Raw genomic sequence first — 250,091 nt, 5'->3', positions numbered from 1 at the left:
TCTAAAATATTGTTTTGGATACAGGTTGGTAATTATTAAAAATGTTGGGATCTAAATTACTCTTCTTCAGAAGGGGCTTCACCACTGCCATTTTGAAGGCAGCGGGGAAGACACCCGTCTGAAGAAAGTAAATTACTATATTTAAAATCTGTTCCTCAAAGAATCCAAAATGTTTTTAAAAGTGATGTGGGAATCAGATCTAAAAGGCAGGTTGTTGGGTTTACCTGGGAGAAAACTCGACCAAGTGTCCTTGCATCAACCAGGGCAAAACTCTCCAGTGTTTCCTCAGGTAAAAGCAACTGTTTAGGTGTGTTAAAAATTACATTCTGTTGAGATAAAAGACTGGATCTGATATCATCGATTTTACTTCTGAAAATACAGACAGTTTTTAGCTTTTTAACCCAGTTTACAACACTTGTTAGAATAGTAATCAAATGTAATTAGTTACATTACTTTAATGAAGTAATTAAAATAGTTACATTACTCATTAAATTTAACTAGTAATAGGTTATGCCTACCTATTACTATAACGGTCCCTAACTGAGGGGAGAGGGGAGAGGGCTTCCCCGGAGAATCTACCAAGCTGATGTTTTATTTGTGAATAGAAGATTACAGGTTAGGGTAGTACGATGCAGTTTTTTTGAGCGGAGTGGTGAGCGAGTGGAGCGGGATAAAATTTATGATGGAGCGGAGTGGAGCGAAGAATGCACAGAACCAAGCAGAGCGGACGAGCAGCGCAAAGTGACAGGACTGCGAGCGAGGAGCAGAAATTTTCACCCGTTCCGCTCCGCTCACATGCTCTGGTTATGGTGGTAGGCCTACTGCTTGTAGTAGTCTCCAGTAACTCGCCAGCAACCGGCCGCTTGTTCTGGGTCAATTGCACGCAAGATTTCCAAGATTCACCCTTTTGGTTTCCATTTAGCTGAAAACTTTTTCTTTTTTTTTTTACTCAGTAACGGATGTGATCTCCAGTGTAGCGAAGTACAATACTTCAGTCAAAATTTACTTAAGTAAAAGTAAAATTACAGATTTCAAAAATCATTGTAAGTACAGTTTAAGTGCTTCTACATTCGAGGTATGCTATGAGGGGTTGCCAAATCTTATTATACTGTCCAAGTCTGTCTTTTAAAAAACATACCTTATCCTTTCCAAATGTAATGTATTAGTTATATCATGTAGCCACATTTTGGAGGTAGGGACCTTTGTTTCTTTCCATGACATTAGTAATATTTTTTTTGCTGTAATGAGGCAGTAAGAGAGGAGTTGTTGTTGAGGGTTGATGAGTTTTCTTACAGTTTCCGATACACCTAGAATAATCAATAAAGGTTCTGGTTCTAAATGGATATTAATGATTTCTGAGATAACGTTGAAGATATTCATCCAGAAAGGTGCAATTTTAGGACATGTTACGAAGTTATGCAAATTAGTTGCGTTTGAGGTCTGACATTTATCACACGTGGGTGATACATTCGGATATATATTGTGTAATTTTACCCTGGAGTAATGGAGTCTATATAGTCATTGTATTGTATAAGACAGTGTCTGGCATTATTTGAGCATTTGTGTATATGTTCGAGGCTTTCTTCCCATAGGTCCTCTGAAATCTGTATTCCTATTTTGTTTTCCCAGCTGGTCCTGAACCTTTCAGAAGATGGAGAGGATACTGATAGTAGAATGTCGTATAGGTAGGAGATAACGTGGTCTCGATACGGTGACGTTTGGAGGCAATTGTCTAATGTTGACGAACTTTCGGTTTCGAATCCAATTAAATATTATCGCACATAATCCCTAATTTGTAAATACCTGAAAAAGTTGTTGTTTGGGAGTTTATATTTCTTTTGTAGCTGCGTGAAGGAGGCAAACGTACCCTCAACATAAAGATCTTTGACGCGATGGATTCCTACGTCACTCCAAGTCCAAAAGGCTCTATCCAAATTGGATGGGACGAATGTGGGATTTCTTGCTATAGGGAGAGCAAGAGACATAGATTTGAGACCGAAATGGGATTTGATCTGTTCCCATATACGTATTAAATTGTGTATGATAGGGTTACAGTTGTAGATGGATTTATTGATTGGAGTGGGGGCTAGGAGTATCGCACCTATGGAGTAGGGATGACAGTCTTCTTGTTCCATTTTTAACCAGGTGGGTGGGGAGATTGTGGTATCTAGCCAGAAAGCAAAGGACCTGATGGCGGAAATCCAGTAGTATAACATGAAATTTGGGAGAGCTAATCCTCCCTTCAATTTAGGTTTGTGAAGATGTTTTCTGTTTAAATGTCTTTGTCAGGACAACGGGGATGTTTTGTATAAGATATAGTATTTGAGGTAAGAAAATCATCTTAATGGAGTTAACTCTGCTGATTAGGGAGATAGGAAGTATTTTCCAAAATTGAATTTTACTCTGTAATTTATCTACCAAGGGTGGAAAGTTGGCCTGAAAAAGAGAGGTGTGCTGTCTCGTGACCTCAATTCCTAAATAGGTCATTTTTTCTGTAGATATCCTGAATGGAAAGAGATCTAAAGTATTTTGAGGAATAGAGAGGGTTGGCATTAATATACTTGTATTCCAATTAATTCTGTATCCTGAGAATGTGCCAAATAAGTTAATTTTTAAGATTTAATTTTCATTTAAGATTGTTGGTATGGTGGTTTCATTATTGAATTTAATTTGAAGTTAATATTAAGTTCAGTGTCTGTTATGATATAATATAATGTAAATATAATGAATATTGTGTTATAATGAAGCATTTGTTCAACCAAGAAACCCGTATGATTTCATTCTGTCAAGAGTCATTGTAACTGATAGTAATAATTCAAATAAACACAAAAAGTTTGTGCTCTAGAGAAAGGATCAGCACTCAGTGAATAACCTCCTAAGCCCTATGATAAGCTATTATGGCAAGGCTTAACTATACAGACCAGTGAGCAGTGATAACTAACATGTCTTTGGGGTCATCGGGTGGGAACCTCCTTTCACCGGTGTTTCGTCTAGTTGGTCCCACGACACCTCCAGGAGGCGAGACAGTGATCTCTGGCGTCCCAGAGACACTCCCCCAATGCCAGGTCTCACTGCTCCCCACACCAACCCAATAACCTCCTTTACCTTACTTACACATGGCTTTCTCAGCCCAAACAGCCCTGCCACCTTCAACCAACCCCAGGCTCCGTACATGCGAGCTCCAGGTAGAAGTAGTGCTGATACTACCTTTCCTAGCACATTCACCATACTCTATTTCACACGCTACATAGCATAACTACAATATAAGCTAAAGTTAAAGGAGATAAATAAACTTACAGGATCAGCAAACAATAATTATAATAATTGTGATAAACCATTATATTTACTGAGATGGCTATCGCACCAGGAAAATCTTATACCATCCCTAGTTCTGATTACACTTTTTTGAAAACTGTGTTTAGTGAAACATTGTGAAATTGAAACGTCCCTATTAAGCCCATGCAATCTGCTTTTCAGGCATTTTTAATATATACCGCCCCAATTTAAGTGAGAACATTTTAGTTAAAATAATCTCTCATTTGAATTGTCAATAATTCATTTATACCAATTTTAATGTTTTTCTTGTTTAATTTGTCAAAATATGTCAAAAGTCTGGCATTGGCTTAATGGGTACGTAATGTAAGCCCATGGGTGTTCCAAATAAGCCCATTTCATGATTTGGTGATATATATATCTAAAAACCTTAACAATCCAAACTTGTTCTATTAATTATTGCAATCTCTTTTTTTGTGCTGTGAAGTCTGTGTCCTCCCTTTATCCTGTTTGCCTGGGGACAGACACTTTCCATCAACTGTGGAATAACTATGAGGGGCTTTCTGCATCTTTGTGACCAGTCATACAAAGGTCCAGGTGTGTGTTCATGATAAATGTATTTTAATCCACTGGACAACTAAGTAATTTTAGGTCCATGTTTTCCATGCTCCAGAGGACAGGTAACTTGAGCACACCAGTGTGGCTTTTTCCTCACTGTGATCAACAGGCACTGCAGAGGGCACATCCACTGCCAGCAGATGGCAGTGCAGTCTCTCTCACTGCAACAAAAAGATATCTCACATTCAACAAAGTAACAGGTCGACTGTTGTCTACTATTTAGTTCACACTGATGAAAGAGGAACAGAGTACCATTTACCTATCACAGTCTCCATCCATGTAGATTTTTATTTGCTGAGGTCTCATCTACCTCTCTGTTCATGAACGAGTATTTGAGGGTTGAGCATCTTGAGCTCCAGAACAATGCATCCTTTTGCATGTAGGCATTGTAATATCAGCTGTGCGAAAATGAAAACTTGGAAAAACTAAGCTTCTCTGTCAATACAGCATGCACGGAGGAATTTATTGCTTCAATTGACTGCATTTACCATTAACACTTAAAATGTGGCGAATTTAATATGAGGCGCATGTTGTCAGTGCAAAACAAAAATAAGGCAACACAACAGAGTACCAGCTTAATGAGGGACCAGCAGCATCTGGGCAGGGAGGTTTAAGTAGCTCAGGAACACTGGCAAGGTGTTCCCAGTTAGGGCAATCACACCTCAGCTCAACCAGAGGTGGAAAAAGTACTGAAAAATTCTACTCAAGGAAAAGTACCTTTACTTTGATGAAATTCTACTTAAGTACAAGTAAAGCTACCCTTCTAAAAATCTACTCAAGTAAAAGTAAAAAGTAGTTTGTTTTAAATGTACTTAAAGCAGAAGTTACTTAGTTACTTCCAACAACTTGATGGGGATCACTCCTATGCAGTGCAAAAATGGTCCAGGGGTCATAAATCCAATCCAAAAACTGGTTATTTTTCTATGATGAACCATAGAATTCAATTAAATTTAGGGCTGCACAATATCATTAGAGCATCACCATCGCAATAGTCACATTGTGAGACTCGCAGTATAATTTCATCATATCAATATAATATTAGTCAAAGGCAATATGCCATATTTATTTTGCTGGATAATACTTTAGGTTGTGAAGTTCTCAATTTCCATGACAGTTTGATTGTAAAATGTATATTTCATGCAAATACAGCCTTTCCAAAGCCCAAATGATGACTTCTTTCCAAATAGAGCTATTCAAGTTATTGCAATACACTGTATATTGCAATACATATCGCAGTATACAAAATCATCGTCACATTGTCAGTTTTGTCTAATATTGTGCAGCACTCATTCATTTTGATTCACCAACACAACTGTTAGACTGATGATATACAGAGCAACTTTTTGAGCAATGTTGTTGGGCATTATTCTCAGGGATCCAAACAGGTGTACGGTCAAAAAAGAGAGAGCTTGTCGAAGAGAAATTCTCAATATTAAAATACACTAACGCTAATTTGGAAGAATACTGTGTATTCCAAAACAGAACAAATCCATTGAGCAACAGTGTTTTCCCTATATGCAGCTAGCAGCGGTGGTGCTTCCCTGCTGAAATATGACCGCCGCTGCTGATTTATTTATTCATTTTTTTGTCTTAGCTCTTTAGAAACTACCGTTATATTATTTGGCGCTACGGACGGTTCGTATCCAGGTCAATTCACACACTCGTGAGTAAAGCATATAAGAGGAGAGGGCTCTGTCTTATCTCTTCATAACGTAAGTTATGACTATAACTATGGATCTGTGAGACCGAACGATGACCGTCACCACGGTCTTTTCACCTTGGATGACTAGTACCATTAGTGTCGTGAGGAACGACGGGCTCCACTTCAGCCCTTCCACCTCCCGCAGTTGAGAGGACAGCCGAGCCCAGTGATGTCGGCGCTGCCACGTTGACCCTGTAAAAACGGGGAAAAGTACATGGAGTACTCCATGATGCTGCAGCACGGATCTCTGTCAGTGGCACCCCTCTTAATGCAGCCCAGGAAGTAGCCACACTTCTAGTAGAATGTGCTACCAGATTATCAGGAACGAGAAGGTTTTGTCCACAGTATGCCCGAGAAATGGCGTCAACCACCCAGTGTGACAGACGTTGTTTAGACACTGGAAGCCCCAATCTTTTCCCACCAAAACACAAAAATAGTTGTGAGTGTGAGCGTCTCAGGGACTGAGTGCGTGACAAGTAAGCCCTAAGTAGACACAGTGTCCCCCAAATCTGGGGCTGACTCTGGTTGAAATGAACTAATCTCAACTACTTGGTTCAGTGTCTGCGAGTTCACTACTTTAGGGAGGAATGAGGGATTTGGCCACAGTGACACCCCAGTATTATCAGCCTTCCACCTCAAACACTCCTCACTCACAGACAAAGCACGCAATTCGCCCACTCGCTTGGCTGAGCATATAGTCAAGAGGAACACAGTCTTCAAAGAAAGGGACTTCAGGTCTGCCTGCTCAACAGGCTCGTAAGGGGGTCGATTCAGCGACCTCAGCACCAAGGGGAGATCCCATGAAGGAGCTCTCAGCACCCTGCCTGGCCGCAGCAGGTATGCTGCTTTAATAAACTGAGACACTAACGGATGCTTCCCCACTGACATGCCGTCTACTGCCACATGGAAGAAAGAAATGGCAACTGCATAGACCTTAATAGTGCTTGATGCCCTCCCAGAATCCAACAATGATTGAAGGAAACGCAAAACAAAGTGAATAGAACATGTAACAGGGTATATCTGCCTGCTTCGACACCATTCTGAGAACACTCTCCATTTTTGGCTGTAGCTAGCACGTGTGGAAGGAGCTCTAGCATTGTTTATGGTCTCCCTGAAGGCCTCATCCAACTCCTGAGGGAGAGGCTGCGAAGCGGCCATGCCCATAGCTGAAGAGTTGCAGGTTTGGGGTACCAAATCTGACCGCCTGCCTGGGACAGGAGATCTGCCCTGAGTGGCAGGGGCCACGGTTGGCTGTGGATCAGCCGGAGGAGTGCTGGGAACCAATACCTCCCCGGCCACCGAGGCGCTATTAACAGCACGTTGTAATGACCTGTGACAACTCTGTGGAGTACATGGGGAATCAGAGGCTGTGGTGGAAAAGTGTACAACAAGCCCTCTGGCCATTCTTGAGACAGAGCATCTGTGGGAGCCCCCAGACCCGTCAGGGAAAACCACTTCTTGCAGTGGGTTGTCTTCGCTGACGCAAACAGATCGGTCCGAGCTCTGCCGAACCGGGACCACAGTAGCGCTACCACCTCCGGATGTAGCCTCCACTCGCCTGGAAGGGGGGCTGTCCTGGACAGGAGATCTGCTGCCCGATTCTCCACCCCTGGAATATACACTGCTCTGAGGGATGCCAGATGGGGAAAGGGCCAGAGCCAGAGCCTTTTGGCCACCTGGAGACAGCGAAGGGACCTGGTGCCCCCCTGGTGATTTATATGGTACACTGTGGAGGAGTTGTCTGTTCTTATTAGGACATGTCTTCCCTGAATGAAGGGGAGAAATTCCACCAAGGCCAGATGGACTGCTCTCAACTCCAACACATTGATGTGTTCGCCTATCCAAGGAGGCTTCCACACACCCCTCACCATCCTTCCTTCTCAGACTGCTCCTCAAGCTGTCAGCAAGGCATCTGTGGATACTACTGTCCTCCGTGATGGAATGTTCCCCAGAGAGACTCTCTGAGTTAAAAGGGTCCTGTTTTTCCAAAAGTGCAATGCCTGGACACACGACCGTGTCACCTGGAGCTTCACACGCCTGTCTTGTTTTGGATCGAGATTGAAGGCATTCAGCCACCTCTGCAGTGGACGAGCCCTGAGGAGACCCAGACGGACCACTGCCACTGCTGCTGAAATTGTATCCAACAACCTCTGAAACTGGGTAATTTCCAGCTGTTTGCCCAACTGAAACTGTCCAACTAGAGTGACCAACTTTCGAACCCTCTGTGGGGTCAGGGAAGCGGTCATAGTGAGAGAGTTCAGACATAGACCTACAAACACTGTGTGCTGTCTTGGCTCGAAATTGCTCTTTTTCATATTTACCTTTAACCCCAAGGCTTTTATGTGAGCGATGACTCTCCTTGTATCCTGCACAACCTGAACCCGAGTTGGCACACAGATCAGCCAGTCGTCTAGATAAGGCAGGATCTTCAGGCCACATGTTTGCAGGGGGGGGATAGCGCTGCAGCCACCACCCTAGTGAACACTCTCGGAGAGAGAGAGAGGCCAAACGGAAGGACCTTGAACTGATAAGCCTGTCCCTGGAAGGCAAATCGCAGAAATGGTCTGTGGTCTGGGCAGATAGGGACATGAAAATATGCGTCTTTTTAATTGAGGGAAGTGAACCACTCCCCTTCCTCTACTGACCCCACTATTTGTTTGGTGGTCAACATCTTGAAAGGGAGCACCTTCACGAAGGAGTTCAGTCTCCTCAAGTCTAAGATGGGGCGCAAGTCAGCGTCTTTTTTTGGTATGAGGAAGTACATGGAATAAAACCCAGCGAGCTTTCTCTGGGGTGCACCCCTGGGGTAAGAACGTGGCTGAAACCCTTGCTGATATTGTGGAGGTTGTTTCGTACCATTACCTGGGACTGCAAAATCTGCACCCTGCCTCCTGCCATAGCCTCGAGACCACGAGGTCTGATGTGGAGGCTGAGAGCCCCTGGACCTATATCTGGCCCCTGCTGTTCTGCTGAATGTGTGATGAACACATTCCCTTGTATGGCGGGATTTTTCTGTCTTATCCAACATACTCTGAGAGTCTGGATGAAACACTCCGCCTGGCACAACAGGCATGTTGGTGAGGTCTTTTCTCAAATTTTCTGGGAGAGAAGTCTATGCCAACCAGATCTGTCTGTGGGCCAACATGGCTGATGACATGGACATGCCCACATCCCTTGTAAGCTGTGCATGAGCTACGAGGGCAGAGTCAATGAGGCTCATGGTGTCCCGATCCTCAGGGTTAACCGTCTTCCTAACAGCTGCCAACAAAATAGCCAAAGCGTTGCCCGACCAGGCATTGCAGCTGCATTGTAGGCCCGAGAGACCAAGCGATCGGTCTTATTACACTCCTATTACATAGTGTGGATTGGCTGTCACACATTCCGGGCCCAAGGATGTCAAGGCTGCCATCTCTCTTTCGACTGGTGGCATATCAGCCAACCCAGTCTCAGGTCCATATCCAGATCTAGTGAGCTTCTTACAACCTGCATTAAATTGTGGAGCACTGGCAGGATTGTTCCATGCCTTCCTCAACATTTGCAGATGATCTGCTGCTGCAGGCACTGAAATGACTGGCTGAGACTGGGAAATGCCAGCCCAAAGCCCCTCTACAGGAGCTGGAGCCTCTGCTGGCACACTTAGCCCCACAATTTTTGCGGCGGACAAAACTCTTGATGATAACCACAACCGCTTCGCCATCTCCAATGGTACCATGGTCACACTCTACCTCATACATTGAGGACTTTAGTCCCTCTTCCTCCCCTGCATCACTCCCAAAAAGGGATTCATGTGCATGTAATGAGAGGACATCTTGTTGACCAAACTTCTGCTGGTAAGAGGGTAAGTCACTGTGGGAGGACACGCTTTTCTCTGGACTAACTCTGGCGGGCCGCTGAGCCTCAATCTGACCCAGTCTGTCTGAGAGGCCCTGAATGGCTGCCAATATCCTCTGCTGTGTGTCCGCCTGTTGTTCCTGCTCTCCTGTGGTAGGTGCTGGCTCAGTATGCCGCTTCCTAGGAGCAGGAACCTCTGATACATGCCCCTGAGGTCTGTTATGAACCAGGCTATGCTCACGTCTGCGTTTCTTCGAGTGTGCTCGAGAACCATGTCTGCTTCTACTTTGTGACTGGGTAGGCGGAGACTGCGCAGCTGCGCCAGAGCTGACTGCTCCACTCTCCTGGCCCTACGATCACGCTCCTCCAGAGAGAGGTCCATAGCAGCGCTACACGGCCTCTCAATATCTGCCATCAAATGTGCAACCCCCAGACAAGGGGGGCATTACCAATGGCTGTCGCGAGGATCCATGATGGCCTGACAAAATCAGCACACCTGGGGTGCCATATTCCCACCAACTACGAATAGCTGATAACAGGAGATATCTGCACAATAACTCAAAATAAAGCCACCCACTGCGAACAAGGGTTAAAGGCAACACAAATAGCCCCAGAAGAAAAACTGGTGTTTGCACTATTAAACGACCCCAATGATAAACAAAAATAAATAGACCTCACTCTGCTGAGGCTGTTTTTTTTTTTTTAAACACAAATCTTACTGGGGATTAGCATCCAGAAAATTCAAAAACAAGAAAGCCTCCACTTCACAGTGCGCGAACACCTGAAGGGAGGTTCAAACAAAAGAAGACCCACACTCACTGCGAACAGCGGGCTAACGGGAAAACACACCAAACAACTCAAATTTTCTTTCTTTTTGGGAGAAAACCAAAATAAATACAAAATAGCAGCACTTACCAATTTGCTTGGAATAAGTGAAGCTAACGTTACCTTCAGCCTTGCCAAACAATTAACCACTTGTGAAGACAAGAAGGGGTTAACAACAACATCCACTTGCGTAAATACATGCCCGCAACTTACCAAATATGCGGCAGGGGAACCACTAACAATCCTCAGGGACGCAAGACACCTGCACAAAAGTGACGGATTGGCAATAGTGGAGTCCCGAACATGATTATCATACTTACCATCTCGGATAAGGCAAGTAAGGCAAAGAGGAAGAAGCATGTTCACCCGGATGTATTGATAGACGATGAGCCAAGCCTCCTAAGGTCAGTCACATGACTTTGTTGATATAAGATCTCGAGGATAGGTAGAAGGATGGCATCATTCAAGGTGAAAAGACCGTCACTCTCACTCAGACCGGTCTGACTGAGGTCGAGATAGATACTAAAGTTATATTATTTTGAGCGACAGACGCTTCATATAATAATAATATAATATACTATTTATCGTGTTATATGGTGTGATGTTTCACCTTATAACGTGATGACTTATATTGTTTACACGACGGCATCTCTGCATGGTCGCACTTTTACAATCCTCCTCTGCTCTCTGTATCGCGCACGGTGGAGTTCGGTCCCGATGCGCGCGCGCGCGCACACACACACACACACACACACACACACACACACACACAGGTGAGCACTAGAGGCTGACAAATAGGTTCGTTCAAGATGAGCCAGGCCTGCGCAGTTTCGATCACCGGCGATCGGCACACAATGCATGCCGGTTAGTTTTGTGTCCAACTTCATCCCGACTTGCTCTGACGTATTACAAAAGTGGGCGGCGATAAAACTGCGAGAGCAAGGCGGCAGTTGCTCTTCACCGACTGCACCACCTGGCTCTCACCTTATCTAACAGCTGATTGGTTCAGATGTTGACTCAACAATATGACGTTTGATATAAACTTTTCATTTTTGTTGATTGTATTTGTCTGATTTGAAGGTTTATTCTGTGAACAGAGTGTGACTGATGGTGAAGTTTAGTCATCACAGACTGAATACATTCATCATAAACTATACAGAGTCTACTGTATATTAACACTGGACTTTTTTAATTATTGAAGTATTTAGCAACACAGAGACTTGTGGTCAGTGGGATGTGAGGATTCTTAAAATAACATCTGTACAGATGTGAAGCCCTAGTCAAACACAGTTTATTTAGCCTGTGTAGTTGAGGGGACAGGTCAAACTGATATGATGCTGATTTACAGGAGAATTCATGTCAAATGGAGGATAAACATCAACTACACATCACCTGTAAAACATTTTAATAAATTAATCTATCATAATTACAACAACTGGAGACTGAAAACAAACTGATATATGGGTCTGATCACTTTTTTAATGAATTGACATAACTCCAGACAGGATGCAAGTGTGTCTGTGACTTCCTGTACGGACTGAAGGCTGCTGGAAACTGTCGGGAAACTGTCCGACTTCACCGCGGCTTTTTGTCACCGCCCCCACTGCGGCCGCCTGCTCTCGTCTACTTTCCAGGCGAGGTGCAGTTCATCTCGAACGAGCCTATTCTGGGGTCCCATGGATCACGTGATTTCACTATTCGTCACGTGATTGGCATGGGATGGGGAAAAAACGTCAACGGGAGTGGGCGGGAGTGGGAATCCCGTTCCAGCCATAGACATATATACATAGACGCCGCATTGACTGCGGCTGCCTATCAGAGCCGACGTCCTCGCCGGCCGCCATCTTGGATGGGTCTCGTTTCGCCTCCACAATGCATTCACTTCTATTGAGGAAGGAGCTGTATGCACAAGTAAAATAGAATAACTCACTGAATTTTTAACTGATTTTCACGCGGTTTGGTTTGTTACAAACGGAACACATGTAGTTATGATACAGGATGCTTTCGTACATTAAAAATGCGGGATTTCATGCTTTAATACTTTCTGCAGATAGCAACAGCATGTTATTTAGGTCATAACACAGTTATTTTTTTTCACCTCAACCCCAGAGTGGGATATATATATATATATATATATATATATATATATATATATATATATATATATATATATATCATAGACTGTATTTATATACTGTATAAACACAATATACACAATACAAAACATAGTATAACATATTATGTATAGCGCACCTTTGTGCACATATTCACTTTTCCACCAGCTGTGCTGCAAATATCCCCTGCTGCTCATCCTTCTGTATCTTTTTTCAAATTATCTTGACCACAGTCCCATTTTCATAGTTATAATACCAATACCAAAATTAATTTCAGTGTTTATGTAAATACTGAAGATGTTTTTTTTACTACTTTTGAGGGATCACAGCAGTCAGTGTAATAAGAATAAGAAGAACTTTATTAATCCCCAAAGGAAATTTCAAAGAAGTCTGTAAGATCATCTATTTAACAAAGAATTATTAAGTCTGATGGCTGTGGGTATAAAAGAGAGTGAGTGTGTGTGAGAAATAAACTCAATCAACAATCAAGCTTTTTCTTTATTAAAATATATTAATAAATTTATTAATATGCTATATTATTAATATGCTATACTATGTTTTGTATTGTATATATTGTGTTTATACAGTATATACAGTATAGCCTATATATATATATATATATATGTGTGTGTGTGTGTGTGTGTATGTGTGTGTATATCTATATCTATCTATCTATCTATCTATCTATATATATATATGCTGTTGCTATCTGCAGAAAGTATTAAAGCATGAAATCCCGCATTTTTAATGTACAAAAGCATCCTGTATCATAACTACATGTGTGCTGTTTGTAACAAACCAAACCGCGTGAAAATCAGTTGAAAATTCAGTGAGTTATTCTATTTTACTTGTGCATACAGCTCCTTCCTCAATAGAAGTGAATGCACTGTGGAGGCGAAGCGAGACCCATCCAAGATGGCGGCCGGCGAGGACGCGCTCAGGCACTCGATGCGGCGTCTATGTATATATGTCTATGGTTCCAGCTACCACTTCAAAAACTAATGCTTCCTCTAGCTACTACTGATGCTACTTGTGCTACTAGTAGCACAAGAGCATCAGTAGTAGAGGCAGCATTAGTAGTTGAAGTGGTAGCTGTAGACAGGTAAACCGGTGACCAAACGTTCTTCAAGGTGCTCATTAACTTTACCCGGTAAAAATGTGTTGAAAAAGGTTTAATATTTACGATTGTTGGATTGTAAATGGGCTCGCTAAAGTGAAAGTAAGATTCAAGCCCAGATTCACTCTTGGTGCTTTGTCTCTGGATGGTGCTGCATATTATCTTTTTATCAATGTTTTGTTGTTGTTGTTGTTGTTTTAAAGAAAATCCTGCATAGTACATCTTTAATGTTTTCAAAAGAATAAAAGTCATGGCACACATCTCATTTAACATTCTCACAGTTGAATGGTTTCTGTAACTAAAAGCATGCTGAGGTAGCCGATCTTAAACTTTCGGAAATGTAACAATAAAAAATACAATAAGTATAGCGTGAATGCTATGTCAGCATGTCATGTGCAAAGTGACAGGGAGGTGGTAGAGGCTAACACATTATGTGAACTGCATTCAACAACTGCGTCATTCAACACTTTGGCCTGTCTGTATCATGCAGCTGGTGGGAGGAGCTGCAGCCAGCTGAGGAGGGCTGAGCTGACTGACTATCGGCAGGTCAGCCGGGCGGGTTCAAAGACTGAGGAGAGGAGAGGAGGAGGACCATTGAAAAGCTGACAAGAGTCGGAGAAGTTCTGTTTCGAAACAACGTTGCAAAATTTAGCAACTTCTTTGTCGAACAAAGTTATTTAAAACAGTAACGTTAATCAAAAATGGGGAATCGGGTCGCCCGTGAGGACTACGAATGGGTGTATACGGACCAGCCGCATGCCGACAGGAGAAAAGAGATACTGGGTGAGCTAGCTTATCCGTCATCAAGTTTTGGATAAACCTAAAGTTAGTTAACTTAATGTAGATATAAATAACGCCATGCTAGCTCGGCTGGGTGGCTCTATTGACGAGTAACATTGGTTAAACATGTAAGGGTGCTTAAATGCTACCCTCACATGACCCTATCAGCTAACTCTGTTTGCTAATGTAACTAAGCTAACGGTACCATATCCGCCCATGTATTTGCCAAGTGTTAACTGCCTGATATAACGTGAGGTTCAACGTTGGTGAATAGTTTACGCCCTTTCAAGGACTGTCAGACACCGCCATGTTTGTTCTCATAATATAGGTAGTTATTTATGTACGAGCTAGTTAGCTTTATGGAACACATTAACTTCAGCAGTGTAACGTTACAGCCACAGTAGTCACTTAGCCACTCCCTGAGCTGACATAACGCTCACTCACTTTGGAGCTTTTCACAGTAAAGCTGCAGTAACGGTTCAGACACTGCCAAAGATGGAGGTGTCATAACTGAACGCTGGGCCAACAAGTCATTTACAGTTACGCAATTTGTGAAAGATGTCGCTGTTGAAGATGTACCTCAGTGGGTGTTCTGTTGGCCTTTGAGAGGTATCATTAGTAGCCAGCGTTTAATAAAAACAAAAAGAACAAGTCACCAAATCCTTTTTGCTCAACCTGCAATTTAAAGCAATATCAGTTTGTAAATAAGGAATTTAAATGTGTCTATTTACATAGCAAGCCCAGCTAGGTAACTATATTTTGGAAAAAATCAGAAATAAAATGTCTTTGCCATACTTAGCAGAGAAGTAGGGTATAGTCTATTCTAAATTAAACTTTAAATACAGTGAATTCTGCATCTGCTTGTTAAAATACTTAAGTTATATGATGCTATTTGAAGCACCAGTGCACCAGTTTATCACATGTAGAATGCAGGTATTTCATACCAAGTTTTATTAGAGCTGCAGTGATTAGTCAGTTTAGGGTTTGGCTAATGACCATTTGCATAATCAGTTAATGTGCCAATTTTTTTATTCAAGAGCACATGCCCTGTGCACAGTACTGTCAGTCCTTTTCACTTGGTGCAGGTGATGGCAGGAAACATTAGATTGATAGTAAATAAGTAGATGCACCACACACAAGAGGGTTTGCTGATGAGACCTGATGAAGCCATGAGTGAAACACGTTGTTTGTAACATATCAAATGAAAACTAAATTAAAAAAAGCAATTCGGCCCTCTTGTGTGCCGTACATCTACGTATTTAGTGCCAGAGTCTTAATTAATTACTTGTCTGTAAAGGTCAACTGATATGTTTTTTCAGGGTTGATATTTATAATCAAAGAGACTGATAACCAGTATTTGGAACAGATAGATACATTTGCAGTAAAAAGGAGATTTTCTAGTGTTAAAATTTAGAACAACACAAACTGCAATGCAAACTTAGTTTTATTGCCTGTAAGCATAAGTTTAATTAAATGCTGGATATCATAACTTTTTATTATGATTTTCAAAGAGCCATTGTACTTCCCATGCTGACACCTTTTCGCATGTATTGCACTCAGTTAGTGTTGCATGATATGCTGATACTAGAAAAGTATTGCAATGCCTTGCTGTTGAAAACGTTACTATAACCCATTTTATTAGTTTAAAGGTACACTATGCAGGATAATAAGAAGTGCCTTTAATTAATTAGCTCCTTTCGAAATAGGGTAGCCCTGGAGTTAAAAGGAAATGCATTATAAATGCTGCTTGGTTGAGCCACAACCTTACATTAGTATTGCCACTGATGGAAGCCTGCAACTGCAGCATAGCGAACTGTATACATCATACATGCATGTGTTAACCCACCCATTTACCTAGTAGTACACCCACCTCATCAACTACCACTACACCACTGGGCTCAAGTAGGGGGCATGGGATCGGTCCATTTTGTGCAGTAGCAGAGTTAAAATGTCGCATCGAACGCCCCCTGATATGGGAAAGCAAACAGATCCTGAGGAAGGAAGTCTGGGTTAACAAAGCAAGGTAATGAGCTACAGCAGTGAAGGCAAAGAAAGCCTGTTGAACTTGCTTCGTGGTACACCCCCCTGGACATAGTTTTGGGTGATTGAGGATGTATTAGTTTTCTATACAGCTTTGTATTTTTAATGTCTTTTCACTGTCAAACACTTAAGTTAATCCGTCATTGCAAAGTACTGCAATTGTGTTGAGCGTGAGACCAGTGCCTTTAATAAAGATACTCATTGACAGCCGAGCTGTCTCCTGGGTTGAATTATTCATGCTGTTGAATAGTGAATGCAGCAGGATCAGGATATTCTCAGGCACTGATACACTACAGATTAGTAAGATTTCTGTTAATGTGTTTCAACAGAACTAGCAGAAATAGTAAAAAAAGCTTGAAACCATTTATTTAGAGCTGAGAGTATGAAACCTCCAAACTTTTTCAAGGTTGGCAACAAATGCTTGGTTGTATTCTCGACTTGACTAATGTGTTTCAATTCAAACCTAAGAATGTGAACAAAATGCTTTGTTTGCGCACCTGGTATCTGTAAATAGAATTTACCATAAAACACAATTAACATTAAATTAGCAGTATTTCTTAACAGCCTTTAACATTACTTAGTCTGTGATTTCTGGCCATGTGTGGAGTTATGAGATTCTGTGGATCCAAGGCATGCTGTTGCTTGTAAAGAGCTAAGCTGTATACAGTCACATGCCTCAGGCCTCTCCTACTGTGGGCTAGCTCAGCCTTGTGGGGGTGGAGGGCCACAAAGTGAGTTGATGACACAGAAAGGGGTGTTTGCTGAGACTCTGCTGTAACTTCCCACCTCAGGCAGAAAGAACACATACATGAGGCCTGGAGGCCTACTTTGTTTGCTCCGTTGTCTTTTGAAAGCAATGTTAAATGGCTGTGCAGCTGAAGCTTTCTGTGACTTGGGTTTTTAACATGGACAGAGTATCACTCATTAGCATTATGCTTCATTGTCTTACATTTGGCCTTTAAAAAAAGAATATGTGTCGCCAGTGTTCATAGAACCCCCAAAATATTGAAAAAATAGGATTAAGGCTGCCCCACATGATAATGTAGGCCCATTTTAATATGTACCTGAATTATATGGATGTAGTAAGGGGCCCCTGCTCCATCTCTCTTTTTGAGATGAGGGGTCCTTGGCCTGAAAAAATGTTGAAGACCCCTATCTTAACTTGTTGAAAAGGGCTGGGGCTGAATGACTTCTTCAACAAGTCACCTGAAATGCCCTTAAATGTTTACTGTTCTTCAGTTTCTCATCAGTGATTAAGATAACAAAGATTTGATAAAAGGATTTACCGCATAGTTACAACCTAGGTCTCCATTACTGCCACAGATAGAGAGGTGAGAGCCAAAAGTCACCATATAACAGCTGTTTGTCTGCAGCTTGACATGACTGATAAGGAAATGCATTAGCGTTTTTAACGTGGCTATGCCAACATGGCCCAATATAGCTGGGTATTTGAAAGCTTTTTAATGTTAATTAATGAATTTTGAAAAGACATTACAACAGGGACAACAAGAGTTAAGAATAATTTTCACAGATTTATTTTTGCGATTTCATTCTAAGCTGAATTGTTAAGTTGTGTAGTAAAATACATGTCGCTAGATGGGAATTACCAGTTAATACGTAAGTTAGTTAACAGGTTATTAAGTTGGGTATTGGGATTTGGTTTCTGTTTCATTTGCTTTCTTTACAACAGTGTTTGCTTGTAATTATGTCTGTCACCTGATAGCAGAGGTGGGAGTAAGTCACACATGTGCAGGTCATTAGCAAGTCTCAAGTCATAATCTTCACGTCTCAAGTAAGTCCCAAGTCATTGTGGTAAAAAAATCAAGCAAGTCAAGTCGAGTCCTTGCTATCAGTCAAGCAAGTCGAGTTAAGTCATTGGTCAGGTCAAGCAAGTCACAAGTCAAGTCATACTCACGAACTTATAAAGATAATATACTATAAACTGCAGCTAGTGGTGGAATGTAACTAAACACATTTACTCAGGTACTATAAGAGTCTTTTCCTCTCATGCCACCGTCTACCTCTTCACACTACATTTACCTGACAGTCTTAGTTACTAGTTACTTAAATTAAGATTTTACACTCAAAACACACGCAAATGTGCAAGTACAGCTAGAACTATGAGTCAGTTATTGAATTGACAGAAGAAAAAAAAATCACCACTATTTTGAAAATCATCCAAGTTGTTTTAATGCAAAAACATTTCATGGCTCCAGCTTCACTAATGTGATTTTTTTTGGGGTTGGTTGGACAAAACAAACATTATGAAGGTGTCACTTTGGGCTCTGGGTAATTGTGATGCTATCTCTCTCTATTTTCATAATTTTTTACAAATCAAACAATCAGTTGATTAATGGAGAAAATAATCAGTAGTTAAACCCATAATGAAAATAATCATTAGTTAGCAGTTCAAAATTAGCTCCACCTCAACCAACTAAAACAGTAAAATCCTGATTTTACATTAATGCATGAGTCAAATCATTGAATTATATCATATATAGTAGTAGACTACAACAGTCACAGGGGACATTTTTGTATCACTTTAACTTGTAATACTATTAGTACAGTTTCCTGATTATACTTACATACTTTTATTTAAGTAACATTTTAAATGCAGGTATTTGACTTGTAACAGAGTATTTTTACACGGTGGTATTAGTTACTTTTACAAGAGTAAAGGATTTAAATACTTCCTCTCATGCTTCAAGCCCTATGGTCAGGGTGAAGGACTCCACTCATGTAACATATCTGCTGCTGTGAGAGAGCAGGTGAGATAATAACGCACTGTTAAAATCCCCAAACATGAGCCAAGCAGGAACGGGTGGCCAAACAAAAAAAGTCACTGGGAAAACTATCTCACAGCGTGGGTGCGTACGGCAAGCACACATACACACTCTCACAGATAGTGAACTTATGTTGGGACAGCAGGCAGGAACAGTCATTATGCACTGTGGCAGTATCAAAACCTCGTACAAATGAGAGGAGAGTCTGAGCATATAAAGCTAACAGGGCATGTATCGGCTCTCTCAGTGGTGACTCTGTGTGCATAACGGTCCAGAGCTGACAGTGTGCTGCAGGTTGCAAAGCACATTCAGGTTTACCCTTAAAGGTATTGAGTACTGATACCCAACCCTAGCGTTCAGGCCACTCCTCAGTCCAAAATTTGGACTACACCAAAGTAGTAAAACTGTTCTCCTTTTGTCTCTTGGACAGGAGTTTTACAGTGTGGCTTGGTCCCTAAATGTCTGAAACTGCTGCTCTTCCCTTTGGTGTGCCTCAAAGTTCTTTCTCAAGTCCAATATCATTTGCCTTGTACATGCTTTCTTTAGGTCATATTATTATCAAATTTGAAGGTATGTCATATCACTTTTACGCTGATGATTTCTAGCTGTATGTCTCTTTTAGCCCGATGATACTGACTGGCTGTCATTAGTGACTGAACGGCTAACAACTTTTTACAGCTTAGCGCAGATACGACTGTTTCCTTATCATCTCGGTGTTAAATTTAATCAGACTATGTACTTTGTTCAGCATATCAAATCGTTGACCCTGTTCATGTTTTTTCCATTAAAGAAACACTGACAAACTCAGGTCTGTTGTATCACAACCTGAGCCTGAGAAGATAATTCACACTTTTATAGCATTCATGCTAGGCTGTTAAAATTCTCGTTTCACCTGCCTCAGCAAGTCCTCCCTACAGTTTGTCCAGAACGCTGCTGCAAGTCTGTCGACCGGGTCCAGGAGGACCACTCACATCACACTCATCTTATATTCCTTACATTGGCTTCCACGCAAATCCTCTCGTTCCACAGGAAACACTGTGGTGTTGTAAAAGTAGCATGGGTCCTTTTAGGAATAGTTCAGTGTGTAATGACTGTATGGGCAAAAGACAAAGAGATGTTGATGGTGGAAGCGCTCAGAGCAGACATCGGATGGCGATCAGAGCAGAGAGGAAATCAGCAATAATGTTGTCTAGTGGTAGTAAATGTACAGTGTAACCCTTAAGTGAGTGTAACCCTTCAGTCCTGGAAGCAAAATAATTACAAGAAGATTTATTGGCACTCCTTTGCCAACAAACGCATTATTTCAGTGAGCAGCCATTACAAATAACATGGATTATGGTCTTATAGCAAGCCAAACAGAACAGTACCGCTGTTTGGAATAAAATGAACAGAAATTTGTTAAAAAATCAATAATCTTTCCATTTTCATTCCTTTAAGGCTCATTCTGATAGATTCTTAAATACTGTGAAACCACAATATTTTGTGAGACGGTTATCGTACCATGAAAATCTCCTACCCTTACAACCCTGCAACACATAAAATCTAACAGGTCTACAAACATAATCATTGACAGCAACTGTTTGATTTTAAAATAATAGTTCACCATAAAAGATCACTTAAGACCGTAAACGTTATAAAAATATCAACAAACTGGGAGTAGGCTATATTTGCCATTTAGGACAAGTTTGAATAGTAGTTTCAGCACTTGATTAGTGTTCATTTTTTACTACTCTATTTATATTTTACTCCCAAAATATGTTCCAACCACCCTATTATAGTATAATTCAATCTAACAGAAAGACATCGCAATCTACAGCCTAAAAGTGACAACACTAGTGCTTCTGTGAGACTTAGCAAAAATGAAATAATTCCAAGCTTCAAAAAGGACTTTCCATTTCAGGTGTTTGACTCTAGCCCTCCTGTTCATTATAACTTTTTTAAAAATGAAAAGAACTTTTAACAGCTTCAGTGTAAAGAGTTCTGCATTCCTGAATGATGGAAGTTTGTAACAAATTTCCCCTGCTTTTTGAATATTTTAACTCAGAATGTGTTCATATTGGCATGCACTGTAGATGATTTCTTCTCACTATTGCCTTCGGACTTAGAATGGATGGATGGTAGAATACATGTCACAAGGTGCCACTCAGTAGTTATTTTTGCCCAGTATGCTGGTTCTTGACACAGTATTACTTAAGCAATATCACATGAGAGGGAGTGCTGTTGTACTGGATATCGGCATGGCTGTGATTCAGCCGTAAATAATGACAGCTGTGCATGTATTCAATACAGGAGCACGGCCTCGGGTTTTGCTTGCTCTACAAGCACTGGTCATTAGTTAACAATAATAAATGACAACAGATTATGGTTTGTTTGTTTATTTAATCATTTATTGGCTCGCCAACACAAAGAGTTCCACAGTAGGACTGGGATTAATTAGAATGTTGCCAAGTAACACTTAGATATTTATGCACACTAGCTTGCAACTTTGTGTAGGTCTAGCCCCCAGGAATAGTGCCGGGTTTTGAAGCCAATTTAACATATTAGCTAAACAGTGGAATTACAACTTTGAGGTCCATTAAGTGGTGCCACTGGGCCCAAAAAGACTTTTCCTGACAGACTTACATTGTGAAAGAGACATCTGTAAATCAGTGGATGCGTTTCAGGATTTGATCAATTCGGACCGATAACATTACAAAAGTCTAAAAGAGCTGCACTCTTGAATCAGTTTATCAAGTTAGTGGAAGTTGGCATCGGCTGGTGAAAGTCTATAGTCTGCTTGCTTTGTGGGCCCAATGATGCTGAAGCAGAGCAGAAGATCCAAATTTTACACAATTCCCCTCACACGCCACTGAGCAACTTTCATAGGAATGAACAGGGCCCCGCCTCTGACACTGCATACAGTTCTCTTTAGACATCCATAGTGTAGGTGTACAGGCCACCACAGATCTGTTACTTTGTTTCATGTATATTTATCTGTATGTTTCCATTTATTGTGTAACCTGTGAAATTTAAGTCTGTTTACAGTTGCTTTGGTGGCATACATGTGATTCCAATGAGTTAACAACTTAATCAGACAGCATCATTACCTTGTGAAATCAGGTGATCAGATGCAACGTTTTATTTTCAGTATATGAATCTGTGCTGAGATTAATTGGTCTCTTGTTTTTCTCCTACAGCCAAATACCCAGAAATCAAGACATTGATGGGTCCTGACCAGAGGCTCAAATGGATTGTGTGCATGATGGTAGCTATACAGTTTTTAGCTTTCTACTTGGTCAAAGACTTGGACTGGAAATGGGTTTTGTTTTGGACTTATGCCTTTGGCAGCTGTATCAACCACTCAATGACCCTTGCTATTCACGAGATCTCCCACAACACGGCCTTTGGAAACAACAAGGCCATGTGGAACCGCTACTTTGCCATGTTTGCCAACCTACCCATCGGCCTGCCCTACTCTGCCTCCTTCAAGCGCTATCACCTTGACCATCACCGCTACCTGGGTGGAGATGGGGTTGATGTGGACATCCCCACTGAGTTTGAAGGCTGGTTCTTCTGCACACGCTTCCGCAAATTCATCTGGATTATTCTGCAGCCGCTGTTCTACGCCATCCGACCCCTCTGCATCAACCCTAAACCCATCACTCAGCTCGAGGTGACCAATGTGGTCGTCCAGCTCACCTTCGACATCCTGCTCGGCTGTCTGTGGGGGGCCAAGCCTGTGTTCTACATGCTGGCTGGCTCCATGTTGGGAATGGGTTTACACCCCATCTCTGGTCACTTCATAGCTGAGCACTACATGTTCCTCAAGGGCCATGAGACCTACTCCTACTATGGTTCCCTCAACTTGCTCACCTTCAACGTGGGCTACCACAATGAACACCATGACTTCCCCAGCATCCCAGGACGCAGGCTGCCCATGGTTAGTACAGCTGTGTGACTGTGTGGATCATTTGGTCAGCTACAATTTCATGATGGTTGGAAAGGAAGAAAACATTTGGGTGGAGACAGATCCGTCTTGGTAGCTTAACTTAATCCTCTGACAAATACAGGATGTGTAACCATATTACTGTGTGAGGATGGTATTTCACAGAAAGTCAAAGGACTTTTTTCAAATTGTCATTCCATGATAACTCACACATGATCTCACTGCCTCAAGATAAAATGTGGTTTTGCCATGATCAATTGTCAGACCCTCTTGGAAAGTTATTTAGTTGGGAATGTCATTGTCCACAGTATGTAAAACTATATGTCTTTGTCTTCACCACACAGCATTGAGAACAACACAAGACAACTGATAGGGATGCAGCACCAAACATGAAAATAATTTTAGTCGACTAAGCCAATCATCTTGAGACAAAGGGAGTTTTGGGTTAGTATACCAAGAAAGTATTTGATACTGAGATAACACTAATTAAATCAGTACCATTGGGGAAATTTAGTTTTACCTTTTGTTATCTCTAGATAATGAGATAATTAGGTCATGAGTTCACATAGTGGTCCAAAAACAGTTGATGGAACAACAGCCCTCTTGTTTTCTTTACATTTGTATATAACGTTTGTGAATGATACCTGGTTCTTACAATCTGGTTCAATAAATGTTAGTAGAAGTGTTAAGGTTCACTCACTGATTAGAAATTAGAGTCAGCTGGCCACTGTAACAGTTACACATTAATCTACATGCACTTTACTCCAATTGGTACTTGATCTGTGCAGTGGCAGAGTGCATATGCATTGATCAGCGAAAACTTTAAGACCACTGACGAGTCAAATGAATAACATTGATTATTTTGTTAGAATGCATTGTTCTACTGGGAAACCTTTGGTCCTGGCATTCATGTGGATGCTACCTGAAGCACTACACCCACCCAAACATCGTTGCAGATCAAGTAACTCCCCTCATGGCAACGGCACTCCCTGATGGCTGTGGCCCTCCCAGCAGGATAATGCACCATGCAGCACTGCAAAAACTGCACAGGAATGGTCTGAGGAACAAGACAAAGAGTTTAAGGCATTGACCTGGCCTCACATTCCTCAGATCCCAATCTGATCGAGCATCTGTGGGACGTACCAGGACCCTAGAAGTACCTCCGATCCACGATGGGGCTTCCTTGGATCAGACTTGGCTCTGACCTGTTGACCCCCCTAGAGGTCCTGTGTCCATGTCAGATGCTCAATCAGATTGGTCTCTGGGGAACTTGGAGGCCAGGTCAACGCCTTGAGCTCTTGGTCACATTCGGTCATTTCTGAGCAGTTTTTTGTGGTGTGGTATGGTGCATTGTTCTGCTGTTGGGCCAATGCCATCAGTGAGTGCTGTTGTCAAGAGGGGGGGGGGTAGTTGGTCTGCAACAGTGTTTTGGTGGGTGGAGTGCATCAAGTGGCATCCACATGAATACCAAGACTAAATGTTTCCCAGCAGAACATTACATTGTAACAAGATGATCAATGTTATTCACATCAGTGATTTTCATTTCTATATTATTTATTTAACCTTTATTTAACCAGGAAGTCCCATTGAGATTCAAAATCTCTCTTACAAGAGAGACCTGGCCAAGGTAGCAGCCAGTCAAAATATATTTAAAATGCACAACAAATACAACATATAATACAAAAATCCACAAAACAACAACTGTTCAAACATAATGGCCTCTCAAGAAAACCAAACGCATGTTTCTGTTATGATGCCCTTAAATCTATTGATGGATTGAAGTGTTTCTAATTTTAGATCTTTGCAAATGTTTTTTTCTGATTGGTGTAGATAAATAATGAAACTGTCACAATGGCCAAAGCCACCTGACATCCCTTCACAGCCTGCTGTGTGACATGATCAGTGTTACTTTGAAACTTAGCACAGGCCACAGTCAAGTTTACAGTTCTCCCTAGCCTTGTGCCGTTTTTTTTTTTTTTTTTTTTTTTGATTAATGCTAATACTGCATGCTGACCTTTGTGTACTAACATGATAGATTTCATGTTAGCATTTTAACATGCCACCATGTTAACATGCTAACATACTTAATGATTCATAACATGGTTACCATGGTAAATGCTAACTGTATTAATGTTTATATTCTTACCTACATAAATTAGAAAGGATTTGATAAACAGATTCCATTTAGTAAAATTAAAGCTCAGCCACAGTCACGGGTTCTCACGGGTTGCCTGGCGCCTGTCTCACATAGTAAGAGCAGAAAAATAAACTAAAATCTTCAGCAGTAAAGATAAGACACGTTATAAAACAAGTGTTGTACTGTATGTGACCAATAGGAGCTGTAAAAATATCATCTGGTGTTTGAGACACAGAAAAAGGCTGTTTAAAAAAAAAAAAAAAAAGGGGTCATTCTTAGGAGCAGTAGTCTGTGGTTCATTCCCAACAGACCTAAGACCAGACTAAAACAGCACAAGGTTTTGTTGGTGGAAGTGACTTTAGTTACAGTTTTACAGTATGTGCATTTAGTAGTGCTTTTAAATATTATTCATCATTTAACACGTTGTTCTTCATATACAGTCAGTTGTATTGTGCACTTGCCTGTTGCCAGATTTCATGTTGTAGCTTTTACAGCTCATCTGATCCGAGTGAAAGACTATACCACTACCAATTAAGTGGAAGTGGACCAATTGTTCACAGTCTCACAGTCACAGTCACATTTTCCCATTACAAAGTCAATTTTCAATACACTTAAAATTAATTATTAAGAAATTACAGAGCTGTATGATTTCTTTATATCCACAGGCTTTATCAGCTCTGTCCACCCACAGTTAATCACATCAATAACTGGTCTGTCAGAGCCACATAAGCAGCACCCAACCCTGCTGTTTGACCTGTGTGGAAACAAAAGTGAAACTTACAAATGATCAGTACGTTTCAAACATGAATGCATTTACAGGCTTAATTAATTGTGAACAGCTCTTTGAAAATTGAATCTAAAATGTCACCCTAAAGGCAGCATTCCACAGTCCTTATTGTTGTGTCTCTCCTTGGTTTCAGGTGAAGAAAATAGCAGCAGAGTATTATGATGACCTGCCTCAGTACACATCCTGGTTGAAGGTCCTGTATGACTTCATCATGGACGATACACTGAGCCCGTACTCTCGAATCAAGAGGAAGCTGAAGGGAGATATCAAACAGGAGTAACTACACTGAAAGCTTCTCTGGAACAACGCTGCAGTGTCCATCATGACAGCAGCCCGGATCACCGTCCTATAAACTTAACAGCTTCTGCGTGTTAATACATTCGGCATGGGAAATTAAGGTGGACATATTGAAAAAGTTCTTTTCCCCTACAGGAAGAAAAAATAGTTTATCATCCAGGTCAGAAAAATCAATACATTTTGTGTTACAGTATGATTTTAGATGTTGTGATTATAGGCAGTGCCTAGGTCTGGTGGCACAAAGACTTTGCTCTGATTAAACAAATAGTTCAACTTAAAATAGACAACTAATTTGATATGTATACTAAATGAAGTATAACTGGATGGATGGCTCGTCATTAAATTTGGTATATACATTAATGTCACACTCAGGATGAACTGTAATCACTTTGCTGATCTTCTGATAGTTCAAAATTTCAATTTGTCGAGTACTTTGGTTTAAAGTACCCCCAAATGTCTACCTAAGGCATTGTGTTCAGGCTCTTTCACGGCTGTCAGAGATAATCTGCTGCCATTCCAGCTGATGTCTTAATGTGCACAGCACATGTGAGTGCTCTGTTTACATTAGGGCTATTTCCAGTGTCTTGGAGGCCACACTGATCAGTAATGAGTAAAAACAAAAAAGTTGTCAGTAACAACACTTAACATTTAAATATGAACAGACTGCTGGAAGAGGTGCTTCTGTATCAAGTGGCTCTGTTGTCCTCTGATCGCCACTTTAACACATCTCAAATTAGTTTTTCTTAATGGTTTGCTTGAGCCTAGTAGGAGCAAAATAATACTGTCTTTGTGCAGCCAGCCTCAGAAATTAACCACCAACAAAGCTACACAGCCAACCAAAAAAGTCCACACAGGTTGTTGTACCATTTACTCCATGTCAAAGGTGTTTCTATTCTGCCACAGAGATTAATTTTATACAACTGAATGAATTTAGACATTTAGACAACAAGAAAGCCGCTTTGCTATTGGTTGAGTATCAATGTGTGTGTGAGTGTGTGTGTGCCTGTCTGTGTGTGTTAACATGGACCAAAGTTGAACTCTTGAGTGACTTCACTCATCATTAAGATTTAGTTTGTTGCAATGTGAGTGTGATCCGGTTAGTTTGAATGGACATGTAATGAGTTTATGGGGAGGCCGGCATTGGTTGCTTCATATGTTAAATGTAGTTTGTAACCTTTTTTGGCTTGTGACCCTTTTTCTTCAACTGCTTCGCTTTTTAACATTTGACACTTTTAATGTATCACATTATACAACCTGTTGTCCTGCTTTGTACAGACTGACTGTAACAGGTCAGTGTGAGGTTGGATTGTATGAGATGCTTCCTACAGCCAGAGACAGAAAGCAGTCATATTAAACACCATGAATGTTTAAGTAATCAATTGTCCAGCGCTGTTGAACCTGACGGACGCAAAGTCAGCCTCTGAATTTGTGGGCCAGATGTGTCAATAAATTTGTAACAAGTGGGTTCTTATGAAATTATCCCTGATATAGATCTTCATGTTGGAAGATAAAATTTACAGATAATAATGACTGGTTGAATGAATAAAACATGAAAAATATAAATGATTACAAAGAGTATATTATATAGGAGAAAGGGTGCATGTGTGGGACTTAAACTCTTAAGTGTTTATAAAATCTGTATGGAAGGCTACATTCAGGTTGACCCAACAGGAAGGTTTCACTTCTGGGGAAACTTTGGATGGGACCAAACGCTTGTTTGGTGGGAATGTTGTGTGCTGAGGTTCTTTATGTAGAGCCTCAAATACTAAAATCCTGCCCATGTTCAAACACATTTGTACATCATAGACATGCTGATTCTGATGGGCTTCACTTTTTATGCCTCCACACCGGCATTAGCTGTGGCCAGAGACATTGGACCTCATTCATGAACTGTTAGTTAATCTGTAAGTAGATTTGCACATAAAAAAACCTACATTGAATTCATGAACCCTGCGGGAAACTCAGAATGCCAGTCAATTGTAAACTGACAGCATGCTTCTGCTGGTCAGCAATTAGCATACATCTTTGCCCATGAATAGCCAGTGACCACCATATAAGGAGGTGAAGCGTACTATGGATTGGTGCATCATGTTGACCTGCAAACAGAGAGAGAGAGAGAGAGAGAGAGAGAGAGAGAGAGAGAGAGGGAGGAGAGAGAGAGAGAGAGAGAGAGAGAGAGAGAGAGAGAGAGAGAGAGAGAGGAGAGAGAGAGAGAGAGAGAGAGAGAGAGAGAGAGAGAGAGAGAGAGAGAGAGGAGAGAGAGAGAGAGAGAGAGAGAGAGAGAGAGAGAGAGAGAGAGAGAAAAACTTTCTGACAAGACTGAAGCTATTCTAGGTTAAGTGGAGTTTAGAAAAATATTTTATTTTCTTCTGTTAGTAGTGGTGTGACAGGGACAGGTAAATCAAAGGCCTGGAAGGAGGTAAAGGGTACCGTCAGTTAAAATAAAATGGTTGCAAAAAATGGCCACACGTTTGTGGCACACAAAAACAACAGCTACAGGAGGAGGCTCTTTCTAGTCACAGCTGCAGACAAGCACGCTGGAGAGACCTCTCTGTCAGGGAGATGGCGACATGCCTGCACTGGACCAGTCAACAGCAAACTCAGAAGGCTATGGCGATGTATGTGTTATATTAAGTGTTAAATCACGATACATTCTGACAGCCATCACAGATAGCTTAGTGTTTGTCAGTGAGTGGAGTTCTCTCCTGATTGATTGAAGTGGGCACGGGATGCCAGGAATGTAGAGAACACTTGTAGCTAAGAAGTCAATTTAAACTACTCATTTGCATTTTTAAGAATCCTAATCTGAAGCCTAAATCTGCTGTTGTCCACTAATAAGCTAAATGTGTTATATTTCTAATCTTTTGTCATGTTTAACGTACATGTTTCAAAGTCATCTGCGTATTGGGAACATACAGGTAGTAATACAAATTAAAACTAATTTCTTATAACAAGCAGCATATATATGCAATCCTTAATTACATAAGCACTTAGAACAGTCAGAAGCTGGTTTAGATTTTCCAGATGAAAAAGGAGGTTGCGCATCAACAGTAATGATACTCAGAGTGCTAAATCCAAAAATCCAATATAATCAAAAATGTAAAAAGGCTCTGAAGAAAGCCATGTGCCAAAACGCATTAGCGTTTGATTTTTTGATGTGAGCCATTAAAAGAAGTCAAACGTGATTGCTTTGTCCGCTTCCTTAACTTTGCAATTTGAGATGTGCTACCATTTTTACATTTTTGATTATACTGGTTTAGATTTTGTTAGCACCCACCGAAAGGTCGGCGCTACTAACATATTAATGAATGCTGAATGCTCACGTTTCATGAATGAGACCCATTAAAACATAATCGGTTTCTATATGTCCATCCCATTCTTGTGAACACGAGCTCTCAAGACTGCCTTAATGGAATTTCTTCGAATTTGGCACAAATGTCCACTTGGTCTCAAGGATGAAGTGATTAGAATTTGGTGTTTGAAGGTCAAGGTCACCATGACCTTGCATCCGTCTGATTCTCATAAACGCACTGTCTCAAGAATGCGTTGAGGGAATTTCTTCAGATTTGTCACTCATGTCCACTTGGACTCAGCAATAAACTGATTAGATTTTGGTGGTCCAAGGTCAAAAATCAAGGTCAATGTGACCTCACAAAACATGTTTTTGGCCATACCTCAAGATTTCATTGGCTAATCATGACAAAAATTTACGCAAATGTCTGATAGGATAAAATGATGAGGTGATGGCATTTTACATCGAAAAGGTCAAAGGGCAACTTCACTGTGACAGAAGGGGAGACATAGGCCCTGCGTTCCAAATCGCATACTTCTACTATATACTTTTAGTATGTACTGCAGCTGACCTTAAAAAGTATGTAGTGTAGTATGCAGTATGCATGCAGTATGCATACTATTGGGATACACTACATCCGCCATCACATCGCTCCCTGAACTCCGACCTTCTTGCTCACTTCTGCCGCCGTCCGTAGCGCCACATTTGAATATTTTGTTTTGCTGTACTTCGGAGATGCAGCAAATCTCCTCTCGTCGAGCTCGCCAGAGTCGTGCATACCGTCGTAGGTGCCGGAGAGCTTTGTTACTGTTATGTCGTAATGTATGTTGTTGTTTCTAATAAACTGACGTGTTCACGTAAACAGTCCCAATCCTATTATTAGTGACCTGTCTATTGAACTAGTCACCAGTAGGCATATTAACCCCCTTCACACACAGCTCTCTGTTGCTGGCAGATGTTTGTTGTTAAATATATTTACAGCTATGCAGCTGCTGGCCCTATATTCTGGCTGCACGTGAAGCAGCCTTACATTCACATTACTTTTATTTGTAGTGTAACATACTTGCACATTCTTACTACATTACTTAATATGTATTTGACTTTTACTATTTATATATTTACTAGTCCATACTGCTCATACCTGGCCCATAGTGTATTCATATTTAGTCATATTCATTCATTATTTATACCACAGTTACACCACTGCCTGTACTGGTAGAATCTTCTATATTGTAGTCATAGTTGAACGCTAACATTGATTATACTATAATCACAATAAAGTTGAATGTTGTAACCGTGTTCTTGCAAAACTGTATGATATGTGACAGTATATAATCAGATCATTGCAGTCCTAATATGTAGTGTCTTAGTATCTCAAATTAAATAAACCATGTATGAAAGGAAGTGTGGGCGTTGGTTGTACACGCAGCCCAGTCAGTGCGACGTAACTTCCGCTGTGCAAAGGATTGTGGGTCAGAATGGCCAAAGAAGCATGCTGACATGCATACTGAGAAATATGACCGGATGTAGTAGAACATCCTGGTACTTTTGGCATACTGCATCTGACATACTATGTATTGGGACACACTAATTCTTTTTATGGCATACTGAATAGTATGGTAATATGGGTATTAGAACGCAGAGTTGGTCAAATACAAACCTGGTGACACTAATCTTGGGGCTGCTGATTTTATAGCTCTTCTGTTCTGTGGGTTAAAGATGTGCGTGAAGCATCCTGTTTTAGAATATGTAGCTTGTTTGCAGAAACATCCATATTTAAAGCATTGTCAGCTGTCATGGCTTGATATGAGTCTGGACAGACATGGATGTAAACTGTTACAACCATGAGGTGGAACTTCTAGTTAAAGGTTTTCATTGCACGCACGGATCCACACACTTTGGTTTCTACACACTTTTTATTATAAAAGCAGGTATAATAATAAAATGTGTATACATACATGACATTTAATTATTCACCCCTAACTAAAGTCAGAGTTCAACTGTTGCTGGTGACGTCTTTGGTTCTGGTCTCGATGTTATCTGCTGAGGGACTCTCTGAGCTGCTCGTAATCCTGTAGGAGACACAAGCACAGTCATTGTATGTTTGTGGTTTCACACAAACAAAGGTTAATCTGAGCGCCATCAAAGGGATGTAAAGACGGATTTCAGCCCCACCTCTCCCTGAGACATCTCACAACAAACATTAGCTGACTGTTGGACTGATAAACTGGGTGTTACAGGTGAGGAGGCAGAGAGGTCTCTATCTGTCACAGTCTCTACATAAACAGCAAAGCCTATATATATGTTGCTGATGTTTAAGTTAACAGTGGTGTTCTGTAATACTTAAATCATTATTTTCTGACAGTGTGAAGGAATTCAGAGTACAGTGGCCTGAAGTTTAATGTTGCAGTGTTTGGTGTGGGACAAGTCAGACTGGTTCTCCTGGCCACTTGATAGCAGCGTGGTTATGGGACAGTTATCTGATAGACATTAAAGCAAAGAGCTGTCTGCAGTGACAAAAAGTCTGTAATTGTTTAGAATGCTGCCAGAGTATTGCACACATAATGAACCACTGCATTACACTATGAGGTGTTAATGTAAAATAAAACACACAAATTTGTAACTGGAACACAGTGTAAAAGCTGTGCCAGAAGTACCTCAATCTGGCATCAAATGTCTGGTCAGATTTAGAATCTTATTGACTTACTTGACTATTTAGACAAATTAGAAGTTGTTCTTTTGTTTTAACATTTGACTTTAATTACCTACAATAAAATAAAGTAATAATGTACATTTAAGGGATATCAAAGATAACACATTGGTAAAGACTCAAGGTCTGTATGTCCATGCACCTAAGTCTAAAGAAAAAAAAAAGTTTTTCACCAAATTGGCTCATTTAAACCTGGGGTAGGCAGTTTCATTTAGGCATCACAGGGCAAAAATCCCATAATAACCTTTCAACGTATTGTGATTCAAATGGTCTGAGAGAACACCTCCTCTTGGCTCTGTTTTCGGGCTTTAGAAAATTGAGCCTGTGACAAGAAACTTAAGCCAATCACAGGCCATTCATTGATGGAGAGTCCTGCAGATTAAGTTGCTATTCCAGCATCAGCAACAACTGCCTACACTGCAAAGCAACCCAAAAAAGTAAGACGGACTTTTCAGAAAGAGAGTCTGACAATATCGGAGAAACATTTCAGAGATGGAACACTAATTGCTAATTGTTTAACCTTCTGCTAACATGAGGTCAAGGCTCAAGGGTGCAGCTTCAGGTTCACATATTTGTAGCTAACATTAGCTGGAGCCTCAAATCACAGTGGGTCCTCCGCTTCATTTCCTCACTGCTACAGACCGTCTAGCTGGGAGGAGAGTGAGCAGCAGCAGCACTAGAGACTGAGCCCCTGTCAGTAGCCGAAGCAACACAAATCCAGCCATTGCAAACCCCAGCACTGAGGGACTGGACAGCCCTGACTCCCTGCTGGATCAGCAAACTTTCTGTTGCTGCTGTTAGACATGTTAGACCCATTGCTGCAGCTGGCCACCAGCCAGCTGTGACACTGGGTGGTGGGGGGTTTGTACTGGTTGAATTTGAGTTGCTGTAACCACCAACTGAAGGTCTCACCTACTGGTGCTGCAGTCCACAGCGGCTGGGAGTGAGGTGGAAGGACCATAGGGTTTTAGAAGCTAGCTAATTCTTGTGTCATTTGAGGACTGATAACCAGAGACAGAGAGATAATGTCATGGCGACACATATTAAATGTCATGTCAGCTGAGAGAATGCGCTGCAGGCAACTCTACAATGACATAAGATTAATAAATCAACGTAACACTGGGTAACTGTATGAGGCATGTGCATTTGCCCATGGTCACTTGGTGGGAGGGGAACTTTGTACTATTTATTCTGCATGGCATCAACCCCCTCCCCTACCAGGAGAAGAACTGGGCAGTGCAGCACTTGACAAAAACTGCAGGTCATGTGATATGCTCTGGTCTACTTTTACCAAATAAAAAGTCACTTTGGTTCACTAACTATGCAATATCAGGCTGTTAGGCGGTGAGAGTCATCTGTGCCTATGTTTGTGATGATTATTTGACCTTAAAGAAAATGTGGACACTGTCTACCTGGTGTCTCCCTCCCCACACCTTTCTTTCTGTTTATGTCTAGTTTTGGCTACTGTGTTAAAATAAGCTAGCCTAGTTTCAGACCTCTGAGTCACCACTCCCATCTCCAATTTGTTTAGTGATTCAAATACGAACAAATTAAGTTGTAAAACCAAAACTGAGTATGGATGGTTGGTTGTGTAAACACAGTTCTGTTTGCCTGCTTTTTTATGACAGTCAGAAGCCATGGACCAAAATGTAAAATGGGTTGTCACATCATGGCTAAGAAATGGACAGATTTAGTATAGTTCACAGGTCAGACCAAGACCTTAACAAAACAAATAAAACTCTGCTGATGTGTTACAGGATAGCCTGTTGAAATTTTACAATTTCCATATTGTCAAAAGATATTTTCAGGTTTGACATGTCACACCACACTCACTGTGCTCTTTACACTTTCTTACCTTTTTGGACACAGATGGACGAACTTTCTTAAAGGCATCATCAAAGTTGTGTTTGCTCACTTTGATGTCAGTGACAGAGCCGGAGGAGAACGAGTGACCTGTGTGAAACAATGAACGACCTATAAGTTTTCATTGTGTGTTTTTGTTCATGTAATAACCAGGGCTGTAACGGGTCAGTGAACAGTCTATTTTGAACAGACAGTAGTGTGAGTGTCAAAGGCAGACACAGTCCTCTTGCTGGGGACTGAGGTAACATTTTGCTCACTGGCAACTTCGGTAAACTATCTTCATTATAAAAATAAGGAGAATTTCAAACATTTCTGTTCAACACCATACAAACACTAGCATATTTGATGCGTTTGCATTCACTGACCCTACAATGGTGGAGCAACGCCGACACACCTTCCTCAACTTATGGACTGTTTCAATCTTCTAAATAGGTCCCTTTGTATTTCCTGTTGGAATGTTTGCAGATGCAGTAATGGACAGGAAGTAAACAAGAACCAAAGCTGTTGCCTTCACAACAGCAAAGCAATGAAATGGTCTGAGGAAACAACTGTCTCTTTGTTGCTGTTGAAGCTGATCTGGGCCCTGCAGGCAGGTCTTCCAGCTCTGGCCTTTCATTTGTGCTTGCAATAGTGTGACTGATTCGCATGCCAGGCAGTTTATCTGCTAACCTTAGCACATGTTTATGGCACGTGTGAACGTTGGTCCCACATAACCTGCATCTATCTACATGTTGTGTAGTCTGCATGCACCAAACTGTGAAGGTTCAGCATACATACACAAACCATTACAACCGTAGTTTATGGAGTGTTTGTACAGAATTTTTTATTTTTTTTTTTTTTTAAGATTTTTTTTGGCCATTTTGCCTTTATTGGACAGGACAGGTAAGTGTGAAGGGGGAGAGAGAGAGGGGGGATGACATGCAGCAAAGGGCCACAGGCTGGATTCAAACCCGGGCCGCTGCGGCAACAGCCTTGTACATGGGGTGCCTGCTCTGCCACTAAGCCACCAGTGCCCCATACAGAATTTTTTTTAATGTTCCATGTTTTTATAATGGAAATTGTTTACCAGTGGGCAAAATGTTCTCAGTCTCCAACAACAGGATTCTGTCCATCTTTGACACTTGCACTACTGTCTAAAATAAATAAAAAGAAATGGATCCTTATGCTGTGTTTTATCCCACTGTGCCAAACTGGCACTGAACTGTCACTCCAAAAATCTAGGTATAAACTGAACTGTGACTTCGGCGTACCATTACACACAAAGTAATTACTAAACATTCCTTGTTTTAGAGTGCAGCTAAATGGGGCGTCAGTAGCGTAGTGAATAGTGCCAGCGCCCCATGTATCGAAGCAATGCCTCGCTGCAGCGCTCGCAGGCTCGACTCCGGCTTGCAACCCTTTGCTGCATGTCAACCCCCACTCTCTCTCTCTCACCCCATTTCACTCTGTCCTGTTCATTAAAGGCAAAAAGCCCCAAAAAATAATCTTTAGAATGCAGCTAAATGTGTAAAAATATATCAGAAACAAAATATCCTGCACAATGTTACAAACCAACTCATGTAGACTTTTTCTAAATCTAAAGGGCTGTACTGAGAGATTGGCGTTATATTACAGTTCACTATGAATAAAAAAGAAGACATTGAGATGAAGGAAAGTGAATGTGAGCTGTTTTGTTGTTTTGGTCTTGACTCATTAAAACGTTTTGGTCTTGACTAGAGCGCGAAACTGCCTCGGACTTGAGGGGCTACTTCACCCCTTCTTTCAAAATACATACATGTTATTCCTATGGTGTAAGACAATCCAAAAATATCAGTAAACATAACCACCTCTCTCTCAAATCCAAAAACTGAAGTGCTAAAACTCAAATTTGTGATGTCATAGGGTATAAAGTCTGGAGCTGCTCCATAGACAATAAATGGTGAAAGATGTTTTGGATGACACTGAGAGCACCCAGGGGACTGTTCTGAGTATATGGGTACTGTGGGTATCTGTGGGTATCTGTTTCAGAACTGAGAACACTACAGTAAAATAAAACTCATTTGGGTAGCAAACTTTTACCACTCATTGACTATGGAGCAGCTCCACAGACATCACAAGTTTGAAACTTACTCCTCTGTTTTCTAGCTTTGAGAGAGAGTAGCTCATGTTCACAAATATTGATTGAAATTTCCGCGGGCATGGAAATAACAGTGGAATTCTGTAAACATTTCTGACACTAGATTTAATTGAAGTCAACCCAACCCAACCCAACCACCCCCCCCCCCCCCCCCCCCCCCCCAAACCAAAATTATTGTTAATAATATGCAAATCTGAAAAGTAAAACAAATTAGCGCCTCACATTATGTAAATAAACCATTAATTTATTCTGTTTAGGTACACTTACACCATGTTCACTCCCACATGTCAAACTATAACACTACCAGAAGTTACAAGTAAAGAGAAACCATGGGAATCTTTCCAATTACTAATTCCAGTCCCATGTAGGATTACAGTTTCATCTTTAAATAGTAAATAGTGTACAGGAATGCAGAGGGAGGAGTCAAGTTACCAGGAGAAGAAGCTGAGGAATGCTGGGACTTCATGTAGGCCCTCAGGGCGTTCACAGATGCTTCTCTCACTAATGCAGTCAGATCAGCTCCACTGGATCAAACAAACACACATACACACACACTTAGAGTAAATATGGATCAGATTTCATTCACGTCATCAGATTCATGGATCAGTGGTTCTACATTTAGTCAGTATCACAGTCAGCAAGACAATGGAATATGGACCAAAACCAGGACAAACAGTATGAATCAGTTTAGCAAGCATCTGAGGACAGCTGCTGTTTCAAGGTGGGACTTACGTGAAGCAGTCACAGCGCTCGTCGAAGGCGATCTCTTTAAGACAGACATCCTGCTCCAGCTGAGGTCTGGTCCCTCCCTGCAGAAGATCAACAGCTATTTCATCTCTGAGCATCCAAACATGATCTCAGATGTGGTTAGCCTAGCTTAGCACAAAGACTGGAGGCAGGAGGAAACTGGTAGCATAGCCTTTTCAAAAGTGAAATCAACTATGAATTTACCCGCAGGTGCACAGGTGTGTTGGATTTTAGAGTTGTTTTTCTGGTAGCACTATTTTAGGATTGACCACTGCATGATTTATCAGTTTCTGACCCAAAAGACCTCCTTTTGTCAAGAAACAACAAAGATGACAGTAGAACACACATGATGCTAACAGCTACAGGATCAGGTCAAAGAGTTATGAGTTTGCTGAGAAGAAAGACGGTCTTTCCCTTCCAAATATTACAAAACAATTTTCAGCAGGTGCACTAAACATCTGTAATCATCACAGCAAAGTGGAAAGAAATGTAGTGCCAAACATCATGCGGTATTCCACTGAAAGCTATAATAGTTGACAGTGAATTGAGTAAGTCTAAATCGATCCATGGATAGACTTGTATCAACAAATAAAACCTGGTTCAATGTGGTAGAAGAACCTTTGTCAAAAGAACCTTACACATTCATAAAATGGCTGAGTGTATGATTCAGTTTTTATTACCAAACAGATGGATGCTAGATTTAAAAAAAAAAAAGATAAAAATGGAAAGGTACAATATGATGATTATGTCACTGGAGAAATACTAAAAAAATGTCAGGACCAGCGTGAATGGAAAACCAGCATGAGTCAACACAGCAGAACTATTTTAGGTTCTTACATTGAGAAATCCATAACGAAAGGGAAGATTTGATAAGATATGCTCTGGCATTTTTAAGGTTTTTTTTTACTGGGATAAAATCAGACCCAGGTCACAGAAATTTATTTATGTAGTACAATGGACTACAAATGTTAAAAAGGAAAAACACAACTCATATAAAACAAGAAAGGGTAAAAGAAAGGGAATATTACATTATAGTTGGTGGAATGGGAAAACGTAAATAAACAACCATGGAAAGCACATCTGGTTTATACTGGAGAGAACTTAGGATGAAGAATGCAAGGTTCTTTAAAATGCTGGCACATAAGACATCTCTAGGGAAGGACACTTCATGTTGGAGAACCTATCTATCATGAAATGCTAATCATAATCATGGATTCTAGCACTGACTACTGCTTCCACAACCTTGGAGAGAAATCATGTGGGTTATGGAAGAAGTACTGAAAGTACCAGTGTCATTCTGCTTTTAGACACACTATTAACTGCACTATATTACACTACACTTCACCCACTATTAATTATATACATGTTATATATATTCTGAAACAGTGCCACCAGTACTGCTCTGCTCATTTATGAAAAGCTAGAGCTTTAAGAAGATGCAGTTGTCTGCTGTGAGAGGCAGGGTCAACATGGCATTTCATGTGTACCTGTACTGCTTTTCCAATTAAAAAAAAAAATAGAAAAAAATGAAACCCATCTAGCAACATAACATTATATTATGAGTCATTTGACTTTTATCCATCTACTGTGGGTCCCATGCGTATATCTCTGGTGAACATTTACCTTGGTTATTGTGAGCAGGATGGCATGGCGGTCTGCTGGAGGCGGCAGACCCACATACAAGGTTTTATCCAGGCGACCTGGCCTCAGTATGGCAGGGTCAATGATATCTGGCAAGACACAAGACAGTCATTTAGTGTTTAGAACAACAACAAAAAATGAATTTAGTTTAAAATTCTTGTTACAGATTGAAAAACAGTGGTGAAAAAGTATTAAGATCTTATACTTGTGTAAAAAAATGCTACATTACAAGTAAAAGTCCTGCATTTAAAATTCTGCTAATGTAAAAGTACATATTTGACCTCTTTGGGTCTTGCACACTTTAGGAGGACCAAGTACAAACAACACTACACAAACGTCAGAGGTTTACGACCACTGGTTCAATCTAAGAAATTAACAATGTATTATGATTTATTAGTTTTTGTTGATAAGGCCTAATCTGAACAGTAACTAGTAACAACATCCGAGGGATAAATGTGGTGCAGTAATAAGTACAATATTTCCCTTTAAAATGGAGTGGATTGAAGTATAAAGTAGCACAAAATGGAAATATGCACATTCAAATACACCACACACTACTGTACGTAAAGGGATAGTGCACCCAAAAATGAAAATTCAGCCATTATCTACTCACCCATATGCCGATGGAGGCCCTGGTGAAGTTTTAGAGTCCTCACATGCCTTGTGGAGATCAGCGGGTGGAGCGGCTAGCATACCTAATGGCAGACAGCGCCCCAGACTAACGTCCAAGAACACAAAATTGAATCCACAAAGTATCTCCATACTGCTTGTTTGGAAAAACGTCATATGAACTCTGTTTTTAGCCTCACTGTAGCCTGTAGCTCTGACTGCTTCTCTGTGCTCCGCGTTCACGTGTGCGCGCATGCGCGAGACCAGCGAAAGCATGAGCTTTGCTCACCCGTGTTTACATCACGTGACACGTGCACCGCAGGGGGAGACAACAGTAACCACAGAGCTAAAAGATAATTTGCACTACGGTCTTTTAGCAAAGGACAGCCCAACATGTCTGAAGACTTTGAAATTGAGGAGGAACAGCATTTCTTTGTTGAGCCGTATTTGTTTGAGCCCAAGTATACGGACGCGGAACTCAGGCTACTGGACGAAGCAGCTGCCGCAGCTCATGAGCCTCAGCCAGCCGCAGAATACCGGAGTCGAGCACTGGAAACCTGGTGGTGTAGTTGTTTCAAATGCAAAGCAATGCCAACGGATGAGGAAAGTCTTTGCTGCTCAGACTGGGAATTGGCGATGCCTGCACTTGAGAATCTGGACATCAGTACTGACGAGACTGCTGCTCTTCAGAGATCACCGATCACCCTGAGCGCGCGCACACGTGAACGCGGAGCACAGAGAAGCAGTTAGAGCTACAGGCTACAGTGAGGCTAAAAACAGAGTTCATATGACGTTTTTCCAAACAACTTTTTATGTCGGGGCTGCAGCACACTTGGATCACTACGGATGAGCAGTATGGAGATACTTTGTGGATTCAATTTTGTGTTCTTGGACGTTAGTCTGGGGTGCTGTCTGCCATTAGGTATGCTAGCCGCTCCACCCGCTGATCTCCACAAGGGATGTGAGGACTCTAAAACTTCACCAGGGCCTCCATCAGCATATGGGTGAGTAGATAATGGCTGAATTTTCATTTTTGGGTGCACTATCCCTTTAAGTGCAGTATTTGAGTAAATGTACTTAGTGACATTCCACCACTGGTGAAAACTGCCCTAAAAATGCATTTCTTCCAGCTGTCCTTTCTTTCTAATGAACAGAGAAGCTGGGACCATCCGAGCTTGGTTTAGTCTGCAGCTCTGACTGGATCTGGATTTGGATGTATACCTGGTCTGTTGGTTGCAGCCATGATGAAGACCTGCCGCCGTGTCTCTAAGCCGTCCATCTCTGTGAGCAGCTGGTTGACCACCCGCACACTGGCTCCTGACTGAACACACACAAACACTGCTCATACACATACGTTACCAGATCACACACAAAAAAAAAACAAGCTGTCAAGAGGAGTAACACAGTAAATCACATGTAGAAATCAATGACTGGGTTGCTCTCATAGCTTGACATGGCACCAGTCTCGAGTCTGCCGTTTTGGCACTTCTGGTCCAAGTTTTTAGAAAAATGTATTAACATTAATCTGCTGTCTGTTGTAACAGTATGAGAAAAGTTTCAGAGTACAGAATTGTAAACCTGAAGAATCCAGTCAAAGTTAAGCCAGAGATTTACACCCCTACAAAAATGCCCATTCAATATACAGCATGTATGTAATGCAGCATTTAAGACTCCTCATTCTTTGGTTTGAAGAACAAATGATAAATAAAAAAACAGGAGATAAGTGGTGAAGATGATGACATTTGGTTTCGTGGTCACATTTCCACTGAGATAAATACATGTTTAACATTTTTTTTAAGAGCCTTTACTGTTTGGGGATGTAACGATCATAAAACTCATGGTACAATATTATCATGATAAAAAGTCCACACTAGAAAGTCCACGGTATTTATCATGATATTAAAAACAGAAAAAAAAGAAATATGATGACTTAAAAACTTCCATTATTAAATAAAAAAAATTCTTCTCCGTTTTCTCCATGTTCTATTTGGGTCTGAGCCTGTCTGTTTTTTTGACTGAGAGATGATTGCGCCATCTGCTGTTCAAACAAAAACAATACAATCAGGGCTTGACATTAAGCTTTTTAAAAAAAATAGTCAACAGGGATTCGGACAATTCTTATAAATTTTCAACGCACAAACATACAATTAACATGTAACAACTACACAGTTGGGACAACTCCATCTTAAATGTCATTTTTACACCTGTTTTGCCTTGCACTGCCACACCGTCAGAAACACAGCCTCTGATTGGTCAACAGACTCAATCCAGACATCATAGATGGCTAACAACACCAGTAACCGTTTCCAACACAGAAATATTGATAAATGATCATAGAACACATTCAGTGTGAATTAACAAAGTTTACCAAACAACAGCACAGTTCAGGGATGGATTACAAAGCTCTCAATGGGACATGATCGCACCAGAGCCCTCGTTGGAACAGCAGGATGGTTAACATTAGCTTCTGGCCAAAAGTAAAGCAATTCTCTTCCTTGCATCGTGCCAGAGATAAATAGTAACACTGTCATATACGACATTGTTGACCCCAAAGTAAACGTTTGTAGTGTCCAGTCCAGATTTTTCTCATCTGTCCTGTTTAACACTTGGTGGTGATACAGTCTGGCACATGCAGCTCAGCTGGAAAAGCTTCGCTTTAGCAATTCGGTATGCAGTTTATTTTCAGATAACGTTATGTTAGCCTTGCCCAATCAGACAAGTGCATGAGACATTCCACTTCCCCGAACACCGCATTTACTTGCCCCTGGCAAGCATTTATGTCAATCCCTGACAATTTTTAATAGGGAGATATTAGACCACAGTTATACTAGTGAAATAAAAATATAATATCGTGATTTTTGTCACAATCTGACAACAGTATAAGGAATTATATATTATAATATTGCAAAATTTGATATATTGTTACATCCCTTGTGCACCTATGTATTGTGATTGATTGTTAAGGGCATTACTTAACCTAAAACACCTGAATACGTCATTTGCGATTACAAGTTGTTCAAAAAATAGCACTTTCCTTCTCATCAAGGTGGCTGTGCATCAACTCTCCACAAAGAAAAGGAAGGAATCTTAGTTACTTCCTGTAAACCCCACAGCTCCGCAGCTGCTGCTCCTGGTCAGAATCTGAATCTGATGTTTGGAACATGATACTCATGGATTCCCTCCTATGTCATGAAGTCCACCCCTCTCACCTCATGGCCTGAGCGGCGAGGACACAGAGCATCAACCTCATCAAAGAAGATGACACATGGAGCAGAGTTGCGTCCTCTCTGAAAGACTTGCCTGACAGCCCGCTCACTCTCTCCAACATACTGCACACACAAACACAAAGATTCATCAATAAATGCAACCAGATGATTTAGCATCAGCCCTCTTCACTCATGGTGTGGTGAATGAGGACAACACTCTTTTATAATATGTAGTGTGAGGATATGGAGAGAGCAACACAAACTGAGCAAATCATCAGGATGCCAGCAGAACAAACTGAATGAGCCTCTCAGAGATGTGGTTAAAGGTTAATAAGCGACAGTCTGTGGGCTGTATTATGATCCAACACCAAAACAATGCAACACTGCCCAGGCAGTCTCTGCGACATCAACATGTTCCTGCAGCTCAGTGGCTCACCATGTTGAGCAGCTCTGGACCTTTGACAGAGATGAAGTTGAGGCCTGACTCATTGGCCACTGCCTGTCAGGAGACAACAAACAGTGAGACACAGTGAGACAATGACTAGCCTTGCTGTCTCTGTAGAAACAAAATGTTTATGAACACAGTACCAACATATGTAACCTGTGATGCATGAATGATACTTGATTTTGTGTCAAAATACTTCAGAGTTCTCATCAAAGAACTAACTGGTGCAGAAAGCTACATAAAAAATCTGCAGGGTAACTTTGGTATTTTCCAAACTGGACCCTATCTTCCCATGTTTTTGTGTCTAGTGCCTGAAGGGAGCAGCAGTTTTTGAAAAACTGTTGTTCCCATTAGTCACTTAGACACAAAAACATGGGAAAATAGGGTCCAGGTTCACAACACAAAAATTACCCTTCAAGTCCTCTTTTCAACTCTCTGAGGAGTTTTATTAATCACAGTCAAATTTTCAGCCCTAGATCTGATCCTAAGATGACTGATAATGTATATACAGGCCTCAGCTATGTGAATAAAAAAACACACTCTAAAATAACAGAAATATCAATCAGCCATAAGAAATCAGACTAAACTCATCAGGTTCTATTTCGATTACAGATAATTTGGGAAATTTGCGAGAAGTTGACAGAAAAATTACAGAATACCAGATATCATTAAACATTTTCAATGCACTAGAGGTGTTCAAAGATATCATAGTGCTGTGTTCCTCAGCTAATTATTAGGTATATTGTGGTGGTGCGGTGGGGAACCTTGGCCAGCAGAGTTTTTCCACATCCTGGAGGTCCAGCCAGCAGCACACCAGATGGGGCGCTGAGTCCCAGAGCCTTGAACTGCTCTGGAGAACGCACCGGAGCCTGAGGACACACACACACACATGCCACAGTCAGTACTTGCCAATGACTTGTATCCAGTAATAGGTGGAGAAGGGGCCAGCTCACAGTTTGAGAGGCACGTCTAACATTTCCAGAGAGTGAATATCTTGTACTGTATATTAAAAGGGACAATGTCCTCAGTCATGGAATAACTCAACCATACAATCTACAGATACACTGACAAGCTTTACCTAAAGCTTAAACTCCTGAAAATGATCCTGAATAACATGAGCACACAAAGGAGAGTTCTCTTCCCCATACCTTGCCCTTGCAAGACCCAAAGGGGGGTCAGCTGAGTCTCATATATGACAGAATGGGTCATGCCAGTTAACAAGTAGGGCTGTCGCATTCATTTCACTTGTTCATTGTTAAATCTGTACTCATTTGAAAGGTTAGAGTAAATGATTTTTTTAACTCCTCCAACACAGAATTTGACAGATTTGAACTAAATTACACCTACTTACTTTTATAACTGTGCAATAATTTTGTAGCCTGTGCAACTAAACTTTCAACCTCTGCTAACAAACAGCCCTGCTATTTATTTTGCATATTTTTTCATTTCCATGTTTTGCAGCTGTATATTTTCAAATGGGAGGAAACGCTTTTTCTGCATTTTATTTTTGATCATAGTCTGTTTTAATTTAAGTGCTTATGAAATGTCACATGTGGCTTTGACCTACAACTGAACATTTAGTCCTGTACTTAGAAAATAACAAGATATATACTTTGTAATGCTATTCAGCCTAAAAATACTGAGATATGATTTTTGGTCTGTTCGGTTTGGGCCCTAGTCTGGATCATGGATGTTAAACCTGAAGAAGCCTGATGTGTTTACCAGTATGGCCATGGTGAGATCCTCTCTGATGTCCTGCAGGGCTCCCACGTCCTCCCACGTGACATCTGGCACGGTGGCGAAGCCCTCCCTCTTGGCTGAGGGCTGGACACTGGCTAGAGAGGCCTTGAAGTCTGACATGAGGATGGACAGGCCGGCCAGCTCTTCCTCTGACAGCGTCTCCGTGTTCTTCAGCAGTTGCAGCAGGTGCCACAGCTCCCCCTGCTGGATACAGAACACAGCTCATTAGAATAACACAGAGAAGCGGGAAATAAAACCCTGCTTATGTGATTTCAAGGCCCCACCCCAAAAATTAAAAACACAGAAAAGGCAATTGCTGTCACTCTCAAACTGATAACCAGGTAGTGACACTACATTATTCATATTTTCTGATGGGATTAAAAGTTCACTAATGTTTGGAAAACAACAGAGCATCAAACCTACTTAATCATGTATGATCAATGATAGGTCCAACTCTTCAGTTCCACATGTGAATATTTCTGTAACTCATATGCAAAAGTCCTTATTTTGGGTATTTTTTTGTTTCAACAAAAAAAGATTAGTTTTTTTTTTAAAAAAACTCATTTTAACACAGATTTTACGTTCCCATCTTGGTAGACATCCAATAGTAGTTGTTTTTCCAGCTGCAAGATGACACTGTTGTTCACTACAGTTGATAGAAAATGAGTTTTTCTGAGATGAGGCTCAGAAGAACACACATCATGCTATGACAGTTGTCATTTGCCATCTTGTACATAGTCACATTGGGTAGAATTAGTGAGATGTATTGCTGGTGCTCCTCATACCTCCACGTGATTCTGCCCCGACTCTTCCTGAGGTTCTGGGTTTATATCTGTTGGCTGCTGCTCTCTGACCTCTCCCTCCATCATAACAGTCTCAGTCTGAACACTGTTTGTTAATAGCTCTGTACTAGAGCTCTGGCTCTGTCCTCTTAATTCCAGCAGAACCCTGTTGACAGCACTCATGGCAGCTTCTCGGCACAGAGCCATGAGATCTGCGCCCACGTAGCCTGGGGTGAGCCGGGCCAGCTGCTGGTAGTCAAAGTCTTCCGGCAGCTTGAGCTTTCGACACAATGTCTTCAAGATCCTGACAAAGCACAAAGCATTCTGTTTTAAACTGTGACAGTATCAACAGATGTCAGACTGTGATCAGCTGGCAACTGCCTAAATCCTAACAACGTGCAAATATCCTTGTGATTGCTTCAAAGAAGGAAGAATCTACTGCATGACTTGGATGCATATCAAGGAGATCAAAAGACAAAGTCATACTACATAAAAATGAAATATTAGAAACTAGAAACGTTCCCCAGCTAGAAGAGCTAGACATCAAAGGTGGGAGGAAATCCATATATGGGATCCATATATGTAGCTATGACAATTTCAGCAAGTAAAGCCCAAAAACTAGTAGTATTTTTTAAAAATCATCTTTATCACGACTACAATATTTAACATCATCGTGAAGATTCTCATTCCTCTATAATCATGCACAGCTGACCTGAGACGAGCTGCTTCATCAGGGATACCCAGGCAGATTTCTCTGTCAAAGCGTCCCGCTCTGCGGAGGGCCGGGTCTAGGGAGTCCGGCCTGTTAGTGGCACCGATGACCAGGACCTGAGCCATCACTGTCAAACTGTTCAAATCTGTCAGGAGGCAAGCACCAGTTAAATGTCATTTCACACGTGGAAGTCCAGTAATGGGATGCTCACATCAGGTATCTTTCTTCTGACTTTCTAAGTACTGACATCACTTCCTATATAAGCCAGGTGTCTGACTGATGGACATTGTAAACAAAACCAAAGCAGACATTCCTGCACTTTCCCATTAATAGTAGGGACTCTTATTTATTTGGTTTATGTATAACCTGCAAACAAGTGGGCACTTACTGCAATAAACTAAACTGAGTGACACTTTTTTCTGGCATGTGACATTTGTCTTGCATTTTTTAATAATTTCATGTCTCATGTAGATTGACAATTTGATCCTTTTTCCAAAACTGTAGACTGAACTCCTTCTTGCTAAGTAGCTTTAGTTAAAACAGATTTCTCCCTAAAATAGTTTTGCTGTAATTCAACTTCTTACATTGTGTGAAGTAATTTGTAGCTTGCAAAGCTATGCTTTTAAAGTAGCTTCCCAAACGCTGTAATAATCAAAATGAAGTAAATTCAAGTACAGCAGGACAGGAACTTATGTGACTGTGACTGATTGTGATTGTGTGGAAGGGTCTCTGTCAGGTCACGTGTCACATTCAACTTTTCATCAACTTTATAAAGTTCATATCCATGCATACTGCACAACTCAACAGTAAGTAGTGCTCCACTTGGTCCATTAATAGGTCCTCTTTTGACTGGTCATTGCCTGGTGACAGTTACTCAACAGCTGAAACATCGCCTTGACTTTATCATGACTCTGCTTGTTTCAGTAAGTATGACATTTCCTTAGGCCAATCACATCACTCTGTAGGCAGAGTTTCCTACCGTCCATGCAGGTTAACAGCTGGGCTACAATCCTCCTCTCCATGTCTTTAGAAGCAACCTCTCTCTTGGGCGTGATGGCATCTATCTCATCTATGAACAGGATACACGGGGCAGAGCTCTGCAGGGGGAAAGAAAGAGATTAAGACATAGTATATATGTCATACATCTCAATTACCAGTTACACTGTGTCAGCAGTACGAGAGGAACATCACTTGGGCATATGGTCACATGTGCTTACTATTCTTCCTCCACATTGATTTTAAACTAAAATTAAAGCTGTGAAACATGGATGCTTCACAGCCACTGCCCCCCAGCAGCACAGAAGATCGATACAAACAGCACAGCTTCAAGGTGGACATCCAAGATTAGCCTCACCAATTAAGTATCTGACCAAATGTCTTCCCCTTCTGTTCCTGAGATATGACATTAAATTATGGCCAGAAAAGTCTTTCGTGCAGAACATTATGATGTCACAGTGAAGTTAACCTTTGACCTTTTGGATATGAAATGTCATTAATTCATCATTTTATCCTATTAAATATTTGTGTGAAGCTTTGTCATAATTAGCACAGAATGAGTTATGGCCAAAAGCATATTTTGTAAGCTCACAGTGACCTTGACCTTTGACCACAAAATTCTAATCAGTTTATTCTTCAGTTGACGTTTAAATGTATGTTTTTGTCAAATTTAAAGAAATGTCCTTAAGGTGTTCCTGGGATATCATCTTTACACGGATGAGACGGATGCAAGGTCACACTGATCTTGACCTTTGATCACCAAATCTAATCAGTTCATCGTTGAGTCCAAGTAGACTTTTGTGCCAAATTTGAAGAAATTCTCATGAGGTGTTCTTGAGATATCCTGTTCACAAGGATGGGACGGACAGATGGATGGACTGACAGACAACCCAAAAACATAATGCCTCCAGCCAGGGCCATCTCAGGCGCAGAGGCATAAAAAAGTCCATTACTAACCACAGCCAGGTCAAACAGCTCTCTGAGCTTCTGTTCAGACTCTCCAGACACTCCTGACACCAGCTCCGGAGCAGACACCTTCAGCATGGGCAGCTCCAGCTCCTGAAGGAAAAAAGAAAATAAATAAATAAATAAATCGCATCATTTTATTTCACAAGCACACAAACAACAGCTTAAAGAGCAGCAGTTTAAGTGTTTAATGTGTCGACCAAAACTACAAAGCTGTTTCAAGAAGACAAAACTCTTGCAACCAAAATCTGACTTTAAGCGATTAAGTCTCAGTTTAGTGAAGCACATAACACAAGTTAGGGAATTCATTTGACCTAATGCTAACTGCGTAGTACCCCAGCTCTTTATATTACAGATATACCACAACAATGTAATAAAACCAATAATAGCCAGCCAGTATGGCTCACAGACATGTAATGTAGCCACATCCTGCAGTTTGTGGAGAAGATGTGTCTTCTTGATGAGCTCAATAAACTTGGTTTTTTGGATGTGTTGCAATCTGAGATCTAGGATTTGAAGGATATGAACATCCTTTGTAGACGCGGATGCTTCTTCAGCCCTGGTGTTGTTTAGTACTCACCCCGGCCACAGCCTGGGCCAGCAGGGTCTTTCCACAGCCAGGAGGTCCATGGAGGAGAAAGCCCCTTGGAGGAACCATTCCCAGCTGCTGGTACACCTCTGGGTGTCGCATGTGGATCAGTAGCTTACACACGTCCTGCAACAAAGTCAAGTAAGTGCAAGTGAAAACTACCATACAAATGGATAATATAACAAACACTCGTCTATGTAAGACTGAAAAACAGTGAGTTTGGTTACTGCAGCCAACCCCATTTTACGACAGATGAACATTTAAACAGTAAAACAAAGCAGCAAATTTAGAGGTACTGACCGTCAACGTCTCTTCATTACCTCCTACATCTTCAAACTTCAGTGTGGGATACTGCAGCTCTAGTGACTTTGACTTTGCTGAAAAATCATTTATACAGAAAAAAAATATTTAGAATACAGCTGCCATCACAGTGGACTGAGGTATGTTATTAGTATCTGTCATTTTTGCTAATGAATCGATGACACAATCATCAATTTGATAACATTAATAAACATTACACAATAAACAAAATAACAAATAATCAATTATGAAAGTTACTGTAGATTGGAGCCCCACAGGTAATGATTGATGAGCTCAATATGAATTACCATTGTGGTGTTCAATACAAGGATAAGATTCTGACAGGTGGTACCTTTTTTATTCAGGGTGCGAGACTCTGTAGTTTCAGCAGAGCCCTTTGTCCTTTTCTTTGTCTTTTTGGGATATTTCTCAGGCTCCAGCATGGATACATCAGTCTGCTGGGGACACAAAGAAATATCAGTTTGCAGGGGATACTGGCCAAAATGTTTATTTATGTTGTGTTTTTATGCTAAACAAATATTGTTATTGGATTTTTTGTTTTTTAAATATCCGAATCAGCCACAAAAATCTATTATAGGTTGGGATCTAACAGGCAGTATTCCATCCTCACAGCTTACTCCCTTGTGACAAAACAACTCGCATCTGTTAAGACTTAGATGTTATTACCTACTTAGCTAAATGTCAGCATCTTAACTGTCCTGTGTCTTTTAGTACACAGACATGCCCTCCACTGGAACGTACATTTGTTGCTGTATTCGTTGGCTCCTCTTCACACAGGTCGATGAAGATGTTGCTCTTCTCAGGGCCTCTGCCTCTATCAATGAACCAGCCTCCTGTGGAAACCAGTGTCCCTGCGCTGGGAGGGAGGCTGGCTGCGCTGGGAGGAACGCTGGCAGCAGACTGATCTCTCCTGGGTGACGACGTGTTGGAGTCAGGCTGTCCCTTCCGGTAGAGAGATGTAAGAGAGCTGTTCATATGGTTGGTGGGCTGTGGATGGTAAAATGCAGCAACAATAAATGGTTAGATCTCACTACCAAGAGGGCTGTGTACATCACTTGAAGTAGCAGTCCAACATTTGGGAAATGTGCTTTTCTTATGGTGTATAAGTCGATAGTGTTCTTCTCTAGAGTGTTCTAAACCTGAGAAAACACACCACTAATTCTCTGCTTCATTGTTTCATAACTTAAAGGGGCTCTTTACAACTAGAAAGAACTGTGAATTTATTTAAAAGGCTCTTGAAACAGGCACTGAATGTGCTGTTCCTCCCAGGGTCAAACCCAAATATGATAGTTCACATTCATCATCCTCGGGACCCTGCCTGATATTACGTTTACCACAGGGTTGTGTTAAATCCTATATGTCTGTTTGTTTTCCTGTTGGCAAGATATCTCAAAAATTACTTTCAGTTATATTTGGTGGAAAGTTGGACAGTGTACCGAGGAACAGGTAATTACTTTAAGGTGTGGTAAGGGCATCCATGCAGCTATTTATAAAGCACTTTAAAAAGCCTCTTAATACCACATTGAGAAGTTGTATTTCACCGACATCTTCAGGTTGAGATTTACAAGTTTGTTGCTCTGGTACACCTGTAACCACACTCAGTGTACTGGAACACCTTGGAGTGTACTTCTACATTACTGCAGCAAGGTAAGTTGTTAAAGGGTCAGTTTGGTTGTTCATAAACTTCAACCTTATTTTCCCACATTTTTGTGTCTAAATGACTAATGGCAACAACAATTTTTGAAATCAGTTCAGTATTGAGTGAGAGCACTACAGACAGCAGCAGCAAAACAGGCTGCAATCTAATCTCTGTGGGAAACTGAGCACCATCACTTTGAGTCCACTGAAAGTGCTTGTTTTGCTGAATGGCTGAGATTGATATTCTCAGTATATGTCAACATAATGGAAAGGATCCCTACGTAGATAGACCTTTTTGTAAGAGTGAGATCCTTTTGGTTTACCTAGAAACAGCCCTGGAGTCACCACTGCCAATTTCACCACACTCCATTTAAATAAACAGTAATTTAAACATATAAAGAGTCAGCATATTTTTAATTGAGTGAATTAAGGGCCTAATTATACCAAACCAGAGTTGGTGATTGTTGGATGAACCAAGATGGAGTTTGTGAGTTTTACTTTATTTCAGTCCACTTTGAATGAATTGTGTTTCATGATGATAAAATTACCATTTATTTAAATGGAGTCTGGTGGGTTTGGTGATTGTGATTTTGGCGCTGTTTCTGGTTAAACAAAAAAAGATCTTAGTCTTATACAAAAAGTTTTATCACCGTAGGGATCCTTTCCAGTAATCTGAGCCTGTCAGTCGCAAAAACCAGCTATTTTTAATGGACTAAAACTGACATGCCCTGAGCTACATGGTTAGCTACACTTGAATTTTGTCACAATTCATCCTAAATGTTTTGATATTTACAGACATAATCACATTTCCCGTCAGCTTGATGGTCTATCATTGTGTGTATTTTGATGCACTCCTAGAAACAGATACAGATTCATTTTTTAAAAACATTATTATTATTTAAATCCCTCATTTAAAAAGGTCTTAGTATTAAATATGTGATTATGCTTAATTATCTACCAACGTGGGTTGAGACAATTAATACAAGCTTCCCCAGTCAAATTTATATGACCAACACGCTTCAACTATATTCAGATTTTCATCAGATTTAAACTTCACATAATTTCTTACAGTGTTCTCCAGAATTTGGTCGTCACTGTCAGAAGACTCCTCTGAGTTGCTGCTGCTGCTGCCTTCACTGTGAACACACAGGAGTGTATGGTATTAGTTGTACATTTAAAACGAGAGTACATCAGAGAGGACTGCTCGGAGCCCCCAAGGTTAAAGACAATCTTGCTGGTTGAAACCATCCAGTAAGCAGAGAGTATGTTTACCCAGTGTCATTGTGGCTGTGCTTGGCCCTCTTAGCCAAGTGTTTGCTCTCTAGATCATTCAGCCCGGACTCCTTTGTGATTGCTTCATACACTGGGAGAAACAGACAGAAAAGACAAATCAGAACTCCTCACAGTTCATATTCCAAAGTTAAGCAAAGAGCCACTTAAGGCTGTGGTTTACAGTGGTATCAGAACAGCTAAAGGGCCTAACTAGATGACGAGACCCTCTGGTGTGTTTGGATTCAGTACCTGAGAGTGCTTGATTTTCTGAAAGTTCCAACACTAACTTAGTAACAGAATGCTTTGTTATGTCCTTCTCTGTGAGTTTTTTCCAAATGTTACTCCAATGAAAATGTTGTTGCTAGTGATAAACTCTGGATCTACGAACAAACACCAGAAGGGTGTACCATAAAGTGATATTAGTGGATTAGCAAGTTATGTTGTGCCTAAATCAGAATTTTCTGTGTCTTTAAAGTAGCTTTCTTTTAACCTGGTCAGATCGCAATGGAAACTCATGCAGCACGGCTAACCTGCCTAGACCAGGTTTGTTCCAAGTTTTGGCCTGAAATTGGCAAAAGTCATTTTCTCTCATTCTCCTCCCTCGGACAGAGCCAGACATGCTGTTTCATTTCCTCAGAGATACAGTTTGTATCAAAGATTATATGTCAATATTTATGATGAGCAGGATTGTGGTGCAGCTGCAGAATGAAATTGAGTTTTTTAAAAACACTGTGTACAGTCTGAACGTATTTTAACAGAATTTCAGTAGCTGTTTTTAAATTTACAACATTTGTTAAAGTAGCTGAAATAAAGTCACTAAACACTGTCGGACCAAAGATTTAAATAGATTCTAAAATTTAAACACACATTTTTGTTCCCCTGTGATTACATGACAAAAAATCCATCATAATGACTAAAACAAAGTCACAGCAATCATCTTCACCTCTGTCCTGTCTGCCCTTATATTAGAAGGAACTCCAGTGGGAATTTACAGTTTAAAATAATTACCCTGAACACATGCAAGCCAGACGACTGTCACAGTGGAATATGGCATCCCTCTCTTACCTCTCTCCACCTGTATCCTGAAAGCTGTCTTGTTTCTCCTGCCATACTCCATTCTAAAGACACAATATAAATCAAATGTTATCATTTTTAATGTGCATAGATACACATCAATATGCATTCATGTCCAGTTTAGTTCAAACAAATCCAACAGCTCTGCAATAACTCTTGCCATCATGGAGGTGCTAATGTTCAGTTTTTGTCCTCACTCTGTTTGAGATGGAAATACTTTTATTAACTCAGTCGGCAGAAAAAATATTGGCATTGTTTGTTTATGTAAACCAGGGATATGTTACATTTGCTTGTTATTATGTAGGGGATAAGTTGAAACTTTACATTTAAGCAATGCTGTGGTTAACATGTGGTTAGGTGTAGGCACAAAAACCTCTTGGTTATGATAGGGAAAAGATCATAGTTTGGCTTAAAATATTTGGTTTTAAAAGGCACAGTCCCTGCTGGACAAGCAGTGATCTCTCTGTAAAAAACAACTGCCTTTCATGGTGCAAACCCAGCTGGAAAAACAGCGACCGGTTACTACAAAACAACCACACTGGAAGCCTAAAAAGCCGCTGGAATCAGTCATTTTGTTGTTTGTTGGCCTTGACCTGTGGTCTGCAGCTTCGCAGGTGCTACACCCAGGTGAGAAATTCAGCTCATATTCTACGTCACTTTCGGAAGCTGATTTGACTCATATGGTTGCAGAAATATACAATGCCAACATTTTTACTAGGCTGCTTCTATACAATTTAATATAATTTTTCATAAACAAACAAAGTGTTCATTATCCAATTTATAAATGATTTCCTGACTGCAGCAGTCAGTGTAGGACAGACCAAAGTAAAGTTAAGCAGAGTCACCACATTTTCTTGGGTCAGAGCCAGAGCAAATCACTGTTTTGACTTCTGATGCACTTACCTGTACTGTTTTTGAAGTTCAAGGGCCATGGCTGACAGGTCCACATACTGACTGGTGCAGGTTGACAAATACTGAAAACAGAGTTCAATGTAAAACACAGACCCAGTCTTTGATTGCATGTCATTTTAACAGGAAAAGTAATGTGGAGACAGCATGAAATTCATGCAAGGAGACGAGTAGACTCTGTCTCCCTCATGATGTCCTCTGATGGCAGGATGGTTACCATACTGTCCTGTAATTTAAGACATATATCTCTGTCTGCTGTTCAGTTACTTTTTCAAATAAACACTGCATATATCCATGCTATTATTGCTTATTACTGATTCTATTTGAAAGGTAACACGTCACATTTTTCATGTCTTGATTGGCACTTTTTTTAAAATTTTGTGGGGAGTGGGCTCAAAAAATTGATGTTTCAGTGTTTGTTTGTGTGTGTGTGTGTGTGTGTGTGTGTGTGTGTGTGTGTGTGGAGGGGGGTGCAATACAGTACAGGAGAAACTGCTTATCTGTTTAACTGAATTGTGAGAATATACAAACTTTTATATTTATCCTTATTTGTTAAATTAATACCACCATATAACACACAGCCCCATGAGAATGAGGATATGGATTTGTACCTGCTCCACTCTCTGTCTGAGCCGACCGTCCACATAGCCACCACCTCTGTTCTTCATGTCTGTGCTTCTCTGAGCCTGCAGCAGGACAGAAACATTCAGAGGGAGACTAAAATGAGAAATGTACAAAAATCACAACATGAATTCTACACCTGTTGGACTGTAAAAGACCTGCAGAAAGATTTATCAGACTCTGGAGTGGTGGTGCACTGTTCTACCCTCACAGACCAGGGGTGCCCAAACTTTTGCATGCAACTTTAACTTACAACCCATTTTCTTTAATGCAACCAAATACAACTGCACAACAGCTTAATGGTGAGATAAAAGCAAGGCAGTTGCTTTAATCACATCATTACCAACTCTTCTATGCAGCATAACCAACTCTCAGTGACAAAAATATTTTAAACTCAAGATACACTTACTGGCTTTGTTTAAAGCAGGGTGTCTACGGGTTTATTAGACACTTAAATGTAAGGAAAATTAAAAGATGAATACATTAAATTAGATTTAAAAATGTGGCCATTAACACATCACAAATTCAAATCTAAGACTTTTTTTAATAACTTTTAGGGTCAAATATTTATGAAATTGAACTTCAGACTTTAAATGGACCTGTGACACCCTGCAAAGGTTTCCACACAATCGCTGCGAGCTTGGAAAAAGCTGGTCAATGAATCTTGAGTTGAAAATATCTATGATCACATATGTGTCACAACGGTCAACAGTGAGCCCCGGGTTCAAACCCATAGACAGAAGCTGTGGTCAATGAGCTGTCACACATTTCTGTCACGTGTTGAGAAAAAAGTGGCAGGTTGTTTGTTGGCCTCTCACTAACACTGAACACTTACCTGTGCTTTCAAATCAAATTTGTTCACCACGTAGCCCTAGTTATAGTGTTCTTATGCTAGCAGTTGAGACAAAAACTTCCAAACACTGTGAAAACAGTGACGACGTGAACCCTTACAATATGAAGCAGGGTTAAGGATTATTTCTATTGTCAATCATCAATTTAATGATTTAACACCAATCCTTTTATGAGACAAGTCATGGGCTGTAAAATGTTTTTTTAAAAGTTATCCTCACGTCTGAGAAGCTGAAACCAAACAAATGTAGGGGACTTTAAGAAAATAACTTATGACTGTTTATTAATACCGCCATCTGTTAAACAGGAACAACACCTACATTAATGTTATTTTCATGGTTTAGGAGAGTTGATGAGGTGGCTGTATCACTAGGTAGATGGGTAGGTTATAGAGGAGGGCACAGGTAGGTTACACTCTTCTGTATATTCCAATGGCTTTTTGACTGACTAGAATAAGAGGTAGGTACACCCCTTATACCTTCATATGCCCTCCAATACATCACTGGAATATTTGTGAACCTGGGCTACTGTCTCTCAAAGCCAGAACAGAGAAGTAGGCTTCAAACTTGTGATGTCAAAGGGTATAACATCTGAGGCTGCTGCATAGACAATGAATGGGAGACTGATTAAATACACACAAAGAATGTTTGTCTTCTTTGTTATACCCAAAAGATCTTTACTCTATCGTAGTGATCTCAGTACTGAAACAGAATGTCCCCATATGCTCAGAGCACTCCCCTGGCTGCCCTCAGTATCATCTAGAACATCTTTCACCATTCATTGTCTGCGGAGCAGCTCCAGACTTGATAGCCTGTGACATCACAAATTTCAGTTTTAGCACTCTGGCTTTTGGATTTGGGAGAGTTATTCATTTTTATCAATATTTTTGGACGGTCTTCAGACTAAAAGAATGACATGTATTTATTTTGAAAATTGGCGTAGTTCCCCTTTAATACTCGTGTTACAGAATCATTTTGGGACCACTTGTGGTGTGTTTGCATTTATTGCTAACAGTACGTTAGCTGCGGCTACATGAGGAACATTATTAGCAAGAAAACAAAATGTCACGAGTGTATCGGTAGGACACACTACACCTCATGTTCTTATTAGAAATGACAAACCGTTAGTAAGAGTTAGTAGACATGTAGAGGCACATTTCCCAGTGGCTGAGTGGAAACAGACAGGACTCTGCTCAAACACACACATTCACAGCAGTTTAAATCAAACAAACCAGCCACATTTAACGTGACATGTCACTACTTACCTCAACAAAAACACCACCTCATAGCCCAATGTTACCAATTCTTCTTTGAATCTGACAGTAACCTGTGTTTACAGTCTGGCAGCGTGCGGACTGACCCCGGAAACGAACATGTGTGCAGCCTGTCCTCTTCTTCTTCGAGGTGTAACAGCAGCTTGCTTCCTTAGACACGCATTACTGCCATCTTCTGGTGACAGTTACTTCCTACAGTGCCCGCTGTGTCATCAAGCCTCTCTTCAGGAAGCTGACTAAACTCCCGCCCTGTACACACATTCATCTTTTCTATCTCTTACACTGTGTCTTTTCTTTCTGACACATATTTCCTAAAACTAACAAGCTCCGATGCCTGGTACCTGACAATATTCACAAAGACTGACTTTCTGGATGCCTCCATATAATGTAAAGTGTGCTATTCAGATTACTGTGTCCTATTCTAGTCATTATAATGCCTTTTCTATTCCCTCCCGTACTTCTCACAAAACCAGCTCTATTTTGAACAGATAAATGTCACCCCCTTATCTCTTGATCCCAGGACTGTGCTACCCTTTATTGATTTATTCCACACTGTGCCCATTCCTTATAATTTTACAGTTGAAAATAGATATGTTTTCTTTTTATGAGCTTATTTGGCCAGCCAGTCCACTCTCTCATCACCCAGAATGCCCATATGAGCAGGAACCCAAATGAATGTGACCTTAGTGCCTTGTTATATTACTCTTTAGTGTATCTGCTATTACGCAGCTTAAAAAAAATAAGGAAACAATCACACATCAGATCCTGATGAACGAATTATACAAGTTGAAAATCTTTACAGATGTACAGGGCATGACTTGCTGAGAACAAAATGACATAACAATGGTCAATGGAAACCAAAATCATCAACCCACTGAGGGCTGGATTCAAAATCACACTGAAAATCAAAGTAAAAAATTTAAATCACAGGCTGATCCAACTTGCAGGATTTTTTTTTCCTTGCGGCCCTGCAAAGAGTGGTTTGCTCAGCTAAAAATAACATGGGCGATGCAAAAATAAGGCCAGGACAATCATAAAAGATTTATTTATTACTACTATAGTGAAGGAACTGACAACAACACATTTCATTAAAATCACATTTATGATTTCATGTAACAAATGAATTGAACTGAATTGAATTGAACTGAATTATGTTGACTTTGGTGTTCTCTCCCTTTCCAGCAGGCCTGGGTGGTTGGATGACTCTCCATGACCTCCTGTGTTCATCCAGTAGTTGTCTAGGAGCTGTTTTCTGTATAAACACACTGTGGCATGTCTCCTGTCTCAACTTGCAGGGCACACGCAGGTGAAGATCTTCCTGCTCCCAGTCTAAGAGCTCAGACCTGGATCACATTTTATCCTCCACATACAGTTTTTGCTGCAGATTCATGAATTACACTTCCATAATCTAACCCAGTGGTTCAAAACTTTTTCCCCTTTTCTATCATAAAATGAATATATCACTAAGTCGACCACTGACTTAGTGATATATTTTTAATGGATATTTCATATCATATTCGGCACTTAACAATAACACCACAGAGCTGTACTATTGACCCAAACAGTGAATGCAGTTTGTGTAAAATGAACGACTTGTATGAATTTTAAGCAGATTATTTCCTGTGCTTATTTCATCAGAGATAAGGTTCCCTGTTATTTGTATAAACTTTTTATATGATACTCTATGATTAAAAGGCTTATTTTTTTAATTCAGTGTTTTCTTCCCTTCTTATACATACAAATATACATATATATATATATATATATATATGTATGTATGTATATATATATATATATATATATATATGTGTGTATGTATAATGGTAGAGAACAACAGGGCTAAGATTCTGTGGGACTTGAAGTTCCAGACTGACAAGAAGCTGCTAGCTAACCAACCAGACATAGTGGTGGTTGACAAAGGACAGAAGAGAGTGGTCGTAGTACATGTGGCAATCCCAGCAGACAGTAACATAAGGAAGAAAGAGCATTGGGTCTGGGAGCAGCGGTGGTGGCCTCCATCAGTCAGCCTCTTCAGAGACTTGATATCGGACATCAACATACATATTACCCAGCAGTCATCATTACATATTTGTATATGACAGAAACTACCATAGAAAATAAGAAATAATTAGTTTACCAAATAGTTTTTATAGTTAAATCATTGTTTTTTGTTACAGATTGATATTATTGTAAAAGAAACAGAAACCATAATGGAGATGAGTTTGCCATTTAGAGGGTATATATAGAAAATGGCACCAGTTTTTATTTAATGTGATTTTGTCTTTGAACATGGGCTTATTTCCAGGTGGCTATTGTGCTCTCCTCCCTACGGGCCCCAGTGCAACAACACTGCCTTCACTGTCTATATTTACGCCCCTGTCGCTATTACACTGCAGCAGTGTCAAAAGACGTTGTAGTTTTACAGAATGATGTAACCTTTACCTCTTCAGCAACTGTACAGCTCCTAAGGATTTGCCTGAAGAAAATGTTTATAAAACTTTACATTATTATGTTTTATTTTATGTAGGTCAAATTGGTATTTTAATCTCAGGTTTACTTCAAATTAAAACAAAACAAAACAAAACAAAGCAAAAACAAAGGTATTTGTCAGTAAGCTTTGAAGGAGGGAGAAAGAAAAGAGGTGGTGGCAAAGCTGCTCTTACTTTCACTTCCTCGTCAGGTTGTTTGACAGCTGTACTTCCTCATTCTAGTTTGTAGTTTGTCGGTGTGACAGTCATGAAGGACGGCAGCAGACCAGAGGAACAGGCCGAGGTTTCCCGACAGGAGCTGTATGAGGACTATGTGAGCTGTTACCGTCAGCTGTGTCCGGAGGTCCGGCCGTGCCGCGATGAGGGGCTCCTGAAGAAGGCAGCTCAGTATCTGCTGAGAGAACCAGAACCCTCAGGGACATTCACCGTGTTCCCCTTCTACCAGGCTGTGACACAAGACTGTGATTCCCCGAGTACTGACTGCAGGAAACATCTGTCTGCTTTTATTAAAGCCACCGAGCTGCTGGAGACTCTCTGCCTCAATCTCTTTCTTCAACCCTGGAGGAAGGAAATCAAGACACTTAAGGTGGATATCCTTTTTTTTTTTAAAAAAAAAAAAACTCTTTCTTTCTGCCTTACTTTCTCAACTGTCATTTCCTCACAGAGGGGGTAGAACTCATACATGGCTGGAATAATTTGCTAGGGAGCCTTGAGAAAAATCAGCAGCTGGGCCCTTTTTAGTCCCCCATTCAAGGCTGTAAATATAGACAGTGGATTGCACTGGGGCTCCTGGGGTCAAGGGGCCCATAAAGAGAGCAGTTACAAGTGATTCAGATTGTCACCTTGTAAATATAGGCTACCTGTGTTCAAAAAACAATGATATCAAAATATATTATCCATTTTAAAACTGTGCCATTTGCTATATATGTCCTCAAAAAGCCAAACCCATCTGTGTCATCAATAGCGTCAATAGCTAGTTAAAACATAATGATATGCTTTTTCTGTATAAGTTATAAAATCTATAAATATACTTTAAAAACTATTCAATGAAATGAATAATTTCTTATGTTCTTTGATGTTTTTGATATGCTATGATACTTGCTGGGTAATATGTATGTTGATGTTGTCCAATGTCAAGACAATACATGCATGATAGCGTGCACTAGGGCCCATCATAATAGTGTGCACTGGGGCCTGTTGTAACTTCCTTATGCCACTGCCCCCATTCCTCCCCCTCTGCAGTATGTACAGTTACAGTACAAGAATACCACCTGGCTCCAGGTTTGTGAGGGATGATGTGATAACAGACAAATTAACTGAGGAAGCCCTGTGATAGTCTGGAGACCTGCTCAATGTCAGCTGGGATAGGCTCCAGCCCAACAGATGAAAGCTCCAGATGAAAAGCACAACACACCCAAAGGCCCTCATCTTGCTTATGATGTTGGCTGATACAATGTTTAAATGAATAAAATAAAATCAACTGGTAATCCAATATGCTGCTCAGATTTAGATACTACTGGTATATAAATTAAGGATTTTAGGCATTCTGGTGTGCTTTCATTGTCATCGACCAAACTGTGGGTCAAAGAGAAGTTTAGACTTGACAGTGGCACCAAATAAAAACTGGGGGGCATTAGAATAAGAATTTTCTTCAGATGACCATAATAGCCTCACCAGATTTCATGGCACCGTTGCTGGTAATTGTGTGTGTGTGTCACTCTGGGCTTAAGTGTTGGATTAACAGACAGATGGATTGACTGACATCTCAATAGACCCTGCTGCCAGTGGGGTAATAATTTGTTGAAATCCACAGTTTGAGTTTTCAGTGTTCGATATGCTCTGAAATTGCCAATAACTTTTGAACCCGGTAATAAATAATTTCCAAAATTATAAACCTGAATTTAGTTAAGTCTACAGAGCCCCTAAAGTCACAAAAGGTGATTTTTTTAATCCTGTGGGAACAAGTTATAATCTTATAAGCACAAGATTATAACATGTTTGCACAAACTGCGCACAAAATACAAAAATATTGCTTTCCGGGACTTTAGTGGCCCTGTAACAATACTAATACTCATACTAATACTACTAATAAATTTATATATTATATGAATTTATATAACACCTTTCATACAAGAAATGCAGCATAAAGTGCTCTACAATAAGGGCAATATAGCACTAAGTGCGTCACATGAAAATAGACCTAATGAACATACAAACACAGACAAAGAAGGACAATGCAATATAAAGGACATTTAAAACTGTTTCAAATAAAGACTAACTGATTCAAAACCATAAATCTTCAAATCATAATGAAATCATGAGATGAAATAAACATAAAAAGTCTTAAAATCATGACATCATAAAACCGTAGTCCTGCAAAACCATAAATCATAAAGTCAAGTATGATAAAACACCTTAGAAAATTTGCAGCAGCGTTCAGCACAAAAAGAAAGAATTTCAGACCTGTATCAGGAAAGTCAGAGCTAGTTAAAGGCTAAAGTGAACAGATACATTTTTAGCTTTCTTTTGAAAATATTTAGCGAGCTGGCTTCCCTGATATCTATAGGTCGTGTGTTTCACAGCTTTGGGGCACAACTGACAAAGGCTGCATCCCTGATCTTCTTCCGGCTGTTGCTGGGAACCTCCAGTAAACCAGCAGCAGATGATCACAGCGTTCAAGGAGGCAAATAGTTAACAAGGGAGTTAGCAATGTAGCTTGGGCCTAGCCCATGTATGGCTTTGTATACAGGGAGGAGGAGCTTAAAATCAATTCTAAATGCAACAGGAAGCCAGTGCAGAGCACAAGGGACCATAAAAGTCCCCAGTGTATGTACATGTTTATTTTATTTTGAAATGAAACTCCTGTAATAGTCCCATATGGCCCAGTACATGTTTCTGAGTAGGATGTGGTAGAGAGGATTTTTTTTTTTTTTTTCATTTAGTTTATAGCCCAAAAACATGTTTACGTGTGCAGTACCTCTTTAATGAGAGTTTGATCATCAGTGCACACTCCTACAATACTATTCATTTGGATAAAAAAAAATACAGCTATGAAATCTGAAAAAATGTAATAACGTGCTAAAGTGGGAATCGAATTGAGACACAGCAAGTGTCTCCATGAGAAAGTTTGTTCACCACAGAGCACTGGCAACTTTATTTTTTAACTAAAAAATGTCCCATTCGCTCCATATCTTGGTCACAGTGCTCCAATGACTAAATTCAAACGATCCTCAGTAAATAACTGTTGCTTTATTTAGATTGAATGTATTTCTGTTTCTCTGTGTCTCTTTCAGGCATTCACAGGTCCGTTTGTTTACTGTCTCCTGCCAGTTCTCAGCAGTTCTACCATTCAGTCAGTCCTTGCCTCTATTGGCTATCTGCCCCATACTGACACTCCACAAAGGTAGGAAACAAGGAGAATGCAGATGGAGAATGCAGAACAAGAGTGACGATAGATGCTTTCGACATGAAGCGACAAGGCCTGTTCAAACAGCTGCCAGAGTGTCTCCATGTCAGGAGAATCATGCACCATATAGCACACATATCCACCTACAAACAGTGAAATTGGCCTCAACTTTAGTCAAGAGAGTAAGACTTAAAAGGCAATGTCAGAAAATCATGTCATGTCAAGAAAATGGCACCAAAGAGATAATAAGTCTAATTTAAAAGTGTTGAGTATCCTCTCTTAAGTTTGCTTTTGAAAAATAAAGGGACAAAATCTCTCTCTATCTGAATGACATAAAGATACTCTCCTTTGACCTGTTGTTTTGTATGGGCCATGTGGTCCTGGTGACGTAAACGTCGCTCTCGTGGCTGAAATTTAGCGGCCAATCCACTGAATTTGCTGGCTCTGATAACTGTCAAATGGTGTGCAGACTCTGCCTACATGGCGCACTGCAGGTGCACACCAGCATGCTAACAGTGCGGACCCACTGCTAACTCAAAAAACAGCACTAACAATAGCAACAGTGCTGACAGTCCCTGTGGGCCCAAATACCATTTCCCATTGACTTACATTGGGAAAGACATCTGTACATCAGTGGATTCAACTTTTTTTTTAACATTACAAACCCCACTCAGTTGGCAAAAGTCTCGAGTGTGCTTGCTCTGTGGGCCCAATGATGTGGTAATCTTGGTAATTTCACATCTGAGAAATAATTTTTTTTGGCTTCATGTGCTATTGAGCAACTTTCGGCAGAATGAATGAGAGCCCACCTCTATCCAGTTCTCTTTATACATCCATGATTACAACACACAGAGAAGTAGCATGACCTCATTCACATACAGCACTTTTAAAGATGAAACAGACAACTTTTCAAGTCCCCCTAGCATTTTCAAGTTGTGTTTTTGCCAGCCAGATGGCTTTCTGTTTTCCTCAGAGCCTGGCAACTATTACTGTTTATACAGTTATGTTGTTTGTTCCACCATCCGCCATTTTCACCTCTGGGGATAATAACTATGAAAACCTCATTTTAGTGTTTCCCAGACATTTGAGTTATTTGTGGCCACCCACCACAATATCAACACTGACCAGTAAGTCTTTTTCACTATTTGAATATGTGAAATCTTATTTTATTGTTGTGCTGCATGCAGTGCAGTGATTCACTCAGCCCCTCCTCACCCTGCTCTCTTTCTTAGCTAGCTAGTGCATCCTGCAGTCCGTACACCTCACTCCCTGCTGCTAGGAGACTACTTCACCAGGAGGAGAGCGGGTGGTCAGCTCCTCAGGCTGGCCTTCATTTAGCAGCTGTAGCAATGTATATTCAGCTAGCACAAACCAGGGGGGTAGTGGCCACACTGAGTCTAATAAGTGTAACAACAGCAACAGAAAGTTTGCTAATCTGACGGGGAGTTGGGGTGGTAAATGTGCCAGTAATTTAGCCTTAATTTTCCTGAATTGAAACATCCAAAAAATGTCGGCAGTGAGTTGGGGGAAAAATTTAGAGGTTGCTCTAAAAAAATCAGCAGTGAACTTTTAGGCACTGGAGAAAGATGTCAAACATGCTGGATTCAAGCCAGCTTCTGTCATCTGTGCGAGGGCCATTTGGTCTTCCCTTCTCATCACTTTTTGTCTGGTCCTCTACACTGTTTGATGTATTTCAGTGAATACAGACTGAGTGAGGATGCTAATCCAGAAAGAGCCATGCTGCTGGGCTTTGAGCTGCTGCTGGCCAGGGTGGAGTGTTACCGACTCCTGGAGCTCCTGGAGAAGGATCAGCTGGGACCACAGGTGAGATCAGAAATCATGCAACCACAATAACCAAACTTACATAACCATAGTAACAGCAGCTGATTATACTACAGTATATTATGTAGTGTTTGGCTGTATTAAAGCCCCTGGAACAATCCTGATAAAAACTGGTGCAGTTAATGTGTTTCTGTGTTCTGGGGTCTGATCTGAGGGCCTTGCATGGCTGTCTGCTGCAGTTTTTATCCTAAACAAAGTGTCATCTCTTTTCAAAGAGATGAAAACAAAGAAAGTAACATGCATAACGAGGACACAAAACCAGAATCTTGTTATTAAAGAAAATCAAAGGAAGATATAGTTCCAGGCTGCAATGAGCAGAATCCAAGTACAGCTGTGACAGAGGTTGACGTTCAAAAAAGGAATTCAATGAAAAGAAACATCAAACATTTGGCTCGTAATATTGAATTACTTTTGTCTTCAAACAACGATTGAATTCACAGCATGAGCGTAGCTTATCACCATGGTACACAAACACGCCATACTGATAGTGATACTGAGTCTTTTCCTGCCCTCCACCCAACACATATATGCAAATGAACAGCAGCCATAGGACATGGCCAAGGGTCACAATAACTCTTATCATTGAATGGCTTTTATGTGACAGCTGTGATCTTCTACTGCAGGAGTGGCTGGAGGTTCTTCAGAGGAGAATGGAGCCTACAAAACAGGAGGAAACCACAGAAAAGAAGACACCAGTAGAGCAAAAGGAAGGGGAGGAGGAGAAGAAGAAGAAGGAAGAGGCACATAGAAAAGAGGTAGGGCAGAGTGCCGATGGCTGGTTGACTGTGCTGAGAAGGACAAGAAAAAGAAAAAGGAGCTGACAGCAAAGCAGTGCCACCAGAGAGAAGTAATTATCAAACAGTGTGGTTTCATGCACGCATCAACAGATGTTTCAACATCAAAACCTTCCTGCTATGAGAACTGTAATAGAGCGTCCACCCGCCCATCAAGGATATCTCAAGAACACCTCAAGGGAATTTCTTTAAAATTGGCACAAATGTCCACTTTGAGTCAAAAATAACTGTGTTACTGTGACCTCAAAGGTCAACTTCACTGTGACATCATAATATTCTGCAATGAAACACATTGCTGGCTATTACTCAATGTCATATCTCAGGAACAGATGGGGAGACATTTGGTCAGATACTTAAATGTTGACACTAATCTTGAAACTGAGCTGACTGTATAGATATTTGTGTTGCTGGTGAGAAGATATGTGTGAAGCATCCATGTTTTCAAAGACATGAATGTAAGGTGTAGGAGAAACTTGACCGGTGTGCAGAGGCATACAACCGTGATGCGATAATTCTAGTCTTTACCTTAGAATGGGCAAATAACTATATACAGAGCGGGTCCTCTTCCACAAAGTTTGTCATGCTGTTCTTACAGTAGCCCAGACCAGACAAACCAAACACTGGCTCTAGAAGGGCTTGTTTGCCCTTTCCTGCTGGCCACTGTAGTTGCCCTACATGCTTGGGACACGAGAAATTTCGGTTCTGCAACCGAACTGTTGTTGTTGTTGTTGTTTATCTGTTTTCTTTTAAACCTGATGATTTTATGACTTTGGATCTTGAAAAGTTCTGTGTTATTGTTATTGTTATATATGTGTAATGGTTTATATGCTGATTATGATTCAAGATGTTAATTGTCACTCCAGATAAACAAGTATAATCATGTGAAATATTTTCTCTGAGAGGCTCCATTGAAGAAAAAACTGGAAAGAGTTAATATAAAAATAAAAATGTAAAATATCATAACAGAATTACCACATAAGAAGCAATAAGGACATGTGTTTTTGAAAAATATACATTGTAGGCAAAGATACAGCTTAAGAATCACTTCTCAATTCAGTAAACACTTTGATATTGACTTGTGCTTTGAGGTTGTTACAACTGATTCAGACTGTGGATGTGTAATGTGATAAAAAATAGTTGATTTAAATGTTGCTGTTGCAAGGAATTGTGGGGCAGCATTATCTCCTTTCCTTACATAAAGCATCAGCAAAGGCGCAAAAAGGAAGTGTTTATATTTCACAATAAATGTCCAGTTTAAGTCACACAAATGAACAAGTTCATCTGCAGGTTACCCGTGGTCCCTACAGAGCACAGCTTGATATGACAGACTAAAGAAGCAGGTCAGTTGCACTCTCCACTGACCTCAGCTCTGTTTTGTTTCTCCAGGTACCTCTGTTTTTGGACATCAGGAGTGAAAGTACAGTGACACCCCAGCCCAAGCCTCGACACTGCCATCTCAGCAGTGTAGACCAGTCCATTATGGAGATGCAGATGATCTACCCTGACCTGGCCATCAGGGGCCGCCCCCTGCTACCGGACAAACCTCAACGAGCAAACAGCAGCAGGAGCAGCAGCAGTAAAGATGTTCATATTACTAGCGCTCATAATTACAGTGATGACAACACAGCTGCTGACCTCTGCAAAAGAAATTCTGTTAAAGACACCAAAGCTGCTGCTTCAGCTATCCAAAGTAAAACTGATGAAGTGCTTGGTGACAATGGCAGAGACAGTGGTTGTAATGACAGAAACAGTGGTGGGGCCACTGCCCCAGGAGACACCATTAGCAGCAGCATCAGTGACACTGATGGTGGCAGAGTTGATGATGAGCTCAGTGGTCCTCAGGCCATTTCCTTGCACATCACACTGAGAGCTGGATCCAAAGCAGAGCAGAACGTGGAGCCTGGAGAGCCTCAGCCCATAGCAGAGCCTCCTGTCAGGACACACCAGCAGACTGTGGCAGGTAACACACACACATGCATGCACAGTTTGGGTGTCATTCTCTTAAATTTCTTTTTATTTTCTGTTAAGAGAAAAAAGTAGAGATGCACCAAACATTCATTACCATCTTAATCTGCTCTGTGCTAGATTATGAATCCCATTTGATCATAAGTCACCTATTAGCATAGGTGATGGCCCCTAAACACTATTCAAGGGCAGGTGTGCAAAGACTCTGGCACATGCCCCAAGTATTGTAGAGATACCACCAAAAAAGGCTGTAAGAAGAAGAACATCTGCAGTAGTGAAATCAATATAAAGTTAAATAAACCTAAAGTAAATTTGATTTGTGAGCGTTATTGGTGTTACAAGAAAATCACAAACCCAGAACTAAACAGCATTTGTGATGCTGTAAATGCTGTGTCAGCAACAGTGGTGGAGGAGGTATTCAGATCCTACTAGCAAGAAGTACAAATACCATCCCTGTAAAAAAAACTTTGTTATTAGTAAAAGTCCTGTATTGAAAATGTTAATTAAGTAAAAAATTAAAGAAATGTATTTAAGTATTAAAAGTAAAAGCACTCTGTGAAAAAAAAATCAATTTAATAAATCAAAACGATTAACAGGAAAAGCAGCAAGTAGTTGCCAATTAGTTTTCTAATCAATCGACTAATCATTTCAGGTGTACTTGAATATTTCTGTAGGTTTGTGAGCAAAAGTCTTAATTTGTAAAATGACTAATAACTTAAGTTATTATATATATGTATAGTTGAGTAGAAGTAGAAAGTGGTATGAGGTTTAAATACTTAAGTAAAGTAGAAGTACCTCAATTTGTTTTTTAGTACAGTAGTTGAGTAAATGTACTTAGTGACATTGCAGCACTGGTCAGCAGAGGGATGCACAGTAACTGAAATTACAGTAACTGGGATCAGAATTGAATAATCCAATCATTATAATTACTCTATAACATGTAATAATCTAAATCTGATTGTATGAAATTCATGCATTTTTTTTAAATGTACCTCGAATTTAAAACTTGTTTCTTCTCGTTGGACAACAATTTGTGGACTGTGAAAATGAGATCTTATTCTCTTATCTTGCTAAAAGTGCTCTTGACCACTCATGAAATTTTCTCTTAACTAAGAGAAGAGCAAAAATAAGAAAATAATTGTTTGTGTATTACTACCAAAAATGTCATTCTTATTATTATTCTTTTAGTGTCAGAATAAGCAGAGCACAGCAGCTGTGTGATGATGGTCTGACGGCTTGGTCCTAGGCTAATGTTTGGGCTAATAAGTTCTACAAAACTAAACATAAATTATCCCCATCACTCACCAACAGCTACATGAGACATCATTGCTATTTTCATGCCCAGTACATTATATGTGTGGACTATGATCTGCTGTGTAAAACATCAATCAAAATGATCTAAGGCAGTGGTTTCCAACAAAGTCCAGTTTTGTCTTTCATCATTAGTTCAAGGTCCACACAGTTTAACTGATCAGTGTCATACCTGTGTTTGGCCATATGGTCAAGCTAGATTGCTGTCTCTGTCAAGTGGCTGTCCATTAGTCACTCACCCTTTAAAATGCAGCTCTGTGCTGGAAATTGACTGCACTTCAAAATGAAGAATTTTTTTATCATTATTATTTTTTTTTTTACAAACTTGACACATTTGCAAGTCACTTGCAGGTCTATTCAGAATAAACCTGCAACCCATTCTTGTGGCATGACCCACCAGTTGGGAACCAGTGGTCTAAATTACATAATTTCAGGTAATATATGCAATAAATTTCAAACACATTGTGCACCGAATGGCAGAAAAAGCTGTAGCTCTAATTTTTGTCCAATGAAAGAGGAGTCCATTCCATCAGAAGTGAGCAAAAATCACCTTTCACAGTAATTTTGTAATAATGTAGTAGTTAATGGATAAAGCAGAGAGAGAACCACATATGTTTAAAGGATAGCTATACACTGTGTGGCAAAATGTCTGTCTATTATCATATTACCATATATTATGTTTTATTTCCCAATGTTCTTTGCCATAGAAAGCTATTGTTTTGTTACTTCCTGTACTGACTGTTCTGCTTCAGTTTGATTATAAAACTGTAATTCACAGAGCTACAAAATAAGAAACCAGAAAACCCAAAGCTCTCCTCTCTGAGCTCCATGGACGAGGCACAGGAGCTGAGAGAGCTGGCAGAGAGGATGGGCCAGCTCCATGTGCAGGAGACCAAAGAGGAAGTGAAGACAAAAGAAGAAAATAAAAGAGGAGAGGAAAACACAAATAAAGAGAGGAGGAAGAAAGGAAGAAAGGTAAGCACAGAGAAAGAGGCAGAGGAACAGAGCCTCAGGAAGCCAGTGATGGAGACTGGTCCAGCGCTGACCCACTCTGCCAGTAGATACACCAGATCGTCTCAGTCTGATCCTGCGGTGATGAAAGAGCAGAAGCAGCCCACTGTGTGTCATCGTTCACCGCTGACCATCAGTACAGCAGACTGTCAGAGCTGTAAAGGAGGAGGCAGCACAGGGCAGCAGGAGGGAGAAGATACTGTGAGAGCAGAAACAGGCAGAGGAGAGGAGGAGCAGCTGGCACAAAGCTTTGTTATAGTCGAGCATCACAAGAAATAACATGCTCTCAAGCTTCATTTACATGTATAGAAATTATTAATGAAACTGCTGAGCAAGCCCCAAACTGATACAAACTGTAATCAACCGGTAAGCCAAGATTTAACAACACACAGGTACAGATTTAAAGAGCAGAACAAGATTTTAATGCACATCATAATTTTATCCACACTGCGTTTGAAATCTGTTCTACCTATTCTCAGGGATATCCTCAGCTGCTCTGGCTGCATAGTAACAAGTAAGAGATAACAGGACATACCCATATATGGCTGTTAAAGGAATACTTCACCCAAAAAATGTTTATTAGTGTATCAGTAATTCACCGTGTGTTGCCTTGAATTCATGAAGAAAACTATGTTTTCCTTGCATGCCTCCACGGTGAATGGAGAATCCAAAAAAGGTAAATATTCTTCATGAATTGAAGTAAACAGGATCCACATTTTACAACAGCAATACTACATCAACACACCCATTAACAAGCATTCACACAAGTTGTGTGGTACAGGTCTCATTATCAAGTCGTGTCCTCAGTATTTCCCAAACACATGCATTTTTGCTAAAACATTACAATTTTCTGGCCATTATTAAGTGTCATATCTCAGGAACAGATATTTGTTCATAGACATAATTAGTGACACGAATTTTGGGTGTCCACCTTGAAACTGTGCTGATTGTAAAGAGTTTCTGTGCTGCTGGGGGAAAGATGTGTGTGAAGCATCCATGTTTTCACAGACATGGGCTGTAAGAGAAACTTGACTGGTGCGCAGAGGCATACAACTGTGGGGCAGTAATTCTAGTTGGATTCTCCGTTCACTGTGGTTGTCTTCACAAATTCAACGTGACATGCTGTAATTTATATACAAATGGTCATTTTGTGGGTGAAGTACTCTTTTAAGTTGCGTTCAAACCTCTGTTTTATTCCAACTTGGGAGCGTTCACACAGTATTCCAAGATGATTACCTCCCTGCCAGCCCTGTAGTCTCTCCAGATAAATAATCTGTGAAAACCAGATACAGACAGATAAACATATCCTGTTTAATAAGCTGAAATGGAATTGGGTTTTATTTTGGTGTCACTGCTAGCACTTCTGTAGTTGTTTTCACCATATGGAAAATATAGCTGTCAGAAATTTCCCCAAATCTTAGACTCTGAATTACAAGTAAGAGACTGATGTAAATGTTTTTCCCCACTTGGCTGCTTGTAATGATATGATGTGAACATGCCATTAGGCTAATTTCTTTTTCGCTGTTTAAAGCCCTTAATCTTTATTTTATCATGAAAAGATTATTTTTTGAGTGTTTTTTGCCTTTAATTATAGTATAACTGAAGACTGACAGGAAAGTTGGGTGAGAGAGGGGGATGGCACCCAGCAAAGGGCTGCAGGTTGGAACTGAACCTGGGCTGCTGCAAAGGCCTATATGTGGTGCACATGCTAACAGGTGAGCAAGCTATTTTATCATAAATTGCAGGTATATGTATATGCAGTATGTAACTGAAGAGTTGTAAATGAAAAAAAAAAACAACAACAGCATTTTGTGTGTTCTCCACCAAATATAACTGAAAATATAGGTTGGTTTACTCAAGTACCCATTTGCTTTTAGTCTGTGTATTAGAACACCAGTTAATTTGAGACTAAATAGTGTGATTTAAACTTTAATGGAGGGGTAACCCTTTTATATGTTCACATTATGTCCCCTGAATGATTCCGTATATATGCTCTGGTTGCTTGCTTTTCTCACTAGTTTGAAGTGGGTGGGGCTTATTTGAAAAAAGGAAATGTTCCCATTCGTCCATGCACCAGTCACAGTTCAGCAACATTTGAATTAGATTCTGATAAGAGCTGTGTGGTTGTCGAAGCAGATTAGTAGAGGTTTGGGTGTTATAAATATGAAGGATGTTTTTTCTGACATTTAACATTGAATGTTGTTTTATTTGTTATGATGTTCATTTACTGTTATGTAGAAATAAAGTGAGGTCCAGAGGTCTGAGTCCACTGGCCAAGATACATATATTTTGTTGTTTTGTTTTATCTTTGTTTTGTTTTGAATGTAACACTATTCCTTTTTCATTACAAATGATAATATCAGCTTCATTTGAAATGTAGAATCTTTGAAAAATGTACATGAAGTTTATATGTGGTACAGAGTGTCCCCATTTTGCTTTAATGACAGCATGCAGTCAAGCTGGTGTTGACTCCACAAGTTTGTGCAAAACCTAGCAGCATGATTCGACGATGTTCCAAAGAGCTTCTTGTGATGTCACCGAATGCTTGGGTTTTTCAGTCTTTAAGTGTGCCCATAAATGTTCAGTGGGATTGAGGTCAGGTAACTGTGGAGGAAAGTCCATGACTGCCAAGACTCCTTGATCTTCTTTGGTCTACATGCTTAATGGAATGGGCTGCACATGTAGAGCACCTTTCTAGACTTCTGACCACTCAGAGCCCGGGTGATTGTATTTTGGTATCTTTTATTTCTACAGGTTAGATTTGGTTGTTTTAAGTTAGAGGTATTTTAGGTTTTGTTATTTTGGCTTTTTACCCACTCTGAATCGATGTAACGTACTAGTATGTTCATACAGTATATAACTGCTAATAAATCTGATTGTTTGCACTTTAGTTAGTTGTCTCTGTGGCTGCTTGGGGACTTGGGGAAAATGGGGCCTTAGTTCATGTTATTTCTCAGTCACCCCCAGATGGGACGTAACATTAGGGACCAACAATTTCAAAATATAAACGACTCTACATGATATGTTTCATGTTTTTATTTTAGAAACTCCGTTCTGACCTGCCTGCATGTTTGAAAAATAGTATAATAAAAATCCAGCCTCGTGTTGTAGACCTATTATGAATCCCATGGTGTCATTTGTTGTTGGAGTTTAAATATCTGAGAAAACAAACACCCAAAAAAATCCTTACTACCACCTGCAGCAGCTCTACGCCCTCCTGGGGGGCCCCGCCCCACAGTTTCAGAACCACTGACCTATGTACACCACACAGGGCACACCTCTTTGTGTTTTTTTCTACAAAAAATGAACAAAACATTTAATGGCTTTACACACCAGGGATAAAACAAAAATATTGTTTGGGGTCCGCCCCCAAGACATTTTCAGTGTCAAACACATCATTTCCTGCATTCTGGTGAATGTCAGTGTACTAATTTGTGTCTTTTCTGCATCAATTTATGGTGAAAATGTCTTCATGTACAGGAAAACACAAAATTCAGGTGCCCGATGGCAATTCAAAACATAAAAGTATAATGGAGTATAATGCAGTAAGGCTTTCAGGCATACAGTATCACTTTCAAATATTTATTTTCCTGTAGGTAAGCTTTTCTAATTTATTGTCATCCCCGCTGATTCAAGGTGATTTACTCTTCTTTTGTGTCTTTTGTTTGGGGGAAGTAACCTCTTTAAATGTGCATGTGGCACCTATTCACATCATTGGCACATTAACAGGCATTGGATTAACCAATCACAGGGCCCCTGGGCATTTGCTGTTTGGATGCTATTATAAACTTTATTATGCAAACAAATAACACTCCTAAGCTTTATTAATACTACCTGCCTAGAGGTTTCTGTGTCTTACTTAGTCTGTTGTACTTTGATTGAATGCCACTTTCTTAATTAATTTGAAATAATGAAGGTCCTTAAATTCAGTCTTGGAACAGGGCTCTTCTGCAAGACAAGGTCACAAGGTCCTCCTACATCAAAGAAATAAATGATCTCTCTGATGACAAATCATTGTTGGTCTCCTTAACAGAGATTTAAAAAACAATGATAAAGACAAAATTGCAATGTGTGCAGGGATTTTTTAAAAATTGCTCTCAGCCTGTGGGAACATATTCCTTTTGGCTGGACCACAGAGGCAAGGCCAGCCCTGAAAACGAGAAACTGTCTGTGACTGAGTGAGTAATAAAGTTACACCACTGGTTAAGAGTGAGTGATGACACGAGTGATGGTGTGACCAGAGGCCTTTAATAGATAGTCATGTCATTTCTGTTGATTCCAATAGACTTTTTTTTTTTCTTACAGCAATAGCAGATCATGGAGCCTCTCATTAGTTCCCTGAGGTAAGCAGTACATGCTAGCACCACTAGCATGGATGCATTTATATGATTATTCTCAGCTTTCAGAATGCATGAATAAATAACAATATCAAAATGGAGTTTCATTTTGTTTCATTACCTTTACTGAAAAACTAGCAACATATTCTCTAATAATCAACACTGTTGAAGCACTAGTTAACTTATTTTCATACAAGACTTTCAACCATGCCATTTATTTGGAGAAAGCCTAATAAAGTTTAAACTGCAATTATGTACTGTATATCTAAAGCAGTTGTGGAGACGTGTGCAAAACAAGCTGATGTCGGTAACACTTTACAATAAGGTACACAAAATTAGAGTAGTTAATGAGGAACTAATGAGTAGTTACTGAGGAACTAATGAGGAACTAATGAGGAACTAAGGTACACAAAATTAGAGTAGTTACTGAGGAACTAATGAGGAACGAATGAGGAACTAATGAGTAGTTACTGAGGAACTAATGAGGAACGAATGAGGAACTAACTATTAGTTAATGGTCAGTTCCTCAGTAACTCATGATCAAATTTCAGGAGTAGTTACTGAGGAACTTATGAGGAACTATTGAGTAGTTACTGAGGAACTAAGGTACACAAAATTAGAGTAGTTACTGAGGAACTAATGAAGAACGAATGAGGAACTAATGATGAACTATTAGTTAATGGTCAGTTCTTCATTAACTCATGATCAAATTTCATAGAGGGGCTAATCACGACTTAATAATTAGTGAACTAGTTACTTCATCAGTACAGAATCATTACTCAATAACCCATCCATTAGTTAACCTTTTTATGTCCTAAAGTAAAGTGACACATAATAAGTAGTCTTTCATTACATTATCATCATCTTTACAATTAGTTCATTAACAAATAAAATCACAGACAGCAGGATTCTTGAGAAGAGTTTAATTAATTATTTTCAGACCACATACACATTAATATGACCATCCATGTTATTCTGTACAAGGTGCTGACACACCAAACCGACATCAAAGAACTAGCGGCAACGAAAGCCAACTGTTGCATCGTCTACGTCGCCTCACGTCACCCTGTGTCAGTTGCATTTGAACACACCACAAAGACTACACCCAACGCTTGAAACTGTTACTCATTTATTTTGGCACTGCCCCATTGTCAAAAGACTCTGGAGTGATATTTGTAATTTTATTGTGGACAATATTAAAAAATAATTTAAGCAGTTTTGGAGGGATGTGCTGTTTGGACTTTTTGACTTTAACAGAAATACGGCAAAACCCATTGAAAGATTTATTATTAATCTCATCTTACTTTTGGCAAGATTTCACATTCACAAATGTAAGTTTACACATAGAAAACATTTTATATTTTTAATATTTTCTTGTAAACTCTTATCCCCCCTGGCCCCTGTTATATGACATATATGTGTAATGTTGAAGATCTGCATTCTGTAAACTTCCTGTCTTCCTAGTCTTTCATTACATTATCATCATCTTTACAATTAGTTCATTAACAAAAATAATCAGACAGCAGGATTCTTGAGAAGAGTTTTATTCATTATTTTCAGACCACATACACATTAATATGACCATCCATGTTATTCTGTACGATGATGCCTTAGAAATAAATATGATAGTGTGTCACATTTTAGGTAGGCTAAGCTTAAAGAATTTATCATGGGGGCTGCGTGTAAAGTACTGTATACTGATCACACCGTTGTTCACAGTACAGTTGTTTGAGGTGCACAAAATTTAAAGTAGTTACTATGAAACAAATTTGGAACTAATGAGGAACTAACTATTAGTTAATGGTCAGTTCTTCAGTAACTCCTGATCAAATTTCAGTAGTTACTGAGGAACTAATGAGGAACTAACTATTACTTAATCATTACCTACCCTTTTTGTGTACCCTAAAGTAAAGTGAGACGGTAATGATAATGGTAATGATTACTGAATCATTACCTACTCATTAGTTACTCTTTTTGTGTACCCTAAAGTAAAGTGAGACATCAAAATGAGTAGGTAATGATTTAGTACTCATTACCTACTCATTTTGATGTCTCACTTTAAAATGAGTAGGTAATGAGTACTGAATCATTACCTACTCATTAGTTACTCTTTTTGTGTACCCTAAAGTAAAGTGAGACATCAAAATGAGTAGGTAATGAGTACTGAATCATTACCTACTCATTAGTTACTCTTTTTGTGTACCCTAAAGTAAAGTGAGACATCAAAATGAGTAGGTAATGAGTACTGAATCATTAGCTACTCATTAGTTACTCTTTTTGTGTACCCTAAAATAAAGTGAGACATCACAATGATTAGGTAATGATTACTGAATCATTAGCTACTCATTAGTTCCTCAATAGTTTATCAGTAACTACTCTAATTTTGTGTACTGTAGTTCCTCAGTAACTACTCATTAGTTCCTCATTAGTTCCTCATTAGCTCCCCAGTAACTACTCTAATTTTGTGTAGCTTAGTTCCTCAGTAACTACTCATTTGTTCCTCATTAGTTCCTCATTAGTTACTCATTCGTTCCTCATTAGTTACTCATTAGTTACTCATTAGTTCATCAGTAACTACTCTAATTTTGTGTAGCTTAGTTCCTCAGTAACTACTCATTTGTTCCTCATTAGTTCCTCATTAGTTACTCATTCGTTCCTCATTAGTTACTCATTAGTTCATCAGTAACTACTCTAATTTTGTGTACCGTAGTTCCTCAGTAACTACTCATTAGTTCCTCATTAGTTCCTCATTAGTTACTCATTAGTTCCTCAGTAACTACTTTAATTTTGTGTACCTTATTGTAAAGTGTTACCCAAGTTGAATCTGTAGTGTTAATGATGTGCTCTGATGCCTTTAGTGCATGTTTATAAAGTCAGTCAGCTTCAGACTCCTTCAAAATAGAAGAACTGATACTTAGATGAGCTCAGCTTCAGTTCCTGATGACACAGAAAGTAAAAACAGCAAATAAAACATCTGTGACCGAGAAATAGAAGCAGCTGCAGAGATACATGAACTCTAGACACCACAAAGCGTCTGAATCTGAGCGTCAGACACATGACGGAGCTCAGGACAGAAAATTATTCATGTTGGATATTTATTCTTCATATTGACTATTGCAAAGGTTGACAAAACAAACACACCCTGTGACAAGTTTCTCTTGCAGTGTACATCCATGTCTGTGAAAACACAGGTGCATCACACACAGACAATCTATACAATCAACAGAGCTTCAAGATGAGTGTCACCAATTCAGTATCTGACCAAATGTCTCCCCTTCTGTTCCTGAGATATTACATTGTGTGTATTTGCAGAGCATATGATGTCACAGTGAAGTCGACCTTTGACCTTTTGAATAAAATGCCATCACTTAATCATTTTATCCTATTAGACATTTGTGTGAAATTTTGTCAAAAAGAATCATAGAAATTCCTGAATTATGGCCAAAAACACTATTCCTTGAGGTCACAGTGACCTTAGCTTTTGACTATGAGGGGCCGTACAAGCCATAATTCATTCTGGCCCTCTCACACACATACATTCTCCTTACACATACATATATTTTCTCTCACACATACATTCTCCTTACACATACATATATTTTCTCTCACACACATACATTCTCCTTACACATACATATATTTTCACTCTCACATATACAAACACTTTACTTTTCAACACATACACATAGGCTGCGGTCAGAAAGTCTTTTTTGCTTAGGAAGGTTCCTGGCTGAGTGAAATGACCCGGAAGTATTTTAGTGGCCGCCATGATAAGAGCTGTTCGAATTCTCTAAACACTAAGGAAAGGAGGTTCAGTGCTTCCTTTCAGATCCCCTTTAGCATAGGATACATCGGACCTTCCTAAGTGATAGGAAAGGAGATAATTCCATCCCACAAGTCATTGCGGCGGCAATATTTACGCACCATTCACAAACTCAAATGATTAGGAAAGAAAAAGATAAACATGACCGAGAAAGGAAGGAGATCACCATCTAAGTTACCGCTGTTTATGAAGCATTATACATCTCATGCCATAACTTGTTCATATATATTTTTTCAACTTTCAACATTATGTTAAACTTAGATGCGAACTATGAACGTTTCACTACTATTGTTGTACCCTCCGTCCACAGCTTTGTTTACTCGTACTCGTCGTCCTCTGCTTATAACAGGATAAACAAATATACAAATATACAATGCATCATTTTAATTTTCCGATTTTCGTGTGAATGAGAAAAAACGGAAATCCACATGCTTTTCCCATTTTCGTCTTCAAATGGCTAATTGATATAAAAATTAAACCAAAACCAGAAACCTACTTGTTTTTCGCCTTTATTGTGATATCTATATTATCTGCCCCTACTGCATCTCAAAACATTGGCTATGCTTATGACCTAGATAGATAGATAGATTCAAGAGTATTATCTAGACCTGCTCTATGTGTAAAGTGCCCTGAGATGACTTTTGTTGTGATTTGGCACAATATAAATAAAATTGAATCTAAAAAAATAGATAATCAATGAAGTAACGTTGCTGTGCCTCATGCGTAAATGCGCATATACTTGGCGTATCTGGAGATTTAAATAATCAATGAAGTTACTGCTTCCCACTTTTTATTCCCCTGTACAGTGTTTTCCTGCAGAGCTACAGTGGAAGGATCATAACAAAAAATACAAAAGACTGTAACATTAAAAGATATCTGCCTGAGGTTATTAAATACCTGCAGCGAGCACCCCACCCCACCCCCTACCCCGCAGCAGAAACAATAAGCGCGTTTCCCCATAAAGAGAGACGATGAGAACGTACGCCCCATACGTTCTCATCGTGTGCATTTTGTAGTCCATCTTCAGAACATTGTAGTTTCACCACAGCAGACCCACGTCAATAACATCCTTCTCAGCCAATCACAGCGCGATAAATTTTTCTTTTTCGTTTGGTTTTATGGCGCGTTGCAACCATTGCTCATTAGGTGTATGGCGGTATACACCTAATGAGCCATATACCATATATTACTTATAGTATTAAATGTATACATGATTGCATGTGCATGAGAGCAAAGTGTATGAATGTGCGCATAAAATATATGAATATGAGAGAAAAATGTATCAATGTGTGTGTTCAAATATATAAATATGAGAGTGAAAATATACAGTCAGGTCCATAATTATTTGGACAATGATACAGTTGTCGTCATTTTGGCTCTGTACACCACCACAATGGGTTTTAAATGAAACAATGAATACCTGCTTAAAGTGCAGACTCTCAGCTTTCATTTAAGGTTTTTTTCAAAAATGTAGTATGAACCGTGTAGGAATTACAACCATTTCTTCACACAGTCCCCCAACTTTAAGGGCTCATAAGTATTTGGACAAACTAACAAAATCATCAATTAAACAGTCAGTTTTAATACTTGGTTGCAAATCCTTTACAGTCAATGACTGCCTGAAGTGTTGGACACATAGGCATCATCAGATGCTGGGCTTCTTCCCTGGTGATGCTCTGCCAGCCCTTTACTGCAGCCGTCTGCACTTCCTGCTTGTGTTTTGGGTGTTTTGCCCTCAGTTTTGGCTTCAGCAAGAGAAACACATGCTCAGTTGGATTCAGGTCAGATGATATGACTTGGCCATTGCAGAACATTCCACTTCTTTGCCTTAAAAATGTCTTTGGTTGCTTTTGCAGTATGCTTCAGGTCATTGTCCATCTGCACTGTGAAGCATCATCCAATGAGTTTTGAAGCATTTGGTTGAATCTGAGCAGATAATGGTGCCCCAAACACTTCAGCTTTCATCCTGCTGCTCTTGTCAGCAGTCACATCATCAATAAATACAAGAGAACCAGTTCCACTGGCAGCCATACATGGCCATGACATAACAGTACCTCCACCATGCTTCACTGATGAGGTGGTGTGCTTTGGATCATGAGCAGTTCCTTCCCTTCTTCCTTCTCTTGTCTTCCCATCATTCTGGTAGTTGATCTTTGTTTTATCTGTCCATAGTATGCTGTTCCACAACTGTACAGGCTTTTTAGATGGTTTTTGACAAACTCTAATCTGGCCTTCCATTTTTAAGGCTAACCAATGGTTTGCATCTTGTGATAAACCCTCTGTATTTATTCTAGTGAAGTCTTGTCTTGCTTACAAGAGCAGCAGGATGAAAGCTGAAGTGTTTGGGGCTACATTATCTGCTCAGATTCAACTAAATGCTTCAAAACTCATTGGACGATGCTTCACAGTGCAGTTGGACATTCACCTGAAGCATATTGCAAAAGCAACCAAAGACATTTTTAAGGCAAAGAAGTGGAATGTTCTGCAATGGCCAAGTCATATCATCTGACCTGAATCCAACTGAACATGCGTTTCTCTTGCTGAAGCTAAAACTGAGGGCAAAACACCCAAAACACAAGCAGGAAGTGTAGACGGCTGCAGTAAAGGGCTGGCAGAGCATCACCAGGGAAGAAACCCAGCATCTGATGATGTCTATGTGTCCAACACTTCAGGCAGTCATTGACTGTAAAGGATTTGCAACCAAGTATTAAAACTGACTGTTTAATTGATGATTATGTTAGTTTGTCCAAATACTTATGAGCCCTTAAAGTTGGGGGACTGTGTGAAGAAATGGTTGTAATTCCTACACGGTTCATACTACATTTTTGAAAAAAGCCTTAAATGAAAGCTGAGAGTCTGCACTTTAAGCAGGTATTCATTGTTTCATTTAAAACCCATTGTGGTGGTGTACAGAGCCAAAATGACGACAACTGTATCATTGTCCAAATAATTATGGACCTGACTGTATGTACATGTAAGGAGAATGTATGTGTGAGTGAAAATGTATAAATATGAGAGTGAAAATACAGTATATGTATGTGTAAGGAGAATGTATGTGTGTGAGAGGGTGAGAATGAAATATGTCTTGTACAGCCCCTCATAGCTTTCTCTGACTCATACAGGTCCTGCATGCATCAACCTATTGTTCCCTGAAACAGTAAATATACATCTGACTGATCACTTTAGGGACACTATGGACACTTTATAAACACAATAAGAATTGCTGTCCCCCATGTTGTTGTTTATTTGCACATTCAATATTCACTTTGCACTAAATATGTTCACTTTAATCCATTGCTCACTTTTTATCCACTGCTCATTATTATTATTGTTCATTGCTGTTTCTTGTATTTTTTGTACTTTTTTCTGCATGCCTAGTTTTTTAAAGTTTTTTAAATTTTGAAATCTTTGACTCTTTACCCTTGACTGCTGTAACACTGGAATTTCTCAATTGTGGGATCAATAAAGGTGTATCTTATCTCTTATCAACCAGAGTCTTGAATAGAAATCACTGGGGACCATATTTAACAACTGTTTACTTCAGTTCATGAGAAATGTTTGCCTTTTTTGTATTCTCTGTTCACCGTGGAGCCACGCAAGAAAAACAGAGTTTACTTTGCTAATTGAAGGAAAAAACGCAGTGAGTTCTTGATATACAAATCAGTCATAAAGTGCCACAAAACCCCACGATATCTGCACGTGACATTTTATTCCTTACCAACTCCCTTAACTAACATATCTGACCAACACAAAAAGCAGAACATGCTTAAAATTTAGATTACATTATGTTTTTTAATATTGCAAAATATAAATACAAAAGACCATGAAACAAACAGTCCTTCATTAAACAGAAATACAGTTCAACCCCACATAGTATTCATCGTGACAAAAAGAAATTACTTAGAGATCACTTATCAGCATATATGCACGTGGTCTGTATCTGTAGCAGGTGGAATGGTGGTTGTTACTGTAACAGATGGTCCTCCTGTGACTGACTACAATCTTTATTGACCAGTTCAAGTGACTGGACTCAATGATGTTAAAAATCCAAACAGATCACTGAATGTATCTGAGTAACAGCAAAATGTAAGTGTGAGGTTAGACTTCAAGTGCATTACATTACATAGTGAGATACAAAAGTGAACTAATAAATAACAACTTAACAGGATTCTGCACACAATGTAGAATGCATCAGTTAAACCTCACAGTCTGCTCTCACAGGAGCTCTAAAAAACACCAAAGTCATTCAGGTTCCTTTAAGAAGCTCTAACATGTTTTAATGAAAAGCTGGGGGTCAGTGGAATATTTCACTTGCTCCGGAGTTAGTTCTGTCTCTGAAGCGTTTCCAGTCTGTAGGGCAGAATATTTTTAAGAAGCTTATGAGCATTAAGCTTTGTGAAGACATACTGGCTAAAATATAATTGGGTACAAAGTTGTCCTCTGTAGAGAAATTAAAAGAATAGTCATATTTTTTCTAAAACTTATAATCTTAATCTTGAGCTCTGTGTGTGTGTAGGGTATCAGAGGTAGCTAGCTGCTAGGATCTTTTCACGGTTTTCTTCGTACTGGTGCAGCATCTTCTGGAGGTCATGGTCAGCAGGAATCACCTGGACACACATACAGACACACATAATAAACAATAAAAGGCCAACAGTTTGCTTAAGGAGACAAAACTAGAATTACTTGTGGTTGTATGCCTCTGTGTTGCAAGTTGCACTTCAAGTTTACATCCATGTCTGTGAGATCATCAATGCTTCACACACATCTTCCCCCCAGCAGCACAGAACACCTATACAATCTACACAATTCAAGGTGGACACCCAAGATTAGTGTCATCAATTCAGTATCTGACCAAATGTCTCCCCTTCTGTTCCTGAAATGTGATGCTGAATAACAGCCAGAAAAGTGTTTTTGCAGAACATTATGATGTCACTTCATCATTTTATCCTGTTAGGCATTCGTGTAAAATTTTGTCATAATAAATGGATACATGCTTGAATTATTGCCAAAAGTATGTTTTGTGAGGTCACAGCAACCTCTGACACCACATCTAATCACTTTATCATTGAATCCAAGTGAACATTTGTGCCAAAAATTAAAAAAAAAAATCCCTCAAGGTGTTCTTGAGATATCGCACTAACACCAATGGGAAGGACGTACAGACAGACAGACAACCGAAAAACATAATGCCTCCAGCTACGGCTATTGCTGGTGCAGAGGCATAAAAATACAGATTTGAATGTTGCTATGACACCAGGACATGTAGAGACATCACAACAGTACAGTATGTACAATTTCTAAGCCAAGGCAAAGACCTGCCAGGATGTGAATGGACACGCACCAGAACAGGAGCAGGAAGAGGGGAGGAGTTCTGCTTGATGAGCCAGTCCTCATGCAGCTGGTGGATGGACTCCAGATACTCCTGGTGGACAGATGGCACAAAGGGAAAGCAATTCGCAACATGTTCATCTTTGTAATTCTCTAAAAACCCAGTACGCTGATTTACAGTTTGTCTGTTCTGTGTATGAATTTACATCCTCACCAATGGAATGACTTTCTCCTCCTCTCTGCATCTCTGCTTTAACCTCTCATGGCAGGTCTGAGGGGACGTCTGCAGGTAGACTGGAGCCGGAGGAAAAAGTCACAGAACATACATCAGTTAGCTGCTGCAGCTTCTAATAGGACTGATGAACAAATTCAGATGAGACAGAGGGAGTTTATCATGCTTTCATGGCTGAAAGGGGATGATGGGGAATGGCTGAATTTCTTCAAATCTGCTTTGATGATGATGACATGATCTGTGCCATTTCTGTGGATAACGACCTGCTGCTAAAATACTGTTGCAATTTCTGTCACTGGAATATATTAAAGGACAACAGATTCAGTCCATTTGAACACTGTCAAATATTCTGACTATTATATTATATGTTATATTATTACATTCTGAATGTTTCCTTGAATATGCAGACACTCTGGTGTAACTAACAGATATGCAAATTCACCAGCCTGAGCGAGCTTGCAGATCTTATGTACTGTATCACACATTACCTATTTGTATGTCCTGCATTAACAGCTGAGCTTGAGATAGGGTGCCTATAAGCACTTATCATTTCTTCATTTGAAATCAGAGTGGGCATGCAGAAGTTGCCAATCCCCATTACTTCAGCTAAATCTCTGCCTGTGAATTCTGCATTTCGGCACTGTATGATATCCATCTACCAGTGAAGGCAAAGTAAAACACACAGCAGAGTTCACAGTTAAATGTCATAGTTTGAGGCGTGTTTTTAAAGCTGACATCATTGTGTAATGGTATGTTTCACCTCAGTCACAAGGCAATGTTAATGCGACAGGTGGAACATGACAAACCTGATCTACAGTTCTCAGAACAAAGTTTGAAAACACCACCACACCTTATTGTACAGATGGTCATCAATTATAATTATTATCTGTGGGTCTATTCAGTGTCTGTCAGAAATAAACTATAGCACTGTTGTTCTAAGAAATAAAGCATTCTATTTCTACATGAATTCACAAAGTTTTAGGTTTCACTTTCACTGTGCCTGTACGCTCTGCGCGCTAAAAAAACACACCAAACGATATATGCATCAGTGGTCCAAATTATTGGTCCAGACCCAAAAACAGAAAAATCAATGAGTGGCAGCAAATGCTAATATCATGGCAGGTTACCACAAATAAATAAATGTATGGGAACCCTGGTTCATCCTTGAGTCCAAATTGACGTTTGTGCCAAATTTCAAGAAATTCCAATGTGTTCTTGACGTATCGTAGTCACGAGAAAGAAATGGATACAAGGTCACAGTGACCTTTGACCACCAAAATCTAACCAGTTCATTCTTGAGTCCAAGTTGATGTTTGAGCCAAATTTGAGGAAACCTCCTTCAAGGTGTTTCTGAGATACTGCATTCACGACATCCTGAAATCATGCCTCCAGCCGTGGCTATTTCTGGCATGGAGGCATTATAATCTTTAATGGTGTTTATGTCTCTGCTTTGTGTATTCTCACCAATCAGATCAACAGGAAGGGAAACATTAGTTGTGATCCAATCAAACCACTCGCTGAGAACAGCATAGTCCACCTCTGGCATTTTCCCACTGAAAAACAAAAATGAATAAACCAACAGGACGTCAGCATTTGCCATGTCAGTATGCAGTCAGGGTCGTCAATATGACAGTATATTCTCATCACAGAATGCTATATACTGTTAATAGGGCTGCATGACTATGGCCTATGGGGAAAAAAAAAATCGATACAGCAAAGTGCTGCGATATTTTTGTGTGGCAATATCGTATCGTCACACAGTGGCAAGTATCAATTTTTTTACTTTATAAATTATCAATATTATAAATACAAATTAAACTTAAGGTAGCCCACTTAAATAATAACATCAATTGCTTTTTCAGTCAGCTACATACATTTTGCTGCAAATAAAATGGCTGGAATGAGATCAACAGACTGAAAACTTTATCTTATTAGATAAAACAGATGATGACAAAGTTTTGGGGACATAATTAACAGTTAAAAAAGGTAATATATCACCAAATATTTTATCTTATATCATTTCACAACATGTTTAAAATCACAATAATATTGTATCGTGACCTAAGTATTGTGATAATATCGTATTGCGGAGCCTCTGGTGATTCCCATCCCTAAAAATAATAATCACGATTATTTTAATCGATATTGAGATCACCACTATTCATTGTTTTAGGGACAAAAATGATTATATATTGTACTACCCCATTTAAATAAACAGATCACTGCTTTCACTTCCATGTTCGTCTTCACCTGAATGCAGTGTAACTTTTAGAAGCAAAAAATAAAATAGTGTCAAACCTCTTACCCCAAATGAAATCATCAGAACACTGCTTTTACTATCATGTTGTGCAACATTACTGCTGATTTAAAAAATCCATGCATCAAAATAAGACTTCACTTGAATTCAGTGCATCTGATATGGGTAGCCTCAGTCGCTGTGATATTTTTTTTTACATTGGTCATGGTACTGTGACATGCTGTAGCATCACTGTCATGGATGTCTGAGCTGACGCTGAACAAGGATGGGGATTCAGTCAGTATGTTTACATAACATGAGAGCAAATTGATTTATTGTGTTAGTCTGACTAACAACGGACTTTTAAAATACAGAAATGTTAGTCTGAATGAAATCATACTAAATCATATTTCTAAAAGTTGGACTAACACACCCAGATAATGGCCTAGGCACTCTGCGCATGCTCCACGGTTTCCGCCCTGGGCTTTGACCCAGAAGTGGAGTAGCACTGAAGGTGTAACAGAAGAAGAAGCAGGTAACAACATGACGAAATCTACAGCTAGAGCCATGAATTTTTAGACGGATAAAATGTACAGAACTGTAAAGATGTCCACTAGTTTGCTACTAGCTAACTGTAGCTAACTTGTTTGTTGATTGTTTGGTCATACTGGGGCATATCGCCACCTATCATAGCAGGTTCGGACATACTTCGGTCAATAAATCGATTCCCCTCCTGTGCTTGTATACTGGGACAAGGACAGCAGTCCAATTAAATGGCCTAGTTGAGCCAAAACCAAAGCTCTACTTAACTGTGCAGGTAAATGTACTGACTGAGGTGACATTAGCACCATTATTCTTCCTGGCTGTCATGCATTCATCGTACTGCAGACTGTGGTGTTTGTTCAGGTGGTTTACCTGGTAAGTTATGTTGCTTTGTGGCACAGACACAAGTCTCATGCACTATGGCCACAGGATGTTACTGTTGCCTTTCTGAAAAGTTCACCGTTTTTTTCCCAACTGACAGTGCTCAGAGCAGCTGCATAAAAAAGGCAGAGCACTCTGAAAAAGATGCTGGGCACTGTTTTTTCTCCAGGCAGCTGCATGCGGCCATATACACCTGCCCCTCATAGAAAGCAACTGAAAAAAGATGCTGGAGCTGAGAAAAAAGGCCCTTAACCGTTTATGGTTCCTTGAATATTTCTGGATGTATTGGACATTCAGCCTGGTTATTTTATCTACAAACAGTGTCTGAGGTTCAAAAAAATGTAATATACTGTGATCTAAAATTAGTAAACCAGATTTTATCCATATCCAAAATGACAACAGAAAGAGACAAGTTTGCTTATAAACATATCTCCACAATTGAAATCAATTGCCAGTTGTCTACCTGAAAGTGAGTGAGTGTCATGGTGATTCGCCTCGGTCTATTAAATGTAGACCTAAAGCTTAAACTGTTCTGCAACAGAAACATTCAAACCAGCATGAGAGTTTAGCTGGAACTGTATGCCGTATGGATCTATTCATCTAGTTTCTCAAAACACACATACCTTCTGAAGAGATTCTCCACAAAGATGTACTTGGAACTGAAGATGGACCTCTCCATCATCATGACAGGAGCCGACTGGAACCAACAAGAAACTTTAAGTACATACAGCTGATTTCCAGATGAGGTCCTACCAATGACACAGTGCATATACGCGAATATACAATAAAATGGGTGTGTTTGTAGCCAACAGTACACTTTCTACGCCTGACAAGTGTCTATCCAGCATGGTGAGCTGAACGTAGGTCTGCAGTGTGATACCCCAGCGCTGAGGATCCTGGTACATCAGACCCTGCAGGGACAAAAACAAACAGCTGACACAACCAGCATCACACATACACAGAATACAACTACTGGACAAATCAGGGGACACATAATCATGGTCCCCAGAGGACAGATCCATATATATTTTGCTGTGGATGATTGAGGGCTGGATCTGACACATGGACTGTAGCGTCACCTCACCTAGCCTGTCACTTAAGCAGCTCTGCCCTTAAATAAGCTTAACTTTAAGCCTTAATAACATTTAAACAGGTGTTATATCAAAATTGAACCCCGTACAGTTGTCATGAATGTTGAAATTAGATTAAGAGACCAAAACAATTTTTGTACCAGGCTTTGGTACCAGTTGTGGGGTCGAGGGTGATTGACTCAAGTGGCCATTCAAGGAACTGCAGTTTTTGGCACCTCTGTGTTGGCTTCATTTTTCAGTCCCAGAGGTTGCTGCTAACACATTAAACTCATAATGAATAAATAATCAAAGTTTCATCGCCATGTTTTCGGTATTATGATTGATGATAAACCCTCCTGGAGAGAATAGGTCGGTCTTGTCTGCAATAAGGTCACTAAATCTCTTGGGATTCTTAGAAAAATAAATAAAACTGGAAGAATCTCGTTTAATCTGGACAGACAGTCTCAAAACTTATAAGAGGGGCCTCCGCAATGCCAGAGCAAACTATTACTCAGCATTAATAGAAGAAAACAAGAACAACCCCAGGTTTCTTTTCAGCACTGTAGCCAGGCTGACTGAGAGTCAAAGCTCTATTGAGCCTTGTATTCCTTTAGCCCTTAGCAGTAATGATTTTATGAGCTTTTTTAATGACAAAATTCTAACTATTAGAGGCAAAATTCATGACCTCCTGCCCTCAGATGGTAGGCCTACCTATCTAACCTCAAACACAGCTGTAGAACCTAATATATATTTAGATTGCTTCTCCCCAATTTCTCTTCAAGAATTGACCGCAGTGATTTCTTCATCTAAATCATCAATGTGTCTCTTAGACCCCATCCCAACTAGGCTACTTAAGGAGGTCTTTCCTTTAGTTAACACTCATATATTAGATATGATCAATATATCCTTATTAACAGGCTATGTACCACAGTCTTTTAAGGTAGCTGTAATTAAACCTCTCCTAAAAAAGCCCACCCTGGATCCAGAGGTGTTAGCCAACTATAGACCAATATCTAATCTTCCCTTTATGTCAAAGATCCTTGAGAAAGTAGTCGCAGACCAGCTGTGTGATTTTCTCCAGGATAATAATTTATTTGAGGAATTTCAGTCAGGATTTAGAGTGCATCATAGCACTGAGACAGCTCTAGTTAAAATTACAAATGACCTTCTGATTGCTTCAGACAAAGGACTCGTCTCTGTTCTTGTTTTATTAGATCTTAGTGCGGCGTTTGACACAATTGACCATCAAATTCTACTGCAGAGACTGGATCACTTAATTGGCCTAAAAGCTGGTTTAAATCTTATTTATCTGATCGTTTTCAGTTTGTTGACGTTCATAATGAATCATCCTTACGTACCAAAGTTTGTTTTGGAGTTCCGCAAGGTTCTGTGCTCGGACCAATCCTATTTACTCTATATATGCTTCCTTTAGGTAACATCATTAGAAATCACTCTATAAAATTCCATTGTTATGCGGATGATACACAGTTGTATTTATCGATGAAGCCAGAAGAAAGTAATCAATTAACTAAACTCCATAACTGCCTTAAAGACATAAAAAATTGGATGAGCACCAATTTCCTGATGTTAAATTCAGACAAAACTGAAGTTATTGTTCTTGGCCCCAAACAACTCAGAGACTCTTTATCTGATGACATAGTTTCTCTAGATGGCATTGCTCTGGCCTCTACCACTACCGTAAGAAACCTCGGAGTAATATTTGATCAAGATTTGTCTTTTAATTCTCATTTAAAGCAAACCTCACGGACTGCATTTTTTCATCTGCGTAATATTGCGAAAATTAGGCCTATCCTGACCCGAAAAGATGCAGAAAAATTGGTCCACGCTTTTGTTACCTCAAGGCTGGATTACTGTATCTCTCTATTATCAGGTAGCTCTAGTAAGTCCTTAAAAACTCTCCAGCTAATTCAGAATGCAGCAGCATGTGTACTAACAGGAACTAAGAAACGAGATCATATTTCTCCTGTTTTAGCTTCTCTGCACTGGCTCCCTGTAAAATCCAGAATTAAATTTAAAATCCTACTGTTAACTTATAAAGCTCTAAATGGTCAAGCTCCGTCATATCTTAGAGAGCTCATAGTGCCATATTATCCCACCAGAACACTGCACTCTGAGAACGCAGGGTTACTCGTGGTCCCTAAAGTCTCCAAAAGCAGATCAGGAGCCAGAGCCTTCAGCTATCAGGCTCCTCTCCTGTGGAATCATCTTCCTGTTACGGTCCGGGAGGCAGACACCGTCTCCACATTTAAGACTAGACTTAAGACTTTCCTCTTTGATAAAGCTTATAGTTAGGGCTGGCTCAGGCTTGCCCTGTACCAGCCCCTAGTTAGGCTGACTTAGGCCTAATCTGCCCGAGGACCCCCTATAATACACCGGGCTCCCTCTCTCTCTCTCTCTCTCTCCCTCTCTCTCTCTCTCTCTCTCTCTCTCTCTCTCATCCTATTACTGCATCTTGCTAACTCGGCCATTCTGGATGTCACTAACTCGTCTTCTTCTCCGGAGCCTTTGTGCTCCACTGTCTCTCAGATTAACTCATACCGCAGCGGTGCCTGGACAGCGTGACGTGTGTGGTTGTGCTGCTGCCGTGGTCCTGCCAGATGCCTCCTGCTGCTGCTGCCATCATTAGTCATTAGTCATACTTCTACTGTTATTATACACATATGACTATTGTCACACAAGTATACTGTCAGATATTAATACATACTTTCAACATATTGTACCACAATAGCCAGAACTATAACTATAATATTATTACTTTCATTAATGTTGTTGTAAGCTACTGTTATTACCTGCATCTCTCTCTCTCTCTCTCTCTCTCTCTCTCTCTCTCTCTCTCTGCCTCATTGTGTCATATGGATTACTGTTAATTTATTATGCTGATCTGTTCTGTACGACATCTATTGCACGTCTGTCCGTCCTGGAAGAGGGATCCCTCCTCAGTTGCTCTTCCTGAGGTTTCTACCGTTTTTTTTCCCCGTTAAAGGGGTTTTTTTTTGGGGAGTTTTTCCTTATCCGCTGTGAGGGTCTTAAGGACAGAGGGATGTCGTATGCTGTAAAGCCCTGTGAGGCAAATTGTGATTTGTGATATTGGGCTTTATAAATAAAATTGATTGATTGATTGATTGAATACACAACATGCGTTTATTAACGTTATAGTTTAATGTATCCATATTTAATAAGAGTAATATCAGCATATTCAACGTCTTAATCAAAAAATGCTTAATTTGGAAAAAGGCCTAATTCAAAAAATCCTAACAGAATTTGCTGTTTACACGACTCGCATTAAAATCAGAATATTGTCATATTCAAAATAATAGTGGAATATTAGTGTGCGTGTAAACATAGTTAGTGTCATGTCCAGTACAGTACCAGGGGGTTGTGTCCACGGACATTTCTCCATTTAGAAACTGGCTCTGTGAGGACCTGCAACAAAAAAAAGAGAGAGTACCTTCATGAACATTTCCAGCGCCCAGGCTTGCCCAGTCATGACTCAACACAGTAACACTGCTGACAACTCGCTGCGCTGAAACACTGGATTTTAAAATTCAGTTTTCATCTGAATGTGAAACTGGCTTCTTCATTATTTGACTGCCCTAATTTCACAGATGGGAACTGGGACTCAAGGTATTCAGGCAAAGGAGAGTCAAACACAAGGTGTAAAAAAGCTAAAAAGTTTCTATCTTTTATTCTAAAGCTTTTAATCTAAAGTCAATCCTTCATTCTCATGTCCCTCTTATCAAATGGCAGCTATGTTACAACTCAGGCCGATCTGTGGGATGGCTAGAGTGATAATCTGTGGTGGGATCAAATGCAAACAAATCAACACCATGCACAACTTCACTGTATTAGGACTTTGTTTTGTTGTACCTCTATATTGCTGGTTTTGCTGAAATACTCCAGACATGTTGTCTTCCCACTGGCAATGTTCCCCTCAATGCAGATCTGAAAACAGTGGCAGAGAGACAGATGTTAACAGGCCTGTCCACAGAAATAGTGATGAAAGAAGGGCATTACTATGACATGAGGCAAGAGCTCATGTTTTAGCATGTACAGCATGATGATTAGTATTTCATCATAGTAAAACAGTAAATAGAAAACCACACAAGAAATTGCAGTGTCACTATGAGTGTGGATCATCTTCATATATGTACTGTACTGTGGATGAATGCAGGGAAGAAGAAATCACTACAGATTAAACTGTGGAAACTCACCACTGCTTTCCTATCCACTCCATCTTGCCCCAGTTTTCCTTGGAAGGAAGACAACATAGTGAGACAAGACTTCACTTCCCACAACTCCCAGTGCTGGCCGGGACACTGTTGGGAGACATTTGTCTAGTGGGTGTTCTGCCAGAAAGGGATTTCTTAGTTAAGGTTAGGAAAAAAATCTGCTTTGGGTTAAAATGAATAGATTTCAGCCAGAACAGGCTTTCTGGCAGAAATCCCTTTAGGCAAACTTCTTCTCCCATGGGTGGCTGGGATGCAAAGGCATGACCCGCCCTACCCTCCCTCTGCTTGGCCGATACTCTTTGCCTTAGTGGGTTTAGGTAAATGGAGTGAGACTGGTTAGGGTAAGAATATAAGGGTAAGCCAATCAGAAGCACAGTAACGCAGAGTGGGGTGGGGTCATGCCTTTGCCATTCTTAAAAAAAAACTTGCATTTACAACTCCCTAAAAAACTTGCACTGTGCTCCAAATCACATACTTTTTACTTCAGCAAGTATTGCAATCAGTCAAAATATAAAGTAAGAAGAAAAAGTATGCAATTTGGAACAAAGCCAACACATAACGTTACCTTGGAGATATAACAAAATGCCATTCGCTGAGCGCACTGGAGATGGAAGTCAAGTCAGAGAACTCTACTGTTGTTACTTAAGTGTATGTAGTTTGAATTTTTTAAATTATATAACTGAATACATTGTACAGTGTTAGTGATTGATTGATGTCATCTGTGTGCAACATCGACACTGTACCTACAGTACAGGCCAAAAGTTTGGACACACCTTCTCATTCAATGCATTTTCTTTATTTTCATGACTATTTACATTGTAGATTCTCACTGAATGCATCAAAACTATGAATGAACACATGTGGAGTTATGTACTTAACAAAAAAAGGTGAAATAACTGAAAACATGTTTTATATTCTAGTTTCTTCAAAATAGCCACCCTTTGCTCTGATTACTGCTTTGCACACTCTTGGCATTCTCTCGATGAGCTTCAAGAGGTAGTCACCTGAAATGGTTTTCCAACAGTCTTGAAGGAGTTCCCAGAGGTGTTTAGCACTTGTTGGCCCCTTTGCCTTCACTCTGCGGTCCAGCTCACCCCAAACCATCTCGATTGGGTTCAGGTCCGGTGACTGTGGAGGCCAGGTCATCTGCCGCAGCACTCCATCACTCTCCTTCTTGGTCAAATAGCCCTTACACAGCCTGGAGGTGTGTTTGGGGTCATTGTCCTGTTGAAAAATAAATGATCGTCCAACTAAACGCAAACCGGATGGGATGGCATGTTGCTGCAGGATGCTGTGGTAGCCATGCTGGTTCAGTGTGCCTTCAATTTTGAATAAATCCCCAACAGTGTCACCAGCAAAACACCCCCACACCATCACACCTCCTCCTCCATGCTTCACAGTGGGAACCAGGCATGTGGAATCCATCCGTTCACCTTTTCTGCGTCTCACAAAGACACGGCGGTTGGAACCAAAGATCTCAAATTTGGACTCATCAGACCAAAGCACAGATTTCCACTGGTCTAATGTCCATTCCTTGTGTTTCTTGGCCCAAACAAATCTCTTCTGCTTGTTGCCTCTCCTTAGCAGTGGTTTCCTAGCAGCTATTTGACCATGAAGGCCTGATTGGCGCAGTCTCCTCTTAACAGTTGTTCTAGAGATGGGTCTGCTGCTAGAACTCTGTGTGGCATTCATCTGGTCTCTGATCTGAGCTGCTGTTAACTTGCGATTTTTGAGGCTGGTGACTTGGATGAACTTATCCTCAGAAGCAGAGGTGACTCTTGGTCTTCCTTTCCTGGGTCGGTCCTCATGTGTGCCAGTTTCGTTGTAGCGCTTGATGGTTTTTGCGACTCCACTTGGGGACACATTTAAAGTTTTTGCAATTTTCCGGACTGACTGACCTTCATTTCTTAAAGTAATGATGGCCACTCGTTTTTCTTTAGTTAGCTGATTGGTTCTTGCCATAATATGAATTTTAACAGTTGTCCAATAGGGCTGTCGGCTGTATATTAACCTGACTTCTGCACAACACAACTGATGGTCCCAACCCTATTGATAAAGCAAGAAATTCCACTAATTAACCCTGATAAGGCACATCTGTGAAGTGGAAACCATTTCAGGTGACTACCTCTTGAAGCTCATCGAGAGAATGCCAAGAGTGTGCAAAGCAGTAATCAGAGCAAAGGGTGGCTATTTTGAAGAAACTAGAATATAAAACATGTTTTCAGTTATTTCACCTTTTTTTGTTAAGTACATAACTCCACATGTGTTCATTCATAGTTTTGATGCCTTCAGTGAAAATCTACAATGTAAATAGTCATGAAAATAAAGAAAATGCATTGAATGAGAAGGTGTGTCCAAACTTTTGGTCTGTACTGTACGCTGTAGACTGACTCTCACCTCCCAAGAAATGTAACCACAATTCGTGGTGACGTAGACCTCCTGTCTATTTTTGAGAGTTGAAAACCATTTCCCTCAGTGGAAACAAAGCTTTTATTTATTTTTATTTCACAGATAAGAAACAATAAATTGTTAAGACAATAAAGCCCCCACAAATAAGCATTTTAAACCCTGATGTGTGATTTTATTCTGGCTTCGTATCAGTAGATGAAATCTCTGCTAGTCGCTAGACTAATTTATACAATGTAAAATGCCATAGGCTTGTGATAATAACATCAGCATGTTGTATTTGTTTGGAAAACATGTTTAGTATGCGAACGTTGTGAGCTGTAATGTAGCCGAAATTTGTAACAATACCTTTCTTAAATGTTGCTGTTGTCCCTGGCTTCATATGAGTAGAGGAAATCTCCACTAGCCGCTAGGCTAATTAATACAATGTAAAATGTGATAGGCTTGTGCTAATAACATTAGCATGTTTTATTTGTCTGGATCACTTGTTTAGTATAAGACAGTTGTTTTGTCACTGAGCCTTGTGAGTTGTAAAGGAACGGAAGTTTGTAATGTTACCTTTGTTTGATATTGCTGTTGTCCCTGGCTTCATATGAGTAGAGGAAATCTCCACTAGCCACTAGGCTAAATTATACAATGTAAAATGCCATTGGCTTATGCTAATAACACTAGTGTGTAGTATTTGTGGAGAAAATGTGTCTGGCAAAAGACAAGAGTTTTGTCTCTGAATCCTACGAATTATAGTAAGGCTGATCTGTGTACTTGTAATTGAATTTGTCAATATTAAGCCATGTTTCATGTGTTTTGGGTTTGTTTTGAAACAACTAACTTGTTACCACCTTAGCAGAAACCCCACTGTCATCTAGTGTTTTGGAGGTGTAACTGCAGAGTGACAGACAACACCGAAGAAGTCCGGGACATCCGGGAATTTTTTGCATACTGCATTTGACATAATGTGTATTAGGACAGACTAAATCTTTTTCTGGCATACTAAATAGTATGGTCATTATCTGTGGTAATAAGCTATACCCACTGGTATGTTCAGGAGGCCATTATCAGCACATTCAATGGCTATTACTCGTTTGTAAGGTTTCAATTTCCCTACATGGTTGGCTGTCAATACTGGTTTCACATGGGACTTGAACCATGTCAGACAATGACTCTGAGGTTCAAGTGCTGTAGTATGAGAGCTTTAACATCTACAATCTGATGAACCATGTAGATGTTTGTGCTCTTTAACTTCTTTTAACCCATATGGATGTAAACTATCCAAAACAAAAGTCTACACTTTAACACCATAGTCCCTGACAAGTCATGCCTCCTTTGCGGAAGTATTGTTACAGAAACAAAATAACGACAAACATGATACTGACAGACTGTACATAGATCAGTTTGCCAAAGCAGAGGAATAGAACTATTGGATGTTTTTAGTGTGTGATACACAGAGGTCAGGGCTCATCTCGTCTTGGCTCATTAGCAGCAGCATTCTACTGGGTTATTATCTGGCGTTAGGGCTGGTCTAACAAATAATAAACTGAGAAAGCCAGACAATAGAAACTAAACCCTCTGTAATCATATTAGGGAGAGAAACAAAATAACGTTTTAAAGATATTACATAAAACACCAAGGCTGAATTGACTAATAATAGGGGCAGAAACAGAAACAGGATGCCAGCCTCGCCATCATCACTGACCTGCAGTAACGTGTTGTTTGCGGCTGCTGGCTCTGCTTTGGATCAGTCTGACGCTCCCAGCTGGTAACTGTATTCCTCTGTTATATCTAACACCACAAAATGACGACGGAGCCACAGCATACTGACCTAATATGAGTCTAACACACCTGAACAATAGCGTCCCGCGACCACCTGCTGACGTTGCCATCGCTTGGCACATGCATTTCCGTTTCTTCTTTTTCTTCTTCGTGGTTTAATGACGGCTGGTAAACAACGATTTGGTGTTTTGCCGCCACCAGCTGGTGAGTGTGGATCAGAGCGGCCAGTATTTACAATAAAACAAACCTGTCATCTCAGCGACATTAATTTGTCTGAGATACCGTAACGACCCTTCCGGTCCACTAGGTGTACCTGTATTCTTTGCAGTTGTTTCTGTTATAAAGGATGTGTCATAAAAGCTCACCATCCAACAGAGTCTCCCTGTTCCCTCACTGCACAGCTGCTTTTGGTTTTCCTACAGACATTTCCACACATTCATACACGCAGACATGACTGATTACTGACTTTTGGTTATTCATTGGTATTTTGTCATTAAAGCTACTGGTACGCTCGTCTCGTCTCCCGTCACTGTTGCAGCCTAAGAGCTGGGTTGTGACCCAATTCAACCTGTCACCCAGCCTCAACTCAGGGTCAGGACTCCAAAAATGTCCACTTCTGGACCCACAATTCAAAATGTTGAACACAGCACTGGTGTTCACATGTCCAGCCAAGTCATCTGCAGATAGTTAAAGCAGTAATCCTCAAAATGGCTTGCCTGATCAGAATTACAACTAATGAAAGCATACTGAACTGGAATTGCACATAAGCCATTACCTTTACCTTCTCTAGTGGAGCATTCAAAAAGTCCTCCACTCTAGCCATGACTTACAAAGTGGTTTGAACTATGTGCCCAAATCACACAAATTACAAGCCAACGTGGCAGAACCAGATTACAACTCATATGCTGAGCTCAAATGGACCCAGTGCACAGCCAAAACAAATAGACCCAATGCACAGCCAAAACATCACAGAGGAACCACCCACCCACCTAACTGCCTGACCAAAACTTACTAATACTCACCCCTAGTCTTCATGTGGCCTGCAGCAGGCATTTATGCACTGAAAACCAGCAGGCTTGTAAAGCAACCTGTAAGCAGGCAACCTCAGAAATAGCAGCTAATCAATGACACTCAGTTCTTTTGTAGAATATTTATCAAATTTATCTTTGTGAGGTTTTGAATAAATGCCTTCTTTCTTCCTAATATTTCAGACAATATGGTGTAACACGCTCTGTTTCTTCTAAACACATCTAACTGTATTTATTACCCATTTTAGTCCAGTCTGTCCAGATCTAAGTCTTGATATTATTGTCTGATCTCTAATGTGATTTCTAGCACAACTCATTTATTTATGTTTCTCACATACCTCCATGGAAAGAGTGAACATACTGATTTATTAATTGCGTAACATAACAGAGTTTAAAAACGGCAAAACTATATCAAAACATCTGTTTACAAACTCTCACACATCTCGTGCAATATAATCCAAATCTCATTTATCCAGTCATATACTCACAAACACATGCATTTTCACTTAAAAAAAAACATTGTATTGGAGTGCGGCTTTGCAAAGAGCATAGATAAATTTCACCTTCAGTTTTAAATAGTGAGGTGTCAGTAAAAATGCACGTGTTTGGGAAGCACTGAGCATACAACTGGATAAATGGGACTTGGATTACTGCAGGAATTAGGTGAGCGTTTGTAAATGGATGGTTTGATATAGTTTTGCTGATAGGTGGTCCGCAGTCAATCAGTAAGTCAATACCTTCATCATTTTCAATGGAGGCATGTGAGAAACACAAAGTTTTCTTAATTTATTCAAGGTAACAAGGTATGACTTACTGATATACAAATATCATTTTGTGGGCGAATTATTCCTTAAATATTGTAATGCTCTTGATTTTTGTTTTGCTGAAGCTAGCTGCCATATCAGTGTAATTATTTTTTTGTAGCCTTCTTTTAAACCTTATCTGCCATTTCATTTCCTTTGATACCAATATGCACTGACACCCATAAAAATATTGCTGTAAGACCCATCATTTGAATTCTGAGGAGCATGTACTGTAAACTAGCTAGTGATGAGCTCAAACATGAACAAATAGCCTACGTGCTCTTAGTGGTCTTGTATCCTCTACCCACTGCACTGCTAAGAATCTTGCAAGCATTTCTATTGTGCAACATGATCAGTGGTCAAATTGTTAAATTGTAACAAGGGGGATGCAATGTAGCTTTGATGTTTTTTTTGCATGCACACATCATCAAATATGACAGCACAGATGTGCAAAATTAATCAAGATAAAGAAAAATGGCATGACCTATACCTGCTGCCTTTAAAAAACACAAATAATGCAGTAGTATTGCTATTGCAATACAGACAAAAAACATATTAGAGTATAAATAAGAGTAGTTCTGAAATAACTGTGAAAATTAATCTTAGAGTTACTCTTATCCTATAGACGTTTCCTTAGTCAGTTATAATTTCTCCTTACCTGTGAAGCCTTGGGCTGATAATTGGTGCTGCTGTCAGGTCCCTGTCCTGATACCTGCCTGGTTTCTCCCTGTCCCTCTTCTATCTATTGCAATAATATAGATAATAAATGTGCAAAGCAAAATTTATAAATAGAATTAGGAATAGTAGTGGTGACATAGCTGTGGAAATTAACCTCAAAGTCACTTTTATGCTATAGATATTTTCTCTCAGTCAGTTATAATCTCTTCTCACCTATGAGAACCCTGCATGATCATCCTTGCTGGCCTCTGGTCCACTGTCTCCTCCCTGACCCTGCTCTTTCTATTGTGGCAATAGCGATTGAAAAAATATGTGCAAAGCAATAGTGAGCACAAGTTCTTATTAAGGAGGAGAGTTTTTTTTTCCTAGCAGAAATTAGCTAGCAAGTGGTTTAACATAGGTAACAATAACATTAGTATTCTTGTTAACTAGCTTAACTTGATATATTGGCATCTATTAATTAGTCATCATTTAGCTAACATTATCTACATGCAACAGCATTATTCAACTTACACGGTTTGTTTGGAAGAAATTGTGCAAGGTTTTTGCTTCTTGCTGGCTGGTTTGCTGAACATAGTTAACACACAGCAGCAGTGCCCAGCAGCACACGTCTTGTCTGTACGATTGATTCACGTCACAACACAACAGCATGTGTATGCGGCCTGGCGCAGTCTACTCATGGTGCGTTTAAACACGGCTCGGAAAAACACGATGCCACATGTTAAAAACGAATTGAACTGTTGTAACGGCTGTAAAAAGTGCCGGGGAGGGCACAGATACGAGAAGTGCGGAGGATATGTCAATTTTCTAACAAAAGGGATGGCACCCCCCCTCAACCCCCCTCAATCGACCACTGAACCTGATAATTCATCACTGATCCTTTTTTCCCTACTTTGAGACAAAACTTAAGAAGAATAAATGCCACTCCTATTTTATTACATAAAACTCTTTGATGCACCTCTGCAGATGTGGATGTAACTGAAGTAACTATCACAACTATTACAGCGACACTGTGGTGAATGTGTAGTTAGGTCTAGGCAGAAAAAGCACTTGGTTATGGGTAGGAAAAGATGTTCTGGCTTAAAATACCTGGTTTTAGGGACAATCCAAGCTGGAAATGCAACGACGTCCCAAAAAACAATCACTTTTTGTGTCTCTATTCTGACAGAAAACCAGCAATAGGTTGTACGTTTAGTGGCTAAGTAGCCACTAGAAACACAGCAAGTGGTCCCTAGAACACAACTGGTTTTGCAGTGTGTTTGTCTTGAACAGTGGTCTGCAGCTTGGCAGATGTTTCGCCCATAGGTGACATGCCATTCACCATCCTCTGCAGCTCAAGATAATTAATGTACTACTTCACTTCACTTTAGAAACACTGATAGGCCTATGACATGTACTAAACAAGCAAATTTATCATATGCATAGTTTGCAGAAATGTTGCTATTGTAACGGACTGGGTGACGTGGTGTTAACTGTTATGTTACGTTATGCTGTCACCGTAAGACATGTTATGTTCATCTAGTTAAAAAGGTCTGCGATTGCAGTTACTGAGTTTTCCATGATGTTACTGAACGTGTCATTGCCAGTGAAGTTGTGTGTGTTTAGAGGCTGTGAAGCCTGTCAGTCATGTCAGCTACCTATGACAGTGATTTGTGAGAGATAGCCACTTGTGATTGGCAGAGGCTCTAAGAGGGAGGGTTGTTGTTGTTTCTGCTAGTTGGGAGGGTGTGTGTAGTTTGGTTGGGGACGAGCGGGAGATAGTGAAGTGAGCCGCTAATGTTAAGAGCACACTGCGAGCAAACAGGTTTGTTTTTTTGGCGTTGGCTACGGCCCACAGTAGCCTGTATTGAGTTTGAGAATAAAGAGCAACGAAACGAGTTCATGCCTCTTAGCTTCACTGTGAAGGGATGCTACACTATAATACATACTAAACGTGCTAATATAATGCATTTGTGGTTTGCTGAAATGTACACTGCCGACATTTTCTTCTGGTGATTGGTCTGACTATCAATATGTGCCAGCATAGTATGTGAATTAACAATAAACTTCCTATCCTGGTCCTTCTTTTTTTTAATAATTGGTGCTTATCAAAACCAAGGAAGGATCCTTGAACAGCTGAATTTCAAGGAGTTTACATCATCAAACCCACGGAAGGACTATTCCAGTGTCAAGATCTTTCAAATTCTACCAAGTCCTTCCTTCATAGAACTTTCCAGAATGCACGTGTGCATTCTCAGTGGGCATTAAGTACCAACAAATCTTTGCGCACGATTTGCTGGAATTGAATGCATGCCCTCTTCAACGATGCACACCTGGGCGCTTACTGTTTCAATGTGTCTTTACTGAGTGCTAGCATGGAGTCTTGCTTAGCCTCTTTAGGACCTGACTTTGAAGGACCCCTCCTACCAAGAAAGCATCTTTGACTTTGAGAAGCACCAAATGTCAAATCGACTGTGGCATCAGGAAGTATTCAAGGAGGTACCGGTGGCAATTTTGCTGTTGGACTAAAGTTTAATTGAGCTACTTCAAGTTCTGTTGCTTTCTGAGTCACTGACCATCCAAAGCTTTTTGTATTTCTCTTTTTTCCGCCTTGTTTACTGAAGTTAAGCTTATATATCAGCCAGTCATCGATCAGTATAGGTGAAGTAGGGACATCTAGTGTTGAAATTAAGAAGTGTAATGGCAGGGCTTGCTAGTATTTCAAGATGACATTGACATCATGTATAAAGTAAGCTGTGCAATTAAATACAGTGCATTTTTTTTAGAGATAGTGATATTTCAATGTATTTCTTAAAATTCGCTGTGGGCCATTGAAAACAGGGCAGTGGGCCGCAGTTGGCCCGTTGGCCACATGTTTGGTCACCCCTACATTATATGAATTTAAATGTATATAATGCTGTCAAATACTACAACATTTATTATGAAAATACTTAAACTATGAGATCACTGAAATATAATTTGAAATAAGCCTTTTCCATAATATTTTTGTTGCGATAACAGCCTGCTACATAGTCACTTTCATTACCACATTGTGCGCATAAGTCCATGATTAGTTACATGCTTAACTAGCAAGAAGGTAAGCAAAGGTGAAATAAATGGTTTAAAAACACTGTAATTGTGGCTCCAAACAGGAACTTTTAGGAAGAGAGGTGCAGATCAGGAGGAGAATATTTCAAGCAGCCATGCTGAAGATGAGGTGGACGGCAATCAACAGAGTGCAAGTGCTAGTGGCAACTACTGGCCAGGGAGGTCACCACAGCAGCTGATGAGGGGGTGGTACTTGTGTTGTAAGAGAGTTGTGTAGAAGAGTTTAAGTGTCATTTCTTGTGCTATCCCCACTGCATACAGCATGGCTGTGGCTAACAACAGTCAAAAATAATAAATAATATTTTGATTAGGAATAAACCTGACTACTGCAGGGCACTATGATTTAACAGTAGAGGTGGTACGCAGTGTAAAAATGTCTGAGAAATGTCTATTTAAAGACTGTGTTCCTGATAATAGTTCCCACTTTAGGCTTCGTATGCTTATTTGAACATTCTGTGTGCTTAAACTAATATTTGCAATACACAAGTTGGTTCAGTACCAGGGGCATTTCTAGGATGTGAGGACATCGGGGGCTTAGCCTGAACCTCTGTAGGGGGACCCTTTTTTTTTTTTTTTTAAGAACAAACCCTATTTTGATACCTTTAATGCACTCTGGCATCTTATTTACCCCTAAAGACGATTTATTTTTTTCCCTCCAGATAAATCATAATTTGTGATGCTAAAATATTCTATAATAGTATAATAGTTCTTAGTAATTAGTGTAAAATAGAAACAGAAAGCTATGCAACTGCTATCATTAAAATTTTGAGAATTTTGAGGTGTATTTCTATTTTACGATTTCCTATACTTCTACTCCACTACGTCTAAGAGAGAAACAATTTTTTTACTCCACTACATTTATTTTTTCTGCTTTAGTTACTTTAAAATCTTAGATACATAATACAAAAAATAATAAATTAATAAATGACAATGTATTATTATACATTATATTACCTTACAGTATATTAAGCATTTAAAATGTATGCATTTGACACATTCGATCCAAAACCTGCATTTTTGTTCAACAGTATCATATTATTTTTGAGGGCTTTAATGCATGAAAATGACAATTCTTATCATTAGGCCTAGTTTTATTTAAAAACAAAAAACAAAAAAACATACAGCCTATTTAAATCTGTGCCTATTTATTAAACATTCTGAGCTGAAGCCTCAGAAACTCAGGCCTAACAACGCCATTGTTCAGTGTCATGTGAAGTGGCAACATGTTAGAATAACTGGGGTAGCCAAAACAAAAAATCTACCATCTCCCTGTAAAATCCAGAATTCAGAACTTACAAAGCTTTAAATGGTCAGGCTCCGTCAGAGCTCATAGTACCATATTATCCCACTAGAATACTGCGCTCTGAGAATGCAGGGTTACTCGTGGTCCCTAAAGTCTCCAAAATTAGATCACTAGCCAGAGCCTTCAGCTATCAGGCTCCTGTCCTGTGGAATCATCTTCCTGTTACGGTCCGGGAGGCAGACACCATCTCCACATTTAAGACTAGACTTAAGACTTTCCTCTTTGATAAAGCTTATAGTAAGGGCTGGCTCAGGCTTGCCTTGGACTAGCCCCTAGTAAGGATGACATAGGCCTAGTCTGCTGGGGGACCTCTACATCACCTATATTTCATCGAGCACCTTCTCTCCTTCTCTCTCCCTCCATTACTAACTATTACTGCATGTCACTAACTCGGCTTCTTCTCCGGAGCCTTTGTGCTCCACTGTCTGGCAGGTTACCTCGTATCGCAACTGTGCCTGGATTCGTGTGACGTGGTTGTGCTGCTGCTGTGGTCCTGCCTGATGCCTCCTACTGCTGCTATTATTATTAGTCATACCTACAACACATTGTACCACAATAGCCATAATTATTATTGAAATATTATTACTTAAATTAATGTTGTTGTAAGCTGTCATTACTGTCTGTCCTGCATCTCTCTCTGTCTCTCTTTCTGTCTCATTGTGTCATACGGATTACTGTTAATTTATTATGCTGATCTGTTCTGTACGACATTGCATGTCTGTCCATCCTGGAAGAGGGATCCCTCCTCAGTTGCTCTTCCTGAGGTTTCTACCATTTTTTTCCCTGTTACATGGTTTTTTGGGGGGAGTTATACCTTATCCGCTGTGAGGGTCCTAAGGACACAGGGATGTCATATGCTGTAAAGCCCTGTGAGGCAAATTGTTTTTTGTGATACTGGGCTTTATAAATGAAATTGAATTGACTTGAAAAGTCTAGGGCCGGCCCTGTAAGTATGAATGCTTCAGCCACAGCAGGTGAAGGAAGGAGCTTGGATCTTTGGAACATATGTTTAATTGAACACGTAGGACACATTTTACCCAGAAAACAGACAACAGATGGCCTATTGGTGCGAAAGTGACAACTTTGGTCATAAAAACAATAAAAATACTTTGGTTTCACCAAATAGCCAAAGATAGGCTCATAAAGTTCTGCAACAGCATGCCCCCCCCCCCTTCTCTTTTTGTCTGTGCCTGTACCTGTGTTTGTTCTAGTCAAACAGTGTTTGTATAGTTATAACTGTAGATTACCTATTTCCAGTACTACTGTGGGTCAAGGATGGCCTCAGTCAGTTAGGGCCTGAGGTGAGATACATTTTAACAACTTAAAAGTCAGTACAGGACAGACTCCACTCAGCTCAAACGGGTTGTGTGGCTATCACCAACCGACAGACTAAAATTGAAGCATCACACATAGGTTAAGGGTGAATGTTAAACTTAACATTGTTTGGCTGTGAATGAGAAACAATCCAGTGTAATTCTTACTGTGAGTGTAATATTCAATGGAAAGAGAAGAGGTGATCTGGAAGACTGGAAGGGTCTTTTTAATTACTTTGTTGTCTGATCAAAATACTCATTGAAATATATAAAACAAACAAACAAACAGACAAACAAAAACACACCACCACCAACAGCAAAAGTTCTACATGCCTATGTTCATTTTAATTGCCTAATTCATTTTGAATTCACAATTCAATTATGAATTAAAAATTCAATTTTCAAAATTCATACTTGTTATTCCCATGGTCTAAGACAGTCCATTAATATTAGTTAACATGAACAACTCTCTGACAAATTCAAAAACTTGAGTGCTAAAAATTAAACGTGTGATGCTTTCGGGTATAAAGTCTGAAGCTGCTAGGAAAAATGTTGACACTGAGAGCACACAGGGGGATGTTCTGAGTATATGGGTACATTTTCTGTTTGAGAACTGAGAACACTACAATAGCATGAAACTCATTTGGGTATAAATACTTTCCCTGGGGAATTTTAAAGAGAACTCTCTATGAGTCCACAAAGTTAGGAAGTGAATTCACTGCAAAAATATTGGGGAATTATTTTAGCATGTGCAAGATGATGATGCATAAACCAACACACTGTTGAGAGAAATAAATTGATACAGTAGCCAATTTGGTTATTACAACACAAAAATTAAAATCTTGTGGTGTAGTGGCGTAGTAGTAGTGGCGTGTCGCTCCACTACTGGGGTGAAAAGCCCCCGAGCTACAAAACGAGCTGTTTAACTAAATAAAACAAACTAAAATCCCAACTGTAACGCATTAATGGGTTATCTGGAGGCCTTGTAGCATTTCCCTCAGGCTAATTGTTTTAGTACAGGATGTCTTCCTCTTGCAAGCTTGCTAAAAATGTTGGCTAAGTCTAGTCAGCTAGCAATGCTACTGATTGCCAGCTAGCCAGCTAATAATGCTACAAAGCTGTTAAAACTATATTATACTGATACTATATGTAGATATTTACTATATAAAGTCACATAAGACTATAAATTGGATAATCTAACTAAATAATATTTTGAGGCAGGATGCCCCTGGGGGGTTTTGCCCCCCTTCCTGAGGGAGGAGTCTTGCCCCAAAGGATCTGACTACACAGTTTTACTTAGAAAAATGTAAAGATAAATTGAATGACTTTTCCCCCCAAATCCCCCTATATAGGGAGCAAAGTTAATGTGTTAACGCAAATTCCTTTGAATGCCACTAAACCTTAAGTTCAGCTTCAAGGCCCTGCCAGATGGTTCTCTCAACAAGATCAAAGTTATTTGCATTTACAGTTGATGTGAACTGAGCTACCACCTGAGTACCTCAAGCTGCTTAAAAAAACACAGGCAATGTTAAGTTAACCTTTAAAAATGTAAAGCTGGAACTCCATTGTGTTAGTATTACTAAGTAATGTTATATCCAGGTCAATATGTCCATCTGTTGGCACTTGTTGGGCTTGAGTTTGCCATGGTATGCTTTCAGCATATATTGTGAGCATGCAGTACCTTTGAGGTTATTCTGGAGAATATTCTGGACAGTGTTTGTTTTTTTGTTTTTTTTTTTAGATTGTTGCAAATAAACATACATTTGCATAAAGCAAGTATATTTGTCCACTCCCATTTTGATCAGAGTATTAAAAACTTGAAAAATATTCATACTACATTTAGAACAGAAAAAAAGTGTGATTAATTTCCGATTAATCGTGAATAAACATTTTATGACATCACAAGATTAAAATTTACTTCTCTGGTTTCTGGCTTTGACAGAGAGTAGCTCATGTTCACAAACATTGAACTCTCCTAGACCACTGGTGTTTCCCTTTAACTTCACTTAACAACATGGACATGCGCACTTGAGACCGGGAGGAGGGCGGTGGCCACGTGCGACTTAAAGCTGCATACGTGAGAGGAATAATGCAGCACACACTGGCGGAAGGGACAGCGAGCAGCAAGAAGTAATCCGTCCCACAGACAGCTAGAATGGCAGCAGACTCAGACTCTAAACTCCAGCTGGTTCATAAGCACATCCGAGCTTTTCCAGACTTTCCGAAGAAGGGCATCCTGTTCAGGTAAGACTCTAAGTTACAGCTTCCTCTGACGTTAGGTCCCGTGGTTTCCACGCTCCACATGTTTTATCTATGTAAGTTAAATGGCTCACACACAGCAGGTGAGGGAAGGAGCCTCGAGCTTTGGACCGGACACGTGCAGGGAACCTATTGTCTTGGAAAAACATAAGAGATAAAGTGGTGTATTATTAATTTATGTAATGTTAATCTCTAAATTTCAGAGAGCACAGATATGTGGGTTCTGAATGTACAGAAAGTTTTGAACATGAGTAGAAATACTGAAACACAGCTATGAAAGTCCAGGGGTTTGTTAATAAATTACAATGAATTAATGTGTCATTGAAGGGAATAGGTGCTACATGCACATGTAAAGAGGTCACTTCCTCAAACAAAAGACAAAAAAGGATGGAAGAGTAAAATCAGCTCTGCGGATGTTGACTTGGCAGGGATGATATCACAGGGGAACACCACCCCAAATTAAGAATTCCACTATTTTATTCCCATGGCTCTCTGTCAAAGCCAGAAACCAGAGAAGGACGTTTTAAACTTGTGATGTCAAAGTCTGAAGCTGCTCCATAGACAATGAATGTCGACCCACAAATTCTTTTTTTTTTTGTTGATAATAGCAAATGAGCTTTATGCTGTTGTAGTGTTCTCATATGTGAAACAGAAAATGTACCCACATACTCACAGCATTTCTCTGGCTGCTCTCAGTGTCATCTACAATATCTGCCACCATTCATTGTCTGTGGAGCAGCTCTAGACTTTATACCCTATGACATCACAAATTTTACTTTTAACACTCTAGTTTTTGGATTATGGAGAGAGCTGTTCGTGTTTCGTAATATTTTTGGACTGTCACAGTCCATAGGATTAACCTGTAGGAAATTTGAAAATTGGCTTAGTTCCCTTTTTTTTTTTAATAAGAAATAAAAGCATTTCCACTACAAATTTGTAATTAAAAATTCACCGGAATGCAAGAAATGAAGTGTGTGACAGATCTCTGCTCAGTATGTGTACCTGCTAACAAAAACTACGCCCTTGTGTACATGTTTGCCAAATGGGCAATGTTAGTACAGTGGTTTATCTGTTTGCCGCACTGCCTGTAAGTCAAACCTGGCTTCAGTCAGTTAGAGCCTGAGGTGAGCTCAAGACGAATTTGATTATTGTTTGACTGTTTAAGTCATTCATTGTGGAAAACACTAACCCTTGTTCCAGTTTCGCCTGTGTGACGAATGAAACATTATCACATAAACCTATAAGAAAAAGCATGTTGGCCCATTCGAATATTTTATTTTAAAGTCAATATCAGCTAGTGCTGATGATATGCTGATATCTTCATGCATCCCTCACCCTCACAATATAAATGTGTTTGGATATAGGTTTGCATTTTAACTGAGCAGATACTGACGTAATGTGTGTATGTGCTGCAGGGATATCTGTCCCATCCTGAAGGATCCAGCTGCTCTGACAGCAGTGATCGACCTGTTTGAGGATCATGTCAGGAAGAATCACCAGGAGGTTGATCTGCTCGTAGGTGAGAAACCAAAGCAAAGCACGTTTTTAATTGAAAATATACATTCTGTACCTGACGAGCCTTACAGGAGAGTATGAAGAGCGGCGACAGTGCCTTTCCAAAGTATTCATCGACACACCTTGAGAAGGTAGTGGCATTGATTATTCATGTAGGCCAAGCTGGGTTCATAACTGGCCAGCTTGTTTAGAATGACATGCTTTGACTTTTTCAAATTATGTTTGGGGGCTAACTTGCTCACTCAAGAAATGTGTGGCTTGATTCATAAAGAAAGTTGACAACAGTGCTGCTGTTACGTCTGTTACATGATAGCCATGGCAATTGATGAGTCCAGCAATTGCCATGGCTTTGTGAGCAGGGGTTCTTTGTTACATCCATTGGTCCAAGTTGGTAATACATGTCCTTTTAGTACGTCTACCGAACCAGATATTTGAGGCAGTACGCTTATTTACTACCATCTGTCTTTCCAACCTGTGATGTCTTCTGGCAAAAAAATGATAATCTTGATGAACTGGAAAAAGCATGAACCATCGTGCTATGCAGTAACTCATTTATTTGAGGTCTGTCATGATCTGTTAAATCTATTTTCACCCCTCCTCACTGTGTTTGTCTGTTTATTATATTTTATTACCAGCCGCAACAAAGTTTGTGTGAATGCGTGTGTGTCATGGCAAAATGTGGTCCTTGTGACACTTAATGTAGGGGGCACTACTTCAAAGGCTGCCAAAATACTGTATTTTTAGAGTATTTTGGTAGCTGTTTGTTTTGTTTGTCTGTGGACAGATTTTGTCAACACGATAACTTCACAACACTGCAAGATGTTAATATATTATATCTGTAAAATGTCCGTTTTTGGTAATTAAATGTACTGTTTTCCAAATTAAATGATTTCACTGCATTCATAAGGCATTCTGTATGAGATTTTCAGTTTTCTATCCACTGTATATCCTGCCCTAATGTTTCTTTTTTGCCTGTACCACATTTTCTGTTTGCATACAGGTTTAGATGCTCGTGGTTTCCTGTTTGGGCCTCTGCTCGCCCAGCGGCTGGGTGTTGGCTTCGTCATGGTCAGAAAGAAAGGCAAACTGCCTGGATCCACTGTGTCTGTGGCATATGATTTGGAGTATGGCAAGGTAAAGAACACTAACACACAAACACTTAGCATTTTGTTTAAAGTAATTCTTTACTCTTATATAGAATGGTAATTAGGGAAAACGGATGTCCTCATCATCAATTGATGTATCAGTTGGTAAAAATTTTTAAAAATGTATACATTTCAAGTTCTGCATGTGTTCTTAAAACAACATACAGTAATGCAGTAAAATGTGTACATGAAACAGTTTTGCAGTTGTTGGACAGCAGATTATCACACAGATACTGAACTGATTAGATCTTGTCTGATCAAAGCATGTTCACTAAAATGTTGGACTGGTTCTTTTTAAAGTGCTCCTCAGCCCTTTCCCAAAATATTATTATAAAAGGAGTATGCTGCAACACAGAGGAAAATTTAGCTGACCGGTAAGGAGAGTGTGTCATATCATAGAATGTATAATATAGATGGACAATGTGACAGCTCCTCAAAAGTAAAGCCAAAACATCAATTACCCCCTGGTGGCTGGCTGCAGTATAGGTCATGAACCCTTCCCCCTGTTAGTGGACCTATAGATTAAAGTACACCTCAAATACATTTTTTCCAGAGATAGTTTGTCATTATAGGTAGTTCTTATCTTGCTGATGTTTATGCAAGTGTTAGTTTTTCTTTTAAGTTTGGTTATAACTTGTTTTTGATACTATAAAAAGGAGGTGTCATGTTGTAATTGACATCTGCGTGTGTCAGTGTCAATGTGCTCATGATCAGTAGCGTTGCTCGCAATTGGTTGGAAGGGATATCTCGGAGATCGCTGCTGTGTAGATTCTGGCTCCAAGTGACATCACCAGTGCAAAATGGCAACAGGCGCTATAATTGAGGTTCAAAGAAATTTTGTTTTGAAAGACCACCACCCTCGCAATTGTCAGATTGACTTGATGTTGGACACACATGTCTAGGTGCATGTTTTCTACGAAAATTTTAAGAACCCTTAAGGTCCTCCCACTAGATTTTCCGCCATATTGAATTTTTTGAAAAACACTTTTGTCATCTCCTACTAGGGCTTGGATCCGATTTGTACCAAAGTTTCTATGAATCATCATTATAGCATATTACATGTCACACTAGAGGGCGATGCTATAGTGTTACGTGTCACACCCATCACATCTCTTTTGATTGTGGAATGCAGTGTGTAAACACACGATGGAGCGAATTGATGCCACCATTGCTTGCTTCTTTCTAAAAATGCAAAGGAGGCATAAAGAAGGGACTGAGTAAAAAGGGCTAGGGTATGAAATGTGGAAGGGCTCTAAATGTCTATTTTGATGTCTTAACACGTCAAATGCACGTTAAAATGATAGAAAAAAATTCCCTGTTAACAAGTACATTTCTGCCGTCTTAAGATGTTAAATACTGGGTACAACCATTTCACCAGTTTCAGAGGGGAGACTGATGGAATAATATTTGGTATAGCTTGTATTCACATGAGTGTCCACTAGATGGCAGGATTAAATTAAAGTACAATGGGCATAGTGTTCAGTCATTTATTCTGAGTGTGTTACTGATTTGCCTTAATTCTTTCATATCGTATAAAATGAATGCCTAAAGATTTTTGTTTTACTACTACTTTCTATTACTGATATTACTGAGGTATGCTGCTGAATTCAGCGCCATATTTCACTTCGCAGAACTCTGATATCATAAGTCAGCAGTGATAAAAATGTGTAAACTGTCATTCAGGCAGACGAGCAGAGCAATAGCTAGTAAACACCACATTTATTCATTTTACATGGAGCTAAAATTAATACAGAATTATTTAAATTATTTGCCTCGTGTTACTGTCTGTTAATAAATCATAAACCATCTTGGAGTAGATATCAACCATAAGCTAGCTTAGGCTCTGTTAAATTTAACAGTATGCTAATGGAGCAAGGCAAGCTAATCGCTAACATGCTTGGTTAAAGAGTGTAATATGTGTTCTATGAGGAGACTGAATAAAGGTTTACTCTTGCAAGAAAAGCAACCAGGTCACAGAGAGACTTCAGTATCTGTAGAGTGAGAGCAAAACAGTAACTAACAGACATTTATTGACATGGTGGAAAGGTCACACAACAGTAGTATAGAGGCAGCTGATAAGAAATACTGGTTTGAACCAGTTTTGTGTGATTTGACCAAGGACAAGATGTTACCAAGAAGATGTTACAGGACACTGTTGCTAAATTAACAATCATACAGGCACTTCTGTTTTAGTGGTTTCCATTGTCATGAGCATAATAAGACAGTATGTAGAAATTTCCATTACAAACGGAAAACAACAAATTCTTTGAGATGGCTTTGAGAGATGACAGAGGTGTGATCACCTTATGTGTCTGAGGTGTAACAGGTGGTGTGTTTCACGTTTTATTTCCTAATTGTTCAAGATAACAGGATTAGCATACTGTTAGCATACCGTTCCAAACTGTTACAATAGGAAAACTCTGGTTCAGGTTTAGTGCTGGAGACCATGCCCATAATTCACACAAGGTATCATGGGGGCAAGGAATAAGATGGATACAAAGCTTGGTTTTACCAAGTAAAATGCCACGTTTGTGTTTAAGAAGAATCTTTTAATATAATTTATACTGGATGAAAACACACAAAGGGTGCGATATGTTACAGCCACAGTAACTAAAAAAAGCTTCCAGAGGCCATTTGCTCTCTTCAGTCAACAGTTCATGACAAAATGTATCCTCTGTGCACAAAATGGACTGTTGCAAATTCTAAATTGAAGTTGTGTAGAAGACAGGTGATAGGTACATAGGCAAAACGTACCCACTAACAAAAGCCCGCAGCGGCTGAAGCGTCAAAAAAAATGGTGGGTATGTTGACGCCAACCAATGGCATGGAAGCGTTAATGTTCTCAATGTCTTAAGAAGAAATGCACTTTCGGGGCATTTTCTGTCATCTTAACATGCATTTGAGAGGTTAAGCATATTTTTACCTGTTAAGACAAACAAATTTGACTTATTAATACAAAAGTCAAAACAGACGTCTAAAGCCGCTCCGTGTTCCATACTAAGATATCATCATCCTGGAGTTTGAATCATTGCTCCAGTCAAAGTTCATGTGCACTGAGGAGCATTTTTCTCAAGAATCTCTTGTGTGTTTCTCTCTTTTTCATTGTTACCTCAGTCCTGAGCAGTTTCAGTCTCCAATGAACAGTATTTTAAGTGTTACTTGTGTCCGTCCAGGCAGAGGTAGAGATCCAGGAGGATGCAGTGGCTCCAGGACAGAAGGTTCTACTTATCGATGACCTTCTGGCTACTGGAGGTAAGATATGCTTTATAACCATAATGTTCACTGGATACAGTCTGACTATTTGTGACCAACAAAGCGCATACAAAGAAACAAAAATGGTAAAAATATCAGTACCTTCTCATTTCTGATGATTCATCTTTCTGCTTAGAGGTTACTGCTGTCATTATGGATTTACATCAGCTCTCAGCTAACAAGCCAAGGAACCATGTTGTATTTTAAAGTTATATTCAGATGTGTGTGTGTGTTGCAGGGACACTGTATGCAGCCTGCGAGCTGATGAAGAAGCAGCAGGCCGAGATTCTGGGCTGCCTGGTGGTCATTGAGCTCAAGGAGCTCAACGGCAGTGACAAACTGAAATCCCACAGTGTATTCTCCCTGGTTCAGTACTGAGGACTACTGCAACCTCCAGACTGGAAACGGTGTGAACACTGGTTTTACAAACACTCAGGTGCTTTCCATTTGTCATTTCAGTCATGAACTGATGGGATGGGGTGAATGAATGGATGTTGTAGACTGAAGAGGCAGATTTTGTTCACTTGTATTTTTATGTCTTCCAAAAACAAGTTTCTCCATCTGTATATAGAATGCTTACACTCAGGTATAATAGAATAGGAATGCGTTCCTGTGACTTGAGGGTTAAAGCCATGCTGTGCTATCCATGTGATGCTACAGCTAACTAGCATCTAACCTCAACCCAGTACGTTATAGTGTTGGCTGCTAAACAACAAATAAACACATGAATATTTAATATAATGGTTACCTGTAGCTTTTATTGGTCTTTTCTTGGAGGAAATGCTTGATACAATTCCACTAACTTTAACTATTTTAAAACATTTTTTTCCCACCACCTTTCCCCCACCACCAAAATTCAGTTAAAAGCCAAAATGAAGGACAAATAATAAACAGATAGTTTTTTTAAATTCATTAACATCCCTTTGTTTAATCTGTAGTCACATTTTCAAAACTCTAAACATAGTTAGCACAACATGTGTCTGTGGACCATACCATTAACAGAATTAGTGGTTTAACAGAATATGCAGTCAGTTAACACGATTATAAAAAGCTTCACTTTTCTGTTCATACAAGCTTACCCAATACCAAAATTATGGATCTTTCTTATTATTTACAGGTATTTGCACACAGCATACCAGAAATGAAAACCCAATGTTAAATCCTTAAGTATACTGTAGTTTAAAGCCTCTATGTCTACCAAAGCCACTCAGAGGCTAGACTGAAAGAGATACGTATTGAGAAACGGCTGATTTTCACTTGTGTAAAATAGACCAATCGGAGCTGATTTCACTCAGATGCAGCCAGGTGCTGAAGGTCTTTCACTTACATGGACATCTACAGTAAAAGGGTACTTTTGAATTGATTTTGTTTAATGTGGATACACAGAGATAAAGTAATGTCTGGATGAGAAAGAGGACCAGTCAGAGGAGCAGCTAGATCAGGACTGTTTGAAATTGTGACTGTTTGTGTTTTTGTTTGTTTTTTCATTCTGTGCCTTTTGTATTTGTGTTACACATTTGGAACCAGAGGCCATGTATGTTGGATTTTTTGTTGATCATTGTCAGAAATGTCATGTTGCTAATAAAGCTTTTATTGCAGCAATTCTGTCAGTTTATTCTGTTGTACATTCCATAGAGGAACGATAACCCATTCACCTTTTAGACAGTATGTTATAAAAAAAAAATACACACATTTGACATTCAACCTAAAATGAGTGACAATTATAAAAATGATAGACATATTTCATATTTTTATTGCATGCAGGTAGAACTGAAACACGAAAAGTTGTGCAGTTTGTTATGCCATCAACTGTTAGTATTTTGAAAGTCATGCTATGATTGACTCTTATGCTTCTCTTGGATAGGAAACATGCTGTGTTTTGAAATTGAGTTGGGTTTGCTGAGTTATGAGAATTAGTGTAGTGACTTATTTTTTATTCTGATTGTATAATTGGTATTTCATAATCAAAATTAGATTTTGAGCAGAAAATGATTACAATACATGAGTTATGTGTGTAAAACTGGACCCTATTTCCCATGTTTTTGTGTCAGTTATCCATTTTCTACCAACTGTTTTTTTTTTTCAAACTCAGGTAAACCTGCTAAAAAAAGGCTATAGACTCCTTTCCCATTGCCAGTACACTAGAGCCATTTGCACGGCTCTGCAGCAGGCAAGTATGCCATTTTGTGTGTGTATGGCTATTTTTTTTCAGTGTGTTATGTTCAAGTTCATGGACAGACTGGAAAACAGGTTAGTAAACTGTAATAAGCAGCAGAAGACTGTAAACTTTACCATGGTTACTTTATATATATCTTTTACTTACTCAGTCTCTTTCAAATTCGGAGCAGACTAATTTGAATCGATGTTAAAGCGCTGCTTGGGTGGAGATGGACGTTTTTTGTGGTTAAGAGGCTAAAATTAGTGCCAGAGAAAACCAGAGCCAATAAATACCCACGACTATTGCAGAGTGATTTGACCTGCATGTGAATCCCAATTGTACTCTCTCCCATTACATTAAAAAGCAAGACGTTAGCAGGTGTTTGCAGATTTTTTTGTGCAGTAAAAAGGGACTTAAGAGCCTGCTTAGACCATGTAATAACATGCGTTTTGGTGATCTAAACACAAGTGGACAGCTAAGATAGCAGTTCAAACCAGTGTCTATTGTGTCTCAAGCTGACCACTTGGCATCCAGATTTCATTACTGCCTATGTCTCTTACCTTGGAGGATGCTGAGGTTTTGTTTTTAAACAATAATCAAAGTTGAAAGGGGCTATTTGATCATCATATAGATTCATTTTATCACATTAAAAGGTAATCAAGAGTACCAAAATCCAAGCATAACCACTGTGTGTTGAGTTGAGTTATCAGTATGTCATCACTGTAGAAGAAGAAGAAGAAGAAGATTTATTTATAAAGCACATTTCATACAGAAAGCAACACAATGTGCTTCACAAAAAAACATGTATAAAAACATAAAATATGAGCACATATTTACAAGCACGCAGACAGACAACAAACAAGAACATGAATGTATGCAAGCATACATGGATGCATCTTATTTAAAGTGCATAGTGAAAAAAAATAACAGGCTAGTTAAAAACAGCAGTAAAGAGAAATGTCTTAAGTTTACTTTTAAAAGAGCTCAGTGTTGGCACATTTCTGACATTACTTGGAAGGGCATTCCATCTGCTAGGAGCATAGCAGCTAAATGCTGCCTCTCCAGCTTTAGTTTGCACGCAGGGAACAACGAGGAGACCATTAGCTGATGACCTGAGAGTTCTCATTGGCTCATATGGCACAAGTAATTCTTTAATATAATTAGGGGCAAGGCCATTCAGTGCCTTATAGGCAATAAGAAGAATTTTAAATTCAATTCTGGCCTTCAATGGGAGCCAGTGTAAGGACTGAAGAACTGGGGTGATGTGTGTATATTTCTTAGTTCTGGTTAAAATACGTGCAGCAGCATTTTGAATAAGTTGCAGTCGTTTGATGGATTTTTGAGGGAGTCCGGAAAAGAGGCTATTGCAATAATCGAGTCTGCTTGTTACAAATGCATGAACCAGTTTTTCAGGATCTGAATTTGTCAGAAAGTCTCGGATTTTTGAGATGTTTTTCAAATGGAAGAAGGATGATCTTGTGACATTGTTAATGTGAAAGTGAAAGTTAAGATCAGCATCGATGACAACACCAAGATTTCTGGCATGTTCTTTGCACTTGAGAGCAGATGAATGAAGAATGGCAGAGACTTCCTGTCTTTTTGCTTTTGGACCTATGATAATGATTTCTGTTTTATCATTGTTTAACTGGAGGAAATTTTGGTTCATCCATGTATTAATGTCATCGATGCATTTGAGTAGTGTTTCCACAGGGGTCAAATCATCAGGAGAGAGGGAGATATAGAGTTGTGTACCATCTGCATAATTATGGTATTGTATATTATGTTTCTGTATAATGTGCCCAAGCGGAAGCATGTATAAATTAAACAGGAGTGGACCAAGGATTGAGCCCTGTGGGACCCCACAGGTCACAGCAACTTTGTCAGATGCATAATTATCGATGGACACAAAGAAATCCCTGTCTTGTAGGTAGGTAGTGAGCCAGTTTAGGACAGGACCGGAAAGTCCCACCCAGTTATGCAATCTGTCAAGTAAGATCCCATGATCGACAGTGTCGAACGCGGCACTGAGATCTAGGAGTACGAGGATTGAGAGCTTGCCAGTGTCCATGTTTAAGTGGAGATCATTTAAAACTTTAATAAGGGCAGTTTCTGTGCTGTGGTGAGATCTAAAACCAGACTGAAAAACATCAAATAGGTCATTTGTTATCAGGTAATCATTCAGTTGACTGTACACAATTTTTTCAAGGATCTTGCTAAGAAAAGGGAGACTTGAGATTGGTCTATAGTTGCTTAAAACTGAGGGATCTAGACTGTTCTTTTTCAACAATGGTTTTATAACAGCAGTTTTAAGAGCACTTGGGAAAACACCAGACTGGAAGGAGCAATTAACAATTTGTAGTACCTCTGTGCTTAAACAGCTAAAAGTAGTTTTAAAAAAGCTAGTCGGAATTGGATCCAGGCAACAGGTGGAGGACTTGAGCTGATGCACAGCATCTGCAAGGGTTGTAGAGTCCACAGGAGCAAAATATGACATATCAGAGGTTCTAGTCATATAAGTAGGTAACACATCTTTGCCAAGGCTCAAGGAGCTTATATTTTTTCTGATTGTGGTAATTTTGCTATTAAAAAATGTTGCAAATTCCTCACATTTTGTAGTGGAGAGTAAGTTTGGGTGGGTAGAAAAAGATGAATTTAAGAGCCGATCAATGGTAGAGAACAGTACTTGTGCATTGTTCAAATTATTATTTATGATATTGGTGAAAAATGATTGTCTGGTGGTTTTTATTGCCTTGTTATAGTTGGAGAGGCAGGATTTGTAGATGTCATAGTGAATTTGAAGCTTGTTTTTTCTCCATTTGCGCTCTGCTTGTCTACTTTCTTTTTTTAGTTGTTTCACAAAAGTATCATTTATCCAAGGAGCCTTTTGTTTTCCAGACATTGTTTTTGTTTTCAGGGGTGCAATATTGTCAATGAGGTTTGTCACTCTCAGATTGAAGTTGTCTACCAGGACATCTGGGGACATAGATATAGACAGAGCCAGATGTGACATGGATGTGGTAAAGGATTCAGTGAAAGATTTAGCGGTATCAGCACCAATATAGCGTTTTTTTACTGTCCGCATCCCTAATACTTTTTGTGGTGTAAATGAGGCATCAAAATAAATACAAAAATGATCTGATATGGTGATATCCTTGATTGAGGTGATTGTAATATTGAGTCCCTTTCCAACAATCAGATCCAGGGTATGGCCTCGGTTGTGAGTGGGGCCAGACACATGCTGAGAGAAATCAAAAGCCTGTAATAGGTTTATGAACTCTGTTGAATCATGATCATTTGGATTGTCTACATGAAAATTAAAGTCCCCTGAAATGATGATATAATCAAACTCGGTGGAAATTGTGGATAATAGTTCAGAGAACTCCTCAAGGAACCCATGTACACTGCACTGAAATCACACAGCCTGCACTTGTCACCTGTTCAGAGTGATGGCTTTGCTGCACTGTAATGTAAAAAGAAATGTAAAAAATGACAATGTGGTGTGTGTGAATTGAAAAAAAAAAAAAAAAACATAGTTTCACACGATGGGTTAAAAACTGAAGAGAGAGAGAGCAAGAGAGAAATACAGGGTATATAGGTCTGTGCCCGAGGGTTTTGGGTTCAGTTGGTGGGGTTAATGGGTTTATTTGGATGTCATCTCAATGACAATGACAATCCAAATCTTTGGAAAGTAGAGCTAGATGGTAAACAAACATAGAAGCACACCGGTAAGGTAAGACAACACGTTTACATGTCGTTTTCTATATGTTCTCTGACATTTATCCTAACGATATGAGGCGGTCTTTGTGGAAAAAAGGCTTGTTTAGTGGACTAACTTTGCACTTGAAGGTTGTCCGTTCACTTACGTTTTAACAGGTCTGACGCTACTATGCGCCCCGGCTGTATCTAGGCTAACGGCTAACATGCTAGCTATTATTTTTATGTCACTAGTGACTTGAAACAAATTTAGGACGATAGGAGACGGGTTGAAATAAACTGAAATTTCCCTTTAAGGACCCTACAGAGAAATTAATGTTATTTGCCATTCCTTTGGCTTGGTCTGTTCTCTTTTGTGATTAAGTCTTGCTTAATCTGATCAAGTTCAATGCCAGCCTTGGTAGATTGCTACAGACACATTTCAGCCAGTACTCAAAGCACTGCAATTGGAAACCTAGAGAAAACAGCCACCGCGTGTGAACCTTCATTTGTCTTGATAATGGGACTGGTTTCACTGGTAAGACATTGAGACACACCATTGTTAAAATCACTTTTTAAAAATAGCTCGCTCCAAAAAATTCCATCTTTTTCATTGTATTGCAATGTAGGCAGAAACTTCTAAATCTGGGACAACAAAGCAGAACTTTCTGCATAAAGAGACGCCACTAGTGATTAATGTTTTCTCCCTCACTAACATGACGCCTTCCTTTACGCTTTCCTTACTCGAGTATAATCTTGACTGATTAAGTTTACCACCAGCAGTCAGATAATTAATGAAATCACTGTCTTTGCTTTTCGGAGTGTTATATTTAATAAACTGCATTCACAGAAAAAAATTGGAGGCAGTGTGACTCTGACAAATGCATGTATTTCTTAAACATCAAACAGTAACTTTTAAAAATGTAAACAGTCATCAGTTCTACACTGTAGAAAACTGATCCCTAAAAAGACTGGAAGCAGCAACCAATATGACACTTTCATGGAGGAGATAAAAACAAAGCACATCATCAGCCACTACAACCCAAGTGTGGTTAAAACAACTAGCTTACAACACTGGGACAGTAGAAACACTAGGACGGGGTCTGGTCTGTCCAATGTGGTCCCATGATTTTTGGACGTAACGGTGTCCTGGAGCTGTGCCTAGATCAGTCTGCTACAATGTCTTTCACACAGCCTAGAGCACAGGGCGAATAACAAACCCCTCTGTGTCGAAAAATGTAAGACACGTGCCTACTGCCCACAAACCAGTGATATTCACTGAAAAACATGGCACTCTACAGAAACTAGCCTTCAGTGTCCTGGCAGCTCACACAGCGACAGCCTGAGGAAGGTGAGCACTTCACTGCCACATTACTCAGTCATCATTCTGTCAGGGAAATGTCTCAGAGCCTCTCCTCCTCTCGCAGTCTGCTGCTCAGTTTGTCCAGAACAATGCTGAGCTCCATGTTCTTGTTCAACTTCAGGTAGAAGTCCTTCCTGACTGGATGAATAGTCAGCCAATCAGAAGCCACTTCTGCCAACAGGCGGATATGTTTCTCCATTTCACCTGTTCATCAGAGAGGAGAAACAGCCAATCAGAACAGTTCTTTTCTGAACCGTATTAGGAGACAGCAACAAGATGCTGTTCTACTTGCCTAATATATTTCTAGCAGCTTAATGTTATATAGAAACCATTGTATGGAATAAAAATATATCCAGCTCTGCTGTTTGAACCCACCTGTGCTGAGAGCAGATCTGAAGCTGGCCACCGTCCTGTTACAGGCCACTTCCATTATTAAAGCCGGTTTCTTCTCTGCTACAAAAACGTTCCGGAGAATCCTGGCCAGCTCAGGGAGCCGTGACATCATCAGCAAGCGGTCCTCCTGGGCAGGGTTTCGAGTCATGGCTGCCTGGAGTTTCTGGACCTCCTTTGCCCGAATCTAAAATGCAGATAAACCACCCACCACAACAAAAGGATAAATGAACATGGTTTTCTGATTAGCCATGCTAATAATACCCATAAATCACAGTCAAGTCCACCTACCCTGTCCAGCAGGGACTGGGACACTCCTTTCAGGGCAGTTGGGATCGGAGCTGCGGGGGCAGCTGATGGAGCTGATGTCTGGGGGACTGCTGGGTTTGATGGAGATGTTGGCTCTTTACTCTCTGCAGCTTTATCTTCTGTCTTCAGAGCCAGAGACACCAGAGCTTTCTCCATCTAAACACAAGACAAGAAAGCACACCATCTGATTTAGCACAGAACAATGCTGACTATACAAGATTAATATACTGAATAAATACCATGTGCATATGCATAGTAGTACGTACAAATTGAGCTGTACATGAAGTTCTTAGCTTTCTGTGCCTAAAAACTTGGCGTGAAGCATTCACCAGAAACTCATGCAACTGACACTTTTCACACACTCTCGTGGCGCACTTCCATTTTCTTACACAGTAAAAAATGTATTATGGATATTGTTGTGGCATGAAAAAAGAACACTGATTAGCAAGACAAGCAAACAGCAGCACTGATAGCTGCCATCAAGCCAGCTGATGCTGCCGCACCAGGGTAGGTACGGCCAAAATACATGAGACACCGTCGCGGTACAGCATGTTAGGCTGCTGCAGTATGCAGGGCGTGTCCATTATGATCAACTGACGCTGCTACACTGACAACAAAAGCCGTGCTTGTCCCGTGCAGGCACCGCGCAGCTCAATGTTAATTTTAAACAGCTCTGTGGCCCTCCAACAGGTAAAAGCTACACAGAGCTGTGTAAAAAGTGATTGCAATGTTTTTAAAAATAGTAAGAATGAATACCTCATTGTATCAGAGGCAATGCAGAGCAGAAGACCGACCCTGTGTTTTTACATTTCATATAAAAAAATGCTCGAAATATTCCAATGACCAGGAAAAGAAATCTAAAATAGTTTTACTGTAAGCTACTGTAATTTTGGTTTGAGCTGTCTGTGATGACGTGCAACTAAACAAAGAAGAATATACCAAATGGTGCAGTAAAATTATAAAACATGTGGGTTTAAAAAAAGGCGCTTTCAGAACAGTGACCACTTGAAAATGTGCACAGTACCTTGGGTGTGATGAGTGAGCGAGCCTTATCCAGCACCTCCTGAGCTGTGGCCAGTTTCTCAGTTTGAGGAGGCTGAGGCAGCGAGCTGGATGAGACGCCTGGCACGGTGTCCACATTAAAGCGAGGGTGCCATCGGGTCAGTTTGTCCTCTGGAATAGACACCGGAGGAACCAACGAGGACAGGAAGACCTGCAGACAAAGGTAGTTTCAATACTAGTTAACAGAGACGAACCATTCTATTAGACACTGACATGTATGGAGACTTCAGCTCAGAACGCGTATCTTTTACTAGGGCTGGGCAATATAGACGCTCATGGTAACAGTATACATATATCACGAAACAGTAACTGTTCTGTATATTCAACTAATAATTGGTATAAAATGACCATACTTGATAACATTTGATTTTCTTTTTTATTTGGGGAATCAATGTCCCCATATGCTGCCTATGCCTGGTTGTGACTAGCCAACTACAAGCAATAGTGGAGTAGCTGCTGACCTTGTGGTGCTGTTTGACTATGGAGACCAGATTCAGGTGAAAGATGCGTCTTCTCTCCAGGAGACGAGAGGCTGACAGGGCAGGACGGACTTCATTCTGGTCTGAGGGGGACAACAGCACACAGGTAAATACATGGACACAAAAAGTGTAGAAGGCACTTGATCAGGAGCACCGACTGTACAAACAGGGACCTGCAGTTAGACCCACAGCTTACATACATCCCATTTACAGAAAACATCAAATCCAAACTGTAATATATATTTTTTAAAAAAAGCCAACTTCGAACATTTGGACAGAAGAAGTCATGACCTAAAAGACAGTGAAAAGGGTGTATTTACCAGAGGGAATGACGGGCTCCACAGTGAGCTGGTAGCTGCCCTTCTTAATGCTGCTGTTGAAGGTTGGGATGTTCTTCTCCTGTCTAAATATGTAGGCCTCGGGAAACACCGTCTTTATCTGACTGATTTGGCTCTCTTCAAATCGCCTGTGGGGTGGGGGGGGATAAAAATTAGCTTCTGCAGCCTGACAGCCAGTTCTTTCCTCCAGGATATACTGTAGTGTAGAAATCCAAAGTGTGAAGATTGTTCTATGTGTTGATAAATTATTATTTCAAAAGGATCTAAAAGAGGTTTTAAACCAACATGACGACAGTGGGTTTTGGTGTACCTAGAAGAATTAGTGTAACTTTAAACCTGAAAACTGTTCGTCCTGGTGTGATTAGCAGATTTTTTTTCAAGGAGTCATGTTAACAGAGTGTTTTACAAAGACTCAAACTTTTCACTGAAATAACATATTTCTGAAGACTTATTTACAAGAAAAAGTTCATCAGTTTGAGCATTAGGTATCCTGCACTGTATCAAATTGAACATAGGTCAAAAACAAATATGCAAACAATTGCATCTGTCTGTCCGTCCTTCCACCTACTTGTGCATCATGTCCTGAACTCCCTGTTTGATCTTGCTGAAGGTGGCTGTCTCACAGCGGTTGTACAGCATGGCAACCACAGTGTCCATACTCCTGAACATCTCAGCCAGCACCTTGTACTGGTAAGGCAGGGAGAGGCCAGGGGGGGCCGCCTGGGCGAGGGTGTGGTACCGCTGGTATGCTGGTTGCTCGGTACTGCAGGACAAGACAGGGAAAAAACATGTTGACTTAGGGCTGGGTTTTAGCTTCCAACAATTATGAAAACAAGAGATGAGGCATTTATTGTGCTGTGTTCAGTTGCACAATAATGCTATTGTTTGTCTTATGTTATGAATCCAGTGTACCCTTTTCCTTTACAGTGGTTCGCTTTCACCCAAACTCACTCTAAGCCAGTCTGTGGCATGCTTAGTTCACCGTGAGTCTGTTTATCAGTTCAATTATATTTAAAGTTCAAGAAAATCCACTGGTAAAGACATCTGTTTAAAAGTTCAATGTGCATAATGTTTCCAACATCAGTGAGTACTGGTGTTAAATAATCATAATCTCAGCCCTACTTTGGTTTCTGATTTGGACTCAGCAGGACCTACTGTTAGTGTCCCACCTGCACAGACTGGTTTATAATGTTTGGCTGTATGTGTAGATGCTCACCTGTCCTGTGTTTGTGCCTCACTCAACTTGCTCTCCTCGGCCTCTCTCTCCTCCTTCCTCCGCTGAGCTTTAGCTGCAAGCTCTTTGACTTGTGCTATATTGAAGTTGAGGGCCTTAGCATCAGAGGTGGCAGACGTGGCAGTCTTGGGGACAGAGGGGGTGGATTTGTTGGAAGCTGAACCAGTTGGAGGGGTTGAGGAAGCTGAAGCGGGAGAAGCAGCACTGGTTATCTCCTCTGCGTGTTTCTTGATCCTCTGAAGGCGAGCCTTGAGGGCTGCGATGTCCTCTTTACACAAAGCCTGACAGAAAGGGGGATTGCACACTGATGACTTTGAGACTCCCTTTTTCTTGTTGTCAACTTATCCCATGTACAAAGCCAAACCAACTATGAATGTATCCTACTAACAAGCCATGACAAGACATGTTGCTCTTAGGACACTGAGCTCCGCTGTTGTCTAAAAACTATAAAAGCACACTGAGCCACACTGTTGCACTAAGTGAAATGTTCCTTCATCACCATGAACACACACACTGTAGTATATTTGACTCAATCCTGCATACACTGTCCTGCTTCTCCAAATACACACTACAGCACCAAATGTATGTGCAGATAAGAACATCATTTTCTTCTCCCTTTGCAAAAAATTACCCACCGTTTTTTGGGAAATTGCAGACTGAAACTGTGCACAAATGCATCATTAGTGACCTGATACATAAAACTGTGTAGGTTTCTCCTCTCTCCACACAGTGTTGGATTCACCTATCAATGCTTACTGATACAGTTTTACTACAGATATTGAAGCACTACAGGTGACAACATAAACCCGCTTGGCTCTGTCACAATTTTGTCACTTTCAGGTTGAACTACAGCACCACAGTGACTGAAGCCTGATCTTCTGTCAGTCTAAGCACAGTATGTTACCTTGTTGGCCCGTCCTCCAGTGTTCTTTTTGGTGACTTGACTCCTCTGTGGAGAGCTGCTGGATTGGGAGTGAGGCTGGTTCTCAGCAGTGTGTGTAGAAACTGGGGCTGCAGGAGCTGTAGGCTGCTGGGTCACCTCAGTGGGCTGGAGTTGGACTGCAGCCTGGAGATACACAGCAGCAACATAGATTTAGCTCAGCCTTTGTTGGTATGAGTATTACACACGTACAATGTGACTGTATATGCAAACTGTTGCCATCTTTGTTTAGGTCAAGGATGAGGACAAGACTTTAAAATGACACATTGAGTGCTGCTAAGACACAACCTGGGGTTTCAGATATTTCTCTCAAAGATAGCGGAGTCAGAACAACATTAAAGTTACCTGTGGTGTGTCCTGAGGGAGGACCAGTTTCTTCCTGGCCGTCCTCCTCGTTGCTTTCTCCGGAACATTAGCTTTAGCGTCTCCAACGACCTCCGCTTGCCGTCTCTTCTTGGCCGTGCTGTGGTCGGCGGTGGCTGAAAACACGGCTGCACCGCGGTCAAACTCTGTCTCGGCCGAAGTCCTCTTCGGTGTCCGGGGACAAGAGGGGAACTCTTTCCCGGTGCTACTGGTGTTACACGCTCCGTCGTGTATCCCCGCTGCTTCGTCAATAACTCGGACAAACTCTTCATGTACGGAGGACGAACAAATGGCAACACCTTTGTTTTTCGAGGATCTTGACCGTGTGCTGGCAACATTTGTGCTGGTCCCAGAGGAGCCACGGCCGATAACAGCGCCGCTCTGCTGCTTGGCTGCTTTCAAAGGACCGGCGATGCCTTTCTTTCTCTGGGAGAAGAAATCCGTAACTCGAGCCTGAGACATGCTGCTGCTGCTTCAGGTGGACACGGGAACCGCAAAGTGAGACTCTGCACGAATCTACTGTGAACGCTACTCGGTAAAGATGTAAATACTACCCATTCACAGTAGCTCACCGGAAATGCTCACATGCACAGGAAGAAGAAAAGAAAATTCGCGCGAAATCAACAAAGCCACGCCCCATCCGGTTTACGTTTTAGGAAAATAAAAGAAGGATAGCGTTGATATATGCAGCGGGTATTAAAGTCACATTCGTTTTGAATTAAAACGTTTATTTTGTTTTTTTTTTAATCATGTTCTATTTCAGTAAATAGTGTAAATATCTGTGCTGTTTTGTTTTGATTGCTTTTGTCTGACTCTTTTCTTTTCTTTTTTTATAAAACAAGCGTATGAATGGCGACACCGACTCATCCTTCTGAAATAAACCCAGTTTAACAAAGGCACAAAAAATGACCAAGTATATGTAGCCTACACATAAAGGATTATATATATATATATATATATATATGTATAAATATATTGTGTAGGCTTTTACAAAATCATTCACAACAGACTTTACAGTTGTTCTTCATTTGGATGATCAGGGGACATAACAGAGAGAGTTGACTCATTAAAGCCTCATTAAGACTCATTAAGGACAAAACATGATTGACAGCCTGATGACTTGGCCCTGACTACTGACTGCACAATAAAACATTAATATTTCATGAAGTAGGCCTACATGAGCCTCAATGAGAATGTGTAATTGAATGTTATTGATGTTGATAGAGATTAATTTACCTATAATTCAACCAAGTTTTTAAACAGCACAGCCGTAATTTGAAGTAATTAAGTATCTCAAAACTGAGTACAAATATGTCTTTGTAACTTTTGTTAAAGACATGAATTCTGTCCTGGTGTAAAACCTCTTAAACTGAATGTCTCAGAAGGACATGATTAATCATTTTTTACAAACATCACCTGCCCTCACATAACATGATCAATTCATGATCAATGGCACAGAGCTGCTACAGGTATCCTCATTGACAACAAGCTGTAAACAAGCTACTGTCTTTTTACTTTTATTTGTCCTTAATTATGATCTTCTTCTTTTTTTCTCTATGAGACCACTATTATTTTTTTTCCTTCACTGTTGTGTCTTTGCTTACATATGTCTGGAATTTTGTCTGCAAAGCAAATGTCTCTTGCAGGCTAAGGAAAGTACTGAAAATAGTTGATTCATCTTACATTGCCTATTAGATTTTTACTTTAGAAGTGAGAATGAAAGAGATTAGGAGATTATGACACTTTGACCAATCATAACATTCAGTAGTTTGATCAGCCAGATTAATCTGATGACCCACAACATTCATTAACACACCAATATCCCTGCTCTTTTGAGTACTTTTGCATTTGATTTCTCTGTGTTAATCATCTCTCATTCCATATCCACACACCTCAGGATTCCTTACATCACAGACTTGCTTTGCAAGTTTAGGGGACAGGCATCCTAAATAAAGTGCATGAAAGCAAAGGAAAGTAGCCTAACGAGATTAAAGACAATGTTTTTACCACTTAATAGTTATTAGCCTACTCTATACACACTGATCAACAATATGAAAGGCTCAAGAGGCATTTTAGATACAAAGTAATAGAATAGAGGAGAAAGCCTCTATTGTCAGTGTACAAAGAAACAATGTAAGTGAGAAACAGACAACATAATCATTTATAAAGTCAGAAATAAATATTGCAAAAAAAGGCTGTATCAAGATGCTGGACATGTAAAATAAATAGAGGATTACACTTGAAGAGCAAGATCACTTCATATGTATTTATTTATCAGTCTGATGGCCCGTGAGTAAAAACTGTTTTTGAGTCTATTTGTGCGTGACTTTAAGCTTGTGTATCTCCTACCAGAGGGCAGGAGAGAGAACAGTTAGTGACCTGGGTGGGAACAGTTTTAATTTTCTTGGCTCTGCAGAGGCACTGGGAGCTGGAAATATCCTCCAGAGGAGGCAAGGGGCAGCAGGTGATTCTTTCTGCCATTAAGAGATTCTTTTTTTTTGTAATTTGTTTGTTTTTTTCCATTAAATTTTCCACCACATCAACAAAAGGATACAACTTAATAAACATACCACATGGAGTAGCTGAGAAACAGTTTATACACAAAACAGACAAACAAATCTGAGCACTTGTCAGTAAATGAATAATTACATTAAACTGAAGGCATACTTATGCAAATAAGGAGATACAATGTATAAATAAACTAAAACATGTTCTAAAGAATAAAGAAGTTAGTACCTCTCCCTACAGTCGACAGAAATCTTCACATACATTTATGTTTCTTTTTTTATGCACTTCAAAAAAGCAGACCAGAATTCATAAAATTTCCCTTGGTAGTTGATAGTTCTTGCAATTGAAGTTGTCAGGCAATGTCTGACATCAACTGTAGCCATTCATTAAACACAGGCTTTCTTGGGCTCTTCCAGTGATGTGGAATTATCCTTGATGCCCCGACAAAGCCTGCCAGAGCAAGTCCAAATTGTTGCCTTGATATACCTGCCAGCAGCAGGGACCTGTCTCCTAATAAGCAAAACTGGAGAGATTCTGACAATGGTTTATGCAACCATTCTCCAATACATCTGATTACTTCTTTCCAGAAAGAAGAAACAAATGAACAATCCCACAATAAATGAAGACATGTCCCCGTTTCCTTTCGACACCTCCACCAACAATTATCCTCCATAAGCTCCATTCTTTGAAGCTTAACTGGGGTATAATAATACCAGTGTATGATTCTGTAATGTGTAAATTTGCTCAGTGCATCTCTAACTGACCATCCTTAAATACTCACAATTACCATATTGTAAAAAAAAAACTGAGGATGATAATGCACTGCTTGGTTCACTTGAAATGACAACAGTTTGTTCTCTTTTTTGCTTAAGACAACCCTCAAACCTGAAACTGAGTGATTCTTCCACTTACGACCTGGCGGTTAGGACTGCTGGGGTCCCAAAAAAATCTAAGGAGTAACCAGATGATTAAAGGGATAAAAAGAAAATAAGATTTCACGTTGTGCTTTTTTTCCAGACCTTCCTCTAGTGATTGCTCACAGCCTATGTCCCAGTAACGCCTTTACCACAAGCCATAAAGCAACCACTTGACTTGGGCTCATTTTCCCACGCACATCCACTGCTACAGTGTTGCCTTCACTGGCTCCGTGTCTTCACAGTGTTTATCTGTACGCTGGGGGGCGCCACCGACACACACAATGCCATTTACTTTGGTGTCAGAAAGGGCAGACAGTATTTGTGGCTTCAAGGAAAACCTATTTCCAGCGCCAGTTTTGATTGACGTCATGTCACAAATGCCAATTTATAAAATAAAGAAACATAACATTTTGGAGCTCATGCCAACACAGAGCCGACAGGCCTTAAAAACCTGTCAGTATTCTTTGACGCTCTTCTTCGCTGAAAACACTGTTCATAGCAAAAGTTTGAAACTGAGCAGAGGTTGTAAAGCAGTGCAGCAGAGTCACAAGCTGTGCAGTGTTGGCTGAAGCAGAAGTTTCAGTAATAGGCTGTATGGCAGCAGGGAGGTGACCAGCAGCTGCAGCAGCGGCGGCAGCAGCAGCAGCTCACTGGAGAATAGCTCCTCTATGAACGCCCTTCTGACTGACTTGCCTGTGAATCACATTTTCCACCTACAACACTGTTACTTCAGCCTGGGCCCCTCCGAAGGAACACATGCAACAAAAGCTTTCTTCCTCACCGATAACTTCACTCAGCCGAGGCGATCTGCTGCTGCGCGCTCAGCTGACTGCTTTAAACAAGTTAGAAGAGAAGAGCAATACGATCGACTAATCGGACACGTTTGTTTGAAGACTTTCCACTAAAGTTTTTCTCTTTTTTCTCTCTCTTTGATGGAAGATCATGAGCGAGTATCGGAATAATGCTCTATTCATTCCTCTGTCACAGTTAATCAATCAGCCCCGATGGAGCCGTATAAGCTAGCGAACAAGTGTTTCTACCCTGATCGATGGTAGTTATTGATACATCGTTGTTGATTATCGGGAAGTGAGTATTGATCTGTACTGACATGGATCTTCAGGTGCTTGTCTGGCTGTTCTACTGCTTTCTGATGCCCACCGTGCTGTTAACAGGTAACTTACTTACACTTTGTTTTAAATAAAAGGAGCCGTGACGTTGAACATGTGACAAACGAGCAACTTCACGTGAACGCTTAAACTCGTAACTTATATCCTACTGGGTGGTAACTGCTTAACCAGCTGGGAGGAAAACTGTAAAAACTTCCCAACAACTTTTACAATTTTCCAGCATTTTTATGGTGCTCGATTTACAGGAGTGATACTAGTCGAGACAACGTGACTGCAAACGATACTAAAGATTTGGCGTCCTCACTACCAGCAGCCTGCATTGGGAATTTAGAGAACTAAAGGCTAAACTAAGTTAAATAAAAATCTCAGTCTGTTTGGAATATTGGTGTCGCCTCCCATGGTGTCACGTTGTTGTGAAATGCGATAGTGAGAACGTGTGAAGCTGTGAAATATATAATTCATTATTTAACTGACCACTGTTTTGGGGTAGAATATTAGCCGAATGAAGCATGACTCCAAAACTATCTAACAGGTCATAAGATGTTTTCTACAAAGTGTGTATGTTAGCTGATATAAACACATAACTCCTAAATTGACTGATATTTCAGTGAGGTTCGGCTGGGGTAACTTTGTGCTCAGCCTAGTAGCCAAAACCATGTAAACTGTGATGTATTTGAAACTTCACAAGTTACTAGTAAAACTGTGTGTGATGGAAGATCTTTTCAGTTCATATAAACGGAAACTGTTTTGGGGGTGTGGGTCTGGTGCACAGAATAGGCTATTGTTTTGTGTAAGTCCTGGTATTTCGATTACTCAGGACATTTGCCCTGTCATGCTGTCGGTATTCCTTTTAATGTATTAGTCTTCTTTTGTGGTAGCCCATTGTTATCCTGTTGCTTACATGACTTAAGCGTGAACAACAATTGTAGTGAAGGTAATAACAGGATGACTCCCTCCATGCTTTTGCCTGCCCCCCACCCCCCTTTGGCATTTCTAGTTGAATTTGGTCATGATACCTTATAATAACTGCACTCGCAATGCAAACTTAAAGGGACAGTTCACCCCAGAATCAAAAAGGCATATTTTTCCTCTTACTTGTAGTGGTATTTATCAGTGTGGATTGTTTTGGTGTGAGATGCTGAGTGTTAGAAATAAAGGCCGTAGAGATGCCTTCTCTCCAGTGTAATGGAACTCAGCCTGTGGTGCTCAATGCGCGCAGAAAATTAGAGAAGTACTGATACCAGTATTTGATCTGATACTGCCTAAAATGCTGGATTGCTGGGTTGAGTATTGGCCTGTAGTCAAGTGTACATCCTGATCCAACACCACTGTTACCTCACTCAGTGACAGCTTACCGGCTCCAAACTGTTGTTGGGAATACGTTGGCTTATGTGCATTGCAGTGGCGGCTGCTGGTCTTTCAAACAGGGGAAGCTCACTTTAAGTTTACATCATAAAAGTTGTCATGTTGTAGTGAGGCAGTGACTTATAAAAGGAGCATTTAATTGAAGCTGTTTTTCAACCACACTCATGCCATAGAACCACAGCAAAACACACCTCAAAGATTTTCAGATGGGTGAAAAGACCTGTTACTTTTCCCCACCCTTTGCACCAAATCAATCTGAGGTGTTGATCTGCCCTGCTGTTTAACTCTAAGTTTCTCCTCGTAAGGAAGACTATCAAATGGCTTCGCCAAAATCCTGTCAACAATATTCAAATTGTCTGCCATTATGTGCAGCTTGCTAGCTTGCTCGCTAGCTGGGGCTGCTGCACGAGGCTAGAGTGACCGCCTGTGAGTGCTTTGGGACAGTGGAGGGGCTCACAGCACCCGCTGCTTGTTGGGGACAGTAACTGCAGAGCGACAGAAGTCAGAGTCTCCAAACACGAGTACAGTCTCCAATAACACCAGAAAAAGATGCTAGATTTGTCGCTAGTCGTTTTTAACAAAGAAAAAGTCACTAAGAGGATTGGAAAAGTCTCCAGATCAACTCGGAACAACGGAATGAAACTTGAAAAATGCTCCGATGGTGGTTTATATTTCAAGATCGCTGATTCGCTCATTTCACTGTCAATCAAAAAGGCATTCAGCCTCAGACAGATCATCCAATCATCATGCAGAAGCCCAATGTCCAGGCCAGCCGAGGCCAGCCCACTGCCCCATAGACCCCCAGAGACGCTGAGCGTCCGATGGGCAGGACAAAGCATTTATCCATTGACTGTCTAGTTTCGCTGCAGTGGAACAACCCACTCTATGCTTCCCCACTGAAGTCTTTGGACGCTGAGCTTCCACTGTTTAATGCACTGTGACGCTACGGGAATGAATGAGAAAAAAGTCGCGTCAGTGTCAGTGAATCATGAACTGGTTACTCAAGATAGTCCACAGACCTTGTTGTGAGCATTTTCATGTAGGAACTATTTTCTTTTTACCAAATTACACCCACCAACTGTATCACTACGCAAAGGGAAGCTTGCATCTACTGCTAGCTCACCTAGTACCACTGAGCTAGCTTATGTTACAGCTCAGCCAAGAAGGACGCCATTAATGTTTACATCTCACGCTGTCACGAGCACAAGCCTCTTGTATTTATATGTGTATTTAGGGTTTTTGAGTTGAAGCTACTCAATGCTATTTATGTAATCAGCTTCAAAAAAGAATTTAAGTACTTGAACATCCAATTTTGAGTTAAAAGTATACAAAGTTTGTAATTACAGAGGAGTTTGTACAGCTTTACTAAACTTAAAAAAGTTAAGTAATGTTAAAGTAAATCATGCCTTACAGATAAATTGATATGTTGATTTAAAGGTGATGAAATATTTGAGTTAGCTATACTTACTGTTTTCTGTAATGGCAAAACAACATACCTAGTAAAGTGTACTTAATCAGGATTGTTGCTTTGACTAAGTTAGCACCGCTTAGAAATTATGAGTAAAATCAACTTGATAAAAATTGTTTTTTTTAACTAAAGCCACAGTGTGTAGGAATTTCTCCCATCTAACGTTGAAATCATATATTGCATTCAAATGGATAGCGCACTCTAGCGCCTCACTGTTTCAAACGCATATTGCAACAATGGTAGCCACTGTGTACCAAAAAGCTATTATAACATTGATGAAACCATGTCATCCAATACTTCATGGAGTATTCATTCAGGCTCCTACACAGACACATGCGACGTGAGTTGACAAACCCCCTCCTCACCATGCTGGCTGTGTTTACAACGTAGGACTGTTGGGGCGGGTGTAAATCGAAACAAACCAATCACGGCTTGTCTTTTGACAACTGACAAGTGGCTCAACCTCACACACCTCATCCCTCTCCTCGCATCACTGTGCCGCTGTTAGCGCTGTTAGCTGTGATTGCATTACCTTTCTCTTTCAGCAGCTCTCTCCACCTGGGAAAGGCTACCCCGGTGTTGACCCTCGTTTTTTTAATTCGCCGGTCTCGTTGCCTTTTTGATTGCCTTTTGAGCTTTCTTGGCGACGAGGATTCTGTCTCATGTGATGGTGCATATGCATGATCCTGCATTATGCTCAAAGAGTGGGGCTTTGTTTCAAATTTGCCAGGGTAGTAGCGAAGTGCATCTTGCTCCTCTCCTTCGGCTTCTCAGTCACGCAGCGCTGGCCTGGCTCTCAACGAAAACGCAGAAGGCGGCGCTGTATGTCCCTTGCTGGCGGATGTATTCTCAGGATGGTGAAACCTTATGGAACCCCCCCAGACGACTTGCCCACACAATGTACAAACAAATCTGAAATTCTCCTTTTACAAGAACAAGTCAGATTATTGGTGGAGGTAATAGTACACCAGTGATGACATATTTATGAATGCAGACATCAACAACAACAACTAAACAACTGAAAATGTTACACAATGTCCCTTTAAAAGAGTTAAAAAGGGTTACTTCAAATTTTTGATATAATCAGTTTCAACAATTCTCTTGAGTTTACATTAACTAAGCAGGTTTTACAGTACATGAGTAGAAGCACACTTTTTCTTTTGGCACTCTGGGCACCACAAGCCAAGTGCCATTAAGTTCTATTATACTGGAGAGAAGGCAGACGTCTTTACGGCTGGTATCTCCAACACTCAGCAACTCCGACCAAAAAATTTAGATTGATAAGTAGCACTATCGGTAAGAGGAAAAATATGTATTTTTGATTTTCGGGTGAACTGTCCCTTTAAACATGCAATCACGCTGAAATTTGCCCCTCTCTTCAGCTGAAAATGGAAGGGCCAAGGGTGTGACAGTACGGTCAATAACTGACCTTGTGTCATGTTTGAGGTGTTTTTATAAAGATGGTGGCCTATAAGACTCTCTCAGGATGCAGGGAATACTTTGTTGCAGTAACACAGTTGGCCACCTAGAAAATATTGGCAGTCAAGGTGATTCTGCTGCAGCTTTAGACCTGTTTTCATGTTCATAACAATGAAGTGCTTGCATCCATCCATTTTTCCATGTTTGGCCTCTGGACTGGCTGCTGTGTATTTTGTATGGCTCTCTTTCAAAACTAAAAGTAATCCAGCTCTATTATCTAATATCATAGAGTAAATATCATTCATTATAAGTGCGGTCAACTTTCTTCAATTTAACTCAATAACACTACAGTATTTTTGCAGAAATTATGACTCTTAATTCCAGTAATTTGACTGGTTTGGAGCCATGCTGCTTTGATCCAATCATCTGAGTTGCTCTGGAGTATTTAAGCTGTGTAGCAATGCACCTTAGTTACAATAAGGTAAAAGTAAACCTGCTGCATGATACCGGAAAGCCTGTGTTAAGACCGAAGAAAGCTGGCTAACCCACCAATCTCACTCTCTGATACAGCGCTCACATCTCATAAATCACACAGTCAGATTTACACACACACACACACACACACACACACATAGACAGAGAGAGAGCAAACACTGAGCATAGTTTCCATTAAAAACACAGGCAGTTTAACCATCAGTTTAAGCTGTTTTGGCTCTGGGATGATCTCTGTTTCTGCACCTACGTATGAGAAATCTGTTTCACAATCATTATTGCATTGCATATTTTGTGTGTATATTTAGGCAATGGAGAGAGAGAGACAGAGTGTGTGTGTGTCCTGACAGGATGTTACTAGCTAGAACTTCAATGTTTCTGTCAACGGTTCACACAAGTCTCTACTGAGTCAAAGGAAGTGAAAGATGTCACATACACACACAAACACACGCGCACGCACTCATGCACACACACTCATTTGTGTTTGCCATTTGGATGGCAGCAGCACTATATAAGCTTGACTAACCTGGCAGAATGGGCTGCACTGCTGGTGCCCTGCCAGAACTTTTCGGGTGAAGCTCATGTTCTAGAATTTCCATTCTGCTGTAGACATAACCAACCAAATAAACACCTATAAAGTAGCCAGTCAGGGGCATAGCACCAAATTCCGGGTCCCATGAATAAGCAGTCCCAGTGGATCCTCTCGTGATCCATGTCTCTTATGTACTTTTTGAAAAGTTTTTTTTACAAAGCCTGTTTGTTTTCTTTGCTTTCCTTTCTTTGTTTTGTTTTGGCACCCTGATTCCCTTTCTTGGGGAAAGAAATGAAGTGCATGTTTGGGCTTCAGCAGCATAAGCAGTCATTCATAGCCCTTGTCCACCAAAATTGCTGCATGTACATGAGTTTTTTAAACATGGAAAAACTCGCAAAAAACAGGCTTTGGACTCCTTCTCCACTGCCAGAATGGAGTTGCATACACAGCTCTGCAGCAGACGGGCATGGTGTGTCACTTTCGATGTGACAGACAGGCTCTTAAACAGGTTAGTAAACAGTAGAAAGCAGCGTGGAGGCCAGTGAAAATGTTATGGTAGTTAATTCTTTTCAGATATCTCTTGGTTATTCAGTCTCTGTTTCAAACTCGGTGCAGAGTTGGAACAATATTTAAGTGCTGGTTGGACGGAGATGGATGGTATTTTGTGGTGGTTCGTCATTGCATCTCACCGGTAAAGTGGCTAAAATTAGCACGTTCTCCCAGATGTTTTATTTCCATCACAGCTGATCAGGGCTGAAGCCGATGCATACATGACTGCTGCAGTGTTATTTGACTGGAGTGTGAATGCCGATTGCAACTTTTCCCATTACATGCAAAAGCCAGATGTTAGCAGGTGTTAGTGTTTTTTAAGCAGTGGGAAGGCAGCTTCACTTGGCTCTAGAAATGAATCCTAGTGCAGGGGCGGAATAAACTATTTTAAGGGGTGAGAGAGGCCTCAGAGAGCTTCCACTTTTCTTTTATACAAGGTTCAGTCTTCTAACAGATTTGTTCAGCCCTGGAGAGAAGGCTGTACTGTTTTTTTCAGCCCTACATTGGTTGTGTCTGCAGATTTTTTTTCAGATGGTTGATTAGATGGTTATGGCACACTGTACAGTATGCAGCCTGGCAGGCACAAACATGGGAAAAAATCCCCAAATCACTCACTGCAGCAACAAGAATGTAACTGACACCAATGGATGCCTAGCAGGTTGGAAAAACAGTCAATGATCACACACACACACACACACACACACACACACACACCCTTAAAGTTTTCACCAGTATGGCTCAACTGTTCTCTACATTTGGTCACATCATGAGGGAGAGGAAAAGCCCACGCATTTCCCTTTGTGTTGTACCACATGTCTCTTATGTGGAGAGTTGGTAACGGATTTTTACACCCAGGATGGTCACTTCTAGTAATTTCAATTTTACTTTCAAACAAGTGGTTTAGACAGAATGGTCGACCTGTGGATTTATGTGACATGTCTGACTGTGTGATGACGTGCCTTGCTTTGGAAGACTCACAAACAGGTGACAAATCAGTGGAAATAATTTATTAAATTAATGTAAAAACATGGTGGTGTGGTGGTTAGCACTGTCACCTCACAGCAAGAGGGTTCCAGGTACGATCCCAGGTGTGGGAGCCCTTCTGTGCATGTTCTCCCCGTGTCAGTGCGGGTTTTCTCCGGGTACTCCGGCTTCCTCCCACAGTCCAAAGAGATGCAGGTTGGGGACTAGGTTAATTGGTGACTCTAAATTGTCCGTTGGTGTGAATGTGAGCATGAATGGTTGTTTGTCTCTATGTGTCAGTCCTGCGATAGTCTGGCAACCCGTCTCACCCAATGTCAGCTGGGACAGACCCTCAAGAGGATAAGCAGTTAGAAAATGGATGGATGGATGGAATGTAGAAACATACTAAATGTAATTACTTTCATATAGGTACATGGCCCCCCTGAATGTTTTGATGAGTATAGAAATTATAGTTATATACAGTAACTATAGGAAATTTTGTAGGGGATTTCTTTTGGAAGGATGCTGTTCATCCCTCCAGCAGAGCTCCACTCACTTGGATAATCAATTACAAGGAGCACTGAAGCTATTTTAGATGATGGTGGTGGAGCCACACCTTACCAAGACTCCTTCTGTTGGGTTCTCTTTCATTTAGTTGATCTATGTGTTGTGCTCTGTCAAACTAGTCACCAGAAAAAATGTTGGCATCGACATTTACGCAAATCATAGATACATTACATTTGATTGTTATTATGTAGCAAATACATTGCAACTTAATGCTTTTTTGTGTTTCACAACACTGAGGTTAATGTGTTGTTAGGTTTAGGCACAAAAACCACTTGGTTATGATTAGGAAAAGATCATGTTTTGGCTCAAAATACCCGGTTCTGATGGCACAAGTCCAGCTGGAAAATGAGTGATGTCTTGGTAAAAAACACAACCACTTTCCACAGCACTATCCCTGCTAAAATGCGGTGTTGTTCATTAATCTAGATCAGTTAACAGCTTGGCAAAATTTGAAAAATGAAATGATTTTATGAAGCAGAGGCTTGTGGACTTTGGTTTTAGTGTTTTTTAGTGTTTTTTTCCAAAGTTTGGGTTTATTGTTTGAGCAGCTCAATAGAGAAGACATCTAGCTGTTTATTACAACTGGAGCTGTTTGGACTGTAATCTTTATTTTAATGGCATTTAACTACAACTCCAACATGTAAGAGTGTTTAACAGGATCTCCCGGACATATTTTTTGGTAAAAGCAGTTAAAAGGTAAACTCCCATTGGTTTACAAGTGAGATGCCACAACAGTGATGATGGCTGGTTTAACTCCACCTACAACCTAGATGGGTGTATAGCAGTGATGCACTGACATGATACTGGTACTGATGCTGATGTTGACAACATCAATGAAACAGTATCAGCCAAAGATGACCTGTCCAAGGTGCATTCTTTTTCTTAGTCACTGTAAGATAATACAAAACACCTGCACTAACACTAAGAGTTAAGAAAAGTTAAGTTTGGTCACAGCCTCAGGTGAGCTTACATATAGAAGAATAATTAAAGTCAGTTCCACACAGGCTACAAATCTAAACAGGCAGAGACAAAAATAGCACTGGTATAAGCATATTGTGGAGCGAGTGACATTTAAGATTTTACTATTGAATTCAGTAAAGTTTAAAGTTTCCATTAATACGTGACGATGTCCTCATCGCCCTCAAGTGAGCGTACAACGACATCTGACAACCTTTAGTGACTTCTGGAGCTAGTGCTAGCTACATTCATCGAAAAAGAGTTGGCAACAATGCTTCTGGACCCACCCACAGTCCACTCTGCAGTCTGGCATCACCACACATACGGTAATATCTTCCATTAGTTTACCTGGAGCTCTCAACTACGTTTAATTAAGTCTGTTTCTCCCTGCTGTTGTTTTTAAGGATAGAACTCTGGAGCTGGTTAAAGATAACTTTAAACGGTCTGTATGCTGGTATGGCAGCGGCCCCCTGGAACAAGCTTTAGCATTAACTAACATCAGCTTTCACAACTAACGTCAGGCTCTGTGAAAAACAACGGCAGAGAGAAACAGACTTATTTGTGGTTTTGGAATTCCAGATAAACTCTTGAAAGCTGTTGCTCTAGTTGGGCAGAAAAGCCAGAGGCTTTCTGTGGTCAAGAATGTACTCTTTGTGATCAAGCACGCTGCCATTTGGATTTAGATGCACATCTATTTGTGCAGTTATGGTACCAGTGCCTGAGCAGCCAAAAAGGATAAAGAAAGACACGCATTTCAGCGCTCACTTCTCACATATTATAAACCAAATAAAGACAACATTATATTACATATCATATATTAACAAAAGAAACCAGAGTTTAAAAATAAAATAAAAATGACATATTTTTTAATCCTTGTGGGTTATTTTCAGTTTTTCTTTATGCCAGTGTTTCCTTTTTTGCTGCCAAAACCATAGACTGTATGGATGTAGCTACTGTAACATCACTCATGGGTCTGTGGACTCCCATTTTGAAGCTTTGAGTTTGTCATTTTGGATGTTGCCATCTTGGTTTTTGGAACCAGAATTTACTATATTTAAATGAAAGGGTAATGCTGGGGAGGAGGAAGGTGGATCTGACTCATAAGCCCCATCAAACACTGTCATTATAGTACCTTTGCAACCAAAAGTTACTCTTCAGACATGGTACCTAGACCCTAGATCCATTTAGCGCTTCCACCGAAAATAGTACTCTTAAATGTAGGTGGGGTTGTTGTCACTCACTGCTCCATTCAGCAATTGCTGTATCTCCTCATCACCAGTGACACAGAAGGAAGTTTGTGCCTCGTTTATCATCCACAGAATGGGGATGCATGCTGACATTTCCAGAACAAAATAGAACAGGCTGGAGTGAGAGTCTCTATGAAATATTTAAAAATAGCGGGTTTGTGTACTTAGTCCTCAGGCAAGCGCAGGGGTTTAGTGTTGCCGTAGTCCACAGGAATGACACTCGGTGACACTTTTTGAGTGAGGACTAGAATAAATGTTCACATAATCCGGTCGAAATTAATATATATTTTTAAATACTTGAAGATCCACTCATTATCAAAAGTCAGCTCATGCACTGAGTAACATTACAAATAAACCTTCCACCTTTAAAGTTACTGGCAGTGGGCCAAGTGAATTAAGTTATTTTTCCTCTGAGACTACAGCTGCTGTGAGCGACAGCAAAACGTCCTTAAAATTTAGAGTTATAGTTTACTAATGTATGTTAGACTTGCCACAGTTAGTATAAACAGTGGTTACATAAGCTTCAAAACCAGCCACAACTCAGCCCTGAGCAGAGTGACCAATGACCAATCAATGGACTACAGTGTTTCTAGCTCCATTTTTTTAGCACCAGATCTGTGTGCTAGGTACCCCAACAGACGGGTGATCAAAAATGGGGATGTAAGGAATGATTCCATTGGTACCATCCACAACTTTTCACAGTGGAAATGCAAAAAAATGCATACCGAACTTAACTAAAACGTATTGGACTGCTTGGTGGAAATGGGGCTGTAGACTGTGGTGACGTCCCACCGTCACTCAAAGTGACTATGTCCGTAATCATGCATAACTTTAAACTATAATAGAATGTTAACAGGTGCGTTATACGAAAATTCATCCCCCATACAGTTGTCATGAATGGGTAAATTAGCTATAGAAAATAAAAATGTTTTTTGCTTGTACCAGACTGTAAACATGTTTCTGCTGCAAAGGTGGCCGTTTTAACATGGGGGTCTATGGAGATTGACTGGCTTCTGGAGCCAGCCTCAAGTGGACATTCAAGGAAATGCAGTTTTTGGCACTTCTGCTCTGGCTTCATTTTTCCACCATGGAGGTTGTCACTTGGCCAGAACTTAATGTCACTGTTCCAGCTCCAAAGAATATAGCCTGAGATTGTGTTTCAGAAGAGAGCAAATTGGGATTTGCATGTCTCATATCACATATCACATCAAAAACAGAACTACCCCATTTGAGAGAGTGTTGTGTGTATTGTATATGAGTGTTGCTAAGCCAGTGAGTCAGAGCCATTCCACATCAGAGCCCTTTAACAAGACTTCATGGCTCAGTGAGAAATACTCAGAGTGTGTGTGAGCGGTGGGGTGTGTGGGAGTGAGTCAGAGAGAGCATTACAGTGATTTAGAAGTTCTTACTCAGTATAGTCAGAGGGAATAGCAGGGATTTGATAACCAGTGGCAGAGTTTGGTCTGTTTTTATCTAGACAGCATCAGGAGAATTAGCTGTAGCTCTTCTGACTATTCTTCCCAAAGATGTTAAACTCCACAACCTTTTCTTGACTTTGCAGAGCTAAGTCAGATTTTCCTAATCGCAGGCTTTTTTTTCCTCCTCAGTTTTAATAGTGAAGACATGCTGATGCTTGTTTGAGCCAACGTGCTGAGAGCGTGGCACGTTTGGAGAGTTCAGAGTCAGGACAGTATCTGCTCCAAGGCTGTGACTGGCCTGTCTGTAATGGAGCATTAACTCATGGAATATCTGACCACAAAAGTGACTTTCTGGGAAATGCAGATGTCATGTAAACATGTGTTAACCAAGACAGGAAAAGTTGTTTAATTACACTTAACAGTGGTTAGCAGGTTTCTCTCACTAGTCATTTAGTATATTGTAAAACCAAATCTAGACATCTGTAGTGAACATAAGCATTGTTAGGTAAAGAATGTTCTTTATTGTACTGCGCACCAAACACTTTTGAGACACTAGCTGCTTGTGCAGGTCTTACAGTTTCCACAGCATACTAAAAGAGTGGATAGGTGTCCTGTTTCAGCTATCAGAGGGAATGTCTCTGACATATGAAATGCGTGGAAGCCAACTCTTCACCATGGGAAAACTTGAAAAGACGGATCAAATGCTTGGCAATATTATTAGCTTAGTGCTGTGCTTTTGTACTGAATCAAGTTTGGAACGTTTTATCTGAATATACTACCTCCTGGCTTCCAGTTTGACAGTGCTATGACATAGTAGTGTCTGCAAAGTCTGCAGTAGTGAGACTGAAATGTGGAGCTAATTAAGAATAATGACTTTGTCAATTGTCCCTCTACCAGCTGTCTCAACTACTGATGTCATGCCCCCCATCACAACGAAACTTTATCTGAAAAACTCACCACCCTCCAGTCAAACAAATCATATACTGTTGGCATGACTTGCGCGCTTGTTCTTGAGCATTCAGCCATATTACATGATCCTTATCAGCAGACAGCTGAATCTGGTCAGTTGCCATGGAACTGTGAATGTTCATGAGGACTGTGTGATAAAGTTGAAAGTCCCACAACAAGCGGGTGGGTGAGTTATTTTGTTTCTTAGTTAGCCATTTCCATTTCTGTGTGCATGAATGTAAAACATGAAATGTTTTCTTGTGTATGATTGCTATATTTCTGTGACACAAAAGCAGCATGATACATTTAAGATGGCTCATCTAAAAAGAGATATAACATTGTGAAAATTGAATTATAAAGGACAAAAGGTGGTAGAGGGAGTGGAACTTTAAAAACATAGCAGAGACCAGTCTTCTTTTGGTCTCAAAGGAGAAACGGCATGTTTTTGAACCTTAACATCAGCCTCAGATTTTTAAAAAGATGATCAAACGAATGTTTAAAACAAAGGCAGTCAGCAAGCCAAATACCAAGATATTTATAACAGGAAACAACTTCTAACAACTTCTTCTTGAGCAGTATGAATATCCAAAGCATTCATAGGCTTCTTCTCAGCATTTGAGAACTACATTACCTTTAAGCTGACCAAACGTCCTCTTTTGCCCGGACATGTCCACTTTTCACATCCTGTCCAGGGCATCCGGGGGGTGTTTATAAATTGATGATAATGTCCGGTTTTCCGTGTGTGTGTGTGTGTGTGTGTGTGTGGCTGCATATTTCTGTCCGAACCCGTCCGAACCCGACAGTCATTCTGTTTTGTTATGTCCGAAACCGAACCGAGCCCGACATTATTTAATGACTAAAGCACTGAGTTTGTGTCACACAGTTGTTATGGTTACAGGCTATTTAACAGGCCGGGCGTGCACCGTGGGTGCTCTGCGTGTTTGAGACAGGAGCAGGCGGCGGGAGGTCTGAGGCTTCCAGCGAGGGGAGAGGGAGACATATAACAAAATAAGATAAAAATAAGAAAAAACCTGTCTCCCTCTTTTATTTTATATTCAGCGTTTAATCAAGGCGGAGGCTGGTGGCGGGAGGTCCGAGACTTCCAGCGAGGAGAGAAGTAAAAACAAACAGCCAATGTGTGTGTGTGTTCTGTTCAGGTGTTGTTAAGTAAATAACAGCCCCCAAGCAATAAACAGGACAGACAATAGGATTTTATTTATTTTTACACTACATTTTCACTAAAAGCTGTCCGAATCCGACCCGAGCCCGAATACAATTTATAGCTACATTTTTGACCAAACCCGCCTGACCGGTCGGGACCCGTCGAGACCCAGCGGGCTTGGATCGGGTAGCCACACTCTAGTGTGTGTGTGTGTGTCCCCTATCTATAGGGGCCTATCTGAATTTCTGTCTTTGAGAGATATTATTTTGTAATATAACTGAATATTCTATCCATACATATAAATTTTAAATATATTAAAATTATAAGCCATCTTTGAGTAGCCTAAACTGTGAGTATCATTTAAGTAGGCTATCTCGTGGCCGGGCCGAGTGTCCTCTTTTTTGGAAATCAAAATATGGTCACCCTAATTACCTTAGTTTTATCAGCATTTAAAAAAAACATCTTTAGTTGTGAGAACTTAATCTGACTGATATTTAAGACAGTATGCAATTTGTAATGAATGAACCAGCAAAATATATTACTGTTTCATCTATATAACAGTGAAGGTTGGCGACATTCCCATTTGGTGCAGACTATTAATAAAAATGGAAATAACAGTGGACCTAAGACATAACCCTGTGGCACACTGTTACAGATGTTCATCCACTTAGAGGTGAACCCATCAAATTGGACACATTGAGACCTTCCTGAGAGGTAATTCACCAACCAACCCACTGCCCGATTAGATATACCAATTCTAGTCAACCTCTGTTTCAAATTAAGACTGTCAACAGTATCACAAGTTTTGGATAGGTCAATAAATAGACACAGCTCTGCCCCATATCCAGTATGCCACTGATATTGTTCACCACCATCACCATCACCATCATTGTTGGAGTATTAGTGTTGCTTTGTGAAACCTGACTGATGTTTGGATAGACTGACATTTTTACATAAAAGCTCCTTCAACTGTTTACTTACAGGCTGTTCAAGGTTGTTAGCCAAAACCAAAACTGACAATGTAGATTTGTGCCTAGTTATTTGGGTCCATGTCATTGGTTCGACAGCCCATTGGTTCGACATCCCATTAGTCCGACTGTCCGCGGTGCTGAACGGCGGACAATCGGACTGTCCGCGGTGCTGAACGGCTCGCGGCGGGCGTATGGTGCGCCGCGAACGGCTTGAGGTGGAGCAGGCTCACGGCTTATGTGTTTGTCACTTTCTTTTTCATTTTAACCCACACCATGATCTTTTCCTGACCCTAACCAAGTGGTTTTTGTGCCTAAACCTAACCAGACCTTAACCACAGGGCATCATGATGATTTCGGAACAGACTTCGGAACAATGAGTTTAATATGGTCGGAACAATGGGATGTCGAACCAATGGGCAATCGAACCAGTGGGCAGTTCCCAGTTATTTTATTACGTGACCTCCCCCTTTTGCAGCTTTGGGAGATCATGGGCTGGCTTCCATGTGTTGGGAATCACCTCAGTGTTTAGGGTGAGGTTGAAAGTATAGGTAATGGATGGTGCAATAAAATCTGCTGCTACCTTTAAGAAGAATAGTTCAAAGTTATCTGGACCAACTTAGTAGGTCTATCAGATACAGTGCCAGAGTCTGTGGCAATGCAAGGAGGTAACTCATTACTGCCACCATGGGCAGATAAAGATTTAATGGCTTTCCAGAATATTCCAGGATTGTTCAAATTTTCAGTGGTAACTGAAAGGTAATAGATCTGAGGTTTTGATTTATGAGGTACAGAAATCTCTTAGCTGTCTAAACTGAGTCTGCCAGAGACCCTGTCTTTCTAGCCTTTGCCCAGGACTTACTTCTTTTGTGTAGTAGACTAGATAACTCTGGAACTCCTGTGATTATCTCAGCCCTTCACTCTTTACTTAGGCAGAGGTGTATATCTTTCTATGATGTTACTGAAACTTTGATAGAAAATATGACCATGCAGTTTCAACAACATCAACCAAATAAATGTCATCAAAGCAAAGTAAAATAAATCACAGAAAAAACCCTGTTCAACAAATGGTAGTGTGCCTTTTTACACCCACACAGCAAAATGTAGTTGTAGAGGTGTTTAAAAAATGGTTTTGCAAATCATCTAAAAAACAGTTATCTGGTTGAAAGTGTGAAGCAAAATATGGGACTATTCTTAAGTTTCCTTCTATGAGCCCTGATCTAAATCCTATTGAACATCTGTGGAAGGAGCTGAAACATGCAGTGTGAAGAAGGCACCCTCCAAAACTGAGACAGCTCGAGCAGTTTGCTCACAAGGAGTGGGCCAAAATACCTGTTGACAGGTGCAGAAGTCTCATTGAGAGTTAAAGAAATTGCTTGATTGCAGTGAGTGCCTCAAAAGGTTGTGCAACAAAATATTAAGTTAAGGATACCATTATTTTTGTCCAGGCCAGTTTCATTAGTTTGTTTTTTAAAATGATTCTGTTGAGCCACAATTCAAAAGCAATGTCTGATTTTCATTAGTTGATTTTCAGTGAATTTTTATTTATTATTACTTTTGTCAGTTTCAAGTTATTTCAGTGACCCTTGTGGGTTTTTGTTTCTTTAATGGAAGGGTACCAACAATTTTGTCCACGTGTGTATGTACACAGAAAGGTGTAAACAGTTTCTAAAGTAAGCAAAGTATGTAAAGTATATCACGTAAAGTGGCAGCGTAATGGTAAAGGGACAGTGTAATTGCAAAGAGCCAAGTGATGAGCTCAGAAGCAGCAGACAGTAGGCTACAGTATGTGGCTGGGGTGTTAAGAGTCTCTGGTAATCCTGTTGGCCTTCTTCCTACATTGCTGGGTGTGCAGGTCCTCCATGGATGGCAGCGCCGTCCTGGTGATCAAGGCTATTAAGTGAAGGCTTGGACACGGTCTTTCACCCCATTTGAGCAATGGGTATAAAACACATGCACAATATAACTGGAGCTGCGATGTTGGAGGGTTACAGCAGACGGCACTAGAATAAAGGGATGTTGTCTGCTAAGGTGCTTTTGGTGCACTCTTTTTAGCCTCCTTGGATGCGCTCGACATGACAGAACTTTTTGGGTGCACTGGATTGGATGGTGACTGATAAAGGCTACAACAGAATGTTTTTATATGAAAAGCATTTGTCTTGGTCTTTGATTAAAGACCATTTCAGTATTTACAGAAGTGCAATTCTCACACATATTTTTATTTTTTGTATAAAATGTATTCTGACTCAAGGCCATCTGTGGATGCCTCAGGGAAACAAATCAATCATTCCCATGTTCTGTGATGGTGCACCAGCTTATTAAGCCTTTTGGAAACTACAGACCATATTTCATGTTTTGGACCTCAAGTGATAGGATGTGTGACTTCTCTTTTAAATAACCTTGCTGGTGATTTGTTGGGCAATTTCACAACCCTCTGTAATGTCTATTGATTGAGGTGGTGATGCAGCAGGTCAGGATATTCTCAGTGGTGCACCTGTAGAAGGACCAATTAGAGTTTTGGTGACCTATCTTTTAGTGCTGTCACAAGGCCAAATTTCAGCTTTGATGCCAGAAATGTCAAAATCTAACAGGCAGGTTTCCATGAACATCTATATATTTGATCCCTCAGTGACAGTTAATTTAGACATTTTGCCCTCGGCATTTGGAATTTTCAGTTGCTCCTGCAGCTGCTGTCAGATCTCTGTCTAATGATCGGGTTGGGTGATCACTCCCTGTGATGAGGCTCCTTTAATCATCATGTACATTTGTGGTGTGTTTGTTTTTACTATCATGGAAACCGCGGATATGAACAAAAGGGCCATGGTGGGAACACTGCTACTAGCCCAGTGTTAACAGGTACACACAGGGGACCAATGATCTTAGCATCAACTACCCATAAATTACCTTCAGCACCACCATGGCAATACTGTGTCATTAGACTGTTTGTGTGTGTGTGTGTGTGTGTGTGTGTGTGTGCGCGCGCGTGTGAGAGAGAGACAGAGTGAGTGAGAGAGAGAGAAAGAGAGAATGAGTGTAAATTATAAATGTCTGTGGCCATTTTCTTTCCACAAAAACAGGAAAGCTGGTCAGCATGGACTCAACTATGCACATAGACACCGACACAGACACACAGACACACAGACACAGACACACACACACACACACACACACACACACACACACACACGCCCACACACACACACACACACACGCAATGTCCCATTGCAAAAAAGCTGAGTTTTAGCAGCACCTTCACCATGTATAGCTTCACTGCTCTCAGTTTTGATGGGTTCCACAGGAGTACTTTTTTTTCTCTTTCTCTATGTGAGGTGTGGAATAAAACACATAAAATTGACTGCATTATAAACTGATGTAAAATTGCTGCTTCTTTTTCAACGTAATGGTTATTTTGCCAGCCAAGGTAAATTGGTCTAGAGTAGATTTCAACATGCTTGCGCACTGCCTGCATGTCTTCATCATGAAAGGAATGGACAAGAGGAATGTGAAATCCATATTTTCCAGCCAGTTCACAGCCGTGTATTATGGTTTCATCTCTTTAAGCCAAATCGTCTCTACAGGATTCAGGAAGTCAAGTTTAAGAGTTTTTAAAAGATGTTTTTGAGGGCACATTCGGCCGTCACCTTGGTGCGGGCTTCAGCAAGGTGACAGCTGATGGGAAAAAGCTGTTCCTGAGCAAGCTGGTCTTGGAACATAAAGCCTTCAAGAGGAGAGGACCAGCAGTATGTGGCTGGGGTCAGAGAGGGAGTAGAGAAGAGGATTCTGCACAGAGCCCTGTGGGAAACTTGTTCAACGTGGGGGTTGAGGATGTGCGGTTGTCTTACCTAACAAACTGGGGTCTGTTGGTTAGGAAGCAGGGGCGGCTGGCCAATAGAGGGCGATAGGGTGCCGCCCCTCCTTGAGCTACAAAAGAAAAGAAAGATGATGATAATAAATGTATGATTATCATCATCATTATTGTCATATATATACACAATATAATTATAATTATGGTATATATAATTATTCTGATCATTTTCACTTGAAACAATCCAATCAGAGGCAGTGTGGAGTCGCGTTCCGGCCCTTTGGGGCGATATCAGCCTGGCTGGAAATCGCCCCAACTCACTCTCATAGACTTCCATGTAAAATACTTTTTTTTCTAAATGCAGGCACTCCAATACAATCTTTATGTGTTCCGGGAGGGCTTGCCCGAACGTGTTTTCGTCATACGTAAACCACCAAGTATCATTCATGTGCTCCTCGGATGGTCCGATTTCCCATGTCGGGAAGTCGTTCTTACTTCATTGTGTGTTCATGAGCATTTAAGTCGTAATGTGGAGACAACATGGACATTACAAAGAAGATGTGTTGTATTTTATCACTCAAAATGTTTAAAAAAAAAAACACGTTGTCAACCGTTTCCACTGAAATATTGCTTTACGGTCGGAAACTAATTTTTCCGATTATTCTGACATCACATGAGGCAGCGCCACTGCGCAGCGGTCACATTCAAGATCAACATGGCTAACGTTTCCAGCTGATCCAAGAGGTTTTTTAACCATATAGGTTAGGCTATAAAGTAACGACGCATAGTGCATCCAAATTCACACCCGTTCTTCTCTATGGATATTCTCCTCGACCGTTAGCGAGAAGCCACACGTCACGTGAAACAGCGGAACCGAAGCGCAGGAGCAAAGCTTTTCAGTGATCACACACATTGTGCTGTCATCCCATCATGCTATAAATACAGATCAAGTGTCTACAAAATAAAAACCTGACGAATTTCTTTACAATCCATTATACAGATCTTGTTATCAGTCACTTCATATAGTGAGGAATCTTATCTTACCACATCTTAGGCTTGCGTGTGTTTCTCCCTGTCTATCCACATTTGTAGTCCAGCTTTCAAGATGCAAATATCTCCATATTGTCCAGTTGACACTCCATCAAACTTTGTATGACAAGACTAGCACACTTCACCTTTGTGCACCCAGACAACTGCAGCCTAATTATACATGCTGACAGGGCCGTAGTCACCATATACATTGAGGGGGACACGTTCCCCAATGCCCAAAATGCCCCCCCAATATATAACTGAAACTGAAAAACAACAACAAAAAAACATTCAGGTCGGGTCAAAGAGCAGTGATACTATGTGATGTGCATTGTATTAAGTTGGGTATGCCTGCATTTAATCAGAACACAAAATGAATTTCCACTTAGCTATAATAAAATGTTATCTGATTAAGACTGACAATGACTCAGTGAATACCTTACTCAGTTTTATTTGATTAATGGTAAAACAGGTCTCTGTTTACATTCAAAGGTATTTATGTGGGCAAACTGATGAAAAGTAGTCTGTTGATGACCACAGATTGTTCAGTCATTGTAGAGCCAAATTAATTCAAATGTACCCATTAAACGGGTCACCTCAGCGATCATCACAACAATTGCCCCCCCTGAGAAATTTGGCAGGAGCCGCCACTGTTAGGAAGTCCAGTATCGAGTGGCAGAGGGAGTTGTTGATGTCAAGGTCACCAAGGTTGGTGATCAGTTGGATGGGGATGATGGTGTTAAATGCTGAACTGGAGTTAATGAACAGCATTCTAACATAAGTGTTGTTGTCCAGGTGGGAGAGGGTGAAGAGTAGCGCCATGGAGATGGTGTCCTTTATACACCTGCTCTGGTGGTAGGCAAGTGGGAGGGGGTCAAGTGTGGGTGGTAGGCAGGTTTTGAGATGAAGCACTTTATCACAGTGGTGGTGAGTGCAACAGGGCAGAAGTCATCAAAGCTTTCTGCAGTGGAGTGTTTTGGCACTGGCATGATGGAAGTGGTTTTAAAGCACATGGGGACAGCTGCTTGGGTCAGTGACAGGTTTGAGATATCAGTCAGTATCTTGGTTAGGTGCCCAGCACAGGACCTGAGCATGGGTCCAGGGATGCCATCAGGGCCAGCAGGCGGCCTTACATGCATTAATCCTGCTCAGTGCAACAAACACATCAATTAGGGAGAGTTTCAGGGGCTGGTGGTCAGCAGGAAGCACAACCTTGATAGCTTCCCTCTGGTTGTCCCTATCAAAGCAGGCATAAAAGTTGTGAAGCTCATCAGGGAAGGAGACCTCAACCTCTTTCCTATGTGGACTCTCTCTCTCTCTTTATACTAGGTATAGGGTCGTAACATTAACCACTGTCCCCTGCATTGTTGAACCAGGGAATTCCTGTGTCCACCACAGAGTTAAGAGGTTGTGGCCAGTATTCCTATGAGACCAGTTTGTAACATCTTGTACACAACTGGCTGCATTCTTGCATGAAATCATTGAAGCAGATGTTAGTTAGTTTTTGGTAATGGCTAAAAGCTCTTCAGATTCTGCTATCTTACTGGTCTATGTTCATTATGGCCAAAGCCCAATCATGTTTTACTGTGTTGATTATTGCTTGTCAAAAGTTGCAGACAGTGGCAGTTGGGGCAGATGTTGCAAGTTAAAATATCCACTGCCAAGCGGCTGAGACCTTGAAACATCTTGAACATTTGGAAACACTAATACAGTCATGACAAAGATTAATGACAAAAAAATAGGCACAAGACATGATCTCTGGACATCTATATGACTCCTGGGTCATCTATTGTAGATCTTATTCCTATCAAATTGTTTCTATTTAAATATCTGGAAATAACTTGTGTTTCTTGATACATGTTGATGTGCTCGTGGATAATACACATTAGTGTCTTGGCTTGTTTTTGCCTTTTGTACTATCATTGAAGTGACAGAGTAACACAGATTTTAGGGAAAGGGAAAGTGACAATTTGTGGTCCCTCAACCGGTAATATGTTAATTACTGGGTCCTCATCCTTAACTGGTTGAATGGCCCCGGAACAGTATACAAGCACTGCCTAGCACTTAGACAGGCTGGTAGAGAGGGATGTGACTGTTTCTGCTCTCTAATTACAGACTGGGAGAACAGAGGAGAAACTAAGACCGGCTCTCTCCTCACTGACTAAGTTTACGTGCACACTAATTTTCCACTATTATTCCAATTATGACATTATTCTGAATTTGATACAGGTCACATAAACAGTATTCCGTTTGGATATTCTGAATTAGGCCTTCCAAATGAAGCATTTTCTGATGAAGACACATGGGATATGCTGGTATTGTTCAGGCTTTTGGAGCATTTTTTTTTTTACATGTACACAGCACATTTGGAATATGCACCTCAATTTGGGTTTTTACCGCAGTTTGTGACACATGGCCTCTTGCCTGTTTACAGTCAGCTTTGTGCGTTGTACACAAACCAACTAGCCAACATTTTGCAGGACTGGGGTATATATGCATGTCCAAAAGAAAAGCCCAAATTTCTTGTTGGAAGGAGAAACGTACCTACTTTTAAACATTATGAATGACTTGGATATTGACAGGTTTTTGGATATGTGCAAATATCACAAAGCTGACCTTTTAAAGAAGGTGGTTAAAGGAATGAAAGATGGAGGCTGTGTTCACGCAGTCAAAGTCTACTTTTGATTCAAAGAAGCAAAATGGCTCCAGCTTTTCCACTTTTACCTATTTTACATGATAAACGGCATGTTAGAGACGTTTCCATGGCTGCATGTAAACAGGAATATTTGTTGAAATATTTTTTTCTAGCCATGGAAACTTTTTCAGAAAAAGGGTTAAAAACTGGAATGTTTTGTGCATGTAAATGTAATCAGTGACTGAGGAACTCCTTTACACTCTCTGTCTCTGTCTCTCACTCTCTCCCTATCACACACACACACACACCCACACACACACACACACACACACGCATGAACACACAAAGCCTCCAGTCTCTACTAAGCCTAAATATACAGTAGCTATTTGTTATGTGGGTGATTCAGTGAGGTAAACAAGGGAAGTGGATTGTGTGTACTATGAAAGTTTTTACCAGCAGCTATGTAAACCATTCTGTCAGCTGGGCACAAAATAATTCTAAACATTACTGGACCCTCCCAATGTAAAAAAAAAAAAAAAAAGAAAAACCCAAAACAAGTGGAGTGGAGATAGAACTAAATTGAAATTTCTTTTGACAATATATAATGAAAAAGTATCTGACATATATCTATAAATAAATAATGTATATGCGCAGTCCCTCCAGGAAGCATTGCATCTTCATAAAATTTTGTTAAAAGGGTAAAAGCCAAAGAAGCACTAGAGCCTATTTCCACTGTGGTCCTTAGGGTGTAGGTGTGTATTTGTCTAGTTAAAACATTGGTAAAGCAGGTTTAACATGACGTGGCACGGCTCATCTCTGAAAGTGCCTGAAAACCCTGTCTGAGACCATGGCTATATTTTTGTTGTTTCCTCTTCAAAGACAAAGTCATATGCTTACTTTTTTTTCTACAAATAACAAATAACTCATCTAAAAATGGATTGATTAGATTCATTTTGTCTTCTTTTTAGAATTGTTCAATATTTTCTTATCTCCAGACAAGTGACTTGTCTGAAGATAAGAAAATATTGATCATCTAAAAATGGTTGCCCACCACCACATCTTCTACTAACCGATAAGCTATAGGTTTACGAGCAATACACACATTGCAACCCGGTCTCACTCCCAACTTGAGAAATACAAATGCTTGGTCAGTGGCCTTTGGCATCAGATATCAACACACTGAGGCATCCTTTAAAACGGCAGTATAAGATGAACTGGGCGACTGCATTTTTTGACGCTCCGAGCAACTGGTGTAGTATAATGAGTGAGAAATTCTGCATATGGGTGGGAGGGGGATGGGTCAAACAATCTCAGGACTTCTACCCAGGACACAGCTGCTTGTTTCCCATGTGAAACCAAACCCAGCTGGCCACCTATGTTGTAGATGTTGATATTTGGTTGAATTTAGGTTGTGACATTGGATGACCAGAATTCAGTGTCAGGACAACATCAATTTTATGGAGAATACCTACAACAGAGGATGTTGATATTTTTTTGGTTTAAAGTTGTGTTGTTAAGTTACCTAAATCCAGTGACCTCAAGACGTCTCATGCTAACAATGCAGAATAACAACATAAGTCGTAAGGTATGGAGGAAAAAAAATAGCAAAACTTTGTAATGTTAACATCCACAAAATGTGAATTTTAATGTCAATAGACATCTAGAATATCGTCAACCTGATTTTCATTCCAACCAAATTTAGCGTCTGTCCCACGTAAGAGTCCACTGTCTCTGTGATGTCATATTGACATCCAATGCCGCCTGAGAGTGCTAGTATGTGTAGCATACTATGCTAGGAAAATATTTTGCATGACGTTACATTTCACTAGTAACAAACGTGCTTATTTTAAACCAAACCATGATGTTTTTTCTAAACCTAACCATGTGCTTTTGTTGCCCACACCTAATGAAGTAAACCTAAAAAAATTTATTATTTTTTTTAACCTACCCTCTAATTTTATTTAGTAGGTTTAGGTTAGTAATATTAACTTCACCCTTTTCCCTGTATCAGCCTAGCTTAAAGTGGCTTTCCAGATGAACTTGACAAAAGTCCAAGCGATTAAAGCTAGAAGTTTGGGAGCTTCGTTCTTCCTCATTGGTAAGAATTAGATAGTGATTTAGATATAATTGTGGGTGGCTCCCCCTTACATATAGTAAAACCTGGACACTGTAGTTTCTAATTTCCTAAAAAATGACTTCATTGTATCAGTTGTAACAGAAGCTGCATCCATCTGTCTTAACCATTTTTAACCTTCTTAAACTAAGGTGAAACTGACTAGCAATCTTTTACCCACAAAACTAATATAGGGGGGTTCCCAGTGAAAGGTAAAAATTTGAAAGCAGCTGCCAATTTGGAGAACTTATGTGTGTGTGTTTGAAGTGTTACATGCATCTGTTGTCTCATTAAAATGCCGGCCAAATGTTTGGTAGGAGTGTTGTTCCAGCTGTGCTTTCTTACCGGTGTGTGTGTGTGTGTGTGTGTGCATGTGTATGATTAGCATTAAAAGGAAATTTAGCTTCCTATTAATAGATAACCAAATGTAAACACATCCAGTGATAACGTGTCTACTGCTGAGTGTGTAGTGGACATCTGTTACAGTTACAGGCTCTGATCAGACCTGATGTCTGTATTCAGACAAACTTATGCTGAAGTCAAATAATGTCAATGATAAAATGAAAATGCTTGTGAACTGAAAAATCTGTCCTTATCTCTTTAGTCATCTTGTGACCCCACAGATTTATTTTGGGACCCTTGGGGAACCCAGTCTCCAGGTTTGGGAAATGCTTTATGCACCATCAAAATGTCACTGAAATACTTCCCTCCCTCTATAAAGGAAAAAAAACCCACAGACGTATAAGGCTATCATTTTTTAAAGGCTTAAAGTAATGCATAATTAAGGGTGGGCCATTTTGAGTTCCACAGCAACGCCCTCTTGCCCAAATATGGGTACTTCTGGCTCCAAAATACCAAGATAGCAATGGCCAAAATGCTGAACTTGAGGCTTCATAACAGGAGTCGACAAACCAGAAATGTACGATATGCAACTGTAATATTTCCCAAAAATTACATTATTATCACCTTAAAGGCTACAACTTTGATATTTAAGTGTGTTCAGAATTTTATTGTGAAATCCATGCAGGTAAATATAGTAATTTTACGGAAGTACAGTGCTAAATCACGGTAACATATGGAGTTTAACTGTGAGATATCAGTGAAATACAGTAATTCTATGACAGCATACTGCTAAATCACAGTAATATGCAGGCATAATTACTGTGAGATCACAGTATACAGCTGTCATTTGGAAATAATTGACCATAAAAATCATACAGTAACTTACTGTGAAAGTAATGCAACTAGTAGCCAGTAATTTACTGTGAATGTACAGTCAAATATTTTACAGTGTAGATATAACTCCTGGCCCTGTGTGGCTCCACAGTGGAAAGTAGCTGATGACTTTGGGTATGACGACTGAAGACTGCTGACATTCCTTTGTCAGTTTTCTGTCACGACAAGCCTTAGAAACCAGACAGAAGCAAACACATTATCTTACAGTGATTTCAACAGCACTTAATATGAATGACTGTACTGTCTGTGTTAGGACAGAGAGGACACCTGTTTCAGGTAGATCAGGGAGCGAGCAGAGGCTCAACCCACCAAGAAAAAACAGCAGAAAAGAGTGAATCACATTGTGACTCATGACATGATGTCACAGACAATGCAGTCTGCACATCATCAATTCATTCATTCATACAAAGGCTATCAGACTGGCATATGGATACTTGGATACATATCAATGCTTGTCCATTTTCACAGTGTGTCTGACTCAACATCTGTCCTGATGTGGAGTCCCACAGTATCTTAGCCTCATATCTTACATTACATCAAGAGTGTCAGGTTGCGGGTTATTCCACTCAGTCATTTTCACCTATATATGAAGTCTCCCTGAACAAATGGCATGTTGGTTCCCTCTCATGTGACACACCTCCCTACCTGTAATCATGTAATCCTGGTCAGATCCTACCTTTGTTCTGATAGCCTGAGCTGGACTCCCAGCAGCTCCAGGTGGGATTTGAACCCGATCTCCCAGTCTTGAGGCTGTAATTTCAGCCCTAGTCTGTCCAGCTGCTGTGTAGTTTAGTGCTCCTGCATCTGAACCGCCCTGCAGATTAATTTAGTAATAAGAGAGTGTAGCTTTGCATACATGACCTTTCTACCAACAGCTCTGTCACAACATTAGGAAGTATTCAAGCCATACAAGTCAATAAGGCCTAAGACCTGAAAATAAATAATATATGAGCTAGACACATGCTTTAACCTTTGCAGATGACACTTTTACTAAAATGAAAATCAAAAGTATTAGTGCTTGAATTTGTTGAAAAATGTCATGTACATGTTTGTGCAGTGCAGAGCAGAGCACAATGACAGCTCAGGAAATTGAATTAAACACTTCCTGATTTCCACTAGCATTATTAAGGAGCCTTTTAAAAAAAATTGACATCAACAGAGCAAAAGTGCTGAGAGGATGAGAAACACTTAGAGATCTGTGCACTGGAATGAAGCGTTGCGACATTTCCTACCACCGCCTGCCAATAAAGAGAGATGTGAAAAAACAAATCCAACAGCTGTTGCATCAGATGCAGAACAAAAAGAACACTCAGTGCCTGAATATTAGACATGCAGAGGAAACATAACAGGACAGAGAGGGCAGGGTGCTGTAGAGAGATAGGTGCTGTGCTCACTGCACAGTGTTATCACGTCTGTCCATAGACATCTTTTTTGAGTGTGTTTGATGATTAACTAGGCTGCAGGGTGGAGCTCCTTGACACCCAGCGTGTCCTGCATGTGGGAACTGAGACTGTAGCTACAGACAATAAAGTGCAGCGTTGAGAATCATATTTTTTTAAGGATGTCCATCTGTAGGATCAAAATCAGGGCTGATCCAGATATTCTTTTGATGGCTTGGTATAGATGATATAAATCCTGATCCCATACTTGCAGTCCAAAAATTATGTGGTCCGTTCAATATATAAAATTTAACAGGTTTTTTTTAAATCAACATGAATCATGGAGTGGCCAATTAATAATCAAGTGGAAGCAATATAAAGATATATAAAGGGATAAGATTTTTTTTTTTTTTTTTTTTTTTTTTTTGGATCTTTGCTAAAAAAAAAATAAATACTGGATTTCTTTTGAAGGCTAATGGCATTTTCGGCTCTTTAAGCCTTTAAAAAAAAGTCAGACGAAACACATCTACACCTCATGACTGCACTAAGGTCACAATGAATGATGAGGTTGGGAACTACTGCTCTAAAGTGCTGTCTTTTCTGGAAATTGTGTCTGCCTTCAAAATCCAGGATCAACTTTTGAACTGTAGGCCTATTCTGTAAGAGATTATAGATATCAGTTTGGACTTGCTATCAGCAGAAGCTCTATTACAGCTGTTATGCTTTTCTATATTTTGTGTCTTATAACAATAAAGGATGTTCATATTAAATGTGGCCAAAGTTTTATAGAATGAGATTAACGTGTGTGGAAGTAATCCATGTGGGCAAAAACTTCAGGCTTTCTAGCGTTGTGAATACTCTGTTTCCAACAGTTTTTTCTACTCTGGCTATAGAGTGAGGTCATTGTGTGACAGATTTCTTCATGTGGTCATCTGCTCCAGGTACACTACTGCAAGAGTTTACCACAGACTGTATGTAAACATGGAGGACATGAGAGCTCCCCAAAAGTGAAGCTGAAACATCTTGACGCCCCCCTGGTGGCTGGTTGCAGTGTAGATCATAAAGCCCGCCCTCTCCATGTTAACGGATGGGACATGGGCCAAAAAACTCAAAGTGCACATCAAATTCATTTTTCCCAAAGATGGTTTCTGTCATTTTAGATAGTTCTTATCATGCTGCTGTAAATTCAAATGTTCGTTTTTCTAATAGGTTTGGTTTTGAGCCAGTTGGTGGGGTCGCATTCGGTGGTGCTGTTTGTGATTGTATGGATGGGTGTATGGGCAGGAAACTTGATACCGCGGAGGTTACTACTGTACAGACTCTGGCTCCAAATGATGTCAACAGAGCAAGATGGAAGTGGCTGTATCTGGGATATTTTAACTGCAGTTCTTTACAGTGGGGGTAAATGGAGATGCGTAGTCCATCTTTATATAAAGTCTGTGTTTACATTACGTAACCTACACTGCTAAATTAAGCTACATGCTAATGTCAGGGAAACATGTTATCTGTAATGATGTAAATTTCTCCTGAATTTTGGACCATATTCCTGCTGGAAATTTTCTTGGTGTGTTTTGAGGCTGTTTTTGGAGATTTTTCATGCTAGAAAAAGCCACTATTATCTTTTACAGTCATTCTCCGGTTGCAAGTATATTGCTAACCTATGTGGCTGCGTGCTTATGTCAGGAAAACATAAGCTTGGTTGCTAATGTTGTTAATTTCTTCTTGACTTTTTCCTTGTGGAACGTGTCTGGTTGTGTTAAGAAGCTTTTTTTGGTGATTTTTCATGGTAGAAAGTTCCACTATTACAGTCATTCCACAGCTGCAACAACACTACTAACAAACCTGTAATGACATGCTATGTCGTCAGAGAAACGTGATCTTGGTTGCTGGTGTTTTTAATTTCTCCTAGATTTTGGATCATTCCCATGCTGGAACATGTCAGGATGACTTTAGGAGCTTTTATTTCAGAAGGAAGGCTTAAAGGGATAGGTGCGAAAATGGAGCCTTCTCAGACAGAGGGTGAACACAGGTGTCCAAGCTAAGACAGTATGAGGAAAATAAAGTGTTTTTTGGCCACTTAAGCATGTAAACATGATGTAGTAAAAACCTTAAATACATGTATGAACCTAAAAAGTTATAGGCCCTCTTTAAAGGACTTGAATCAGGGGCAAAGTAGTCTCACATAGTCAGACCTATCTTGTGTTGTGTAAGCGCTTGAGAAAGGTCTGGGTGAACCCATCATAATTCTGCATTAAAGGAAAAGAATGCTCTCGGTTGTTTGTATTTTTTTAAACACAGTTCTCTTTGGTGGCACCAAGCCCAGAATGCAGCAATGGTTTTCTTGCAAAATAATGTCAGGAAGGAACTTGTTTTGGTGGGGAGGAGAGCCCTGGCATTAAAAATGGTTAAATGCCTGAAAAAAAAAATTAACATGGGTTGCTAGCTCGATGGAGTACCGGCCTTTAATTGTGGAAATATATTACTCATAGTAGCAGGCAGCTCTGCAGTAGCGCAGTCTGGATAAACACTGCTCGCCTGTGAGCGGCAGCGAGGTAGCTGTCACGCACTGCTCACGCCAGGCACTGTGGCTCACATATTATGCCAGCAGTTTGCATTCTGTGAGTCAGACTAGGAGCAAAGAAACATGATCAGGACATCTTTGTTTATTTGTTGGTAAAAATGTTTAATGACTTTATTATTTTATCAAAAATGGTTAATAAAGAAGCTTCAATCAATTGAAAGTTATTTCACAGATCTTGGCCAGCGATTCCATGACCTTTGGTATGGATATTCACAATGTTTGTGTGACATGGCAACATTTCCTAACAATAATCAACTGCTTTGTGACTCTTGACCTTTCCTCTAGTGCAACTGGCTTCACATTTCTTTACTTGTTTAGTTTACTGTAAATGCACATGCAAGGGCATAGGTTTCGTTTCAACAGTGTTGGGAAAATGTATGAAACGATGGGTTTAGGGGTCCTTTGCCAGAAAATTTTGAGCATAAGATCCTTAATTTACTGCATTCCGATGAATTTGTCTACACCAATATTTACCTTTTCTGCATCAGTTTATGGTGTAAATGTCTTTATTTATTTTCAAAATAAAAGTCTTATTCTACTTTTATGTTTTTATTGTGGGGGATGGATATGTTCCCTGAAATCTTCACATACGTACACATGTGAAAAGAGACCACATTTAATTTAAACTACTGTCCTTCATATTCTCGTCTTTATTTTGTTAGATTACATTTAGTTATTTGTTGAACAGACCTTATTTCGTGCAGTCTATGAATACGGAGAGGGCTGAGATATTGTACAGTGATCTGTTTAAATAGTCTAAAAGTGATTAATTTCCCATGTGTTGGAGAACAATGGGCTGTGTGAGCTGCCTGACTCTTCCTGGCAGTGAAGTAGCTCACATTCTTCAACATAAACACAAGTAGCGTGAAAAGCTAAAGTGACTTGGCATTTTACTGCCATGTCAGATGACAAACCACATGAGTCACATATGGAAGAGAGGAAATGCTTTCTCCCTCTCAAGGCCAACACCGTTCGCTGCTGCAGTAGTTTACAGGGTATCTGAGGACGACCAAAGCCTTTGGCTTCACAACTAGAATGAGAAAATAATGAGCAGAAGAACAAACCTAAAACAAACAAACAATAAACACGTTTTATTGAAAGGGTCACTTTGCCTCAATTTAAAAATATATACATTTTTTCTCTCTACCCTCTAGTGGTATCTGTGCAGACACTTTGGTTTTGTTTGTCCAGATGTCCAAATATCTGTCCCTGAGGTTACTGTCTCCACCCCAGCAGAGTCTAGGTAAACAGATTTATTTGTGGTGCTCACTGCACTGAAAAAATATGTTTAAAAAAGTCACAATGCCCTGTTTATCCACAGAACACACTGTCAGCAACAGCACTGTTTCCTGATTGGAAAGCAGTTCAACTGAAAACAATATTTGTCTCATTTTTACGCTAATGACTTGATTAGAATTACTTTCTAAATAAATCTCATGTTGAATAAAAGATTAAGAGAAAGAGAAAACTGCTCTGATGCTGTACTGGGGTAAGAGTAGGATGAATTAGGATGAAGGGGCACTAATAGATTTTACATATCAAGATCAGTTATGTAAAAACAGCTGTAGACTGTTTTCTGCAGCTCTGAAAGTGCTTTGTCAAGTAAAAACAATCTTTTTATATTTCATGTCAGACAAAATTAACTTCATTCAGACTCATTGCTTGACAACCCAACTTTAGATTAAGCCTTTCAAACAAACAGTGTGTTACTTACAATAATTTGTTGTGATGTTTAGAAATGAACAGCCTAATTGGAATAAAATGATCGTGACACTCCTATAATTTGAACATTTTAGTGCAGAAAGTTTTCATTTGGTAGATAAATACAATATTGGTTGGTTAAACATGGCATTGCCTCTACACATACCTCTTTGCTCTTGCTTAAGGCTGCAACTCTGTTGGTCATAGTTCACCACAGTTTCTATCCATGCAATGCAAAGATGCATATTTGCCAAAACTTTTCATTTGTAAATGGTTTGTATGGCAGGGAAGTCTTCCACTTTGGCTTCATTTTAGTGTGGTGTCATGGTGTCAGCATTACTACAGTGGAGTGGAGATGTGGTGTATGTAATGACTGTGATTAGTAGACTGACTGATTGCTAAAAAGCTGAGACATATGGTTGAATCTGCACTTGTTTTATTGAAGACATTCCAAGCATCTGTTCTGTAAATGGATTGTTCATTAATTGTGAATGTTTTCAGAATGCAGTTGTAGGTCGTCACACTAAAACAAAGAGACAAATTTGCAGGTGAGAATGTTTATGGGTGATTATGCAGTAGTTTTGGAATGTGGCCCATGAAGTAAAATGAGATTGACACCGCTGGTGTAGCCGTTGCTGATAACTAGCAGAGGAGGTCAGCCTTTTTCCCTTTTCTTTTTCATTTTTTTTATTTTCTGACATCTGCTCAATGGAAAGATACTCTGTGCAGTATGTACTCCATAATCCCAGAGAGCTGGCAAAAGTAATCAGATGTTTATTTTGAGTTTATGTGGCAGGTTAGAAATGTTTCGAATCAGTGGAGCTAGACAGGCAAAGAGGAAGCCATGCCTGAAGAGAACACTCTGCTGTGAGTAGACGTTGGCATCTTGAGGTCAAGATTTGATTTGATTTGCCCTGGCTTTGTAACATGGTTGACCCTGTGTGACTGGCTGTATTTGCATTCAATATTGTGACTGTAAGGGACAGGAAACTCTTGAAGAGAGAGACAAAGAGAAAGGGATGTGTCAGCGACCTCTGTCACAGGCAAGGAATGGGAACGGTATACATGAGAGCTGAGCTGCAGTAGCTGTGGTGTCCTGCAGTTTTAGTTGTGGTTTTTCAGGGCTGGGTTTGTTTAGTCAGTGTTGTCCTACAGATTACACCAGAACAACCTTTGGTCTTAATTCATGATTTCATCAGGACACTGGTGGAAACTCAACAATGACTGCTTTCTGTCTATTGTGTCTACATGTTCTGTTCTAATAGCAGTTAAAAGTACAGGGACTCCCATATCCCTGATTTATAGTCCTCACCACCCAACAAGACAAACATATGTCCTTGACATCTCGTGCAACAGAGAAAGACAAAGCCAAAAAGGTAAAGGGATGAAACTATGATAAATGCAGCCTGGTAGGAGACATGACTTTTACAGCCTCCCCCTGGTGTGGTCTAATTCTTGCAGACAGACAGGAAGACAATATGTTTGATGTTTTAGCGATTGGAGGAAATAACAGAGCGCTGTGTTTTAGTCTTTGTCTGTGTTCCAGTTATTGTACAGTCATATAATAACTCTGTCATAAAGCAGTTCAGACAGAGAGAAAGACAGAGGGAGATAAAAAGAGGATAGAATAAGTTTGTGACTGATGTTGACCTTTCTTTTAAATTTGTTCTAAACTGTTCAATAGAATTAGTGAAAGAAATGTAAAAGTGAAAGTCTACAGCCCTGCTATGGCCTGCAATGTTCATTACAGCCCACAAAGCTAGTGGATAAAATTTTGTAATAACTGTCATTAATAAATGGTAATTTAAATAAATGTCTATTGAATTTAATACAGTTTAGTAAATAGTTATTTTACTGTAAACAAATAATGAAAAGATAATTAATTATGTTTACTAATTATTAGTAATGCCATCATTTATGTTTTTTTTTACAGTTCATTGTCGCATAACATTATATACTATATTAAGTATTTATTAATGATCATCAAATTACATGTAAACCCTTTAAGAAATTGTTCTGTAAAGATTACATAGGTAGCTGGACGTGATATTTGTAACACTTGTCATCAGTTAATCATTTGTTTATTTGGGTTTTGCAACTAATGCTTATGATAATAAGTTATTGAATAAGCAGTTTATTAAGCATGACTGTAAGTGACATTAATTTGGCATTATTAATCTTTTATCAGTCATCTATAAAACAGTGTTTATTGCAATGATAGCAGAACATCTGCTCATCATATTGAACACATTTATGAACAGAAGGTCAGTGTTAACATGCAGCTCTGCACCACAGATAAACATGGTGAGAGACGAGGACGATGGGATTATAAAAACAAGTTAACAGTCAGCAAGAACAACTTTATTTTCAAATAAATTATTTATATTATATTCGGAATGCAGGGGTAAGGGTATTTTAGAGGCACAGTTTACTTTAAAAGTCCATTAAAGCACTTTAAAAGTTTACATTTCACTTTATCTAAACCTGAGGGGGTGATTGGCAGTGCTCTATGTTTCCATCTCTTAGCTAGGAGACAAAGCCCAAAAATAACAAACATGAAAACAATAAACATTTCAACCTTATAAAAGTCACTTAAATCATAATAATGTATGTATGTATGTATGTATACTTTACAAAGCATTTATTATAAATTTAAAATGCATAATAAACATCTGTTGCAACTTTACAACAGCCATTTAAATGATGTTTATAGATACAAGCACAGTATTAACCACTGAGCCATTTAAGACGGTATTATAAACATCAGTCGCCACTGTATAAAAGCCACCCAAATAATGTTTACAGAAGTTCACAAACCAAGTAAACCACTGTTACAAATATCTGGTTCATCAATCTATCAACGTAATATTTTAGATGTTTTACAATTATTTCTTAAAGATTTACACATCATTTGGGATACCTAACAAATATGTCCATTTAATATAGTAGGCTATATAAAGTTGTTATAAATGTGTGCAACAATAAATTGTTAAAATGACATATTATGGGTGGCAGTAGCTCAGTCTATAGGGACTTGGTTTGGTAACCGGAAGGTTGCTGGTTCAAGTCCCCATCCCAACCAAATATAGAGTGTGGACTGGTACCTGGAGAGGTGCCAGTTCGTCTCCTGGGCACTGCTGAGGTGCCCTTGAGCAAGGCACTGGATTTACCAACTACTCCTGGCACTTGTGCGTATTTCACAACAGAGTGGAAAAAAAAAAAAGAATTTCCCCCTTGTTATGAAAGTTATAAATGAAGTATATCTTCTTCTTACTAATAATCAGTAAACATTATTTTCACTTAATTTTTAATAGTAAAATAACTATTAACTAATGTTACTTTTTTAATGAACAATTTTCCATTTTTTAGTATGGTTATTATAAAGTGTATAGCTATACTCCTGACTGCAGTCTGCAATTAGGAGTAGGATCAAATATTAGACTCCACCTACACGGAGCAGCTTCCCCAGCCTTCCCCAAAGGTTTTTTATTTATTTTTCTTTTCAGGCCGGCTGAGGTTGACATCAAGCGTAACAATAAAAGAAAGGTACATGCTGAGTATAGGCGTAGTTACATCTTGGAAGATCTGGGGAGATTGAATATCACAGCAAGTGACATGACAGTCAGACTAGTTGCTGTTCAGATATCTTGCTCTGGACTGAATTTCATCTACTATCAACAATATTTGCTCGCTGTCAATTCAACCATGAAATCCATGTCACTTCAGTGAAATGAGCACAGGGGCAATGCTGCTGTACATCATATATATATGCAGCAACAACATGGAGGCCTTCACATCACATTTACTGTGTTGAAGCAATTCATGATATCTTATTGTTACATTAACACTCTTACCAGTATGTTTGGGATTTTGCCTGTATGTGTGTGTGTGTGTGTGTGTGTGTGTGTGTGTGTGTGTGTGTGTGTGTGTGTTTTTACATGTTAAGTCCTCTAGTTGTGTGTCTGGTGTTCCATTCAAAGTTGAACATGATGCTGTGAATTCAGTCTGCATGGTAAACCTCTCACCTCCATGCTCAAACTGTGATCTCAACAGGCTGAGATTAATCCAGACCTTAACCCTTGGTGAGTTAATAATTATCACTGCGTGTGTTTAACTGGAGGAAATGAGCCTGCACATTTTCTTTGTTTCCAGGTTTTAATATTGGCAGATCGTCTTAATTCTTCCAAGCCAGCAACACCTCATAAAATCCCTCTTGTTGTGCCATATGTGCCGGAGAAAGACAGCTGTAAAACCTTCCCTTGCTGGAGAACTCTGCATCAATCAGACAGTTAAACCCTCTCTGTTGGCTCGCCCTGAGGTGAAATGATGACAGTGCCATAATGCAAAAATCCATTATTTCAACAATGCTCAGGGGCACTGTATGAAAGTCTTAAATTACACGTTTCCCTTAGGTCATTATTATAAAAGCACGCAGAGCTGCCAAGCACTGGTCAGACCTACAGAACTTCATGTTGTGGTACACATCTTACACACCCAGCTACACTGACCGTGAATTGTTCTGAGCACTGCTAAAACATGAGTGAACTACATGTAATAATGTGCCTGAATGTATCCTGTGTAAACAATGACAAAGCACTGAAGCAGCTGCACTGCTAATGTTCTGCTTATATCAGGTATTAAATTAGAGTTTGCTCAGGAGAAATTTGAGTATGAGGTTAAGAAAATTTTGAGACAGGCTCCTTTGTCAGTGTCTTTCAAAACAATCAATATGACTGCCCTTAAAACACTCATAGAAATGTTTTCTGATTTGCCATTTTTAAAGTTAGTTGATTTTGGCAAAGGAAGTACTTGATTGATGTTAGGGAAAGATTAAGGTCATGGTTACGGGAAACAGGAGAATAAGACTTACACAATATAACCAGTCATAAAAAACACACTAGTTTCAATGAAAAGCTGAACCAACATGATACACAATACACAGTACAAGATACTGTCGGACAGAACCTTCAAGACACTGAAATAGAATTTGGTTGTGTTTTAGCAACACGTTGCTGTATTACAAGTGGCTCTTTAGGCATCTAGACATGGGTGTTTTGTAGCAACCTGTCACTGTTTTTCCACTGGAGATAGTGCCATGGAAAGTGGTTATTTTTTACTGAGACATTGCTGTGTTGTCAGGTGGCTTTGTGTCCTAAAACAGGGTATTTTAACCCAAAATATGATCTTTTCCTAACCCATAACCAAGTGTTTTTTGTGCCTAAACCTAACCACATGTCAACTACAGTATACGTAAGGTGCTTAGTTATTGTATATGCTTTTCTGTATTCACTGTGTTCCACCACTTTTTTGTATTTTAGGACTGTGTAACAAGTATGGTCTCCATTTTCATGCCTCACAGTACTCCATTCAATACTTAAAAACTACAGTTCTCAGGAGGTGGGGCTTTTACCACCAGGGGTGTGCACAGGTGTGATGCATAGTGCCAATGATTAGACTGAGATTGGTTACTTTTGCCTGCCTGTCCATCGCTGATTTCAATGAGTTTCAATGTATTTGCTACATGATAATGCAAAAATGTAACCTGTCCATGGTTTGCATAAACCTACAATGCCAACATTTTTTTGCCAATTGGGTTGTATTTTACATGGAAAAAGAAGAGGCTGGTGACTCCATGTTTATCACAACAGATACAGGTCATATACAGGACAACAGTAGCTGCCAACAAACACAGGAAAATCAATCATAGTTGAAAAAAAAAAGTCCAGGAATGAAGGCTAATGAATAATGGCGCCCACATTTTGACATTTTTTATTGATGCTTTACTGTGTCTTCTGCATTTTGGTGGATATTTACTTTTTCGTTAACTTGCAATGTGAAGCAATTTGTTTTTATTAATGTGCTTTACAAGCAAATGTTTCTTTGCATAGAGTACATATGTCAGTTGTTGGGTGTCATAAAGTCCATGCTGTATCATTTAGCATTTTATAGATGAGGAGTAGCCTATTTGTTTTCAGACCCATTTATGTTGTATAGTATGATCACAAATGCTTTATAGCACAATTAAATGTCTCTCAAGACCAAGGTTTATGAGTATATAAGGGAAGGCCCCCAGCCAACATGTCATACCTGCTAGAATCTCTATCTGCACATGCATGCTGTTGTTTGACTCTGATCTTTCTATCTTTGCAGCTTGTCTGTTTCGTTACAACATCCTGTCACTGGTTCACTTCCTCTACCTGCTGCTGCTGCCATGGTTCCTGTGTCCAAACAAGCACACAATCAGAGGTAAGACTGTCTGTGTTTGTACTGCAGGGCTCTTGCGGCATTTTGCACCAAATCGTTTTTCCTCAGACCCCAAGTTGTGAAATTAAATGTGATTCCAACACTGTAACTTCAACTTCTGGTATGTAGTAATACCAAGAAAGCCTGGTGAACAGGGCTGGGTTTCATACTGGAAACTGTTAAGGTATCAATTGAAATAAACCAGTACCAAACAGAATTGAAATATCTCCAGTCAAACAATACCTGATTTCAATCCTTTTGGTGCCAGTGTGGGGCACCCATTAGCTCACCTGGTAGAATGGGTGCCCCATATACAAAGGCTGTGTCCTTGATGTAGCAGCCACGGGTTCCATCCCAAAGCCCTTTGCTGCATGTCATAACCCCTCTCTCCTCCTTTCATGCTAAACCTGTCCTATCTAATAAAGACCCCCAGCGCAAAATCCTGCGCTGGGGGTCTGATCCCAGACCATTCTGACTCATTGCTGGATTAGCAGCCTTTGTATTGCTGTCGTCTGGTCAATCCAACATCTGCTCAGTTAGCACAAGAAAGCACAAGAGCAGCTGCTAACATTCAAGAGTCAGCCATTTAATGGTGCCAACAAAATCACACCAACAATGAAATGATGTGAAAAATGTCATCTGGCAGATTTTGTTGTCAAATAAGCAGGAAGATCTGGGTGCTAGCAAGATGGAGAGAAATTCAACATATTAAATTACACATACTACACATTTTGTTATGATACAAACCTGGTTTAAAATCAACAAATTATATCTTTAAGTATATTTTGTTGATAATACTTTTAGATAAGTAACAATGCAGAGCATTTACCTGGAATGGAGTATTTTTTACAGTGTGGTATTGCTACTTTTACTTGAGTGAAGAATATAAATACTTCCCCCACCACTGATACCATGTACGATACATACCCACTGAGAACACACATCCAGTATATATATATATATATATATATATATATATATATATATATATATATATGTATATATAGAGAGAGAGAGACAGGGGGGGCACAGAAAACGATGGGGAGTTCCCCTACAGGAAAACCCACTGGACTGCCAAGATCCTGACATGCGCACACACACACACACACACTGGGGGGAAAAAAATCAAGGGCCTAATAGGAAGCAGCACTGTTGGGCCCTGAGGGGAAAGAAGAGACAGTTTAAGTCAGAGCTGGAGATTACTCAACAGTTGGCATGTGTTCAAATATTCAATTATACTCTTATACGTCATGTTAAGACGCTCATACTTAGTTATCCTTTCAGGAGGTTTAGTCTGAGGATGGTGATGTCAGATTGTTTTGAAAGTCTGAACACTCAGTGGTGCTTAGACATTTGACGTTACACAGTTCACAGTTATTGGGCACTAAATCAAGGATTGTATCTTAAAAACCATCCAGAGAATAAAGAATGTATATTCTAAGTAGTAAGTGCCGAGTCTTTTTGTCAAGCAGTGGTACTTAGTGAATATTCTTTCAGGTTATAAAGTTTATTATAGATTAAAATTTTAAGCACATTTTTGAAATGAAACCAGGCACATCTTTCCTACATCATGTGTGACAGCGCTGTTCATTCATTAATAATAGTATTAACATACTATTAAATAAACTTAAACAAAGTAAATGTGATTAGAGTGTAAGTAGTGGTAAACTAGCCAGCAATGGCAAAACATTTTGCGTGTCAGCAGCAGTGGTGGAGGAAATATTCTGATCCGTTATTTACTTACTCAGGAATATGTATTTAAGTATTAAAAGTAAAAGTACTCATGAGAGAAAAGTTTCATTAGATTTAATTAAAAAAATGAAACAAATTAAAAGGAAATGCCACAAATCCTCATATACAAATCTGAAACCATGAAATGATTTTGCATGAATAAGTTTCCAATTCATTTTCTAATGAATCACCTAATAATTCCAGCTGCACTCACACAGTATCATTTGGTTTGTGTGCACAGATTCAAATTTGTAATGCAACTGGTAACTAAAATTATTTCAGTCATGTTAACATGTGCACAGAAGTATGAGAAATGTAAATGCCTTTTGGCAATTAGACCCCATCATGATGTCATATATTCCAGCAGGGTGCTGGTGGTGGTAAATGTAGTGATGAGATGAAGAGGGAGCTGAGGAAGTGGATGTGAGGAGGAGTGGGGTTTTGATGAGCTTGTCCTGGGCTCTGGATATGGTGACTGGAGGTGAATGGGGTGGAGGAGGGATGATTCCGCCTAATATGACAGCTGACAGGAGCAGAGAGGAGAACAGATTTATAGTTTGGCAGCAGCAACATGAATGGCTGAAGGAGATTGTTGCAAAGTTGGATTGGCTAACTAGGAGAGGGAACGTCCATAATCAGCTGATTGGTGGAGGTGGTGGAAGTGGGATAGAGAGAGAATTGTGAATGGATATAGCATAAAGAAAGTCTTCCTAATTGAACTTACGCTGAGCTTCATTAAATAACTGCAGTACAGTAAAAAGTATTTCCCTCAGAGGTGCAGTGGAGTGGAGGTATGGAGGCATGAAATTAAAAAAAACAAGTAAAAGTACTTGAGTAAATGTACTTAGTTACATTCCAGCAGTGGTCAGCAGAGGGACTCACAGTAACTGAAATTACAGCAACTTGGATCAATGGACCAACTCTTGTAGTATTACATCAGCCCTGAAATGTAATAATCCAATTATTATAATTACTCTAAAATATAATAATCTAGATTTGATGATATTCATCCTTTTTGTTCCTCAAATTTAAAACTTGTAAGACAGCAATTTGTGGACTGTGAAATCAGAGTTCTTCTCTTATTTTGGTAAGAGCTCACTCGACCACTCAAAATGTTCCCTTACCTAAGAGAAGAGCAAAAATAAGAAAACTCTAGTGAATCCCAGAAAACAGTGGGTACTAACAAAATAAGAGCAAATTGTGAATACGAACAAAAACAAAATATTATTTGTATATTGTTTCATGCATGAGGCCCAATGTCAGTAAACCACCTCATTGTCTTTTTCTTGGCTGCTTGCCATTGTTTGCCTGGCGCTAGGCTGCTAGCACTGAATGTCTGAATGTTTAGTAAAGAGGTGTGCTTGGATGGAAATGTTGACACAGATGTGTCATGGGAATTTCAAAGTAAGGGCGTATCTTAAAGATGACGATATGTATCAAAGTTTTAACATTTTTGTATTGCTTTAATAAAAGACTCACAGAGCTACTAGCATAGACTCTTGAGGCTCTTAGTCTTGTTTACATGTGGAAGATGCAGACTGAGACTGGTTTTAGTCTACTCTCCTGTTGAGCTGTTTGTCACAGCTCAAGCACATTCACAGATCGTTATTGGTCTGAAGATTTCAGAACAGATACACCACTGTGTCTCTGCTTTCTGCTGCTCTAAAAGTCATTGGAATCCATTATAAGAATGTCATGTCCAAACAACCCCCTCCTGTACACTATAATAGCTCGACAGTTTGTTTTGTGTGCCTGTAATAGGACCTGCAGACACTCATTGAGATCCAGACAGTTTAAGACATGAAAAGTCAGTGCTGAGATGATATCTTGCCAGGTTGTGGTATAAATAAAACATGAAAGCTGTTTGTATTGCATGTGTGAACAAGTCTAAATGAGATTCAAGGCCACAGTGCAGAGGTGCTCTGTGTCTGCTCGATGTAGAAGGCATTTGTTTGCCGACATATCATCTATTAACATTTCATAGGTTATAATACAAAGACTCTATTGCTGTTTTCTTTGGAAACTTTATTTGGATTGTGTAAAACAGGCAGCATTCTGTATGCCATATCTAATAAACAATGACATATGTGACAACATTTATTGAGGAGGTTAGAGGGTCTTCAGTTTAGTTCTTTGTTTATTTGGGATACTGACGTAGAGGTTAGCTCTACATGGTCAATCAACAGCAAAATCAACTTTGTATTTCATCAGGGAGGGAGGCTGTGTGAATGCTACTCTTCATTTATGACATTGCTTTCAGACTCAGTCCTCCATCAGTGCTGAGGACGAAGATGAAAAGTGGCAGAGGAACCTCCTTCTGGCACAAGCTGTGGCTCTATCTGCAGCAGCCCTGTCATGATTTAACAGAATCAACATGAAACTTTTCCATTTATCTGAATGCCAAAAGGCCATTATTTTAATAATCTCATGATCTCATGGTTAACAAATACCACAAGCATTTGGACCAGAAGGACACACAGAAAAAAGGAAAAACCCACGCACAAAGACACACACACATACAGTATAAACATAATTCAGTGTTTTTGGCACTGATGTGACTGTGATTGATTATTGAACCTTAACATAATTCATGGTGGATAACTAAACAAGGACATGCAGGGATGTCACAGGTGTTACGTCCATGGATATATATATATGTGTGTGTGTGTGTGTGTGTGTGTGTGTATATATATATGTATATATACTGTATATACATATATATATATATATATATATATGTATGTATACACAATTAAAAAGCTAAAGGCCTGTATGTTCACCTCCTGAGGAAGTCAAGAAATCCATGCAACCAACTATTAAAGCTGCTGCACAGTTTAGTGACATTGAGTTCCTCTTGGTTTCTTTTAGTGGAAACTACCACACACACACAGCTGTGTTTTGTGTGTATGATTTCCATCCAGAGAGGGTTGGGCTAGAAATGCAAACAGTGGCAGGGGAAGTTGCTGCGACTGCACCACTGTGACCCCACATACCATCCTCAGGCTGCGTCAGCTGTAAGTCAAATGGAAAAATGCCCTATATGTTTATTCTGAGTGTGGTCGCAGTGTTAATTTAACAGCTATTTTAGATTTAGTCTCAGCCTGTAGACATAAATGCTTATTAGTTTAGTCATATTTTAGTCGTTTTTATCCTTTATAGCTTTATTCATTCATTCATTTTCCGTAACAGCTTGTCCTGATACAGGGTCGTGGGGGGGCTGGACATGTCGCCACACCGTCACAGTGCTGACACATAGACAGACAACCATTTATGGTCACATTCAGTATGTTTACATGGACAGTTTAATTCCACTTTCATTTGGAATGAAAGGCCATTCCGATTAAAAGTGGTCATGTAAACGGTCATTCAAATTGAAAAATGGTCATTCCGATTGAAAATTAAATCCGATTAAAGGGGGTGGTTTATTCCGTTTGTCATTCCGAATGAAAGAATTTAGTGTGCATGTAACCGCTCATTCCTCGTTAAGTTCATTCCAGTCTTTCTGCACATGCTCGTTTCCTTGCCCTTCTGGCGCGATGACGTATATAGCGCGCATAGCAACGGGCTGAGATAGAGCAGTCGGACTCGTTGCACTCACCGGTTTCCATACGCCAAAGCATGATCTTCAATCTCCCTTCTTCAACCTTCTACCTCCCTTCTCCTCCTCAACAGACGAAGCATTAACAGAGCAAGGTTGTTGTCGTACTGCTGAGAATATAAGCAAAACAAGCCCGTAAAAGGCACTAAGAACGGCGTCGTCAAGTATCTTGTTATCCGGAGCGAGGACAGTGTTTTCTTCCGGTAAACGTAAACATGTAACATCCGCCCTGCCCCCTATCCAATCAGAAACCTTCCCTGCCCCAAACCTTGCGCAGACCCGAATAAAGGCGATTAAACTGATCTCCCCTGTAGACCCTCATTCGGAATGAATATTTCTCATGTAAACTACCTGAAAAAACTTTAATTCCGAATGACTTCATTCAGATTTATTTCATTCTAAATGAGAAGCCATCATGTAACCGCACCCATTGACACCTACGGGCAATTTAGAGTCACCAATTAACCTAACCCGCATGTCTTTGAACTGTGGGAAGAAGCCGGAGTACCCAGAGAGCAATGCTGACATGGAGAGAACATGCAAACTCCACACAGAAGGCCCTAGCTGGCCAGTGGATTCGAACCTAGAACCCTCTTGCTTTGAGGTGACAGTGCTAATCACTGCACAGCCGTGCCGCCCCTTTTGATAGCTTTAGTCTAGTTTTAGTTGACGACTACTCAACTCAAAACAATTTAGTCAACAAAATCTATTCAATTTTAGTCAACTTTTAGTCAAAATCTTTTTTCCTGCAAACTAATCCAGTTGGGCTAATACAGGTGTTAATAGTTGGAAACAAGATGACAGGTTGTATCAGATGTTAAAATTTCATTTTGATGTCATATTTTTCTACAACTAAAAACAATTTATACACAAGCTTACATTTTTCCAAAAGTTTTTGACAGGTTTTAAAGATCATTCACAAGCAAACACTCACTGATCATCATTTCGAAAGTTCAAAGTCCCTCTGTTTATGGTCTCAAAAACTTTGAGACTACAAATAACTAATCTGAGTCAAGTAGGATTTGTACCTAGGTTCATTGTAAACTCTGACTTATTGATCTCACTGTAAAGAAGCAGAAAAATAACTTTATTTCAGCCTGAATTCTTTCTTAATCTGCATCATGATAGAGTCCTCTCGCAGAGTCTGTAATTAAAACTAAACTTGTAGCTGTGTCAGAGAAAACTGTGGCGAGTTCAGACTGTTAACTTACACAGTTGCACTCACAGGTAACTGAGCCTCCTACCTGCCTGTCAAACAGGATCAAACCTTAAATCTTCTTGAGACAGTCCGGATCTGAGCAGAGTCCTTTAGGGATTAACAGTCCAGCAGCTGCTTGCTTTGCTGCTATTCAGTGGCTAAAAAGTGGAGCTAACTGCTAACAACCACTGCTGCAACTAACAAACTCCACAAATCCATTCAACACTTCCACCACCCACAGTCAGACACACAGCTCATTATTTAGTGCTGAATTACAGCTCACAACTCACCAATGGCTGACGCTGCTCTGGTGTGAGTATTTTGCAGGCAAGTGAAACATCCTGGTGCTAACTATTTACTGGAGTTTACAGCCAGTCGACATTCTGATCTCACACCGCTCATACAGCATTAATAAAAGTGCACAGCCATTCTCAGCTTCCTAGTTTAAAATATTTTTTTTACTACTGTTCATAAAATAATTAATCATTCAGTTCTCCTATCATCTTCTTTTTAACATTTTCGTCCTGTCTCATTGATGAAAATGCAATGTACATTTCATCATAGTGTTTGTTATCAAGATCCATTTTTAGTTCTTCAACGTTTTGTCTTCGTCATAGTCCTTAAGTTGTTGACGAATTTTTTTTGTTACAGTTTTCGTATTTGAAATTAACACTGTATCGTTGGTCTCCTTCACCTCAGTGGTGCCCCCAAAAAATTTAATGGGAGTGTTCTGATGGGGTTACTGAAAATTGTGGGGTGGCACATCAAAACCAAAAGCCATAACTGAATTTCAGGAATTGATATTGTATGCTGTTTTAGTATGTAGCTGAAAACTGTGTCAATATGGAGAGTTAAGGAATCACACAGTGATATAATTAGGTTTCTTATTTTGACGTTAATGTTTTTTAATTATCTGATGTGCACTGATGAATATCAGTACAGTTAACATTTAGGTCCACAACAATCCTGTTTTAAAGTGTTATATATCTATACGTTAGGCAATTTATAGATCTACAAATAGGCTGGTTGTCCTTTCCCACAAAAAGAGAAATATACAGCTTTAATTTAAAGGATCATATTGATTGTAAGGAACAAAACATTTACCTGGGAACAAACCCATAGAACCCATTTTCACTTAAATATTTCAAGGTGAAAGTTCAAGGGACCCCTTTGAAAATGGCCATGCCAGTTGTTCCCTCGCCAAAATGTAGCCTAAAATTGGAGCTTTATTTAGCCTCCTTCCTGACAAGCTATGCTGGCATGGTTGGTATCAATAGATGGTTGGCTTGTTTTACGAGATGCCACTACTTTCGCACCACAGCCTCTAAAGACAGTAATAAGGACCTCAAAAATATTTTCGCCCTCGGGGCAGTGGGGGGCCAGCAGTTGTCATGGCCCCCCTCGCCCCCCTTTGGGGCACCACTGCTTCACATATATTCTCTGCAGTTAGAGCTGAAACAATTAGTCATTTAATTAATTAGTCAAACAACAGAAAAAATGATCAGCAACTGCTGATTATCAATTAATCGTGTAAGTCATTTTTCAAGCAAAAATGCTAAACATGATCTAGTTTCAGCTTCTAAATTGTAAGACTTTGCTTTGTGATAGTAAACTAAATATCTTTGGAAAACATTTGAAGACATATCTGTCCTCCCGAAGCCAGGTGTCTGTGCCCTGAAAGTGTTTTCTGCGTGACAGGTTATCGCAGATATTAATTGTTAAGCCCTCTGTATTTATGTTCATACCACAGCTGCCACCATGGGGCCGACATGCAACAAATGTTTCAGGATTGACTGGGCACGACCTCGGTTATTTATGAGGCTGCTGAAAGTGTCTTCACTGAGGATCTATTGACAGCCTGTCACAGATTTCATCACAAATTTATTGTGGATCATACTCCTCATAGACACCTCGCCCTATTAAACCTAACACTGCATCTCCACACCACTATGCATCATGTGTGTATAGTGGGTGGAAGTTTGAAACATTTGCAGATACGAGGCAAGCTTGACATGATATATAGCATTCTCAGTTGACTCAGTAATGAGTGATTTCTTAAATGATCTGGAAAGTCCACTCAATAGAGTGCAGAACTACCAGCGAGCTGCTCAGGCTAATTGAATCCATTCTAGACAATTCTTGTAATTTCAGCACACGTGCTGCAGCATGTTTCAGAGGCGTCACAGAAGCTAATAAAAAAAAAATATGCCTCATCTATTTTTGACCGAGTCAAAGCGTGCTGCGCAGAGCAGATTGAGTTATCCTGCTAACAGGCACTGTATGTGAAATATAGATACAGAGTAAATATGAGGATCAATGCATTTTTATGACTAAAACAGAGCCATACATCTTTGATTCGTGTCATTCCTAACTGGACTGGACACAACAAAATACAAAATAACAACAAAACTAAATTAGACCAACAAAAGAAACCATTTAACAACATAGCTACTTGCTTACTCATGGTAGAAGCAAAAATATTAAGGAAAAATGACCAAATCAACAAAAGATGACAAAAACAGGGACTAGTTCAAGCCATAACGAAGGCCAAAATGTGGCCTACAACAAGGCTTGTTGTTTATAGCCGAGCCAATATTCAGAAAACTTGCAGCCTCTATGCGCCGGTTAAGAGGAGTGAGGAGCCAGCAGCCAATGATGATATAAAACAGTCAGTAAAACAGGTTTTTCAAGAATTGTATCATCGTGACCAATAGAGGTCCTTGAGCATACAGTCATACATGTGCATAAAAAATATTAGGCTGAGTGGTCCAGTAGTTTGTGAGATGAGCTGCAGACAGACAGATAAACACGTAACGAATGCAGCTCTGACATTCTGTAGCTCATTGGTTCTTAAACTTTTTCATGTGGAGGACTCTTCATTGATACACATTAGGTCATGGACCCCGATTTTATAAGATTTTGCTTCAGGGACCTCAGTCTGAAAAGATTTTTTTTTTTTGTCAGATATGATTCATACCAGAATTCTATAATTGTCAGTTACAGTTGAGGAAATAACCGTGGAGGAAATGAAACTGATGATCTGAATAGTCACTCTTGTGACTCTTAATCACACTGGGCTCACTTCTATAATGAATCAAACAGTGAAAATAACCTAGTATCCCTTTTCTTTGGGGACCACCTGGAACTCCCTCCCCCTGGTTGAGAACCTCTGCTGTAGCTTATGGCAGTACTGACTCAGCAGCAATGATACCAAGCTCAGAACTGCCACATGCCACATGTCTAGTGCTCTTCACAAAAACAAGGCCCCACAACTAATGGCCATGAGATCTGCTATCAATTTACACTTCCATCAGGCCATTGTTTCCCTTTGACCAACACGTTGGTTCATGATATAATAACTTGATATTTTGCTGTGGGTACCCATCTTCATCATCTGGGAATGATAAGTTTTTGGTTAGGGCTGGGAAATAACTCAGTACTTTCAGAAATCAATGTTAATGTGATCGTATCATTATAATATGATCATATCATGCAGTGGCCCTCAGGACTGAATTGGTATTATGTTTGCTACATGCACTGACATATGAAGTAAAGGCAAACATAACAAACATATAGGTGCTATAGTAATATAACAAAATCGGCACAATTTTAATGCAATGATCAGTGCAAAGTGGTCTTGGGCACATGGAATTTGTGAGTGTCTCCAAGCCTACCTGCTATTTTAATTCAAGTGTGAAAAGTTTTGTGAAGTGCAAAGGAGCTAGATGTGTTGGTATATAGATCAGAGGATGTGCTGAACAAGAGTATGTGTCAGAGTATTAATTCAATAATGTTTGTCAGTGCTCACCCAGGGAGAGAGAGAGAGAGTAGGATTCTCCACTAACAGTGACACAGTGTGTCAGCTGAGTGTTGACTGAATGTTGTTTATGAAATGTCTGTATCCTCACTGCGCTGTTTTGATAAACTTCATGATCATGGGTCACTTCTTTCACCTGTGTCAAGGGCAGTGGACCAAATCATTGTAAAGCAGTTGTGGGGGAATAATTTTGATATTCTATACTTGTATTACTATCATAAATCCCATAAAAAGACCAAAAGCAATGATGTGTTGTATCGCTAGTACCATGTTCAACAAGTTCTCATAGCAAATTTGCATATATCCTATTCCTAAATTGTTTGTTTTTATTTTTGTTTGTGAGCTAAGTTATTTATTTGTGTTTATTTATCATTAGCACGCTCTAGTAAAATACAATTAATGTAAAAGGTAATAATAATACTAATGCTACTACTAATGATAATAATGAAAATGATACTACTTTTACTACTACTACCAATAATAATAATAACAATAGTATATTTTTAACAACAGGTTGTATAAGAATGCCAGAATACTCTCATTTTGTATGTTTTAAGCCATATTCATGTGCAATGGAATTATTTATTATGTTGTATTTGACTAGAAATTAAACTATAACTATAATTAAACTTGTTTCCTTGGGTTAGATCTTCATCCTCTCTCTCTTTTCTTTTTGTCTTCCAGGTCACACAGGTCGCTTTATCAGAGCGGTGTTCTGCACCAGTCTACTATTTGTACTGGCACACATCTGCTTCCAGACAGTACTATACACATATCCACCTCTCAACATCGCCATAGGTGATAACTGTTCGCAATGGGACACCATAACCAGACATATAGGACTGTCCAGGTATGTAACATCAGTTATCCATGCTTCTGTCATTGGTCTGCTATGGTGAAACTTTGATGGCCACATATTTCAAGTAATATAAGACAAGAGCAGATTAATTTTGTTTGCCTCCACAGATGGAAGAATTTCAGAATTTCATATTTTCAGTTGCATCTACATACTGGTGTATAAATGCAGGTGAAGATGGGACAATGTTTGACCTTCCTTGACCTTTCTTTATATGCATGTGTGTGTCTTGTAGGCTTCCCTTGGATGATCCATGGAATTTGTTACGCCTTCTGTGTCCTGACCTGGGTGTGTGTGTGGTTTCCTTGATAACAGTCATCCTCTGCAACAGACTGGTCAGGAACAGAGAAATGGTGGCTGCTGCCAACATTACATCGGTGAGTCATGTGTGTGTGTTTGTGAGAGTGAGAATTATAGCTGAAGGATCACTGTGTTGTTGGGATAAAATCAAAGTTGACACAGTGTTTGATAAATGATGTAGAGGTGCAGTTTACAGTAACTGGATAATCAGGTTTACAATCAGTGAGCCTCATGCACATCAGTTAGGTTTTATGAGGCAGATTTGCACTAACACAATCTGAGGCCTGTACTATGAAGCAGGATTTGGAGTTAGCAAGAAAACTTCAGGGTTAATGCTGGGTTTTCTGTACTACAAAGCTGGTTCTCTTTTTGTCAGGATAAATCACCATGGTAACTTATGCTGAACAGCTAATGTGCTCCAGAGCATGTTAACGTCAGAGTATTGGATCACAGCCTGTCAACACCACGACCTTTGACCAATCAGATCACTGACGTGAAAAGTAGCCATGGACAAAGGTTCGGAGTCCTAGGTAAAGAAGAGTAGCCTATATATTGTTATAAGTCAGTAGAATCATTTAATAGTTTCAGAGCTCTATTTCCACTGGTTTTAAAACAGAGCTTCTAACAAACAGAGAGATCGTTTACACACTTAACACATGATTTTAGCAGGATTTTAATTTACGCAAAGTTTATTTTAATCTGCAGTGATAGTGTGGCTATATCAAACTCTGATTCCATCACTGCAGCTCAGAATAACATGAGACACGTGTGACGAGAACTAGGTAAAAAATATAATATTCTATTGGAAAAATAATCCACACACTGTTAATTGGCTCCCGTTATTATAACTGCAACATTTGGGCCAGATAGACCTCATCAGTCACTAACTAGGCTACTTTTCCACTTTTAACTTAAGTAGCAGAAACAGTCTGGCATCACTTTTAAGTGCTGTATGTGACATATTCAGAGTAGCCGTATCATAATTTAACTAAATAGCAAAAAATACTCTATACTAATGTCACATATAGTCTGGTGATAACTACATGTAATTTAAGTCTTGGCTGACGGTGAATTTTTGGATTGTATTGCCAATGTTTCTACATTTCTGTTATAAGATTACAGAGTATCGTTTACAACCCACACCACTGACATTTTACTGTCTCACAGTCCCAGACACTTTTGGTAGCATTTCATCTCATATATATGAAGTTGCCTACTTCATTCATGATTCTTCTGATGATGTCAATCATAATTAGCACCCTGCGTCTTTTACATCACATGGAGGCGCTTGTGGCTGGATAGGAAAACCCAGAGTTGACTGAACTAGTTGATAAACAGCTTTGCGATACCGATTATCCAGAGGGCCAATGTGATGGGTTAGTCATGCCAAATAACGAAAAGATATCCTGGGTAAGCTGAAATGGTTTTGTAGTATAGGCCTCTGGTTTAGGACTCAGTGACTAATTAAACAAACCTTCAAATGCTAGTCAGGCCTAAATTATGTTAACACTGTGTTTATTGCGTTGCCCTACAACAAGGTCATGTTGAATAGTAGCATAGAGAACTGGCAATTAGCTCTTTTATTCACTCTGTAACAGACTAACTGCTATTAGGCTTATGTCTGTGATTTATGGAATGTTTTCTTTGTGTTGCTCAGCAGTAGAAATATATCTGTTTTGACATTTTTTTATGCCTCTGAGCTGGCGATAGCCATGGCCAGCGGTATGATGTTTCAGGTTGTCAGTTCATCGGTCCGTTAGTCCGTCCCATTCTCACATATGTGTTATGTCAAGAATGCCTTCAGGGAATTTCCTCAAATTTGGCACAGATGTTCACTTGAACTCAAGAGTGAACTGTTAAGATTTTTGGTGGTCAAAGGTCAAGGTCAGTGTGACCTTGCATCTGTCTCAGTCTTGTGAACACGATATCTCAAGAACACCTTAAGGTAATTTGACACAAGCGTCCACTTGGACTGAAGAATAAACTGATTAGAATTTTGTGGTCGAAGGTCAAAGGTCAAGATCAGTGTGACCTCACAAAATACGTTTTTGGCCATAACTCAAGAATTAATATGCAGATTATGCCAAAACTTCACACAAATGTCTCATAGGATAAAATAATGAAGTGCCAACATTTTATATATAAAAGGTCGAAGGTCAGTTTCACTGTGACATCATTTGCCATTTCTGTCTCATTCTTGTGATGCAATATATCATGAACATCTCTAGAAAATTTCTATAACTTTGGCACAAACATCCACTTGGACTCAACAATGAACTAATGAGATTTTGGTGGTTGAAGTTCAAAGGTCCCTGTTACCTGACAGAACTTGTTTTTGGCTGTAACCCAAGAATTCATACATTGATTATGAAATTTCATGCAAATGTCTAATAGGATAAAAATGATGTAGTGATGACATTTTATATCCCAAAAGTCAAAGGTCAACTTCACTGTAACATGATAATGTGCTGTAAAATCACTTTCTGGCCATTATTCAGTGTCATATCTCAGGAACAGAAGGGGAGACATTTGGTCAGATACTGAATTGGTGACACTCATCTTGGCTGCTGACCTTGAAACTGTGCTGATGGTATAGATCTTCTGTGCTGCTGGGGGGAAGATGTGTATGAAGCATCCACATTTTAGACTATGTTTTTTCTTTGCAGCAACATTTGAAGCATTGTCAACTGTCATGGTTACATATCAGTCTGGACAGACGTGGATGTAAATTGAACTGCGACTTGAATGGTTTATGGAGGCAGACCTACCTTTTGTTTTATCTGAAGTTGCTGCAGTGTTTTTTGGTGCCATTTGGATTATTCACGGTTTTAACTTTTTAGCCAAGCAGCCTCTCAGGCCCTGTTAACAGCCACTATGTTGGTCCTTGTGGAAACAATGTGTTTGTATCCCTCATAAAGGTCCACTACTGTTGTTCTGTCTGTATAAACATGGCTGTCCTCTCTTTTCGCTGCTCTGTGTTAAACTCTGTGTGTGTCCACAGAATGTTGATGCAGATCTGGGTTGAATTAGCCTCACTGACTTTACAATGATTGCCCCTGTATAAAACTGTATGAGCTCAGTTCAAAAGGTCACACTAGTTAAAGTGCCTATTAAGTTGTTTGACTTGCCTGTTTATAAAAAAAAAAAAAAAAATCAGACCTGCAATATAGCACCCGTTACTCAATTAAGATTTTTAGTACCACAGTGGAAACAAATTTTATTACAAGTTTTACATGGGCAAGTGAGCAATTATAGAAAAAGTAGTATTCATTGTAAAAGAACAGTAGAGTTTAGCTTGCCACCTAAGAGCCCTGACACATAAAGCAGGATTTATACTTCTGCGTTGAATTGCCGTAAGGTACGGCATAGGCCGACATGCACTTACCCAGAAATTTAACTACATGTCATGGTGACGCAGACCTATCTATTTTTGTAAGCTGAAAACTATTTCTCTCTGTGGAAATGAAGCTTTTATTTACTTTTTCATTTCAAAGATAAGAAACAATACATTGTGAGGACAATAAAGCCCCCACAAAATAGCATTTTAAGTCTTGTGTGTGATTTATCCTGGCTTCATATTTTTATTTTATTTTTTAATGTTATATACTTTATTAATCCCCCTGAGGGGAAATTCAATGTTTTCACTCTTGCTTGTCAATTACACACAGGTCCGAAAGACACACACATACACAAATAGGACCTATACATGCACAAATTGGAGAGATGTCAGAGTGAGGGGGCTGCCCCTTGGTCAGGCGCCCCGAGTGGTTGGGGGGTTTGGTGCCTTGGTCAAGGGCACCTCGGCAGTGCCCAGGTGGTGAACTGGCACCTCTCCAGCTACCAGTCCACGCTCCATATTTGGTCCAGACGGGGACTCGAATAGGCGACCCTCCGGTTCCCAACCCGAGTCCCTATGGACTGCGCTACTACTATGATGGCCTCATGTGATTTATCCTGGCCTCATGTGAGTAGAGGAAATCTCTGCTAGTCGCTAGGCAAATTTATACAATGTAAAATGCCATTAGCATGTTGTATTTGTGGGGGAAATGTGTCCAGCAAAAGACAAGCACTTTCTCTGTGAATCCTGTGAGTTCTAATTAAGCTGATTTGTGTACTTGTGATTGAAAGTGTCCCTATTAAGCCACGTTTAATGTGAGTTTTATTTCAACTACACTTTATAACACTTCACAGAAACCCCACTGCCGACTAGTGTTTTGGAGGTGTAACTGCAGAGCGACACAGACACACCACAAGTATAAATGCTCACAGCAGCGTAGGCCACATGTGTAGGCTATGGCGTAGGCTCTGCATAGTGCTGATGCACAAGTATAAATCCGCCTTACGCCGATGGTCAGCCGTTGGTCAATTTTGGGCCGTTAGTGAGCTTCTGTCACGCTAGTTTTTGTGGTGTGTCCCACACCGTTGGCACTAGTTGGCCCTTGTTGGGCCTTGTCAAACCTTGTCGGCTCTTGTCAGCTTTTTTTTCAACCAATTCAGCCTGTCAGTGAAAGAAATCACAATGATTGGCAGTTCTGTTATTGTTCTCTAGCGCACAGTGAATATGCTTTCTTTTTGGACGGCTGTGGCTCAGAGGTAGAGCGGGTCATCCACTAATCTGAAGATCAACAGTTTGATCTGCGGCTCTTCCAGACTGCATCTTGAAGTATCCTTGAGCAAGATACTGAACCCCATATTGCTCCTGATGGCTGTACCTTCGGTATGTGAGTGGCTCCTTGTATGGTAGCCTAGGCCACCAGTGTGTGAATGTGTGTGTGAATGGGTGAATGTGACTTGTAGTGTAAAAAGATCTTTGAGTGATCAGATGGCAAGAAAAACACTACAAGTGCAGGTCCATTTACCATTTCAGCATCAGGTTGTGCTGTTAATGTGCCAGCTGGGTAACTAGTGTCTTGAATCTGTCCTGAGGGTTCCCCCTTTTTAAATGATGACTACAAACTAGTGCCATCTGCTTCTGTAGAGACTTATTCCCTCTCATGCAGCTGCAGAATGATGTGCTGGTTGTCTGTCGGCTGTAGTCTTTGCGGTGTGTCATTTGGCGGAGACACAGGCGACATGAGGAGACACAACAGTGGCCTTTGTTGGTACTAGTTCTTTGATGTCGGTTTGGTGTGTCTGGGCCTTAAGTAAACTCCTTGTATCTCCAGTTTGGGAGATTTTCATAATCTCCGATCAGTTGATGAAAAAAAGATAGGAAAGGGATAAGGAAAGGGGTAAAGTGAAAAAAGGTAGTTGTATTCGATAAGCTTATCTGGTATTTAATTTAAAACTGTGGCCATAAGATGAAATTTAAAAGTAATTTGTACAATACCGAAATGTGGTGGAGGAAAAGCAGAAAGTCTCAACAATGGATATATTCAAATAATGTACTTGTAAATCAAAACTGCAGTTGAATACATGTACCTGGTTACTTCACACATTTTGTGAACTTGGTATTGTCTTAGTAATCACATTTCATTAACTGACTTTATATGATATGATCATATTGTGTTTTTGTCTCACAAAACATTGAAGTACAGTTTTTTTCCCATTAAAGGTTTTTTTGGGGGGAGTTTTTCCTTATCCGCTGTGAGGGTCCTAAGGACAGAGGGATGTCGTATGTTGTAAAGCCCTCTGAGGCAAATTGTGATTTGTGATATTGGGCTTTATAAATAAAATTGAATTGAATTGAATAAACAGTAGCGCCCAGCAGGGTCCAGCTTTGATAACGTAATATGTGTTGCTCTTCATTGTGTTTACCAGCTCTCTGAGGTTTGCCTCTATGTTGGGAACACTGGCCTCTGGTAAACCATAAGCCAGAGCAGGCACATTTAGCCTGACGTTGCATGTGATGGAATCTGTGAAAACTGGCATCTGTGGTTTGTCACAGACCTGAGAACAGCAGATATAGGCGCTAAGAGAGCTGGCAGCAGTGTGAACACATTTACAGTGGTAAAATTAGATAGCTTGGTGAACAAGTGTGTCTTGCAAACACGTAGGACAGCAACAAACTCACCTTGTTTACTTCTTATTCAGCTGCCACTCAAACACAGCCATACACATGCTGTCTGTCTCTTTCTTTAACACCCTCATTATAGGAAGTGCTTAGATATATAGCTCTAATTGTTACCATGATCCTTTCCCATTATTTTATGGACATAGTTCATCACCATAGCCCCTTGTCTGATCTGAGTGTGTTTCCACATCCCTCCTTCGTTTTACCTTCTCACTTTCATTCTTTTCCGTGTCCACGGCAACCACCCAAACAAACAGTACAGAGATGTAGGTCAGAAAAAGAGGAGGAGGCAATGGAATCTGAGTAAAGTACAAGTTCCAATACAAGGCTTTAGAGTTTTTCATGTTGATATGATAAACAGACAAATGAGAGATTAAAGCATTTCTCGTTGTTTTTGCTCTGCTAGCAGCAGGATCTAATAATGGTGGTGTCAGTTGGTTTGTCAGTCACTAGTTTGGTCCAAAGCAAGTTCAATCCATCAGTTTCTTTTGTCACATATAAGGTTAAATTCCACTGAAATGTAATATAATACCTCAAGGACCAGAAGCTATATTGCCATTTGATATTTATGGTCCCTCGGGGATGCTTGCTAATGATTTTGGTGACCTCCTGACCTTTCTTTGAGTGCCAGGATAAAATTTCCCTTCAACTCCTTGACAAGGTATCGCAGAAACAAAGTATTAGATCTCATTAAATGTACGATGTATATTCATGATCTGCTGAGGATGAATCCTGATTTTAGATGACCCACTTTCCTCTAGCACGTCCAATGTTTTTGACCACATGGTACTGTTAAATTTTCACAATGTTCACTCTATCCAACATTTTCTAAAAATTGCTGCAGCATTTAGGACACCACTGGACCATAAAGTGCAACACACACCGCCGCCGTACACCGCGCGTCAAAACGCCCGCCTCCATTATGTTCTATGAACCAACCCACACTGGCACCGGCCGCCGCGCCGCACCGCACCGCTCTAATTCAGCCCACTGCTCTATTTCCAGCGCGGCCCGTGCTCATGGCGGCGCTGCGAGAAAAGCCTTTTATGTATGTCTCGTAGGATCAACTCTGGTTGTTTCAAATTTTTAATCAGACGACTTTGATAAGAAACTCACCCATGAAATTCAAGTTGTTGTTGCCTCAAAGTTTTTCCTCTTCTTCTTCTGTTACTAGCAGTTGGCAACTGTTGGCAACTAGTGTAGGTACAGCCACCTAGAGGGCTGGGGTGGGAAATACATGTTGACAGTGCCGCTGCGCGCCGCTGCCAGTGTGTGTTGGGGGGCGGCCCTTGACGGCCACAGTGCCGCGCCGGCGGCAGCGTGTGTTGCACTTAACACTTCAGACTTTACAGCCATTCCATTACCAGCAGCCAAGGTACAATTTTTAAAGCTGCACCAATCAATAGTTTTATATGAATAATGGATAAAATGGCTATGTGTTAAGTGAAATATATAGTTTCTAATGATGAACCCACAGAGAGTTATTAGCAACTCTGCAGTTCCCTTCAGCTCTATGGAGCTTTTTAGCGCTGATTTCCTACTTACACATCCAGCAGACACAAAGCAATGTTATCATCCAGTAGGAATGGGGTTTGTGTTCACTTGTGCCCACTCTCCTTTTGTGTGCCCACTCTCCTTTTAGCTCTGGTTCGATCTCCACCAACTCAAAGTAAACTCAAATTGATAAAAAAAAATAGCTCTGAAAGGTCTAGTGTGTAGGATGTAGGGGGATATATTAGCAACAATCGAATATAATGTAATAAGTATATTTTCTTAAGGGCCTCAAAATAAGAATCATATTTCCGTTACCTTAGAAGGAGCTGTTTATACCTAGATAGTGAGCAGGTCCTCACTATGGCGATTGCCATGTTATACTGCCATGTTTCTACAGTAGCCCAAAAGGGACAAACTAAAGACTAGCTCTACATAGGGCTATTCACTTGTCACATTTCCATCATACTTAGCAGCCACTCTGTGATGAGAATGTCAGAAAAATGTGGATTTTTTAAGTGAAACTGCTTTATTTATTGTTTTTATCAGGTTAAATCACTGGATCAGTTTGTTTTGGAGAGGAAAAGACCTCTGGGGATAATTCAGCTCTTGGTAAAAACCTCCCGAACATCTGGATCTTAAGTTGTAAGAAGAAGCGTGTGAGCGCAGATTAGATGGTGCTAGGCTAATGACAGTCTCTGACATGCCAAACAACGCTGAAGAAATACTGCTTTATAATGTGAAACTGCTATTTTCAGTGTTTTACCAGTTTCTACTGGTTTAAATCACCTGGTCTGTTTGTATTGGAGAGGAAGAGACCTCTGTGGATAATAACGCTTCCGGTAAAAGCCTCCTGAACAAACCCCCCGTCCCCTCTAAATCTTACACACTGGACATTTAAGCTGCTAAATGTTGCACTGTTAGTTTTGCACAGTAATAGAGATATAGTGGACAGTGTGTTTTTAGAGCTTCAATTCTAGACACAGCTGCTTATAAACTTCATATTTTTTCTGTAGTGAACAGCATTTCTGTAAACTATTATGTGTAACAGGAATGATCAATTCTTGGATTCTCTCTTGAATGATTTATCATATGTCATAATCAGGGTTTCCCAAGCACACTACTCACCCTTGTCTGACTGAATACTTTCACACACAGCAGTGAAGTCACGTTTTGTAGGAGGACGATGTGTTCCTGTGATATTCCTGTCTCAGCAATAAGAAACATGAGACCTTTGCATGAGATCTGTGCCACCTGTTACTGCATTTCATATCATCAGCCTAAGTGTTTTGCTGGTACTTATTCATACTGTGTGTACAGGGATAGACTCTGTGTGCATTTGTATCTACAATTGTGGGCAACAGCACAATTAGGAGGAGGGGTTTCTATTTTTATGCTCCGTCAGACCTATGTTGTAATTATGTGATGAAACCTGATAGCCTTAGTCTTCTTGCATCTGTAATTTTTAACGCTGAAGAGTGACAACATGCAGTAAAGAAAAGTGATACAATCTGTGTCTGTGTTCAGTGTACAGTTTCCCCCCTGGGCTGCTGCCCTCTCCCATAAACAAGACATGTACTGCAGTATAAGCAGTGTGTATAAGAGTAGGGGCCCTATAAAACTTTCCATTCTTAGACTTAAACATAGTAAACATTTCCATTTGCAATAAAGAAAAATGCTAGAGGTGAGACCAAAAATTCACTTCAGTCTGCCCCCTGGCCTATTTGCCTTCAGTCTGCACCCTTGCTTGCTAGACTTTAGTCCGCACCTCATCCCACTAGCAACCAGCTTTCAGTCCAGTCAAATCGTGACCAGCCTGAAGTCCAGTTGGTCATCCCTTGCTGACACCATAACAGATCTTGCTGATTATCAGTCGGCCACCTCTGCCGATGCCAAACCAGATCTCCTGTTGCCCCCCTCCCTTCAATACCCAGAGATACTTTAGCACTGTTGCAACTCCTGGCCTGAGCTCCTCTTACCAAGCTAGACTTGCCCAATTTCCTTTAAGATGTTTTTGGCATTTTTGCATTTATTCCCAGGCAAAATAAAAGCATATGGATAAATTTGGCACTAGATGTTCTTTACATACCCAATCATGTGCCTCCCCCAGCTCCTCATTCTCAGATCTCAGTTACATCACCATTAGAACCAGCACAGTAGTATAATATACACCTGAAAGAGGTTTCTCTGCCTGTCCTCCAGCATCATGAAGCTGAATTAAGTGCTTCTTAAATTGAGGAGAACGAAGCTTCAAGATTAAAAAAAGGGACTGGAGCCCACTGCTTTGTGGCCTTTAATCGTGCAAACAGATGACTGTTTTCAGCATTTGTACATAATGTACAATCGTCAGCACACATAACCACGGATCCAAAGTAAATGGAAGGAAATTTGTAAAAACAGCAGAGAAGAGGCCTGAGGCGGCTCCCTTGTGGAACCTCACAGCAAACATTTGCAAAGTTGGAAAAGCAGCCATTGTAATAAACTCTTTGAGTAGTGTTGGATAAATATGTTTTGGTCCAAGAGAGTGCAGATGTTGAGGAATCATAACATGCTAACCTGGCACATAACATTCAATGATCAGCTAAATCAAAAAGTGAACTAATCTATGAATATAGCATCTACTTACATACTTTCATCAAGGTTTTTAAGACAGTAATCATTATCATCATCTGTTGTTTACATCAAGAGTATTCAAAAGTCTATAAAAAAGACCTGCAGTAAGAGAGTTTCACAACTCAGGATATGCAGGATTTGACCCAAACGCAGACAAAGTGAGCAGGGTAAGTTCAGTGATTTCTTGAAGGTATATATGTAGGCTTGCAGAAAGGCAGAGGGCATCTGGTGGATGGATGGAAAATGGAAATGAAGGGGCCTTGGGATTAGAGAATGTGGCTGGAGGGGAGGGGCAGAGGGACAGACTGTGACAGGACCCCCTCACCACCCCATAGACATCCCACCAGACCGTTCAGGAACACTGAGCAAGGTGGGGGGTGTGGTCTGGAGGAGGGGTTTAGGGACAAGTTGCCTGGGAACTGAAGAACAGAGATGGGTATCTCAAGTGGGACAGCCTGGAAGGCAGAGCGGGATACCTCAGGCAGATAGCTTAGAGCTAGACGGAGGCAAAGCAGGAGATTTCTGGCAGATGGGCCAGAGGCTGGGCAGTTGGGTGGAGATGGTTTTAAGAACGACCTGAGGGCCAGCAACATAGGTAATACTGCAACGGAGGTTGGCAATGTAGGCGGTGCCACCCTGCAGGTTGTCCAGAAAGCAAGACAGACTGGTAGAACCACCTTGAAGGAGGACCAGGAGGCTGCAGGCTAGGAAAGGCAGCCAGCAGCCCATAATGTGATTGTAGGTCAGGGCAAGATGATTGAAAGGCAGGCTGCTGGATACTAAAGCAGGAGGCAGGTGGCAGAAGTGCTGAAGCATCTCCTGTCATCATAGGGACAAACTGGAAGCATGCAGCTCACAGACAAATGTAAACTGAGATGATCCACTATAATTATTTTCAATAAGTGCCTCTCTCTGCTGTTCAAGAACACCTCCTTATCAAGGTTTAATGAACCCACTTACAGTTTTAACAATGCCAATCTATTGCCCAAGTGAAGTCTCATTAAGTTCTTAAAATGTGCTTCTAATTTCCTATAGAATGTTTTTCACCATATGGTTGCCTTGTGCATCATATCTTTTTAGTTGTGTCATATCCTTTCCACATTCTGACATTTTACACATGGAGATAGGTGAGATTCAGCCCTTTGCAATGAGAACATTTGTTTCAGTTGTTGAATATTATAATCACATGGCAGTTTTCAGTTAAGAAACTAACTCAGTCCTAAGAGTTTTTCTGAGTTCTACCAGTTAGGAGGTACTACTAGCTTGAAGGTGTTTAATGCACACAGCCCACATGGAAACACATTCTTGTGCAGTCAAAGCACGTGCACTGTCTGGATCTGCAGAAAAGCTACATAATTGTAATTTAATGTATCACTATACTGTACTTTAATAACTGTAACTTTATTTTTGTCCTTTTCCCGTTTTAGCTCGACGATGATCCAACAGAAGAAAACACAGATGATGAGGAGCAGGAAGAAGAGGAGAAAGAGGCATCAGGAGATGAAGATGAAGAAGAAAAGTCATTAGCTGGTGATCCTGATGAGGAGGTTTCCACAGCAACCAAAGCCAAGCAGCTGGCCGAGCGTCTGAAGGCCACAGCCCGGAAAGTTCTACGGGACCTGGGGAGAATCTTGGCCATCAGCCTACTGGCTTTGGCTGGTAGGATCTGTGTAACAAAATTACCTTCTCAGGTTTCACATTATTTCACAACATTTGAAGAAGAAGAGTTCTGACATTGGTATTTGGTGCTAATCTTAAATCATCGTTGTTTAAAACTGATTCATATGTACTGTCACTGAGCACCATTCTGACATGACAAGTATACACAAACACCCAGAAAATCTGTCATATGTGGCCAGTCTGACAGGAAAGCCACTGACGTTATTGTCTGTGCTCTCATACTGAAGGAGTTTAATGTGTCTTTGATTTTTTTTTTTTTTACCCTAGCAGCCTGCTGCTGCTTCAGCTCTCGCAGTTTTTTCAATACTGTTTTTGTGCCTCCAAGCCAGCGAAGCCAGGCCAGAGGTGGCACAAATGTCCACTTGGACTCAATGATGAAGTGATAGGTTCTTGGTGGTCATAGGTCAAAGGTTAAGGTCACTGTGACCTTGTCTGCCTCGTTCTTGTGTATACAATATAATACCTTTTAAGAAATTTTCTCAAATTTGGCTCAAACATCCACTTGGACTCAAGGATGAACAGATTAGATTTTGCCTGTCAAAGGTCAGGGTCTCTGTAACCTTGCATCCATCTCATTCTTGTGAATGCAATATCTCAAGACCACCTTTAGGGAATTTCTTCAAATTTGGCACAAACAGCCACTTTGAGTCAAGGATGAACTAATTACATTTTGGAGATCAAAAGTCAAAGGCGAAGGTCACTGTGACCTCATCTGTTGCATTCTGTTGCAAGGTGACATCTTAAGAAAACATTAAGGGATCTTCTCCAGATTTTGCACAAATGTCCACTAGGACTCAACGATAAAATGATACGTTTTTGGTGGCCATAGGTCAAATGATAAGGTCACTGTGACTTCACAAATCATGTTTTCGGTCATAACTCAAGAACTTTAATGCTAATTATGCCAAAAATTCATCCAAATGTCTGATGGGATACAATGATAAAGTGATGACATTTTATATCCAAAAGGTCAAAGGTCAACTTAACTGTGACATTATAATGTTCTGTAAAAACACTTTTCTGGCCAACGTTAAATTTCATATTTCAGGAACAGATGAGGAGATATCTGGTCAGATACTGAATTGGTGACAGTAATCTTGAGTGTCAACCTTGAAACTGTGCTAAATGTACAGATCATCTGTGCTGCTGAGGGAAAGATGTGTATGAAGCAGCCACGTTTTAATGGCAAACACCCATTTCTAGTCTGATTATGTGTCACCTCTACTGTATTTAGTCTGAGTTAAGGCATCTGACAGTACTTAGGTCCGCAGAATTATTTCTGCTAGACCTGCACAATAGAATAATGACAAAGTTTGTGTTGGTGATGTAAAAGTTGCATTATGACAGTTGAGAAACTAAGTGTAATGCTTTGTTTTCTGTTCACACCTCAAAAAACTACAAAGCCTGTAAGATGTATTGGAGTGAAACAGACAAACAAAACTAATATTAGCACAAAACTACAAATGTGAGTGTATGTTTACCTTGAATGTTTGTCTCTGACCTCTCCTGCATTTTCCTCGCAGGCATCACACTGCCCTCTGCCTTCTCAGCCATCTACTTCCTGCTTTTCATCGGCGTGTGCACGTGGTGGGCATGCCACCTTCCCATCAGTCACCTGGGTTTCAATGCTCTGTGTGTGATGGTGGGCTTCTTCACAGCTGGTCACATGGTTTGTCTGTACTTGTACCAGAGTCTGCTGGCCCAGGCCCTGTTCCCCCCACACAGTCTGTGGGCCAGGTAAGATGGCAGCATGCTGCACATGATATCATGTAATGTTTGAATTTAGATGATATCAATAATGTTTCAGCCTTCAATACAAGGTGAGGAGACGGGTAGTACACACGACATGAGGTTGATTTGTTAAATAATACCTTAAATAAAATAAAACCAATAAAATATCAGAGACAGCAGGATTTTCAGATTCTGCAGTAAACTGCCCAGTCTGGGAACAACACTGAGAACTCCTTAGATGTTGCTGTAGATAGACTAGACTCACAAGTCAGTCTTTAGACGCTTTGCTTAACTAAAGACTGATGACTTTCACCCTGATTTTGTGTTTAGATGGGCGGATACAATTTCAGAGTTCAAAAAACTCCCTACGTTGCAGAACCAATAGTAAATCTGCATGGTGGTCCTTCGGTGGCTCGCTGAACTCTTGTGCTTGTAAACATAGTCCCACTAGAAACACGTGTAGCGGTACAAAATGGCTCAGCCGCGCTCGCAGAAAACTCCGTCAAAGTTAGTGGATGTTTGTCGCGTTTGCAGCGACACATTCTCGCCAACTAAAAGAAACTTTTTTTTTTACAAAGCCATGGCTCATCCGTCCGGCTGGACTATAGAGGGAATCGCCTTGTTGTATACAAATATAGAAAACCAGCAGAGCTGTTAGCTATATATATATATGTATATATATATATATATATATATATATATATATATATGTGTATATATCACATTTTTCATATCTCTGTATCACTGTTTAGACTAATCCGATGTTTGTAAAGTCTATAAACACAATGTTTGAACAAACATTACTATTTCTTAGCCGTTAGCGGTGTCTGTAATAGGTAATAACTCATTAAACGGTCCGTGAAAAAAATACTTTTTCCAGCGGATATCTTAGTTACAACATGATTGAGCTAGCAAAGCAGTTTTGTGTTGCTATGTGTGGTATTTTATTCAGTTTTGGGAAATCACAATGTCTAGAAAGCATCAGTGGCTGCAGCTGACAGGGACAGCTAACAGCAGCAGCAAAGCCAACCTGATCTCACAGAAATAGTACGTGAAATGACCATGACCTCTTAACACCACATTCCGTGGTGGCAGCACGTAATGGGTTGAAATTACGTGCTGCCACCACGAAAACAATGCCGATGTAAAGTCAATTAGGGTCCTCTCCCGTGGTGGACACACGGATTCCCTGATTCAATCACGTCACGTCAACCTTGTTTTCCTCAGTGATATCTTTAACATTCCTGTATACACACAAAAACACGGAAGTGTTCTTCATATTAAAACGGCAAATATATTCCTCTGTTATAATTTCCCACCAATAATAATAATAATGATAATAACGTGATAGTTTGGCTGTTCTAGATATTTGTTATAGCCTATTCAAATATTCAATCCCAAAAACGCCGTTTCTAGAGAACTTGCTAAAATATCTGAAATGAACCATCATGCCTACTTTTTCTTAACATATTTCATCTAGGTGCAGTGTCATTACTAGTTCAGCTTTACTAGACATTTGATATATTCAGTAGATGTATCTTTTTACGACCCTGTTTTACAAGCCGCAAAAAAACCTACCGTCCCAAAAACACAGTTTTTAGAGTACTATCTAAAATAACTACGATTAGCCAACATCCTTGCTTTTTTCCTTAACATAGTTCATCTAGGTGCAGTGTAGGCTAATAACTACTTCGGCTATACTAGATACTAGATTTATTCAGTAGATCTATCTTTTTACAACCCTATTTTACAAGCCGCAAACGAACCTACCGTCCCAAAAACGCCGTTTCTAGTGTATTAGCTAAAATATCGAAAATTAGCTGACATCTTTACTTTTTCTTACCATAGTTCATCTAGGTGGAGTGTAATAACTAGTTCGGCTTTACTTGATATTAGATATATTCAGTAGATATATTTTTTTACAACCCTATTTAGAGCCCTACTTTGCAAATCAGAAGAACTACAACTATGTTGCTGATATGTATCAAACTGCATGGCGCGGTCCCAGGGAATTGTAGTTTTATAAAAAGTGTTTTTCCCAGATTTGGAAGTTGTAAATACTGAATTGAGAGTACACTGTGGACTTTAAGGGGATGGTAAACACATTTGTGTAATCAGATTTTAAATATGTAATTTCTAAAAAGGTGAAAATTAATTTTATCCATATTTTATCCATATCTGACCTCACCCTCAGTTGTTGACTACACTCACATGATAGCTGAGGTCAAGAGCTCTCTATAACAGTTGGTCCCATGTCTGTACCCCCTTTAGTTGCTGAGTTATAAGCCCTCAAACATGCACTGAGGTCAAGGTTCAAAGGTCAATGGCTGAAAGCAGGAGCCATGTAGAATCTTCATACTGACATATGTCACTCTCCAGGTTGAGACCTTTCCAATGATGTATTTGGTTTAGCTCTACGACAAAGTTTAGATTTTTTCGTTTTTTGGACACAAGCCATGCCAGGTGTAGTTTCAGAGAGCACTTTGAAGGCCCCGTGTATAAAATGAGTTTTGTTTGTTTCTTTGCTTGTTTTTTTCTTTTTTACTGTAGATAGTTAGTAAAATGAGTCATCCTCAGACAATACAATACTACTAAAAAGTAAAACCAATAATAACAATAATGAAATAAGCAAAAATAATATTAAAATCATATTGAAATTTTAAAATCTATTTACAGAGTGGAATGGTAGCCTAATAGATAACTTAGATAATATTTATTATTGTTTAGACACTTTATTATTGCTTAGATACTATTTAGCCTATTATTGTACTATTTACTTTTAGCATGTTCTACTTTTGAGTAATTTCCGAGAAGTTATGATAAAAAAAAATAAAAAAATTACAGACTATAGGGGACAAACTCTTCAATGTCTCACGTCAATTAATTAACACGATTTGTCGGCTTTTTATAATGCCTTTTTTTTTTTTTTGCTGCTGTCTCCAGTTGAGAGTGGTGATTTGCTAAATACATTCTACAATAATAATTAGATTAACATTTGGTCTATAATATTGTTGGCTATATTACGCATTTTAAGAATTTTAAGAAAGAAATAAACACCGAAATAATTACTTTTTTTTATTGATACTCCTCTCTGACACACACACACACACACACACACACACACATTGAACACACGATTGAATGAATGAATGAATGAATGAATGAACATTGGAAGTGGTTCAGCCGCAGTCCCGCCGGCTGGCGCGGTCACATTGAGATTACATTTGTTTTTTATTACTAACAAAATGTTTTATATTGACCGTATGAATGGTTTCGTTTTCAAATAAATATTTGGAAATATTTATTTGGCGCTGGCTTGGGGTCCACTCTCCCCTGGTGGAGTGGAGGGTGGCTGGGTAGCCAGGGGCAGACGGCTCCATGTAATGGTGTTTCCTCTCTGGTTCTTCCGTGCTCAGCCTTATTTTTATCTTCTTATTTATTTTTTTATTAGTGGCGTCTGGATTCAGTTACGGCAGACGGATGGCAATCTGAAATGGAATGAAGCCCACAGACGGCCGACAGCAGCTACAAAACAGTAGTGGAATGCGCCCCATCCGCCCACAGCACAATGCTCTTAAAGCCCTACGCTATCAAAAGCTGGGAAAATACATTTATTTTATTTTATGGCCTTGACATTAACCTGTCATATTGTTGAGTTATCAAGGACACTTCCGCGTTTTTGTGTGTATACAGGAATGTTAAAGGTATCATTGAGGAAAACGAGGTTGACGTGACGTGATTGAATCAGGGAATCCGTGTGTCCACCACGGGAGAGGATCCTAACTGACTTTACATTGGTATTGTTTTCGTGGTGGCAGCACGTAATTTCAACCCATTACGTGCTGCCACCATGGAATGCGGTGTTAAGAGGTCATGGTCATTTCACGTATTTCTGTGAGATCAGGTTGAGCAAAGCTAACATCAGGACGTCATCTGTCAAAAGCCTCCCGTTGTCGGATACGACATGAAACTACTCCAGTTAGCTCAATAATGTTGTAACTAAGACATCCGCTGGAAAAAATATTTTCTTCACAGATGAGCACATGTTTGATAAAATGGAGTTAAATCTCTCGGGATCCATTTTCAAGCTCTCTGTGTGTTTGTTTCCTTGCGGACGAGAAAAAGGGGAGTGCACATTTCCAAGAAGGCATGTCCTTTTCAAAAATGCAAGAGGCGTTGCTTTGTTGTCGGCCGTTTTCTTTAGAAAGGAGTGTCCCCAGACTATCAGAAGGCAAAGATCTCTGATTGTCTGGTGGCGAGACTATAGATAGACAGGAAAGGTGGGAGAGAGAGAGGACTTAGCCTGTGTGGTGTGCACACTGTACCAGGTGTGCTATAGGTCACCCTGTATCTACGATATCAAGGGTCTTAAATTAAAATTTAAAAAGGTCCAGTTACTAAAATATCCTCCCAGCGAGGCTCCAAACCTCATCATCTCTGATGGTGTATTCCATATGTATCGGAAAGTCAAAATTCAAGTTCCTAGTTGAAAATTTCAAATGGAACGCCCCCTAAAGTTAGATATAGGACTCTGAAAGTTGGCGGAACGTCACCAACCCCGACTGCAAAATCCAAGATGGCTGCTCTGCACATCAGCAATAGTGAAAACTACGCTATATGTGTCTTATTGAAATCGTCGTACACACTGTTCTGTCCAACTTCTGTATGTGGACATGTTGCTACAGTGTTTGAATGCGCCAAATACGGCGTAATGCATTCTTATCAACTGGTATTGCTAACAATGGCTAATCTGGCTAGAACTGGTATTGTTTACAACATCTGGTTTTCCAGTGTCTTGTACTGGAATGTGGACAACTCAGGTGTGACCTCATTCCCAGCTCTGACCTCTGACCTCTGAGGTAAATGGAACACACCGTGAAATGCATCCTTTAGGCTAAGTCTGTGCCTTTTTAAATAAAATCACCAATGTACATTTCCATATCAATTTAACAGAATTCAATTCTAAACTAATAAATTAATATCAAATTATGCTATTTTTTTCAGTTTTTTTTTTAAAGTTGAGTGATTCAAATCTAGTGATACATATTTCTGCCCATGCTCATGTGTCGCTAGTAAGGAAAAAAACAGCAACAGTTACTGTGCCTGATCAGTGTCAAGTCCCTCTTTCCTCCAGGTGCAGCTATTTTTTCTCTCTGTGTGGCGCTGACATTGCATGGAGGGAAGCTGCACAAAAAAAATAGACAGAGTGTTCGAAGCTCATGTTCCTTCCTCCCAGGAAATCATCAATATCTATTAATAGTGAGCTTACAGTGTTTGAAATATCTGTGGAAGTGAACTGAAAAGAAACAGTAGAAGGAGATAAGATAGTGAGTGAGTTTAGAGACAAAGATAAAAAAAACAGAAAGTGAATGTGTGAGTGCAGAGCAATGTGAGAGGAGGTATGTGTGGAATGACTAGCTAGCAGGTAGCAGTCGATGCTTCGTCACGTCACCTATCCTGATCAGCTGAATTGCAGAAAGATGAGCGAGCAGTGCAGCATTCCACTTTTACGTACGATCTCTCTCCCTCTCTGTTTCTCTCTCATCTATCATCAGCAGGGCTCTTGCCAGGTCTCTGTCAGTATACCCAGCTGTCAGCACACACTGTGTGTGTGTGTGTGTGTGTGTGTGTGTGTGTGCTTGTTGATATTTCTATACTTATAAACTTGATATAAACCTGATTCTCATTCTGATTGCGATTACTCTCCCCCCAGATCATTGCTTTGGAATGCAGATTAGGTTTGGCTGCTCATTAATGATTTCCATCTCCATAAATCCCACCGACTTTTAACGTTCCAGCTGCCCCACATGCCTCTGGTCACAGCTGTATTAATCAGCAATTGTTCAACATGCCATTAAATAACTACCTCCTGTTGTTTTTATCCCCAACTTCTCTCTCTTTCTCTAATTATTTCTGTATCTGTGTTCCTACAGACTCTTTGGACTAAAGGACATCATCCTACCAGGAAACTGCTCCTCACCCTATGACCTTAACCTTAATGCCAATCATGATTGGCCAGTTTATGTCAACCCAGGGATACTGTTCCTCCTCTACATTACCATAGCAACTGTTCTCAAGACAGGATGTCATAGCACACCTTACCAGGTACCTGCTACTTCTTCTTCATTGGTAGCAACTGAAATGTAAATGTAGCAGAGAGAATCAGTAAAATTACAAAGAAAAACAAGTTGGCATTTGATGTTAGGATGGATTTGTAATTGTATAATGGAAGAGATTGCACTGATGTATGGCAACATGCCGGTAGATACTCTCTTCTGGATGGTTAGCTGTTGCGCTTTTTATGAATCGGTGTGTTCAGTGAGTCACAACCAGCATCACCTACTCTTCTTTACTTGTTGTCTGATCACACATCCTCATCTACATCAAATTTTTGCCAATTGTCAACTATTCTGGTAAAATTCCATGTATGGCCCTGATCAGACAGAGCACGTTTTGCAGCTTGCTGCGTCTTTTTTGTTGTTGTTAGGTAATCATAGAATTACCTGTCTTAAGCTAAACTGCTATTTTGCTATGAAATAGTTCATTACAATCTGCATTGAAATGAGCAGGCAGAGGGCACTCGGGGACTGGGCACAGTCATCCCCACCACAGAATGCCCACCTCTCAATTTATATGATTGGACAATGGGGAAAAACCGCTACTGACTTAAGGTGCTTTTGTGCTCTGAGATAAAAAATTTCAGCTTTTGGTGTTGAGGGTGTTTCTGCAAAAACGCGAGGCGCAAATGCTTAGCAGAGGAACATCCATACTTCATTTAATGTCCACACAATGGGGTTGCATGCTGACATTTTCAGAACAAAAAAGATATTTAAAAATAGCGGGTTGAGTGCATTGAGTCCTTGTCAGGGAAGAGCAGGGGTTTAGTGCTGGAGAAGCGCAGTGGAACAAAGTCAGGAAGTAAGGATTAGGATATATGCTGGTTGAAATTCATAAATATTTTCTAAATGCTTAAAAATCCAATCATCACTAAAGCATATGTCATACAAGAACGACAATAAAACCCAGTGGAAAGGTCAGAGTTGTCATATTGACATATATAGGTCTATTGATTTATTCATGTTGTCCACTTGTGCACTGAGTAACATGCAAGGAAATCTTCCACTTAAAAAGTTGCTGGTAGCTGCCAGCAGTAGCCTTTGAACAGCAGGGGGTTTAAATTATTTTTTCCAAGTCTATAGCTGCTGCTATAGGTAGCAGAACATCCTGTCATTTTTCATATCATAGTTGTAGTTTATTAATGTATGAAAAACTTCAACCAGTGGTTACATAACCTTCAAATCCAGCCACAACTCAGCCCTGAGCAAAAGTGACAGTCCTCCAATGACAATCAATGGATTCCAGTGTTTCTAGCTCCACCTTTTAGTGCCAGATCTGTGTGCCATGTACCCCAAAAGAGGGGTGACCAAAAATGGGGACGGTACGGATCGGTTCCATTGATACCATCCACAACTTTTCACAATTGAAAAGCATAAATAAGTGTTTCAATCTGTACTGAATTGAACTGAACTGAACTGACTACTTGGTAGAAATGAGGTTTTAGATACAGTAAGAGCCGTAGTAAGAGAACATTTTCACATTACTGACAATATTCCTGATAACAGATGTTTATGTTGTTTTCTTTTTTGGTCTTTTCTTCTATTTTAAGATCTTTTTGCATCTCTGACACTCTGTGCACTCGTCTACAGTGAGCTGTCAATCCAAATACAGTTTTCTGCTTAGTCTGCTGTTGTTGATATTTTAAATGGAACAGATGTGCATTTAATAGCGGTGATGACAGCAGAAAAATCTATGATGAATCTGCAACCAATCAAACCTTCTGCATAGTGATTGTAGCATTTTTTTTTCCTGAAAAAGCTGTCAGTTTGAATATGTATTTTTTCTCAGATGCTGTATTTGTGTTCAGCAGGTTAAGGAGCAGCAGCAGGAGAAAGCTGAAGACGAGGAGATGGTGGAGTTAAAGTCATGGAACCAACAGAAAGAGGACTATGAAGATGACACACAGGTAAAAATTCATATCTCTATGTCTACTTCAGTAAGTCAAATTTTCCCATTTTAAGAAACTACAATTAAAGTATGAACAAATATATCAAGAGTTATATTGCATTCTTTAATCAAACTGTATTTACAAAGCCTGTATATATGTACAGATGTGTATCTCAGAAGTGTAAAGTGTGTGTGTATGCTCTTCTGTTTTAGCTCATGCTCCTGTCTATAGGCACAGAGGGCAGCAGAGGAGGAACTTTGGCTGGAGAGAGTCAGCCAGATCTGGGTATCAAATGCTCCATTTTTTTTTTTTTAGAAATCATCTTTGTAGCTAAAACAGAGTGTGTATGTGTAATTACAACAGTACAATAGTGGAAGATCTGTTCAGGCTTTAGATGATTACAAATAGATTTGACAGTTTGGAGGAAGTCATTTGTGACAGAGAGTTCAGGGTGATTATGGTTACTAGAAGTGACCCATTCACTCAAGATCACAGCTTAGTTAAAAATGACTTCTCACAGATATGATGATATAGAACACATCATATCTCTTGATGATCTTCCTCAGTTGGTTCTTTCTCATGTGATGTTCTGCATACTGTGATGATTGTTGTGTTTGGCAGGTGATAGTGCCCCCAGTGGACCCCGAAAAAGTGAGAGCCCATTTTTCTTGCTGGGAAAGGTGGTCATGCAGCAGAGCTATGTCTGTGCACTCATAGCTATGATGGTAATTATCAGAATATACATTTATAAACTGACATGAGATGTCAGTTTATAAATGTTGCACACTTTGCTATTTCAGTCTACTCAGTGAACACAACTAAACTTGAATAGTTACGATCAGAGACTGATTTCAGCCACTTTGTGTCTTCATGTTAATAGTTACTGTGAACCTATAAAGCACACCAAAACAGCATCATGATATGTATTCACAGAAATATATTTTAGTTAATGGGAGGACAAAAAAAAGACATTGCAACAAAATATTTGTTTACCTATAAAATCTGATAATAGATTGCAAAATCTGATCCATGATATGGCCGTTGTTTTGAGCACAGTCTGTTGTTTTAATGACATAGGAAAAAAGTTTATAAAATATCATCATCATCAAAAGGTGGTGCTGATAGGTGCTGATACCAGTATCACCAAAAGAGTCCATATAGCCCACTCCCACTATTTATAGCATGTCATAATATGTGTGTAATAACTATTGTAATATGTATAACGTTATCAGAATGTGGCAAAAACTATGAACATGTCCACCCTGTCACCAAGCCTTCATGACAGGGTGGACATGTTCATAGTTTTTGCTAAAGTTAGCATTTAAAGAACATACGGAGGACGCTGTGTTAGAAAAGTGATTCATTGTTGAAGGTAACTGCGTACAGTTTAATAGATATGTTTTACATTTCTGAAAATTTAACTACGATGGAGTGGACATGTTAAAGGAATACCTCATCTGCAAAAATGACCATTTGTATATCAATTACTCACTGCAAGTCTCTGTGAATTTAAGAAGAAAACTTTTCTCACATGCCTTCACAGTGAACGAAGAATCCAAAAAAGGCAACCATTCTTTATGAATTAAATACTATATCAAAACATCCATTTATGAACTCTCACATACCTGGTGCAGTATAGTCCAAGTCTCATTTATCCAGTGACTAGCTCAGTGCTTCCCACACACATGCTTTTTTACTAAAACATAATGGGCTCTTGTTTCGCAGACCGGGCGTGGCGGGGGGGTACACATGCCGCATCTTTAATCTTCTGGAAAATGCAATCAGGCGCTGGGTGCTACTCCTGCACCTTGTCTGTGCCAGCTTTTTAGAGCGTGGCAGAAATGTGTGCGCACCACGACATTTGAGCGCGCCTGCCGCACATCTACATTGGAAACAATGAATTTGAGGGTGCAAAAATGTGGCATGTGTACAGCCCCTTATACAGTGTGAGACTGTCAAGTGATGAGTAGTGCTCCCTGAGAGTGCCTGAGCACTGTGTGCATATGTGCATATGAGCTCTGCTTGAGCAGAGTTCAAACACACGCACCTACTCAGGCACACCATGAAGGAGACTGAGTCATTTATAATAAAACCTTAGAATTGCATTATGTCCCTGTATGTCCATGGTGACTAAGGGATTTTGATGAGGACACTGAAAGCACTTTATAATGATTTTGACATGTGTTGTTTCTATTTTGTTTAGGTTTGGAGCATTACGTACCACAGCTGGCTGACCTTTGTGCTGCTGCTGTGGGCCTGTCTCATCTGGATCCTGCGTGCCAGGTACCTGCAGTGCTGACACAATGTATCAAGAGTCTGATAAACAACCTGATTATCTTTAAACGTTATAGTTTTAATTGGTGCTTGGTGAATGTATTAATTGATTCATCCAGATATTGTGTTAGGTCAGTGTTTGCTCTTGTTAAGCTAAACAAATACACATGTTGTTTTAAAGTGATTTTGTGTAGATTTCACAGGCTACCTTATGACTGAACCCACACTGATGTGATGTTTCAGGGTTTAGACTTGTACTCAGATAGCTGTCTCTTTTTGCAGACGACATGCAGCCACACTGTGCTCTCCGTTCATCCTGCTCTATGGCCTGGCTCTGTGCTGTCTGCAGTACGTCTGGGCCATGGAGTTACAGCCTGAACTGCCCACCACTGTGGGCACCATGAGCCTCAGACAGCTGGGACTGGACCGAGCACAGTATCCCTGTCTACGACTGGGAGCTTTGGTGAGACGAGAGAATAGATACTGGGTGACTGAAGTTGCATAGTTGCAAGTTGTGACACATTCTGCACAATATTTTTCAGCTCATGATCAGAAAATACCTGTGGGCTCTGGTCCTTGACATGAACAGGTCAGCATCAGGTTTAATATTGTTGCAGCTCATGTCAATCAGCTTACCTGTAGCTGCGGTCTTACATCCTCAGTAAATACCCTGCAAAATGCAAAATAACAATAATGCAAAGTGTTGTTCCCCCCTCACTGTAATTTGTCAGTTTAGTTTTTGCAGGTTTTGAGTTTTACTCTTCAATTATGCTGGAAAAATATATTAAGATCAAAGTCTTGACCATTAAATCCTGTAATTGGCCAACCTCCCAATGATTTAATTTTTTCGCGAGAAGCTAACATGATGGATGTCAGAGGTAAGATCTTAGGCCAGAGATATACTTGGTTTTAACCATGCATTTGCATAGAACCAGCTGTGTCATGCGTCACATACTTGCCTATGTACTATGCGTGTTACTGGACGATTGCGCTAGAGGGCACACCAGAGAACATAGACTGTATTGAACTTCCAGATTTGCATGATGTAAACAATAACCTCGGCAACACTCGAGGAGATTACTGTATTGTTAATTTTGAGATCATCGTGGATCACAGCAAAAAAAGTGATAATTTCAGGGGACGTGCACAATTAACGCTCCATACAGAGGCAGATGATGTGAGGCAGCCATCACATGCACGCAAACGCATAGCTGAAAACAAGTATATCTCTGACCTTACAGAGTTGGCAAAAAGTTATATATTAATTAATTTCACATCAGTCATAGTGGCTATTTAATTTGTCAATGTTGCGAACAGTTATTTTAATGCCAATCAAAATACTCATTTTAAACCACAATTCTTATTTAGTTTGGATTTAGAAGGACTACGGAGTTGACCAGAGACACACCTAATAGCAAAATGATTTAATGAATTTGTCAAAAATAGAAAGTTGATCAGAACTTGAGCAGCATTCCTGCCTTTTTTCAAACCAGGAAATGAGACAGGAGTCCTCAGGATATAGCTAACCCCTTTTATGCCTGATTAAATGATGTTTTTGTAGAATTTTGATGGAGTTGACAAAAACTCAGGCAACATCTTAACATTTTAACAAAAGAAAAAAAGGTATATTATAAAACAAAGGTAATTATAACAGTACATTTTTACACCGATGTTATCAGTGTGTACTTTTAGTTTTAGATTCTGAAGGCTTTTAACCCATTTTTTAGTTGTGAAATTTTGTCTGGGACAAAGCTGTTCTCTGGCACAGAGCAAGTTTAGAAGTAAAAAAAAAAAAATGAAAGAAGACCAAAATATCATTTAGATCATTTCATCATCAGTCGTTGGTTGATAAGTTAGCATTTTAAGGTTGTTTTTGTTCAGACATGATTTGTCCCACTTCTAAAGAATGTGTGAAATATGCCCTAAAAAGTTGCATAGATTTGAACAGCTGAGTGACGGGATGTGTTAGGATTCCAGCTCAAGAGGTGGACCCAAGCGCAGAAGACAACTATGAGAAAGATGAATTTCAGATTTATTGCAAGGTACCCAGATTAGATGAGATGGTTTGTGTCGACAGAGAGCAGGAGGGTCAATGGAAAGACCAACCAGGAAGGTTGGAAGGACATGGTTGGGCTTGAGTTGCACAGGTACAACAGGCAAGCGAGCAGGTAGACAGGTTGATGGGGGATAATCCAGGTCACGAGGGAAAGATAGTTGGTTGAAATACTGCAAGGGATGATGAGATAATGAATGATGGGTGTGTAAGCTGAGGGAGGTGATGCGCCCATTGCAGGCTGGTGTGCGGGTAGACTGGGGTCAGGTTAACAAGACAAGAAGAGAGTCTCACACACCCACACACACACACACACACACACACACACACACACACACACACAGAGGCAGTAGAGACAAGGGCACTGGTGTGAATATGACAGGATGGGTCATTTTGCTGGTTAGAGATGCATTTCTCAACTTCTCAGAAATCCAGTGAAATGAATTCTTGCTCTTTGTGTTTTTGTGTGTTTTTCCATCTCTCTCTCTCTCTTTTTTTGTATCTGTCTCTCTCCAGCTCCTGTACACTTTAACCTTCTGGCTGTTAGTACGTCAGTCAGTGAAGGAAAACTTCAGCAGGAAGAGGAAAATGGTCACACCACTACAGGAAGTCACTACAGGAGGTCAGATATCTTTAACACACACACACACACACACACATTTGGATACATATTCACACTGATATTATGAACATAAAAGTAATATTGAACAATATTAACTTCTGCTGAAGCCCTTCTCCATTAGGCTAAAACACACATGCATAACATACATACTTTTTTTAGGTGCTTATTATATTATCAAATTATGTTGAAGTGAGAGTTCAAGGACCCCTTTGAAAATGATCATGGCAGTTGTTCCATCACCAAAATGAAGCTGAACTTTGGAGCTTTATTTAGCCCCCTTCCTGACAAGCTATGCCGACATTGTTGGTACCTAAGATTCCAAAGGGTGTCCAGTTTCACAACATACCAATACTTTTACACTGTAGCTTAAAGAATCAGCATACCACAGCCTCTTAAAGACGGTAATGTCGGCCTCTAATTATTTTTGCTGGGGAGGCATGTGGGAGGCAACACTTGTACCAGGGTGGCCGGTTTTACAGTCCTTCTTACTATACAATACCTTCCTGATGACTCTTCTTTTACATTTTAACATCAACGTCTAACTCCGCTTCCCATCCCTCACCCCTCTCCTCCCTCTCTGTCCTTTTCTCCTCATCAGAAGAGGGAGCTGGTAATGAATCAGTGCTGAAAGTTCTAGGAGGCATGGTGATGAGCTGTTATGCCAAATACTGGATCTATGTGTGCGGAGGGATGTTCATCATGGTCTCCTTTGCTGGAAAACTTGTCGGATACAAAATCATCTACATGCTGCTGTTCCTGCTCTGCCTCTGTCTCTATCAGGTACGAACAGACCTACAGACCTGAGTCAGGTTCACAATCCACATTCTAAAAGAAGATTCAGTGTACAGCTTGATCTCTTATCAGATACGTATATAAGCATAATTCTGTGTTAGTGAAAATATTTTGCCATTTTCTTTGTGTGTTACAATTTTGTTTTAAACACGCAGGCACCTCTTCAAACTGTTGGTGTTATTCCCACTTTTATATATGTCTTCAAAAATAAACATTAAAACCAAAAATCTCTCGTATTGAGTAATGACTTGCCCCTCTTTCCCAGGTGTACTATTCTCTGTGGAGGCGTCTGTTGAAGATCTTCTGGTGGCTGGTTGTGGCCTACACTATGCTGGTGCTCATCTCCATCTACACTTTCCAGTTTGAAGACTTCCCTGGATACTGGAGGAACTTTACTGGTTTCACAGAAGAACAGTACGTTCTTGTACAATGGACGGAGACTGTCTTGTGTTTTCCTCTATCCTATTAATATGTCTCTGTTTATCTTTCGAGCTGTAGACTGGTTCTGCTGTCATTAATTTCTTCTATAATGTTTAAAAATTACCCTGCCTAAAATACTATTTAAACTACTCATGACCCAAAATGTCCTCAAGCATGACTACAAAGCAAATGAAAGTAATTAGGCCTGTTGACCCATATTTTTTTTTTGTCTTGTCAGTGCTCAGGGTAAAAATAGATTTTCCTTTTGTCCTTATTAACCTCATGTTCCTCCCGCTCTGTGAGCAATGTGTGCAGTTTCACTATCTGGAGTGTGGTAACTAAGCACAGTAAGATAGGAATGAAAATAAGAGTTTAAAACTGAAGTAATGAAGGTGTAATTGTGTTCCTCTGTCATCCTCAGGCTGGCAGCGATCGGTCTGGAAACATTTGCTCTGTCTGAACTCTTCAGCAGTATTCTGATCCCTGGCTTCTTCCTGCTGGCCTGTATTCTGCAGCTGCACTACTTCCACAAACCCTTCATGAGAATTACTGACCTGGAGCATGTTACACCTATACACAAGTAACACAACCTGCACACTCCTACTAGTCATGTCCTATCAAAACAAAAAGATTTACATATTGCTGGACAGTGTTGTTCAAAGCCACAGTGAAATTGCCGCCTTGTCACCAGAAGAAAATGTTAGCTTTGCATTGTTGTTCTTGTTGTTTCTGCAAACCACGATTAAGTTACAATTGCATGTTTCATACATATCATATCAACATTTCTAAAATGAGGTAGTATATGTGCTGATTTTGTCATTGGGACATGGAGAGGATGGTAGATGGTGTGATAATGAGGCAAAACTCCCACCAAGCTGCAGACGACTGTTCAAGACAAACAAACAGTACAGGTTGTTTTTTAGCAACACATTACTGTATTTCCAGTGTTTTTTTTAGACCCAAAACATTGGTGTTTTTTTTAAAAGACCCATTGCTGTTTTTCCAGTGGGGATAGTGTCATGAAAAGTGGTTGTTTTGTTATCAAGACAAAGCTGTTTTTTTCAGTAACCAAGTGGGTTTTGTGCCTAAACTTAACCACACATTAACCACAGCGTTGCTGAACTGTAAAGTTTCAGCATATCTTCTACATAATGATGTACAAATATAACACATATCTGTGGTTCGCTGAAGTGTACAGTGCCAACATTTTCTCCAGCTATTAGGTTAGAAATTAAAGTATGAGTGTCTTAACTGTGTTTTCTGGCATGTGACCTTTGAAGTGGAAGTGAATATCTGGGTGGGATTAATCATGAGAAGGTATTTAAACCTGCAGAGAGATATGGAGCATAGAGGACTTTTGGACATCTGCATTATTAGACCAGGAGGAGGACAAAGGAGAAATTAATAAATTAGACCTTGTCCACATTCTTTGGAATGTAAATATAGTTTTTGCCAGCAAAATCCAAACACAAAGCTCCTTTTATGGTATAACTCTGCTACCCTCTTTAACTCACAAGCTAACATCTCAGTTCAGTTTTACATCATGTGCGGGGTTAACTGGTCACTGCAAATCACACTTGACATGACAAATTTCTGAATTAGCCCCTCTGTTCAAGATGAGTCATCAAAACTATCATAACCTCTTCAAGAAGAAGAAAAAATACTGTAAAGAATTTGTTTTAGAGATAAATGAACAGATGCTGTACATAGTGCTCCGTGTAGGGAAAGAGAAGAGGGAAATGCAGAGATGTCAAAAGAACAGCTAATGAAGCTGCACAGTTCAGTCACAGTTTCTCCAAGTCATTAAAAAAACATTTAAAATATATGGAACGAGTGATTCAACCTGCAAACACCTGATGATGATTACCTAGAAACATGTTTAAAGCTGTTTTTACTTTCTAGTGTAACAAGACATAATTTAAGCACCATGGAGTGTAGAACATACAGAACTGACCACTACATTACTATGATTTGTTAGTTTAAAGGGACACTTCACCTCAAAATCAAAAATACATATTTTTCCTTTTACCATGTAGTACTGTTTATCAGTCTAGATTGTTTTGGTTTGAGTGGCAGTGTTGGAGATGTCAGCTCCAGAGACGTCTGCCCTCTCTCCAATGTAATGGAACTAAAGGCACTCAGCTTGTGGTGCTCAAAGTGCTGCCTTCTGCACAGGGATATGGTTGGCGGGTGTAGTTCGGTAAAATAAAGTTGTTCCTATATGAAACTACTGAGCAACGTGAGATGATGATTTCTGAAAAGAGATATTGCTACTCAGGTTCCAAATAGTGTTGGGCAAGTTACTCTAAAAATGTAATACAATACATATTACTAGTTACCTTCACTTGAAAGTAATAAGTTATTTGACAATATTACTCTCTGCTTGTCTGACCCATTCATGCATTCACATACAGTGGTTACAACTTTGTATTAAAATCTCCTGCTTATATTAATAATAGTGTGATAATATAGAACAATTAAATAGCCTAGACCTTTTAAACTATATGAATAGCCTTGGAAGCAGTGAGGGTCAGGCAGAGGATCAAAGTCTGTAAATTATGAGATATGGATAAATATATGTGGGCCTATGATGCAGTATGAAACACAATAAACAAATGTTAAGGTTAGTACAACAAACAAAATGGCATGCGATTAAGTTGCTATGATGAGCACAAAAAAACAGTCTTAGGACGCAAAAATAGAATGGGATACGATGACACACTGGACATGATAATGCACACGATCACAGTTACCCTTCTGTAAGGTAGCTTATGGTGAATGACATGACAACACAACAACCCTTGGGGATGTTTTTTTCTGTCAGCGCATGGGTGGAAGTGGAGCAGTGTGGATCAGTGTGGATGAATGAAAAATGAAAACAATACATAATTTATTTCAGGTGGTGACGCATTACATGACATTGTAAATGTAATAATACTACCCGTAATCCTGTTGGAAATGTGTTTTATAAGTTCACTACTGCTAAAGCGTAATATATTACTGTAAGACGTTACTTTTGTACCGCGTTACTTTTATAATGCATTACCCCCAACACTGGTTCCATTACATTGGAGAGAAGTCAGACATCTCTACAGCCGATATCTAAAATAGAGCTCACACCAAAACAGTCTAGATTGATAAATAGAGTAACAGGTAAGAGGAAAAACATATATTTTCTAATTTGGGAGTGAGGTGTCCCTTTAACTTCAGGGGAATCATTGAAGGTTCTCAAGAAAGGTTCTATGCCCTAAACAGGTGCTGTATTTTCAGGTAATATTTACCTGATCATTGTGAAATTAATTTGGTAGATAGAGGTCGCATGATTATTCATCATTTTATCATGATATTGGAATTTTTGGAAAATATTTTAATTTTGCACTGATTTTTATGATAGAAATAATTTGGCAGTTAATTATCCAAGGGGATGCACTAAGATATTTTATTTAGCTCTGTGATTTGTTAATTTTAAAGAAAATGTATCCAATCATAAAAGAAAGTCTGGGATATTTAATAGATTGGTCCAGTCTTATAACATAAATCACATTTCTTCTTTCATGACCAATACTGTATGTTAGACTGGAATTTGGCCACCATTTTTGTGCTTTTAGCCACAGATGAATATCTATATTCAAACTTTGCTTCTGCTGGTGGTGTTTCCCATCATCATATGTCACTGAGGAATTCTACATTTTTCTTTTTGCAAGAACTAATGAGACAATTTGCCTCCAGGAAGAAGAGCAGTGAGCAGTCTGAGCCAACTGGTTCTGGTGATGTGGAAACGAACTTTGAAGAGGAAGACCTGGGGACTAACATTGATGAGGAGTCTGAAGATGAAGGTGAAGGAACAAAAATGGCACTTTATATTAGAGACACATTTTCACAATGGAAATGTTTATTGACACACAAATTAGTATTAATAGTTTTTTCTTGTAAAATGACTTCTCTATTTATGGACTTTTAAGGGTTTGGTTTTCCAAGTGAGTACACTTACATAAATTCATGTAACACAAATGTTTTTAAAACTCTTACTGACTGATCTGTTTTTCTGCTCCTCCCATATCCCCTTTGTCCTCTCTTTGTCCATCTGTCCTGTCTCTTCTCTTACTCAGTGGAGTTGGTGCCCAGTAAGTGGGGTCTGGTGATGGACAGGTTACTGGTCCTGTCTAGAAGGTTCTCTGACATTCTCACCAAAATCCAAGTGTTTCTCTGGAGGCTTCTGGAGCTCCACATCCTCAAGATGGTGGCCTTCTTCTCTGTGTGGGTTTCGCTCCAAGAGGTAAAGGCAGGGGGACTGGGTGTGCTTGTAAAGGGGGGTGTGACAAAGAAAACACTGTACAGCAAATATAATACTGCACATATATGATACCTGACATAAAGTTCTAAAACATGTTCATTTTTGAATAGCTGCATATGACGTAAATGTGTCTGTGTTTGTCTGTAGCCATCTGTGATGAACCTGGTCCTGGTGGTACTGTGGTCTCTGGCCATGCCCTACGGTCGCTTTAGACCCATGGCTTCCTGTCTGTCTACAGTCTGGGTGTGTGTCATCATCGTGTGTAAGATGCTGTACCAGCTCAGTGTTGTCAACCCTGATGAGTACTCCAGTAACTGTACCCTGGTAAGACACACATGGACACACATTCTGCATCAACTATATCTGTTTCAACAAGCACAATGTTATATTTCAATCAGTCATTAATACCAACATGCAGTCCTGGAGGATGAAGGGAAAATAGATAGATATATACCAGTCAACCAAATCATGAAAACCACTGACAGGTGAAGTGAATAACATTGTTCATCTTATTACGATGCAATGTTCTGGTGGGAAACTTTCGGTTCTGCCGTTCATGTGGATGCCACTTGACACACACCACCCACCTAAACACTGTTAGAGACTGAATACACCCCTTCATGGCGATGGCACTCACTGATGGCAGTGACCCCCCAGCTGAACAATGCACCATGCCACACTGCAAAAACTGTTCAGGAATGGCCAGAGGAATGTGACAAAGAGCTCAAGGCGACAATCTGGCCTCAAATTTCCACAGATCACAATCTGATCAAGCATCTATGAGAATTGCCGGTACCCCAGAGGTCCTGTGTCCATGCCTCCTCAGATCAGAGCCAAGTCCACTCCACAGTGGGGATCTGGCCTGTTGAGGTATGGACACAGGACCTCTAGGGCTGTCCTGTGGTGTCTGGCACCATGAGTCCTGTGGTTTGTGAGGTGGAGTACCAGCATGGTCCATGAATTCTAGATAACTTCTGGGTACTTTTTTCACCCCTGGTGATTTATTTCCTGATAAGGCAGCGTTAGCATCACTTTGCATTGAGAATGGTACTGAGCACACAGCCTAGCTGTTTTGGCAAGCACAGGAAAATGAAGGAACTGCTGAGCGCCTGTCAAGACAATAAGGCTGAATTTAAAAAGAACAGTTATGGAATAGGCTATTGCAGTTTATTCAGTTATGCCACCTACTGGTGCAGAACTGCAATAGCCTATACCACAAATATTATCTTTGTTTATTATTATTATTGTTTCATTGATGTTTGAAATTATTGGGAGCTATTAGATTTTTGATTAGGTTAAGTGCAAATTTTATTAAACTTTAAAGAAATTATTACATTATTGGGTGCATTTGGCCTTTGCAACAGCAGTGTATTATGCTTGCCTGTTGCAACATCTACTGTTGCTGAGCACTGGGAAATGTAAGTCTGAGTTTAGGCAGTCAAGTCAGATCTGAAATCCAGAACTCTCAGCGTCGGAGTTTTTGTGTCACTGGTAGTGGTCAACACCAAGTCGTAAGATATCTATAAGCCTCACATAGATATTTTATTATAATTTTTCACACTGTCATGTCTGATGATTAGATGAGTACTGCAAAGACTGCAGCATTGCTTAGCCTTTTTAAGGCATCAATTCCCAAGGGCATGAGTTACACACTGTTTCTATGTCCAAGGTTACAACTCTGAGCTATCCATCCATTATTATCTGTAACTGCTTATTCTTTTCTGGGTTGCCAGACTATCACAGTGCAACTCTGAACTAGATATGTTAAAATAAAAAAGAAAAGAGACCTGAGGAGGCAGCAGTGCTCTGTCAGCATCATGGCCATCATCAACCCTGAATACTCTTCTCTCTCTCCCTTGTTTTTCCCCATGTAGCTGGGACAACTGGTGCTGTAGAGTAACTTGACCTGACAGGATGCTGATGTGACCCAGTGGGAGCTGGAGTTATAAGGTGTTGATTGTCCTGCTTATGATTTAGTTTCTCTCATCTTTTCCTCACAGCCTCTAACAAATGAAACCAACCTGCTGCCAGAAGAGATGAAGAACTCCTCTCTGTATAAGAATCGAGTGGATCCAGCCAAATGGTTTGGCATCAGGAAAGATGCCACAGTACTGGGATACAGCAAGGTAGATTCAATATATGCTTCAATAAAACAGTAGTTTTTGGAAATGGTCCAGTTTTTAGTGAGACCATTGCAGCTGGCAGCAGCGAAACAGGCTTCAATCTTACCACCTGGGGCAAGTGTGCATTGTCAATTTACATCCAGTAAATGTGCTTGTTTTTGGAATGACAGATTTCGATTGTTATTCTAAGTGTCCGACAAATAATAAAAATTGCTGCAGAGATACACCTTTTTTAGAGTGAGGTCCTAGATACCATCAAAACTTATTTTGTTATCTGGGTGAAGCAAACCTTCTAAAAAAAACTGAAAAAATCTACACTATAGTTAAGTGCCACAGACACAGTTCATTAATAAGGCTACACATCCAGCCTTTATGTATAATAAAGACTCATAATTGAATGAGTGTCCTGCTTTTTTTTTTTTTTTTACAGGACCATTTAATGGTGCTGATGTTGTTGGTGTTTGAGGCAACAGTGTATCGTCACCAGGCTCACCACTACCGTCAGCTCCAACGATCTCCCCCCACCATCCCTGCTCTGTTCCCCGCTGCCACCAGGGACACGCTGGACAAGGGCCTCATCCCCTGCTTCAAGTACCTGCTCAACTACACCTTCTACAAGTTTGGATTAGAGGTAGCTGGGAGAGATCACGTCATCACTAAACAGGAAATTTAAGAGATACTAAATTACGGGAAAAAAAATTAACAAGAGAACTGATATAAAATGAGTTTTCTATTGCAGTATTTTTAGATGTAATTCATGACACATTAATGTGAGTTACTCTTAATTTTATTTTTTTTACCAAACACATATATTTCTTTTTTTAAAGATCTGCTTCCTGATGACGGTGAATGTGATTGGCCAGCGGATGAACTTCTTGGTGATAATCCACGGCTGTTGGTTGGTGGCCATCTTGGTGAGGCGGCGGCGGGCAGAAATTGCCAAGATCTGGCCCAAATATTGTCTGTTTCTGTCCATATTCATGATCTACCAGTATCTCCTGTGTGTGGGCATACCTCCTGCTCTCTGTATAGGTGAGTCCTGACATGCAGTAGAGTCTAACCTAGCACCCTCAGCATATTTTTCTTGTTGTAGTTTTTGTACCTGTGGATTTTGGCTCTGTAATCTTCAATTATTGTTGCTCTTCCTGAGGTTTCTTCCATTTTTTTCCCCGTAAAAGTTTTTTTGGGGGGGAGTTTTTCCTTATCCGCTGTGAGGGTCCAAAGGACAGAGGGATGTCGTATGCTGTAAAGCCCTCTGAGGCAAATTGTTATTTGTGATATTGGGCTTTATAAATAAAATTGAAATTGTGTCAGGAGAAGAGGTGGAAGACATTCCACACTGTTCCTCTTAGGCCATATTTAGTGGAGGTGTTGTATTTGATTGCTTAATATTAAAATATTTTCACGATCCCACTTACATACATGATGGAGACAGAATAGTCGTAACATCTCACCTCATTGTCTTTTGGTCCATTCTTTGTACACTTTGGGATTTGCTGTCTTTCAAAAGAGGAGCAGCCTTACGCTGATGCAGTTTTCACAGGTGAAAACGTGTCATAGAATGGCCTCCTTTTCTGCAGAGGAATTGTTTAGTTTCTGCTCAGAGTGTGTATGTTTATAGAGCTAAAGTTATGAGGTTCAGTTCCAAAGCAGAGCTGTATGCAGCTTTACCCCCTCTCCTGTGACTCCCTGTGGCTTCAACCAAAAATTATATAGAAATAAATATTTGCTTTTTTTTTTTCTTTACATTTTCACCTCTCAAATTCTCTAAATATAAAAAAGTGTGTAGTGTAACCTATACACCAATTCAAAAGATTGACTCCACCAACTAAAATGTGCGTCATATGTCTTATGTTATGACCTGGTGCCTTTACCTCTCAATTTTGCCAAACATTGGCAGAGGTGTCCAGCCTTGAGTCTCCCAGCTTATCTAGCAATAGATTCCAAATCCAAAAAAATTAAAAGTCTCAGAGGAAAATAGAAAATTTAATAGTGCATTGATGTGAAGTTAAAGTACTGAATAATCATAAATAGCCCACTGCAGAACAGCCACCGTGTGGTAAAACATATTAATGGATGTTCATTTAGATGTGTTAGTAATGCTGATAATGTGAACATATACAGCTTAAATATGTCTTGCTGCTCCAGACTGATTTTTTTTTTTTTTATTTTGGCCAAAAATGTCTCTGTTGATAATAAAGGTTTCTGACTCCTGCTTTAGAGTATGTCCCTAATATTTCACTTCTGCAGTAGCAGTAAGTACTACACTCCTGTAGAACCTCCTTCTACCTTCCTCCCTGTCTCTCTCCTGTGTTGTCCTGTAGACTACCCCTGGCGGTGGAACACTCCAGTGCTGATGAACTCAGCTCTCATTAAATGGATCTTTCTGCCCGACTTCTACACTGTGCCAAACTCCAAAAATCTTATAGGTCAGTTTGTGTGTATGCGTGTGTGTGTCTCCATTGATGTCATTTTGTTTATCTGTATCAGAAAAACATATCAAACTCTGTCAAACTGTCACCTTGTCACTATGTAGTATGAAGTATTCTGCAAAGTCCTAAATAGTGACAGAAAGATTTCCTCAAATTACCCGTTTGATTAGTTTGATCACACTTTAGTAAGAAGCCTCTGTTTTTTGTGATCTGTTCATGTTTTAATTTTGATGTTGTTTGCTTTTTAAACTCAACACTCCCTCAGTGTTTACTGTTGTCTTAATATAGGGGTGTCCAAACTTTTTGGAATGGAGGCCAGATTAGATAATGTGAAAATACTTGGGGCAGCTGCTTCTCTAATCATATGGATTAAAAAAAAACACATACAAATAAGGCAATGTAACTGTTTCATCTTTCAGTGAAAAAGTAGGCTATTCAACTGTCAACTTAACACTTTTTGCTGTGGCCATATCTGCTACCTGGCTTGTTTGCTTGCTTGTTTACTATCTGTCTGTGAAAACACATTATTTCTGCCTGCGTATGATTATCCTGCCATCGTGAAGAGAACAGAAAAAATGCAAAGTGAGCCAGTATAGTATATAGTATATAGTATATGGTATAGTATATTTTGAAAGACAAACTGCCGGCTGTTTAAAATTGGTCAGTGGACCAAACTTTGGACATGCCTGTCTTGATGCATTCAGTGTGGTGTATATTTTCCCCACCACTAATTCCATCAGTACAACAACCATGTCTTACACTGTGATTCTGCGCTCACTTTTTATAGAAATGGTGAAGTTCAATCCCTTGTAATTGGCCAATTTATCAATTGGTATTAAGCTGCTGTCAGTGCATCTTGTACACAGATGTTTTGCATTTAAAGCCTTCCAGTGGCTCAAAGAGCATAAATCTGCCCTGTCTGGGTTCACTTTCTGTGTGATACATCTGTAGGAAGTGTTGAGTTTCACTGACAGTTGATTTACAGTGAACAAAAGAACACAAAGTAGAAGTGACTGGAATTAATCAGTGAATGAGAACAGTATTCATGTTAAAAAGAGAAATAAAGAGAATGACATAACTGCTGTTGTGCTGTGGAATTGTACATGATGCTGAACTGAACATGTGAGCCACCATAGTACAGGTCAGTTACAGGTAAATAATCCCCCTATGTTTGTTTAGTTAGCCTTTATAAGGGACCAGGCTTTAGATGTTTTTGCTTGCAATGCCCTCAGACTTGGCATTCATTTGAAAAGTCTTAGTAACTGTATGACCTGTTATTTAGGCTAAATAAAGCAATGAGGCAGCAGTCAGTATTCCAGGCTTATGATGATGATGATGATGATGATGATGATGATGATGATGATGATAACGATTATAGCGATGATGATGATGATGTCTTGTGTCGTTGTGTGTATCCATAGCGGACTTTGTGCTGCTCATGTGTGCATCCCAGCAGTGGAAGGTGTTTGAGTGTGAGCACACGGAGGAGTGGATGGTTCTGGCAGGAGAGAACACAGACGACCCTGAACCAATGGAGGGTCGACTGTTCAACCCGGCACCCAACTTTATCAACTGCAGGTAAATACAGCATGTGTCTTTCCATCAGTCAGTCAGTCTGTCTGTTTTATTCATCAGTCATCCACTGCTGAACCTGCTATTTGTCTGCTGCCATCATTGGTATGAACTGTAGTTCCTCTGCTTCAGAGACAGATCATTTGACTCTACTCAGTGTTCATGAAGGGAAAAAAGTCTGATAAGGATATGTACTGTATGCCAGTATTTGTCTTATAAAACATACATCTAACAAAGACACCCCTTTTTGATGAAGATAAATTCAGTCATTAAACACTGTAGCAAAAATATACAAAATCTGTAATGTTTGGACATGAAGTGTGTCTTTTCCTGTCCTCCTGCAGGAGCTACCTGGACATGGCTAAAGTTTTGGTCTTTCGTCACCTCTTCTGGTTTGTGCTGTCAGTTGTCTTCATCACCGGGGCAACAAGGATCTCTGTGTTTGGACTGGGCTACCTGCTGGCTTGCTTCTTTTTTCTGCTGTTTGGGACGAGGCTATTGGTCAAACCATCCAGGACCCGCCTCGTCATGTGGGACTGTCTCATCATCTACAACGTGGCAGTCATTATCTCTAAAAATATGTTATCAGTAAGTATAAAGCTCATCATTTGGTGCTTGTTTGCAGCATCTTGGGGGCATCTTGGTTCCTCTGACTTTTTGTCTTGGTAATCAAAAAATATGTCACTGCAATAATAGTAACACATGTTTGGCAGCTACAGGAAAGTACAACATCAGCCATCAGCATGTTTTCTAACAGATTAGATATTGTTTCACTTTGTGGGCCTCTCCAAGGACACCTACTCTGGTTTATGTTTGTGCAGCAGCAGTAAGTGCTAAAGGGCTGAGTGAAGTTAAATGCAGATCGGAGGGTCTGGTGATTAATGAATACACTCTCAGAAAGTCATGTCACTCATCCCATAGCTCTGAACATGCTGTGCCAGTCACAGGGAAGCATGAGGGCATTAGCTCAACCAATGGAAAGGCACATTTCCAGGAGTTCATATTGTTTAAAAGTGTTGATGGTGCAGACGGCACAATGTAAACACACAGCACCACAAATATGTGAGCAGAAGGTGTGGGGATTTTTCTCAGCAGTTATTTAGTCAGTTGTGATAGAAACAAAGCATTTAAAAAGACATTCTTTGAAGCTATATTTATAATTATGACAATCAGACAGTACTTAAGTCATAATTCTACTGTATAACAGGGTTTAAATGCTGACAGCATCTGACAGTGAGTACAATGTTAAAGCAGCAACAATAAGCTGCTTAAATGCCAGCGCTGTGTGTTAAGTGGTTTTGGCGTGGCTACAGAGCCTATGCACCAGCAATAAGTAATTACTGTAGTGCCATTACTACTCTTGATAAAGTCAAGGAAAACTATTGTTATGTTGTTTGAAGAGAAATTTACACTCATGCATGCAAGTGACAAAATGCTGACCTGACCTGTAAAACACTGAAGAGTGTATTTCTGTGTGTGTTTTTCAGATCCTGGCGTGTGTGTTTGTGTTTGAGATGCAGAAAGGCTTCTGTTGGGTCATTCAACTCTTCAGCCTGGTTTGCACAGTCAAAGGATACTATGACCGTAAGTGTTTTAATAATAATAATAATAATAATACATCACCACAGCAATGACCATATACACAGTAGAATTAGTATCTATATAACTGAGCAAAGGTGATGTATTATTGCAGTGTTTCATACTGTATATCTTGGGATGTTTGATTTATGAAGGACAAGTAATTTGGTATCAAACAGTACACAAAAGAAAATTCCCCTTTTCTAATATTTTGTAAATGGACCTTTCAATATTAGATGTCTTTGTTTAAATCTATAGTCATGTCTTTGGAGTAACAGCGTTACATTCACAGGTTTATCACAGAGTCACACCTGACAGAGACAGTTAGAGATGGCTGTGTTCTGCACAGTGCCTTTTATCTTAGTATATTTCATTTTGTGTATGTGTTTTTTTTTCCTGTCAGCAAAAGCAGTGAGTGACAAGACGTGCAGCCTCCCAGTAGAAGAGGCCGGGATCATCTGGGACAGTATCTGTTTTCTCTTTCTGTTGCTGCAGCGGAGGGTTTTCCTCAGTTACTACTTCCTGCATGTGATGGCAGAGCTGCAGGCTTCTGCCAAACAGGCCTCCAGGTGAGACACAGTAAACTGAGCTAATGCAGTGGCTCCAATGCTAGGGCTCACCAGATTATTACAGGAAATATATATCTCTGTTATACATAATTACATTTATTTAAAAATACTTCACATAAAACAATCTGAGAGAGAAAAGTCTCATCACTCATGGTCACAGCGAGGCCCTAAACTGTGATGAGTGTCAATTACATGCTATTGTCTGTTTCACTGCATGGGGTTAGCTCAGATCTGAAATACAACTTTTCATATAACAAGATATGGTGACATATATTGTACTGTATTTACTGTGCCTCTATCTCCTGAAAGTTTTCATGTTTTATTGTTAAACAACATTGAATCAGAGTACGTAGATTCAATGTGTCTTTATCTGTTTTTTCCCCGTTCGCCTCTTTTCATGAGCATTTTTGATTTGGGCTAAAAAGAAAATCTGAATGGAAACGCGAAAAAATGCAGAAAAAAGTGGTGAAATATCGCAAAAAGTTTATATGCTTGGGGGAGGTGAAAAAGTCTGTGTATCGATGCAAGATAAATAGATAAGTGCAACGGAAACAGATTCAGCACATAAATTCACATTTAGGTTCTTTTGCTGATTTTCTGAAAAGTTACTTGCTGATAAATGCAATGACAGCCATTTTTCTTTCTTCCAGGGGGTTTGAGCTCTTCAGAGCCAGCATCGTGAAGAACATTAAGTTCCACCAACAAGCTGAGCAAAAATCTCTGTCACAGCTCAAGAGATCGTAAGTGTTCAGAGTGGTTTTATAATGGTGCATCAAAGAACAAGTCAAAAGCTGGATGATGAAATTCTAAAAAATAGAAGGTTGTAACTTTAGTTGTCAGGCTGATAGCAGGGGAAGGCTCTAAGGACCAGGGGCGATTCTAGGATCAGAGGTTTAGGGGTGCTGAGCACCCAGAGAGCTGCCCGGCCAGGCAAGATAAATTTCACTGTTTTGTACATTTTAATGCAATTTCATTCCCACATTTGTGAAAGAAAAGCACAACACTTTTTGGGAAAGTCTGTGACTAAACCATCAAATCTGATAAAGGTTATTTAAATGCTGAGCCACAGAAAAAGAGGAATGGATTGGAATCATAAAAGAAACATATCGTAACCCTAATTTCTGGGGGAAGACAACTCATTTTGATACAGCAGCTCCTCAACATACACATAAACAGTATGTATGTTTCTGGAGTAAACCAGCCCCCTATAGTGAGTACCAAAAATACCAAAAATACTAATAAGAATACTAATAAATAAAGTCCTCTCTCTGCTCCTCTCTCTCTCTTTGTACTGTCAACCAAAAGGCAAATAACCAAACAATGTGTTTTAAATCTAATAAGAGATAAACTGATACATTGATCCAACTTACAACATCATTCTAGATAGATAGACCATTTGATCTTACCTGAACCTGGCTCTTTTTTTTTTTTTTGAAAAAAAACCCAAAACAATCTTATATCCATGATGAGGTTGTCTGTACACACGCACACGCATGCACGCGCACACACACACACACACACACACACACACACACGCAATAGGAGTTATAATGTTAATGGGCATCCAGTCAATTAGCTAGTCAGCAGCACCTTGGCTTTAATATTAACACATGCACATGACACAACAGCTAGCTTCTCTCATTCCAATTCAAACAGAGGACAGTGGTACTGACCACCTGTAACATTTCGTAGCTAGAAAAAACGTCAGCTAACTCCTACCTAACAATGGGATGGATCAAACCACTTTTGGGGCACTTTTCTAGCTTGTTAAAAAAGGACATACAGTTAAAAAAAAAAAAAAAAAATCTCAAAATTTTAGGGGTGCTGGGATTCAATTTAGGGGTGCTTCAGCACCCCCAAAAATGGGCTAGAAACGCCTGTGCTAGGGACAGTCTTTTGGTCCATCCACCTCTTTGTGATTAATTTGTTTTACATTTTGTAATTTTGTACAGATACTCATGGTCCCCAGGGGATGAATCCTACTGACTTTGGTGATCCTCTAATTTTTTCTCTAGCACCGGGATGACGCTGTCATTTCACATGTTCTTCTGTTTGGCACCAAGTATTTATCATCTGGATGCAAAGGCGCTGATTTCTATTTCTGCCACTGGGTGCTCAAAACAGAGAAATTTTGATATTTTATGGGTTTTGTGCTTTAGTTGAATAAAATGGCTCGGTTGAGATCCCCACAAAATTTCAACAAAGCAGCCCCTGGGCCATGTTCAACCTAGAGGTATAAAAATGAGGAGACAGATGTAACATCTTAAGACTTAAAAAATGCCCCTTGGAGCCACACCCTAAACCCAACAGGAAGTCAGCCCTTTTGAATTTACTTTTAATTTTTAGTTGTTTTTTTTTTTTGCCATTTCCAGGCATTGTACTTTAACAAACTTCTAGAGACTTCACCAGAATGACTTCTAATTTGGTAAATTGTATCTACAGAGGTTGGTGATATTAAAGGTGCTTTGGTTTCATGGTGTAATTGGATAGTCAGTAGGGCAGGACAAAGCAGAACAAAGCCTACACATCAATGGTTAATCTCACATTGCTTTCAAATGGCTCTGATTGTCTACTGTTGCTCATGGGTGCGCGGCCTTTTCCTATGTTTGGATATGTATGCTTTTATACTTTTTTACACACTTCCTCTGTAGCATCCAAGCCATCCAAATGTCCACTCAATCTTTGAATAATAAATGTAAGATCTTGTGTTATTAGCATATTACACAAAATCCTGTCTGAAGTCAATCTTCAGACATAATCTAAATATGGCTCATAACTCTGTGTCCACTGCTGCAAAACAAAATACCACTTAAATTTGTGGATTTGATGTCACCTCAGGATCCCATGGTAGGCACCAGGTCGATGTATAAAACATAGATATACATAAGCCCACAGAAAATATTATAATTTGCCTCTAAAGAGAGTTAAAGTTCTGTTCTTCTGTCTCCCTGCTCTTCCATTTCCTGTCCTCCTCTCTTAGGATGCAGAGGATTCGCTCAAAGCAGCAGAAGTACAAAGAAGGACACAAAACAAGTGAAGATTCCAAAGAGAGTCAGACTGCTGGTAGGACTCACTAGTTCACTGCTTGACTGGAAAAATAGCTGTTAGAAAATGTAACAGTCAGTAAACACATGTTCCACCTCTGCCGTGTCTCTTGACCTGCCCACTTGTTTTTGGCTGCAGATGCAGCACCACTCAACACTGAACCCAGCAGGACGTGCATCACTTGTCAAGTTTAATTATTTTACACTCATCACACCATAGGCTCATAAAATTACACTCATGTATTTTCTTCTTGTCGCCCTCTGCCTGTGCTACATTTTGTATTTTTTCCATCATTTTTTCTTTAACTGATCGGAAAACTTAATTTCTCACTTCATACATTTTACTGCTAATGCATGTCTGTGTTTACGTAAAGTTGCATGAATGAATGTTTGGCAGAAGAACTCCAAAGCAAGCTGAGAGACTCACAACCCTGATATATCAGTCTGTTTTGTTTCATTGTAAGGCACATTGCAACTTTGACTTGGAAAGGTGCTGTAGAAACAATATGGCAATATGTTATGAAATGTGCTGGGCACATTCATGCTTCAATAAAAGTGAACCATTTAATTGTAATGATCCCACGGCCTTTACTCACACACCCTCAGGTTACATTTCTGATTTTAAAGCTCTAAGATTAGCAGAACCAGCAGCAGGTTTGTCCTGTGCAGCACTTCCTCCAATCCAAACCTTCACTTGTTTCCTTACAGAGACCCAGAAAGACAAGAAGAGTTCCAGGAAGAAAAAGTGGTACCAGCCATGGTTGGACCATGCTACAGGTATGACAACAAGGACAAGCAGTTGATGGATGAAAAATGATCTGTCTTTAGATAAGCTTCATAAGACATTGTAATGTGTTTCTTCTGCTCACAGTGCTCCACTCAGGAGAGTATTACCTATTTGAATCAGACAGTGAGGATGAAGAGGAGTCTGAAGAACAGAAGCCGCAGAAACAGACTGCCTGTCAGGTCTGACACAAATTGTACTTACTTCTATCTCATATATCCATGTACCTTATCTATGGGAGTCAGTTATATATGTTGTAGAGTTTGCGGGCAAACCAACCCGGTCTCACTCCAAAGTTGTCAAAAACCAGTGGTTGGTTCGTGACTTCTGGCATCAGACACCAATGAAAAAAGCTGTCCTTTCACATCAGCGTGATATGCAGCCGGTCGCCGTTATTGTGTAAGCAGGTGGGTGGGAAGGGTGGTGGATGGGTCCAACAACCACCAACTTTCAGCTGGGAGGCCGGTGTTTGCTTCCCATATGATTGTAAAGCCAAACCCTGTGGGTTATTTTTCTAAACCCAACTACCTGCTTTTGTTGCCTAAACCCAACTGTGTGTGTGCGTTGGCCAGACTTAACCACACGCGTTTGTTGCTGAAGGAAAAAAATGTCAATTCACGGTGTTGAAGTGACATAGTGGTTTTATTTTGAAAGAGACTGTATGCAAACTGTACATTTCCTCTGAAATAGGTGTATTTTTTAAAACAGACAATGCATGTAACAGACTGAAGTTGACACAGCGTCCCAGGACTTCAACAACCAACACACCCAGGGTACCTTGTCATATGTCCACGTAGAAATTCCATGACCAAACACGGCTATGTGACGAGTTTGGAGTGAGAATGTGTTGGACAAACAGAAATGGGGCTACAGCATGACCATAGAAAGTCAGGTATAATGCTGTAGTAGACAGTTGTAAAGCTCTGCCCGGTAAGTTACATCTCCCAGCCCAGTTGCCAGAAGACAACATTAGTACTGTACATTTTACATTGTACATTTCTGCAAATCACATATACATTACATTTGTACTTTTCATCGGCATCACATCAACATTTCTAAAGTGATGTAGTATAGGAAGTGGAGGGAATGGTTGGTGAACTGTCTGAACTGAACCAGTTCAAGATCAACAAACAACAAAACCAAACATGGGTGTTTTTTGGGACCTGTCGCTGTTTTTCCAGCATGGGTAGTGCCACAAAAGTTGTTGTTTTCTACCGAGTCATCGCTGCATTTCCTGTTGGGTTAGTGGCATGAAAAGTGTTGTTTTTTTTTGTTTTTGTTTGTTTTTTATTTACCCAGACAACGGCACATTTCCTGCCAGGATAGTAGCATGGGATGCCTGCCATGCTGTAGACCACTGTTTGAGGCATGGGTATTTTATCACAACAATGAGACAATGCCACGTTTCCTGTCGGGACTGTGGCACAAGAAGCAGGTGTTTTTTACTTAGACATCACTGCTTTTCCAGCGGGGATTGTGACCTCAAATTTTTAAGGCAAAACATGATCTTTTGCTAACCATAACCATGTGGATATTGTGCCTAAACCTAACCACAAGTTAATTACAGTGTTGTTTAAACGTAGAGTTTCAGTGGGTTCGCTACCTGATAATGTGAAAATGTAACAAATCTCTTTGCAGAAACATACAATGCCAACATTTTTTTGGCGATTGGGTTGACTGTCCTCTATATCTGATTATAAACTATTGACTGATAATGTAAATGAGTATGTTCCAAATGTTTAAAAAATTCAACACTGCTTTGTTTATTATGCTGTGTTGAAACTCTAATTTTATATGTTGTATGTGTGGTTGATTTTTTTTTTTTTTCCCCTCAGCTGGCATACCAGGCATGGGTGTCCAGTGTGAAAGCAGCTTTGAGAGAACGGCAGAGACATCAGAGACAGCTGAAGAAGATTGAGAAGAAAGAGAAAGAAAGAGAACAAAGAGTGGATTCACAACAGGAGGCTTTTTCTGTGATAGGTCAGATATTCTTACATCCTTTTTTCCTCCCTTAAGTTTAGATTGTGTGACAGCTTTGATACCCAAGTCAGATGACCAGAGGAAACTGGAGATGGAATGGGGGGATTAGGAGGTCTGCCATAAAGGAAGGCCCAGCCCACAAACAGGAGAACCTTCAAATTAATTCTAAACCATACTAGCAGCCAGTGGAGGGAGGCCAGACAAGGTGTAATATGGTTCTTCTTCTGGGAACTCGTCAGGAGCCTGGCTGCGGCATTCTGGACCAGGTTCAGGCTGGACAGGGTAGACTGATTAATCCTAGTACACAGGGAACTGCAACAGTCCAAATGGAATGATATAAAGATGTAAATGACATTCTCAAGATCTTTCAATGAGAGAAACACTTTGATTTTGGTGACAGTGTGTAGCTAGAAAAAATGGCTTTTACTACTGTTTTGACCTTCTTGTCAAACCTAACGACTGAAGCATCACAAACATCACATCAAGGTGTTTGACATGGAATTTCACATTGGTGGATGGGTTGCCAAAATTGTTGGTAATAACTTTGATGTCCTCAGGGGAAAAAAGGACAACTGCAGACTTGCTTTGATTCAGCTGCAGGAAGTTTTGTGCCATCCAGCACTTTATGTCCTCAAGGTAGTTTATAAGACTAATTAGATAAGGCTTGTCTTTTGGTTTCAGGGGGAGATAAAGCTGTGTGTCATCAGCATAACAGTGGTAGGGAGCATGTACATAGAAAATGGAATTGGACCGAGGATGGAACCTTGTGGGACCCCTCAGGAGAGACTGACTAGGGAGAAGAAATGTTGACAGAGAAGCTTCAAGTTTTGAGAAAGGATGTGAGCTAGTTTAACTAATGCAACTGCATTTATCTGTCCTATACTGGGTTCAGACTACACAATATCAGCCCGATTATAGCCCGACACGGTTATTGGTGGATCATGAATTACAGTGAGTGTTGTAGGCAATAATCCATTGTTTTATCCCAGGTAGTGTGTTATAGTAGACGACAACCGACACCACATCTGGAATGCCTCATGACATCCTGACAGGAAGTCTAGCATGTTTGATTTTCTTTTTGTCTTCCACAACTTCTCCTGTCAACAGCTGTCACTTTGACTAATAGGAACACAGAGTGATCTGCTGCCATGGACAACAGTATGACAATAACACCCCAGCCTTTTTGATATTTCCTCTAGGGATGTTACCACACAGAGTAAAAAGGGGAAAATGATGGCATGAAATAGAAGAGGCACTTCAGCAACCTGGGGAGTACTGCCATTAGCATCAAGCTAGCAAAGAATAAGAATAAAATTCACATATAGTGACAGGGATTTTACTTACCGCAACTGCAGAGGGTACCAGCTTCACTTGGAACAGATTCCATTAGAAATGAGCCTTTATTTCCTATTCCGTCTGTATTTTTCTATTTTTACTTTTAATCTGCTCCCATTTGACCTGTCAGAGTTAATGCACCACACCCTCATTTCACACTCAACACTTCCTATATCTATTTGAAATTAAAAGCCCCTTAAAATTTTGGGTTAAGAGAGCCACTTAATTTTCTAAAGAGGCTTTTATTGTGAAACATTTGCAGGAACTTGTTGTGGAGGATTCAGTGACTTGCATAGTTTTCATGAGTACTTAAAATGTAGCTCCTGACATCTGGTGGCACTATTTATGTTACTACAATAACATTTGTAGTATGAACATGACATGAACAGTCATAGTGACTAAGATGATTGTAACAATAATAAAAATAGCACAAGAATAATCTGATGACATCACGCAGTTCGTGAAAGATGACCAGAGATGATTGGTGTTGGACTAACGTGTAGTCTGTCATGTCTGTTGGCAGCAAGATTTTATGACTTCACAATCATGTAATCTGACATAGTGATTGTCGGAATGGACAAAAACGTTGTGTAGTCTGAACCATGCATTAGTACTTGTATTCTGTGCAAAGTTGCAAAGAGTCTTATATAATCTCAATGCATATATACCACTTTGCAATCATAGAGCATAAAGTATGTATACTGTGTGTGTGTGTGTGTGTGTGTGTGTGTGTGTGTGTGTAGGTTGTGGGGACAATGATGTGTTTGAGGACCCTGGCGTTCAGGAGGAGGTGGAGGAGCCGGAGGAAGAGGAGTCTGGTAGGTTTACATTCTCTTTGCTTCCTCCACCTGTCACCATCACAACATGCTGCTGTGTCAATTCTACATTCCTGTTCTGTTCATAGTTAGTTATGGTGATCATGACAGTAACTCTTGAGCCTAACAAATACTTTGTATATAGTATAGTATATTGGTTGGATGTCCAGAAAACGGGGCTTAACAAGAACTTAACTTAACAAGAGCAGAAACAGTTAAATAGAGTATAATTCTATCAAGCATCATAAAGCCAGTACAATCAGTCTTAAGATTAAGTTAGTTGGTTCAGATTCTCAGCTTTATCAGGTTGGGATAGCCCTTTTCCTTAGACAGTACACAGATAACAGTAAACACATGCAACAACACATCGATTTTACCACAGTCACCATAAATAAGCAAACTGTGACTATATTCTCACATTTCTACTAATGTGAGAATATAGTCACAGTTTGCTTCCTTTACTATATCCCCTGTACCTCTGTCTTTCTCTATCTGTGTGCTGCAGGTCATGGTGAGATGGTTCAGAGGATCCTGGATATCCTGCGCTTCTTATGGGCCATTGTTCTGGCCATGGTGGATGGACTGACTCAATGGCTCAACCTGCTGACCAAACAGTACAGAGAAACATCTACTGTTCTGTGCAACGAACGCTACTTCATCATACACAAGATACAGCAGGTAAACACAACTAAGATTTTAGAGACACGCACTAAGAAACACATACACACACACAGGGGCGGCTGTGGCTCTGAGGTAGAGCGGGTCGTCCACCAATCGAAAGATCAGCGGTTCGATCCCTGGCTCCTCTAGTCTGCATGTCAAAGTATTGTTGAGCAAGATACTGAACCCCAAATTGCTCCTGATGACTGTTCCATCAGTGTGTGAGTAGCAGGTGGCACCTTGTATGGCAACCTCGGCCACCAGTGTGTGAAGGGGTGAATGTGACTGGTAGTGTAAAAACCGCTTTGAGTGGTTGGATGACTAGAAAGGCGCTATACAAATGCAGGTCCATTTACACACACACACAGTTTAACTTGTGTCCGTCTTGCTGTGATTGGTAACAGCATCCAACAGCAGACTCCACAGACGATCAGATATCAGAGGACAGTGAGAATCCCACACTGGAGACTTGTTTGGATGAGACTGATGCAGACTCCACCAAATTCAGGTTAGTATGGTAAAGAGTGTGTGTCACTCTTTTATTTACCAACCACTGAGACGCACCACTCCTAGAAAGGCACTGCCAGGGAGTGAAACAAAATTTGATTTGATTTCATTCAGAGCATTTTGTTTCACTCCCTGGCAGTGCCTCTCTAGGTGATGTAATGAGAGCTTCTCCTTATTCAAACGTGGACGCTGTTGTGCTGAATGTGTTAACTGCCATGAACTTTCGTGAGCACGTTGAAAAAATAAAGTTCTCTATATTTTTGATACCTCAGTACCTTTTTCTCTGGTGATATCATCAGGACAAAATGTGCATGATTTACCGGCACTACTAATAAGGATTTAAGAATAGATAATAGTGTGTTTGGTATGTCCACCTGTTTTATAGGTTGTCAGTTCGCGGGGCTTTACATCTTCAGTTTCTCAGTTTTTATATGTTTGTGTGTTTGACTCTCAGCTGCCTGGAGGTGGACAGCAGAGGTGTGACAGGCCGGTCTACCCCAAGACCAAGGCTCAACAGCACTGGGAACCTGTTGAGTCCAGAACCCCCATCCAGCAGCATGGAGCTTCTACCAGTCCCATCCAAACAACAACACAGACACTCCAGAACAGCCAGTGAGCTGCTGGGAGACAGGTACATACTGTGGACACTGGTGACTGAAGAACGCTGATAATGATCAGTGACAGTGGCTACTGATTTAAGTTGTCCACCTCAGTTTCACAGAGTGTCTAGCAGCAGTAATACCACAATGTTTGTATCATGAATGTGTTCAAGAATAGTTTATTTTAACTTGCAATTTACTTCTTTGTTCTGGTTGTTGGCTTCATCAGTTATTGAAAGACTGGTGATGAACACAATGATCAATAAATACAAATTCATGGTTGTGACTTTCCGTCCTCTCTCTGCAGGCAGTTCTTCATTGAGGAGCTGGAACAGAGCAGAGAGTTCTATAACAACCAGAGCCGTCTTCTGAAGCTGCTGTTTGCCATGTACAACCTGCTGGCAGCCAACTCTGAGCTCGTCTGTTATTTTATCATAGTGTTAAACAACATGGTCAGTGCCTCTGTGATATCACTGGTCCTCCCCATACTGGTGTTCCTGTGGGCTATGTTGTCTGTTCCAAGACCGACAAAGAGGTTTTGGATGACTGCTATCGTCTACACAGAGGTATGAACACTGAAAGGCACACAGACACAACTAAGAAACTTAAAGCTACACTATGCCGAATTTTCCAAAGAAAAAAAAAATAGGCTCACACAAAAGTTATCCCTCTCAATCATCACTTGTGACCCACTAGAAGTGTGACAGTGTATTCATCTGCAGAAACCCTAAAACATGTTGGTATATGATGACCTGGTAAAGAGAGCGGGCTGAGACTGCCCTCTGCCTGTATGTTCTTTGTAAAAAGGTAGTAACCATGTAGTAAGACACTACATTTTTGACAGCAAGCAGTAGATAGAATGAATTTGGCAGCTAAATAATTATATTAACAACTTATACTGTAAATAATCTAGTAATTCTTTACAGGCATCTTGCCATGGTATAATGAGAGGCAGACTAACACTCCTGTTCAGGTGTTCAGGTGATTAGTTACTTGAAGATCGCTCACCATCCAGTTACTAAATTACAATCAGTTCAAGAGAAGCACTGGCTGGTCTGATGGGAAGCAGCATGTGTACTGTTGCCTTCTCTGTGCTTTTTTTCTGGTCTGACTGTGTGACCTGCTGTGCTGCTCTCTCTCCAGGTGATGGTGTTGGTGAAATACCTTTTCCAGTTTGGGTTCTTTCCTTGGAACAGTGTTTATGAGATGACTTTAAATGAAGACAAACCATTCTTCCCACCTCGGATCCTGGGCCTGGAGAAGACTGACAACTACATCAGATATGATCTTCTTCAGCTGCTGGTGCTGTTCTTTCACAGATCCCTGCTCATGGTCAGTATCAATAGGTATCAGTAGGATCTTTGCTAAGCCCTACCAAGCTTTTAATTCCAGTATGGCGTTTACAAGGATAATGGTAGCTGGGGATGTCATGAGAACAGATACTTTGGTACCAAGTTGATGCCAAAACTGTGAAAACATGATAGTACTCGTTTTTCTACACTACCTTAAATACTGTAGGTACTGGGGATGCAATTCTTCCGGCCCTGACTAGATAGTATTTACACCTACAAGTGTTCTAGTCTGTTAAATGACTCGTCTGCCTCCATCATATGACAAAGCCACTGGGGCCTTCAAAGATGCACAGGGTCAAAGGGCACCACAGAATGTGATTAATATGCATTAATTTTTTTTTAGCCGTGATGTTTTGTGTGATTAATTAATTTTAATTAATGCGTTATTTTGACAGCCCTAATATTAATTTATGTTTCGTAACCCACAAACTCCCATGAACCCACATAGACTAGTACTTTGTGTTCTGGGGGATCATCAGGGATTAGAACTACAATTTACATTAAATCACATTATTATTTTTGAATAAAAGAGTGTATGTTTAAGTACATGACATTATTGTTTTGTTTTTGTTTTTTCCCTGTATTATCGACATGGGTATCAAGAATGGTGGAATTTTACTGGCACTGGTATCAGCTACTAAATTACTGGTATCCTGACATGGATAAGTTTCATATTTTATTAGCTGTAGCTAATTAGCATCAATTTTATGAGTTTGTCAAACTGACTTTTTTGTTTTTTCCAAAGACTCATTTTTAAAATTGGAAATCTTGAGTATGAATTTGATGGCTATATACATGATAGTATATAGACAGAGTGTTATAGTTCAGTATGATAGGATAACTTGTGCTCAGACCATTATTTCTAATGTGCCCCTGCCCACATGCTTACTGTAGCAAAACATAGATGGACATGCCTCACAAAAGTGACAAATGTTCTTATATTTTCAAACTACAGTACAGGCCAAAAGTTTGGACACACCTTCTCATTCAATGCGTTTTCTTTATTTTCATGACTATTTACATTGTAGATTCTCACTGAAGGCATCAAAACTATGAATGAACACATGTGGAGTTATGTACTTAACAAAAAAAGGTGAAATAACTGAAAACATGTTTTATATTCTAGTTTCTTCAAAATAGCCACCCTTTGCTCTGATTACTGCTTTGCACACTCTTGGCATTCTCTCCATGAGCTTCAAGAGGTAGTCACCTGAAATGGTTTTCCAACAGTCTTGAAGGAGTTCCCAGAGGTGTTTAGCACTTGTGGGCCCCTTTGCCTTCACTCTGCGGTCCAGCTCACCCCAAACCCTCTCGATTGGGTTCAGGTCCGGTGACTGTGGAGGCCAGGTCATCTGCCGCAGCACTCCATCACTCTCCTTCTTGGTCAAATAGCCCTTACACAGCCTGGAGGTGTGTTTGGGGTCATTGTCCTGTTGAAAAATAAATGATCGTCCAACTAAACGCAAACCGGATGGGATGGCATGTCGCTGCAGGATGCTGTGGTAGCCATGCTGGTTCAGTGTGCCTTCAGTTTTGAATAAATCCCCAACAGTGTCACCAGCAAAACACCCCCACACCATCACACCTCCTCCTCCATGCGTCACAGTGGGAACCAGGCATGTGGAATCCATCCGTTCACCTTTTCTGCGTCTCACAAAGACACGGCGGTTGGAACCAAAGATCTCAAATTTGGACTCATCAGACCAAAGCACAGATTTCCACTGGTCTAATGTCCATTCCTTGTGTTTCTTGGCCCAAACAAATCTCTTCTGCTTGTTGCCTCTCCTTAGCAGTGGTTTCCTAGCAGCTATTTGACCATGAAGGCCTGATTGGCGCAGTCTCCTCTTAACAGTTGTTCTAGAGATGGGTCTGCTGCTAGAACTCTGTGTGGCATTCATCTGGTCTCTGATCTGAGCTGCTGTTAACTTGCCATTTCTGAGGCTGGTGACTCGGATGAACTTATCCTCAGAAGCAGAGGTGACTCTTGGTCTTCCTTTCCTGGGTCGGTCCTCATGTGTGCCAGTTTCGTTGTAGCGCTTGATGGTTTTTGCGACTCCACTTGGGGACACATTTAAAGTTTTTGCAATTTTTCCAGACTGACTGACCTTCATTTCTTAAAGTAATGATGGCCACTCGTTTTTCTTTAGTTAGCTGATTGGTTCTTGCCATAATATGAATTTTAACAGTTGTCCAATAGGGCTGTCGGCTGTGTATTAACCTGACTTCTGCACAACACAACTGATGGTCCCAACCCCATTGATAAAGCAAGAAATTCCACTAATTAACCCTGATAAGGCACACCTGTGAAGTGGAAACCATTTCAGGTGACTACCTCTTGAAGCTCATGGAGAGAATGCCAAGAGTGTGCAAAGCAGTAATCAGAGCAAAGGGTGGCTATTTTGAAGAAACTAGAATATAAAACATGTTTTCAGTTATTTCACCTTTTTTTGTTAAGTACATAACTCCACATGTGTTCATTCATAGTTTTGATGCCTTCAGTGAGAATCTACAATGTAAATAGTCATGAAAATAAAGAAAACGCATTGAATGAGAAGGTGTGTCCAAACTTTTGGCCTGTACTGTATATGTTTCATTTTTACCTGAGAAATGGATTGGTAGACCTTTCTCCAATAAACTTTTTCAAATCTAACAAAGAACAGGATGGACTCTCCCCACACTGGGAGAGGAGTGGAATGTTGAAGGAATCGCCCTTCAGTAATGCTCTTGGATAATTCCACTAATGTCAGCATGACTTCAGCCTCCTCCATTTGAATTTCTGTGTGTGTGTTCGTGCACAGCGTTATGGCCTTTGGGACCACGAGGGTCCCCTGGAGGAGGAGAGCCCCTCATCAGAAAGTGATAAGGATGAAGGAAAAGCTAGAGAAGGAGATGAAGATGGAAGGAGGAAGGAGAGAAGACGAGAGGAGGAGGAGGAAGGCAGAGTGAGCTCAGCATCTACCTTGGAAAACCTTGAAGTGACTGAACTGGACCAGCTTCCAAAGGTTGGTGCAGATAACATGACATTAGTTGCTATTGATCACTGCCCAGTTAATAATCCGTTTTAAAGAACATGTTCTTGGCCATAAAGCATCAATATCATATAATAATAAATAATATCAGCAGATTTATTTTTGAAGGTATTAGACTACTTTTATAGATGCTGTTGTTTAAGGAATTGTATTGTAATTGCAATTTAGGATGATGTGGACTATGCTGAACCGAGCACCAGCTCTGCTGCGATCACACAACCTGCTGCAGCTGAAGCAGCACCCACGGAGTCAAATGATGGACAGGAAACTCCCACCAGGCCAGAGGAGGAGAAGAGGGAGGGATACCCTGAGCAGGTGATCGAGGAAGTCCCAAAGAAAAGCAGCAGTATTCGCTTCCGCAAGAAACCTAAACAACCCAAACAACAGCGCAGCAAAGGTGTGTGCTTTCATTATGTGTGGACTAACATTAACACTGTCTGGCATTCCATTAAGGTGTACTACATTCAAGGAGCTGGTTTTGAATATGCAAAAGCTACTTACTGACACACTGGTGAGAAAGTGTCCTCACTTTTTTAATCTACTATGACAAGTCAAAAATATCTGCATTGATTAAGGTCTATCATCATCATCTTGTCAGTCATCCTGTGTGGTAAAAAAGACACTCTTTAGAGATTCTTAAGATAAGGCCTCAGTAAACATCATGCTAAATACTTGTTGGATCCTTTGATGGTTCATTTATACTCATTTTGGGAGAGATTCATGTTCCTCTCTGTCACTACCCAGGACTCTAACTGTTTTTACTATAACCAAAGAGTCTTTGAAAGTTCCAACTTAACAAGCTGATGAAGAACACTTAAGTGTACCATTAATTTGGGTCTCTGTGAGGCTACACTGTCGCTGGGAAGGAGGTGCTGGTTTAGTACAATAACCTGCAGGCTGCACCTTTGTCAGGACATGTCTCCACAAGGTGTCAGCTAATGAACTGGGACAAAACCTTCTACGGTGAAAGCTCTCATCAGAATAAATAATAGCTGCAGGGCTTAACTTTAACTTTTTCACTCACCAGCCCCTGTGACCAGTGGTTTTCCAAAGTTATTGAATGATGCAAATTCAAACACAGCCTGCAACGTTGTTGCCCTGTTCCGTCTTAAACAAGTCTCAGCCAAAACTGGGTGCCCAGTGGCTCACCTGGTAGGGCAGGTACAATGGCTGTGTTGGTATTGCATTGGCCTCGAGTAAGAAAGTGCCAAGTCTTATGTTCATGTCAGTACTTTGATAACTCCTGTGTCAATAAAAGTCTCCATATTGTTGTGTTCCACTTCTGTGTCCCCGTTCTTTCTTTCATCCAGCAGCCACCTCACCTAAAGCTGTGTTGGGACTGTGTGAGCAGTGTTCAGTACTGCTAATCCAAACTGAGCATTTCCTGCTGCTGCTTTCACATTTAATATTACACTGTCCTGTACAGTGCTGGGTCTGTGTGTAACACAACCTCTGATGTAGTTGTTCACTGCATTGATAAGAATGTGTATCCCCTCTATTATGTTGTACCCACGTGTTTTAATTTGCTCATTGTAAGTCACTTTGGACAAAATAATCTGTTGTTGAGACACAGACAAGATTCCTGGAGCTAACTCTTGACAACATGCATGCTGTGATTGTTGGCTGCAGGAATCATCACAGCTGACTGTATTTGCTGTTCCAAACACCAATGTTAATTTTGGAAGATTGCAAGTAAATTCTGCTTTCAACTGAGGAACCTTTTACGGTTTCTGGGCTCCACTCAACTGGTATTTTCTGTTTATCTTGATCTTCTATGCTGATGTGTCATTTGGACCACAAGATATTGACATAACGTGGAAAGATTTTAAACTATGCAACCTTTTCTTTCTCTGTGGTGCTAATTGTGTTTGAATCCCTTCTTGCAGCTGTTTCAGTGGAGTCCACAGCTGAGACTGAAGAGCCCTGTGAAGAGCCAATGAAGAAGAAGAAGCAGAAAGGCAGGAGGGCAGAGGCAGCCAGTCAGAGATTGCTGGCTGTGGGACAGAAGATAAAACATGTCTTAATCTCTGGGTGAGTAGAGTAGGCACCCCCCTCTAAAAACATTCATCAAAATATTTCACGTTAATTACTAGGGGTGGGAATCGCCAGCGGACCTACGATACGATATTATCATGATACTTAGGTCACAAAGCGATATTATTGTGATTCTGCGATATACTGTATATTGCGATAAAATACATTGCGATATATTACCATTTTTTTCCAACTACAAATTATTTCCCCAAAGGAAAACTTTGACAACATCAGTTTCATCAGATAAAGTTTTCAGTCTGTCCCTCTGACTTTAACCATTTTTATTGCAGAAAAATGTGATGCAAAGCAGACAGACTGACCAACACCGTCATAAAACCTGTCAGAAATGCTGCATACACCTGACAAACTGTACTGTTGGCAGATTTAACGCCCTCTGTGAGGCCAGATTAAGTGCATGTGTGCAACACTTTACATGCAGGTATCCCGCTTATTGAATGGCAACACCTATGTTAGAAAAGTTGTCTGTTACAACCACAATCCCCCATTTTGCAGGAGGTCTGCAGTGTTTGCTTGTGTGTGATTTTCGTGTACTGCTCTAGTTTGGAGAATGTGAGACAGCAGTCGCCAGTTCACTGTGAGATAATGTGCCGTTATAGTCATATATGAATCCACTGACCTTGAAGTCCAGGCGTCACAAGTTAATGCCACCCTTCCTGCTTTATTCAAAGATTCCTCAACTTTATGCTTCACTTCTCTGCAAAGCTTGGACACAACTGTGTTGGTAAAAAAAACATTGGGATGGAGTCACATACCTGGGTTCCAGTGTTTCTAGCATGTAACAAAAGCCTTTGTTTTAAACAACGCTGTATGGACACAGATCTTTGCACATGAAGTAGGTGATGGGCTGTGTTATTTTCTTTGCTCTCTCAGAGATGGATGGTAGTTTTGTCAAGTGTGTGCAGTGGGAGCGGGTTTAGTGTTAGCTTGGCCATTAGCGGCTAACGCTATCTCTGGATGATGGACACGGCTTGCAAATCGCATGTGTCATATCTAAATCCTCCTTTCCTTCCGTCTTGAAAGATCCAAAATAAGTCGAGACGTTTGATTCAAACACTGACGGTGTGTTTCTGATTTCTTTCTCCGGTGCCTCCATCTTTGTTTTGATGAACTTCCTGCCAAATGCTGCAGACTGAGACCTCTGCTGACCTCACCAGGAAAAAACATCAGCACCATCTAGTGGAACAAAAAAACAATTGATTTTATTATTCTAGTACCATAATATGCATTAAAATGTGTATGCAAAAATTATTAATGTATATGATAAAAGACAGATACTTGGTGTCCCTGTATTGATACATTAAGGCCACACATAATATCGCGATAAAATGCTGTATCCATTTTTTCCCGAACCCCTATTAATCACTTAATAATCAACATAGTTTGGAGTAATACAAATAATTTTGTTGCAATCCTTCGAAGAAAATGAAAACAGTTTAATGTTTTACTGAAATGTCGTCACTTTTTGCACTAATGCAGTGGTTTAATGTATGCCATCTTGTTTTCTTCTGCAGTGTTCAGAGTGTTTACAAGCCGGTGCAGGGCTTCTTCAGGGGTATTCTTCATGCTGAGTATCGGGCTGCCACAGATGTCTATGCACTCATGTTTCTGACTGATGTCATTGACTTCATTATCGTCGTCTTTGGCTTTTGGGCTTTTGGGGTGAGAGATGAATAGAAGGTTTGATGCAGATGTCAGTTTGTAATTATTTAACAATAATTAATGATTTACGTCAATGAAAACAGAAACTACAATGAGACGAAATCACATTTTGTGATTAAGATAGAATGTTTTTTTTTGTTTCAAAATTGAAACCAAACTGAAATGAGAGCATCTTCAAAAACTTAAGATGCTATTAAAATTGAGTAGGCCTACTCAGTCAACTTGCTTAAGTTTACTAGGCTTGTCTTATTTTGCATGCAGTGTCAGGTATTGCTAATTGACAATATTTATTACAGATTTCTCTTGACAGTCCCATGACTTCAGTCTCTCTCCTTCAGAAACACAGTGCCGCAGCTGATATAGCCTCCACCCTGTCAGAGGACCAGGTTCCTGAGGCCTTCCTGGTGATGCTGCTCATCCAGTTCAGCACCATGATCATTGACAGAGCCTTGTACCTACGCAAAGCTGTCTTGGGAAAACTTATCTTCCAGGTTCAGTTCATGTATTCAGATTATTGCCGTTCAGCTGTCTGTCTTGTTCCATATTTTCTCACTGAAAAAATTAGGTCTGTGGCTCTCTGCTACTTGTTTTGTTTGTTCCTTCATCCACCATCACACATTAAATCAGACATCAGCGAGTAGAATTTCATGTCTGCATTTCAGCATTCTTTGCAAATGTATTCCCGGAAAAGTTTAATCTATAACATCATGTACCCTTATGAGTGCCCAGATGGGGAACTGATGTTACAAGTGAGAACTAGGCGACATTTGGAGAGGCCAGTAATATTTGTTAGGATGACATATTTAGAGTTGCCTTGCTCTTCACTTAACAACATCTCTACTAATGTGCTTTTCTACTTTCTGAGTATTTGAAGTTTTTTTTCCCTCACACCATGCCTGTCCCACTTCTGTCCAGGTGATCCTTGTGTTTGGGATCCACCTTTGGATGTTCTTCATCCTGCCTGCTGTCACCGAGAGGTGAAGTCAAACTAAATCATATATTTATTGTATTATTGGAGTATTCGTGGTATCCATTGGTTATCACCAATGGACTAAATCACAAAAAGTGACTTGCATTTTGGTTTATCTTGGTAAAAATGCATCACTCTGATTATACCACACACCATACTGTATGAGTTTAGTCTTCAGAATACTTCTGCAGATTAAATTTAACATTCTTAACAAGCTTTATTCTGACTCATTCTCCTTTTCTTTGTTTAGGAAGTTCAATCAGAACTTTGTTGCCCAGCTCTGGTACTTTGTCAAGTGTATTTACTTCGGCCTGTCAGCCTATCAGATCCGCTGTGGATATCCCACTCGTATCCTCGGCAACTTCCTCACCAAGAAATACAACCACCTCAACCTGTTTCTCTTCCAAGGGTATGGACACAAAGCAAGACTGCACCTTTCTGCACACTATAGTAGTATAAACATTTGGAACAGATGTTCCAAGAGTCAAAGAAGTGTTTGCATATTATTTATATATAATTGTTTTAGTTCTCTTTTAAGGGTGAGATCAACAGTCCAGTGGAAATGCTATGTGTATCTATCTGACAGATATTAGGTGAACCTTTATCAATACTAAAGGACACTGAGAGTGTTAAAGTTGGGTTATGAAGTCCTCTGGGAAAGGAAAAAAAACAACGTAGAATTTGAAAACCCAACCTCCCCTTGCAGTTCTCCTTTGTCTGTCCCTCGCATCAGGAGAGCATAGGCATATACATGTGCATCATACAGTATTTATTTTTTTTATTTAAAAGTCCATCTTCCATTTTTGGGTTGCTTTGCAGTTTAGGCAGTTGTTGCCTATGCTGGAATAGCACCTTTCTCTACATCACTGGCTAGATTTTCTAAAGCCTGAAAACCGATGGAACGGAACATGTCTAGTTTTCTCTCAGACCATTTGAATAAAAATATGCTCAAAGTTATTATGGGATTTTTGCCCAGTGAAACCAAAACAAAAATGCCTACCCCAGCTTTAAATGGGCCAAGAGTCAGCATATAGTAAATTGACAGTATGATATGGATGCTGTGCTTATGTTTAAATGTAGGTTTCGTCTTGTGCCATTCCTGGTGGAGTTGCGAGCAGTGATGGACTGGGTTTGGACTGACACGACTCTGTCTTTGTCAAACTGGATGTGTGTGGAGGACATTTATGCCAACATCTTCATCATTAAATGCAGTCGAGAGACTGAGAAGGTATGTCGTGTATGAGTACAATGATATGACAGCAGACCATTAATTAAAGGGGGAAAGCAGTAACTCCTCAGAATCAGCTACAATAGATAAACTGACGGAAACGTACTGTAGTCCATCAGTGTCCTATATACAGCTTGTGTTTGGTGAAGACACCCTGTTGTGAGGCTCTATAGGTAGCAAAATTTTGACCATTTTGTCTGCTTTCATACTGCAGGGTCTAATAAACATTCCAGTCTCTAGGGTGCAACTAATGGTGTTTGAAACCTTTAGTCTTGTTATTACAAAGGAGCCCCATTAAACACAAATGTTTAACCCAATTGTGGGTGGTTCAGTGTACTGGTGTACTGTATGAGTCTCTTTCCCACCATCCATCCAAGCATTTTCTGCTGTGTATCCATGGCGGGGTTGCGGTGGCAGCAGATTGAACAATTTAGTTCAAACATCCGCCAGACAGTCAGATGAAGCCAACAGAAACACATCACCTGCAAAGAGCAGAGAAGCAATGACTTCCTCACAGGGTCACAGACAAATAAAAACCCAGTGCCAATTTCCTCTAAATTATGGTTTGCACTACATGTAAAGAAAATACTCAGCATTTCAAGTGAAAAAAAACAAACTTAAATAATTTTTATTATCTATTAAAAAATATTTTCTGCCCTCAGAAATACCCACAGCCTAAAGGACAGAAGAAGAAGAAGATAGTGAAATATGGAATGGGCGGACTCATCATCTTCTTCTTGATCTGCATCATCTGGTTTCCCCTTCTGTTCATTTCATTGGTCAGATCAGTGGTGGGTGTGGTCAACCACCCCATCGATGTCACAGTGACTGTCAAGCTGGGAGGATACGAGGTAATTAACATTTCATATTACATCATTGCAGATATTATTGTATGTGTCACAACCACTAATGTGTCAGTCACTGCCTGTTACAAGCTAACAAGCTAGCAAACAACATAAACCAAAGATGCTATGCTTACCATTCTGATATATATGCTAGTTGATTTTGATGTGCTGTGTGCTGCTCTTTTACCGGTCAACCTACCACTGCCCGCAAGGCCAAGATTCAGATTTTCTCTGCAAGGGAGAAAGAGTGCTTCCAGCCCCCTTTCAGAATATTGTTTTTTACTTTTTATCTGGGAAACTAAATATTAATCATAGACATCAAAATTTAAACAAAATTACTTTATGGGTATGATTGAATAGCTTAAACAAGCAAACGCTGATAATTTTTGAAAGTGAAATCACTTCAATCAGGTAATCAGGGTTATCCCAGTTGTGGACTGAGACTACAGAAAACCAGTGTTACAAACTGGAGGCTTGGAATTTGAAAGACTTGGGCATTTTAAATTGTGCTGTAGACTCAATTCTGTGGTACGTTTTGCGGCTGTGCATGTTCTGATCAACTGGCAAGTACATTTGCCAAGAGGATGGAAGTTTGAGAATCAAAAGGATCATGGATTATCATTAGAATTAGAATTTGAATTCTTTGCCAGGGCTCATAAAAGTAAGGTTACCATACACATCCCAAATTCCAGTATGCAAGATGGAGATCATTTCAGTAGCACTGGATCTCTACAGTTTACATACAGTACAGCCAAATGGAAAATACGTGCAAATGTGACAGAGTATGTGCATAATCCACTGCTGTATTTTTTCTGTGTATGTTTAGTCCCTGTTCACCATGAGTGTGCAGCAGCAGTCCATCCAACCCTTCACAGAGGCTGAATATGACCAACTTACCAAAGACTTTGGAGACAACGCAGTACGTATTAATTTCACTTGCATGTATATCTCTATCTGTATGTACTGCTACTACTGTATCTGTTTTTCCCTGCTGTCTACTAAATACAAACAATTATCAGACTGGTTCTTTAGAATTCTTTTAGACTCGGTGTGCCATCCTCAAGTTTATTTAAACAGTTCTGTCATTCTGTAAGGCAGTAATTGATATATTTAGTAAGACAGCCCTAAGGAGGTGAAAGTTGTGATATCATTCAACATGTGTCAAAATCCCCTACCTTTATGGAATAGCGCAGAACATGGAGCTGCAGGTTCTGGAAGTATTTTTCAATCTGAAAATGTATATTTAAAAGTTTACTTTTAGTGATTACCTCAAACACAAAAGACTCCTGGACAAGCACTTGATACTACAGGATTATGTTAATAGCCATAAGTTATGTTTCAGCTTTAAATCCAAGACTCACTTTTGTTCCCATCAGTTTATATGGCACAAAGTCATTGCTTTGGAAAATACAACACCTAAAGAAATACATTACAGTTTAATCATGTTCAGTACACTTAAAAATGTTCTCCTATGTACCCTGAGTTATCACAGTCATTACCCTGTTGATTGTTGAAAGTGGCATGGCAAGGAAAACAGTCCAGGCATCACTGTCTTTCCATTGGAGTACTGCAAGGATCGTGGCTTGGTCCCCTCCTTTATTTAATATACACCACCTCCTTTGATCCAATTATTCACTTCCATGGTTTCTTTTACCACAGCTGATGATACCCAGCCCAAAGACTGTCTGTCCTTCCATACTGTCTCAGCATTGATTTCACCCTCTCAGTGTCACTGATATCTTAAATGGATGGTGGAACACCCAATTTGTCTAATTTAAGTAACTCAGTTCAGTCAGTGGTGTGTTACAGACTCAAACAACATCCTTGGGAAAAATGACAAGGACTGTTTCTGCTGAGACTGTTGGTGCGTGTGTATACAGGTGTCTGTCTGTGTGTCCTACTTGAATTGTTACCCCTATTTTTCATGCATATTTTTGTGTGCATGTGCATCTAGGTAGCCATGCAGTTCATCACTCTCTACAGTTATGAGGATATTGTGACGGCGATGATTGAAGGTAGTTCAGGATCAGTATGGAGGATCAGTCCACCCAGCAGACAAGAAGTCATCAAAGAGCTACTTGGAAGTCCTGTTGACCTAACACTACGTCTAGCCTGGAACTTCCAGAGGTAAAACCTTTACTGTTCTACAAACAAAGTTGTGTTATGCTACTGTGATATTAGTGGGTATATGTGATGTATCTTTGAATGTTTTTCATTTCTAAAGGCTGATTGTATTCGTCTCTCTTTCTCTCTGAATGTTTCTGTCTCTGACAGGGACCTAGGCAAAGGAGGGACAGTTGAACACACATTTGATAAACACTCCATAGACCTGGAACCTGGGAATCCAGTCAGAGCAGATCTGGCCTCTCTATTGGTTGGCAATCGCACTGAGCCTGTGTAGGTTTCCTCTCTGGAAGAATGTTTATGTGAAAACAGGTGTTTTGCATTTTCTTTAATACATGTAGTTGTATCTTACAGATGGCATCTTGTTTCTTTCCAGGCTTGTTCCTAATATGTTTCCTAACTACATCCGTGCCCCCAATGGAGCTGAGGCCAAACCTGTCAGTCAACTGTATAAAGGTCAGAGTTTGTTGAGTTACTGTTAAAATGTATTCAAGTAAGATGTAAGATGTTTTTCATAACATGAAAAATATTACAGGCAGCATTATTTTCATCAGTCATAGAGGAGGCAACCAGACACCCAAATGAGTTACCCATACATGTTTTCCATAATGTAACATTAGGTCACTGGTTGACATTAAAATGCCATTATATTGTTGACAAAAGTTGTTCAGTCCTTGCAGCTTCTTCACAATATGCAGGGTCCACCCTCTTACTTGATATGAGCAATATGACCAACTTGGTGTCACAGAACACTTTGTTGCAGTAATGTGGTAAAGTGCTTGTTTGGGTTTGGGCAGAAAGATAAACACTAGATAGCAGCATAATGACCAACAGCCTGACTATTGTCTTAGCGACTGATATGGCTTTTACATTGGCACTTCTGGCTGCACCAACTCGAACCATGTTGAAGTGATCTGCATTTCCATTACTGGCTAAAATGCACCAAGTTGTGCCGAATCGCTTCCAAGTTGGACCTCCTCCTGAGCTGGGTCAAAGTGCACCAGACCGCCTCCGAGCAGGTTGTAGTGAGGTCAGATTGGCTTCCTCATCATTTAGGGGATGATTTAGGGCTCTAGTTTCGCAGACCGGGCGAGGCGGGGGCGCAGCGCACCTGCACTTCGCCAACTGGGTGTAGCCAGGCAGATTTTGCAAGTTTGGCACACAGTGTGCCTGGCGCAGCTACTCCTCTTTCCCACCTCCGTCCCTCCTACCTGCGCAAGTCGGAAAGAGGGAGGAGAGAAGGCGTGGAGTGGGTTTTACACACATCACACCAATCAAATGAGCCCCTCCATTCGGCCTTAAATGTGCCTCTCTCGCAGTCTCACTCTGTTTCTTTTCTTTTGAATTTCTAAGATGACAGATGCTGAGTATATACTCCCTATCTGATGCTGTGGCTGTTTGTTGTTGGCTGAGAGGGATGTGAACTCATTTGTTTGCAGCTGTTTTTAATCAAATCAGGTTGGGTTTCCATTACGCGTGCCAAACAGTGCCAATCCCCTTTGATCTGACATCAGATGTGATGGGACAGTCGATATAGAGATACATTCAGGGGCGGAAATCCCGGGGGGGACAGGGGGGACATGACTCCCCCTTCAGTAAAGCTGTCCCCCCCTAGAATCATTTGAGACACAATTAATAATTTTTGAACAATGCAGTAGTATTTATTAAAAGCACAATGTAAGCTGTGCTCATTATAATCGCACAATAATGTGCTGTTTAAATCTTAAAAGATTTAGTCCCCCCCTCCCATTCCTATTAGTGGTATATCCCACACTCTTTCCAACGAGTGGGGCTGCTTGGCAGCAGTAGCAGCGTGTGGCTGGATCCGCTGCCCACATCGCGCATCGCAGGGTAAGATGTTCACTCACACAGACACAGTTTAACTTACACAAGTTACAACACATCCCATTTACTGTTACAACAAGCCCCAGGCCCAGGCTGATAATATAAACTGTCTGCAACATTTCTCCTGCATTGTTCAAAAGCCTACTCAATTACGAGTGCTGCTAAGCTAAAAGCTAATGATTAAGCTCAGAGTTTAGTGATAGAGAGGACAGGAGAGAAAGAAGAGGGAGAGGACAGGACAAGAGCAGTCAGTGGCGGAGCAATGGGTACCTGTCTGTAGGCTCTCCACCTGTCAGTGAGACAAACATCAAAGACGTGCAGACGAGGAGCGGTCATTACGCGCAACTATTACGCACGGTTGTGAGGTGCGCAGCGGCAGATCTCACAGCACGCTGTTTATAAACCACTCAAACCACTTTAATTGCAGGAAATGTTTAGTTTTAGTTTTAGTTTAGTTAGTATAGACATTCACTCTGCCTGTTGGAGAGATAGAGAGAAGATTAAAGCATCAAATTGCGGTAAAAGATGCTGTATAAAAGACAGACTACAACTTTTTTTCCTTGTCCCCCCCTGGAATTATTCTCTAAAATTTTACTGATTATTGTCCCCCCATCTATGAAATGGGATTTTCGCCCCTGGATACATTTATGTGCTGATTGCAGATAGTTGCATTGAATTGTGTTTTTTTTGGGTATTTATTGCATCGTTAATGTGCCTGACATTCTGGAAACCTGTCTGTGAGGTTTTGGTGACGTGTGCGCACTGTCTGCCGGTCAGCCAAACTTCGGCTTACACCGGCTGCGCTCCGCCTGCGCTGACAGTAGGTTTCAGCTGGCGAGCTTTTAGCGCACCTTTGGCGAAGCCTTTTGGCATGAAACTGTCACTGCGCCAAGCTGGATCTGTCGACACCTCCCCCTGCTGCGCCGCCACACCCATCTCAGCTCACCTCGGTCTGCCAAACTACCAAACTGAGCGTGCCTCGGGTTGCGCTGCTCGAAACTAGCTCTGTGCGGGGTTCGCCACCCTGCGCTGCGCCGGGAAACTAGAGCCCTTAGTGTCAACATTAAGTAGCGCTTTGGCAGCATATTATTTGCTCCACTGAGAAGGTGATTAGCTGCAATCTTCCGTCCCTCCAGGACCTGCACACCTCCAGGACCCTGAGGCAGGCAGGAAAGACTGTGGTTGAACCTCCCCACCCACCCTACTATTCGGGACTGAATCCTTGTTTACTCCTGTCAGCCCAATCATCATGTGATCGCAGACTTTGAAAATACATGGGATATATGCGAATTTGGGTGCTTTGCATTTCATAGGAAGACGTACTAACAGTTTATGAGAACAGCCTGAGTGGGTAGCCCTGTTGTATCAAAATTCAAATCCCTGACATACTGGGCTGACTCACTGAATCAAACCAAGTCAAGCCAAGCCAGCACATGTATATTGAAAAGGGCTAACATTCTCAGACTGGATATCAGCACTAATGTTTGTCACTCAAACCTCAGAGTGTTTTAACACAGCTAATTGGTTGTCTTGTAGGTAATGAAGACGGTTACCTGAATATAACCCTGTCCCTGATGAGCGACAGATCACTGAACGGCAGTGGGAACCAGGAGTGGTGGGACATTGCCATCGCAGGCTGTGCCTCCTCCTCATGTGGGGTTCTACCCATGGTCATATTCAATGACAAAGTCAGTCCGCCCAGCTTGGGTTTCCTGGCTGGATATGGGTAAGGAACCCAGACTCACACTAAACATTTACATTGTTTGGATATATAGATTGTAATTATTTATGAAGTTCTAATGTTTTAAGGAGCCATTTAAAATAAGGTAAAGATGTGCCAAAATCAAGGACCAGAATTAGTTGTCTTTGGTTTCCAGCTGAGATCTAGGAATAACTACCAGAGCCACATCCATGGATCAGAGGGGATGCACAGGCAGATAAGGAGTCAACAAATCTGCGATACATTTAGCACCTCGAAAGTCAGCAGCAAAATAATCAATACATGAACTAACAGGGAGCAACTTAAGGTTGTCAGGACATGACATAATGCCGCGTGCACATGGAATCAGACGGACGGTAAATGGACAAAACCTTCTGGACAGCACGGGAAAATAAACAGTCCGACAGAATGGCAGGATGGTGAAAGGAAACGTGATGATATGATTTTGTTGGTTTGTTGATGCCATATTGTTTAAAAAAAAATTAAATTAAATAAAATATATTAAATGAAATATTTTTTTAGTTAATGTAATTTTTCTAGTAATGTCCAGTAATTGTCCAGATCACACTTGTTTCTGGAGCTAAATACATTCGGTTGTAAATTCTGTCGTGGAGGACGGCAAAAAGTTAAAATATTTTTAACATTACTGGCAATGCTATCTACCGTTACCGTTGTCTGTATTTTCTGTCGGCTTCATCTAATACTATCAGGTTTTCCTTCTGCCGTCTCCTTGATTTCATGTGAACGCAGCATAACTGACGATGGAGTAAAATGCAGGTATGTAAATAAGCAGAAGACAAAAATAATCTAATTTTCTAAATTTCTTTTGTCTAAAAAAAAATGTTGTTCACTTTGTCCTCAAAACTAAGATCTACATCTACAATAACACCAAGATTTCTAACAATGTGCTTAATGTTTTTTGACAGGCAGAACAACTTTTTAAATGAACAAGTACCATTAGTATGACCTGATATTTATCATCATCAGCTTTTTAGGTACATATAAGTGGCCAGAGCACTGCTATAAATAGTTCTGGTTTTGTTGAGGATATGTCACAGTGTAGATATTTTTAGGGGCGACACAACAGGAAAAAAAGCAAAAAAAAAAGAAAGAAAAAGAACTAATAGATATCGCCATGAAACTTCCCTAGTTGAGGATATTATTTTAATATCACAGTTTTCATAGGTTTTATTTTTAAATATAATATTATTCAATTAAATATGCATACATTTGCATACATTTCCAGAACAAAAATATGAAAACAGGACAAAGCCAGGTACAAAATGCTTGTTTCATTGTGTTGACATAATAGATTCAAAGATTTTAGCTATCTATTTATATTATTCCATAAATCTGAAAATACTGTCAACAGGCATAAAAAAAATCAACTTTTGCCATGTTTTAGGAATAAAATGATCAATAAATCAGGCTATGAATGATACATGAACAATCCCCTGTGTAAAAACCGTTAGGATATACACAAGACAAAAAACAAGACACGATAGGTGAATATGGTAAAATGTAAACTAACAGATATCACCATGAAACTTCCCCAGTTGATTGCTTATATTAAGACATTTTTTTTGTTTTACAGGTTTTGTAAACAGGTTAATGTAATTAATGCCAAATTACATTAACAACAGTGCTGTGATGTTCACCACAGATGCTTTTCAAATATGCATTGCCAGTACACTATCGAGTAATGGTTGCATTTGGGCAACAACAACAACAAAAAACCTTTGTGTTTGTGGTTAGCGAAATAATTTATGCTTAAGATTAGGCTTTTGATATTTTCCATACTGTTCCCCTCTGCACATTAAACACCTTTAAACATAACAATTGTTAGTTGTTTTTTTTTAATGTTTCTCAAATATAAATATTCTTTTTTTCTTTTCTTTTTATTTCTCTCGTTCCAGGATCATGGGTCTGTATGTGTCCGTGGTCTTAGTCATTGGGAAGTTTGTGCGCGGCTTCTTTAGTGAGATCTCCCACTCCATCATGTTTGAGGAGCTGCCCTGTGTGGACCGCATCCTGAAGCTCTGCACAGACATCTTCCTGGTAAGTGTGTGCAGCATGTGCATATTAACAAACACAGTCAAACATATTTACTGTACTTATGTACACAGTTATTGCCATGTTGTCAGAAGTGTCCTGGAAATTCTCCTTCCACAAACTGATGTTTCTGTGTGATTCAGGTGCGTGAGACAGGAGAGCTGGAGCTGGAAGAGGAACTTTACTCCAAACTGATCTTCCTCTATCGATCTCCAGAGACTATGATCAAATGGACCAGGGACATGCACAGTCGAGACCAAGACAGATACTGACTGACTGACTGACTGATTATGTTTGGTTGCAATAGAACACAGTGATATCTGAAGCACACTGTCCAGGGGACAGCAAAATGTCCATTTCTTATCAGAGTGGACATTGCCAACAGAACAAGGAGACATGTGAAGGGAGATGTACACTAAAGACATACTGTATGAAACATTTCCTGTTGCTGGACACCTGTTGCTGTTGAATCTTCACAGCTGCCTGAGCACTTTCATCAAACCACCTTACACTACAGACCATAGAGAGTGCAACTACAGTCCCACAGTGGGTGGGATGGATGGCAGTTTGATGTCTGGCCTGCAGGATTTGGACATTACGGCCTTGGAAGGCAAAATTAACGGTCAGATTGAGCTATGGTAATGGTCAGAGGTCAAAGGTCAAACACAAGAGATACTTTATTCCCGACTTCTGTGCATTTGAGCCACCCTGGTGGAGTGACTGTGTGGCTGAAACTGCTTGTAGGTCAAACTACCTGCAGTTACTGTATAAGTTTGCTGATTGATTCGACAACAGGCCATGCTGTCAGACTCAGGAATGCTTTAAAATCATTCATTCTTGTAACAGTAATGTGCACAGCAGCCATGTTCGTTTGACTTTGCATCATGAACAGAGGTTTGGCAAAACAAGTCTAATTTAAAGGGCTCATTTAGGGTTTAGGAAGCCAAATTCTGAGTTTCAGTTCTCAGTCACCACAGAAAACGGAATGGAAATGTACATGGCTTAAACACTAAACTTCCAAGTTGAAGAAAAGATGTCACTGTTGTGTTGGCTGACAGAACTGGTGATCTTAAAACCAAAGACAAAACACAAGTAAAAGAAGACTAGGGGTCCAAGCAGATTTTTGAGCATTTGGACAAGAAACACTTTATTTTCTTCAAGTAATTCATCGTGATCATCACTACATGCTGATGCTCTGTTGAGGTATATAAATCTACTTTCAGAAACATTTAATGTAGATTATGACCTTCTGTGAAAACGTGTTTCACATGACTACATTTGTATTGATTTTTCTTTTTTCAAGATCTGTCTAGTAATTTATGCACAAATACTGCTACTATGTGAGAAGTGTCAAAACTTACCCTGGAAAATGCAAAGATTCAGACCCCGTGCAAGACGCAGGATTTGGACTCTTAACCTTTGCATTAAAGGACAATCACCTCACCACTCAATTACTGAGCAAATCAGCTCACCAGTGTATATGTACAACCATGAAAATACCAAGGGACATGCCTAGAAGGTTTTGACAGACTGAATTATGAATTGAATGAAGTTCTGTTTACATGAGATGAATATGTAGCTTTTGTATTATTTTATACATATTGGATATTTGAGATTTGTCACAAGAGATGGGGAAGTTGAGTCTGGACTTGATAAAGTAGCAGAGGATATGGCATGTCAAGTTCACAACAGATGGGCAGAAACAGGAGGAAGCACACACTGTGGCTGCATTCAGCCACGACAAAACATAGCAAAAGGTTTATTTAAACACAAACAGTGTTGAACACCCTTGGTGCTTCTTAAAGTCAAGAATGCTTCCAAGACTTTTTCCTAGCATTTGGTGAACGCACATTGGAACAGGCTAGCGAGTGCTCAGGTGTGTGTCATTAAAGAGGGCCCGCCTTCAATTTCGGCAAATCGTGGACAAAGACTTGTGAGTACTTCATGCATGCTGAGGATACACATATGCATCCTTGAAAATTCTCTGAAGGAAGGACTCGGTGCTTGGTAGAATTTGAAGGATCCTTGACATTGGAACAGTCCTTTGGCAGGACTTGATGATAGCCTCCTTGAAATTTAGTCGTTTAAGGATCCTTCCTTGACTTTGAGAAGCACCACCTGTTGTGTTTTGCAGGTGGACAGCCTTTTAATATTGCAGGGTTAAATTCAATTCAAAGGAGCTTTACTGGCATGGGAAACAAATGTTTAGATTGCCAAAGTATGTGCAATAAAAGCAAAAATTGTATGTACAGTAAGTAAAGATATACCAAAATTTGGTTTATGTACACATCGCTGCTGATTGGGTAACACTTCTGACACATCCACCAAATGAGAGAAAACATACCCTTTGCACACCGTTTCACACTTTGAAGAAACATGTTGTTTAACCTGGAAATCATAGAAAAATGATGCACAACATTTTCTGATTGAACGTGTCCTTGGTGTGTTTCCTGACGACCTCTCCAACCCCGCCCACTGGCTGCAAGGCCAGGAAGCCAAACCAACTTCACAAACAGAAGGCAGAGAGAGGGACGTTACAAAACTTAAAAAGTCACAACAACTTAACTGTTGGAAATACAATTCAGAAAGAAATACACATTAACCTGCTTTTGTCAGGTGTATTGTCAAAGATTTACGTGAAAACTGTTTAAAAATGACTGTTGATGATATAGATAATGTTGTGCATGCATTACAACAAGTTGTTGAATATCACTGCAAGCTCACTGACATATCTGAACACCATTTAAAACAGTTGATATGAAGTGTCCAAAGAATGTTTGTGTCATTTTTGGTTTCATTTGAATGAAGACTTGTGGAGGTATAGACATTGATTGATTTTGCATATTCTGAAAAATACAGGGTGACAGACTTGTGAATTGAATATAGGTTGCAGTGAGACAAACTTTTGTCACAATTCAGGGGATGTGCTGAAAAAAAAACCTGGCTCTGTGGGAGCACCGGACTGGACTGCACTTTTTGAAGTTTGGAATGTGAAATTTCTAGAAATTTGGATTAGTTGTAATGAGCAATGCCCACTTTAACAACATATCCTCATAGAAGGGTTTGTATGATACACTACGCAAATACACGCACAGTGGCTTGTATTATATCCGACAAATTAGCACCCACTAATGACATTACGTCCCTAATGTAAAGTTACATAATTAATGTAAAGTAATGGTAAGGTTTAGGAAAAGCCATGTGATTGGGTGGCTTTAGATTTAGGCAAGTTAAGTTACTGTGGTCAGGTTAACGTAAAAAAAAAAATGGTGACGACATACCTGAAAATAACTAAAAGTTCACACAGTTCTGAACACCCCTCTGCAAGGGAAAGTCCTGTGTTTTGTGACCCATCCACCGCCCCAACATGCCTCCTTACAGGCCATTCATGACCACTTTCTTGTTAGCTCCAGTCAGCGGCAACGTGATCGTAGCCTTCCAAAATACGTGGGTTATGCACAAATTACTGGCTCATAATTACGGAGGATATATAGACCAATTTTTAGTGGACGTCACAGTTACGTCACAGCAGCTGCGTGCACATACTGATGACAGACAAACAGCAGACACTGATGACAAATGGTTGAGATACCCAGAATAAAAATGTCTTCTTGTGTTGTTGGATATCATAACAGGAATACAAAAAAGATAACCTTCATCTTTATTGAAAACTGTCACCGAGGACACCGTTTAAAGCTAAACCTTTATGGCTGCTAGAATTTAATATAAACAAAAAAAACTATATAATATTTACATATGCAATTCATAGAGCCCTACAGTTACAGCATGAAATAATATTTAGGCCTACATTCACATACACCTAGTGGCAGCAGTATTTACATTGTTCTAAAATGCATTAAAAAATGAAACGAAGTTATTACTAACTGAGCC

The 250,091-nt window shown here is 40.0% G+C and overlaps 7 protein-coding genes across 13 annotated transcripts; 4 read left to right on the top strand and 3 right to left on the bottom strand.

Annotated features, from left to right (window-relative positions):
* The first annotated feature begins 14,010 nt into the window (after window positions 1-14,010).
* Window positions 14,011-27,792, top strand: degs1 (delta(4)-desaturase, sphingolipid 1). Its single transcript, XM_033613967.2, has 3 exons — window positions 14,011-14,263; window positions 22,260-23,002; window positions 26,066-27,792. The coding sequence occupies exons 1-3, from the start codon at window positions 14,182-14,184 to the stop codon at window positions 26,210-26,212; spliced, it is 972 nt and encodes a 323-aa protein (XP_033469858.1). The 5' UTR covers window positions 14,011-14,181; the 3' UTR covers window positions 26,213-27,792.
* A 5,698-nt stretch (window positions 27,793-33,490) lies between these two features.
* nvl (nuclear VCP like) lies at window positions 33,491-59,394 on the bottom strand. Of its 4 annotated transcripts, none has more exons than XM_078176185.1 (23): window positions 56,592-56,742; window positions 54,469-54,543; window positions 53,852-53,922; window positions 52,940-52,992; window positions 51,875-51,965; window positions 51,672-51,738; window positions 49,706-49,951; window positions 49,296-49,401; window positions 48,944-49,020; window positions 48,635-48,769; window positions 48,046-48,147; window positions 47,072-47,189; window positions 46,093-46,237; window positions 45,384-45,684; window positions 44,581-44,799; window positions 43,623-43,727; window positions 42,850-42,912; window positions 42,417-42,536; window positions 40,429-40,528; window positions 38,581-38,687; window positions 36,943-37,019; window positions 36,643-36,734; window positions 33,491-34,184 (listed from the first exon to the last, which is right to left on the bottom strand). In XM_078176185.1, exons 2-23 carry the CDS (start codon window positions 54,523-54,525, stop codon window positions 34,036-34,038), a joined length of 2,601 nt encoding a protein of 866 aa, XP_078032311.1. In that variant the 5' UTR covers window positions 54,526-54,543; window positions 56,592-56,742; the 3' UTR covers window positions 33,491-34,035. The 4 variants fall into 4 exon arrangements, with proteins under 4 accessions (XP_078032311.1, XP_078032309.1, XP_078032310.1 ...); XM_078176183.1 differs by lacking the exon at window positions 56,592-56,742 and adding an exon at window positions 59,264-59,394 and having other exon boundaries at window positions 33,495-34,184; window positions 44,581-44,802; XM_078176184.1 differs by having other exon boundaries at window positions 33,495-34,184; window positions 44,581-44,802; window positions 49,296-49,398.
* On the top strand, window positions 59,337-72,308 carry LOC117247978 (uncharacterized). The gene is made up of 6 exons (XM_033612670.2): window positions 59,337-59,675; window positions 62,383-62,492; window positions 64,193-64,319; window positions 64,961-65,092; window positions 66,518-67,091; window positions 69,186-72,308. The coding sequence occupies exons 1-6, from the start codon at window positions 59,337-59,339 to the stop codon at window positions 69,695-69,697; spliced, it is 1,794 nt and encodes a 597-aa protein (XP_033468561.1). The 3' UTR covers window positions 69,698-72,308.
* Window positions 72,309-81,350: 9,042 nt separating this feature from the next.
* Window positions 81,351-95,951, bottom strand: tk2 (thymidine kinase 2). Of its 3 annotated transcripts, none has more exons than XM_033613943.2 (10): window positions 95,718-95,951; window positions 91,601-91,638; window positions 91,257-91,331; window positions 90,759-90,812; window positions 87,114-87,209; window positions 86,922-86,995; window positions 84,603-84,691; window positions 83,121-83,200; window positions 82,920-83,000; window positions 81,351-82,185 (listed from the first exon to the last, which is right to left on the bottom strand). In XM_033613943.2, exons 1-10 carry the CDS (start codon window positions 95,914-95,916, stop codon window positions 82,099-82,101), a joined length of 873 nt encoding a protein of 290 aa, XP_033469834.1. In that variant the 5' UTR covers window positions 95,917-95,951; the 3' UTR covers window positions 81,351-82,098. The 3 variants fall into 3 exon arrangements, with proteins under 3 accessions (XP_033469834.1, XP_078032460.1, XP_033469835.1); XM_078176334.1 differs by having other exon boundaries at window positions 95,864-95,912; XM_033613944.2 differs by having other exon boundaries at window positions 91,601-91,705; window positions 95,718-95,840.
* Window positions 95,952-106,054: 10,103 nt separating this feature from the next.
* On the top strand, window positions 106,055-113,779 carry aprt (adenine phosphoribosyltransferase). Its single transcript, XM_033612619.2, has 5 exons — window positions 106,055-106,250; window positions 107,681-107,784; window positions 108,781-108,914; window positions 112,099-112,177; window positions 112,416-113,779. Exons 1-5 carry the CDS (start codon window positions 106,162-106,164, stop codon window positions 112,553-112,555), a joined length of 546 nt encoding a protein of 181 aa, XP_033468510.1. The 5' UTR covers window positions 106,055-106,161; the 3' UTR covers window positions 112,556-113,779.
* Window positions 113,780-118,897: 5,118 nt separating this feature from the next.
* cdt1 (chromatin licensing and DNA replication factor 1) lies at window positions 118,898-125,091 on the bottom strand. The gene is made up of 10 exons (XM_033612722.2): window positions 124,489-125,091; window positions 124,108-124,269; window positions 123,186-123,484; window positions 122,538-122,732; window positions 121,952-122,097; window positions 121,614-121,714; window positions 121,115-121,303; window positions 120,073-120,246; window positions 119,767-119,968; window positions 118,898-119,595 (listed from the first exon to the last, which is right to left on the bottom strand). Exons 1-10 carry the CDS (start codon window positions 124,966-124,968, stop codon window positions 119,432-119,434), a joined length of 2,112 nt encoding a protein of 703 aa, XP_033468613.1. The 5' UTR covers window positions 124,969-125,091; the 3' UTR covers window positions 118,898-119,431.
* Window positions 125,092-128,491: 3,400 nt separating this feature from the next.
* On the top strand, window positions 128,492-248,967 carry piezo1 (piezo type mechanosensitive ion channel component 1 (Er blood group)). Of its 2 annotated transcripts, none has more exons than XM_033612916.2 (54): window positions 128,492-129,103; window positions 165,743-165,838; window positions 176,864-177,029; window positions 177,271-177,412; window positions 188,880-189,111; window positions 190,656-190,869; window positions 196,797-196,968; window positions 198,791-198,886; window positions 199,081-199,153; window positions 199,490-199,593; window positions 201,072-201,151; window positions 201,425-201,605; window positions 203,712-203,817; window positions 204,416-204,597; window positions 204,875-205,023; window positions 205,451-205,609; window positions 208,759-208,865; window positions 209,139-209,305; window positions 209,471-209,647; window positions 211,324-211,449; window positions 211,877-212,077; window positions 212,274-212,478; window positions 213,771-213,875; window positions 215,300-215,456; window positions 215,795-216,038; window positions 216,938-217,034; window positions 217,432-217,597; window positions 218,248-218,337; window positions 220,578-220,660; window positions 221,350-221,418; window positions 221,513-221,607; window positions 223,261-223,405; window positions 225,484-225,558; window positions 226,061-226,233; window positions 226,620-226,723; window positions 227,177-227,353; window positions 227,629-227,887; window positions 228,465-228,653; window positions 231,472-231,675; window positions 231,871-232,099; window positions 233,589-233,733; window positions 235,269-235,416; window positions 235,755-235,907; window positions 236,332-236,393; window positions 236,637-236,795; window positions 237,467-237,614; window positions 238,277-238,465; window positions 239,286-239,378; window positions 240,414-240,586; window positions 240,734-240,856; window positions 240,960-241,039; window positions 243,965-244,154; window positions 246,065-246,206; window positions 246,344-248,967. In XM_033612916.2, the coding sequence occupies exons 1-54, from the start codon at window positions 129,040-129,042 to the stop codon at window positions 246,470-246,472; spliced, it is 7,794 nt and encodes a 2,597-aa protein (XP_033468807.2). In that variant the 5' UTR covers window positions 128,492-129,039; the 3' UTR covers window positions 246,473-248,967. The 2 variants fall into 2 exon arrangements, with proteins under 2 accessions (XP_033468807.2, XP_033468806.2); XM_033612915.2 differs by having other exon boundaries at window positions 198,788-198,886.
* The last annotated feature ends 1,124 nt before the right edge of the window (window positions 248,968-250,091 follow it).

The sequence above is a fragment of the Epinephelus lanceolatus genome, chromosome 17 (genome assembly GCF_041903045.1).
Source record: "Epinephelus lanceolatus isolate andai-2023 chromosome 17, ASM4190304v1, whole genome shotgun sequence".
NCBI classification, from domain to species: Eukaryota; Metazoa; Chordata; class Actinopteri; order Perciformes; family Serranidae; genus Epinephelus; species Epinephelus lanceolatus.
This window is presented reverse-complemented; position numbering and strand designations above follow the sequence as displayed.

Bases quoted from the DNA above. Each gene is read 5' to 3' on its own strand.
- degs1 (XM_033613967.2), top strand. From the start codon at position 14,182: ATGGGGAATCGGGTCGCCCGTGAGGACTACGAATGGGTGTATACGGAC. The intron at 14,264-22,259 runs GTGAGCTAGCTT...TTTCTCCTACAG, and splicing joins CAGGAGAAAAGAGATACTGG to CCAAATACCCAGAAATCAAG. The intron at 23,003-26,065 runs GTTAGTACAGCT...CCTTGGTTTCAG, and splicing joins CAGGACGCAGGCTGCCCATG to GTGAAGAAAATAGCAGCAGA.
- nvl (XM_078176183.1), bottom strand. From the start codon at position 54,525: ATGAAGAACAGAGGTGGTGGCTATGTGGACGGTCGGCTCAGACAGAGA. The intron at 48,770-48,943 runs GTCAGTACCTCT...ACTTTGTTGCAG, and splicing joins GTAATGAAGAGACGTTGACG to GACGTGTGTAAGCTACTGAT. The intron at 45,685-46,092 runs GTCAGCTGTGCA...GTGCTTTGTCAG, and splicing joins GATGAAGCAGCTCGTCTCAG to GATCTTGAAGACATTGTGTC.
- LOC117247978 (XM_033612670.2), top strand. From the start codon at position 59,337: ATGAAGGACGGCAGCAGACCAGAGGAACAGGCCGAGGTTTCCCGACAG. The intron at 62,493-64,192 runs GTAGGAAACAAG...GATGTATTTCAG, and splicing joins CATACTGACACTCCACAAAG to TGAATACAGACTGAGTGAGG. The intron at 65,093-66,517 runs GTAGGGCAGAGT...TTGTTTCTCCAG, and splicing joins AAGAGGCACATAGAAAAGAG to GTACCTCTGTTTTTGGACAT.
- tk2 (XM_033613943.2), bottom strand. From the start codon at position 95,916: ATGTGCCAAGCGATGGCAACGTCAGCAGGTGGTCGCGGGACGCTATTG. The intron at 83,001-83,120 runs GTGAGGATGTAA...TCTGTCCACCAG, and splicing joins AGGAGAAAGTCATTCCATTG to GAGTATCTGGAGTCCATCCA. The intron at 82,186-82,919 runs GTGCGTGTCCAT...ATGTGTGTCCAG, and splicing joins CTCTTCCTGCTCCTGTTCTG to GTGATTCCTGCTGACCATGA.
- aprt (XM_033612619.2), top strand. From the start codon at position 106,162: ATGGCAGCAGACTCAGACTCTAAACTCCAGCTGGTTCATAAGCACATC. The intron at 107,785-108,780 runs GTGAGAAACCAA...GTTTGCATACAG, and splicing joins GGAGGTTGATCTGCTCGTAG to GTTTAGATGCTCGTGGTTTC. The intron at 112,178-112,415 runs GTAAGATATGCT...TGTGTGTTGCAG, and splicing joins TGACCTTCTGGCTACTGGAG to GGACACTGTATGCAGCCTGC.
- cdt1 (XM_033612722.2), bottom strand. From the start codon at position 124,968: ATGTCTCAGGCTCGAGTTACGGATTTCTTCTCCCAGAGAAAGAAAGGC. The intron at 122,733-123,185 runs GTGAGCATCTAC...CTTGTCCTGCAG, and splicing joins GAGGCACAAACACAGGACAG to TACCGAGCAACCAGCATACC. The intron at 120,247-121,114 runs GTACTGTGCACA...TCTTGTGTTTAG, and splicing joins GCTCACTCATCACACCCAAG to ATGGAGAAAGCTCTGGTGTC.
- piezo1 (XM_033612915.2), top strand. From the start codon at position 129,040: ATGGATCTTCAGGTGCTTGTCTGGCTGTTCTACTGCTTTCTGATGCCC. The intron at 190,870-196,796 runs GTAAGATGGCAG...GTGTTCCTACAG, and splicing joins CCACACAGTCTGTGGGCCAG to ACTCTTTGGACTAAAGGACA. The intron at 223,406-225,483 runs GTCAGATATTCT...GTGTGTGTGTAG, and splicing joins GGAGGCTTTTTCTGTGATAG to GTTGTGGGGACAATGATGTG.